Source organism: Opisthocomus hoazin, chromosome 7 (genome assembly GCF_030867145.1).
Source record: "Opisthocomus hoazin isolate bOpiHoa1 chromosome 7, bOpiHoa1.hap1, whole genome shotgun sequence".
NCBI classification, from domain to species: domain Eukaryota; kingdom Metazoa; phylum Chordata; class Aves; order Opisthocomiformes; family Opisthocomidae; genus Opisthocomus; species Opisthocomus hoazin.
In genome coordinates this window covers 66,247,912-66,536,269 of record NC_134420.1, presented here as the reverse complement: position 1 = coordinate 66,536,269, position 288,358 = coordinate 66,247,912, and the positions used below count along the sequence as shown (strand labels likewise).

The 288,358-nt window shown below is 45.0% G+C and overlaps 3 protein-coding genes and 2 long non-coding RNA genes across 14 annotated transcripts; 1 reads left to right on the top strand and 4 right to left on the bottom strand.

Annotated features, from left to right (window-relative positions):
• Positions 1-57,963: 57,963 nt before the first annotated feature.
• LOC142362080 (uncharacterized) lies at positions 57,964-70,486 on the bottom strand. The gene is made up of 4 exons (XR_012764634.1): positions 70,258-70,486; positions 68,889-69,011; positions 63,166-63,282; positions 57,964-63,075 (listed from the first exon to the last, which is right to left on the bottom strand). It is a non-coding gene; the product is annotated as an uncharacterized LOC142362080 (long non-coding RNA).
• A 6,518-nt stretch (positions 70,487-77,004) lies between these two features.
• SYT16 (synaptotagmin 16) lies at positions 77,005-196,109 on the bottom strand. Of its 6 annotated transcripts, none has more exons than XM_075426817.1 (8): positions 137,160-137,244; positions 126,120-126,162; positions 125,248-125,874; positions 111,967-112,179; positions 104,145-104,401; positions 99,769-100,212; positions 98,503-98,692; positions 77,005-85,993 (listed from the first exon to the last, which is right to left on the bottom strand). In XM_075426817.1, the coding sequence occupies exons 3-8, from the start codon at positions 125,801-125,803 to the stop codon at positions 85,680-85,682; spliced, it is 1,974 nt and encodes a 657-aa protein (XP_075282932.1). In that variant the 5' UTR covers positions 125,804-125,874; positions 126,120-126,162; positions 137,160-137,244; the 3' UTR covers positions 77,005-85,679. The 6 variants fall into 6 exon arrangements, with proteins under 6 accessions (XP_075282932.1, XP_075282935.1, XP_075282933.1 ...); XM_075426820.1 differs by having other exon boundaries at positions 125,338-125,874; XM_075426818.1 differs by lacking the exon at positions 137,160-137,244 and adding an exon at positions 128,069-128,108.
• Positions 196,110-200,897: 4,788 nt separating this feature from the next.
• On the bottom strand, positions 200,898-212,149 carry SNAPC1 (small nuclear RNA activating complex polypeptide 1). 2 transcript variants are annotated; one of them, XM_075426825.1, is made up of 10 exons: positions 211,988-212,149; positions 211,175-211,334; positions 209,683-209,823; positions 209,154-209,258; positions 207,988-208,146; positions 207,451-207,525; positions 206,724-206,786; positions 205,617-205,758; positions 203,173-203,256; positions 200,898-201,398 (listed from the first exon to the last, which is right to left on the bottom strand). In XM_075426825.1, exons 1-10 carry the CDS (start codon positions 212,113-212,115, stop codon positions 201,367-201,369), a joined length of 1,089 nt encoding a protein of 362 aa, XP_075282940.1. In that variant the 5' UTR covers positions 212,116-212,149; the 3' UTR covers positions 200,898-201,366. The 2 variants fall into 2 exon arrangements, with proteins under 2 accessions (XP_075282940.1, XP_075282939.1); XM_075426824.1 differs by having other exon boundaries at positions 200,899-201,401.
• Positions 212,150-215,424: 3,275 nt separating this feature from the next.
• HIF1A (hypoxia inducible factor 1 subunit alpha) lies at positions 215,425-250,466 on the bottom strand. 4 transcript variants are annotated; one of them, XM_075426813.1, is made up of 15 exons: positions 250,239-250,466; positions 234,698-234,888; positions 233,600-233,745; positions 233,413-233,497; positions 230,496-230,608; positions 229,178-229,380; positions 227,624-227,730; positions 227,293-227,440; positions 226,179-226,399; positions 225,717-225,997; positions 225,062-225,184; positions 224,435-224,829; positions 223,479-223,587; positions 220,508-220,634; positions 215,425-220,345 (listed from the first exon to the last, which is right to left on the bottom strand). In XM_075426813.1, the coding sequence occupies exons 1-15, from the start codon at positions 250,271-250,273 to the stop codon at positions 220,194-220,196; spliced, it is 2,436 nt and encodes an 811-aa protein (XP_075282928.1). In that variant the 5' UTR covers positions 250,274-250,466; the 3' UTR covers positions 215,425-220,193. The 4 variants fall into 4 exon arrangements, 3 of the variants coding, with proteins under 3 accessions (XP_075282928.1, XP_075282930.1, XP_075282929.1); XM_075426815.1 differs by lacking the exon at positions 250,239-250,466 and adding an exon at positions 244,910-245,025; XM_075426814.1 differs by lacking the exon at positions 250,239-250,466 and adding an exon at positions 235,694-235,732.
• Positions 237,070-272,885, top strand: LOC142362005 (uncharacterized). The gene is made up of 3 exons (XR_012764585.1): positions 237,070-237,170; positions 243,805-243,854; positions 270,854-272,885. It is a non-coding gene; the product is annotated as an uncharacterized LOC142362005 (long non-coding RNA).
• The last annotated feature ends 15,473 nt before the right edge of the window (positions 272,886-288,358 follow it).

Here is a 288,358-nt window from a genome sequence, read left to right as displayed (position 1 = left end):
AAAGGGCAAGAAGGAGGACCCAGGGAACTACAGGCCGGTCAGCCTCACCTCCATCCCGGGAAAGGTGATGGAGCACCTTATCCTGGAGGCCATCATGAAGCAAGTGGAAGAAAAGAAGGTTATCAGGAGTAGTCAGCATGGATTCACCAAGGGGAAATCATGCCTGACCAATCTGATAGCTTTCTACGATGACATGACTGGCTGGGTAGACGAAGGGAGAGCTGTGGATGTTATCTACCTTGACTTCAGCAAGGCTTTCGACACAGTCTCCCATGATATCCTCCTGGGGAAGCTCAGGAAGTGTGGGCTGGATGAGTGGTCAGTGAAGTGGATAGAGAACTGGCTGAATGGCAGAACTCAGAGGGTTGTCATCAGCGGCGCTGAGTCTAGTTGGAGGCTGGTGACAAGTGGTGTCCCTCAGGGGTCAGTACTGGGCCCAGTCTTGTTTAACTTCTTCATCAACGACCTGGATGAAGAGTTAGAATGTACCCTCAGCAAGTTTGCTGACGACACCAAACTGGGAGGTGTGGTAGATACACCAGAAGGCTGTGCTGCCATTCAGCGTGACCTGGATAGGCTGGAGAGCTGGGCAGAGAGGAACCTGATGAGGTTCAACAAGGGCAAGTGCAGGGTCCTGCACCTGGGGAGGAACAACCTCATGCACCAGTACAGGCTTGGGGTGGACCTGCTGGAGAGCAGCTCTGCGGAGAGGGACCTGGGTGTCCTGGTGGATGACAGGTTAACTATGAGCCAGCAGTGTGCCCTGGCTGCCAAGAAGGCCAATGGGATCCTGGGGTGCATCAAGAAGAGTGTGGCCAGCAGGACAAGGGAGGTTCTCCTTCCCCTCTACACTGCCCTGGTGAGGCCTCATCTGGAGTACTGTGTCCAGTTCTGGGCTCCCCAGTTCAAGAAGGATGAAGAGCTACTGGAGAGAGTCCAGCGGAGGGCTACAAGGATGGTGAGGGGACTGGAGCATCTCCCCTACGAGGAGAGGTTGAGGGAACTGGGCTTGTTCAGCCTGAAGAAGAGAAGGCTGCGAGGGGACCTTATAAATGCCTACAAATATCTGAAGGGTGGGTGTCAGGAGGATGGGGCCAAGCTCTTTTCAGTGGTGCCCAGTGACAGGACAAGGGGCAATGGGCACAAACTGAGGCACAGGAAGTTCCGTCTGAACATGAGGAGGAACTTCTTCCCTCTGAGGGTGACGGAGCACTGGAACAGGCTGCCCAGGGAGGTTGTGGAGTCTCCTTCTCTGGAGATATTCAAGACCCGCCTGGACAAGGTCCTGTGCAGCCTGCTGTAGGTGACCCTGCTTCGGCGGGGGGGTTGGACTAGATGACCCACAGAGGTCCCTTCCAACCCCTACTATTCTGTGATTCTGTGATTCAGTTACTTTCTTCTGGCTCCAGGTTCAGAATTACTGACACCACTTTCCATGCTTGATGCATTACAGATGTAGGCACAAAGGGCGGTGTCATTGGGTTAGAGAGAAAGAAAGACGATTTGGTCTGTTTAATGTCAAGGTATCTTCCTTCAACTGGAAACCTAATTTCAAAATTCCCGATGGGAATCAGACAAGGAAAGTTCGGAATCCTTCCCCATTCCTAAATCACTGTGTCCCTTAAGCAAGGTATGTGAAGTCTTGCCCTTCCCATCCATCTGGTATGCAAAGCTGCATTATACCATCACAGCTACCACTTCCCCAGAGCCTTGCTACCAACTGTATCCTACAAACCAGTGTAAATTTTGTTGCAGTTCTGGTCCCAGCACAGTACAGACTGGGGCTTGAGGCAGGAGGGAAGGTCTGACGAGTTCTCTTTTTCCCATGGTCATCCATTTTTGTCTGTAGTTCTCATGACAGCAAGAATGGTATCAAGAACTTTAATCACTACATCTCAAAACACACAAGTTAGTACTGTTCTGTGCTTCCACACAGTAGATTAGTGCAGCCTGGCTGCCAAACATGATTAATAACTCTGCAAGGGCCTTTGTACTGTATGCGCTATTTGCCAAAAATGGCAGAAATCAGAAGAGAGGAAGGTGCACTGCAATGACAGTTATTTCAGAGCCAGATGACTGGTTTTGTGTGATTAAAGAACAAACCCAATTGCATGAAGAAAACTCAGTGACATAAGCTCTCCTCTAGTTCCCTCCTCCCCAGACCCCATCACCCCTCCTTATTTAAAGTGTTGCTTGGCATTCCTGAGATTAATTTCAGGGCTCTAAAATAAACACTTCCAAAAATAGTAAAAGGAAATGATAATCTTGCAAAGTGGAGTTTGTTAGCTTATTTTCCAGAAACCAGAAGCCCTGTCTGCTTGAAACCCTTATTGCTCTGCACAGCAAGTCAGAAGAAGATAAATTACTTTCTGTATCAGCAAAGACCAAACATGCTGCTGTTCTGGTGCAGCGGCTCAGGCTCCAAGTATAAGTGAAAAGCAAGAGAGCAACACAGGGCTGGGGGGGATGCGCAAACCCCAACACAGAAGACAATCTCTGGCCAATGAAACCCCAGTTCTACTTGATGAACAGGTTGGCTGTTGCAAGCCTAATCTGCTCCTCAGAGCCATAGATGGTGTTGGAGCCATAGACATTCCTATCAGCAGCAGCACCAACTTCACTAGAAACGTCTCCAAGAAGCCTTTTACTTTAGCCTGCAAACACCAGTTATGCAGGTAAATACCCTCCATAGTCACATGCACATCCTCATTCCCTGCCACTTTTGACCATTTAAACTCTGCCCCTCCCTGTAATCACGATCCTACCATTGCCTGTCACTCCCAACGTGCATTCATTCTGTCTATTGTGGGAACAGGACTTAGTCTGTGATGCCAGTCACTCCATTCTCCAGGATATGCAGCAACAAAGCAGTAATCACTGCAACAAACGTGAAGGGTAGCATTGAAAAACGTCTAATGCAGCTTCCTGACTCCTCTAGCCAGCTGCAGCAGCCACTATCCACCACAAAATTACTTCAATCAGAATAATGGAAGTCAAAAAAAAAAAAAAAAAAAGGCAAGGGTTCCTCCAGGCTATAAATTCTAAATTGTCATGTTTCTGCCTCAAAGTACACACACAGCAGAGCTCAGCCGAGCTGGGATGATACTTCATAAGCATCAGAGCCTTTGGGATGGGGGCGTACATTTTTGTCTGAAGTCTAAATAACTGTACAATTAATTCTTCTTCACATTTTGAGGCAGTGGAGAGGATCTGTTCTGCCAATGGAGCATCCCCATCTACTGTTGGAGACCGGAAAGGGAACATCACATCCCCTACAAGGAAGCAAGCCGCAGAAGAGGAATCTGCCACTCAGGAGGATTCCCAGGAGCCTGTGTCAAAATGGTGGAGGAGCAAGTGTGACTTACAGAGAAATTTTGCTTCCCAGCTCTGCTGTGGCCCTCACCAGAGCTCTATTCCAATATCTATTACGAAAATGTTTCTAGATGCCATCATTTAAAAAAGCAAAATTTTAGAGAACAAACTGGCACGTAAGCCAAGAAAAAGCATTGCTTTCCTAATCTTGCAAACAGCCTCAAATAATTACCTAAGGAAATTCAAAGTCTCTAAGGGGGATAGCTGATGGTGACAGTTTAGATGCTAAAACACATTTAAATCTTTCAGTGCTGCTGCTGACATGAAACCTGAAATAGACAATAAATTTTAGCTACATTTTTTACAATACTCCCCAAGTTTCAGACATTTTTAAAATTGGAAAAAACCACCAAAATCTCCTATTACTTGAATTCCAAAGGGATTCCAAAACCTATCTAAATAGAGGTAAAGGATTTTAACCTTTTCAGGGTTCTGAATTTTACAGAATTCACACTCTTATCTTTGGTCATCTCCTAACTGACAAGGAGAATGCTGCAGAAGTTAAGCACCCACGTTAAACAGCATTCAAAGAAGAAACAGAATTACTTACACGCTTGGAAAAACTTGCTGAGTTCAAGGTTTTAATGCTGAGGGATGGCTGAAAGCATCCCCAGAAGATGCCACATTTTCATGGTTGATTTAATTGAGAAAAGAATATTTTCATCTTTAAAGTGAACAACTATGATACTGAGGTTGCAATAGCTGTGCCTGTGTACACAGCCACAGCTTGCTAAGGAATGAGAAGTAGAAATCCAAACACTATTTTTCCTGTATAGACAGCTCTTAACTTCTTCCAAATACACGTCTGGAGATCTGTGTTTGGAAAGCAAGAGTATTTTCCTTCTCCTCTGCCTAATCATAATAAATAAATAAATAAATAAATAAATAAATAAATAAATAAATAAATAAATAAATGCATAAATAAATAAATAAATAAATAAATAAATAAATGAAAAAGCAGACCTATATATAGTTATCCCAAGGCCAGGTGATGACAAAGACACATGGGCCAGATTCTTCACTCATTTCTCCTGTCTTCAAGGATAGAGGGTTTAACTAACTCCTTCCAAGAGATCAAGAAATGTGGTTGTCACTCCTACGGTAAACCACAAAGCAAATGGGATCTCCTTCCATGAGTAAAATAGGGAAATAATTACCTTTCATCTCTCTCAAACAAGAGCATTGCATCACAGTTTGTCTTTGGGCTAAAATAAACAGGGGCCATCTGTCCAGAGCCTGCTCTGGTCTCTCCTCTTGAATTCAGGGTTTCAGTGGAGGGAGATGAATCCCGGTGCATGCTCCGTGGGTCATCCTATACCAGGATTCAGGTCCAGGTTTTATAAACCCTTCCTCATGACAGCCCCTTCACCTCTCCAAGTTCATCCTTTGCAACTGGTACCTCTGTATCTTATGAATCCTTCTTGCTGCAAGATGCTCGTCTAGGTCCAGACAGAGATTCCTAGCCTCACTCATACATGGTTTCTTCCGCTCCAGGACGACTTCACCTCCTCCAGGTTCAAATTCCTATCTTCATGCCAAGGATGAACCTGATGCTCCCTCAGAAAATGGGAATGCCTCTGTTTCACACCACGCCTGTCAAGTTTAACAGGCTGCCCAGGGAAGTGGTGGAGTCACCATCCCTGGAGGTGTTAAAAAAAGGTGTAGATGTGGCACTTCAGGGCATGGTTTAGTACACATGGTGGTGTTGGGCTGATGGTTGGACTTGACGATCTTAGAGGTCTTTTCCAGCCTACGATTCTGTGGTTCTATAAGTGTCATGCACTGAGCAGGAGCTTCCCACAGCACACTCCTCACGCATTCCTCCTACTCTTGTAATTTATTGATCGGTAACTCTGGACCACACAAGCACGACATGAAGCCCCATGTTTCTAGGTGGTCACCTGGAGACCCAACAGGCCCACCTCTGCTCCTCAGGGAACACAACGCAGAGTCTCTTCAGATGTCTTTCCTGTAGCACACTTTAAACAAGGTCTCTCCTTAACGACATGACTAGATCACCTCTTAGTAGAAAGGATTTGCATGAAAGGAGTGACACAGCATCAGAAAGATGGTTAAGGGTTTGATTCCTCAAAAGCTTACGCAGGGATAGTCCTAGTGAAATTAATTTGTAAAATTGAACACATGCATAAATGCTTGCAGAATTCAGGCCGAAGAGACAGCAAGTGCTCACGTAGCCTGGGAGAAGCATATCCAGCAAAGGATATCCTACTTTTGAGTCAAAATAGGTTTCAATAAACTTACCAACTCCACATAAACATTCTTACAAGACCATATCCATTTACTGCTGAAAAGATACAAAAGGAACAAAATAGAATTGAAAATTATTATTATATCCTTATGCCTTAGAAATGATTGTTAAAGGCTTCCAAGAAGTACAGAAAATATTATGTTGTTTGTTTTATTAAACCCTGAGGGAAAGTCAGGAGACCAGAAAAGTCCAGAACAACTGCACAGGGGCAATGACAAATTCCTAGAAATACAGGGGCTGGAAATCCAAATGAGTGAGTGTTGGGCTAAAATAATATAATAATCTCTCTCCATTGGCAAATAACAAGGGGCAGGGGGAGAATTTCCAGGGTTTCCTGAAAATGGAAACCTTTTTCTCATTTTGGAAAAAAGAAAATGGATAAGCTGTTTTGCTAGATGGGGAAAATGGGACTTTGCTACAGAAATGGAAAACCTCCAGTAGTGGCAAACTAAGAAAACAAACATAGGTGGTGAAACACCAGAAACATTTCACTCAAATAAAGAAAGAAAAGAGAAGAGACCCTGAACCCATAGTGGGCAAAAATCACAAAGTGATGAACGCCTAAGCTCCTGCAAGGGGACTTCAAACCACAGAGCCTATCTCAGCACGCTTAGGCCAATGCAGCTTTGACAGCCAGACACCACCCACCACCACTTCAGCGAGAGATAGGCCATAGTGAAAGTGGGCACCGGACAGAAGCGCCCTAGGCATCAGGATGCAGACAGGGGCGTTACGAAGAACATCATTAAAACCAGACAACAGATGCTTCTAGCACCATGGGAGGTGCCTTACACAGCATAAAAGTCTCAGCAAGGAGGGGCTGCCTTGCTCGCTTACGAACTCCACACAAAGTCCTGAGCTCTGAAATATTACCCAATATCAGATACATTTGCTTTGTGAGAGCACATGACTGGTAAGGCAGACAGGAGACTTTGTTCTTTGAAGAAAACTAACTTAGAGAACATTTAAAAAGTAAGATATCAGCAAAGAACTCCAAGCAGCTGGGATGCAATTACCTCTAGATAACTGCAGAAAACTGCACACAGACAGGTGACGATCTCCTGACTGCAGCAGTTTAGCAGATTTCTTAACCGAGAGTGCTATTTCAGTAACTTTGCACATTAATCCAAACCACAAACACTTTCCAAATCTAAGCAGTTTTACTAATGAATAATTAATTAATTTTCATCTCATTCTTAATATTCTTAGGGAGATTCTTAATGAAGCTGTAATTTATAAGACACATGCTGCATTTCTTGATGAGGAACTCGGTCTTTCAAGGAAAAAATGATGGTCTTACTGTTCTTTAAGCCTCATTTGGATCAGGAACCACCCTCACCCATGCTGACTCTCATCCCAGCTAATTCACATGTGGATCATAGTCTGGGGCACAGGTAACAGAATTTGTTTCATTACAGCAGCAGTCGTATTTGGTAAAATCTACCGCTTTGATGAAAGCAATTTCCTCATGGATGGGGATACTTTACTATGTTACATTCTCTTCCTCTATGTCCTAAAAGGTAGAGAAGGAGAGTCAGAGAAATCAGAAGTATGGAGAGGTCAGCATGAATTGAGTCGCTGTCAGTAACACTCCTCATGTTTGTCTTCTTACACATTTTCTTGTAACTTGAAGTGTGATTCTCCCCGAAAGAATGGAGCTACTGCTACAGAAGTTTCACATATGAAAATAATGGCCAAAATGGAGCACATTTTTATTTCTGAGTAGAGAGTGCTTTTAGGAATGAGAGAAAATTGGATCAAAACTAGAGGATTATTTTTTCCAGCATCCTGTCACTACAAACAGCAGGTACCAGCTGGTTCAACAGATGATACAACCATGCTAAAGTTATAGAAAAACGTACCTACAGCAAAAAAAAAAAATACTGTTTGATATCTGAACAAGTTCTATTCTATATTATTATATTTTTGCCCTGTCCACTGTAATTCTGGTGCTGTCTAACAATGATGTAGCTGTCCAGCACGACTCAAAAAGATTAAGAAATTATCTTGTCTGCATCCAGGGATGTGTGGAGCTTGATATATTAGGTGCACTGTGTAATATAACAAGTGTTCTCAATAACTACAGTATTGTGTCAAACATGATTTCTCTGTAGGTAATGAAAGCCTTGAAAACCAACAGCTACAGCAGCAGAGCAAGATTGTTTTTCTAAATTACCAGAAAGAAAAGGCTTTAGATTGTTATGGATTCTGCAGAGTAATTCACCTTTAGGGAGCTCTGCTGGGCACGTTAAAATTCACAAACCACACAACCTGTGGCATCACAAACATTAATATTTATTGCTGCAAGAGCAGTAGCAATGCTCATATTTAACACAGTGATAGTGACTACTGTGAGCTCTACCAATTTCCACTGACGATAATGGAGCTGGGGTTTTTCTTCCCCACATAGAGTTAGGACCAACACAGATCTTCCCATTATTTTCTGGGTGAAAGACTTTTACCAGTTATGCTGTCAGTGATGGGTAGTGGAAGTTAGAGCAAGATCTAAACAGGACCCTACTCACGTTGGCATTAAGTATTCGAATGTGAATCTCTTAAAACTGAACTTTGAAAGAGAGGCAGATAATAGCTTAAGCTGCGTAGCCATGCGAGGCAGCAGGGGATAGAAATTGCTCTTCCCTTTCAATATGGAATAACTTTGCTAGCAAGCTGGCAAGGAGAGCTGGGGGAGCCGGGCAGGCTTTGTGAACCTTTCCCATCCCCACCAAGGTGGGCATTGGCAGAAACTGGCTGGGGATGTGGCGTTTAAACCACAATGATAATTTGCAAGCCAAAGCAACACTTGCTTCTTCCTTCTCCACCCAGCCCTTCACACATGCCACCACAGCGTTCATGGTAGGGATACCAGTTCTGGTGTAACCTAATGGATGAAGTCATCCAGAAAGGAACATGGGCTGCTGTCAACCTCATTACTGCTTGATTTCAGGTGGCATTCAGCAGCCTTTAGGAGAGTGAGTTTACAATGCTCAGCAGCACAGGTTCAGAATATGTTTTATTTAGTGTGTTTTCACTGATGCATCAAAACACAGGCACACCAACAACATCTATTCACCCCAGCTGATTAATGTTTTTTTCTCTTGCCTGATGAGATAATCTTCCTTTTTTAAAGATTATTGCTCCTCAGCAGTGAAAGAACCACTCCAGCAATCTTTTTTTCATCCCTTCTATATATATATATATATATATATATGTATGTGTGTGTATCTATTTTTCTTTTCCAGGACTGTAAATCATCTCCAGTAAGATTTTTAGGAGCCTGTAGGTATGCTTTAACAAAACTATGATCTGTCCAAGATTTGTCCACCTTCCAGAGAAAATTCACCCAAAGAAAAAAGAAACCCTGCAGTCGAAGACACAGAACATCAACCCAAGGTATAGCAAACGTTCCTTAAATTGATCATGGATGATGTCACTTAATATCAGCTGAGGAACTGACTCACTTCACCTGCAAACCAGACCTCAAAACCAAACTATTTTTTCATTTCTTTCATTCAGGAATCTTAATGCATACATTAACTCCCAGTTCACCCCACTGTCCATGGCCATACCACAGCTCAGATGTGCACCTGAACCTCCACTTTCAACCACTAGTGTGTACCAGCAGCCTGTTAGGGGCTGCTGTTCAGATCAACTGATATTTCACAGCAGGGTCCCCTGGACAAACCACATCCCTCCAAATCCATCTCTACAGTATGCATATCCTTGATGACACGTCACTGTATAGCACTACATTACAGTACATTGTAGTATCTAAATAGAAGACTCATATTTTCCTCAACTATCAGCTTCCTGGGTTCAGTTTCTCATCACTGGATAAACTCATTTCTGCAAGGGACCTGAGAGCATCTCACCGCTGGGAGACTGGCCACCATGCCAAGCCCCAGTGTCCCTTCCCTAGCTGCAGTCAGCCCTAGCAGTCTCCACCCCTGAGCTGGTGCAGGGGTGATATGTTCATCTTCACGAACGTGTGTTGTTATTATGGCAGATTCTTAAGGCACATAATTATATCTGCAGATAACACTGAGATTTCATTAGTATTTCCATACACTGAGGAGATGGAATTGCTTCTAGTGCTCTCCTCCCCCATTTCCTCTCTAGATTCTGCTTAGTATTTTGAGATTTCCACTCACTAATTAAAATGTCTTGCAAAGTAGAAACACTCCACAGCTGGTTTTCGTTAGCTCTGTTTCACAGGTTTATTATCCTCTACCAACAAATACAACTGACCGTGCACTGTATTAATACTCCTATGCAGGAACAACCTCTGCAGAGATTTTTCCCTAGCGCTCAGCAATAAGTACATGTGAATTGTGGGTAAATTTGAAAAACCTTTTTGTGAAGTTTCGTGTCTGACCAACAGCAGTATTTTCCTTGTATGTGCTCCTCTGGATGATTTTTTTTTTCCTGAGGAAGTTTCAGATTCTACTTTAGAACAAATGTCACTTTCTGACAATTTCTTACAGCAAGAAATTCTAAATTTTAGGTTTCAGGATTTATGTATTTTAACTGTACATTCTGTGGCACCCACAGATATTTCAGGACCTGGTGTTTTACCTCCTGGCTTCAGAGTTTTTTGTTCCAAAGAACCAGCTTCACTTAAAATTTCAAAATCTGTTGCAGATAGATTCATATCAGAAAGAGATGACATTTTTGAATCAGATTCTGGAATGCCCATTTGATATTTAGTAAGAGTTGTATCCTCTTTTGGTCATACAGAATGGTGTTCAATTTTAGAAGAACCAATATCAACTTTGGACAAACCCAAACCAGAAATTCTAAATATGGTATATGTAGGGGCTCTATCTGCCTTGCAGACAGAAAGAATTTTACATTCAACACTCCTTGAAAGAGTAGCAGGAGTTTCCTCTGGTTTTTTCTTAAGAAAGATATTCTGACTGGAAAACTTCAGTTCCCAACCTACACATAGCTGTCTTGGAAGGAGATTTGAAATGATGTTTGGGGAACCTAAAACATCCAGTATTTTCAGCTTTCTTAGCAGAACCACCACGTGATATGCAAACAAGCTTCATATCTTGTGGAACTTCCCCTAAAGATGCCTTCCTACATTTTCATGGTTCAGCAGACTTCGACCCTCCCCACCTCGAATATTCCGGATTTTGTTTTACGAATTATTAGCATGTGTGTGTTATCTGCTGCTTCTTGTTTCCAGTATTTCAGGTGTGGTGCATAATTCTTTAACAGTACCTTTTTCCAGACATTTTACCTGTATGGATCCTTGTGCTGTGTGACACATTACCTCCACGTGATTTTCACCTTCTGCTTCGCTTTTGTCTGTTGTTCATTTCTGTTTCTTTTTTTGGGGTTGATGAGGTCTGTGGTGTTTGTTTAGCTGGGCTCTCTTTCAGATCAGGTGTTTCTAAACTGGGCTTTGATATCTGTGTTGTTAGAGTTGGCACTTCTGGTGCAGTAAACTTTGATGTTCATTCATTCCTCATCTTTGATTTTTAATGTGTATTTCAGCTTCAGGGTGATTTTTTTTGCATGGGTTGGAAAGCCATTTTTCATTTCTTTCAAATCTTTTGTGAGAGTTTCAGAACACTGCTTTGATTGCTAAAACATTTACTTTTCAGTGCAGTACTTCAAGGATAATTACAGCACTGATCTCTCTTGGCTAGCACTGATTTTGCAACTGGAAAAGAAAAAGTGAAGAATTAGCTAGGAGGATTCTTGAGTTGGTTCACTGCTGTTTCTCTTGTTTTAGTCTGGTGTAACTTCACTGACATTGTAGTTGTCTAGAACCAGAGCAATGCAAGTATGGGACTTGAATGGTCCTGTTTAGTTTGAGGTTGATTCACCTGGTGAGGTGAATCAAGTGGGGCATGTCCTTTGAGTCTAGAATACTGCAGCTATCCTACATGTTGTAAGAGAGGTAAAACTTTTTAAACCAGGTGCTTTAAACAAAGGATGGTTAGAACAACTCAGTGACCAACAGCTTTGAAACGTTCCTGCCAGTAAGAGTGGGCAACTTAAAAAAACCAAACGAATTAGGCACTCCATCACTTCACAGAGTGAGACCTGAATACTTCTTTCCCATTAGTATGACCTTTTAAAACATCAAACGAGACTGCCAAGTCTTCTTCAGCATGGATGTGCAAAGGTAGACCTGGGGCTGATGATGTCTTATCTGGGCTTGAGTCAGGGAGAGAAGTTTCTAGCTTTCCACCAGCCATTGATCAAGCGAAGCACTGGTGTAAGAGGCACAAGGGTGGCTTCAGATGCTTGGCTAAGAGCTGTCAGGCAATTGCTCTCCTTGGGCTTGTTAGAGGGGCTCTGGGTCAAGGTTTGCCAAGATGTCGCCAGAAATATCCTGTGCCATTGAGAGACAGATCTGTCAGTGTAAAAGGCCTCTTCCACCCACCTCACGATGGGTAGGAAGGGAAAGAGTCTCCCTGTGAAAGCCAGTAGGACTCTTTCCTACAAAACGGAGCAAGAGACTTCTGTCTCCAGGATTAATGCAGATACAGTTGAGATTACATGGAAAGATTTGCACTGAGGCCCTTTCATCCATCCTGATTTCCTCAAACTCTGTCTACATGTATATTAATTATCGCCTCTACAGTAGTTAACCTCATGTCATAAAAGACTTCTTGTGTCCCTTGATTCCCATTATTACCTAGGCTTAAGATTTGCTTCAGGTTTTGTTCCAGTTCAAATTACATTAAAACAAATCAGTGAGAAAGAGGAAACACACTATGTTGATTAATTCCGTTTTCAGCAAAGTCTTCTTGCACTGTATGAAACACTGCCCCAGTAAACTATGATTTATATGTATATCATTGTCATGCTCCAAATAGTACTGATGCCAATATTTTACAGGTTTTTGTGTTTTGTTTTTTTTTTTTATAAACAGCAGGCAATCAATGCTTTGTTCAAAACATTTTCATGAACAAGATGGAGTTTGTGTCGGTGACCATTTCTAATAGCCACTGGGCTGACTTTAAAGCAGAGGAATTTTGTTTTTTAAATGGGCAGTAGAAATTCTTCAGGATGGAGCACTTCCATATCATATGACTGAAGACAGTATTTGCTTCTCGAAGTGCAATTGTTTTCATTGTTTTATCTTCATTCTAGCAACACAACTATTTTGTTTTTGATACAACTGCAAAAACGTAAAACCAGGTAATTGCTCTAGCATTCACATTCAGTGGGTAACAGTCTTCAAAAACATATTTGAGACATCATACATCAATTTAAAGTATGACAACGACACCTAATTCAAGTCACTTTTGCTTTAATGCATCATATAATCTGAATAGAAACGTAGCTTTAACTGAGAAATTGCAATACAATTTTACCTTAGTCTGTATGGTTAAAAATCAAATTGAGAAGAAAACAGCACATGAGTATACAGTAGATGTTAAAAAAAGGGACAGTTTTGTTATTAGTCCTGTCTCCCTCACTTGCAAATTATGTTTTTTTCTCTGCATTCGTTATATTTGGGCTTTTTGCCTTTTAGGATTCAATACTATAGATGCATATGAAGGTAGGGAATTGAAGTAGTCTGCTCTTGTTTCTAAGCATATAGCTTCTCTTTTCATAAACTTCTTAAACATTATCTTTCCTGCCAAAAAGTGGCTTTGTTTTGTTTTATTTTATTTCATTTTTGTGGGACAGAACTAAAATGTGGCTCTTGTCTTGTTTTCTCCAGGATTTTGATGTAGATCAGTTCAAATTGACAAGAGCAGCAACGTTTACACTGCACTGTGTAAAATTGACAAAGATGCAGGTTAAACATAGATCATTCTCAGGCAGAGCGAACCTCTCTGCACCAGAAGAGGTTTTCTCTTGCCATGTGCTGACTGGCATGAATTATCTAACTTTACTTCAGCAACTGGTTTCTCTTAACAAATAGAAATTTGAACTGTGACAAACACACATGTTCAGGTGAAATCTTTTGTGCTTTGCTCACTCATCTATCATGTTTGTTAATAATATGAAAAATTTGCCTTTGCTTTACTCAGCTTTTGGTGTTTGCTACTTACCATTTCCTAGCTATGATAAGAAACAAGGAGTCCTGTTTCTCCAGTATTGGTCTGGCCTTGCAGAAATTAAGAGCTTTGGGCCCATAGCCAGCTTGAGGACTTGTGCCTAGACACGTGGGCAAGGCTGTGACATCTCTAGATCAGGTCTTCTCTGACACTGCAAAGTGGGCTCCTAACCCAGAATCATAGAAGGGTTTAGTTGGAAAGGACCTTTAAAGCTCATCTAGTCCAACCTCCCTGCAGTGAGCAGGGACATCTTCAACTAGACCAGCTTGCTCAGAGCCCCGTCCAACCTGGCCTTGAATGTTTCCAGGGATGGGACAATTATTAACGAGGAAGAAGAGTGAGTAATTGTAAGACAAACAAAAACAAGAATACTTTGATATCAATGGCATTGCTGGCACTGTGTTTGACATGGCAAACAATTGCTGTGTGTAGGCCAGCAGTTTTCACAGGCCTCTCTCACATGCTTAGTATTATGCATGTCTTATCTCAAATAAGATACACATCACTGCCATAACAAAGAGCTTCAGCCGACTTGGTGAAGCTGTGGCATGGATGGGAAAAGGGTGAAGACAGCCCTCATGTAGCCCGGAGTGAGCGCTGCCTCTGGAGCTGCTAACTGAAAAGTCCTTTGACAATTCTACACCAGCTAAATCTGCTGTGCAAAGTGGATAAACACGTCAAAGTATACAGCTTCATCAGAAGGTCTGCCCTGCATAAGGAAGTAGAGATACGCAGGGGAGAAAATAATGTGGGTCAAGTTTAGTAAGAGATTATTTCATACAATAGTGAACCATTAAGAACAGAGTATGACAACTCCGAGTGCACAGCCTGTGACAAGTGCTGTAGGAATTTCACAGTCCGTGTGCTCAGAATGATGCGGTGACAGCTAATGCTCTAGTATATAAAATTATCATTCATTAAAAAAAGAAACTGCTGGGAGGAATTAATTCCATGCACTGTTTGTTGAACAGAACTCTAGGAATGGAAGTGAGAAAACAAAAGTCTCAGTTGCTGCTTGGTTCCTGACAGTCACCGTGGCATTTATTTTTCACTCTCGCGTTATGATCCCTCAGAAAAGGGAACGTGAAAGGGGTCTGCCATTTCAGTCAGCTTATCCCCAAGCTACGCAAACGAGCAAACAGCCCCACCTTCCAGCCAGCTGAGAACGTGCAGTATCCATGGACTGGAAGAGAATTTGTTTCTCATAGAATTGCCTTTTGAAGACAGGTATGCAGATAACCTGTTTTCATGCTTAAGCAACTTCTTAAGCACAGCCAATTTTTCTGGCTAAGGCAAGCAGCAGGAGAAAAGCTAAATGCTAAAATGAGTATTTTTTTCATGATGTCTGATGTTCTGAAGGGTGGTGGCTTTGGAGAGAGCCCCAGACAATTCTCAGGTTTGACCAGGAAAGCTGGTTAAAAGCAAACGTTGCAAGCTTGACTAGGAACAACTCCCACGGATTTGTTTGCCAAGGATCTGGTTTCTCCTCTTATTTTCATTTAACAAGTTCTGCTCTGAAACTCATTTGCTGTTATTCCTTCGCTTCTGACGGCACACGATCTGCTTGAGACTTTTTTTACTGGTGGCATGCTGTGCCACAGAGGATTAAGCACATTAAGGATTTCTCTTTCTTTTTCTGAATGCAGAAACCCATACCAAACACAGGTTTTTACCCTTCTTAATATTCAAACCCTGCACTCCATTGCCTTATTTACAAGGAGCAAATTTATGAGTCTTTGCCACAGGCTCTAAGGATTCAGACTTTTACGAAAGTTCAGGGTTGCAGTTAATAGTGATGTGCCAAAACTTGGGGTCTGAACTTAAGAAACAAGTGACCTGATTTTTGCTCTGCCATTGGCCCTAAGGAGGTGTGCAGTTGGACGGCAAATCCGCAAAGCCAGGCAATGTGTACTAAGCAAGTGTGAAGATCGAACAGCGCACTGGAAAATGAATGTGTTTTAATTAGCTACTTTGCCATTGCAAGGGAATTCCAATTGGTCAGAAGATTATTGCATTTATATATCTGGTGTGGGACTAATTATCAAACAGAATTCAACCAACCTGCAAAAAAGGCAACTGCCTATCTAGGAATAATTAAAAAAACTTTTTGAGCAAGACTGGACCCCCAAATATTCCCTAAATCTGGAAGATGAGCGTGGAGAGAAAGACTAGCTGTAGAGACAGACTCCGAAGTGAATTGAAATATACATTTAAAATAAAAATAACAGTATATTTGAAACTTGATCCCTGTGCAAAACAATGGAAGATACAATCAGAGCTTAATACATTAGAAAAGCAGAGCTCCAGTCCCAGTATGGTCATGCCATGTCTGTGCCTGACCGTGGCCCCACTGACCCTGCACCCACATTCGCTCACGGGCTGATGTCCTGTCCTTGGCCCAACATTCCCACCCCCACTGAGGTGCCCAGCACCCAGGCTGGGGCTGCCCCACTCCTCGCCTGGACCGGTGGCCACGATGCCTTGTCCTGTCATCCTGGGGAGCCCCTAGCCCTCGCTGTGCCCTGATAATTGCAACACCGAGCTGCAAGTCAGTTTAAACAACCTGACGTTTTTTGGTCAAGGTCAAATCTAAGCTGAAGCCAAGCATTTTTCTCATATTCCCCACCAATGAAATCAGAAATAATCATGTAGCCTTATAGGCACCTTTCTGCTGTTTGATGGCAACTTAGTTTTCCTTTGAAGGAAAAAAAGCTCAGAGAAAATCTTCTGACCAACTTTCATATAATCCAGCTGAGTTCACATAAATGAGAGCTAAAGTAAAAGTTTCCACATAATATTTTACACTGGTTTGGTTTTTTTTTCAAAGTCCTCGTTTACAAGAGTAACTGTATACAGACCTGCCCCAAGCTCTCTCTGCCCCATCAAGAAATTGGAATGATTTGTTAATTACTAAAGCTCTGTGATCTACAATTACGTTCTCTTCAGGCCTTCTTTACTTTGACAACAAACATAAAGTGAAGTTTGAGAAGCTGTGAATTTGCCCCACCATATCTTGTACCTTTACGCCACATTTTCTACAGAAATCTGTTACAGAGGAGCCGTCCTACAATCTCCCAGGTTTTGTTTCTGAAAAAGTCAGCAGAAAAAATTATAACAAAAAAATTGGCAACTCTTTCATTTATAAATTGCATCTTTGCCAAATGCTTCCCTGCTGCATAAAGCAGATTGTCGCTTCTCGCTTGAGTTCCTTGTGCTTTGTCCCACAGCTTGATCAGCATTTTGCAAGTGTTACAAGATGGGATTTTATCCCTTAAGACAGACAGACACCTCTTTCACATGCAGAGCAGGAGGTGAAATGGAGAACTCTCCACAGAGGGGACTGTCAGATCAAAAACAGATGCTGAGTGAAATCTGGGGTTTCAGATACCACAAGAAACCACCAGTGCTCTTAGACCCTTGCTCAGTACACAAAAACAGGGATCAGAGGGAGAAGACACAGAGTTATCCAACCTCATGTTTCTTTCTGCTGCCGCTACTACGGCATCCAAAAGTTTTCCATGTACTAAGAACCGCTGTACGATTTGTATGGGTCCCTTGTCTCTTTTTCCTTTATCCCTGGCAAAACTTTCAGTGCCTAAAGAGGGTGCTGGATAGCAGTACCATTCAAGCAGAACAGCTTTAAATCAAAGGTTTTACAACATCTCTCATGGTTATTACATCACTGCCTCAGCTTCTCTCTTCTTGAAGCTGGTTCCACAGGTAAATCCAGGAGTGCTTCAGTCCCTCACTCTTCTGCTCCTCTTTGAATCCTGTCTCAGAGAGCATCTTTGCCTCAGCACAGTCCCACTGAAATAGGATCATTCCCCAAAGAGGTCCCACCTGGAAAACGCCTGCCGTCCATGCACAATCTCACTTCTCTGTTATTGTCAGTGCCAGGGTGTTTTTTTTTTTCCCTGCAGCGGGAAAGTTTTCTTTGTAGTTTTCTGCTTTAAACAGGTAAAGATAGAAGTGCTGCCTTCTAAAGTGCCCAGAGAAAAGTCCTGGGATTTCCTTGGTGATGGGGAAGAGATTGGAACAAAGGAGTCACGAGGTTTCAAATTCTGAAAGGAAATAATTGTTCACAAGCTTATAGAACTGTTATAGGAATTAATGAATTTACACAACAACAGGCCAACTAAGAACAGAAATACTTCAGCACAGGTTTGGAGGGGCTCAGCCCATCCTGCTTTTTACATTCTCCCCATCTCAGCTTCGTCATTGCTCAAGATTCAGCGGCAGGGAAAAAAGATGCTAACGTCATGCACAGACTGACACTACAAAGCCAGGATCGGACCAACACTTCTCCAGGCTAAAAAGCTGTTCCCATTGCCACTTTCCAAGATTCAGAGCATTTTGAATCAAGGCTAATGAGTGTGCATTTTAAAAGGCACCTTCTACTTCAGTATCTGAAAGCCCTGGCACAGTGTGTCCCTGGGACGGTTTTTGGTACTTTGCTAAAAAAAAAAACCAAACAATCAATTCATAGAGCTTCCAGTCCCTAACAAAGGAATCTACTGTCTATCAGGTGGAAAGGAAGGGAATGCCAGAAATTCAAGTGCAGTCCAGCAGTTCACTAGTAAAAATCACCATAAGCATCTTCAACACAGATTAGCAAGATCAACTGTGTTGGCCGATGTAAAAACTACAACAAGTAACAGCTCTGTAGCTCCAGCCCAAGATTCAGCTGCCTGCCTGTGCTCATTTACAGCTGTGCAAAATTGGCTGTTCTTTCCTGGAAAACTGCTGGTGAGCTGCAATAGTCGGTATGCTGATACCATGCAAGGAAAGAAGAGGAGGGGGACATGCAAGTCAAGTTGCTGAGATGATGACACTAACTCAAGCACACAAAAAAATACCAACATAAGAAGGTATAAAGCCTTAAGGACCGCACCAGAAGATGGAAACTGAGCAACATCAGGGATCTGCCATTCCAAAAAGCAGTACATCCCCACCTGACTCTCAGACTACCTGGCCAGCAGAGACTCATTGGGTGCCTGCACGTCTCTCTAGCATGCTGTGGGTATCCTGCCTGTGGAGTGAACAGTGCCATTGCACACCACAGACACGAACAATGACATTCCTGGAGTGCCCAGGAGCAATGCTGATGATGAGACACAGTCAGGAGGGGCTACAGGATCCTGATATGTAGATTGAAACAGTTTCTCAAGGAAAGAGAAGCCAGAATTTTAGGACAGCAAAGAAGAGAAAGATTATCTCATTTTGCAAGTGTCAAGAACTACTTTCTGCCCTGCAACAACCCCAAGCTTTATAAAGCCTCTCTTTTGCAGACGTGCAGACCTGCTACAGCGCAAACCTCCCTGCAGTGGTGTCATGTCCCATTCAGGGTACACTGTTTCCCAAAGTGAAGCCACACAGCTGCTTCAAAACCACTGCGCTGCAAGTCCAGCAGGCTGTACAGGACAGTACCGAAATGCCTGACAAGGTCTCACCAGCAAACACTTGGCTTGGAGACCCAAAGCCTTGGGCTCACTTGAGCGTGTCCATCTGCACTAGCTCCAGAGCAAACTCACTTCTCTCTTTTTCTGAACTCTTTAAACACATCATTACTGGATTTCATCTAGGAAGTGTTGTCTGGGAGCTTTTTTGTATTTGTGTAACATCGGTGATCCCAGATTTTGAGAAAGGAAGATTACTGCCTATTGCAGCCACACGAAGTTTTCAGGTGTGACTGTGTCTCCACATATCAGGGGCGGTAGAGAGAAAAAATAGTCCTTGCCATTAAGAAAGTACAATCACACAGGCTCCCTTCTGCCCTTTTCTCTGAAGGATAAAAATTACTGTCCTCACCTGGATGTACTAATGCTTATTAGCAAGTTACCCAAGGTAACACAGGAAGAAAGTAGCAGAATCAAGAACAAAATTAAAGTGTCCATTCAAGGTAGGGCAATTTTCTTCCACTGCTAATAAGGAAAGGTTGCCAAAAACTAAAGGAAAACTGCCAAACCTAAAGTTTCATCCTAAATAAATAAACCGTTTTCTCCATTGAAGGCTGTCATTTCAGAGCATGACCCCACATAAACAGAGAAGTACAAGGTAGCAAAGCTGAATCCCACTCCTAAAAAGGAAAGGAAAAACAGATATAAATACCTTGTTGCTCCCCTAGAAGCCCTCAGCGAAAAATAAGGTCAGGGAAAGAAAATAAAAACCTAATTCTGCCTGAGCCATCCTTGACTGATCCTTGTTTGAAGAATTTAAAGACAGGTTGAATAACAGAGGCTCCACCTCCTATTCCAGTTTTTTGCTATTCTTAGAGCCAAAACTCTTATGCTAATTTAAACCTCCCTTGTTTTACTTTAAATTCATTATTACTGATTCTACCCACCATGTACTTGAACAGATTATTCCCCCGCTCTTTGAAGCCACTTACACACTTAACACAATTGAGGACTGTTTTCCTTCTTCGGTTTTCCCCGTTTTCAGGAGACCTCATTCTTTTCATCTTCCTGTGTAAAAAGTCCACTTTCTAGGTCCTTCATCAGCACCACACTTTGTATCTAGACTGTGTCTCACCGATTACACCCCTCTTGAATTGCAGTGCCCCCTGGGTTTGTGGGGTTTCCCTGCTTCCTACCTACTTTCCCTCCCTTGCATTCCTGTAGCTGAAGGGTCCTGATCTGAGCCTTGAAGTCAGAGCCTGCCCTTCCTACTGTACCTGCTCTGCTGATGTACCCTACTGGGCATCGGCACTGTTTCCCACTACACCAACACACCTCACTAGTCCCGACAGATCTGTTGTGTTCTTTAATGACCCACACCCGTGCTGCTGTGACTCCTTTACACGTTAATGGAGAGAGTGACAAGTGAAGTTACACGACCCCTTCAGTCCCTGTGCCAGCTGGGACAGGTGACATCCCCCCAGGGAAGGAGACATGAATGTTTCAGACTCTGGATTGCTGCTTTAGGTAAAACTGGTTTTAATTTCAGAATGTTGGCTCACTTGGGGGATGGTGCTAACGCTCTCCAACTGTCAGCACTTTGGCAGGGGCATCGCTTGGCTTTCGGTGCCAATCTGTCTTTAGACATCACAGCCTGTAAACCTGCAGATGGAGTTTTCCACAAGCAGAAGCTGACATGTCAGAAGCTTGGCTGTGGGATCCACTGGCCATGATCCAGCAGCGCAGTCTCTCCCTCCCTATGCCTGTCGGATGAGGGTTGAGCGAACAGGGAGCTAAAGTTACCTCCTTTCAGGGTTCTGGCACACCACAGCAATACCTTGTTCCCTCTTCTCCAAGAGAGGAAACTTAACAGGCTCTTTGCAGGAAAGCTAAGAGCACAGGGGTGTTCAATGGCATGCATTTCTTGGTACCACAGTCAAGCAGCTACCAAGATTACACTCTAGTCTCAGGCCTCTTTCCAGGCTGTTGCTTCTCGACATCAGCTAATAAAACCAAGTTCAATGAGTTTCTGTTTATTTTGGTGGGGGATTTTTAATTAAATTTATACAAGTTTGGTCTTAATGCCTTCTATATCAACTTCACTCTGTTCAGATCAGGAGCAACCACATCAGCAGCTGCGCACAGCTCGTGCTTTGCTGGGGACAGTAAGATAATGGTGTGAGGGTCTCTTCAGCGCTAAAACCATGAATGCACAAAACCAATATGTGTGAAATACAGAGTCTGCTCCACAACCCTTGGCTAGGCATTAAACCTGATCTAGAAAAGAAGTACGTACAGGAGTCTGGAATAAAGGCAATCTAGAAAAGCCAAGACGTTGAGACCTATCCTGAAAACTGGTAGCAGGACAGTGATGGAGCAGCACATTTACCTCTTCTCTCCCATCATGCCTAGTAATGAAGCTAAGCTTAGTACAGACCAAGCTGTAAAAGGGATGGCTGAGGGTTATATAAATGTTTTTCCAGAAAATTAGAATATATTTACAAGTATTCCTTTGAAAGAGTCTTATCCATTTGACTTTTGAAAATAATTCAGATAATTTTAAATTACTACAATACAGTCAACAAAAACCCCCACCTAACAAGTATCACTACAAGAACATTTTGGAATATTCATATATATCTCTTCTTTCTAGTTATCAAATATACACTCATGTCTAAATATTCAGCAGATAATTTGATGTTTCTGGATGTGACATTATGAACAATATTCCTCTCAAAGTAGTGGGAATACATTATGACTCACACATGACACTGCCTTAAGCCTAAGGAATAATTTAAACTGGAGTATTTTATCAGGGTTTTATTAATTTTGGAACCTAAATTAATGAGCGTTAACCTGAGTGAATATCTAGAAAATATTACAAATGGGTGGGAGGGGAGAAAACCTACTTGATGACTCAGAACAAAGTTTAAAATATCATTTAAGGGGGTATAATGAGTACAGTAGTAAAAAAATATAAAGAAGCTGTTAATGAAAAATTGAGTCAGATTATGCTTGAGGTAGAAGTCTACTAAGGGTAACAGCAGTGCCCTCCATGACTGCAACAGGCCTACCAAATCGCCACACCAAGGAACAAAACCACTTCTTTGCCATCACCCCGAGTTTGTTATGATCTGAATGGGAGATTGCTACAATGCAAAAAATTTTAAGGACACATAAGCACCGAGTTTGAGAGCTTGAGTCAATAAAAATGAATTCTTGGGCTAGAAGACTTCATTTCCAACTGTAAAAGGAATTTGGCTCAGTTGTGTCTCACTGCAGCAAACACTATACTGGGATGCACAAATAGGAGCTCTGCCTATAGGATGCAAAATATTTCTTCCACTCCATTCACCAGTGATGATGCCAAACTGGGATTTTCCCATGCGCAGCACTACAATAGAGTCAGGATGTCAGCTACCTGAAGAGAGGATGGAGAAGACCTCAAGATGCAGATATCTAGAAAATGTGATATCTAAAGAAATATGGAGAAAGTTCAGACTAGAAAAGAGAAACCTAAGAGGACACAGAGTCATAATCACACATAAAACAGCAGCTAAAAAGACAGTGGAAATAAACTCTTTCTTCACATCGAGGGTGGGGAGGTCAAGGGCAAGTTCAAGTTGTAATGGATGAAAAGTCAGGCTGGCATATCTTCACATTTCTAACACTCAGCAAAGCAGCAGATGGGATGGGGAGGAGGTACTGAGGACCCCTTGAAGAAGGTATTTAAGCATGGTGTGAAGCAATTGGTGTGTCAGCAATGGCAAAAGTAGAAATGATTATATCTTGGGGGAGAAGGATGCCCTAGATAGCTATTTCCTAATCATGGGAGACAAGGACTTTGAGCAGCCATATCCCATGATTAGCAAAGAGGCAGAATTCAGTTCCTACTCATCCCAAAGCTATTCCATATGACAGCAAGAAGGGACCTTAAAGAGGACCTGAGATTAAAATCAAACATGCAGCTTGGGAGGTGGTAATAGGCAGTGAGCATTTCCCACAGTCTCTAGAGAATTTATGAAGTACACTGTCAGAGGGTGATTGTCTCTCTCACAGACAGGAATATGTCTAATTAGAAATGTTTAACTTTTCCATCTTACAGTAGGAATAGCCCACCCAGGGCTCAGAGCATAGGTACTATCTGACAAGCTTTTAATGGGAACTCAGCAAGCCCTTGGTTGCTTGGAAGCATGATTACTAAACTGAATTTCCAAACTATATTTCTTGTCCTTTATGAAAAAATAATGAAGTTTTTCTCTGTATTTATAGTACTTCATGAATTTGGGATGAGTACCAGCAAATAGTTTAAGAGTCAGTGAAACAACAGTAAATAAATGCATAAAGACTTGGACTTAAACTTTTGATGCAATTGATTCTCCTCCCTTGACTGTAATTAGCAAGGGGCAACTCACATGCTAGGCTTTGAAATGTGTGGTCTTATACGTGACGCAACACAGAGGAGGTGGTTACTAGTGCTTACAGACCATGAGAGCCCTAAGCAAGGAGTTGAACCCCAGGGATTTCGAGTTTGTTCAGCCAAGCAAGAAGTGTGGTGGCGGCATGTGTGAAACCAGTTCACAGTTCTTGGGCTCACATTTAAAACAACCCAAACTTCATCAACAACCTGCACACAAACCCACAACATCAATAAAAAAACATAAAAAAAAAAAAAAAGAGACAAATTCCATGGAAGGATGACAAGGCCAGTCAGAGGAATGGGCGATTAAATAAACTAGGTGATTTAAGCCTGGAAGAGAGACAAGTGGAGAAGAAGCAAATTTTGTATTTTATCTACAGAAAATTCAGGACTACATCCTCTGTGCCAAGAAGTGAACAATTATTTCCCATCTTTTCTAACATGGTAGCAGGTACCAAACAAAAAATTTCTGTGCAGCCATTTACACAAATTCATGGATGGAAAGTTCAGTCTCTTGGAGCCCCTAGTGGAAAGCTGTTTTGCAGTGCATGTGTAGGGTGCAGGTTGCATTGTCTGTCTGTCTGGGATGGAAGGAAGGTACCACTCTGTGCAGTATTTATCAGGAACCACCAAATGCAGTCATACAGAAAGCAAAATCATCTCAGGTCTCTGGCAAAAAAAATCTTTTTTTAATTCCTCCAGCACTTAAACACTTCACCCCTGTCAGAAAGGTACAGGGAAGATGCATCTTCACCTGACACAAACGCACTAATCTTAATTTCTTGCTTTGTGCAATCCAAGTCATGCCTTTGGCCCAAATAATCAAGAAGGGAAAGTATATTTCTATATACTTCCTGGAGCTTTCTTTGGGAACAGAGAACGAAGAAAGCAAAATGTTTGCTTTGATTCCTGCATTCCTCCTCCCGTACTTCACCTGGGAAGAAAAATGGCTGTGTATTGTGCAGAAACCGAATGGCTGGAGAGGATAAAGCCTCAGCAGAGCTTGCTCTCATTCTTCTGCTGCAGTAAACCAGTGCAAGCCCATAAGGGACATATTTTGTGCTCACTAGTGCTCCAGTATCACCACCCTGGAGCATAGTTCAGCACAAGCCAGCCAGAAAGAAAACCCTGGCAGGCAGAAGGGAGAGTCCTTGCAATTTTCTCTCATACAGAGTTGCAGTGACAGGGAGATGCACTGAGGGATGAGAGCTCACCCTTGTCTGGTCCTTCATCGGTAGCATCGTCTTGAATCCCTCTATGGAAGGAGGATAGCAGCCTTGAAATAAATAGCATATGAGCCTCATCTGAACAACCTTAGTCCAAACACTGTTCAGGTCTCCACAGTATGAAGAACATCACCGGCAAGACACCTCTGTATAAACACTTTGAGGAAAGAAATTCAGAGCTCCAGCCACAGTGTACAAGACACTGTTTTAGACTCCAAAATAGCCCATCTCGGGTAGGAGCAGGCACAGGTGGTGTTTGCCGTACACTCTCCTCCTCAGTGCCTCCTTTCTTGGCACAGAAATATATACAGGTTATTTGATTATTATAAACAAGATTTGTTTGCAATATCAATGGTGGTGCCAAGCTTCCACACAGCCTTGTTTCATTCAATAAAAAATATTGTTTTGATTTGGTTTTATGAATTTTTTCCCTATGAGTCATGTATTTGGGTCTCTACATGTACAGAGCATGAGCAACAGCAAAGCTTTCTTAAAGTGGGAAGAGGAGAGCAACTGTAACACGAATCTGTGGACTGGGGACTATTTTGATACGAAGCTTTGTTGAACACAATTATGAAACATTATCTTTTTTTTATTTTTTAAGAAAACTAGGCCTAAGGAAATGTATTTTTAAATAATAATACCCCAGCACTTTCATGACAGAAGCACTTCCGTGACAGAAACAATAAGTGCACAAAGATAAAACATGCACAAACTTCTCTCTCATGCACTCGCGAATATGTCAGAGCTCCTGGGGGGAAACTGTTACTGATCCAGTGACCTTCCTCCAAAAACACCTGAAGTTATTTGCATTATGACAGTGTGATGATTGAAACCGAGATGAGGGCAGGCTCCTCCACCTGCTATGAAAGCCTAAACACTCAAACCTAATTTTGTAGATAAGCTAGCATAGCTGGAGGGAGGAGGAACAAACTTCTGAGCCCTGAGCCTGTCTCCAGAACAAGTAGGCGGAAGCACGGCCTACATGACTGGGACATCACTGTTTGCCCATATTCACTGAACAGTAAAACCCAAGATGGAGAATTTTCCCTGGTAGCATAGCACAAAGTAACTTTCGCCAGGTTAAGTGGCAAACAAGTTTGGGCAAGAAGCATTTTGCATTCAGCACTGTGTTCACTGGAAGAGAGACAGTTAGTGTCCCAAAGGAGAACAACACAAGTCTGTTCTACGACTAGAAGAGATTAGTAATATCCACAAGATAAACTAACAAATACTGCTGGTATTTTGCCAGCCTTACTGCCTCCTCTCCAACCAGTGGGCATGTTAACAGCTGCTCTCTAATTTCAAAGTGCTGGTGCTTGCAGGAACGACAACTGGCAGAGCTTTTCCTTGGTGAGAAAGGTTGGATGTCAGTAAAGCTCTAACTCTCCTCTTTGCATAGCCATGGTTGGATGCTTTTATTGAGAATTTTCAACCACTGATTAATATTTTATCTAAAAGCTGTACAGCAACCTTTTCTTAGTACGCAAGCAGGCATTTGGCAGCTTGCAAAATAGCAGGTGAGTGTGCAAGCAGGACTGAGCACCAAGCATTGCAGCGAGCTGGTTGACAATGCTTTACTTCCCTGGCAAGCACAAGAAGCCGGAGCAACCTCAGGAGACTGTGGAAACCCTATGGCCAGCTGAAATGCATTTTCATGGCGTACAGATATAAGAAAACTCTATGTAGATCTGAGAGCAATGTGTAATTGGTAGGGCATGAATTTGGGGGACCTAATATACGGTTTCAGGTCCCAAGTCTCGACAGAAAACACATGAAATCTTGACACAACAACTGCAATTTGGGCTCAATATGCAATATAAGCATACACACCCTCACTAGCTTGTTCAGTCCTGACTAATCCTTGAAAACTGAGGAGTTTAGATAGTGGGGAAAAAAGAAGATATTGTCATAGAAGAAATTTTCCTCAAACACTAATTGCCACCAAGCTGATGCTTCGGCCACAGCCAAGTCCTGTTACTGTAAAGGAACAGTCCAGGCAAAACAAGACAAGCAAAGCCAAGCTAAGCAAAGCAAATGGACCTGGCAGCACTGCTGACAGAGGCAGGTGAATACTGTGCTGCAGTCTTTGCTTCAAAAGCAAGTGCAAAGGCTGCATTTATTTTTACATTCCTTGTTTTAATTTCTCTGTCCTCCCCTGGCATGATTTAAGTAGCGTCCTGCTCAGAAGGAAGGGGAATTAATGAGGTTTTAGCTTCTCAGGATTCTTTTTTTGACACAGTGTAAATTGCAAAGCTCAGCCGACCCCCTCCATCCTACAGACCTCTTCCCTTGCTCAGCTGATCCAGCTTAAGAAAGCAGAGATGCAGCCATTATGCTGTTAAAAGCCTGGCACTAACACTATAAATATCCAGTATTCAAACACTATCATTGAGCTCCCAGAGAATAAACTACCTTGATTGAAGAATGGGCTCGTTAAGGTAACAAAGTGACAGCTCTGAGCAAGCTCCCTTTGCAGTTTCTAAATGCATCTGCTCTGAAGGGATTAAAGATGCATTCCTGACTAGGAGGAAAGAATGGCCTTAATGTCAGATCTGCCTCTGGCTACATCATTAAGCAATAAGACATGACAGGCAGTACACTTCCAGGGGAGTTTTTGCATATTTAGGTATGCAGTGAGGTATAACGGTCAGAGCAAAGCAATCTTAGTCCCCAAGAGCTGTGCTCATTGCACTGGTACGTATTGCACACCACTCTCAGCCAGCCAAACCGTAAGTATATCCAATGCAATAACACTAGGAACCAATCAGAGAGCACCATTTTTTGCATCCCAAACCATTGTGGATGAAATTCATCCCTGCTGCCTAACACCCAAGTAATCAGGCTTTAGATTAAACACACACAAGTCTCTGTGTCTATTAAAAAGGATTTGTGAGAAATCATGGGTTTTAAACTGCGAAAAATGGCCCAGATCCTGGAGAATTCCTTGAGTGCCAAAATATTCACAGACACAGAGAGCCAGCACTGATCCCACAGGTTTGTGGCATGTCATTGAGTGCAACTGCAGCAAACCAAGCTGTATGCCCGTGTGCATGACTCTTTAAAATGCCTGGAACAGTGGTATATACATTTACAGGTGATTCTACATCATCTACTGCCAACTTGACGTAGTTTTGCTCTCAGCTAACACCTCTTCTGTGTTAGAGTCCCGCCTGTCATCACTGAAGCAAATAAAAGGGTATGAGAGCTCTATACCTTCTACTACTGGGTACACAGGGCAAAAACATTATTTTTCACCATGCAGAAGGTACAAGCGCCCTGCCTAGTGACTCCTGAGGATAGCAAGCAACCCCTACAACCAGGGAGGACCTACATCTGACACAGCCATGATTGCCCGGTAGAGTAAGAGAAATCCTGATGGCTGACTTAAGGGTGATAAACCCATCTTGAAAAGAGTAGGGTGATCTTGCACACTTCAGATCCCAAATGATGGTGGAGGAATTAATGTAGCAGGGTTCACCTTTCACTGCTTCTGGTGTGTCAGTCCTTCTCCGTACACTGGGTCTTGGAGCTCTCCTTGCCTCTGGCCTCAGAATTGCTGAAGTCACTACTGACTGCAGTTGCCTGAATTTACGTATATCCTGTTGCTTACTCAAATAAATTTTTCAGAGCAGAAATGCTTTAAAAAGCTCTCAAGCCAGACACCTAAAAATGAAGATGCTGGAAATACCTTCAGGATGCTTTCCAAAGGTATACACTCTTTCTTTCAGATTGCTATGAATGCAAAGTACAGGCTACATACTTCATACATTCACAAACTAAAAAGTAAGTCTGCTCTATATGCTGTTTAGATGTGTAATTTGTACACGCTATGCAAGCAATTTAGGAAAGAAAAACTACACAAAAAGACAGTCAATGTGGAAATTTTTGCTTGGCTCACAAAAGGCTAATGATGTGATCGAACACCATACACTGAAAGAGCCACTGCTAACATAATCTGACCACAGCAAATGTTTTGCATCAAGAAAACATCCTTACTTAAAATTGTAAGGGTTTATACAATCCCAGCAAAGCTATGAACTATGTAGATATTCTCTTGCAAGTCAAGGAATTTGTCTAAGTTGCTTAAATGAATGAATCCGAGTGGGCTTAGGGCTGGCCAGCCGAGCACAACCAGCAATTGGCAGCTTTAGACTGATTTAACACAGCAAGAGGCCACCTGCATTATCTGGGGGCTTAGGACTCCATTCCTGAGAGGGGCTTAGCCAGAACAAACAAAGGCTATTCCTCTGATTTGTAACCCAAGTGTTTCCTATCAATATCACATAAAAGGTAAAAGGAAAACAAATTACCTATTAGTCCTTTTTTTTGGATGGAGCTAGAAGAGGAGCTCAGACCGTTAGCAGCATTTCTCACTGCTTTGCTCAAAAAGGAAAAATTTCACTCCCGTGTTTTTGTCAAGAGGGTTCTGTTTTCTACCTTCTTACCTGGAAAAGACATTTCCAGCCATGCAGCTGATGAACTCAAATTACACCCTACGAAGCCACCTCCCCAAGCCCTGCTGTATATTTTTATCAATTACCAAAGTTGGTGTTCAAGCTCCCAGCCTAATCCTCCCCTGCAGTGCAGCCACAGCCTCACATTAAAGCATGAAAATTTAAACGCATCATGTTTTGCAATATTTACAAATCAATGAAAGTAATGCAACCAAATGGCGGTTGTCTAGGGGAGAAAAGCTGCTGAGCTGGGATGCTTTCCACCAGTAAATCTGTTCCCATCTTTTATTTACAGGAATTTCAGAGAATTCATTAGTCATAGAACAAAGCATATTTTAAGACAGTCCAACTTTTTCAAGGCTACGCTATACTGGATTATCTTGCAGCTTTAACCTGAGGTGGATTTTTAAAAAGCTGTTTAAACTTTGTGCCACACAAACCCTTTTAACACATTTGCTGCAGTGTTCCTAGAAACACAAAGGCCACATTGCAAGAATATTCTAATTTTTTCTGTTGCAGGTAGCTGTGTGTTACAGGTTCTTTTGGCAAGAAATACCACTAATAGGCTGGGATAGATTCTCTACCACCAAATGGAAAGGGGATTTCCTTGGTAGCCATCACAACCCATCACACCATCCTCCTTTCTATAAACATGTACCTTTTAGGAACCAGTCAACGGAGAGAACCTGATTCATCTCATGGGAAAACTACCTTCCTGCAAATTGCCTTACTTCTCTGGATGTCAGTTTGCTGCTAGATAGGATGAAGCACTCTTTGGGAAGAGGATGCTGATGTAGAGCACTACTTCAGAAGCTAGAAGTGTGTATTTATCAATAGTATTTTAAGATAAGAATCCTCTTCTTCAAGGATCTTCAGCACTATGAAGCTAGAAACATTCAAAGCTTTCCAATTACAGAAAACAATGGGATTCATGCCATTCAAAATGGATCATTTTCAACAAGAGCATTTGTAAACGCAGAATATATAGACAAGGCAGACGATGGGAACTCAGGAAACCCCCATAACTAACTTTAGATTTATTTCTAGAGTTACCAAGTTTACTATTTTTCCTCCTTGTCTCCTACATCCTGTCTTCCCCTGTCTCACGTCATTCCCCTCACCCCGTGTCTCCCTCCCAGAGGGCTCTTCAGAACCATCTCAAGAACCAAACATGTCTATCCAGCACATGGCAGTGAGTCCTGTTCTTGATTCACCCACAGATGTTACTGGAAGGAAACAAAATATAGCATCCTTGTTAGGATATGAGTTATTCCTGGAAGGCTCAAAGATTTTCCCATCAAGTTGGGATTGTTGCATTTTTAAAGGCTTCAGAAGTGTTATTCTGCCAGCTATTCCCCAGCCCAGTCATAACTTATGAAATGAGACCGCAAATTTACTTTAATCACTGTTCCTTCCTCTCATCTCCTCCTCCTTATGGGCTTTCAGAAGAAACATAAATTTGCTTTATTCCTGCCTAAAGACTTAAAGCTATTCTCTCATGACATTGGAAATCCAGGTAAGGAAAGTTGGCCTCCTTGAAACCGTCCGAGATGGACACAACCCTCTTGAGTCATTGTGAGTCTGTAGAGAACAGTGCAGACACACTGCCTGCATAGAAAATAGTCTTGGTGTACAGGTTACGTGTCCTTGGCATGTTAACTTGAACAGATGCCAAGTACTGTGCTCTGGCTACAGCTTTATAAAAATATTACCTATCTTATCAAGGGGATGTCTTGAAGGTCCTGTGATATGCAACATAGCTTGCTGAAACCTCCCCCTCTCCTCAAATAAAAATCAATCCTGCAACATGGTGTACGCAGGCCATAGGTCTGTACAGAGTCCTGTAATAGGACCAGGAAACCAATATCTTCCAGGACGAAATATTTGACTTTGAGAATATCTGGCAGTTGTGAATAAGGCAGCAGTTCTGAAAGTCTGGTGAAGTGTTGTCATCGTTGCCTATGTCAGCGTTCCTAAAGACTTTCTGCCAAAATGCAGTCTAGTTGTTGCATTTGATGTGAGTGGACATCCAAGCACACAGCTGCTTGTGGCTGTCACTACCATTACATCAGGGAGGCATCAGGCTCCAAATCAGGCTGGAAATTTCAGAAAATGGGACAATTTTGAGACTTGCAATGTGTCTGGACTGTGCTAGAAGACAGCCTTCTCCCTTCAGTCTTGTGTGCGCTGGGGGACTTCCATGTGAAGGTGTCATTCCAACTTTGGATTTCCTGTGCTCAGGAGCATTCAGACTTTCTGCACCTGGAGCTGAGCTGGAACTCAGCTGGCCCCAGCCAAGCCTGGTAGTCAAAAACCGCATAAAGAAGAGCTTTGGCCAGTGCCACCGTGCTTGGAATCACACACACACAGAGCCAAATTCTGGCACTCATATGAGTTTTTCAAAGTAAAAGACTGGCAAATCTGGACTTCAAAATTCTCATGGTTAGTTAAACATAGAAACATACTCCTGAGCCAAATACTGAGGTGGGGACACATTTCTGTTGGGTGTCATCCCTTCCTCCATCCAAAATTTTTCCATAGTATTGGTTGTGAAAGAAAAAAAAAATCATCCCTTTTCTCTCAGTTTACAATTAATTCTTCAATTTTTTTACAAAGCAGCAAGAGAATGACTCTTTCTATGAGGAGTTAAAATGCTTGAAGATCACTGCAAGCTCAAAGGATGCATCATGTAAATAGATTGGGGAGAATTACTATTTCTCATCAGTGGGATAATAGCAGGCAATCCACCTGAAGGTTAGAACACAATATTTGGAAGAAGTTATTGCTTTTCCATTTCTTTATAGTCTGACATGAAATATCGGAAAATTCTCCCGCATGTGACTCAAATATGAATAAAGCTCATAACAAAACATAATAGAAGAAAATGAAAAATTCCTGGCTGATATTGAGGCACCTGCATTGTGACTAAATTATATTTTGGTTTTCAGCTCATTTGTTCATTCCTCCAGACAGCTACTGACCGTGTTCTAGAGGATATTAACTTTGTTGAAGACCCCTTGACTTTGCTGACTTTTAATCATGCAACAAGGAGACTTTAAATAAATCAAGCAGTGCTATTGGCTAATAATGAAAAAATAGAAGATACAAGCAACACCTACAAATTGCTGAGGATAAATACAGAGAGCTATATTCCCTATCCACCATACAGGTAATTCTGCAGAGCTATGAGCTTTGACTGCTTAAACCAAGTTTGCCAAAACTCTTACAACTTTGTATGGGAGTTCTTATGGCAAATGAACCAGCAGTAACATAAGCAGACAGTTGTTTAGCCAAACTAATCATAACAGAGGACAATAATCTGAATCTACCTGGGAAGAAGAGTAAGAAAGTAGTTCCTTCTCATGTCAAGACCTCACACCTTATAATGCATGTCTAAAAGTCCCTAATCACACATACATTTGCTAGAATCCATTAAAAACAATTCTGACACACATGTGAGCTTTGCATGCTTCCCACTTCAAGTACGTACAAGAGGCCTCTTCCTCTTAAAGACCAGAGAGGTCTCTTTGCTCAGACGCAGTTTCCAAGTACAGAACTCCTCTTGGACTTCAGTGTGCCTAGAATTCCAAATGCCAGGTAATAGAGAAGGGTCTACAAGAGCAGTATTTCACTGCCTGATGTCATACGAAAGCTGGAGTGGAAAAGGCCAGACAATCATCTCAGAGATGCTGACCAGGAATCCAGAGACCTCAAGAAACCTGTGTCCAACAGAACTGTATTGGAATAGGCTTAAGCAATCTGACATGCTCCCCAATCTTTACTCTTCAGCATGTATTACTTGTAATTGGTACAGATTCCTCCCTTCAGCAATTTCTAAATCAGGCAATGCAACTAAAGATACCAACTCCCACCATGTTATGGGAGCACAGCACAGCATGGGGCACTAAAGGCTTCCCAAGAACATCCCCCAGCAAATGGCGTAAACTTAGTGAACCATGGATGGGAAAGGGAATCCCCAAGAGATGCAGTGACAGCAGAGTAACTGCAAAGCAGATATTATTTCCGTGTACTCTCACAATCCATTTCCATGCAGCTCTAGACTTTTCTCCCCAGAGTATTCAAGACTTGAGCCTCTTTAATGAATGACACTTCTCTGAGACACAGATGAGGAAGGAAGGAATAAACAGGACTTCCTAATTTTGCAGAGATCACTGAGACACCAAAGGCCTATCCCTAACATGTGGGATGTGAGATGAACAGAGCTGGCTCCAGATCAGTATTTAGATGCACCAGCATGATTATACTAGCAGCATCAAATAAATGCCCTAGCACATTTTTATTGCCTCCAGGCCTCAGCTGTTTCCTTGTCCATCTCTGAGCTCTGCAACACAGATGTACCAGCTGCCTCTGAATTCCCCTGGGCTCTGCACACTGTGTGGCACCAAGGGCTGAGACACCTCATGTAACGGTCATAAAGTACATCTCCAGTATGAGATCATAAAGCAAGATCACAACCATGGAAGAAAATTTTTTCTGGGCCCGGGGAAGAACCAGTGGACTACATCAAACAACGTGGCCACATTTAATACACATTTGCTGCCCCTTTTCTCAAAGCTATCTTCTCATACCTCCATGCACACAGGCACAAAAAGCCCCAGTACATGAGATATGAAAGTCACCTGCTGGACAGCAGAGTTGGACTGGCTCCGGTGTCTTCAAGCTGCCCATCTTCGCAACTGGTACAGCACAAACACACATCAGGTCATAGCATAACATGTCTAGCCAGCTGTGACAAAGCAGGAGACAATCTAATAGAAAACAATACAACTCTCAAGATCAAGAGAAGGAGTCCTTTCTCATGTTAGAAATGCCTGTGGTTTCATTACCAGACCAGTTCAGCGAGTCATGCCTTTAAGGAGGCTTTCACTGTAACCAAATTCTTAAGCGTCCCACAGCATCAATAACCCCATCCAAAGCGAGACCTGGATAAATAAGCAAAAAAGTGCTGACATTATAAATGATACACTGAAGTGAGTCACTCAATTAGCAACCTTTGTGCAAAGTTTAATAGACAGAGAAGGGCTGTCCTATTCGGTAAGTCACTCACAACATGAAAGAACACAATACAGTAGCGATCAATCACAAAGGTGAATAAGCAGGAGCAGTTTTGTCCAGCGGCTCACGTACGCCGCTACACAACAATATGATCCATGCTCCCGCTTCTTTCCACTTAGTTAAATGAGCACTACTAAGCCTAAGCCGGTTGTATCATGCAGTGTCTTATCTAAAGTGTGGAGATCAAAGAGCATCAGAGGGAGAGGTTTTCAGACACTCCACATAGCTGTACTATTGCCAAACCTCTATTGTAACAGTTGTGAGACTCCAGACAACTCTTCAGAAGATCATAGGAAAGCAATTGTACAAATTCTACCTGAACAGAGACTTGGATATACTTCCACTTTTAATCCAAGGTAGTAGTTTCTACCATCTTTTCTAGAGATAAAGCCTATCCTTTCTCTTACCCCTCCATGCTCAACCCTACCCTGAAGTCTATCATTCCCTCAGTTGTGTTGAAATGTCCAACGTGCAGAGACTTTTTCAGTTCATTCATCCAGTTAGAGCTCATCTTCCTTCCCTCCCCATCCCAGCTGTGCTAGCAGGGTAACTGTGTGACCAACAGCAGGGCCAAGCTGATTTTGCCACCATAGAAAATTAATGTACTCTGCTGGGAAAGAACTCTGCTTTCACCTGTTTCAAATTGGAAGGGAAAGAGACAGTCAAAATTGAAACTACAATAAATCATATCTAGTGATTGTAGCCATTAGCAAGCACAGTAGCTGAAGCATAGTCAAGAAGTCAACACTGATGGACACCCTGCAAAAGAATCCATTCTTTGGATCTCCACAAGCCATGCTCCTGGCTGCCCTGGTACCTGCTCTGCAAACAGCCTCCCACCAGCCCTCCCAGTCCCCATGGACAAGTAGCAGCAGGCAGAGGCAGGCACAAGAGCAGGAGGTTTGTTTCATCATCAGTCTCCTGTTCCCCTCCCATGCACATGTCCTTCAGGAACCAGTCTGCTCTCCCACAGCACCCAGCCAACCTCCCAGAGACAAGCCTTGAAGATGGCAGAAACTTATTTCACATAAAGAGCAAGCCCTGCAATTTTTAGCAGTAAAGTTGGTTCTAACATGCAATAGCCTGATCAGCTCGCCCTGCAGTAGTGCAAGGGGCATGCATGGACACAAGTCAGCCTGTCTCCTGATACCTCCTCACAGAGTCTAAGAGAGGGTTGAGGGCCTTTGCCTTGCTTTCACTGCAAGTTGCAGACAACAGATTTGCACACAGGGCAAAAAAAACATGTTCCTTGGAGCCAGCATTGGGGGATTGTGGGACAGGAAATCTACTGAGAGGGCAAACAGGGGTGAAATAGGCTGGCTAAACGTTACAGGGAGGATATCAAAAGGAGACAAGCTTACAGGGGATGCACAGGAAGGCTTGGGGCTTCTTCTTCCTCCACCTGGAGCACAGCCTTGAGTCCCCCTGGCTCTCCCGTCCACATTAGAATGTACGAGGGGACAGCTGAGAAGGTATGGCTTGTCTCCCTCCAGCCTTTGCCCACAGTGAGTGACAACCTGCCCCTGCTACCACCTAGTGTAACTCAAGAGCTGAGCAGCAACATGAACTTCCGAACAGAATAATCAGGGTAAGCAGCGATGGTAGTAGAGATTTCTCACTGAAAAAGAGAAAGCAGTCACACACCCTCCCCTACTGCAGTTTTCTCAGTGGTCCCGAAAGCTGAGGATAGTTGGTGGCTACTTGGGAAGAGCTGGGCTTGCACAGCACTAGATAGGAATTCACCAGGAATATGGGAAGTCTATGCCACCAAGGCACCCTCCAGCTGTGTTAAGCCATTCAATCATGCTCTTTATCTCTTTGTGAAGAGCAAAAAGACTTTAAGGAACACACAGCATAAATGGAAAGGACAGAGGTGTCTGTGCTGATGGGCACTGCCTTAAGTATATACCACAAGTGTTTGATGGCTCCATGCAACATAGGAACACTCATCCACAAAAGAGGTGTAAAGAAGGTGTAACATTACGCAACCTCTTTGCTCTCTACTTAAAGGAAAACTCAACATTTCATACCACAGGCAAGGAACAGCCAAACAAAAAAAAAAGAAACACAGAACCCACAGCCAAATTCTTTAGCACTGAAAGTTTGACTTTACAACCTTAGTAGCTTTTCCTCCTCCTTTTAAGACATGCAAATACAGACAAAAATACTCATGATGCTTATAAAACCTTCACAATGTTGCATCTGGGGTGATCACATTATTCATAGGTTAGCAAGCTTTACATGAATAGCGCGGCTCATTCAGTTGATTTCTAATTCAACTTTTATACAGCAGTACATAATGGCACAGCATGTCATAAACCCTCTATTTTAACATGTTCCCCAAATATTTCTAACTTAGCATTACAACAGTTGCTTACAATTCCAGAGCCAAATTCTTTGGAATACATGAGCACAAATGGGCAGAACTCAGAAACAACCTCAGGATAACCTAAGAAGCAAGAAGAAGCCTTTTTCACACCTGAAGGCTTTTTATTCACTCAGAATTTCAATGGATAGTGATATTTGTTTCCCCTTCAATGGAACACAATGGCCAAATCCATAAGCAGAGACTGTATAAACCAAAATGGTTGAAGTTGCAGTGGGGTGTTCAGAGGGAGACACCTCAAGGTCTGTTTTCCACTGCCTTCTCCTCATCCTGTAAATCCTTTTTGATGTGAAGATGCAAGATAAGGGCTTATTAAGCTTTTTTACCAACACTAGAGGCAAGAGAGAGTCTGTAAATCCATTAATTTTATTATTAATGCAGAAGTATTTTCACATAAAGCAGTATATTAGCTTGGAAGTTAGACCAAGCTCTACCATTCCACATCAGTGCCTTCAATCTGTTTGTTAGGCAGGAAAACCCCTAACTACTCTCCTTTATCCAGAAAAGCTCTTACTTTGATAGATTCCTGAGCTAACTTTAAAGAATTACACAAAAGACAGTTCCAAGTGAGGCTTGCTATCTGTCTCAAGAGCCATCCCCAGTAAGTGCTCCAGACAACATCTCAGACAAAGATGTGGGCAAAAGGCTGAATTCCAAAAGAGCTGCCAAGACCCAGTTTTACTTCAGCCTTCAAGAAACCCTAGCATGTGCATGATCTCTATGTTTTTACTTTATTTGGAGAAATCCAACACTTCCGTTCCAACTCCAGCTTAGAGGCTGGGGAATTTTTGGGTTACACCCTCACCATAGAGGGTATTATGATATAATCTCCCTATCAAGTGATAAGCTGAGTTCAAAAGACATTGGCTTTAGGGCAGTGTTTCCTTTGGCTGAGTGTGGAAGGAACCACATCTATTAACTCTCCTGGGCCTGTTCTGCTCAAACCCAGGTTACATTCAGCCTTTCGAAAACTCAAGTTACCTTCTGACTTCTCTCAGTGTAATGGAATCAAGCCCCAGGTATTTTCAGCAGACCATGCCTGAAGAACACCTGTGTCAGATCAGGATCTCCAGAGCTAAACTATTCAAATCATGTTTTATCAGTTCTTACGTAGTACCAGCATGTCAGCTCCTCTCCATCACAAAACACAAGAGCACAATTTATTCAATTATTTCAGGATACTATAGCAGGTTAACAGAAAGTATATGTAAGCAGATCATCCTCAGACAGACACAGTTGCACTATACTAATTTTTTGTTGGCAAGAGCAACACTCTGTAGGGTTACGAAGCACCCACTTCCAATGCTTTCAACTAGAAATGAGATCATTTGAGTGCTGTGTGCCATTAGTCTGAGTAGCAACAATCCCAAAAGAAGTGAAAGGGAGTATAATACTTGTGAAACAAAAGTCAGACCCAGGGCAGACCAGCTACTCATTCAACATGAGACTGAAGTATTTGGGTCTTTAATGCTTTGGTTATGTTAATCCTGTCTTCAAAAGATCATTAAGCTACAAAGAAGAACACAGGATACTCAGGCGAAATGTTGTAGCTGGAAACTTTTCATTTCTTACTTTACACAGGAAACATAATCACCAAAATGCAGTGCCATGTCAAAAAAAAACAACAAAAAAACCCAACAATAAACCCCAAGAGTTTAGAGAAAAAAATTTCTAGAAACTGTTAGTGACCTCAGCAAAAACGTATATAATTTATAGGAAAATCTTTGATTAAAGAATTTTTTGCTTAGCCAGTCCCAAAAGGTCCCAAGTTTACATCCACATCCGCCACCACCTAAACAACAACTTAGGCCCTTATACCTCAGATCTAACAATAAATTCTCATAATTGCTTTTCTTTTTTTAAAGAATCAAATAGAGAAAATAAGCACCAGGGTCTGAAGACTGGTCTGGATTTATTTTAGCAGTTCAGCACACATAAAGGAGGATCAATTACAGAGAGGCCCGAGTGTTTGTGCATCTCAAAAATAACCTGCCCATTCACAAGCCATGATTACCTTCGCCACCAACTTCAGAGGGACTTTTGGGGTTTCCACCGTACTTTGAATTGTTGCTTTGCCCATGTTCATCAGTTAGGATGAGATCTCTGAGTCAGCTAAGAAAGGAAGAAAATGTGAGTTTCAGCTCTCTGCAAATCTGACTGTTGAACATTTTCAGCTGATTGCATTACCCCCTGGCCTAAGCCAGCTAATTTCTTTGACTCATTTGAACAGTAATGGGATTGTTCCCTATAGCTGTGGATCAATGCCACAGCACTGTGTTATTGATAATACAGTAAAAGCCTATTAAATCCATGGCCTTATTGTGGAGAACAGTACCTTTAAAACAGATATTTGCTTCTGTTATGAATATTAATGCTAGTTTTCTTCTTACTGAAATCATTGTAAGGGCATTAAAAATGCCTTTAGCAACCTGCAGCAGAGTGAAAGAACAGAAACTGGGCAATGGTTTCCTTCCAGGGAACAATTTTAGAAGACATTTTTTCTAAAGTTTATCTACTGAGAAGTTTCAAAGATACATTTTAGATCCTTTTCTTGGAAAACTTCTATTTACAGAATTGCATCACAAATTTTTTCCAGTTTCTTAAGACAATAGTCAAAATTACAGAAGACAGAACACATCTCCAACACTCTCTCTTTGTTGTTTACCAAGACAACAGATGCTTCGCCAGGTGCTCTGCAGCATGCAGCCACATCTAGAGGCTAAACTATATTCTAGGTGAACATTGCTATTGGAGAGTTTTCTATAATGAAGGAGGAGAAACAGATTTTCTCAGAAGACATTAACTGTTGGCCGGCAGTTGTAGAGCTCAGTTGTGTTGCTGAGCATTGTCCTCATCAGGGTGGGATGAGCAGTGTTGCTGTCTGCTCACATGGGTAAGGGAGGAGCACCTATTGAGAAGATGAACTGGAGCTCCAGTCAAAGAGTCACAACTCTCGGTGACACTTCACAGCCTGCATTCAGCAGACAACCAAGAAAAGAAACCATGACCTTACCACCCTTAACCCTCAGGCCGCTTCTCCTTAGCAAGATGCAAAGCTGCTCAAAAATGGGGCTGAAACACATGTTCAGCTCACAGCTGTACTTGGTCCTGAGAAGGCAACATTAATGCTTGCAAAAGAGTTCTCAAATACAGATAATTTGAATCAGAAAGAGTTATAGAAACCTGTAAGACCACAGGTGGCCTGCCGTAGCCTTTGTCCTACAGTTTTGTATAAGTTAACCTAGAAAGAGTCTCTGATGTTTTATCATTTTCGAGAATCATCTCAAGACAAACATATCTGGGTTCATTTCATGGTTGAGAAGAGTTTGCTTCTGTAACAAATGAGAACTTCAAACCATCCTGCACCACCTGAGATGAAAACCACGTCCCCCCTGAACTTCTCTTGACTCCTGGTATCTTGCTGCAGCAGCATTGTGCACAGACAATCGGAAACCAGGATTCCCCCAGGTAACGCCACCCTCTCTGACCAAGTTAGCAACACAAAGCATGGGGAAAACGCTTTGCTCCTGGGTCATGGTGATCGGTTTTGCATTTCCCAGTACCAGTAAGACAAGGTCTGAGCAGACACATCAGGAGCTGGCAGTGAACTACATAATGAAACTTTGGCATAGCCTATTTAAACCTTACACCTGTTCCAAGAGCAGGGACTGAAGGTCTCTAAAACCCCCTCCTGAGGTGATTAATTAGATGATTATTCACACACAGAGCTTAATCCCAAACCCACGGAGACCTGTGGGAGTTGCTGACTAACGACCTGCAAGATGCTACCCAGAGACTCCCCAAAGATTAATTATGTGCCAGACCTGCTCAGATTATAGGCCTGATTTACAACACTCTTTGGTGTTAAGCTTGCCCAACTCTATTATTCAGTTTAACATGAAGTGTTTGTGCTGAAGTGTTCATATAGCTCTTTCCGGGAGCATTTTTGTAGAGCATTTAAAGCCAAACAGGTTAGTGGCTTCCAAGGAAGAAAAAGAAGAAAATAACAGGAAGATATTGTTTTGGCCCTTTGTGTGAGATCTGGGAGAGAGGAAGGGATTTTTAAGATTTTATTTGAAAACCTCTAGCATACCAATGCTGTGGAATATCAGCAAGTAGAAATGGGTTAGCATTCACCAACAGAGTGTTCTTTCCTTCACTACATGAAGATTTTTTCACTACATTTGTGAATTTGGCATTTCGACATCTAAAATACCCAAGGATCCTGTTCTCAGCTCCTATAGAAGATAGGACTTTCCCTGCCATTTCAACTGGACATCGCTGTGATCAGTTCCAGGTCTGGATGGGAGTGATGGGCCTCTCGTTGGTAGTGCATGTCATACTGGGCCTGGGCGTGCTGGAGGAAGGAGAAACACCTCGTCCTCTTTTCAAATACAGAAGTGGCAAGAGGTGGGTGGGAAAAAAAATGAGAGACTAGCGTGCAAAAGGACAAGTTACGCACAAGGATATAAACTGGTTTGGAAATAGGCAGAGTGAAACCAGGAGGCAGAGAAGGTGAGGAATGAACTGGAAAGAGAGGCGAGAGATCATGTGAGAGTATGAGGGAACTCATACTTGACATCTTTAACGCAAGAATCCAAAAATACAAATACCTCCCACCATTTTGTTATGCAAAAGAGTTATGTTCAATATTTGCCTTGTTGTCCCTTCTTCAAATCTCTCTATTCAGAATAAGTCTTATTTTCTCAGCTACTGTCTTCTTACACTTGCAGAAGAGTGAGGATCTGCAACAAAAGACAGACAAGCAGATGTTTCATGGTTCATATGGCTCTGGTACACAGGCACCACAGCGGAACACATGATGAGTTGGAGATTCACTCCAAAAAAGTTAAAACATGAGACAAAGAGGCAAGGACAGTACTCGTGTATCCATGACCTGCATGAGTACTGTCCTTTTGCCTGTGTGTAAAGGAGGCAAAGTTGCCTATGAAGGCCAAGGTAACCCATCAAGTCAATGCCATCTGGTGTCACAGAGATGTGGAAGAAACTAATGTAGGGAGATAATCTGGAGCAGTGAGCCTCCTCTACACAAGTTAGCCTCTGGGTGCACAAACCCCTGCAACAGCCTTCATTAGATATTCTTTGTGGGAGTTGAACTTCCTGACCAGCCTTAATTGGGTCAGTCCAGCAGGAGCAAGATCAAGGCATTTCCTGGTTTGTTACAGATATTCAGGCATGGCTGAATGGGTCTGTGGCCCAGTGGTGTCTGTTTCACGCTGTGCTTGGCTTAGGTCCACAAGCTGATGCACAAAATACTTGCACAGAGAGACAACAGTCCAAGCTGTTACAGTGATCTGTTAGGCTGAAACTTGTAAGCAAGTGTTGCCATGAGACAATTTGTAAAGGTGAGATAGCATCCCCAGAACAGAGCCGGTTTCACTGATGATGTGGATTACAGACTGTGTTGCAGTCATCTTTCAGTTAGAAGTTATGAGTCTGCAGTAGGGAGCAGTCTGAAAAGCCAGACATATACGTCAGGGATTTCCCCAATAATAGGGTTACTCATCAAAACAGCACAAAGGAACGGAGCTGAATATCTTCTGCCAGGCAGGAAAAAAGAAAAAGTGACAAAGAGGTAGTGAGCATGCTTAGGTGCTAAACTGTGGCTTAATCAAAGCTGTGCTTTCCAGTTTCTAGGGGATCTGGATTTCATCAGATCTGCTTGCACTCCTTAACCACCACTTCCACCTATCAAGAGCTAAGGGAGGTGGGGGGAGGACATCCAGGAAACAGACCAGTGTCCTATGCCCAAACAAGCCATCAACCATCTACAGTGCAAGGCAGAGATAAAGGTCTTGCTATAGAAGGCCATGTATTCTGTGAACAGGGTTTCTTCAGCTGTATGGGATGATTGTATTGAGTCACTCTCCTGCCACCAGCCCCAAAAGGACTGTTTTCCAGGAACATGCTGCAGCATTGGTCACTGAAGTGTTTTACATTTTCTGATGTGGATTTTTGACCTCTGTCAAGCGCGGGTCATAGGACTGGTCACAGTCTCCTTCTCATCCAGCAACAGGATCCTGCACAGGCATTGAGTCAGCAAGTTAGAAACTGGATTGTGGAAAAACTGGCTCTACTGGATTGTCTTGCTGATAATCTCCCTGACTTCAAAGCTCACATCTGTCTCGTGAGGTGGGGGACTGGTTCTAACTTTAGTTGACCCAAATTACTTGCAGCCTTCCTCTGCAGCACACAGCGACACTGAATCTTTGTGTCGCGCCTTTGATCACTGCATCTCTGAAATAAACTGGCCTGCGTCTGTCTGCAGAGAAAGCTTTACAGGCAAAGGAATTTAGATGAAGCGCATTGGTGGTTCAGCTGTCCTTAATGCTATTATTCTCTGATCTGGAGCAGCAGCATGGGAGGACCCAAGCCCAAAATTGTCTCTGGCTGCAAGGTGCTGAGTTTTTGTGCACTCCTATCACACCCAAGAGCAGTTCCTCACCTAAGGGGAAGAGTCATATTCTGGTTTTCCATGAGGTGGTCCTGTAGGTAGCAGAAACAAGCTTTCCTTAAGTCTTAGTGAAGAAAAGAATGATGCAAGCACCTACGGCCTGCCTCAGCCCCTGACTAACCTTTAACTTCATCAGGGATGGGACACTGGGCCATTCTTCCTCTGTACCCTAAGACCTTTCCCATCCCTCCTTTTCTCTTACCCCCTCAACAAACATACACATGCTGTAAATGCCAAATTAACATAAAGTTACATATGAAAAAGGTGCTTAGAATTAGAGAATTTATGTTGTGAGTCAGGATTTTAATAGCTTACATTTTTCTCTCAGATTAATTTCTAGTGTATACTGCGGTCGTATTCTGGCTGGGCAGGGTGAATGTAGTTCTCGTCCTTCAGTACTGGGATGATTTTTGTTCATCATGTGTAGTTACAACTCCATTCTCATAGCTGCAATGGTAGGAAAATAACTGTAAAACTCTCAGGGAGATTTGGGACTTTCACTTCTGTTATTTCAAAGAAAAGTGAAAGTCCAGCAAAAAAATACAGCATCTCAGAAAAGGGTAAGGCCATTTTTAAACACCACCAATTAGCAGAATACAGCAAAACTCAGGCTTTTGCCTATTCATAGATGTGACCCTTCTAAAAAGTGAGAAAAGGGAGAAGTGATTTTTTGTTTAAAAAAATTAAAACCCCTTAAACAGCAGTATATTATGTACCTGCTATTAAACTCCATCTGGCACTAACCCTGCAGGCAAGTAACAAGTCAAGACAACTTTTTTTGGGGGGGGGTAGGAGGAAGACTGATTTTAGCAGAAGCTGTAGAAGCAAACTTTGTTTGAACTGTTTCTGCATATCTTTTCGTCATGCACTTGCAATTTTTAAAACTATTTTAAAACAGGGCGGTAAATGTGTTAAATAGGTCACTCTCTGTGTCCAGCACAGAGATAAGAGGCTGTTTATAACTTCAACTGCAGAACTTTGGCTCTTAAGCTCAACTGGTAACTGCTTACACGGCAGGTCCCCAGTGCTTGCCCAGAAGGCAAATGTTACAGTCAGAAAAAATAAATAAATCTGACTGCTCTCATGTTTAGCCTTGCTCCAGCGCACCAGTACTTCTATATATGGCAGCCCTGGAGCTCTGGTACACAGGCACCACAGCGGAACACATGATGAGTTGGAGAGTCAGTCCAAAACAGTTAAAACATGAGACAAGGAGGCAAACTGGATGGTTTTGCAAGATTAAGCTGGGAGAAAGTACGTGACATTTCTGACAAAGACGACTTGGGTCCTGCAGCTGCTTGCAGAAGTGACACACAGTGACACTGTTTGTTTGACTCAAAAAGGAGAAGCTGCACGAGGGGTCTGCAAGAGAGAGACACCCAAGAGACACATGAAGCAGTGTCAGCATTGATCCAGCACTGCCTAGCCAGGGCAAAACTGAAGATCAAAGCTGTGTAACACGTAGCATGGGTGCATACCGCGAAACCAAGGAAAATATTCTGGCCTATGCACACGATGGAGGAACTGACAGAGTGTGAGCAAACACCACCTGAGCCTGCCTCCCCTTTTTCTTGTGGAGAGGGACCTCCACGGCTGGTATCACAGCCTGGGTTGTGGTATGGTGCAGACTTCAGATGTCCCAAGGTTCCAGGTTTTTTTGTTTTCTTTATGGTTTGATAACTTCGTGGGAAAAAGATGAATCGAAATGCGTTCTGGCCCTTTTTTGCAGGGCAGCTGCAGTGTGACTCCTTGGGGAACCACGGGAGCTCATGATGGGAGCTGCAGGGAGAAAGCTCAAGGAGTTGGGTCTCTATGTGTAGGTGACAAGGGACTGCTCCAGGGTGGATCAACCTCTACAGATGTCTGAGAGCCAGAAGGTGAAACACTGGCCCCTGGACAAGAGGGCAATGTTCCCAGTCTAATCTGTGCAGGCACCTGTATGCCTCTGCCAGTGTCCCTACAAGTGGCAGTGCCACCAAAGCAGAGATGGCTGGAGATTTTTCACCCTGTCAAGATGCCAAAAAGTAGTGCTGGAGCTTCTCCAGTGTAAGCGGTAATTCAATCCAATTAAAAGTAGGTAAATGCCAGTTAGCGTGCATTTTCCCCGGAGCCAAGGCTCTGCATGAGCCAGAGAGAGCAAAGGACGCCTTTCCAAGAGCCGCAGCCAGCCTGCTGAGAAACAGATTTTTACAGCTGCAGCTTCTGCAGTCTAGAGAGGATAAGAAGAGATGGGGAGGGAAGAGGCTGCCAACATGTAAAAGATAATATGCAAATAAAGGTTGTAAAACTCTTCTGTCTACTGGGGATGGACCATTAGGCTTAAAATGCAGTAAGGTCTAATTCAGATCTCCCTTAGGGGCAACTTTCAAGTGCTATGTAGAATGAAACACTGGAATACAGCACCTGGAGAAGGCAGTGGAACCTCCATCTTCTGCAGAACAGCATAAGCAAGAAGTCAAATAGTGTCAGACGCAAGACAAGGGGTTAAATTAGATATGTAGAGTCCCATTCAGCCCTTCCAAGAGCCGTATTTCACAACATCCCAGAGCAACATTTCACCAGTGCCTACTATCCTGCGTAAGTGCTTTTACACCCGATTGGGGCTGCTCCTATCTTTGAGTTGTACTGAAGCCTTAAGAAGACTCTGACAAAAGCCTGTAAAGAGAGGATTATAAAACAAGGTTTCTGCTTTCTCTTCCCTTCTGTCTCCCAGAGGCACTATCTAAAACCAGAACTCTAAGTCCAGGTCTGGCCATGAAGAATCCATGACTTCCAAGGCTTTGCAAACTTCTAAGGCTTGGAGAGTTTGTTCCACTTTATAGCAGACAAGTAGGGCACCAGCCTATCTGTGGACTACACTGCACCTTGTTTGCCATTCAAGAAGTGTATTGCAGGAGAGGTTTAAACACCTCTTCAGTTGCACAGGAATTAGCTAAACTTCTGCCTACCTCCTTTGTGGGCCATTTGTACTCACAGGAAGGAAGGAGTGCAGGAAGCTGCATTGCACCAAGGCTCTGAAAGCAACGCGGTGTCTGGTCCAGAAATATCTCTTTTTGTGGATAAATGCTGTTAGACATGTGGGAGTTATCAGGGAGCATGGGCAGAAATACTTCAGACACAGAAACTTAAAAGTTCCAGTGGGTGGCTGAAATGAGCTTGTGAGACATGTTTTGGAGAAGCAAGAGACCAAATGATACAGTGACCAAGTAGGAACAAGGAATTAGATCGATAAACCCACTCATCACATGCAGCCCTGGCTGGCATAAAAATGTTACCAAAAAGACAAAAGTAAGCCCTGTGGGTGGTGAATGCTGTTCTTGGTCTTCACATTTCCACTGTTGCTCTGCCCTTTTGTTCCTGCTTTTGGGCACAGCAAGAGAAGTGTGGAAACAAATCAAGAATCAGTCGTACGCAGGAGGAGGAAAATCTCAGACAACAGCTAACTGGAAGCAGAACATATGTTTACTGTCATCTTCCTCCCCACATTTGAAAAGTCACCTTACTTCCAAGGGGGAGAAAAATCATTTTGCAAGTCTCTTGGAATAGTGGAAGGCACCTCATCAGCTGGGTGCTGCCTCAGCTCTCAGCGGTGGTTCATTTTCCTTCATCGCCCTCCCCAGTGCACTGATGAAGCCTGTGATTAATTCAGCTCTTTACTCCATTTAATGCTGTTCCACAGTCATTCTGTGGAAGTCGTTTCTCTCCTGTGGCAGAAAGCATCACATTTTGCACGCACGTCTGTGTGTTGCCATTACAGATTGATGCCTCATACCGCTGCCGCTCGCAGGATTGTCCCTTCCACCATCCACACCCTGCCACCGGGCAAGGGTCGGGTCAGTCCCCGTTGTACAGAAGGGCCAAGAGTCTGTCGGAGGGACAGGACTGACCCAGGCTGGTGCGGGGATGCGGGGCACCACAGTGCCCTGAACCCAGACCACGTGAACCAGACCATGGCTTGAAAATACAAACCAACCTGCACGTTGCTGCCTGGGGAGAGAGAGGGCAGTGAAAGGAGCGCTAAAGAGGAGAAGTAGCAAATTTTGATTCTGACAACCTCATTTAAGCACATAGATACATAATCTCCTTATAGCACAATCAAATCTTATCAATAACTTTCAGTTTAGCCCACAGGGGTGATTTCTCCTACACAAATGGAGTTTGTGCATCTAGTTCGTTTGCAAAACCAGCTTACTGGGAGACAGTAGGGTTGTTGGTATCTGGAACTGGACCCAGCTGGAATTCATGACAGGCTGCAGGACAGGGAGGATTAAAACTGGACTTTGAACAAACTATAAGCCAATGACAAATTGCAGTTCTAGGGCTCCTGTGTCTAACAAGCAATAGACACACATCCCAAAGCAAGGAGCACTTTTATGCGCTTAATTCCTTCACCAAAAATACAGTAAACAGACTCTGTAGGTTTCTACCACCTAATTCTCTGCTTTGTTTCATTTTTTCCCAAAAAGTTCACTTGGCTCCAAGTCAAAGTTATCTGTGGAATTTATTACCACAGTAGTTCCTCAGGTCTGACGGCAACACTGAGAAACAGAAGTGTAGAACCATAAAGTGCTTCAAAAACAAGCAAGTATTAAATCAATTTTAAAAAGAATCAAACTTGTAATATTGCATATGAAGACGACGGTCACCTCGTTCACTGTCACACACCACTCACCTTAGAGAAGAACTAACGCCCGTGAATGACACAAGCCAATCTTTCCCAAATGAAGTCCATCTCTGTTTTCTCCCGCCTTCTCCAAAGAGGATGAAGGTTTCACTTTTCAGATGAGGATTTTTCACTTTGTGTCCTGGGTACTGTTGACTCCTGAACTGTCCCCCTTAGCAGCTCCACAGCACTGGCACTGCCACAGTCTTGTCTGTGTGAGATCAGAGCAGAAAGTGCCAGGAGCATCATCAGGATAAAACAAACTTTCACACCTGGAAATTTACCTCCAGTGGTGATTTCACCTGGGATACGAACAACCAGGTCATCCTTCTGCTGTTGCAGGAAGATCTCATGGCACAACTTTCTGACAATTTTTCTTTTTGTTATTTTTACAGGTCAAGATTGGACAGGTAGTTAAGAGATTCTCAGAGACAGCAAGAATATAGAATTAGATGAAAAAAAAGGCTTGAGCTGGCAAATTAATGAGAATGTATGAGACAGAAAGAAAAAAAAATAATGAGTTGTTAGGGGACATTTTATTTTGCAAAACATTCATGGCCACATGCTAACCATGACATGACAGCCAACACATTTGCTTGTTATCAGTGTTTGACTGGAGTTGCTCACCAGGAAGATGCAAGGTACTCTTATTAGAAGGGCTGTCACTGGGAAATCAAAGATTGCTAATTAATATAATTCATCAAAACAGAGGATAAGTTAGTTGTGCACAGTGGTATTTATACATTTATTTCTGAAGTGCCCTCTTTCATCTCATAATTTGTATTATTTTTTATGGTCTCCAAAAGAAAGCTGTCTATTTTATTGATTGTTTCAGAGAGGTGAAGTTTGCTTGACTTCCTGCTACCAGATCTGCAACCATACACGCTTTGTTTCCCCTCAGAAAAGCAATCACAGTGGCCAGACCCACAGCTCTACCCTTGGCTTCATTTGTAGTCTTCATATTTCTGGTTCTTCTTATTCAGTCCTTGACCTCTCCTTAATTTGGATCTTGAAAAAGAAGTTGGCAGCCAGATTGTTTGAAGGTTTTTATGTCCCACACAAGGAAAGCATGAAAGTTTATATTCTTTTTTCAGTGGAAGGCAGAATTGCTAGTAGGAAAAAAGAGGTTTTGCCTGTTACGTTCTTGATACAGTTATTAAAAATCTTGGAGCTTTAGTCTTACTGTGCTTGATAAATGATAAACAGGAAGATAAACCAGTAACTAACTGGGATGAAAAAGAAACTACTGGTAATAAGAGGGTAGGCGATATGCTTCCTTGCACTCTTAGATACTGTCAAGAGGACAACTGGACACACACCTTATGTGTATGTATGTTATGTACCACCATAATTCTTTCTGCACAGGGCAATATTTCAGTTTTACTTCCTCCCTGCAGTTCTCCTTCATCCCCAGGAAGGAGTCAGCCAGTAGCAAAGCCGTCTGCACAAACTCACCTGCGGGACAAGTCACCATTAAACCGGTTTCTGGTCTTCACTTTCTCCTGCATTCCCCACCGCCAGTTCCAATCCCCACCTCACCACACACACTTTCAGTCTGCACTGCATCAGTGGAAGTTTGCTTGTAACAAAGGAGCCAACATGCCTCAATGGCCGCTTGAACTCATCTGAGTTTTACACACTGGAGGTTTTCAGTGTGGGGATTTTCTAATAAGGGCATGTTCTGGACAGCATTGCTGTAACACAGGGCATTGGAAGGCCAGCAGATCCAGCTTCTGCAAATGGGATAAGGATAGATTTTAAGGACCAGTGTGAAGGCAGATTGTCTCCTCATCAATCACAACACTCTAAATATTAATTTAATGTTGATTTAACAGTTCTTTCTCCTATTCTTGCTTTGCAGCAGCAGCTTCCAACACTGACAACAGAAACACTCAGAGTTTCTGAAGTTCATGTTACAGGGACAGGGTAAGATTTTCCAGGCTTGGGATTTCCTGATTAGCACTGACCCCTAAAACCTCTGCTGTCTCGGACACCGCAGTGCTGGCTGCGAGAACTAAGACATTCAGGACTCGCGTGAGCCACTGAGCTCCGGCGCTCTCAGGACGCAGGGGGGTGGATTGCAGACAACAGCTTGAGCAACACTAAAGGGGACAACGTGGGGTATTTCTCCTGCCTGTTTTCTTTCCTGGGTTCTCCACATTTTTTTCTTTTTCTTCCTGTTTCTTTTAATATGCAGTATTTTTTTATACCATTGGGGTTGGGGAAAAAAACAGATATCTTACCTGTGGAAAATTTCATGTCAGAGTTGAAGATACTATTTTCCTGGCACTGGCAAGGCAATGAGAAACTGTTACTATCCCCAATCGGGTACCAATATAACCTTCTGTCCGATTCCTTCTGCCCTATAGCTATTACACTGGCACTAGCAGCAGACAGACTGAGCATTAGGCTTTCCTGAGTTCAAAGCTGAACTCTCAGTCTCTCTGGCCCCTGCCAGCAGGCATGTCTGTCTTCATCGTCCTTCTCCGCTGTGACCTGAAATTAATGACAACGGTTAATACTCTGGTCCTGACAAAGGGATCTGCACCCCCAGCCAACACACCTGTCTCCTGGCATTGTAGGGTGATATAACCAGAATCAATTTTGCATCTTAGTGTCCAAACCACTGAAACAAACATAAAAAGACAAGAGTCAAGGAACAGGATAAAAAAGACTTCACTGTATTGGCCAAGAAATCCTTAATGCTTCATGTCATGCTTTAGAAAATCACTTTAGCCTAAGACTCACTTAGTGATTACAGTCCCATTTTAGCCCCAGATACCCAAGTGAAGCTCTGATGGAAGGTTTAGAAAAGGCCTTTTAGCCACAGACAGGGAGATCAATCTGTTTAGTCTCAAAAGGGAGAGAGTGGGAGGCAATTTGATTACACTGTCTTCACATGGGGAAGATAACGGGCACTTAAAAGGGATTCTTAATCTAGGAGACAAGCTTAACAAAATGCTCGTGGCTAGAAGCAGAGTCCAGACCAGCTCCAATTGGAATCAAGACACTTGAAAAAAGGAATTTGAAGAAAAAGCCACCTATTTATGTGGCTGTGACCACTGGGACAGTTTACTTGGAAAGGATAGAGTCTCCACACCAAGACTGTATGCTTTCTGGGAGGTGTCCTGAAGTCACCCCTTATGGTGCTCAAGACGGAAACCCAGCTGGAATTTACCAAGATCTCACCCACCAGCTTCATCTGAGCTTAGTGAAGTCCCCAAAATAGTTCTGTTAAAAAGATGAACTATCCCTTCCTAGCAATGACGGTGCAGTGCTATTTTGGTCCAAATCTACAGAGTTTGTACCTTGAACCACCCTATCAAAACTATCCTTGACATGAAGTGACCATCCAAAACAGCCAGTCCAATTTTTGTTTCACCGTATTACCTTATATATACCTTACCCCAGCTGGGTCTTGTCTGCTGTCACCCTTTCACATGTATGTTTGAACTTGAACAGAAGCTGCCTTGCGTAGGAAAGCAACGTGTTTACATACATCTATAGTACAGCCTTCCATAACACTCTCCCGCACCCACCATCCCACAGGCAGGAAAAGCAAAAGTGAGTTAACTGGAAGCACGCATAATGGACTGATCTATATTTCACTCCTTTTATGCACATTCATTCCCACTGTGTTAGATAGCGATCACTATTAGTCTTCCCCATACCAGCGTTTGCCATGACTCAGTACATAAGAAGATGCTACCACCAGTTACAGGGCTGTTAAAGCTTGAAGTGATCCAGATGTGGTTCAACAGGAACTGACAGGGCTGCATGGCTGTTTCTTCTCACACATTTGTACCCTGCTTCTGCATACCAAAAAGAAAATAATACCATGTGTTCCCAGAAAAAAAGAAATACCTCCCCGCAAAAATATACATGCCGTGAGGACACAAGATACAGAATACGACTGGTTCCCTCTCTCAAGGGTTTCAAAGGACACGGTTTGCTCACTGACCAGCATCAGATCCCATTAGTGATTCTGAAGTACAATGCTGTTTGATCTATTTATCAAAGTTGATATTTTCAAAGGAGTTTAAAGGAAACATGGTCATTTGGAAGGGGAGGGAGGCAGAGAGGCACAGCATGAAAAGCTCTCATCTAGAATGGCCTTTTCCAAAAGTTGAAGTTCCATGGAAGATTTCTTTAAGTAGTCCCCAAAAGGTTTTATTGAAACAGTTACACACTCCCCCACCCAGCAGCACCAAACACACAGGTGCAGTGGGGACTGTATGCACATACAGAGGACTTCATCTGCGGAGCACTTGCCTGTGGTTTTAACCTGGCAGCCCTTCCTTGCTTGCTCCTCTGCCTTTTCGGGAGGGAACACATACATACGTGGGGAAAAAAAATACTTTAGATATCACACCGTAGCCTGGAAAAGACCAAGAAAAATTTTTTATTCCAGGTACTTTGTAACTGACAGATGAGCTGGCAAATACATTTCTGCAGGAGTTCGTGGAGAGGAGCAACGTGCTTCGCCAGCCACCAGCAGCGAGCAGGGCGGTCCTGCTGCTCTGCCCACAGTAGCTGGCGCTTGGTCCTTGCACTGGAGCCCCATTCCTCTTCTCAGCTGCAGTGAACTTCTCCACCATAGCTGCAGCTGCTAAAATTATCATTGGATAAAATTTACTGTATTCTGAACAATTTGCTGCCCTCTGTAGCCCAAGCAGAGCTTTATTCAATCCATGGCCAGAACATGACTGCTTTTGACGGAATCTCTCCACGGACGCTTACGAGTGTGGGCCCAAGATGGCATGAGAAAAAGGCGGTGACGACAGGTCCTACTGGTCAAGCAACAAAGCCACCCTGCCAAGCGTGTGTCATCACTGGGGAGTCATCCCAAGGGTTTCCCATTGCCAAGGAAGCACTCGCTGAGAGTCAGTTGTAAAACTTCACAGGAACCACCCTGCAGTTAAAGAGGGGACAAACATGGCTTGGGGCAATACCTGGCTTGCTGCTCATATTTCTAGCGGCTGTGGTGTTTCTGTAAGCTATAGGAATTCTAAGCTGGAACAGAAATCTGCCAAGTCAGTGTGAAGCTGAAAAAAACCCACAACAGCCTGAGCAGAGACCCCCGGAGATGCACAACTCTTTAGCATACTTTAACACATCTGCAGATATGACTTTTCCTTTGTCAAGCTCTAGCTGCTCACCTGCTGCTTTTCTCTCTGGTGAGTTAACCAGAAAAAGGCAGCTCAGCCCTGCGGCCGCTCTCAGTGGAAAACTGCCGAGCTCACGGGAGCCAAGGAGGGCCGAGGTTTGGAGACAAGAGGGGCCGAGCCACAGGTCCCACCAGCCAGCACAGGCACGACACATAAATAAACAGCTGGCAGTATGCTCAGGAGGTCAGGGACCTCCTTGCCTCCGATGCCACATGGCCCCAGTACTTAGATTATTCATGAAAGAGGGAACACAGCTCAAAACCAGCTGAAGCTCCTATTTTCACAGCCCCACTATCCTGTAGCAATTTTCCCCCTTCCCTCCCAACCCACTACCTTTATTATAACTAACCACAAAGCTTCCAACAGGGAAAAAAAAAAGCTCTTTCACTGCAAACCAATGAAGTTTACAGCCAGGTTTTTCCCGAAAGAAAAGAGTTTCTGTTTTTTAGCCTTTCCCAGTTGCGTTGGTACAACACATTTCTCAAGGGGCAGGTGCTCTGGGCTTAATGTAACCTAAATAAAGTCTGCAGGTAGATGTAGCCCTCCAGTGGCGAAAACAAAGATACACAGTTATGCTTTTTTTCTGTGTGTTCCTACGAGACGGAATTATCGTAACAGGCAACAATTGCTTCTTCTCCTCTCTTTCGATGGTATTTGGGGGTGCCAACGCGCAGAAGAGATTAAATCGAGCCCTGGCTCCGAGTGGGCACACGGGCTCCATCCCATGAGGACCACGGCTCAGAGGCTGAGGACAGATGGAAGCAAGCACAAAGCTGAGCCACACGATGCTTTCAGAGAGGCAAGGTTTCTCTGTTTGCAGCCACGTCTGACCTGACACAGTGACCTTCTGCCAAGGAGCCCTTCAAATCAGATGCGGGGTGCGCCATACCCTGGCAACCAGGGCACCCTCCCATCCTGACTCAGGCCCAGTCCTGCCTTCTCAGACTCTTGGCATCCAGGTAATGCCCAAACCATCAAGCTCAGGCTGGACACTGCCTTTGGGCTACTTCATGTTCTGTCCCAATGCTCAGAAGACATCCTTGACATGTCACCATAGATGCAGTCTGTCTCCCACCACTTTCGCATTGAAACAGAGCCAATATTGATGCTCAGACAACAGACCGAGGAGATCTTGGTCATCCAGGGCATTTCCCCCACTGTATGGACTAACTCCTACCTGCATAGCATAGGGATTATTTGCTGCTACTTCAGGTCCTTCAAGAAGTGAAAGGTGAGGGAGGGGCAGGACAGGAGCCTGGGAAAACAACTTCATTCACAGCTTGGGGCTCTGGCCACTACTATTTTACTTGATGTGGGCACCTGGGCAGAGCCTGGGTGACACTCCCACCCACCCTCTTGCCCCTAGGACAAAAAAAAAGGGGGGGGGGCGTCTCTTGCGAATAAGTCAGAGCAGCTCTTTGCATTTTGCTCCGCTCATGTCAGACTTCTGCAGACCTCAGCAATGAGCACACACTGTACTGCTTCTTAAGAGAGCAAAGGAGAGTTTACACCAAGCTAGCAAGATTTGGACACTGTCTAGGTCCGAATGCTAAGGAAAAACTCAAAACAATGTTGCAAAACAGCTCTAGAGCAAGTCTTGGTTTGGAACTGCCTGTCCTTGGGAAACGGAATTCTTCAAGCCCTGACCCAGCCAGCACCCATCACTGCACCCATCCCCGAGCTCAGGCCAACAGCTCTCCCGATCGGGTTTTACACGCAGTTCTAATACAGCATTTCTCCAGCACTCCTGCAATATAGCAGTGCCATCTTCAGGCAGAGAGCCTGCCCTGCACCCCTCTGCTGGGGGTAAGGACCTGCCAGGTAGCAAGGACAAGGCGTGCTGCAGGGCAGACTCGAGTCCCCAGAGGTATCAGCGTTTAACTCGTTATTTACCCGTGTTAGCTGCAGCTTGCCGTCACTTTCCAGCCGATCTCCAGCCTTGAGAACTGCAAACACCAGATCCATGTGAGCTTTCTTAGCCTTGTGACGAGTCTTCCTCCCAACGCTCACAGCGCTGATTTCTTTTTTATCTGAAGTAGAACTGGTTGAGACACCACCAAACTGGTCTGTCAGCCCCTGGTCACAACTTCTAGTCAGACCCATGTCCCAAGACACAAATTACCAGGTAAAACAATCACATGTGAAGAGTAACTAACTTCATAGCAAGTGCAAGGCTGCTGCAAGCTGACACCTTCCACCTCTTCCAGCCAGATTTTTGTCCTAACTCAGGTACTACCACAAAAGCCTTTCCATTCTGCACATGTCTGAGCAGCAACCAGAGACGGGCCCTGGCTCTCCTCTACACCGGAGGTGTCTTCACCTCAGCTATCTACATGCACACCTGTGCCCCCAAAGGATACCGAGGTGCCCTAGACACCAAGTTTTGCCGAATAATAGCGATTTACATGAACCCTGGAAGCAAAGGGCCCATCTCACTGGTGTCACGAGTAACGGCACTCTTGATTCCATGATATAAAGGCTGCAGATGGCGGGGGCGGATATCACCCTCTAGACCTGGCCATGCAGGACTTGGATTTTAATATGTGCTACCGCAGTGCGGGATGTCCAGGTCCTTACAGCACGGTCACAGCAGGCACGCTCGCACAGTGGCTCTGTGCACCCTCCAAATCCTGAGGTTTTCCTGGATGGTCCCACCTTGAACTGCAAACCCTGCCTGCACTGCAGAGATGTGGGAAAGACCCTGTCTGTCTGGGGCATGGTGCAACCAGCCTCTGGGAATGCTCTCTAGGAGTGGGACCAACGATCCCAGCTGTGTATGGGGTCGTGCTGCAAAGTTACTGTAGCCGCCCCCCCCCCCCCAGCAAGGGCCTGGGGCTCAACAGATGCCCGCACTGTGCTGCAAGCGCTGGGCGTTCACATTGGAGGGCACAATAAGGGATGGTGTAGTGGGATGGTCTCAGCACAGCTGAGGTGTCTGCATGGTCCTGAGCCTCAAAGGATAACATGGGAGAGCAACATCAGGTCCCCACAATGACCAGGAGATTCTGGCATCTTACAGGGAGAAAGACCCTTACCTTCCCAGCCATCCTCCCTCTTCTCTGACAGCAGATGGTACACATAACCCTCCTTGCTGCAAATTGACAACTTCCATTAAGCAGTTTGTTTCAGGAAAAGCTGCCTTCCACCAGTAAGAGCTACGATCTGGCACCATTCAGCCCAGCTTGGGATAACTTACCATCAGTGGCACATCAACCTGTGGGCAGCAAGGCAGTGTAGGCTGTCCTGCTGTGCTAGAAAAGCCAGGAGGTGGTGATGTTCTGCAGCACACTTCAGCCAGAGGCTCAAAGCATCGCCTAGCTCGGTGAACAGCACTGCTTATCTTAGGGCCTGAATTAATTAAGCCCTGAAATGCACAGAGTGTGGGATGTAATGGTGATTTACAGCTTTCAGCTGGATTCCCTGAGTCCTGCACCAGCTCCTCCACGAGTCTGGGCTGGCAATGCTGAGGTAGGGCAGCCCAGCAGCTGCTTTGATTCAAACTGGCTGCTAATGGCCATAAAGAGCAAAAAAGAAAATACAGCAAAGCAAGCCCATGGTGATCTGGCCACGATGCTTTCACCACCCCCTTTAGCAGCAGAGGAACTGGCATAGAGGACCCCACCTTCAGTCTACAGCAGAATTTTCCTTGTGGCAGGGTGGTTCCCACGACTTTGAAAATATCCGTGGTGGGATAGTATTTGCCTGCTTTGGACAACATAGTGCGTCTGCTTTGGAAGGCGAGAAGCTGCTATACTGCCTTCTAGTTCCACACTAAAGCAGTTTTCTCCAAGACTGGATCAAACCCAAGGCTCAGCATCTCCTGCCAGTGTGGTGTATCCTCAGAGGTAGCAACTCCCATGCAGGATCTACGAGGAATTCTGGCCATCTCAATATATCTCTTTGTGCCAGGAATATGCCACCCCAGAGGCCCTTGGCTGCTCACACGTGATATGGGGAGCAAACAGGACAAACTGGTACACATGCAGCCTACTTCTTTTAAGTATCCCATTCCTGCAAGTCATGCATGTGCCCATCGCAAGGTCTAGGAATTGCTTTTTGGTTAAAAAGAGGAGAGGTTCAGAGATGAGTAAAGGGCTGCGTCTAATAAAGAACGTCTCTGGATTTGGGTGGCTGCTGCTTAATCCTGGTAACATTATATTCAAACCAGGTATGTAGGGGACTCAGAATCGGTGGTTTCAGAGCTGTCCTCAGGTTGACAACCTGCAGCTGCTTTCTCCTAATGCAACACCGTCAGAAGAGGTGACTGATTTACTGCTGTGCCTACAGCAGCTGGTTGAGATTCTCAGGTCCTTCAAAAAGCTGGGCCTGCAACCCCCACATTGTACCCAGGCCCTGGCTGGAGGTGGGCACTGAAGTACTCGTTCCTGGAAGATGTTTCCCTGGGGCTGCTTCAAGAGGCTCCAGTGCAGTAGAGAAAGTTCATTCTATTGTAGGTAGCTCTCCTTTTCAACATTCCTAAAATGTTTTCAGGGTTTTGTTTCAGTTTCTTCAGGAAAAAGAATCCCAAAGTAAAGCCCTGAGGATGAGGGAGTTATTTCCTCTATAACCAGTATTTTTGGTAAAAATTCCCATTTTCCTGAACCGCTCCATCCTATTTTATCGTTCACCCTCCTACAGCATCTGGAAGGTACCTTGCAGAACATCATTAGGAAGATGGTTCCTTGCACATTTTTAAATAAAGTCAATAAACAAACAAAAGGAGGAGAGTTTTGCAAGCTCATAGGCAAGTTGGGATGCAAATAATGGGATCCAGACAGGATAAGTGAATGCCAGAGTTTGCATGGCGTGCAGAGGAGTTGCCCCAGCTCTGCACATCAGACGTGCCAGATGAGTCCAGGTTCATCCCAGAGATCCAGGTCCCTCAAATAATCTGTGGGTTTCAAATTTTTCAGGGGATTGATGGTGTTAGAAACCTCTCTTTAGCAACTTTACTTGTGAGCTTGTTAATGAAACGGCATATATTCAATGAGAGTCCATCTGGTTCAATAGAAATAGATCTTTATTAATAACATGCACATCATATGTATATTTAAAATACATATACATTTTTCTACTATTCACTTTAGAAAACAATTTCATAAAAACCTTTAATCAGGTCCCAAGTAATTTTAAACATTAAAAAGCCATTTTTTTGTTACCGAACCAGTAGGTATTATTCCAATTAAGTGGTGTATAATCACCATGTATTTCACATAATGCAGGCTCATGCATTTCAATAGAAGTAGGTGTTCCTTTTTCTGCTTTGTTAATCATGTCAAATATACGATGATATACTTGACAACACCTGCCACAGTTATTATATGCAGTTGTGATTCCCTGCTGAGAGCGCACTGTACAGATGGCATTTAAAAGCTGGAGAAAACTTTTTTACAACTTTCTGAGTTCCCGTGAGGGGCATCTGGCTTTGTAGATAACCCAGAACCCAGTTACAAGAGAAACCAGAAAAAGAGAATTTCATGAATGGTGAAGAGGAAAGCAATCTAAAAAAGAAGAGAAGAGTGCATTGCCACATCCCCTCTGCTGTCGTTGCAAATTGAGGTCAGGGTCATGTTTCCCAAGGCCCTGCTGATGAACTGGATCTAGATAGAGTGCACAGAGTTATCAACTATACACGGTTTGTGGATTTACAGAACATGTACAAAGGCTCATATGAAGATGGGACTTTAAGGCACGATAGTCCATATACTCAACACATTCATTGAAAACAAAAGTTCAATTTACAGTGCAATATAAACATATTCAAGAACTCAAGCGGCAGCTCGATAATCACTTTCACCGATAATTAGGCAACTGAGGAGCAGTTCTGCGGCGCACAGCAGCCCCAGCCTTGCACACACTCATACACGTGCTGAGCATCAAGCACACAAGGAGCCTCTCTGGCTTCGGCGAGAGGATCTGTGCAAAGAAACTTAGATGATAACCAAAGCGTTTTCAGGATCAGGGCCCTAATATTTTGAGGTGTCTGGACCGGGTCATACGGGCAGAGATGCTGAGCCAGGCTGCTCCCCGGCATCTGTACCCCCCTGGCCTACGGCCACAGCTCCTGCAGCTCCAGGAGAAGACCCCAGGCCCATGCACCGTGCCTCTCATGGAGCCACTACCGCCCCTTCACCACCCAGGAGCCGGCCCCGCATGGACAGCCAGTTAGGGAAAAGCGGCACAAAGGAAACTTCACTCATTTAAATACTAATTACAGCCAAGTGTGCTGCTGTTCCAAGACAAAAATGAATTGTCCTAAGCCAGTTATTTTCATAATCATTACCAAGTCTGTCCTTGTCACCCAGCTCATCTACATTCTCTCAGATGAATATACTATCTCCAAGGCAACTGAGTGAAAGGGAAGGAAGGACTTTCTTTACATCCAGTGCAAACATAGCCCTTATGTGGGAGTTCCTACTGCAGTCATAATAGAGCGTGTGTGTATATATATCTATCTATCTATCTATATATATATATCACTGAAGGTTGACCACCTACAGACAGATTCACACATCAGAAGCCAGAAGAGCTGAATTGTAGCTACAAACCCAAAAAAGAAAAATCACTGTATGTAGCTGTATTAAAACGCTGGTACCCAGTAACTTGGTAACGAAATGTTAAAATCGGTATATAATTCAAAAAGTGTCAAATTAAATATTTCTGGAATAACTTGCAATGCTATTGCACCTTTGTACTGATTTATCACCCCGTAAACTACAGGTTTTAAGCACTAAAGCAGAATGTTTCAGACCCACTCTTCAACAGCACAAATCACTGTGCAAAGTGGAAGGCAGTAAAAACTGGAGCAGACATAAAATATTTAGAACTGTGGCCCTTTGATTCAATTTCATATCAAAAAAGTCAACCATAAAAAAACGATTTGCTTTCTAGAAAGAAATAGTCAATTTTAACAGTTCCTAGAGCAAGTAGACATTAAAAAAAATCAGGCAATTTTTTTTGTTCAAGAAAACAACATGAGAAAAACATCAGTAAAATATCGTCCTCTTTCACAGGTAGCCCAAGGAGTTCTGACACCTGATCCAGATTTTTGACTGTTACATCTGTTTGGTTATCGTAACACCTCATCAGAGAAGCTTTCAGTGGGCAAGAAGTATCTGCCCCTTCCAGCAGGCAAGGAAGTCACTCTTCAAAGATGAATCTGACATGGGCAATGGTTTCTTTCAGGTGAGGTTAAAGGCTTTAATCCTCCTGAGCTTTTTCATTCCACTGAAACACTACTAATTTTACTTTAAAAGTTTTGTTTTTTCAGGCCAGAACCATCCTCTGAATAAAAGAAAGCAGGTCAGTGAGAGAAAAAAAGCATTCGAGCATTTCATGTAACTGCTAGATCATTATGAATTCAGGCAAAAATGGACATAAAGAAAAAAATATGCATAAAACAAATCACTTCAGAGGAGAAAATTACATGGTTGGAAAAATCAGAAGACAGAAGTAATTTTCCTCTTCCACCTAGCAGTCTCCTAACGTCCCCACCCCAGCCCCTAAGCCCGCATGAGGCAGAGCCCAGAGAGCTGGCAGGCGGATGATGGCCCCTCTCACGACAGCCCTCCTGCCATCAGCCCTCATCCCACGCAGCACACGGGTTTCGCTGGCGGCATTAGGGCTGTTCCCTGCTCCTGACCACGAGCCTGGCCTTTCTCCGCCGGCCCCTGTCGAGATGGGCCGCTTTCAGCTGGAGGCTTCTCCAACGATGCCAAATGCGAGCGCAATCATTCACATGGTTTTGGGCTGGTGCAAGCCCAGGGGCTTCAGGGATATAGCCACACACGGCCAAGCAGCTCTGACAAGAAATCACGCTGACCGAGGTTTTAAAGACACCCTTTTGTAAGAAACAAGTAAATAGACCTTGTCTCAAAATAAAAACAAAAAACTGAACATTCATCATGACTAACAGCACCTCCCAAACAGCACTGCCCTGTTTTTCCAGCCTTCCCAGAATATCTGTGCTGTTTGTGTTCTCCAGTTTGCAGAGTTTGCAGGTTATCCTTGTTTTGAATTACACTGTTGCCTTTTTTTTTCTTTTATACATTTAAAAAAATATCTGGATTTCACTGTTCCCTTCTGTCTCCTAAAGCTGTACTGGCTTCTAACTAGTGATATCAGAGTAAACGGTGCTCTTCTCACCTCCTGCCCTTGCCTTGCTGTCTTTTCTCCTGCACTAATGACACGTGCCTGGGAGCTGTGATGATATGTGCAACACACATGACTAGGATGCTCTAAGCAGGGTTACAGAAGGAATCCTACACGAAGAACAGCCCTGGCAAGCAACGATATTTGTTCATACTGTACAATGCTTCAGAAATAGCATCAGCCACGTCTGCATGAGCAAAGCCTTTTAAAACAAAAAATTAGGTTCTTAGATACATATCTGCCTCCAGCTGAGTGTGCGCTATTATTTACTTTGCTTTAAAGCTTTGAAGTGGTGATAGCCAGCAAGACAAAGCCGGTTTCTTCGCTGTAAGCCAACAGACCTGTAGGGCTTTGACAGGCTTTGGATCATCTCATATATTTGTTCAGCAACTCTGGGATGCGAGTCACCTGCGGGTGAACTGCAGGTGTATCGGTAACGGCTAGTTTACAGACTCGTTAATCACATTTCCCCAGGTTATAGTGCAATCTTTGCTTTTGACCCCATTGCTGGAGCATCATCTTTTCCCTTATTCTACTCTTTGGTATTTTGATGACATAGCTTTGGCAGCTATAAAACTTTCCACTTGTAGCCACCAATTTGCTGAACATCTCTTATGTCATAGCTTGTGAAATATATATTTACATATTCTAAAGTTAATTCCCAGATTGAAATTAGACATTCCACTTAACCTGAAACACTATTACTAACGCTGAGCAGTTTCATCAGGAGAACCTCTGAGGTTTTACTAGCATCTGTCAGATACATTCATTCTCTATCTATGAGAGTTATCATTGTTTTTCTGCCTTTTATATTCCACATAAAAAGCAATTACTGTCTATTCCCTAGCACCAACATGAACCTCTGGCCAAACAGCAAATTAGCATGCAAAGAAGTATCAGGGAAACAGCTAGGGAAAGAATCAAATGAAGTTAAGGAAACACTGATGATGGGCTGAAGAAACAATCTTTCCTGTGAGTCATTCTGGTTTGTATCAAAACAGCAAAGTAGATACCAGCTAAGAGATAAGTAAAAGGAGGATGCAATTATTTAAAAAAAAAACCCAAACCCTTGCAAATCTCAGTACAGAGTGTCTTCTAAGTAGGAAGTGAGTTAAGTCTCTGAAAATCCTAAGCAAAAGGCTGTTTCCTTTGGCACTGACTCCTTCATGGTCAAAGCATTTCTGAAATAAACTTTCTACCTATACCTTTCCAGTAAATAACTTGCATTTTACTCCTCACTGTTAGACTACTCCACTGCTTTGGGGGCTTCCCTTCCACCAGGGACAGCATGATTTAACCGCAAGGTGATTTTGAATGTCTGTATCTACACACAGGTAACTTAAATGCAGCTTTGTTTCTAGAAAACACATTGCACGCAGTCTCTGCGGATAAGGACCTCCGTATTGCACCAGCTCTGTGTGTATGTCAAGGTACTTCATAACCGGGGCATTAACAGCAGGGGCTGCAGAGCATTATTCAAAGTACCTTCCACTCAGCTCTGAACGCATCCGCCTTTGATCCCAAGTATATCTGCAATTAGTGCCTCATCTCAACATTTCAATAAGCAGTTCAAGCATTCAGAAACAAACATCAGTGGGTCTAACAGCTACTTTAATTCATTTTATAAATAAGCAACTGAGAATTTTGCTCCAAGTGGCTGCTCGTGTAGCCCATTCCATAAACGGCGTTCTCTGCAGAGTAAGGCACAATGCGATACGAATGCAGCTCTTCATAATAGAGCGACTGGGAACAGCACTCCTGTACCATAAACTTCAGCCGTTTTCGTGCATCAGAGTAAGCAGTCCTATAACACGGAGCCTCCTTAAAGTATTCATAGCTCTCCCTCTCTGTCTCTAGGTGAATCTTCCTCAACAGATTGTTAATTAATACAGACCTACGGAGATAGGCTTCAGGGTCGTCCAGGAATCGGAGTTTCTGGAGAGAAAGTTTTAGAATACAAGTCCGGTCCTCGGGTAGTATCAGGTGCTGGGGAGTAAAGAGCAAGCAAATTGGTCTTTAGCATCGAGGAATGGAAACCGGAGGGAGGATGGGGTCCAGAATGAGAGCGCTACTCACTTTTGGACAATACTCATGGTAATCTTGATGTAAACGTTCTTCTTCTGCATATTTTCTCTTAAAGTAGGCTACTTTCGACGTCGTTAATGTCTTTGGTAGGCCCCGATCAGATCAGCTCTGCACAAAAGAAGAAGAAAAAGAGGGTCAGTAATGCTTGTTGTAATGTCAGGGTCTGGAGTGTGTAGGGGAAGGAGGGGTCCAGAGGTGGGATGCAGGCAGGATGACTCTCGGCCTTGACCTGCAGCCCTCAACCCACTGGAAAAATAATTGAGGGGCTGGCAAAGGTGAAGGCGTTTCTGAGCCACCACCCTGAGGCTTGCCAGCACAGCAAGCCCTGCTCCAGGGTGAGGACCACAGCACTGGACACACACTGCTACTGCCGGGCAGGGTCTCCAGGTCCTACAGCCGACCAGGGTACCCCTGGCCAGCCACAGCCTCGCAGAGCAGGCGAGAGAGATGCCCAAGCTGGGAAGGTGTCCATGTACTGCAGGAGGGACTGGGGTGGGGCCACCTGTCTGCAGAACAGGGGTCCCTGCACCACGATGGGGTGTCTGTGGGACGAGGGATGGGGTTCCATTTCCACACACCACACACAGTTCTCTGTATACATAATAACCAGTACAGAACATATTCACTAGATGGTAGTGTCGTCCCAGAGAAGCAGGAGAGCCCCAGCTCGGTGGGAGGGTGATGGAGGTGGTTTGGTCTCTGGGTTGCTTCCGTTTTTCAGGGCACACAGGACGGAGGCTCAGGGTCCAGGCTAAGAGAAGGGACTATTGGTCTTTTGTCCTGTGCTGAGAGCCCGGCGGAGGTCTGCTCCCCCAGAGCAGAGCCCTGCGAAGGACCAGGGCACTCTGCACCCCCCCAACCGGGCCCGGCCTGGCTGGCAGCTCTGAGCCCGCTCATCTCTGTGGGAAGGTGGCATGGTGATAATTCATCATCTTCAACAAGATTTCTAACTTCGGTGGTTTTCAGCCTGGTGAACACCGTGTCCCTGTGAGAGCCAAGACTGGGTTTTGCTTTTCTATTCACTGGACAATATGAGGAGGCATGTGCATTTGCAGGTGGCATCATCACCTCCCAAACCCTCTCTTTTATAAGAAATTTCTGTTGTTTGCTTTAAATGCACTATTTTTTTTAAAACTTATTATGCTGACTTTTAAAGGCAGTCCAGGGAAAGAAAGCATCCGGAGCCACTTTTCAGAATAACTCTCAAAGTTAGGTCCTATGGGATATGTTTTCTTCCCAAAATTGAGATCTCCTTATGGGGGCATTTGAAACTTAGATTTTCTAAGGAAATAAAGGACTTAGTTCTGGGCTGCTTCTCTGCCACAGTAGAAAAGCCAAAAGGTATTGCACAGCCAAAACACAGACCTCATGTCACTGGAAGGGTCCTGCCATGGGGCATGGGCTGTCCTTGAGTCTTAGCTGTGGGTGAGAGTGACAAGATATCCACACAACAGTTTCATGGACTGGTGGCATCTCTCTGTTGCTGGCAGGAAGGAGTAATGTGCTCCCCCTTGCTTTCTTTACATCAAAAACCCACAAGAATGGGCTGAAGAAGAAATCCTCTCATACAAGAGTTTTCTTGTGTTTTCTCCCTGAATTTCAAGTCTGTGGGGAAGGAGGTTTCCAATAAAGGATGTTACAAATCTGGGCAGAAAACTCTTGACTGGTGAATTAACACCTCATTTGGAGCCAAGACCCCCCACCCTGCTCTGGGACCCAGCCCGACATGGATTGCACAAAGCAGCAGCATTTCGCCAGGAGCGGGACCGTCATTCTTGCAGTGGGACAACACCACGTTTTAGTCAGCCTGGACCACCACACATAGCAGAGACGCTCCCTGCACTGACCTCAGCTCTCAAGGGCAAGGGTACGGCTGTGGTCTTCACAGCTCCGTTAGCACGGAGTAGCTGCAAACACTGGTTTAAATTCATATGCAGCAACCTTCACTGCTCGCAGGTTTTATTCTAGTATTTGAATTACACCAGTGCCTGGACATCCTGGACATTTAATTGCTCTGATATTAGATTGACCTAGGTGAAAACCCCATGGCTGTGTTATCTGAGGGCAGTCACAAATGCATGTATTCTCCCAGCATTGTGAGATGGCAGAATGTTACAGCTTTCGTCACTCTACTCTGAGGAAGACAAAGGTACAGGAAGGTGATATTCCTGTGGCCACCCAGACTGTCAGAGCTGGGAAAGGAGCCAAACCCAGCGTACAGGTTGATGAGCCAACCACGGGCCCAAACTTCCGCTTCAGACCAAGCCTCCAAATGCTAAAACTTGCTCCCTAGTGCTTTTCAGTGAAAAGGCTGGAAGCACAGACCTAGCACTGCCTGTGCGCAGTGCGAGCAGAAAACCAGCCCGAGTGCAGGGGCAAGGCAGAGAACCACAGCGTGCAGAGCATCACAGCTCAGCCCTTCAGCTCCACCGGCTCGGAGCAAACCTCTCCTTTGCTGCTCCCAGCCGCAGGAATCCCTCTCCCTGCCCCAGAGAGGGAGGGTGACAGTGGGACGTTCAGCGTGCCCTGAGCATGGGTGGCCCTGGAGGTGCCAGAAAATGGCACGGAGCCAGCACAAGGCAGGGAGCTGCTGGAGTGCTGGAGCGCTGGCACCCTGGCCTTGGGAAGGAGGGAGGCAGGGAGGGATGGCTGTCTTTTAGCACCTGCTGCAGGCTAGGGGCTGATGCTAGTGGGAAGAAGCAGACAGAAGGAATCATATTTTGCAGAGGGACACACACGGCAGTGGGTTCATTGAGGATTCAGCTGGCACCCCCTTTCTGGGGCTACTTTCAGCACCAGCCTGGGACATACCACTTGTGTGCAAGGTGGTCGGCTGTATTTAAGTTGCCAAAGACCTCACAACATCAGATAAAGTGGCAGAGTTATAACAACCCCCCCGTAGCTTGGTTTAGCAGCAAGGAAGGGAAACGACCAGCAAACGAACACCAAGAGCACTTCTGGGTGGTAAGGTTGGTTTTAAATATGTTCCCATTTGTAAGTGGAAGGCTACTGTCTAAGAATGAAGTAGCCACAAGCTGCTCGACACCACGCTAGCTGTTAGCAAATTCTGACAATTCCAACTTTGCAGGGCTTGGGGCAACCACTCCCCCAGCCCAGCAGCTCCCACGGGTTGTCACGGGTGGCTCAATTTCCACCTCCTTGCTCGAGGGGGGGGGGGGTGGGGGGGTGCTGCCTGCACGCCAGCAGCGACAGGATGAGAAAGTGAACAGAAGGCAAGTGAGTCCCACTGCAGGGCTGCTCCAATGAAGTTCAAGGTCTGCTTGTGTGCTCAGTATAGCTGCCACCCCACCACCACCCGTCTCGTTGCCAACGCCATCTTTTGTGGCTGTTGGTGATGTCCACACATCTGTCTGCAGGTGCAGGGGAGGGAGAGCATGAACTGCACCCTCGCACCGTGCCCTTAATGCCAGCACCGATGTCAAAGCATACAAGAGGCACCTCTCCCTGCGGAAGGCTTGCGAGGACCAAGCCCTTCTCTAATACTTCACTTCAAAGTCAGAGCGGACTGGCTCTGCGCACGCCTAAGGGCCGCTTGGCTGGGGTTACAGGCACACCAGGCTGTAGTAATGCCGCAGTGAATCAGACCCTTACTGTTTTGTTTAAATATAAACATATTGAATCAGTGCTTTTTGTGTAGAAGGCTATTCTCGCGAGCCAAGTGTTTTGACAGTTACAGCAAGGTGGTATGAGTCACTGCCTCTGCCTCGCTCAGTCTCCGAGACAGATACGTCTTAATCACATTACATTTTCTCAGCGCTACACCACAAGTCTAGGCACGGGGCCAAATTTCCCCACGGGGACTAACCAGCGTAGCGCTGAGTCCCGAGCGCGAGGTTTGTCCTTCCAGCCTGGATGAACCTTGGAAAAGCGCATTCAGCATCCCGCCAGCATTCAGCTGCAAGCCCTCTGCCAGGCACCAAGGACTCGGTAAAATCTGCAACAGCGGGCAGTGCTGCCAGGGCTCGGCAGCCACAGGACAGGGGCTGTCTGCTCACGCTGGCCAGTGTTTACACCCCGCTGGTGTGAGCCTGCTCTGAATGCACGGCACATCGGAGCACGGCGGCTGTAGCTGCCATTAACGCTAATGGAAGTTTGAAATATAAATCCCACACGCGGCAGCGAGGGAATAGATACTTCTGTCTCAAGCCTGGGTCTCTCAAACGCAGCTTCGTGAGGGCTTTAATTGTACTTTCAAAAGAGCAAAATGTGCCTGTTCCTATTTATTTCTCCAGGAATAATTACAGCACTCTACAGTGTGGTACCCACAAACTTATTAGGCATGTTTGGACAGAGGGTTATCTTATCTAAATTGGATTGGAAATAGATTTATAACATGGCAACTTCACAGTTGAACTGCAAATTGCAAGAAATTCTCTTCATCCGGCCCCTGCTCTCCTGCATCACCCCAGCGACGGGAGCCCATGTTCGGCACAAATTAATGCCGGGAGATTTCCATAAGGCTGCAAGCTAGCCCAGACAGCAGCCAAGACAGAGTTTAAGAAATGATTGAACAGCCAGGAAAAAAAACACAAAGCTTGTGCTTTTTCCATCTCAGGCAACGGAGAGGGATCCGCAAGCCCTGGGTCTGCACAGCAGCTCTGCCCCAGAGCTCGTACGCGAGACCTTGGGAGCATTCCCACACCTGCCCGTGCCTCCGCCTCTCCTACCTTCCCCCGGGAAGAAAATTCCCCCCTACCTGGTCGGTGCTGCAGTGAAAGGGGTCGTGCAAGCTGGGACTGTTGGCTTGTTGATGCAGAGATCTGCAGGGGGCAAGCACAGAGGCTCGCTGGGCAAGCGAATGTGCCGGTGCCCTGCAGGGTTTCCTCTCGCCGTGTAAGGGAGGATAATCAATACGCAAGCTAAAGCCGGCTGAGACGGAAACCATATCTGAGCATCTCTTGCATGCACAAATCGAAAACCTGAGGCTTCTGAGCACACAGAAATTGGCATTTATTACCAGCAGGAGACGCGACTTTGATACGGCGGGAAATCTCATCACGTCCTTGCGACTGCTGTCAAACTGCAGTGATAAATTCCCCGTCGCTAACCTTAGCAGCACTCGCAATTAGGGAGTGCTCAGCTGAAACCCTCCTCGGATTTCACATGCTACGCTGCTGCGTTTCCCCTCTTTCAGGGGCAGGAAAAGCAGCTGGTCCCACTGTGGGATTCCCAGTTAATAGCAGAAAGCTATCAGACCACAGGCAGATGAACATGTGGATCGAAAACACATGCCAGCCTCAGGATTTCACACAGACTGCCGATCGATTGCAGCCCTGTCAGAGTATCGGGTCTTATTCCTCGCTCAAGCAGAGAGAGCTCCCTTGAACTGACCCACATAAAGGTGGGGACCTACAGCCATGCTGTTGTCTGCTGGCTGGAGCTGCTGGCTTTGCACTTTAAAACCACCTTTCCTTTAGTTTGTTAATTGCTTTGCAGATTTCCCTAATTGCAGATTCTCTCTGGGCACACCTGTGTGCAAGGCACAAGCTTCTGAAGAGCTCTCATGGGTGCATAAAGACACGAGACTTAATGACTGAGTGACTATTCCTGTCTCCCTCCTTGTAGTCCTGCTGCTTTTATCAATAGAATAAAATCATACTTCCAGCTTCCCCCCCTTTCAGCACTAACCCAGGTAATTTCCCTCGCTCTGAAGGCAAGCCCAACCAGCTGAAATCTGCAAACTTGTTGGTTACCTGAGGATGCGGAGTCAATCTGCAAAGGGTCCTTCTGGGATAATCTCAGCTGTTCTGGTAAGATTTCCTCCTCGCACGGGCTCAGCAAGCATTTCTGGCAGCAGAGCACTGCTGAACGGTTACCTGCCGTGGCAGATCAAGGAGAAACACACATGGTTCAGGTGGCAAAGTCAGGACACAGGGCAAGTAGCTGGACGGTAAGAGAGGGGAGTGCTGTTTCAGCAGCCCCAGGGGGCTTAATAAAAGGAAAAATAAGAGTTGTGATGTCACAGCCAATTCTCTAACTTTGACCTTGCTTCCTGGACTCCCTTTCAAACATCAGGAAAGTGAAATAAAACACTAAGAAAAGTCATTTCAGTCTCTCAGTGGTATAGCTGTAATCCTCTCAGAGCAAATGCTGCAAAAATACAGCCTGCTCCTCTAAATATCCGGACGTTTCCTGAGCTAGAAGATGATTACTGCCCTGAACATCACCTCTTAAAATGGCACATTATTTTCTCCATTATTTCTTGTCAGCCTCAGAGGAAAGCTAAAGGGGTACTATTAAAACCACACCATTATTTTGAGCACTAGCATTAATTTCCTATCTCCCACACACACCCCCACACTGCCTGCAGAGTAATAGAGGTCTGGGGAAAGGCAGATTACCGTTTTCATTTAACAGAATTATTGCAGCGTGCATGTTTCAGTGTTTGCCTTACACATTGTACAGTTACTAGGCTGCGAGTAGATGCAGCCGTATCCAGCTGATGCCTTGACTTCTGGGGGGAGTATTTAGCACGCTGTAGTAAGAATATTTCCCGCTCCAGGGGAAAAACGGTCACAAATATGCATGTGCACACCCAAACTCTGCAGTTTCACATGTTTGCAGAAAGACTCACACTCTGTACGTACATGAATGAAAATAAACAGGTCTAAAACCCGCAAGAGAGAAAGAAACAGAGTGTGTATGTGTGCGTATTCATGTCTCGCAGCTATAAGACATCTATATTTAGACAGTTGCCTCATCCCAGAGGATGATACTTCGCTGACAGGCAATGAAAGAGTAGCTGGGGTTACTTTCCAGAGTCCAGCTTTGACCGTAAAAAGATGACTCTGATTAAAATGCCCTTTCACAGAGTGTGCTAGCATCCACCCGAGCAGCAGGCACCTCTGCCCGCAGTGCTGCGGGACGCGTGGCGAGCCCCCCTCTCAGCTCTCTGCCCTCTGCCAAGACGCAGACAAACCCAAAACTTCCTTCACGCCAACAACCACCCCTCTGAAGCCATTTGGGTCAGACCCCACCAGCAAAGCCCCACTCCAGCTCGCTGAAGGGGACAAACAGCCCCCCTCCAAGCCCACCGGCCACCGCCAGCCCCGCGGCACTCACCCGGCGAGCCCCGGCTGCTCCCGGTCCTTCCCCCGCTGCCAAGAGGAGGTGGTGGGGTGGAGGTGGTGGCGGAGGTGGTGGCAGCTCCTGCGGGTCCCTGCAGCCACTGCGGAGCGCATCACCTCCCGGCCGCAGCCCGCCGAGGTGGGTGCCCAGATGTTCCCGCCGCGGATTGGTCCAGCGGGACCAGATGTTGCCCGGTTGCTAGGAGCGTTTCTGGGAGCGTTGCTGGGAGACGGTGACGCTCTCCCCATCACTGGCGCGGAGGGAAGAACAGAGGGAGGGAGGGGAGGGAGCGAGGGGAGGTCCCGCCACCGGGATGCTCTGCGGCGGGCGGGCGGGGAGCCGGGGACGGAGCAGAGGCCGGGGCTCCCACCTGGAACGGCGGTGAGGAGCTGCCTTGGGGCGTCGGGGCAGGGGATGGGGGTGTGAAACGGCAGCCCTGCTGCCAGCCGCGGGGCTGAGGGGGCATAAAACCTCCCGTCAGGACAGGCTGAAGGGTGGATGGAGAGGATGGGCGTAAAACCTCCCGTCAGGGCAGGGGGAGGGGGGCCGGAGCGGAGCGGCAGCCGCAAGGGTGCCCGGTGCCCCCCGCAGCACGGGGAGAGGGCGAGAGCTCTGCTCGCTCCAGGGCCAGGTTGGGAGATACATAAACCGGTGCCTGGGAAGGCTGGAGGGAGCAGTGAGTGCAATCTGGGACCGCGGGCAGTAAGTGCTGAGAGCCTGCTGCCTCTCCGGGTCACGCTCCTCTTCCCTCCGGACTTACATTGCTCCCTCCTTCCTCCGTGCTCACCACCAGATCTTGGCACGCTGTTGTTTCCCTGAGTCTTTGGGATGCTCCACCATGGTGCCCTGGGCCTCGCCCAAAGAGGCACCACAGCCCTCCGAAATCCCATGGGTGGAAACTGGGATCGCTGCAGGAACAGAAGCCACACAGCAAAACAAACCCAAACCTCCTCTTCTCCCAAACAAAACAGCAGGTCGCTGTGGCGTGGGGTAACTCCTGCATCTCAGCCAGACGGGGATTTTACTCCTGAGCACCCTCCCGATGGCAATAGGTGAGACGTCAGAGTCAGCCCACCCTCATAACCAAGGGTCCTGCCAGCAAGGCTCAGCAGAAGTTTAAAATCAGCAAGTAAAATCTTACCTGTGTAAGGCAGTGTGCAGGAACAGGCAAAATCCCTTTCTCAAAGATCCTAACTCTATGGGTAGATACTGGCAGATAGGAGAGGATTAAAAAAGCAAAGGGGAAATAACATTTTATTTAAAAAAACAATTTCTGCAGGCAGCTGTGCGTAGGGCTCTTCCCTGGAAAAAGTGTGCCCTCTCAGACTTGGGGAAAGGCGTTTTACAACATGAGCTGTCCTGGATAGTCAGATTGGTGCCAATGGCTACACTGAAGTTACCAGCACAACAGCGGCTTGGATCAGCCCCAGCACCTAGCCTGGGCTTTTCTCAGCACCTTCCTCCAAGAGAAAACCTCCTTAGGCAATAAGTTTTCTTCTGTGTCTCCCAGCTGTGTCTAAGTCCACACAACTACCACGGACGACACAGCTGCTCCCAAGAGCCCCATGCTCATGCCATAGCCACTCCTGTCTGAGCGGTTGTTCACGCCAGCCCATGCCCCATCCTACTACTGAAGGTGACTCAAAGGCTCAGCCAGTGCCAAAAACAAGGCAAGGTGCTATGCAACACGTTAATTTTGGCAGCATCTGAAGCTCATGGGCAATCCTCGGTTCTCTAGTGATCTGGAAGATGGGTGCCCCACACACGTCATGTCTGGGCATGTCACTGCTGGTAGGAGACACACAGCTCTGGTTGCTCCCGGGTCTCCGTGAAGGTCCTGCAGAACAGCAAGCATGAGGCTTAGTCCTCCTCCCTCTGTCAGGGTGGGAAATGGAGGCACACTTCATTCGGCATTCATCTGATCAATACCTCATCCAAATTTTAACAAATGGAGTCCTGGCAGGCCCGAGTCCCAGCTAACCTATGTCAACACAGCAGCCTCAAACCAGTCACTCCATTGACTTTGAGCACCTGGTTGTGCTTGGAACTCGGCACGCGCTGACGTGCACGTGCACGCACACAACTCCTCCGGTCTTGGCAGTTTAGAAAAGATCAGTCATGGCCATATACTGACTTCAAATTATCTCTGAAGCTCTGCTTCTTTCATTGAGAAGTCAAATGAACTCCAACTAATTTCAAATTTGAATTTTCTAGGACAATAGGAAGGCACTGGAATTTAATTGATTTTGATTACCTGCCTTATTATTATGCTGCCAGTAGCGATAGTTCAGGTTGGTGTAATTTCAGATTTACTGTGAGATGAATCTGACATTTCTCTGCTGCTGAATAGAGGACTTGAGCAATTCTTCAGCTCTTCACAAAGATGTCATAATTAATTCAGTAAGATCACTCCTGTAAGCGGAGATCGAAAAGGAAGACACAGAAGCACCTACTCTGCGTCTAAGAGCTGAATGAACGACAGGCTTAGTTACTCCAGTCTTCCTGAAATTGATTGCATTTTTTTTTAACATTCAACACAATTTCTGCTGCAAAGACACATCTTCCCCTCTCCTGTCAGCACACCAGCAGGACTTATTAGCTGGCAAAGAATTACAGCCAAAAGGTCAGCTAATCTTCCCCCAGCTGGCTCCAAGAAGCATTTCCACCCCCTGATCAGCCTGGAGCGAATTCTTCTGCAATTCAAGTCTAGCTGCTTTTCTCTGTCCCCTTTCTGAGGGGGCAGATACCACAGGGGAAGGGATCCTCTGCCAGCATAAACCAGCATTGCTCTGTTGGCTGAAAGGGACCCCCACCCAGATGAACTGTGATGCCTCAACGCATCCCACCCCATCCCACCGCCTTCCTCTTGCCATGGGAGCACAAGAGATCTCCTGCCCTCCTCGTCTGACGAGGAGCTTTTCCCACTGCCAGGGATGCCCGGTTGGGAATTGCTGCCCAGCTGAAGCACCGAACTTTTAATGCAATGGAAATAAACAGAATTGTGAACTGGGACCAAAGTCTCTGTTGACAGTGATATTATTTGAAAAGATAAGACTTTAAATGTGTACCGCACAAGATAAAATCTGGACAGGCAGACAATAGAAGAGCAGCTTTTTTTCCTTTATTTTTTAGTCTTTTGAAAGCAAGATTGCCTAGCATAGTCAGTGCTATGATAAATATATGTTTTTAAATGGTTTAGAGCAATTGGGAATATAAAAAGCCAGAACATTAGCATTTACTTTACTTTAACTGCCTCACTGAATTAGAAATAGATCAGTTCCTTCATTTCAAAGCAGTTACATCTCCTCAAGCCAACTGTTAAAGAAAAATGAAATAAATTAGTGTGCCCTTTTGAATTTAAGCACCAAACATTCAAAAGATGTGTGTATAAAAGCACCAGCCCTCCCAGGCAGCATATACCTACACACGTGCTGTATCTCTAAACACAGCATGCAGAAGGTATTTTCAGAAGATGAAATGTACCTGAACATTCAGCATTTGTACCTGAAACATGAGCAGTTTCAGATGCGCGGTGTTACATCCTGGACCAATTTTCATCCCTGGCCTGGCCCACTCAGCTGCCTCCGACAAAGACCCCCAAAGGCTCTCCCAGCCGTTGGCTTGTCACAGCAAATGGAGACAAGTAGCTTCAGCTTCTGGACCCTGTTCCTGCCTCCCAATGGTTGGCCAGCCTCGGGGGGACCGGGTGACTTGGGAGGCTAATCCTGCCTGTGCTTAAAATGCAGCCTTGGCATTTCATCCTAAAAGTCCAGTTCTTTCTCCTCCAGAGTACTATAACTCTGTTCTTCTGCTCTATCTTCCAATTCACTGAACAAGAAAATTTGTCAGTATTTTAATTTTTTTTTCCTTTTTATGTTTTTACATTTGAAATACCTTCATAAAACTTCAGAAACAAGCTGGGGAAGTGCAGAACTAATGAAGCCCATTTTCCTACACATTTGTGCTCTTTATCCCCTACATCCTCACCACCACCACCAACCAAATTCCACCATGTCCTCTTGGACACCTCCAGCTCACCCAGAGGCAGCACACACTGCAGCTGGCCAGGAGCTGCAGGCCATTGGGACGGACCACCTGACTGATCCTTGGCCATCAAACCCACCTCTTTTTGCTTCTCTGTAAATGATCCTCTGCCAGGTGACAAAATTTGTAGAAGCACAATTGTCTTTGAGACAGTCACCCTTCTTTCAAATGTGATTGAAATTGGCCGACCTGTTCAAAAATGATGATGGTGGGAGAGAGACTGGCAAGGAGACAGATGGCAGACAGCTCAGCTTCTTTAGCCTCAACTGAGCTGATTGAGAAGTGGGAATGCTTTCACCCTCTCATGAAAAATGATATCACTCTTTCGTTGAAATTCAAAACTTAGTTTCCCAACATTAAAAATGTGACTTTTCCAACTGGTCAAAATTAGGATGACATCAGGGATGTCTTGGCAAAATAATATTTGGTGCTTCGCCAAGGAATGAAGCTGCTCTGAGCAAGGAATTAAAATGCAGCTAGAGGAAGAACAGGATAATTAGAACAATAAAACAAAGCACAGCCAAGAGCCCCTGGGGAGCCCGGCAAGACCCACACATGCTCATGCTGAACAGCAGGTGTCCCAGCAAGAGCAGCAACAGGGGGATTGCTAAGCCCACCATCGTATCTGCATGGCGGCATTGTACACCAAGCACATAGAAAGCCCAAGTATTTGATCACTGATTTTATGGGCGGCCTCAGACCAGTCATTTAAGCTGTCCAAATCTTGGCACCAAGGTACATGGCCCATCTGCTGAGTCCAGCCTCAGCAGCTTCACCTTAGCGTGTGCCGAGCTTGCACCGGGACACAGGTACGTCTGCCTGTAAAGGAATAAACCAGACCCCACTTCGGTTTGCCCTGTACTGGCGATCAGCCTGAGTAGAGCCTGAGTAGAGCCTGAGTAGCCTTTTAAGTAGAGACAGCAGTGACAGGACGAGGGGTAATGGTTTTAAACTTAAACAGGGTAGGTTTAGGCTAGATATAAGGAAGAAATTCTTTACAATGAGGGTGGTGAAACACTGGAACGGGTTGCCCAGAGAGGTAGTGGAGGCCCCATCCCTGGAAATATTCAAGACCAGGTTGGACAGGGCTCTGAGCAACCTGATCTAGTTAGCGGTGTCCCTGCTTGCTGCGGGGGGGGGTTGGACTAGATGACCTCTAGGGGTCCCTTCCAACCCAAAACTTTCTATGATTCTATGATTCTATGGTTCTAAAACCCACCCAAACTGTGACAATACCACCAGCTCCTCTGTCACCAGGCGGTGGCTGAGGACATCCTCGCCAGGACATCATGAGGCTGCAGGAGCAGCGAAGAAATTGTCCCCAGCAGTGCCCAAGTCTTTCAGAGTAATTGCCGGTACCCCTCGGCATTGGGATTACACAGGAGAAACAGGGTGGAGTTCATGGGGGAATTGAGGCCTGGAGACAGGCAGGGAGAATTATAAGTGGTTTTCAGAAAAATGCATGGGGTGAAAAGGTGTTATGAATAATCAGGCCAGGAAAGTGCTGCCCTGGTACCAACTCAGGCCCTGCCACCACCTCAGCAGCAGCCCCTGCCCGAGCTTCCAAGCCCCAGAGCAACTTGCAGACGGCACCTGGTCCCCCAGAGGAGCTGCCAGGGGAGCCGATGGCAGCCCAGAGCACCCCTAGCCTCGCCTCTGCAGCCAGACCTGCTGCTGAGGTCCCCAAAAATGTACAACTCCACCAGCACTTTCCCACCGCCTCCCCTCTCAGCTGAGCCTGATCATCCCACCACCGTTAGTCCTTAGCAAACCACATATTTCATCACCAGTTTGTACCAAGTAGGGTGAGTTTTTCCAAACTCCCTTGTGCCTGTCTGAGCCTCCCAGTGTACCCCACCTCCCTGCCGTCCTTCAGATGAGAAGCTCTGGACTGGGTTTTCCATGTTCCCAGATGCGGCTCATACTGGTCGCCGTTGCTCAGGCTTCCAGGGACTGAAGCTACCAACTGTCACCAGAAAAAGAAACTCTATTTCTGGGCTGGTCCTGGAAAGCCAGCCCTGCGGATGCCAGCAGGGATTCAGGAATCGTGGTTTCTCACGTCTCCCTCAAAGACAGCACTGCTATTCTGAGAGGAACAAACTACGCCCAGTTCAAAATCACCAGTCTGGAAATTTGTTTGGCTTCTGTCTTTCTCTGTCTAAATGTAGGCATGGATTATGGTGACCTAGCAGAAGTGTAACACACACACACAAACACATCACAACCAAAGCTATGTGCGAGTGCAAGTGGCCACCAGATAAAGACCTACCTCTCACTGCTGCGGTGCCTTGCCTGGCCTCCGATCGGCCCAGTTTCAACTCTTACCTCTGTTTCCAAAGCAAGATATGTCCGCCCCGTGGGCACCCTAACCGCTATGGGGGCATCCCTCAGTGCCCCATACACATGGCCAGGATGTCAGCAAAGCTGGTGCCTACACACAGGAGCGACATTGGTGACACGGACCCCCACGTGCCCTGGTGCAGGGACCAATACAACCATGGGCATATAGGAGAAACGATGGCTGGGGGACCACCACAGAGCTGGGTGCGAGGGGCCGCCACACCAACTCCTGCCTGGGGCTGGATGAGAGATGGGGGAACACCAGACATCAAATGCACAGCCAGCTCTTTTCCGTCCCCACGGAGAGCTGGCGGAAAGGCGGTATACTGCAGGAGGAAGCAGAGACACGGCGGGACACAGGAACCCCTTCAGCTCCCCAAAGACTCCAGCAGCCTCTGCCTGCTGCCGCAGGGACCCTCTGTCTGTGTCAACGGACAGGTGGGGACCAAGGAGGGGGATATTTCCCATTCCTCCCTGTTACGCATTATGCACCAGACACCTGCATCTTTGTTCTGAACAAAACACGTCCACCTCTCCCAGATGCATATTCACTCGGTTCTGCCACAACACGAACAAAAAGGAAGACACGCCAGTTTTGCATGTCTACATGAGCCATCTGCTTCTATTTTATTGACAAAAACCTGTAACAGCAGCATTCACCATAACAAAATATGACTGTTTCTAAGGTGTGGATGGTTGTATGTGTGCGTGGATAATTTCAGCCCAGAATTCTGCAGAAGCTAGGTTTAATGCTTTTTTTTTTCCAGTCAGATATCATCTAGACATTAGTATTCCTAACGCAGCATATAATTAGCGAGAGGCAATATATTGTATGATCATGCACGTTAGCACTTAAGTAGAATAAAAATGTTTCATTGTCAAGTACATGAAAAGCTAAGAATAAACCCGCACCACTCTTCCTGTTGAATATCCAAACATCTTTTCATCGTATTTTTCATCTTTTTTATCACAGTTTTGCACTTCAGATATCTCTTTCCATCACACACACAGCAAGTGAAATGATGCTCGTACCATTCCGGTGGTCTCACCAGTCAATACCACCCCCACTTACTAAGTAGACTGAAGGTAAAATTTTCAGTGCAAATCTTTGAACTTCACCAAAGTGAAAAGGGTATATGAATTTGTTTCTTACAACCTTCACAGTATGAACAATTCTCCTTTTATAAATCTATTTATCATAAAAATAATTCAGCAATAAATTCAAGCTCTAGAAGACTTGCTTTTGCACTGACAGAAGTTAGGGACCTGGCATTTTTATTAATTTGTCTGCATTGTTATGATTGAAAGTGATTGATTCATAGATAGGTTTTGTGCTTGTACATCTCAGGCTGGGAAAGGAGAGCTCAGATCTCTACCACTCTTGATGCAACCCCAGCCACTGGGCTGAATTATTCAGAATCCCAATTGGCTCGCTGCCTGCCCGTGGTCTATGCTGAGGATACGACAGCAACGAAAGCAAAAACCTCAAAGGCAGATTATTCTCCTGAACGCCAGGAGGGAGACGCAGTGAGCGGGCTGACGACGCTGTCCCGCAGCAACGCGCCCTGGCAGCGATGGATGCCCACCTGCAAAGCTGGCGGAGGGGACAGGCGACAACGCCATGGGCCCGTGGAGGGAAGAGGAGACGCAGGCACAGCTCTTGGCCACTGCACCACCAGCGCCCAGCTGCGAGTGCCACGGGGAGACAACAAAAACCTGTGCCTGCCAGAAACGGTGTATCGCTCCAGTAGAGAAAGAAGAAAATACACACTAAACCCAACTTATTTTATACAGTATATTGAAATCAACAGTCAAATATACATGGAGATGTGCTTCATGCAAATTTCTGGGGGTACTCTATCACAAAAAACATTTGTGTATACATATATATACACATATAAATGCCACATAGTATTTAAACACGAAGTCTACCAAATGATTACTTCATTTACTCTTCTTGACAAACAAAACCCTCTGCTGGGAAAAAGTGAATGAAGTTACAGCTGAGAATACAGCCCAGCAAGACAAAAATCACAGCGGTGCCAGCAGAGGACTACGGGAGAGATGTCGTACTGGTTTAACTGGAAAACTTGTGCTTGAGGTGCCACATAGTGACAGCAAGGGATTGGAGGACAGATTTCATCCTGAGCACCATGAACATAAAATATTGCTACCAAGCATGGACCTGACTTGGAGCAGATCTCTACAGATATTAGAGAGGATGGGAAGTGCCATGATGGAGACAGCGTGAATGAAAAGCACCTGGAAAGTATTAAAGAAGACACAACAGGGATAAGGAAAGCTGGAAAAACTATATGATTTTTCCCAGCTGCTAATGAGGAGAGAAATTTGCAGTGTTCTCCTAAATCTAAGAAATTAAGGGAGCGGGAAGTATTCGGCACAATAAAATGCCTTCCCTGGAGGTCAAGGCTAATTAATGGTCGTGGGACTCAGGAAAGAAATCAGCTTTTGTCTGAATGATGAATTCTTCTCTTTCTTTGCTCATGGCCAAGATCGTCTCTTGTTACTCATTGAGATCAGCCCGTGCTGGGAACGATGTTCCAGGGGATAGATAACTCTGGAGTATTTGGCATCTATTTGAGGGTCACCCGTTACAGCCAGCAGGAAACCTACAAGCCAGGAGGTGATGTCCTCACCTCCTCGTACCTGCAGCTGCCCCGGGAGCTGCAACTTCTGTTAAAACACTTTTGTCACATAAAACTCCACAACCTGCTTTCCAATTTTCTAAAGAGTTGAGCAGCTAACAGGTCTGAATGGAGCTTCCTAGCTGCCATCTGGCTTTTGGGTTCCTTCTCCAACTTCTTCCAGCCTCAGCTGCCTCATGCTCACTGGATGCAATGTGGTGCCTGTACAGTTTTTTGTTGTGCAAGATCATACGGACTACCACAGCCCACCTGCATCACTGGCAAGCGGCACAGACTTCGTTCACCCATGGCACCTCGTAGGATTCAGGTTCTACTGTGACACAGGACACATTGTCCCTGCGACAATAAGGCAATACCCAAATCCCATGCAGGTTCCCAACTTAGGATCGACAATGTCTCAACACTGGACTTACATCTGCCTTATACAAGCACTGGGTTTTCCCTGCTCTGTGTATAAAGACCCGTCTAGCGGCAGAGCTTTGCTCAGGCTGTTCAGCTCTGCAGCGAGACCTCAGAATTTATCCTCCCATGAGACACTCAGGAGCAGAGGCGGGGATAAATCTCACCTTCAGTCTCCTGTTTTGGGGGAGCAGCATGGGGAGAGCCCAGCCCACGGCTCTCCTCACACACCCTCATTTGTACAGATGGCTTGTGTGGAGAAGAGAGGGATTGTAATGCTGGAACAGATGAATGGTATCGACCAAGTTCTTTATCCAGGCTACAGAACTGACCTATATCTGCTTCATAAAGGTGAAAAAACATGGATAGCTGTGTGGGTTGAGCTGGAACATCTTCCTGCTGCCAGCTGGCAAACAGCTTGGGGATTACAGCATGAGGATTAATAGCCTTTGTCATTTGTAAGTGCAGATGCTAACCTTACTCACATGACAGACTGATCTTCTCTGGATTCTGTGCCTATTTGCTGTTCCAGAAAGATGACCTTGGGCTGCGAGAGACAAAATATTTACACATTCATTTCTTAAGGCCTATAGCGTAGGCTGCAGGAAGACACGAGCTCACTCTGCACTGGAAAAAAAAAAAAAAAAAAATAGAAAAAAAGCTGCAGGCCTTCAGCAGATCTGGAGCTAAGGAATCGTGCTGAGAAACTGGGTTTCAGCTCAGGCTTGATGCCACTGTAGCCCAGCTGTGCTGCTTTCTGGAGTAGAGACTGAGCAAACTCTCAGCTCTACAGCAGCACAAGCCCACCGAGAGCCTTCTCTCCCACCGCCTTCCTGGCCACGGCTTGGGGTTTTCATTTCTTGCATGACAGCTTATTGAATCTGCACCAGATTCCAAATAAACACCCAAACCAGCTATGCTGAATTATCCTGTATGTCTTCCCAAGCTTCAGGATCTGTCAGCTTCTGGCTGCTTTTATCACGGAAGCAGATCAGCTGGGAGCCAGCATCGCTGCCTGGGCTATGAGAACGTGTCTGCTGGGGTAGCGCACGCTGAAGGGAAAAACCTCCCTCATTCAAAGTGTGAGCTCTTCTACAAACCCTGGCTGCTTTTTTTTTTTCTGCTCAAACCATAGTTACAAACATCACACTTAGTACATTTTAAATGGAAAGCGGATGCTCCTGCATACTAATTCCTTCAGACTCTGTTGTCCCTTTACAGAACACGATGCTTACGCAAAAAAAGAAGAAAGCAAATACAGAACAGGTTGTTTCCTCTGTCATTAACTTAGTCCACACTGAGGTGAATGGTGTTGCTACTTTGCAATTATTAAAGTATCACAGCCCAACCAACAAGCTTCAAACTTCACCAGCAGACTAGAGATCAGGGAGGCAAAGTCTTGATTACGAGCACCATAACTTTAAGATGACCCCTCCAGGGGTCAGCTCCCCTTGAGCCCAGGGACAATGCGCTAGGGAAGGCCACATTCTTTGCTCAGCCTTTCTAGCCACCTTTTGTGCTGAAGGGCAGAAGGCAGCTGAGAGGCAGAGAGATGAAATGCAGTGATCATACAGATTAAAGATGATGATAAATATGGGAGTGGAAAGAAAGCTCCGCAGGCACGCTAGCTCCAAGGTCATTACCAGCTTCAGCTGAAGGAGAAAATGAACTGCCACCAGAGGAAACGCCTGCTCCTCTGCCAAAGCTGCCACCTCCAGCTTTACGCTGGACAAATGATCAATAGCAGCTGGCAGCCTTTGGTTCTGCATGTCCAAGAACATCTGAAGACATTCATGACTGAAGATCAGTCGACTTTGTAAAGCACCAAATAACTTCTCAGGTTCTGCAGCCGCTAAAAATATATCCAGGTATTGTCCGTGTGCCCTGGGAGCTACATGCCCCACATTACCCTGCAACGGAAACGCAGACAAGCCAGAGCGACAGGCGCAAGCAGGCCACAGCAGGGTCCAGGTAATTAACAACACCACTGGTAAAAAGGAAACCCAAACAAATCAAATGAAGTAGCAGAGCATCCGGATAAAGCCTTTACAAATGGGGACTTCAGTAAGCCATAGCTGCAGCTCAGAGGGCTAAGAGAGGTACTCATTTCTGTGGGCATCAGTTGAAAGTCAGCATTATTACAGGGAATATAAACGTGGTGAGATCATTCTGTTCTGTTGTCGACACACATTAAAAACAAAAAACAAAATAACAGCACAGAGCCTAGCAGGACACAGGCGTGCTGGCTGGAGAGAGGAAGGAACAGACTGCAACTAGCTGAACCACGCTGTCGGAGATACAGAGCTGTATCCAGAGCGTTTGCCCACAACATTGTGGGCTTATGCCAGTGCAGTTAGTTCCTTCCCACCCAATGGTTTTGTGGGTTTTCAAGCTTTTTCCCCCCAAGAGAAGAAAATTCAAATAAGCTATAAGGGGATTCCAAATAGTGGTGTCAAAAGGGGATGAATTACCTTAGCAAACATGAGTACATTCTGAAACCTCCAAGCATTAGCACCTGCAAGCGCCCAAGCATTCCCAGACCCAGGTCAGCCGTGGCTTTCCCGCTTGCTGCACTCCTCATGGCCCTCCCGCCACTCTCCTCCCCTCCTGGAGCCCCACAGAAGCAGAGATCGGTCATCAGCATCCATGTGGATGGAGACTGGCAGAGCACAGGGCCCCAAGGCTACCAACCACTGCCAAGTGCAAGACAAGATTCCCAAGGAACGGAAATCTTTCCGGAAATCTAGACTTGTCAGCCACTTCCAAAGGAAACAAGGGGCTAAAGCAGTGACTGAAAGGGCAGTGGTATTTGCTTGGGAAAGCCCATGACCACAGCCCAGCCTGTACCGATATGAGCAATGACTAATTCAATCTGCCAGTGGGAAGAATTATGGGAGCTCTGGAATATAGGGGAGCTGCTGCAAAGCCTTCACTTCACAGACAGTTGATACTGAAAAGAAGAACAAACCACAAAAGCAACAAAAATCCCAAAGTACGGCTAGCAAGCATCAGCACGCCCAGCACTGTGTTCATCCCAACTTTCCTAAATTCCTCCATTGCTTCAGCAGGGACTTAATGAACTCCACAAATGCACTGCTCAAGGCACGGATGTGCCAACAGGTTTAGCAGCAGCTCCAAAAACCCAGTGCTCCTCTTGCCTCATCCCTTTTCCCTCCAAATTTTTCTGGTAAAACATCCAGCCAAAATGTTGTTGCGAGGATGCAGCAACCTGCTTCCAACTGAGAGCAAAGTTTTAACGTGTGCTCAGATATTAACTTACTAAGTAAGCTATTTTCACTTGCTTTCCTCTGACTCCCAATACTCTACGCTGAAATTATATATTAAAATTCAGCTCCCTTAATGCCCTATCTTCAGAAAAGATCTTGATGTGAAAACAGCATGGAAGTCCAAACCCAGTATACTTCTTTGCTTTTTAAAATTATATTTTCCAAGAATTTTTTTAAACCACACTATTATATACTCTGGGTTATCTCCAGTTCACTGCTGAAACATATTATCAACTTCCATTTTTCGCTTAGTTAATCACTAAGCATAAGCAACATTTTGCAGGTTCAAGCAGTTATGAAGACAGTCTCAAGAAGTTTATTATACATACACATCCCAGATACTAAAATGACTTATAAACATTTCTATATACATTTTACGCAGTTCAAGAAAAAAGATGCAGATTGGAAAACAACTGAAATCAGCAAATGCACCTTTCGAATTGGGCTGTTTCCTCTACTTTTTTTCCAGAGGAAAAGTGTGTGGTAAAAAAACATTTCTATTCTGCTGATTACCACTCAAACGCTCATTTTCTCTCGCATTGGTAATACAGCAGCATTAACAGTGCAGTCAAATATGTAAATTGTTTGCTGAGCTGTATTTGGGTTAGATCCTGCTTTGTGATACAAAGCCCCAGTAATGCAAAGCAGATATCACGCCAGCTTATCTAGGCAGTGGAGGACAACCCTCCTGCATAGGATACCCACCAGTCTCACAGGAAAAATGATGCTCAGACAGTTAAGTGATAAGAATACACAAAACCACAGCCTGTAAGATAATTTGTCTCACCTATGCCAGCAGTCCTTCTACACGCAGATTATTCTGCCTGTCTCCTGAGGACAGACAAAGCCTGTGTGTACCACACCAAGTGATAACGCACGTGCACCACACCACTGCCCCGCAGGGTCCGGCTAGCCTGGAGGAGAGGCAAACCAGCACCGAGGCTCGATTTTGGGCAAACAGCCAGTGCCAAAATTTGCACTAGTTAGATTTGCACAGCACCGTTGAAGGGAAGGAGATGGTCTTGGTGCAGCAGGAGGGAGAATTTGGTGCCAGGTCTCAGTAAATGACAAAAACAAAACACAAAGTGATTTGGCACAGACAAACCTTTTCAGCAAAATATTTCCCATGTCTTGCTACCATCAGCAAGAACAGGGGAATGCCAGTCCTCTCCTAGAGAGCGCAGAGAGCAGGAGACTGGGCAGCTGACAGCATCTGAAGACCTCAGCACCCTGCTGCCTACATGCCATCACTAGACAATTCACATCCTCTGCTGTGTCACATACAGCATCGCAACAGCTCACAACCGCTGAGCTCTCAACAGTCAGGTGGCAAAGACACGTCCCCTTATCCACCGTCCCCACAACTTCAACTCGCAGAGACAGGAAAAAAGATTAAAATGGAAAATGACAGAATAGTCTGGAAACTAACTACATAAAAGTGTCACCACCTCATCCAGCAAGCCTGCTTCTGGCATTGTTTTCAGTTAGAGGCAAGAAGCGAAACACTTCTCCCGTGTTAGCTCAGCAGAGCCAGCAGCCCCTCTAGGGTGGTACCCCAGATCCTATTCCTGGCCTGCAAGGGAGCTCACCCCGAAGATGATGTGACACCGTCTGGCATCCTCTGCTGCTCAGTGTGCCAACAGCAGTCCCCTTTCAGATCCCGAGAAGATATTACAGCATGGCACAATTGAAGAAGAGCCCTCAGCAAACTGAGCCGTGCTTAACTGAATTGCAGAGAAACCATGGATCTAAGGCCTCCCTGTGTAATGCTCACAGAAACGCTTCTCTCAACGAACCTCACTTTTAAAAAAAAAAGTAACTCATGGGCAAAACAATGACGCAGAAAAGAGTGATTCAGGCACAAAGGTGGATGTGCAGCTTGTTCTGGTCTTTTTTGGTATTCGTGATGACAGAAGCCTGAACTTCCAGTAAGCATCTAAACATGCATTGTATAATTGCAATATAAAACTGATGGTAGTTCTCTCTTGTGCAAACCTAGGGCAATGCAGGCTAACAGGTGCACAGGATGCCTAATTAAAAATACTGGTAGTATTTAGTCCTAACATCAACTATTAGTACAGGAAAACAGTAGTAATGTCTAGGCACTTTAAAGCTGACAAAGAATTCAAGAGTGCTTTCCCATGCTGCCTGAAAAATATATCATCCAGTCTACAGTGGTATCAAATGCTCATTTCTCAGACTTTGAAACATGATAATAAAAGGGAGAGAATGTGATCTGCATGCAGGTTAGCCTTCCTGTGAGCTATCTGCCTGTCGAGAATATTTGCAAACTTCATTAGTATAAATAAAGGGAGGGAGGGAAGAGACAGTTAGCCCCAGAAGAAAACAGCATCAAAGTCAGTCTGTGATGATTAAGGCTATGACAAAATGAGCGACACAATGACCAAGGAAAGGATTTTGTAGGTATTCCCATTGCTTCTCCCTAGGGTTAATTATTTTGATGTAGAAAATGCAGGACAAACAGGAAAGACAAGAACTGAACTTGCTTCCCAGGCCTTGCCACCTTTATTACCCATGACTGCCGACACTGAAAAGTCAGATTGAAGTGTGTGTGACCTGTCAGAGCACAGCGCTTGCCATGGGATAGCTGTTTTCTGCTGACTGAGAACAAGGGAAGACAGCTCGTAGTCCTAGGACCCACAGGCTGCCCCGGTAAGCACTAGGACTCCAGCAGTGTGTGCCACCTGCAGACCTGTGTCCCCTTTGACTCCTTCATCTCCTGCCAATGACTTTGCTCTTCCTCTCCGCTGCTGTTCTGACCCATGGAAACCCAGCCGATCATCTCTTTGCGTTTCATGCTGCGTCTGTTGTATATGGAGATCATAAGCGTGACATCAGAGAGCTGGAAGAGGGCAACCTGGAAGATGAAAGTTTCCTTGTAGACGGGGTTGGGCTGTCCTCGACGGATTGAGGTCTTGCAGCGAGACATCTCCTGGCCCATAGAGTTGAGCAGGCAGAGCTTTCCGTAGGTGTCTAGGACAAAAAAGAGGAAATAATGTTTGGTACAGGCGACAGACTAAATGAAAGCCCCAGGCGATCAAAAGACACCCAAGAAACCTCCAATTAGACCAGCTTTCTCTGCAGTGAGTAACAGATGAGGGCTGGGCTGCGCTCCTTAGTAAAATCCATGGGATGAGAAGCAGCATGTGAAAGCACCACTGGGATTTCCTCACATTCATGTGCGGAGAAGGAAGGAAACAAACTGATGCGTGTTTCAGCCCTGTTTTTCCCCTTGGAACGAGCAGGAAATCCGGTTCTCAAGCTTAGCAAGCCTGTCTAAGTAACAGAAACCATGAGCATCTCTATGGATTCTCCATGTCAAATGGTGTGTCTGCACCTTCCCTTCCTCTCCCTCACAACCAGACTCCATTGGAGCTGTCTTATCAGGGCTTCCCTGGGCTGCACTTGCCTCCCCACCACTTTCCTTTGGAAGAATGCCTCTGTGACCTATTATCTGAGATACCAAACAAAAAAGGTCCTGAAAAAGAGGGAAAGGAAACCTGCATACACTGTGAAATGATTTGATCTCGTGTGATAGTTTCAAGCCTTTCTCCAAATTCTCGCCTTACATTTTTGGTGGACTCAAGGTCAATTTTATTCACTATTTAAGCCAATACAAGGAGTAAAAATGCCTAGTAGATATAAAGAAGGGACGGTGCAAGTCAGCTTTCCTGTAAACCCATCCTTGAAACTCTCGCTGCCCCCTGTATTAATCAGTTCACCTCAGTTATGTGGTTGCTAATACTGTGGTCTCAGGCAGAGCTCTGTGGTCCCAGTGCTCCACAGATCCTGCTCAGTGTAAGTTTTCACCTCGCTCTGCACATGACGGTAACAGATCACTTGGCTAGAAAAGCCCCTTCCTGAATCCCTTCATAATCTGTGCCTGGGTTTCTGCAAGCGAGTATTATTTCAGAGTGTGCTGAAGATAGGAAATAAATAACAAGCCTCCATCTCTTGTCTACAGCATGTCTGTCCTCTTCTGTTCCCATTTGATGTGCTATTTTACGCACTTATCTACTGAGCAACACAAGGTGTGAAATTACACTTCAGGTGTGAAAACACTTCTGTGTCTCCAAAGCAAGGCTCTCCACTCCTCTCAAACTGTTCCACTGAAAAAGCTGTCAGGAGACTGACAATTGAGGAGCAAATTGTGAGCCTGCACAGCTGTACAGCTATCGAGTTACTGCGGGGAAAGTTCAGTCCAATCATTAGCTGGGGGTGCCAGCCTGGCTCCCAGCGTAACGCTGGAGATAGAGTAGATCTTGTCAACAAAGACCTACTCGTTAGACAGAAAAGCAGAGCTCTGACATGAAATAGTTTCCTGATCGTATCTGGGAAGGAAAGAACTGCTTTATCAAGAGGTGGACTAATTCCCGCAGTAATATTCAATGTTAGTGGTGCGGAGAGACTGAATTCTGTAACGACTTCAGACCCGTCAGAAACACAAAGCCCAAGAGAGGACTCTCTCTTCCAGCTTGACTTGATGTGAAACCATGCAAGGTAACTACCAGACACAATCTCTTGCAGTGCTCGCAGAGATGTCACTTTGCTTTGCACTGACAAATCGTAACATGCACTGAAGCATTCCTCATGTGGAAGTCCTGGTTGGTGGTCTCAGGCTGCAGGGAACTCCGTGAAAATAAAAATAAGTGGGGAGTAGGGATTTTATGGATTTTCTTTTAATGCATTCACCGTTTTTTCGGGAGGAGCGGATTTCAAAATAGTGAAAAATCTCCACCAGGATGAGTTTTAAATACAAATACGCAGCTAATTTGTACAATTCCTTGTTTGAATTTTAAAATTTTTCTTTCTTTCAGACTGAAAGCTTAGATTTTCTACATAATTTCAGTGCATTTTCCAAACCAATCCCATTTACAGGCAGAAAGGTGAAGGGGCTCATTTCTGATTACATGCAAGAGAGGCGAGTGCTGAGACCCAGGAATTCATGGAGATGAGACCCTCTCTATTTGCTCCTTGCCCAACACCTCCATTTTTCTCTAGATACATCCCTGGTGTCATATCACTTTCCCCACTACCCTCTGAGAACTGCTTTGCTGAGGGTGAGGGCATTTGACTGGGATCACAGTAGGGCCTGCGAATGGTCAGCAAGGGCAGAGCTGTGGCATGGAGCAGCACTGGAAAGGTCCTGCCCCTGGACCCCCTGGCAGCTCCTGGGAGGGCTTCCCCAGCTGTGCTGGGACAGGGGATGGGCTGAGCGGAGAAGCAGTATACAGCCAAGGACTGCTACAAACACCCTCACTGCTATCCCACCTGAGCACGGCAATGTGCAACATAGAATCATCACAGAATGGTTTGGGTTGGAAGGGACCTTATAGACCATCTAGTTCCAGCCCCCCTGCCATGGGCAGGGACACCTTCCACCAGAGCAGGTTGCTCATAAGCCCCGTCCAGCCTGGCTTTGAACATACCAAGGGAGGGGGCAGCCACAGCTTCTCTGGGCAGCCTGGGCCAGGGCCTTCACCACCCTCAGAGTGAAGAATTTCTTTCTTAGATCTAATCTAAATCTACTCTCTTTTAGTTTAAAGCCATTACCCTTTGTCCTATCAAGGAGAAAACCACGGCTGCCCCATGTGAGGAAATACAACTAAGAGCAAACAAAGTACTTTTTTAGCTTATCTTCCCGTGCTGCTTTAGGTCACCCACACATGCCCATACCTGGTTGTCTGAAAAGATGGGGACTGAGGTCTAGATTTCCCTCTCAATGCTACCATTACAGATGACTTAGATTTTAAGGCTAAAGCACGTGCCACAGCTAAAACACCTCACAGGATGCTGTTTCAGGATGTCCCAGATAATTTTCCAGGCAATGAATGGGTGAGTTTCTTGCAGTCATCAACTCTAGGACATCACATCCCTGACTGATGCCTCAACTTTTTCAAGTAAGAATATAGATGGCTTTAAAGAAAACTGAGCATTGTATGACCAATTACTTAAATCCAACAGAGATCAACATCAGAAAATTAGGCTTTTTCTTTAATACACATCCGATTTGCTACATAATTCTGCACCAAGGCCCTCTCTATACAGTACCAAGGCTGGTGGGGATTCTGCAGGTATTATTTGGATCAAGCAAGAACGTGCAGGCTGGAAGGAGAGCACACTCAGGGCACAGCTAATACCAGGAGCCCTATTCATCCCCACGTAAACACAAGCACAAAACCAGTGCAAGTGACAACTAAATCAGGCTGCTACTTCTTCTCAAATTTATTCCACTGAGTGTATTTTACCAGCCAAAAGAATTAAGCTTGCCTGAACAGAAATAAAAGAGTAGGTGTGGATAATATATTTAGCATCTGAAATTTGCTTTGCAGAGCTGGTACGTATGAGGCTGAGCTGTTATTCTGCTTCACTAACTACATTTTAAGATTGTGGTTTGCCCTTAGAGCATTGTGCTCCTTGCACCATCTTTTTAGGTGTCTCATCTTCCTGGTTCTCCTTATGGTCCAGTCTGGTTCTCTGAGACTGAAAGCTCTCCCCTTCGGTTGGCTTTGCCAAAGCAAATCCATCCCCAGATACACAGTGAAATTAGTGGAACTACAGCAAGGATGAACTTGAAAATTTACTGAGGAATGTATGTGTGAGAGCATCTATTCATTATGAAGGCAAACATTTTCCATCTAATTACATGCTCACATTCAGTAATGGCCTCATTACTGTGGTATCTCAGCACTTTACGCTTTTCAATGTATTTACTTTCATGCCACCTCTGTCAAGCACAAAAGGAGAAGAGAGATTAAGGCTTACATTCTCTAAAATACCTAAGTGCTCACCTTCTATTTAGGCACCTATCTCAATGACATGAAGAAGAGCGAGACCTGTTAATATCTGGGAGTGTCTGAGACTGCAGCTTGCCCACGGTTACACAGAAGTCTGTGAAGAAGCAGGAACATAACCTAATTTTGCCGAGGCCAATTTTAGCACCCCATCCACCAGGCTCTCCTTTCCATACAGGCTTTGGAACAGAAGTTCTTGCTACAGATCATTTTTATTCTAAACTCATCTTTCGTCTCTGGTATGAGTGGATTGAACCATGTTCACTTATACATAAAATATCAACACCTCTGCATTTAATACCAGAGTGAAAAGCATTAAATCAAGGAATGCTGCAAGAAGCCAGACACATTTTGGGCTGGCGCTGCATAATCTCACTCCAGAGGTTTGGCCAAGCCTCTCCTCATGCAGACTGCTCCGTTTCCATCAACACTGCCCCAACCATAAAACACCCCTTGAGAGCTCATCTGCAAGGGCAATCAGTTTATCCGCGATTCTTCTAATGACCCATTTCTGTCATCATCCTTCTAGGAGAACTAACCGATAATGACAACTCAGGGGAATAATCAACCGTAATTTATACGTTCCCGTTTCTGTAGCGGGGACCACAGCGTGCACTCTGCTTTCATTTACCCTAAGCTCCACCATTATCAATAAAGCTGACCCGTGAACACAAACACTGCAATACGAAAGCGTCCAACCCCCCACTTGAATTTATATTTAGAAAGGAAATAAACAACCAAAGACTCCCAACTCATTGGGTCTGTGGACTGCAGGGTACACCACAGTGCTGTATGGACTTTCCCACCCACGCTCCAGGCAAGCTAGCTCATTTCCAAAAGCAGTATAACCATGTCAGCATGCTGCAATCCAGAGTAATAACACCCGCAGCAAAATTAAGCCTTGGGCCTAGAGCTTCATTTCACCCAGCTGGCATGCCCACACTCCTAGCCTACATAATATATGGCAGCGTTGCACGGCAAGGCAGCCCCAGAGCTCAACTCTGTGCTACAGCGCACAGCTCAACGCAAGGTCTCCATTTGAGACCCAGAAAACTGCTGCTCCATGGCCTCAAGTTGTGTCAGGGGAAGTTTAGATTGGAGATTGGAAAAAATTTCTTTCCTGAAAGAGTGGTCAGGCATTGGAACAGGCTGCCCAGGGAAGTGGTGGAGTCACCATCCCTGAAGGTGTTCAAAAAACATGTAGACATGGCACTTCAGGACATGGTTTAGTAGGCATGGTGGTGTTGGGTTGACAGCTGGACTTGATGATCTTAGAGGTCTTTTCCAACCTTAATGATTCTATGATTCTGTGATTAGTCATGGCTTTAGCTCCCCATTAAACTGGCAGTCGGGCAGGAATGCTCTGAACCTGGCTCATCACAGCTGGATTGGAAAAGCAAGGAGGGGAATTAGACACAAGCTTTTGTTCCCAAACCCACACAGTGAAAGTCTGGATTATGCCAGAGGCAGCTCATGGCCTACTCTATAAGTCACACAAGAGCTGAGAGCTGCCTACTATGTTGCTGAGGAGTCAGATTTCCTTCCCTTATTCCACCGAGCCTCTGTTGCTCCAGTCCCCTCTCCCGCGGCTGGCAGCAATCACACCAGGGAGAGGCTGGGATCTGTCATCCTTCATGACATGCGAGTCATCTGAGAACTTACCAGCAGCACCTTTAATTTAAGATGCCAGCATCAGTGCCTTGTTTTCTGCAAGGGGACGGGCTGCAGAGGGGCAGGAAGACCAGGGCTCCCTAGAAGAAATGCCCCGGTCTCTCCGGAAGGAAGACTGCTTCTAGAAAGCCTCCGAGCTCAGTTCCTTGGTGATCCTCCTCCACTGCCACAACACCCCATGTCCACTCCATTTTACAGTGCCAGCCCTCACCTGGAACATGAATCGGGCTGCGGAGCCAGCTCACCACCTCCCTGCTCTCTCCAGCCCTGAGGAGGTGCAGCTTTAGTCCAGGCTTACACAGCTAAAGCGTAACAGACAACTCTCCAGACGCACAAGGTGACTGTACTCTAATACGGGCATTTCAACACTACCCACAACATACATTGGGCTTTATGCATTGCTGCTGCCTCAGAGAGGGGGTAGGAACTCGAACTGAGAGCGTACCAGTAAGCATGAACGCCCACCACCTCAGCAACGGCAACGTTAGCAGCATGATGTAAGGATGCTTAAGCCTGGCTTTGCTCACCTCCAGCAGTGGTGCCCACAGGTATGGCTTTATTATACAGGCTGCTATCAGATCTCCTGAAAACACTGCTCTGTAGAGTTACCGCAGATTTGCACTAAACATTCAGCTCCATCTGTAATTTGGAATTAGAAGAGTTCTACCCTGGAAGCAATGGCTTTGTCTTCTGCTTCTTTTGGGAGAGGAAAAGAAAGAAACAATTTTTTTTTCTTGTTTACCACTATGGGAGTGGAAGAGGCATCACCATACATTCCACTTCAAATGTACTCCTTTGATTCAGAAGTATCTTAATTTTTATACCCAGTGTAACATGGATTATACTTTTCATAGACCTTTTAGAAATACAAAACTCTTGAAAACATTACCGGATAACTGCACGCTATCACTGTATGCCTAATTATCATGGAACATCCCTCAGAAAAATCTCACAATCCCTCCTTGAAAGTCCATTATTCTGTGACTCATTTTTCTGAGCCTAATCACTCCCAGGTCTCACACGTGGTGGGAAGAGCTGCACCAAGCCAGTCCATCCACCCAACAGCACCCAATGCTACATGCCTCAGTAAGTCTATAAAAATATGGCAAATACAACATATGATAATTCTCTCCCAAATACTCTCCCAGTCTCCAGTGATTTGTGACTCAAGAACTTCTTCAGTCAGAGGCATTGTCTTTGTGTTTAATGGTCCTCAGTGGATCTTTCTTCATGAACCTGTCCTGTGCTGTACCAAACTCAAGTAGACTTCTAGCAACCTTCAGACATTATTACTTATTTTAGCTGGTTTTCCATTTTAGGTAACTACCGTGACATTCTGTAGTGAGGAACCTGACAGTGTAAGTGAAGCGCTGTCTCCTCTTCAGGACCCACTATCTCCTCGCTTCATTTTACGATCCTTTGGTTTTCTATCAGGAGAGACAATGAATAACTGTTGCCAATTCACTTTCTCAATGACACCTAGGATTTCACAGACCTCCGTGAAACCTTACCCCGTCTACCTTTGTCATAGCATCACAGGAGGCGCAGTCTATTCATCTGCAGCTCACTGGAACCTGTTTCCATACCCCTGATTATCTCCAGCGCTCCTCACCAGATCTTTCCAGTTTCACCATATTCTGTTTGAATGGAGGGAGCCAGAACTGTACATGGTATTCATTACACCGGTGACTGTATATTGATTTATATCAATTTTTCATTTTGTCCTCTGTGTATTTCTTACCTTTGTTTTTTTACCACTGCAGCTGATCCTTGAGTGTACATTTTCCTGGAGCTATTTACTATAAGCCTAATATTTCACTCCCAAGTGGCTCCGAGTCCATCCATATTAAGTTTGAATTCCACCCCTGCCCCCATGCAATACTTCACATTCATCCACACTTCATCTTCCACCTCACTGCCCAGCTACTCATTGCTCAGATATCCTTCTGGGGCTCCTTGCAGCTGGCCTCATCTTTACTACGAAAAAAAAATCACTTTTCTCAGCTGATCTTACTGTAAGTTTATTCAAGCTAGATTCAAGGATGGGCGACGAAAAGATGCAGCAGGGAAGGTGATCTTGTACAAGCTTCTTGTGACCGACTGGCAAGTACTCGGCAGCAAGTAACTGCCCAGCACCTAAACCACTCTGTTCATCAAGCTCTCTGGAGGACTGAGGCCGCCCCAGCTCACCCCAGTACAGATCCCTCTCCTGTTACTGATGAGATGGGAGCATGAATTACAGAGCTTCGGGAGCTCAAGCAAGTTCCCTGTTCATGGCAAGATATGCAGGTTAAAAGTTAATTTTTTTTATTTAGCTTCCTGGTCTGATTGGGAGCAATTAAATAAATTAACCTGTGCCTTTGTTGTCCAGGAGTGAAACAGGGATAACAACTTCCCTTCCCTCACAAACAAGTTGATAAAACAAAATCCACTAATGGCTTTCAAGCACTCTGATGCAAGAGCAACAAATACCATGTAAGGATCCTAATTTTGCTATGGGAGCATCTTCTGTACTTCTTGGCGTTGTTATCTCCGGCTCAGGTAGCTGTTTGTTTTCAGACAAATCTTTACTCCAAGAATTTCTCCTGTTCCCAGCAGAAATCCTGATAGCTTGGTCTCTGCCTCCTGTCTTTTCCAGCGTTAATGCTATTGTATTTGTTTAATGGGGTTAATATGCTGCTGGTATAATGATCACGTACGGATGTAATTATTATGTGTGATTAATTCCGCAGCTGCTGAAAAGCTTGGAGGACTTCTCTTAGGGGAGGGAATATCTTTACAACAGTCCTTCTCAAATTGCATTACACACAGACACAAACCCCAAAAGAAATGCAATAGGGGAAAGAATGAAGGCATAATTAGAGGAGACAGAGCTGCACCCAGCAGAGCAGCTGATGAAGGTTAAGCATGATGTGGTCAGAGACCATACTTCTGTTGTGTGTTTAGACACTAGCACAAAGGATTCCTGGTCCATCACTACAGTCCCAAGGTACTACTACCTTGCGTATAGTATGCAACTGGTTATAAATTTTTAAAGATATGTCTGCCAGTGGTGTAGGCTTCTCTTGCTACTTTTTTTTTTATAGTAAACATCCTTGAAACGAACACAGTGGGTTTTGTTCTAAGAAGATACAATACCACAGACCAAAATATGAACTCCTACAAAATGCTAGCACAGGTTAATGATTTTTACAAGAACCAAAGAGAACAAAGTGCACAGCACACAAACCATTAGCCCTAAAATACCTAGGGTGACCACATCTGAGAAAATGCTAGATATTTTTCTGCATGAGGCTTTCTGGCACACACTGATAATTTACAGCCATACGCTTGAGTGCTCTTAAGTGCTTTGAGTGATAATGGATCTATTTGCGTGATCAGGGATTGTAGACACAGGCCTATAACTCAGCATGTTCCCCAGAACAATACCCAGACACTTATCCTTGACCAAACTATCCTTAAATCCCACACATGTGACCTGAACAGAAAACTCTGCCTGCAAGATTTAAGTCTCTGTTAGCTGTCCAGCTGTTTCCTAACCCAGTTATTACCCATGAAAGCACCCATGACTTTGATATTTACCTGACTCAGTTTAACTCTTTGAATCCCATTTAAAGGTTTAAGTGAAGGACAAGTGTTCAGGAAAAAATGAGACGTGCACAATCCTCCTTTCATTCTCCAGAAAACCATCTGTTTTGGCCTCTGCAGTCTTTAACACCTAAGATCACCAATGTCCTAGTCCAGTTCCTTCTTCTGCACACAGTGACATCTCTGAGCAAGGACGCCAAGGAGGAGGCACAGACACTGCAGGTGATGCTGAGTTGGACCCCAGGTGGCAGAGAAGAGGGTCAAGGTGGGCAAAAAGCACAGCTGGCGAATTTGCTGTCGTGCAAGACTCTCCTATCATTCCCCATACCTGCAGCTATCAGCAGCAGGCAATACTAAAGCCACTGGACTGCAACAGGACCGCGTATGGGTACTGTATAGGCTCTATGCATGCAGGGCTGGGAATGGAGATGGACTCTGCCCATTGACTTCTCTCAGCTGCCCTGAAGAGCAGTTTGGGCTTGGTATTTACGTGGCCCGAAGCGCTATTATGTCTGAAATCCCCATGATACTTTAAAGCAATAAATCATTCCCTCTGAGCCTCAAAGAACAGAACTGCAGATAGGACGTATTTGAGAAAACACAAGGGCTATTTGCTCACCCTCTAGAAAGGGAGACAGCAGTTTTAGTTTTCACCTAGTGAAGGATTTATTGAGCATCTCATTCAGCCACCAGCATGTTTCAGACCATAACGATCGGACCTCACAGCACTCCTCTGCATTGCCTGCAGGAGTTATCAGCTACCCCAGCATCTGAGACAAGTGCCGGTTTTCTTCCTTCTTTTTCAGTTCTTTCAATTTCTGCTTCACTGGGTTTTCCCTTTCTCACCACACTACTGGGAACTTAATAGGTGCAGAATAATGCAGAATGCAGAAGAAAAATCGTGATTTGGAATAAAAGAAGCAGATTGTGATAGGTTCGGAATTAGCCTGTAATCATTTATGAATTTCCATGTTTCACCTAATAACTGATCTAAAACTGAGAGATACCAGTCTGACAATGCTAAAGTTGATCTGGATACAGAAAGGATGAAAAAGAAACAACTCATGATAGCCTTAACAGCAAAGATGGAAGAACCGTTAGGAAACAATGTCAGGACTATTAGTTTGGGTGGCTGAGAGCAGACGTTGGCTAGCTTATCAAACTGATTTAACTAGGTTTATCTGAAGCCCTACAGACACAGAAATGGAAAATTCAAGCAGAATTCAAAATGAAAGCTCCCTCAAGGAATGCCTTTTTTTTTCTTCTCATATCCTGTTTTTGTTCTCATCAACAAACACAAAATGCTTCTCAGGTTTAAAGACATCGCCAACCAAGCTACTGCACTCCTGTGCAGCCCCCAGGTAAAAAGATGAATGGGACGTCTAATCAAGCAGCTAAACTTTCCCATGCTGAAAGCTAACCTGTGCACACACGGCTGATCTCCTAAACCCCATCCCACCAGAGGCCCAGGACAGACACAACTCCCCAGCACTCACAGACAATGAGCTGTAGGGTTGCTCAGCTTACTGCAGCACACAGCGCTATACAACATGCATCCAGCAAGACATTTGTCAGAAGAATACCACAAAATGTCCGTAATTTGTTCATGATATTGCAAGCAGTAAGCTGGAAGGCAATTATTTGAGTTCTATGCATTGAAGAGATTTCATTTACAGGAAAAGAGTGGGCATTACAGATGCCTGACCCAGCCAGATACAAGACACCTTGTGCAGGGCCTGATTTAAGAACAGAAGTGCTGCATAAGACCAGGTTGGACAGGGCTCTTCAAGACCAGGTTGGACAGGGCTCTGAGCAACCTGATCTAGTTAGCGGTGTCCCTGCTCGCTGCGGGGGGGTTGGACTAGATGACCTCTAGGGGTCCCTTCCGACCCAAAACTTTCTATGATTCTATGATTCTATAATCCTCATCTTCAGACAAGCTAAGAGACAAAACTGCAATATCACAGGTAGATACACAAAAACATGCCGGAAAAAAACTGCAGCAAATTAAATTGGACCTATACTGGGACTACTTTAATTTCATTTCTGAGAATAAGATTTTAGGATGTATCTACACTGCAGCATACACAAACACAGGCAAGCTTGCTTGCTAGAGCATGTGGTAAGACTTGTCTTAGTCTATCTTTGCTTTAAATTACTAAAAAGGTCCCAACGTTCAACCTTTTAATAAAACACGTACATGCCAACAACAACATGCCTTCAAGTAACCCACATGGAGATCTGCGTTGCCACAGCTAAAACAAGACTAGCTATGGCTACACAGACTGGGGTCACGTGTTTTACTGTTACATAGACTTGCCCTCAATTCTCGAGGGACTGACTGGTGACTCCAATTATTTCTGTAATACACTGAAGTATAGTTTAGCGGAAACTGAAGTTTTCACATCCATATACTGAAATACTACATAATAATTTTGCTAGCTCTGGGCCAAAGAGCACAGCATCTTGCAAAAGCAATCTCAGCATTTTGCAAGCTGGAGATACTATGTCAAATCCAGTGAATGCAAGGAGTTGTTGAAGGTTATTACCTTTGACAGGCAGGCAACCACATCACAAAAAGCAAACATGTCAACAAACAAAATAAATGTTATTTCACACTGCCTTCAGTTGGACAGGAGGCAAAAGGACAATAGAAGATGAATACAGCATTGCCATTCAACCCCTGAAGAAGGCACCCCAGCAGCAGGGCAGATAACACCATGCACTATGGCTGCATGACCCCATCTATATCATGGACGTTAGCACCATCCATCCACTATCCTTCTCAAGCACTAACTAAAGCTCAAGCATTATTAAACCTACTGTAAGCCAATTTCCATTTTTTCCTTTAGTTACTGGAGGAAGAGAACTTAACTGTTGGGACCCAAAAGAACAACTTTCAAATCTTCTTACTGCAGAAGATTTTCTTGTGCGGCAGAGGAGAATACACAGCAGCAGGAACTCCAAAGGGCCCAAAGCACCAGGGCACCTAGCACTTACCAGCACAGCAAGGGGCCTAAACAAAGTATAGCCCGGGAAATGCTTACTGGCACTAGGCTGGGCCTCTGCAGGTCACATGGTAACACATAATCACTTCAAAAGCACTTCTTTCTTTTCATGGATCTGCAGAGAATTACTCTGTGCTTTGGGTATCATAGCACTTTTGCCATAATCAGATGTTGTAAACGTATATGAAATAGAAGAGACATTCATGTGTTACTGTCCCGTCAGCTGTGTCTTCATATGATCACCTCCAATTACACTGTAAAATTTAGCAGCACACGTATTTGAAATAATGCTTTTAATTTTCAATCAGGTACTCTGCAAGGAAACCCAGCTCAGAAATTACATAATTGAATATCTTGAGGAAGACAATAAAAAGCAAATTTTGACTCAACGGTGTTATTTAATAGCAGTGAAAGTACTTACCAGGTGGCCTGTTAATTGCGAGGTTTCGGAAATGACTGCCTTTGATCATCTCCACTGACAGCCGCCCTGTAGTGGCATTGTACGACAAGCCCACGAGCAGCTCTGGCACCCCTCCATGCGACAGGGACTGTGTTGATGAAGCGCTATCACTGTGAGAGATTGCTGACAGACTAAGCTGAGAGTCTGCACTCTGCAGGGAAAGAGCACTGAAAGTCTCATCAGGACGTTCACCACCACCCTCCCTTAATTTATATCTTGTAGCCCTGTTTAGTGAGATCTCTTAAGAAATGACAATGACTAAGAATGAATTATTACAGGGCACCAGAAGAGTCAGAGCATCACTTTTACAAAAACACGTCTCTGAACTTTCTCTTTAAAGATGAGGAATTCTGCATAATGTGTTACCACTAGTGTAAATCAAAGCCTCTGAGATAAGCATACAGCCTAGTACATCAAACGCACAGTAAATCTCCTTGACAATGACTTTTGGATGGAACGCATTTTGCAGTTTGGGTTTTTTTGGTCAGGTACTGTGCATTTTCCTACTTTCTTTCTGTGTTACCATGATGCTCTCTCTACCCACTCTTCACCTGGAGTATGATGTTTTATTCATTTTGTGTGCACAACTTCTCACTGAGCTTTTTGTAGAGAATGAATCATGACAGAGCTCATCTACACAAATTGATCGGCATAGCCAGAGCTGGATACAACTGTGATGTGCATGCAAGACTATGAAGCAGCACAGCCAGTTCTTCCTCACATGACCCACCTCTCCACTTCCATCTGTCATGAAAAGGAACATTACTAAGCATTTCTGGTAACATGGAAACTGCACAATGCAGAGATCCACAATGGAGTAGCTAGTGCCAAATGAGGTAGCTCTTGCACTGGCAGTAGTACAAGTCCACCAACATAACAGTGCACAAGAACTACTGTCCTTGTTGAAATTAAGATATAATTAGCCTTGGTGGTTCTGGGATTAACCTACTACTTCTGCCTGGCACAGCATTTGATGACTTGTGCAGATACACTATATCTACATGCTTTCGTGTAAGCCTGCTAGCTGAGCCATTGTTAATAAGGCACAGCTTTGTGTAGGGAAGACATGTCCTGTGCTTCCCCTTACTGATAACTTTTTAGGTGACAGTAGGAAAGATCCACTAGTTGCATCCTAACAGCCCTAAATGAAAGACATCAGGTATGGCTGGTCCCCATTCACCAGATGAATAATTTTACAGACTCCATTATTTCTTTCACCAAACTTACGCTCAAATTACTCCTTGGCTCCAAGACCAATGTCACCTTTGCTTCCCCTTCCTGCCTGATGTTGCTCAGGTAGAACAACTGCTCTCCCATCATCTTCTCTCCAATCATCTTGTGCACTGCATAGAGGCGGAATCGAACGGCGTGGCTGCTTAACTCCCCTGGCTCCAGCTTATTGAAGGTAATTTTATCGTTGAACACAGGGATGGGTCCTCTCTGAACGCATGTCTTACCCCTCTGTTTCTTGCTAGGCATCAGGACTGTGTGCACTTGCCAGGTGTTCACACCACTGCGGTCTTTGTCTGGGATATCCCTGGCCTCCAAGATAGTAACTACTAGCTTTTGACTTGAGGCTTTGTAGTTGAAGATGACATCTAGGTCACCACATTTACAGATGGGGTCATGAGCACCACAATGACCTGGTACGCTGTTCATTTCACCATGTTCCTGCAAACAGAAGGAAGAAATAAAACCTCCATTGGATTTCAAGTGTCTCTGTGATCCCAACTCTATTTAAAAAATATTGTTCTCCTCACTTGTGCTTGCAAATGCAGGCAGTTGTTCTGCAAAATCAGGATCCCACGGTTTCTTGAAAAAACAGTGCTAGTTAATTGCCTGATTTTGTGTAATATTCTCCATACAATGTAGTAAGCAACAGCACTTGTTGAAACCTTTCCAAAAAAAAAGCTTCATCAATATTTAAATGTGTTGCAGGAGACTGTTAATTTGGCAAAAATTCTACACAGGGAAAAACTAAACAAAAGGGTTTCTTAAATTTCATTCATGTCATTTTTGAGGCATTAATAAACCCTTCTGGTTTCATTTCGTTAAAAAACCCAACTTACCTATTACTTTGAACATGCACTGGGATTTTTTCAAAATGGATTTTTTCTACGTGACCGAAATCAAACACTTCAGTCAAGCCTGCTAACTTTTTTGATATTTTGTTCTGTTGGAAACTAAAAAAATTAAGCACTGTTCTCAACTTGATAGGAGGGCAGATCACCATGTCAGAATTTCTTGAAGAATAGAAATTCCATTTCTAGATGCTACCTATAATTCAATAATTTTCCTACAGCTAAAGCAATGATGATTGAGAAAAACACTCTGATTAAATACATATTGATTCTTTATTCCCTTTTCAAATCTCCCAAGAGAAGCATCTGTTCCTTCTGTTTAGTTTGGATACTAATATATGCAGAATAAAAATTCAAAATAAACAAACAAAACTTGCACAGACCTATTCACACACAATCTTTTACTTACTTTTAAAACAAAAAGTCATCTTGATAAAACAAGATAAAAAACATGGTTGTTCATCTTACCTTTTGATGAGTGGGCGTGTGCATTTCTGTTCAAAAGTGCTTTTTTATCTTAGAGCTAGAATGTGCTTCATGTGATAGAGAGGTTGCTATAGTGATCAATGATTTGTATTTAAACATGAGTATACACTGTACTAGGGAAAGATTTTCAGTTAATAGCCAGAAGGTGAATTAAGGCCTGTCACTAGCAGTCTGAGTCACCCTCCTCCTCAAACATTTATCTTCTTTTGCATTTCAAGTAACACTGCTTTTCAACATAGAAATCTTATTTTTTAGAGTACAGGTGACAGGCCATAGGACTTCTGATGTAATTCCCTTCAGAAGTGTCTAGGGTGGCATATGTCTCAAACAAGACCTCGGACAAACTTCAAAATTTCTATCTACTTCCCGTCGATCTACTTTTCAAGTGCTCAGATTCATCTGGCATAAAGCACAAAGCTCCAGCTTTTCATATTTTCATAGGCGTTTAAAGGATTCGTGCACGTGAATACAGAAGTCCACGTGTGCACATGGAGACCTGCTGTCCTATGTCTTGCAGAAGTAATGTCAAAGAGAGAAAAATCGCTCCTTGGACAGCACATGAAATGACTTGGTTGCCCACAAAAATGCCTTTCTGTATGAACAGCAGGCTGCAAAGACAAAAACACAAGGCAGGCCAGGTTGCCTGGAGAGAACGTGATGTTATGCAAATCTAAGTGCTGCTGAGTAGCTGTCAAGTTCTTTCTCTCTGGCTGATGAAATAATATTTAAGAAGGAAATGTAATGGGATTGCACTTAATTCATGTTTCCCTCCACATGTTCATTCCTCCCCATTTTCATCTGTGCATTTGCTATTGAGGAGATGGAATCAATGCACGTTTGAGAACTGCTGCTAAAGTGTGGAGACAACTGTGCTTGCGGCATAACTTTACTTTCATCTACCTGTCTGAGCTGGAGAATGTGAACTCCCGTGCGTCATCATAAATCCACAGGTACGAAGATCCAAGAGGCACTTTCCTGCCCCAGCGGGGCTGAGTATCTCATCTTCTGGCAGCGTGTAGGGCAGACTGAAGGTCAGCTATCTTGCCTTTGACAGAACAGCTAGAAAGTATTTAAATCTCAGGAAATCTCAAATCATGCTACTATAGCTGTGCCACATCCACTGTAGAGAAAACTGCATAAACTGGAGGCAGAGTGGGAAAGAGAAATGCCAAACTCTGTGGCAGCAACCTTTCTGTGGGCAGCCAAGCTTTAGAGACATCACGGGATGGCCCTTTCAGAGAGCACTGAGCTATCTGGGACTCACCCCTGTGCAGGTTTTAGGGCATGAAGCTCACGGACAGTCTTCTTTCTGTGGAAGTCATTGACAGAATTCCCCTTGGGTTTCAGAGCTCAGGTGGCGCTCTGAGCACTTTGTGAACGTATCGGTTATACAGACACTTCAATCGGAATCCAAGGAGAGTGTGGGCTTTAGATACCTCATCTGAATTTCTTTCTTTTCCTCTTCCTAGCGCAGTTATTGAGATGTCAAGCCAAGTATACTGATTGATACTGTATGTCTAACCCGGTCATTCAGGACAGCCAATATCCACTTCACTAGGTAAAATAAGTCCATTTCTGCCAGAGAAACCTGAGAGAGCAGCTAATTATGGACAAGGCTTGAAATGGTACTTGTGGTTCCACTGCAGGGGCATAAAACTATCATTTTTGTCTCTAAAGTGAGGTCCTCCGAGTGGAGCATAATAGCACTTGGACATTTCTGGCATGTCAGAACATTTAGTTCCTGCAATAAAAAGTCTTTCATTAGCTCACACAATACCTTTGGATGAGAAGCTGCCTGTAGTAGATAAACTGGGACTTGGGCATATCTGCCCCCTGATGCTAGAACCGTTCCTTGCATTTTTAAAATGTAGATACCAGGAGCAAAATGAGAGATGTATTCCAAAGAAATACTACAGGACACCGGAGACACTGCGGCACACATGAACCGTGGCAATGCACAACAAATGCAGAAACGGAGAAGTGAGCCTCAGGTGGGCAGACAAACAGCGTGTGTCACAGGCACACAGCAAGGAGAGGGCAGGGCTGAGGCCACATGGAGTTCCCATGTGTAGTACTTCGTGGGACTGCTTTGTGCAGCAAACCAAAATGCTGTTCAAAATGCCCCTTAGGGCTGGAGCACGTGCACCGTGGAGCTGCTTTCCATCTCTTCAAGTGGCTGCAGGCAGCATGCTCTGAGGAAAGGAGCCTTCCCTCAAAGCCTTGCTTCTCAGAGTGTGATGGAGGTATTCATTTCCACAGCTGAAGAACAGACTCCTTTAACTCAGGCAGAAGGTGTGACCTTTGTGCAGTTATTCTAACACGTCTGATGCAGGCTGTTGTTTTTTCAGAAATGTAATCTTGTGGTAAAATAACGACGTAAACCAACACATCATGCAGAAAGATTAGAAGAGAAAAGGGGGATGCTAAGTCATCAGGTGATTACAATTCCTTAAAATCCATAATGTTTTCTTGAGGCTTCAAAATAAAGGTACAGAACTAAGGGAAAGCAGAGGAGCTCTCAGGCTCTCCCCTTCCCTGGAAGGGTGCCTGGTATCACTGGGGACCAGAGTGATGGTCACTTGGCCAAGTCACGGGCCACCCCCACCAGTTGCCTAAAGCTTTCCAGATGCTTCCCATTGTCTAAGCCATAGAAACCACCTGGAAATAGAGGCACAGATCTGACCCAGTGACCGCACACCATGTCCTTAGACACACACCCCGCACATACAGCCAGTACCAAAGCCCTGGGCCATTGCTAAATGACAGTAAATGCTGTCAGGAAGCTAATGGCTCCAATTTCATTTCAAAGATTGCAGTCAGAAATCAAGCAATAAAACAGCGTCTCTGAATGAGTGTTAGTAGCAAGAGGTAAAATGCAAGAAAAAAGGGAAATGTACAGAGAAGGGTATACGTTCATGCACACATGAGTACTATTATCTTGTGGTGTTTTTCACTTCATTTCTCTTCTAACATTTTTTGGACCCCATTGTCCTTCAAAAGCTTACATCGTGTGTAACAAATGACAGTTCACCATACCTCAGGGCTCCAAGCCGTTGAGCTGTCAGTAGCATCATTTACTTCAAATCCACGGTTGCTAAATGCTCTCTCTGCTTCCAAATGTCCTTCCGTGGCTTGCCGGCTAACACCATCGGCAATGCTGGGCTCCATCCTAGGCCCTTTACGCTGCCCAGTGCCCCTGATCTCAGTCGTTCTTCTTGAATCAACAGACACAAGGTCATCTTCACGATAAGACAGGTTGTCTTGGTAACTCAGCTGGCTTAGTCCATCCAGATCTAACAATTTTCAGCAAGAAAATAATTTCAGAGGGACTAGAATAAATTCCTCCCCCTCTCCCTCCCAAAATGTGCCTTTCTCTGCTTTCTTTTCTTTGTTCTTTTGCCCTCATCTCCAGTGTATGCAAGAGACAGCTTCTACTTCGGAGTACTGCACACTGAACTTCAAAAATAACAAATCCTGTATAAGTCAGCATTTGATGGAGTGGACATAGCTGTTTCTCACCCCACCCTGAACTGAGGATCTAGTTGCCTTTACTTCAAGAAGATAATCACCAAATGCAATTATCAATGGAGTGTTTGGGATACTCAAGTGCCTCAGGGCTGCTTTGTGGCCCCAAAGCAATCGCTTCCATGAAAATACAGGTCAGACAAATCACAGAAAAGCACAGCATAGGCCTGATGAGCAGGTATCAGTAATTTCCTTCTACGCAGGAGGAGAAGGAGGAGGAAAGGACAGGAGCTAGCATTGCCCTCAGGGGGATGGTGCTGGTGAGGAATGGAGCTTCATGGAGATAACAGAGTGCCACCACAACCCTATCACCCATCCCTGAGAGCTTGGGTGCATGTGACCAGCCCCACAAGCTGACTAGGAATCTCCAAATCCCAAGTTCGGGCTAAATTGTCCCAAGGGCAACTGAGAGGAGATGTGTTTCCTAATTTCCTGCCTGCTTTTATTAGTTTTAATTAATCTGCTCCTACACACTTACTCCATGGGCTAAAAAGAGGTTCATTAATGAGAATAAAATAATCTTCCCTGGTTCAGGCCACAGATTCCTTCTCTGCACCACTGAAGTCTCTATTTTGTACCCAGGGCACTTTTCTCTACTTGAAGGCATCAGTGAGAGCTCTCTGGGTAGAGCAACACAAATAATTACATGTGCATGGACACAGATGTAAATAACATCATGATTTGGCCTTGAATGTGTTCTGCACACACTTTCAGAAGAAAACCAGGGACTTTCCTCCTCCTAATGCATCTGATGCCAGGCCTTGCTTTAGGAACATAAAGAGCTAGATTCTGCCTCCATGTCTTTCAAATAAGCAAGGAGCAGTTAGAGTGAAAGAAAACAAGCTGTGCTTCCAAATAGCTGATGACAGTAATGAAAACAGAATGACTTCCTTTGCAAACACAGCTATTTGGGGTTTAAGGGTTTCACAGAATAGCTGAGATTGGAAGGGACCTCTGGAGGTCAACTTGTCCAGCCCCCCCTACCAACGCAGGGCCACCTGCTTGTTTGTTCTCAGACCTGCAAGTTTGTTCTCAAAAAGGTCATTACTATAGAACAATCATTTTTTATTTTTCAGTTTTGGTCTCCAACTCAGATCTTTAAAAAATAGTATTAACTACTCTGTTTAATAGAAAACCATTAGTTTGCTTTGGTTTACATGAATCCATGTTTTCATTCCCCACCTGATAAATGAGACAGAGAACCTGGTGACAACTGATAAGGATAAGGCTGAGGTAACCAAAAACTTTTTGACCTCAGTTTTCACTGGCAATTACTCATCCCATATCTCTCGGGTCCCTGAATCTCAGGCTGCAACTGCAGGAATGAAGTCCCTCCCATCATAGGAGAAGGTCAGGTGTAAGACCCTCTAAGGGACCTGAACATACACAAGTCCATGCAACCTGATGAGATGCATACCAGGGTCCTGAGGGATCACGCAGTTGCTAAGCCACTCTACATCACACTTGAAAAGTTATGGCAGTCAGGCGAAGCCCCAGTGACCGGAAAAAGGGGAACTTCACACCCATTCTTTAAAAGTATAAATAGGAGGACTCTGGGAACTACCAGCCAGTCAGCCTCACCTCTGAGCCCAGTAAGATCATGGAGCACATCTTCCTGGAAGACATGTCAAAGCATATGGATGACAGGATGGTGATTAGACACAGTCAATATGGCTTCACAAAGGGCAAGCCCTGCCTGACTAGTCTGGTGGCAGCCTAGGATGGAGTGACTGCATTGGTGGATAAGGGTAGAGCAACAGATGTCACCTAACTTGACTTCTGTAAGGCCTTTGACACGGTGCCACACAACATCCTTGTCTCTAATTTAGAGAGATATGAATTTGATGGATGGACTATGTGATGTATAAGGAGTTGGCTGCACAGTCTCATATAAAGAGTTGCAGTCATTGGCTCAACGTCCAAATGGAGATCAGCAACAAGTGGTGTCCCTCAGGGGTCTGTATTGGGACTCATACGGTTCGTTATCTTTATTAATGACATAGACAGTGGGATAGAGTGCACCCTCAGCAAGTTTGCAGATGACACCAAGCTGAGTGCAAGGTCCTGCACCTGGGTCATGGCAATTCCCAATATCAATACAGACTGGGGAATTAATTGATTGAGAGCAGCCCTGCACAGAAGGACTTGGGGATACTGGTGGATGAAAAATTGGATATGACCCAGCAATGTGCACTCGCAGCCCAGAAGGCCAACCATACCCCAGGCTGCATCCCCGGCAGCAGGGTGAGGGAGAGGATTCTGCCCCTCTACTCCACTCTGGTGAGACCCCATCGGGAGTCCTGTGTCCAGCTCTGGAGCCCTCAGAACAGGACAGACCTGGACCTGTTGGAGCGGGGCCAGAGGAGGCCACAAAAATAGTCAGCAAGCTGGAGCACCTCTCCTACGAGGACAGGCTGAGAGAGTTGGGGCTGTTCAGCCTGGAGAAGAGAAAGCTGCAGGGAGACCTTTCAGTACTTAAAGTGGTCTTATAAGCAAGCCGGAGAGAGACTTTTTACCAGGGCCTGTAGTGATAGGACAAGGGGTAATGGCTTCAAGTTGAAAGAAGGCAGATTTAGACTGGATATAAGGAAGAAATTCTCTACTACAAGGTGGTGAGACACTGGAACAGATTGACCAGAGAAGTCGTGGATGCCCCATTACTGGAAGTGTTCAAAGTCAAGTCGGGTGGGGCTTTCAGCAACATGATCATGGCATCATGGCAGGTGGGTTGGACTAGATGATCTTTAAAGGTCCTTTCCAATACAAGCCATTCTTTGATGCTCTACACATCCCTCTGTCTAGAGCAAAAAAACCCAAATCTTTCTGAGTAGAAGAAATTCTGTGTTTGGCCTTAGCAGCAAATATGCTGTTTCTGATTCATACCTGCTTCACAACAACCATCAAAAAAAAAAAAAAAATCCAACATGGAGAACAGGGATTATACTCCAGAAACATTTCCTGGAGGTGTGCAGAAGTCACTGCCCCTCTCCTTGGGTGCTCTTTCAATTTAACAGCTCAGAGATTAGGAGAATAACTTTATCCCCTTTCTTTAACTACAAATGGTCTCACAGTCTCCATCCCAGCAAAACGCTTTTAGCACAGGCACTTCAAGAGACAAATCTGAGAGCATCTCACAGCTTTGTAATTATGGTCCTCTTCCAAGACATAGGAGATCGTCCTTCAGGAGGAAAGAGGGATCCAAATTCAGATCTCTCAAATTCCAGGTGAGTGTTCTTCTCACTCCCTTCTGAAATGTAAAACCCACCTCTTCTCCTCCTCATCCTCCCATCTGGCAGACTTAGTCCTGAAACTGAGAGCCCTCATTGTCTCGCCTCTGCCCTGAGCTGAAACTCTTGAGTGAGGGTAGGAAGTAATTTGATTTTTTGCCATTACTCCCATTCTTCTCTACAAGTCAGAAAATAAAAAGAAGTAAATATAAGAACGTAAGCAAGGAATAAAATAACAGAAATTCCACAAATTTACTGAGATTGAACAGGTACAGGCGCTCCTTAAGGCATTTAATTAGCAAGCCAATGTCTAATACACATTTTAAACAGTGGGTCATCCATCAAAGCACACACCACACAGCAGGCTTTCAGAATAAAATGCCACTGTAGTAAGAAATTATCCTCACACAATTGTCTTGTGGTTTTGACTCCTGCTGGGATAATATCTAGATCAATAATAGAGGAATTTTCAAAAACTGCATTAAAACCATAAAAGGCTATTCATAACAGGAGAACTCCAGAAATATATTAATAGAACAAGCCATCTCTCTAGGACTCAGGCACAAAATGAATGTGTTAGGAAAGCAAACGTAGTATTCACGGAAAGGAAGGGAAAAGGTGATTCACCAAAACCATTTAGTGAAACAGTTTGGCTTTTTCTTTAAATTTAAAGTAATTTGGTAAGAGATAATCACTTATAAATACCAGTATTAGAGGATCATTACAGGTAATAGCCCAGCTATACAGACTAGAACAACTATATCTCTCCAGCTACATCCGTTCTAACATTCTATTCACAAAAAAATGGTCAAAACAGAAGTTCTTCATGTAAAGGAAAAGGTCAGAGCAGTAAAATGCCTGTAATTTACCTGAGAGATCTTTAAGGAATAAAATGTCAACTGTCTTATGAATACCTGACATGAATAAACAGCACAGCATCAGGGATATATGTTGAGATTGCATTATCTAACTATTTTAACTTTAATTAGCCAAGAGTCCCTGCAGAGCAATAGCAGCCAATTCTAAAATTAAGGACTGATAGCACTGTATACTAAAAAGAGTGCTGTGTTTTTTTTTCAGTCCTGTCCCCAACCTTTCCCTGTTGTGTCATGTGTGCCCACAGGCCAAGAAGCAGCCAAGGGGAATACTGGGGAACAGAAATCACCAACAAATCAGGGAAGTCTGTATTCAAGGTTGGAGAACTGGCTATAAAGACACTGTGACTTTTGTCAGATGAAAGGATGAGAATCACCTCCAAATAGAACTCTAACAGGTACTGGGATCTGGAAGCATCTCTCCAAAGATACAGAGCAAGCTCAGCATATCAAACACTGAAAATCAGACTGGAAAGTACTGTGAAGTCCCCCCTCACACTGGCAGGTAAACAGCCTGGTTAACCTACGGTATATTTCTTCTTTTTCAATGATACAAAATCTCTCAGCTCTATGAAGCATTACAGTGTGTTAAAGATATGTCTTGAGAGGCCTCATCACTTCCTAAAACACAGTGCCAGAGTTAAAAGATGGAGCCTAGTAGATCTTGCTATATAAACAGCACAAAGTTCACTGACCAGGAAGAAAAACTGAGATGAAGAGTATAATGCGTGCCTACTACCCACGCTGATCGAGGCAATGTTTGGTCTGCGGACTGCAGTGAATCACTGTTCTTTTACAAGAAAAAGTATGTCTTTTCTTTGTGATTTTCCAAAAAGAAATAAATTTGATCCCTTCTTCTAGATGGTGTATAAACACATGCTGAAAGTTAAGAACCTGTTTAAATATGGTCCAGACAAGGAAAGCATTTCAGTACGGATTTAGGTACTTCTGGACTTGAAATCCTCCTAGCTACTAGGAGTGATTTTCAAATCCCTCTTCCTGAAAGACAGAAACAGCAGCAGAGATGCGCCTCAGTGGGACTGACGCATATTTGTCCTCACACAGCAGTAATCCACCTGCCTGGCCCCTGGTGCAGACCGAGTCCCAAATCACTCTGCAGTACCCCGGCACTGCGTGCTCCCTCACATTGAGCAAAACCAGATGCAGGGAGACCAAGCAGTGCTTCTGCCCCTGGTTATTTTGAGCTCAGCCATCAAAAAGTGCTAAAAAACTTCCCAGAAGAACCTCAAAAGAGCAGAATCATTATCTAATTACAATAAATCTAAACAAAAATGGCTTGTAAATTTTAGGGGTTAAAGAGAAAAAGGATCTTAAATTTCAAGTGACATTATGCAATCAGGCCAAGATTGTTTAATTTACCACATGCTGGGTAATAGCCTGAGAAGACTCCACGTTTCCAGAACTAAAATAGGCTCTTTATTAACTGGGTGATTTGCAGAGAGGCTGTGGGCAGACTTGGCGTTCAAGCCATTCGGCTCCCCAGAGCATCCTCCAAACACTTCCTTCCCGCAGCATGCTCTCCTCTTTCAAAGTTCTATTCAGGTTACTACAAAGATTTTTAACAGGTGAAAAGTCAAAGCTAGACGAGTCCAAAGTGCAGACTGTCATGACACTGACAACAGAAAGAGAGGGTCAAGGAAAATCTCATGTAAGAACATGATGCGAGAAGACTTTGCCATATGTCAAGGCTGAGTGGGAGAGAAGCCACTCAGGGCTCTCCGAGATGCTCAACTTCACTGTATGCCTAAATTTGTTACAGATTGCTGATGCTCTAAGAAAAGAAAACTACCAGCTATATGAGTAAAAGCTCTGTTCAGAGAACACAAGAAGAGAAGTCTTGGTCATAGTCTAAAGAAGATCTGGGAAGTGCCATGATCCCAGTCTAGACTCAGTATTTTCAAAAGATCCTTCGTCCCTCCCACCCAGCAAGGTCCACAGGATCCTCTCAGCTGAAACAGTGTTTGATACACCATCAGGGCACAATGATGGCTTTACACACACAAACCTTTCTGCATTTTGTGATTGTGGCACCAGCTAGGGGCCAAAATAAACTCTCACACTCATGGAGCTCTAGGACCAGCAACCAGGGGGTAGCAGGGTGAGGGGTTATCTAGGATTGATCCCACCCACTCAGCTTTTCTCCCAAATAAACGTCTCACACTGGGAGCCATGGGTGTGTGTAACTACTGCTGTACACTCAGTAACACCAGATCTACATGCCCCAGAAACCTCTCTGGGTTTGAAGACCTGACACAGGATTAGTTTATCGGCATTTGTTTGTAACGAAGGGTCTAATCTCGAGCTTAGTGAGGAATGGGAAAAAGAACCGAAAGTCTTAGTGAAAGCAGGCTTCAACACCTGGTTTCATCTAGTTTCTGGACAGCTATATAAACAATATTAATATTACCTCTGAAAAGAAAAGTACGCGCAACTCCGCACTATGTTGTGCCAGAAGAAGAGTTTGATGGGGAGCCGTATTTTGAAATGATTGCTCTAATCACAGGGTGCATCAAAATCAAGCAATTGCATTTCAAAATTAAAAAATTCTATGGAACGAAAAACAAAGGGCACTTTCACAGATCTTCTGTCTACTGAACTTCTCCAGATCTTAGAATGTGTTCAGGCCAATTTTCTAAGTAGCTACGTTTTAAAATGCATTTCATCTCCATTTGTATAAAAGAGTCATTACATTAGTCCGTAGAACATCATAAAATTCCTCCCTTCTGTGCCATAAATTTTAGTTTCTGTCATTGCTTGACATTTGGCGCATGCGCTGGCAAATCATACAGCATAATTCATTCACTGTTCACCTTGTTTTTGCAAAGTTGTTACAAAAGGAGACATTCAACTTCTGCTGAAAGGCTTGCTAAAGAAATGACTTAAGTGGCACAGACCAAAAATAATTAGAACGAAGTCCTGCAGTCTTTACTCTAGCAAAACTGGCAATAAAATCCATGAAAATCCCTGTGGATTAGGAGCCAGAATTCAAAAGCCATGTACAGTTAATGGAAAGATCTTCATGGACTTCAGCAGGGCTTGTAGCCAGACTCTTCCCTCTAAGTATTTTAGAAATGAGCTGCAGGTAAACCAATAAGCAAGAGAGAAAGCAAGATTCAGGACTTGTTCCCCACAACAACAGAACATCTCCATGTTGAGGCTACAGATCTTGAAGACTCCAACTTCTTTAATCTTATTTCATGCAAACAGTACCTTTGCATTCAGATACCTCTGCACTGTACTCCTCATGGCTGGAGGGCAAACGGCTGAACTTGGGTCTACGCTCCACGCCTGCTGGTGTTGCTCTTTCAGGTACTTCTGATTGAAAACTTTGTGAGCATGACACAGAGATCTCAAACTGGTTAATCACCTCATGATCGCTGCCTGGAGATGCTGTCTGTTCTTCATCCTCCCCGTAACTGTTTACTGGGACAAAAAAACAACTCGGGTTTTAGACAGTCTGCTGCCCTTGGCCAAGAAGCCAGATGACACGGCACATTTCTAGCTCTCAGATGGACCTTCTGAGGGGAAAAAGGGATCCAAGGGTTCAGGGAGGATTGGGGAATGAATTTGAGAATCCCTGCTTCTTCAGCCTCTGGAAAGCCTGTGAATATCATATTTTATCAGCAACATTTACATATTATTAGACTTTGCCCAACTCCACACATTACCTGATTTTTTTTTTTTTAAATGAAGATATTTGACAGAGCAGAACACAAACTAAGACACAAACACACATAGAGAACCACTCGTAAAATCATTAGCATGTGCAAAGACAAAATAGTAAGCAAAGGACTTGAAAACCTGGTCATGGTTCCATTCCCATTCAGCTCCCACTAAGGTGGAGAGGGGGCTTCTTTCGTGTAGAAAAAGCAACTTGGACACAACCTGCTCTGGGTAATAGAATGAACACAAAAATATGGCACATGGCTAACAGGCACCGCTGACTCCATCTGCCAGCAGCAGAGGAACTCGGGAGACCAATGTAAATTGTAACCTTTAAAAGCGAAGATACGCGTTTGAGCACGTCCCCGTGAGTGCCCTTCCCCTCCTGCTACCAGCACATGCTTTGAATAGGAGATGACTGCACCCTCATTAGTGCGTGAATATCTGCCAGATGGGGGAAGGAGGGTTCAATACATACTATATATACTCGGCCTTGCTTTGTCAGGGTGAAAACGTAGCGGCATTTTGCTGATCTCCCTGCCATCAGCATCGAGGAAGCACAACAGCGGGACGCTCTGACCCACTGACGTGCCCAGGAAGGGAGCAGCGGGAACGACAGGCAGTCGGTGTGTACGTGCGTGTTTGCGCACACGTGTGTGAACAAGCCAGCTGTCAAGTGTGGTTGGTCTGCTGCTTGCTCTCGAGCATGAAGGATCCGATACGGTTGCCAAGAGTCGCTTTGATAGTCGCCATGGCAAACCCGAGCAGATGAACAAATGGGCACTGCAGACAAACGGGTGGAGGGCAGCTTTCTCAGTGACACTGCCTGGTCTGGGGGCGGAGGGCACCTTTTTTCACCTCAAATCTCACTTACAGTAATCACACAGCTACAGGGGAGGTGGGGAAACCGGATCCCGCTTTTACACACTGTGTTAGGTCTATTAAAAATCTGAAGTATAAACTTAATGACAGCTGCTGTCACTGCTCCATAAATTCACATGCTGCTGCACACAGGACGGTGGCCATCGACTCCTCGGGCAGAGAGGACAGAGCACGGAAGCCGGCAGGAGCGCGGCAAACTGCTCCCACCACCGGCCCAGCAGAACTGGCTCCTTCCATGCCACCACGCTGGCAGATTCGACCCTCTGCTATGATTTGCCACAGCTTGACAATAAGCCTGCTGTTCCTTCCAGAAAATTACTCTCAATTGGAGGAAAAAGCCAAGTATTCCTTGAAAAAAGTTGCAGATGTTTGTAAATGATCAGTGACCAACTATCATCAAAATCGATTATTTTCATGTAAGCTGTTAAAAACACATTTCTTTGAAATTTTTTCAAATAAAAATTATTTCAAGCTGTAACAACCCTACGGCCTAAATGTGCTACGATCTATTCAAACAATCGAAACACATAAAACTAAAGACTCCTTTTCAGCCAACTGTGTTGTCAATTCACTACCCATGCAAGCTCTACAAAATTAATTTAAATGCTTGGCAAATGCTGGTAAGTTCTATTTATATGTGTCTATCTTTTGGGTATTTAAGATAAAAAATAAAAATTATTCCAGTATAAATGAAAGTTCAGTTTTCACTCAAATAGCTTTCCAAAAATCCTGAGTAAAATATCATCGTCAGTATTTAAGCCACATCTTTCACCATCTTCTAAAACAACTGTAAAATTAAAATCTGGGTCTACGGGCACAAGGCTCTGTACTTAAACAAATGCACATTAACGTGGCGTTCACTTCTGGTTATTACAAGACATTTCACACTGGCCACTTGGATGCAGCACTGCCGTAAGGGCACTCCCCGGGTGACCTGCATGCAACTCCCTGCAAAACTGAGCAGAGCCCTTTTTCTAGGACAGAAGGGGAAAGGTGAAGGGATGGAGGGGAGCAGTTTGGCCCGCTTTGATATATTATTGGCCGCTTGACTTTGACCTTACAAATCCCCAAAGCACGACTGCATCACTCGTTACGACACTGGATGCTATTTCTCACTATCATTTGGAAGCATACAGGCTAATTAAACCATGGCACTGGGGAATCTGTAGCAAATGCTTGATACGTCTGCTGCTGAATCTCTGCCTGAGCAGCAGACAGCTCCGTGTCAGCTTAGTATCTCTGTATTAATAAAACTAACTTTACCCAGGGGAGAGAAAAATGTTTGCCATTCAAATATACAAGTGTCCTGATTAGGAAAGGACAAGGGGGAAACGTTTTCTATATCACCATGGAAACTTAAATAAAGGACCCATAATTACAATCTAAATTCTGGAAAGATAATGAATACATCTTGAGATCTGCAGATGTTGTGTAGCATATACATATTTCTAGCAACTTCAACTCAATTACTTCTATGCAGCATCTGTTTTACAAATCAGCTTCCCGCCACTCATAAGGAGGCATGTGGGATTTACTTTTTTTCCCCCAGAGAAGACAGTGGGGGAGGAAGGGAGGGTGACCTCTTTTTCTGCCAAGGTATTTCAAACTACCACTACTTATTCAGAAATTTCAAACACCCAATCAGTTACAAAGTTAGCTTACAGGCATCCAAATACACTAAACTAAAATGCATGAAATAAATAATTCAAGAATTCTCTGCAGTGTTACCAAGTATAAAGAATAACTTATCATTTGCTCAAAGTTTACCCAAGGAAAAAAAATTACCAAACAAAATACATAGTGTAGGTGTAAAATATAGATGTACTGCATGCATCCTGTCTGCATGCATGTTAAGAAAAACCAAACCAAAACAACAATCATTTTGGCTGAACAATGAAAAGTTCCCAAATGCCAAACTTCTGTTTTCCTATACATTTAATGCTGTCCTTGCGTGTCCACTATCTTCTTCAAGATTTTGATTCTGCTTTACAGAAGTCAGTGAGAGTTTCAGTGGGAGCACCACCAAGCCCTGAAGGACGCAGAAGTGCTATACAAAAAAAATGTATTTGATCATAGAACCAAAGACAGTCTCAGTACGTCCATGCATAATGCATACACTTGGAGGATCCCAGGAGCGCTCTGTGCTGGGTTCTTTGCTATTACAGCAGCAGTCACATAGGCCTGGCCTTAAAATTTTCATGATCAGGATGACATAGAGAAACAGTGATCTGCAGCGACTCCTAACTCGGCGAAACCCAGAACTGCACCTGGAACAAACAGAAGGGCTTTTGTCTTGGGTAACTGGAAAGGCCTGCTGCAAACTACGGATTTGTTAAAGCTTTTCAGAAAAAAAGGAGGAGCATTTTGTAAAGGGACCACGCAGCAACACATGTGGAGTTGCTACTACTAATTCCTATGCAACTACAGCTCTTATCTGCACCTTCAGTCTAGAGTCATCTTCTTGCTCTTGCTGTCAACCTTTTGAACTGGGAGTTCAAACAAAAGTACAAAGCAACTACCTGATTCTGGGTTTGACTAGGCAGGAGAGCACTCCATAACTTTATTTACACTCAAAACTATTTGGAGGTACAATCTGATCACCAAAAAATCCTTCCTTTTATAAAACAGAAAAAAAAAAAATCCAGAACACCAACCTAGACCTCAAATGTATCTAAAATGAATGGAGAATGCACTATGATACTGTAACCCATGTTTCTACTTATGCCTTTACAGACAAAGAGACCGTGCACAGTGACTCTGTGCCATTGACTAACATTGACTGGATGTTTACTAACGAACAGAAGGAAGCCTTCACCTGAGCTTTCTCCTTGCACCCAGGCCCATGTGATTTTGTCCCTTTCTGGTAGGTACACCAGCTAGGGAGCCACTTGGTGCCCATTGGCACACATAAGGTCACCCCTCTTTGCTGAGTGACAAGCAATGGCATCCTGCATTTGCAACACGTCAATCTCAACCTCTTCATCCATCCTCACCCCACGACCAAACCAAGTGGGAAACTCTCGGAGGCAAACCTATTTGGGTGTTTGCATGCGATGTAGGCAGAGAGAATCACAACTTGGCAGCTTTCATACCAGAGGACATTTCCAACAAAAAGAAAAAAAAGCAAACAAAAAAGTCAGAGAGTAATCGGAAAGAAGTCATTATTTGGCTCTGACTATCAAGCACCTCCACAGCTGAACAATACAGCAGTCAGAGCAATAAACTCCAATTCTGGACACTGCTGTGCAAAGAAATAGAGAATTGCCCACAGCAAACAGCATGAAAATCAACATCTTTTCCTCTTGCTTTTTTTCTTACTCTCAGATTTGGATTTTAAAAATAGGAACATGGGATTCAGCTTCAAACTGACTCTCACTTCGCTGCCTAAGGTTCTTCCACAACTAAAGCAAATGGCAGCCAAAAAGCAGAAGCACAATCATCCCTGATTTTCCCAGTCACCTACTTTACATTTCACATGTGGAGTAAGCATGAGTCAGGCTTCATTTATGCTACTCAATTTTATTAGCACAGGCCCAGGATTTGTGGAGAAGTGGAAGAAAAAAAAAAAAGAGATTACACACTGTAGGAGACACTGCTAAGCCAGGAAAACCCCTGGTGTGGATGCAGTTAAATCCATGAGTCAGCCTACACCCCTTTGCCAGGCCAGATTAGGCTGCTGGAAAGGCAGAAAAGCACGTTTTGTCAGCAGGTGCTGTGGTTATGCTGGGGACGCCGCAGGGCACAGGTGCAGCTCTGTATGCTCTGGGGTGTGGGGCCATAAATGCTCACGGACTCAGAAATTAAACAAACTGCTGGATGCCCATGGCCAGCAAGTTAGAAAACACTGTCCTTTCCTTCCAAAAATAATAACTTCCATTTTATAAGTGTTACTTTTATGACAGTTTTCCTGGTAGCTTTCACACCACAATGGGTTGAATTCCTTCTGGTTCCCCACCAATCACCTCTTCTACTTGCTTGCTTGGCTTGGGTACTCACTTCTCCTAATGCAAAGGAGTCACTTTGTAAGCTCTCTCCATGACTGTTAATGAAGTTTCTCTGAATTGGCACCAGCTTCTTCCAGAAAATGGCCTTCAAGCCAGCAGAAATCAAGCTGGCCAAGCAAATGCCCAGGAAACGCAGAGCGTTGACTCTTGCCCTCTTTAAAGCACAGTTTTGCTGGCCACGCTCGCAACCTGCTAGACTCCGCGTGTGCACGCCAATTACACACCACTCATAGCACCCAGTGCTGTAACCATTAGCTTCACACCCACAGGTCTTTGTTTGCTTATTAACAGGGTGGGAATCAACTCCCTCGCAAAGATGCTTGTTTGGTGTTGCTACGGATAACAACTGCATTGCAACAAGGCAGATATTTATTTTCTCACTGATTTTTCTAATTGAAACTTTCTGTTTGCTACCAGAGGGCTGACTCACCACAGCCCCCTTTAACCACCACTGTAACACCACCGTTTCCATGACACTCCTGGGAAAATCACAGACTTTTGATCACAAAATCACAGCAGCAGCAGTGGTGAGGATGTGGTGCAACAAGACTCACATGCATTCAGGACCAAAGCTGTCACCCAAAAAGCATAATCCTGTCCTCCTTCCCTTCCCCTCGTTTCAGTCTTAGCAATCATGTGGCCAACTCACCTGATTCAAAAGTAACAGGGAAGGGGCTGGTAACCTCAGCTGAAGCAACGAGCTGGTCCGTGTCACCACACAGTGGCATGCTCGTGAGGCCAGGCATGGGAAGCGGCACAACTGTGCGTTCGGGGAAGGACAACATATCTCAGCTGCGATTCTACACCAGCTACTGACAATTGCAAAACTGCACCCTCAGGCCCAATGGTTTTATAGCTACCTTATTTATGGCAACGAGTCTAGACCCCAAAATTGACCCTGCGACCCAGAGCTTCAGCAAACCTCAGGGCTCTCGTTAATCCAAATTCAGGGCTTTCTTTTCGGCACCACCATTCTGCTACTATTTGCTGGAAAATACTCCCACACAGATTATGCTGCTGCGTATAGACCGTATGGGCTGAGGAGAGAAATGTCTCCAAGCGCCCAGCTTGCATGGGCAAGCACTCATGCCCAGTGCAATGAGTCCCACCAGGAATGCTTCATCTCACACGGACACTGAACTCTCTAGACAGGCGACCACCTGCCTGAATATTGGGGAACTTTTAGGTAGGGTGATGAAGCCATGAAAGCATCAGATATTCTCATGGTCATTATAAGGGATTTTCTACAGATTTTGCTATGGATTGGTTTAAGATTCAGCCTAAGTCATTCGTGTTGTTCTACAAATAGGTACTGATGAAGCCTTCCTCCAGGAGGAGACTGCATGAGAATCAAGCAAACAGCATCTGCAGAGGTACAGCCCAACCACACCTTCCTCCTTAACTGGAAGACCACACAGCCCAACAACGCAATTCATTCTCCATAAAACTGCACATTTTTAGCTCCATGGCTGTAATCTCCCTCTTTTCTTTCATTGCAGTCTTTCCCTGTGTTTACTAAAACTGTTTCAGGCGTCTACAAGGCCACTCAAAATGATGGCTGCTGCCAACAAGTCATTACAACAGCCAACAATGAACCGGGCACAAGGAAGTCATATCCACAACTCTGTCTGGCAAGCGGTGAGAACCAACACCAGCTCACCTTTTGGCACAGTAATCCCATCTCATATAAGCTTACACTAGTGGTTTTTGCCCTTTGAAGAAATGCAAAGAGGCTAGGAGGAAACAGAGATGGATTATCCATGCTTCCAAAAGTCCTATTCCCTTCTGCAAGCATTTGCCTGCCATCATGGGTTTGCGTAAGTGGCCTTCTCCAAAGCAGACCAAGCTAGTAGAAACTGAAAAAAAAAGGACAAAAAGTACTACTGTTTGTAGCAGCACACACAAATACTACGTTCCAGCTCTGCAGAGTGCTGCTAGTATGCCTGCACGTAACCTCCACCACAACACAATGAGATCATTCGCACCTGCCTCGCCTGTAGTAGGAGATGGAAGGTGAGGAGGCAGGGTTCTGAGGAGAGAGGCAGCACTTCCCAGATGCTGCCAAGATGCTGTTTATTGGTAAATGAAGCCTCTTGAGTCCTAAACAACCTTCCTAGAGGAAGAGAGTCGCAACTGCCATATGGGGAGTGGGAAGAGGATGCCACTTAGCAAAAGTGGATCAGAAAATACATGCACACACACACTCACACACACAATTTGTTCTGTAACTTCACTGAATGGCAAAACCCATTTCTTCCTCTTAAATACATCCTTCTCCTTACAGCTTATGCAACCTTCTAGATAGCAAAAGCAGATGACAAGTGCTCCTGCACAAAGCACCCTTCCTCATGCCCCCTGTGGAGCTAGGCTCAAGGAAGCTCTGCCCACCAGACAAGGTACTTGGTGAAAACCCAAACTACTGATCTGCTGTGGGCTTACAAAGAGACTGCGCCTAAAATCACTGACTGAGGGTGAACAGCAATGCTGAAAGGCCCAAAACAGAGCCCACAATGGTAGCACCTTTGAAAATTTGTGTTTTGGACCACTCTCTGGCTTCACTCCCCCAGCTGTAAAGCTGATGTACTGCAATCCACCCTCCTTTCAGGGCTATTGTGTACTCTCATCACCACTTACTTTTAGCATCATGGATGAAGATCCCTTATAACTTGAAACTTTGAAAAGACAGGACTGCAAAGGAGTACTTTAAATACAGAAAGGAACATGGTGCCACCATCACAAGGACGAAAGACTGTGTACAAACACTTTGAGTGGTTCTGAATTTCCCAGAGAGAAAGCCTGCAATGCAAGCTCACATCTGCACTTCATTTCAGCAAGCTGCGGACTCTTACCACATTCTTCAGAGACCAGAGGCATATCCCTAGTCACATTAGCGCTTTCTCCCACTCCAGCAGCCAGCAGTACATTTCTGTGAAGTGCTTTTGTCCACTGCCTCTCTTTGCTTTCCTTCACTCAGGTCAGTGGTGCTGTTGATTCAGTGCAGCCTTTTTAAATGTCCTGCTTTGAATACAGGCACTGATTTTTATAGGGCTACATCCTAGCTACAGCACTGGCTGGCTCCTTAGCCAGACAGGTGATAAAAATCTTCAACACTCAGGATTTTACACGGAAACTGGCCATCTATCTATTATAGTGTCAGGTTCAAGCAGAATTTTTATTTATCAGACCAGCAACATCTTTTTGTTACGGGTGTATTTTACTATGTGGGTTTACAGGACCTAATGAAAACTCACTTCTTGCCTTGGAATTCCTGGCTGTACGAAGGGTCATTTACTGCGGTCAGGAGTGCTCATATACAGCAGAAAGAATAATTTCCTCTACTACAGCAATTACTGGCAAAAATCAATGACCCCTGTCAAGCTGGAGGCCAAGATAAGTAAACGCAATAGTGCTTTCTAGTTTTAAAAACTCCCAGAGCCTCAGAGGCATGCCTCCCCTTACACATGTATTGAGGATAACTACCTAGCCATCTAGACAAGATTCCTATTAGGACCTTGAACCTCCTAGCACTCCAAGGTCAAAAAATTTATTTTAGTGCAACCAAAATGCAATCTTTAGCTAGCATTGAGATTGTCTAATTGATGAAAAAATATCTCCAAGGACTTCATGCAGTTTAAGTGTAGTGCTCACCTGTATATTACACTACCGTTCCGAACACAGTGTCAGACAGCTCGGGAGACTCTTCAATCACAGAACTCGTGGTGCAAAAATAGTTCAGCTCTGATTCAGAAGACTCAGCTTTGCTGCTGTGTCTGTCCCCAGGCCTCTTCAGAGCAGTGTCTGCAGAAACTGCTAACTTCATGGTCACTTTGACTTTTTGTTTACAAAGGACATGAGCCCTGATGAAGAAGTGGGCTAAAGCCATCGCATTCATGGTACAACTATCACTGCTCTTCACCTTTTTCATTACTACTTTTTTCCTCTCTCTCTATAGATTCAGGCTGGGAAGCAGACTGGCCAGCGCTACCCCTCTGCTTTCAGTGCACTACTTTTAGAAGTATCTGACTGCCCTACTGCTTTTTTCCAACTCTTAAGCCAAATGTGCAATGATGGATTTGGCAGCCACACTCTCGCCAGCCACCCCCAGTCAGCTGAGCAGCAGTATCTTCTCCGCGGGGGGATGCAAAGGCTGCTCCCTCCCCGCTCTGCAACGGAAGACAGTTTCTCTCTCAGACTTACTGAGGTCAGATGATGCAGGAGGGTCTCGAGGAAGCTGCAAGAGCAAGTTCATCTGTATTTGCAAAATTTAGAACTCCACGATGTGCAAATGGTGGCAGCGATTTGCACGCCTGGAAGGGTCTGCCTTCCCACCCCTACCCTCCTCAGCCAAACTCCTGGCGTTGCAATATTTCCTGCTGAACAATCTCCTCATTTTCAAAATGTGGATCCAAAGCATCCAAAGTGAAGAACTTTTTCCTGCATTTGTTTGAAACCTTGGCACATTACTAGCGTCATTTAAGTATAGACCAGGACTCAGCAGCAGCCAAACCTGCACCCTGCTGATTAGCATGCCTCACAGCATCTAACAGACATTTGACTCAAGAACCCAAGAATTTCATTGCTCAAACACTTTATTAGATCCCTAAGCCTAAAAATGGTTTTCAGTTATACGTGTGCTGCTTTGGGGCCTCAGAAAAGCTACTCTGGGAGCTAGGAAACATTTCCTAGGAGGCGAAAATGTGATGAAACACATATTTGATAAAAAGGAGAAGGGGTAATAACGGTTTTTAAACTGTAGTTTTATTTTATTTCATCTCAGAAGCGTGCTCTAAGTTTAAGAGAGGGGAACAACTATTGGATTTTACTTTGCATCTTTTTTAAAACAAAATAATTCTCATCTACCATTGCTAGGTTTTTTTTTCCCCCCTAAACCCAATAAACTATATATTGGAATGACCTTGTAACAGGTTTCTGTGGCTCTTTAATCACCAGTGGCTGCTAAATGAAGCATATCTATTTTCTCTGTTACATTACTATTGGCAACCAGGTCTTCAGTAAGTGCCCAGAAATATTTCCATGGCAACAAAAAGCATTCAGCATTGCTACTGTTTTGTGCCAATTTAGCTTTAAAATATTCTATTGTGGAGAGAAATATGGTACATTAAGTGAAATAAAGTCAAGATGCAGTGTTCTGAAAAGACTATAAGGATAAACAGGAAACGTATTTTGCAGAAATGGGGAAAAAATGCCAAATGGAAGGAAAAATGTTCAAAGCTAATACTGATGCTACTGAATGCCTTTGCTGAATGTCAGCAAGTCCATATGCTCGCTTACATTGTCACTTAGGGTTAGGTAACAAAGCTAACAGAAATAAGGATACCTCAAACATCTTCTTTTGATCATTTTAATCCAGGACTGAAATTTTAAGTTGCCAGGGTATTACAGCCTCTCTGCATGTCTGGGTTACCATCACAAGAGTTCATACTCTTGATGTTAGAGAATGAATCTAAAGGAAAAAGAGGAAATAAAGAGTTGAAAAATGAAATACAAAGAGCATGTGTGTGTTCTGGAAGTGAAGGGTCACTTACAGGATCAAAACAAGTTCTTCCACATCAAAGATCTTGTGGAAGACATTTTCAAATCACAGTTCAGCACTTTCTCCCCTATTTTATAACTTAATTCTGAGAAAAAAGACATCCACTCCCAGCCCTCCAACTCTCAAACAAGCAACTTCAGTCCCCAAGTCCTGAGACCATTGGATGGCCCTCTGTGCAGTGCATTGCAGAGATAAAAAGATAAAAGACTATTTTAGAGCACTTCAAGTGACATTCCCTCTGGTGTAAAAAGCTATACAATGCCCTCTACAGTGCTTCGAGCTCTAGGCAGCAGCTATGTAGGTGCTGAGGAGCTCTGTAAGACCAGCCTTCCAGTCCACAATGGCTCTAGACAGCTTACTGAGAAGGAAAGCCAAAAAATACGGAGAAAGTCCAACAGCAACTTGATCAGTACCTGCTCCCAGCTGGGACAGAGGGTCAGAGTGACCCTCTCCTTTAGCTGCAGCAACGGGTAACACTGGTATGTGATTGTCATTCTATGTGTCTCTCCAGGAGAATTCATCTGGTCCATCACACTCTCCTAAGGACCCTCTTTCTCAGATGTCTCTACAGACAAACTGCAGGTGAGAAACTGCTCTGACAGTGACAGCAGCCCATTCCTGGCTCCCACTGTCCTGAGAGCTCACAACCTTTTCTCCTATTCATTGTGATCTGGAGGCCACCATGGGAATAATGTGTTCGGCACGTGCCTGCTCCCCAGCCTACTCTGAGGAGCCTCAGGATTTGCTTCGAATCACTCTAACAGCCCTTCTGGGGGTACAGGGTCTCCAGGAGACAAGGCTGCGCCCTGGACAGCACTTGTCCAGGAGAATCCATGGCCCCAGTACTCCTTGGAAGGAAACTACATGCCCTGCTCCATGGTGTCTGTGCACATGCTGGACACATAATCCAAGCACACACAGTAAATCCAGCTCTGCAGCATTGACTTGGTGCCTACGAACAAACCCTGTGAGCAGGGTATCACACAGACAGTGTATAGTGGCACCAGAAGGTCAGGGATCAGAGGCTGGGCTCCAAGAGATACAACTCTGGGGTGTTCAGCCTGAGAACTGGCAACCATTCATCTGGAATATGAAACAGGCAGTCCCAGTTTTGGAGACAGAACAGCTAGATGTAAGCTCTTTTTAATTATTTACTTCCTGGCCATAACAGTGTGAGGAATAGGAATAAAGAAAGAGCTAATTTTAACATTCATTAAAGAACACCATCAAGGTTTATACCCTCCCAGTCTGATATTCCTATTAAACACGAAAACAAATAGGCTGATCTTCCGCAGTCTGCATGGAAAAGGCTAAATATGTAAGACTTCCCTAGAAGCCACGAGAGATGAAAAGCTCTTGGTCATTATAAAACAAACATTTTCAAGAGCATCTACTGCCTGCTTCAAAAAAATGAATTTAGATACTTGAAGCCAAATTCTGAAGGCATTCAGTGAGTCTCTTCATCAGCTCCATATTGCAGACCCACTCCATCCCACCCTTCCTCCTTTATCCCCCTTCCTAGCACGTTCGTAAAGAGGGGCTTTAATCCAGCAAGACCCAAGGACGGTGTCAGCAGGACTGTAGCTTTCCCAGTGTGGTTGGGACATACTTCTCCATCAGCCCTCTGTGACCCAAGGAACTTCTAGCCACATTGACGGTGATATTTAGTGAGTACAAGTCACATGGCTGAAATTCGGTCCTGAACACAATGGTCTGAAAAGCTGTTCATGTCACTTAATGATCAGAAGTCACAGTTAGGCATATTTAAAACTCAAAATATCAAATTCAGTTCTCCTTCTCATAATCTCCTGCCTGCTGTCCTCTTCAGTGTTATTTGAAAAGCCTGTGGGGGTGGTGGGAGGGGAGGAAAGCGATTTGGGAGCCTTTCATCCATAAAATCATGAGATATGGCTGGCTTTTTAGTACAGCATTTCACAGCACATGGCACAGTAACATCTTGAGATTCCTGGCACAAAGAAACAAGGTTTGAGATTATATATATCTTTAATAGCAATGACGCAAAGGCAGATGGTTCTCAAAGCAAAGGCTTAAGGCTAAACACTCCCTTTGAAGGGTCCTGCTATCAGAAACAAAACACGGGGGGAGCAAAATACTCCTTGCTACAGCAACTGGGCCAACTGCCTTTTAACATATCGCATTTAACCCTGGAGATTTCCACTTCTTTCAATGAGATTAGTCTCACGAATGAGAGAAGAATTGGAAACAGAAGAGGAAAGGTTAGATTTTTCTTTGGGATTTGGGGAGTTTTATTTTAGCTGTGGGAAACAAAGACAACACAACATAGCAAGCAGATTGGCAACTAAATCAAACAACTACCAGAAAAGAGAGGTCTGAATAACACTGTCAGGGTGCGTGCTAGCTGCTTACCTGCAAAACTTGCCTTGCCATTATTACTTTTTAAGGAGCTACCCAAGCTGAGGTTGTGCTCATGACCTCTCATCCTCACAGAGGGCTCACCTTCTTCCTCAGCGATGGGAGGAAGCCGATCAAGTGGCTGGAAATCTTCATTCATCCAGTAGGATCCATTGCCTGTAAAAGACCTGGTGCCTTCAACACACTGCTCTGGTAAGATGCTGGTATTTTTAACGTGTTTTTGCCTCTGCAGATCCATGTCAGAGCCATGAGAGAGGTCTCGTGAAGAAAGATCAGGACCCCCGACGTGACCATCTTCTCTAATATACAAGTATTCCTCATCCCAGAGGTCCAGGTGTCGTTCATCATCTGATTCCTCAGAATAACTCTCATAAACTCCTCCATTATTCTCCAAGTCCCGGTTCCTCTCTTCTTCTGGCTTACGACCCACTCCACTGAAATTCAGCAGTGAAGAAGATATAGAGTCTCCTGCTTGTTGGATAGCTTCATATATCTGAGACATCCAAGAAGACAGTGGCTGAAGGAAATTCTGAGCAGCCTCAGAAGCCATGTTTAACACTATGCCAGTATCTGGTGATCAGTTGTTCAGCTTTGCCAGCATGTCACTTGTAATTCAGGGAGCTACAGAACAAGCACCATAAGAGATTACTGTAAATTGCTTGTCCATCAACACCTGTCGACACACTATCTACATAAAAGGTCTAGAACTGAGAGGAGAAACGGAAAAAACACTTCTACCCATTGAGAATACCACTAGAAATCCAGAAATGATGGACAAATTGCACATACTCCTGCAGAGATCTGGAAAGCTTTCATTCAACTGCTAAACACTATATAAATATAAAAACATAGAACATCAGAAGTACCTTTTCTGAAGCGCACACATTCTGGTTACAGCTGTCAACAAACCTGGCAAAAAAAAAAAAAAGTACAAAACAAGCTGCAGTCAAAAATCTCAAAAAATCTCCTGGCCCTGACTTCCACCACATCCTTAGCATTAGCATGTCCAGGTGGGAAAACTGAAGGATGGAGAATTTGGGGACAATTATGTTTTGATTGATTAAAGTGACAGGCCCAAAGCGTGCAGAACCAGCCCATGACAGACATCTCAAATGCTTTGCTCCAGAAAGGTTCTGAAGAAGCCCTCTCTGCCCACAGAGTAGCACAACCCAGAGTTGCTTTGCCCTTCACAAAAGTGAAAAAGAAACCAAAACACAGGAAGTGGAATAACATAGATATGAAATTACTGGGAACAGAAGCAAGTTAACAAAAGCACTGGTATCATGTCGATATGATATGTTTTCTCAAAACTCATCTAAAACCTAAATAAAAATGTAACTTGCAGAAAGTTTAAGGTGTCTTTTTGCCTGATATACATCTTCCCACATCATCACAAGACAGATATTCTTTCGGAACTCTGAGAAGGCGAAACCTACAAATAGGATGATGGGTTTAGAAAAAAGTAATTAAATACTTGCAAATCTTCAGCTAAAAGAAAACTAAAGAGAAGCAAAAAGAAACTTAAAAAATTAATACCAGAGTCTTGTCAAATTTAGAGGTCTAGGAGCAATCAAAATACATAAGGGTAAATACAATATAAGCAGCAAGAAAATAAGCTCAACAGCAATGTGTATTACCCTGTGGAATGGTCTGCAGAGAAACGTAGTGGGAATCCCAGTGTTTCTGATTTTTACTTGGAGCATGGACTAAGGAGATCCCACCTTGCCTGGTGAGCAGCTTGTTTAGAGGTGAGATCCGTGACTTAAGAGGTCTTCACCTTTTGAAACACCTGTGCCAAATAATTTTGTTCAGTGATGCTGACTTACACTGCAGACACTTCCAACAAGTCTATCATCAGCTTCAGTCTGTACTAAGAATTACCGTCCTAACAAGGGCAGTAAACGAATGTAGGTTACTAACGCCACTTTAAAAGCTGACGGCTGCTGCAGACTCTTTGGACTGGAGGCACACACTACTGCAGTACCCACCTGCCAGCCACTGGGGGCCAGGTAACTCTCCCTGCCACGCATCAAATTCTTGGCAAAGAACAGACAATGTCATGGCGTAACCTCCCAGGTGAGCTGCTCCCTTCATCTTCTCTCCTCTTTCCAATGCTGCCCTTGGCGAAGCCTCTCTGCTTTGTGCAACTTATTTTCTCATAGTCCTAAACTGATTACACACTCCAAACGACACGTTTTCAGCATAATGCAGATTTGCTACTGGTAAGTCACAGCACCAGATAAGTCACTGGGAGGAGATGGTACTTTGAAACAGTGAGACACTCCCAGGCACGGAAGGAGATAAATTTGGGTGGGTAAGTACTGGATACTGGGGCATTTTTACCTGTCATTTATTTACAGGCAACAGCAAATGAATCTCTGATTTCTGATGAATGGAGAACTTCGTCATTCTCTGCCTCTATATCATGCAGCAAGATATATGACAGCAGCAGCCCTTGGAGGGATGCAGGCATCCAGGGGTGATAGCTAACCAATGCAGATAAAACATATGGGTGCTAAAATGAAGTGCTGATACGTTCTAAAAATCAACCGAACACAGACTTGTGACATTTGCATAGGGAATAATTAGCTCCTCTTGCTATTAGATTTCAGAGCTAACACCCAACTGGCCCAACAGAGCCATCCCACTTCTCCCAGAGGCTGCAGCCGACTGCACCACGGCTCAGGCAACACTGCAGTCCTGCACAAGAGACTCCACATTAGGGAGGTTGGCATCACAGCCATAAAGATGGAGGGATTTTTTCAAGGCGAGATTTTACTTTATTCACGGAATTAAAGCAGCGATTTACCATTACCTGCGGGGCTTGGATGTGGTCACCCAGTCACCCAGAGAGGCAGATAAGACTTGAACATGCCTCTTTCATACAGCAAGCAGTTGCCCCAGTCATTTTTCTGTAAGTAGGCTGGCGGGAAACATGATGCATACACACAAATAAATATACACACATCCACAGTTCTACCCAAGACCTGGAAATTCATCTGGATTAAAGTTGGAGAACCTCAACAAATCGTTTGATTTCATTTTATAGACAATGGATAGACACTGAAGTGTATTTCACCCCAAAATCTGAACCTCTCTGCAGTAACACCTGCAACACACCTGCGCAACTCACAATCCAGTGCCTACATAATCCCCACAGGCAAAAGCAACGCAGTTCCCAGGGTATGCAACTCTGCTTAGCCTTTGCTTGGCTTTTCCTCCCATCCCCTCCCTCTCAGCAAAGACTCCACAGTCAGTGATATGCCGAACAACTGGAGTTCAGCTGAATTATAAATCGCCTATTTTTGTTCTTGCAGCAGATGGATAAAATGTGTAACAAGCTGCAGACAAGTTTAGGCGGGCAACGTTTTTACAAACTCAACAGAGGATCAAAGAGGGCTGAGCCCTGTTATAGGCTTGCTGTTTCCCAGGAGCTCTCTCCCTTAATTAGCAGGCACTGCTCTAACTGGGTGTTTATGATCTATTTCACAACATGGCCTTTTCAACATAACAGATTTTTACTTCTGAATTCTCTAAAAATTTTGGCTTGCATTGGAAAAAAAAAATAAAAGAACTGAGAAGAGCATTTAAAATGTGTGGGAAAGAAAAATCCATATCTTTTAAAAAGCATTCATCAAAAAAAGAAAGAGAAAAAAAGAACAGTTTAGCAAATCCACTGCAAGTTCCATCTTCTAAAACTAACCACAAGAATTTTCATGCTGAATCGCCTGCTTAACTTGAAGTTCGGTATCTTTTTTTCCTCTTGGAAAATCAGATAGCTAGAAGGATCAATGTTAAGCCTCTCACAGAAACCATCTTAACCTTTACTACAATCTATATTCCCTTGTCTTGATAGGATCATTATTCCTGAGTAGCATTCCCATTGAGAGGTGCAATTACTGTATGGCTAAAAAAAGGCGACTATTAGCAGAATTTCAAACACTACCACAATGCAGAGGTTTGTAATATTAGCAAAGTGCCTTTCAATCTTCTTGATATGCAGGCTCCTAAAAAATTGCCATCAGATGTGCATTTCTTACAGCAATTTCCCTTCTTCAAACTATTGTAGAGCGCAGGCACAAACTTCCCCTTCTTCAGTCACTTTTTACGTGGCCCTTGCAAAAGTTTCCTACCAAACTCCTCCCTTGTAGGGAGACTTGTAGACCTCAGGTTAAAAACAGTGTCTCAGCATATAAGTGAACAATTTTGACGTGAGTGTTTATTTCTAAAACACCAGAGGAGGCAGAAATCCACAGCCTCACCTCTTTGCCTGGGATGTACTGTCCTGGGTAGAGACACAAGAAGAGGAAATCAGCTCCCAGATTCCAAAGGTCAGAATACATCTTTGTCTTATCACCGTCTCAGAAAGATGCGCTTCTTTTGCCACTGCCAAGTAAATTGTACCAAAAAGCTTTTTTAGCAGTTTGGGCAAATTGCCGAATCCATCTGTGCACAATTGAAACTCCGAGCTCTGTGCTGGGTCACTGGTTTAGACGGCCACACTACACGTACCCAGAGGAACAATTCCTGCCTTCGCCACTTCTCAGAAATTTTAATTAAGCCACTGATAATGATTTACCTTATTTCCTGACCTCATACAGAGTGTGCATCAGTCCCTCCTGCCCACCTGGCATGCCATGGATCATATCCACAGACAGGAGCTTTATTTCTGTGGATAGCCAGGAAAAGCAGCGTTACGGACCCACCACAAAGCCCTGCTCCAAGCTTAGGAAGAAAGACCTAAAGCAAGGTGTGAATCTAAGCTGATGCCCAGAACATTCAGGGTCTGTTGCAAAAGGAAAGACCATTTTGCTGTTCATGAAAGAAGGAAGTAAGGAAGTCCTGAAGGGGTAAGATGATTTAATAACTCTTTTTAAGCTATTGAAAACTCTAATGAGCCTGATCCTCCTTTTGGACTGGAGCCCAATTAGCATACATGTAAAATAGCAGAGGAGAGATTAGAAATGTACTCTGCTGAAAGCAGGCAGCAGCAGCACTGGGCCAAGAAATCCTCTGTCCTAGTTCCTTGCTCTGGGAACAATCTGGACTCTTTGCTGCTCCTGCAACTGCCAGATTCATGTTCAATAAGGTGCCAGCAAAACCCTTCCATCCTCACAGTGAAGGATAACCAAACATTGCTACGATGAAACTGTATTTTCAGTTAAAATTGTCACATTGCCAAAAGCAGCCCGAGTACTTGAGACTGTTCAGTTGATTTGAGCCTCTTGCGGAAGCGTTCTGAGGGAAGTTCACAGGCAGTGCCCGAGGTTCACATGGCAAGTATGAGCGTCACTGCTGACCAAGTTTCCCTAAGGTAAAACAAAACAGAAATACAGAACATCTCGGTACCTTTTTGGCCTACATGCTATAAAAATGCTATTTATGTAGCTGAATTTAACACACAAAAAAAAGAGAAGACAGAGGCACTTTCCAAGCAATTATGTGCTCTGTAATAATAGTTTTCAGCTGGTGATTCAGAAACTCCAGGGCATTCAAGGAAGATCTAATGGTTTATGCCAATAAATTACACACATCTCATTGGAAATGTTCATGGGTTGCAAATCAACAAGGCAATAAACCCACGGCTGCAACGCACTGGCCCTGTAAGCCCCAAAAGGATGAAGTGAAAACAAAGATGAGATCAGACAGACAGCAATGCATCCTGCTGCACGGGGTTTAGCCTACGCAGAGGAAGCCTACAGTCATCTTCTTCACTTCATCATCTCCTGTCTTCGCAGGCAGCTCGCTACTAGTGATGCTGTGCCAAATTAGTTGTAAAAATTGATACCCAAATGACAGAAGTGATTTTGATCAGAATATTTAGCCCCATGGTGTCTCCTCCTTTCTTCCCATTCCTTTGTTCCATGCTCTCTTTTTGTCAAAAACAATGGCAACAATTACTGATCCTCACAGTTTCAGTGGGATGGGGAGAAGAGGAAAGGGATAGAAGAAAAAAGGAATTATGCAAATGTGACATTAATCGTTCAAAACTGTGGAGCCTTTTCCATAAAAAACAGGTCTCTCCACCACATAGAGTATATGGTAACAAATTCAGGCAATAAAACGCTACAGGAAGACCAGCATCCAAATATTCTGCTCAGAAGCTCTACCAGCAATGGGGCTGAGGAGCTGATGGTGATTTCCTATGCTGACCACTTCACACCTTTGTTTTTGCTTAGACTGTAACACCTCCGGAACTCAGAAGTGTGCTCATTTCATGTAAGCCCGGTGCGTGCACAAAACAGGGAGTCTGACTGCACACACAGATACTATTGCCACCAAAATATTAATACAAAACTTGAGAGAATTTTCAGGAGGGAGAAAATGGAAACGCCTTCCTTGACTGTGATATTTGGGCTGGATACACCAGAGTGCCAGATTCTGCCTCGGCACTGCTGTTAAGTCCAGAGTCACTCCACTGAAACCAGTCCCATCGTCCAAATCCAAATAAGGTCCTTTGTGGGTAAAGAGCCACTTGCCACCATAGGCACAAAAAACTAACAGTTCTGTGCCAAGTGGTACTACAAAAAGCAACAATGAATAACTTTAATTATTTATACTTCTCAAACCGAGGGTTACAAAAAGGGCATAAAGAAAGTCACAGATCATTGGAGTATCAGAAAAGTGGTGTTAGTAGTGGCAACTGTGCTCTTTCAAGGTAAAGGAGTGAGAAACATCTGTAATTACTGGATTAGGGGAAAGAAAGAAGAAACCTGCAGTCAGAAATTACAGCACATTCTGTAATTGAGCTGCTGTCGTTCGTTGGCTTGTGTGAAGACAGAAGAGTCAACAGGAAATCACGAGTTCAAAAGGCTGGAGAAACACCAATCTACACCACCACTCGAACCCACCCACCGGTGCTGTCAAGCTGTTGGGTAGAGCAGACCCAATAGACTGCGTCTCCACCCCGCCTGCAATCATGCTACCCAGCCTGCAGGAACTGAACAAGCCAGGGTCAATCAGAGCAATTACTTGCGTGGAAATTAGCAGTGGGAGAGCAAGTCTAGCTGTTTAACACAATAAAGATATTTTAGAAACATTCTGAGGAGTCACCCAGTTACTGTTACTCCTTCTTCCCGCGCAGACACTCCATCGTTACAGAGCCTAGGAGATTGCTCTGTACAGACCGCCACCGAGCAGTGCAGACAGTGCTGTCTGGGGACCACAGCCCCAAGTGGCAAATGCAGAGGATGATTATCCATTCCCAGCTATCCATCTTCATGTGTGCGCATGGCTAAGTCTGTAGTTCCCATCTCCTTTCACTCTGCTAAGTCAACCATCAGTCTAGCCGGACATGCTGGGAGGCTGAGGGGTCACTAGGAAAACCAGATCTAGCTTCAAATGAATTAAAATAATTCAGAGCCATAAATCTGAGCAGACAATTATCCCTACCAACTTAGGAACAGCTCCCTCAGCTACTCTTATCCTTCATTTAATTCAGCCTTGTTACAAACCAGGCTCTCTGATGTCTAGGGCAGGCATCAGTGGCAACAGTCCCGCTGTCCCATGTCCAGACACTCTTCTGATGAGCCTCTATAGAAGCAATTGATAGAAAAAGCAATTTAGAAGAGTGTGTTCATCTGGGCATGGAGAAACTTCCCTTTCAAGAGCTCCTCTCCCTCCTGCCACTGGCTGGTCAAGGAACCTAATGCCCTGGCTGAGCTACGTACCTGAACTAGGTGACATGAACAACCCCCGACTCATTTTCAGTCTGCACCTTGCCAAGGAGCTACGGGGTACTCAGTGTCAGGGTTACAAACACCAACCACAACTGTATTTCTTTGGAGAAGGGCATTCCTGGGCTTTCCACGACTTACCGCCCTGTCAGAGGAAGCCAGCCTATTGCGCACGCCAGACTGGTACTGTCACGCTCACCCCGACAACTTGTTTCTTAACACGAAGCTAAGCCTCTGCTAGCACATGACGGTCCCACACGCTGCACGTGACGGGGCCCCAGCGTCGGGATGGGCCCAGGGCTGCACTAACAAAGCAAGGCCGACATCCAGCCAGCGCTGCCAACATTCCTGCCTTTGTCGAGTGTTATAGGTGTTGATGCTTTCCTTAAAGCCTCAGCTACCAGAGATGAGTGGTTTACAAAAGAACTGCATCTCCATTTATCTGTGTTGCTAGCCCCAGAGGCTAGAGCAGTGGCTGTGCAGAACAGCTTGAGAACATGAACTGAAAGCACTCTCGAGGCTGGTAAGACAGAAAGAAAAAATGGGAAAAAGTGTTTCTTCAAACCTCATGATGCTTAAGCTGATTTCACATATCAGGAGTACATGCTTAGCGTCGTGGTAAGTGTTCAAGGCAAGGCACAACTGCAATATTTTTGTATAAAGCACAGTCAGGAAACTACAATTTCTTTCCCCGTCTCAGGTCACATCATTGTAAAAAGATTATGGTATAGAACAAAGAGAGACCTTTTCTTTTTCACTTCACAGCACTGAAGCATATGGTTAGATCCAGCTCTTTACACAAGGGTTTGCCCAGCACTGTCACATGTTTCTGTGAAGCTCATTTGACCCATGAACCTTCGAAGCTCAGGGCTCAGCAATGCTATAAACACCATACGTAAGAACGCCATCACCACCTCTTGGTCCCAAAATTCACACTACAGGGACACAGAACCACTGCAGCATCAAAAGGTCTCATGCGAGACCCCGCTTACATCTGCCAGGTCTGCATTCAAGGGAAGGTCCTCCTTCCTTGCATGGGGCGATGCTCCAAGGGGAGATTTCACCCACACACACTCCCCCAACCACCTGAAAGACCACCAGTGCTGTGAGGAACCACTCTACCTGACCCCATCAAGGCCAAAGGTGTGGTCTTTAGTCTTTCCCTCGCTAAGGAATTCTGCACGACCTACATCAAGGCTTTACATCGCTCCAGTCAGCTCAGGGCTGCTTCATGCCGCCACTGCTTCATTCTGCACATGCTTGGGCACAGCCAAGCAAGCTTGATACGTGTGAAGTTACCTCTGTGCTACCCTCCTCGTGGTTACATGTTTACCAGCTTCTCTTTCAAGATTTGCAGCCTGCTCGGAGCTCTCTGTTGCAGTGCCAAGTCCATCCCAAATACAGGCTGGCTGTGTCCAGATGAGCTCCAGCCCCCGCAGTGAATGGGCTCCTGCAGCTGAGTGAGAGGCAATCAGGGCACCACATCCTTGCTCAAGAGATGGTCTCATCACTAAGGTCAATGAAGCAGTCAAGAATAGGATCCACAAAAGCTTCAAGTATCAAAAACATTATCCATTGTGTCCCAGTAATTAAGAGGCTTTCTCCTGGAGTCTCCTGAAAGGTTTTCAATTAATTCTTCATTTTCACAAAGATCTTTCTCTTATCTTGTTCCTTTCATAATGACACACACTCTGCAATTAAAATTAAATTAGGAACAAACCAGCCAGATGTATCCTAGAGACATGATGATGGAAACACCTATCTCATTCTGTCACTTGCCTCACTCTGAGGTCAGGCTCTGCACGGAAAAGCAAAAACAACAAAGACGACTGTGACACTTTACAGTACATTTTCTGAATGTCAGGCTGTGCACTTGCAAAGTGCAAAGTAGACAGACTTGCTTGTGTTTCCATACCAACTCTCTTTTTTTTTTTTTGGTAGGTAACTCAAAGCTCAGCTAGATCCAAGGACAAGAGAAACACCTCATGCACTGAACCCGTACACACCTTCTCAGGCTACAGCCTTCAGTCACCTATGCTGTTACAATTTGGGTTTATCCGATTGCAGCTGCTATAGTCATGGCAGAGAGGTCAAAATGCAAAATGCCTTCTCTTCTATTTAGACAGTTACAAAGCTGATAGTCACAGCAGACAGATATGTTCTAACCACTCATAATTCCAGATGTGGAGAAGCAAAGATTTCCCCGACCTAAGAGCTTAGAACTGGGAAGAACAACCATGAGCGGGTTACACGTCAAAGAACAGCAGAGTCCTTAGGATCAGGATTTCCTTGTAACAAACACAGCCCACCAGAAGAAGCTGAGAAGAGGAAAAGTGAATGCTAATCAATAAGTTACCTGTTACAAACACTCCCATCCTGCTCCTCTCTACCCAGACAGCCAGACTCCGAATTTGAAACAAACTCTTGCTTGTCTACACCACTCTTGGGAGAGCTCCCTCACCAGGCAACTGCCATGCTAGAAACAGCTTTTCCTGGCTTCCCAGCCCAAGCTCAGGCTCCATTTTCTACATTCACCATATGACACACTACGTTAGCCCGGGGTTTAATCCAGTCTCTCATGCTGCTGTCCTTTACAAGCATTAGCATTTCCTACACACATATTCCATATTGGCCTTACAAGTATCAAAATGCTATGGTGAAATTTAAACTAAATATAGAGAAGATATTTTTAAATAGCTCTTAGCTCCAACTTGCCAAGCTGATTTTGTTTGAACAGAAAAAGCAGGCTCCAACTTTAAGCCTCCATTGTAATTAATGATTACAACACATTCCTCTGCCGTATCAGATTTAGCACCTCATTAATGTGTGTGGTATTTTGCTTGTATGGCACAGCTGTAGTTAAGGTTGAATTAGTGTTTCCATTATAAACCCATGTTTTCAAAGGTTTATTACTCAGACACATAAGATTTAGTCTGAAATGAAAATTTTCATCGAGTGTGTCAGCTGGGAAGCAATTTTTTGTCCTTCAAAATCTGGAAGGAACAAAACACAAAAAAGCAAGCCACCCTGTTTATTAATAATTCACATTTTAAAAAGCATTGCAAATACGTGTTTACATGATAGCCTGTGACAGCTCCATAGAATGTCAACACCCACACACTCCTGGGAGATGTGTCATCTTACAAACCGAAATAAAAGCCACATTTTTACACCACTTGATGGGAGGCGAAGAGAAGAGAAGAAAGACTTAAAAATAATATCGATGAAGGAAACTTCTTTAAAAACCCCATAGTCTTTGTTTAGAAACATTAAAGTTAGGTCTTTGGGGAGGGGGGGGGGCAGGGCAGGATGGGAATAATTTGTACTTTTAACTTTTTGGTGCCTGTCCCATGCTCACCAATGCATTTAGCGAGAAGCAGTCAATCCCACTGATTTCCTACCACATGTGGCATCCAAGCCTTCAACTGTTCATAAACCCTGCACTCTTAAGCTATGACCAGATCACGCTCTTCGCAACAGCCGTGCTGAACTCCGTGTACAAGGCAAAATGTACAACAAAAAAGCCTCCAGGGGCTCATCGCTTTGCAGCTGGTTCTGCAGTTAGCTTTAAGACTGAATCACTGAGAAGCAGGGCCTTTAACTGGGAGGCTTCTGAGGCCTCTTCTTGGCTGATTGTTTCAATGATTATACACTTACGACACTCAAATTTACAAACAAATGTATGATGAAATTACCAAATTCTCAGTTACCGCCATTACCAGAATGGATGCATTTCTGATGGCTGAGAAACATTAAAATGTAAAATTCCCAGCTATTTCGACTCCAGGACTCCTGGGTTTACCCAAAACTTAATGTTTCCAGACAAGAACAAACACGTGAAAGAGCGTGTAATAGCAACTACAAGAAAACCAGAACAGGCATCTCCTTCATGAGCAGAAAGGCAGCGTCGTTACTCGGAGCTGCTGACATTTTGCTCTTCGCTGGATTAACAAATCACTCCCACAACAGGCAGAGAGTGGGGAGTGTGCTTTCTCCCCAGGGCTGCCCTCCCTTCTCCAAGAGGTTGCTCCAGACAACAAAGATGAGCATGGTAGCAATTGCATACCCATTTGATCAAGTTTTGGAGGTTACTACAGCGTATCCCAAACCCTGCTGTTTTCCACACAAATAACCTGAGACACAGCAGATGAGTCTATCTCTGTCCTCCCTGCAATCAAAGCCTCAAGAAGATTCTGTGCATCAAAGGCAGTACAATGCTGTGATACTTACCACGGCCCTGGCGAACTCTGGACTTTCCTTTGTCGTGTTTTCTTCTCCCTTGTTGTTCCAGGCATGGGAGCACACCTCTCTCTTCAAAGCAGAGCTTCTTGCTGACAAAGTGCAAGAGGACTGCAGGGAGGATAATGAAGATTCCAAGTGCAGACAAAAACCTATCAGCCTCGGGAGTAACTGGGAACAGAAAGTCAGAAAGAACACATCAGAGCAAGCGAGAAAAACTGCTGAGAGAAAGATGGGGTTTAACCACAGCTGAATCCTCTCCCCAGAAGAAATAGCAATGAAATTCAGCAGAATTTGGATGTGCATTAAATGGATACAACATCTGCATTGGGTCAGTCTACTGAGGACATCGACACCCGGGCACAGGACACACCAAGCTTAGTTCCGATTAAGGTCTTCATTTCTGTCACATGATGAACTCCAACACAGGAAAGACTCTTAACTGATTTTAATAAACTTTAATATCAATGCAGAATTCCACCAGCTTCAAGAGAGACATTCTCAATAGATACTGCAACAACGATCCAGCCAAGAAAGGGCAGTTGGTCACGATCCATTTCTGCACAGCTTACAGTGAATTCTCAGAGGAGGCTGTAGGCAGGCTTAGCTCATGGGGGCGAAAGGACCCAACACCTCCTTTGTAATGTGTGTATTTTCTCTAAAACCATCAGATTACACCATAATGGTACTCACTAACTACATTACATTTACTAACAAGCAGGTTAATGTATACTCTATGATCCTCGTTCAAGTGTTACTTTACCCTTAAGTAAAAAGTATATTACTGCAGTACATAATTACCATTCTTTGCTGCAGAAGACCAGCCTCCAGCTCAGGTAATTCAGTTTAGCTCCCTTGGTGTCAGGTTTGGCCATATGTACTAAGCACAGTGGTTTTGCACCAGCTGATGACCTAGTCCTATACGTCAACATCCCTATGTCAAACTGTGGAGAAAGAGTCTTATTTCAATTTATCATGTTCTGCCTGTACCATTGTGTCTGCAACAAACCACAGGCGCCAGCAAAAAGCTTTTAAAGCTATTTCACCTCTCTCACACATATCAAAATGCCAAAACAAGGGACAAACAGTACATACATCATCCAATGCGGATGGCAAGGGCATATGTCAAAAACTAAGTGCTATCTGAAGAAAAAAAAAAAGGCATTCAAGTCAAAGACCCCACAAAAATGAAACACCAGCAGCGTCAGTGGCACACCAGGGATGCCTGTGATTGCAAAGCTGCAGCTCACAGATGAGATGAGGAGGAGGAAAGGATGTAAACAGAGCCAGCTCTGCCTGTGAAACATCCCAATGGGAGTTTACAAGACTTGACTCAGCAAAAGACTTAGGCTAGAAGAGTTGCACTGTCTCCAGTTACAGCCTTGATAGTGCACAGTAGGACTGTGATCTGGGGAACTAAAAAAACCCTAAATTAATACAAGCCAATGTGCCTTAACTGGAACCAAAAATCACCAATGCTTAGCAGCAGCCCACACGCAAAACAGACGAGTGTTTGGGACTGAAACCAGAGAAATATGGGTTACACAAGCTCCATAGGTGGCTCTGACCTTGCTCACTCCAGCCTAAGGAAGGAACAGAAATATGCACTGAATTATGGCAGCTTAAGTGACAACAAGATCAAGTCTACATTTCCATTGCTCTCTTCTGTGTGAGCACAGCCACTCCTCTGGTGATTACTTCTGTGTCCCCCTTGTGCCACACCAGCACTAAGCAGGGTCCATGAAGACAGTGGGTCTTCCTGCCAGCACTGAAATGTGGTGCCACAGCTTCCCTGGATAATTTGGCAGGCACCTACTAGCCCTATCTTCCCTCACACCTCAACCCAGGGAGCATGGCTGGGGACATAAAAGTGGCTGAGTGATACATCTACTTGGGCTATTTTCAGCTGCTGAAGTCACCATTAAGTGCCTGCTGGAGCCAAGTATAAATCAAAGGAGCTGAGTATAAATCAAAGTAGCCATAACCCCAGTATACACATGTCAGCCTGGCTGGGTCCCGTCACCAACCCCTCCTCTTCTTGAGCACAGCATAGGCAGGAAGAAGGATTATGCTCTATCTTACATATAAAACACTTGGGATCACCACATCTCAGTACATAAGTGTGTGTGTGTGCACCTGCATGTGTGTGCACAAGCTCACATGCATGCATACGTGAAGTTGGAGCAAGTACGTAGCAAACTGACAATCACATTTTGAAGGCTCTATGCGAGTGATTTCACTGCAGAGGGTGTGATGCAGAGGGGTGGAAGGACACCACGATTACTATTTATTAAGCCCTTTTATAAAATCTCTGCTCTGAGCTCAAAGAGATGCCAGGGTTTCTCCTTCTCAGACAAGGCACAAGCAAGCCACCAATATTTTTAAACACAAATTGTCCAACACATAGTCTGATATGCTACATGAACCCCAGCCACAGAAACCCTCGAAGCACCCCTTTTTCCAACAGACCTGCACGCTACCTTGCAAAATCCCAGACAAAAAAGGAAACCCCTGACTAGACAGGCATCCTAAAAGAAAGTTTGGAGACAACTTATCAGCTGCTATCCACTTGCTCTAAAGGATCTCAGACTGACACAACAGCATTATTGCCCATCTATTCTTGTTTCCTGGTCAGCTACAGAGAAACAAGAAAGTAGTAGCGCAGTGGAGTAAGACTTGGGACAACCCTTCAGGCTTCCCCTACTCCTTGGGGCAGAGATGTAATAGGCACCTCCTGCCAGAGCTCACAAAAGGTCCAGCAGCAACTTTTAGCAGGAAGCTTTCACAGCTGAACACTAACAACTCTGTCTTCACAGGGGCAGAGGTTTCGGGAGCACAGACCCCTCCCCATACCTCCCGAACAGCAAAGACTGTCAGCCAGCTACCAACAAGGGCTGACATCCCTGCACCACCCCTCCCTTCACTGCAGGCACCAAGCAAAGAGGCAAGGTGCCCTAGAAGGCCCACCATAGCTCTGGCAGGAGCTGACACCTCCTGGACAGATTGCTCCCGCAGCAGAGTCCCTCTCCTAAAGAGGGTCTGCCCAGCTGCGAGGAGGTGGCTGCAAGTTCTGCAGCACAAGGCGAAGGAGCTCGTGCATCCTGTCCCACGGCTTTCAGCAGAAATTTCCTCTTCTCTCCCCCACATTATTCGTGCCAGATACTAGAGGTTTGTGCCACAGCGTCTCTGAGAGAAGGCTGTGATTTTGCACCTGAGCACTGTCTCACATACCTGGGTAGAAACGTTACAGTCTGTGCACCTGGCTCCTGCTGGAAGCTCATATCCCTCTGCTATGGGAGGCATGCTGGCTCTCTGCTCCTCCATCATCAAGAGGAAAGCATGCTGCACCTGCATACGGTCCTGAACACGTGGCCCAGCTCTTCTCTTAACCCGCAGCTGAAGGGCTTTCTCTGCTGACTTGAAAATCTAGCCTAAGACTACACCTGGGAAATTATTGTTAACACTGATCTGGAGTGGAGCTCTGTTCTGGCTCGTGGTGGGATGTCTGGGGCTGGGAGCGTGTTGCGGAGCAAGACCAGCAGAAATGCACACGCATCACTTGTGTTGCTGCACTGGTGGAGTATGTCAGAGTTTCTCACACAAGTGAAATGTCCAGCCTTACAGCAACAGATGATGGACTGTACTCAAGGGCAAGAAGAAGAAATGTAGTGAAGCATTCTACTGTTGGTTCAAATGCTGGTCATGCATGTCCAGGGAAGGAGTTGGCCACCACATGCCCTGGGACATGAATAGTCCATTCAGCCAGGACTCGCTCCCACTCCCCCGTTTTTAAGCTAAGAAATTAATGCCATAGATGCCTTAATGCAATGCCACCGTGGGTCCACACATTCTGCCGCCCCAGGTGAGAGCACAAGCCAAGAAATGGTGTTTGCGCTCCTGGCAAGCTAAGGGCATGCACAACCGCACACACTCCTTCACGTACACTGCTTAAGAACAAACGAGGTACAGTGTGAAGGGCCCCAAGCTTGGGAAGAGGAGATTAGAGATGGGAACAAGATCAACAGAAGACATCTGACAAGAGGACACAGGAAGCACGAGACATTACAATGCTGTTCCTGCTCCGACCTCTCCTTTGAAGCTACCTCCACACTACAAGATGACTTCAGGGGAGAGTCTGGAAGAGCAGGAGGCAAGTAGCGGCCACACTGTCACATGCCTTGAATCTGGTTGGGCATTTGGCTTGTAGCAGGTTTCACTGCAAGTCTGCTAGCAGACGTGGCCCCTCCAGAAAGACGAAGATCAGGAGAATGAATGGAAGAAGAGCCACAACAGATTCACTTGGATAGTGTGCAATTAACAAAACCTTAATCCATTCAGCTTTGCAACGGTTAAATTTTGCATAAAATCCTATTCCAGACAATAGCTCTTTAATTCCATTTGATACCAAGCTTCCTGCAAAAGGAATGTTTACTGGTACTTTTTAATTACAAAAAAACCCATAAATTGTCTGTTTTACTGTCTGTGCTAATTACATTTCATTATATATTTTGAGTAAGCTATGATTTTCCTGCTGGTTCCCATGACATTTTTCATTATCAACCACTAATTGTCTAGCATGCACACTGCATTGTGAACCAAGTAGGCTGATGCGTGGGCAGAAGTTCTAGCGAAAGCTGCAAGGCAGTAGAAGTGCACGTTATTATTATTACTATTATGATGTATTAGAAAGTTTCCACCTACTTGCATACCTACCCATCCTCATCCCTATCAGCAGGGTCACAGCGCAGCAAAGCACAGGAGCCCGTCTGTAGCAAGCCTTGCGCTTAGCGATGATCAGCAGCTACCGAAGGGAAGTTATGTGGGGTGAAACGATGACAGCAGCCCCACCGCAAGGATAAGTTCCCTGCCGGGTGCAACGGGAACACCAAGAAGGTTTCTCAGTCGCTTCCTCTACCAGGTGCCCAAAGCACATGAGCGTCAGGATCTTGTCACTTTGCCCACTCACAAGCTGAGGCCAAGGTTATAAAGGAAAATAGTGCCATATGTGGATTCCGAAAGGAACAGGATAACTAATGGGATCTTTCTGAGAGAGCAAGACAGAAAAAAGGTAGAGTTTTCATGAGCCACAGCTAACACTGTGTCCTTTACAGCAAAACCTCTAACAAATCCATATCTATGCAAGCTCAGAAAGTGCCACAAAGGGTAAAGCAACTCATTGCATGTGGCATTTCATAAATTCAGACCAAGGGAGAGCTGTAGGCACCGATTCTTCCTGCAGCAAACTGCTAGAACAAGGAGCACATGACCACTGCTCCCCAGATCATCGTTATCAGCCTCGGACAGGTGGCAATTCTATTCATGCGCACCACACACACAATACACAAACACTTCAGAAATAAATGCGTGTTTTCACAGGATTGCAGCTCTCCCTTGATATCTGTTTCAAAGGAGACAAAGCCCGACCCTTCCTAACAGCACTGTGAGGGAACAGTTGTATAACTCCTCCTCTTCTCCTCAAGGTGATCCACAAATACATTATCAGAAATGCAACCAGACCACATTCAGTGCTGTAGCAGAAGGGTGAAATTCCCACTCAAGGCAGGAGGACTCGCCCTGCATCAAGGCTCAGTTTCACACACTTTATTTTTATGCGCAGATTTACAGATAGCAAGAATGAGGAAGTTCTCCAGTCCTTTTATATAAGGAATATGGACTGAAAGGCACTTTTGACCTGACTATACTTCTATTAACATTGACTGCAAAATTTGAATGATCAAAGGGTGGAAGAATGGGCCCTTTTGTAGCTGCTGATGATGTATTTGCAGGTCACCTTTAAAAATTTAAGCTCCCCTATGGCCTATGGCATAGGCATACAATTTCAAAGGTTTCAGAGACAGTACAGTAACTTCATCTCCCTTTCTTTTATGACCCACATAACCACAGTATCCAAACACCTTGCAGGTTTCAATGCCTTTATCCGCCCAGCAACCCTGTGAAGCAGGGAAACACTAACACAACTGCTCCGCTGAAGGGGAGCCATGGCACAGACACAACCCAAAACGGTGGAAGTTAAACCCACAAAAACAATCAAAAAAGTCTCATCCATCTACACAGGCACTTCAGTGTCTGGAAATACCTTACTTTTCACCCCAAGGCTGAGACTCCCAAATAGAACATCTACAGCACCTTCCTAGAGATGACACACAAGCTGACTAGCATTTTTTCCCCCAAAGCCTGATTCTTCTTCAAGACGCAATCAAGTGGAGGTGCCCGACACCTCCTGGCAACACTGAGTTCAAGGGAAGGCACATCAGGCACAACAGGGGACATGGAGGCGGTGGCATTAAGCAAGGACACTCACTTAAGAAATGGAAGGCTTGAGATATCTTCTCCCTTAAACCCACATTTGCCTTTTCCTGGTACCACGTCCCAGGTGCACGACTAGAGGAGGGCATCCTCTACCCTTTAGGCTGAGCTTGGCTCGCCATGCAGCCCGTTTTGGGGCCAGCAGTAGGGGCAGCACTGGTACACCTGGTATTTTCAACCTGCTCATTGAGGTTCACAAAGGGCAGACCCAGACTTGACTTCTCAGGACGCACTTCACCGAGAACCTGCAACAGATAAATGACCAAAACATAAACACTGGGAGGGTAAACCTCAGAGTGTCCAGCAGCTCACCTGTGAGAGCTATAAGCCAGCAACAAGGAGGCCCAAGTTCAAGGCGGCTTTCTCCGGGGCCAGATTTTCCACCTTACAAAGGCTGCCATATATCTTGCTATACACAACCCTGTGGCAGCACTGTTTCCCCAGCAGCAGAAATCCCACCCTGGCCCTGAGCAATGCTCCTGACGACGTTTGCAACCTAGCAGATACGGTTCTGTGAAATATTCTGCCTTCCACAAAAGGCATTTTCCAGTTAGAAAAGATGAAGTATTAGTTTTGCTGGACGCATTTCAGACGACTGCAGAGCACTAGTTCAAGTCAACAGTAAGTACACGGTGTTTGCAAACAGTGATGCCTGATGTTCTGCATCCAGAAGAGTCCTGGCTCTCACCCCATTCCTCCGTATGCAAGCACACACACCACAAATACGGATGAAAGGATGAAACGAGGGAACAGAACTGTCTCCTAATGGACAGGGGAGCATTCACGCTGTCTAATGAAGGTGACTCAAGTAACAACCTAGGGCTCCAAAGGGTGATTCAGAGACTAATTGTCAATCTTATTAATAATCTTAAAAAAGGCTCCAATTCAGCACGGTATTTAAAATTAATTGACATTAACAGAGCCAGGGAGACTGAGAATTTGAGCAGCACAGCATTTGAATTGCCATTCACTAACTGAAAGCTGGTCACCTCCGTGTCAGGGCTGAAGAGGTTTAACAGGGACAGCACGAGGAACCTTGTGGTACCCATCCAGGCCTTGGCCCTCTGGTACCACCACCGGTCCCTGCTGGGATTTTTCTGAGTTGGGCCAACAGCTGAGATAACGTGAAACTGCAGCCTTCACAACAGTTTGAATCATTCCTTCTCCAGACCAGTGAAGAAATGCTAGAACTGGGTCAGAAAATTACTTTCTTAGTTCACAGTCTATGAGAAACCTTTACACTCAAAGTCTTTGCTCTGTCATTTCTTCTCCATCACAGTATTCACCCTAATTTACGAGCTATGCTCATATTCTCGGTTTTGCATGTTGGAACTATCTTCCATTGTGAAAACAGCCATCACACAAAGCAGTGAGCGGGCTAACTTGGTGGTCACAGCTTCCACCCAAGACGCAGGAAAGCAACAAAAAGGCTGTAGTGATAACTATCTGTACAATCTGCATTAGATCAAGTGAGAGAAAGAAACTAGTCCCTAAAATCCAATCTCCTGTTGCTTACGGCTCTTGTGTTAGAGATGAGACCGGTCCTCAAATGCAAGTATGAATCAAGCAGGACAGAGACTTGAGCTTGGCCCTTCCACATGTCCTTTGAGCGTCCAACCTCCAGAAAACCTACCGCAGTGACAAAGGACAGCTGGTTTCTCTCAAAACCACCACGCTCTGCTCAGAGCGGAATTCCATCCTGAATAAGGACACAACTCGGGTCTAGGAAAGTTTTTTAAAGATGATGTATTTCTTAGAAAAAGTTATAATTTAAACAGAATTTAACTGTCTGACAAGAGCACGTTTTCTCAGAAGATTCTCAGCCTGCGCTTACTGTAGTAGGTCTGTCTTTGATCATGTCCCAGGCTTGTTTTCAGTCACAGTACAACAGAGTTCACAATCAGATACATTTTGTCATAGCTGACACCACCACTGCCTTACTGGTGGAAAGGGAAGACGAGGGCTGTCAGTCTGCCACCTCTCTTGAACGCTGAAGTCACGCTTTTTGGTTTTTTTCCCTTTTCCTTAAAGACAATTTCTTTGTTGCCATGGTATCACTAATGCAGTATTTTGAGACAGGGAAAGAAGATAACCGTGCATCATCACAGTGACACATCTATCAACTGCCATCCTCTCCAAAAGGGTAAATAAGTAAGGATGCCAATGTAGACTTTTAAAGGCTCCTCCACCCTTTTTAATGTCTCCCTTTCACATATAAATTGCTGTCTACAAAGGCCATGCCTTGGTTTTATGACAGAGGAGATCAGAATTTGTCTCTCAGCAAGCAGTTTATGTTTTAATTGTTTCTCTTCTCCCCATGCTACCTGACACCACACTTACAAGAGAATCAGAGCACCTGCATGTTCGGAAAATGCCAGCCTGGCTCCCCGTGTTAAACCATGGGGTCACTGCTTTGTAATTCTTGCTTATGCAATGATTTCTTCCTGAGCTAACAAGTTATCTAACTCCTGAGCACAACCCATATTTATCTCAACAGTAAGAGAAACGAAAAAAGGTGCTCTGATGGTGTCTCCCATATAACACCTTCAACTAACCAGATGTGGTCTTATTAGCCTTGTGGCATGTCTTTCCCATCACCACTAGAATTACTTTAAAGAGATCTTCACTGAAAAAAAAATAGTGGGAAATCAGAGGGAAATTTTCCCTCCAGAAATGCCATTGTACTGAGTGCAAGGCCTTGATTTGCTAAGTTAGTGAAGATCTCTTTACACATCTCAATCATTCTCTCGCATGAGAACACTGAATCAGGTCCCTTCCAAAATTTCAGAGGAAGCTCTGCACACTGCTGAGGCAACCCTCTTATCTCAGTAAAACCAGGGAACAGTCACAGTGAGAGATGCCCACATCCCAGCACACTCCCCGACTTTGAGTCCAGATCAACGAACAGGCAATGACAGACACAATGACTTTCAGCACACCACCACTGCCCTAGTGGCGTTCAGTGGTGACACGATCTGTCTTTTCCTCTCCCAGGTGGTGCAAAAGGAAGAAAAAAGTAATGAAATTAAAACTTACATAGGCAGAAATTATCAAGGCTTCTGCAACAGAGGAGGGAGCAGAGAGCAACAAGAAAAGCAGTGACAGAAGGTCAAATGGGAAGGATCCCTGGTACGGGTCAAGAATTCAACAGTGAGCACAGAGTGCTCTACCAAACAAAATCAAGTATTATAGATGTGGGACAGAAAGGGGAGGAGAGGGAGGAGAAAGGAGGATCTCAATTGCTGCTTCTCTCTTGTTTGGGGGGATAACAAAGAGTAAGTTGTCTCCACTCCGAACTGAAGTGCTCTTACCTCTTCGAAGAGGAATCTAATTGGGATCTTTATGCTGTCCTGTACTTATTTTTCTCATCCACAAAACCTTGTTCCTCGTTCCACCAATTTGACCCAAGGCTGAATGACTCACCACAGCAAAAGGCTGGACAGCAGCTTTTTTTTTTTTCAAAGATCTAAATAAACCCTACTCCACCAATTGACCAAGGACGATGCAGCAGTAAACCTTTTGCTGAAGGCTGTGTGTTGCCTTGGCAACCTGTCTGATCTCCATTGCTCCAGGGACTGAAAATGTGCTGCCAACAGAAGATTTCAGCTAATCAAACCAAATCTCTTAATACTTATACGATTTCCCATCTGCGAAGGGCAGGCCATGTGCCCGCGGAAAGCAGGGCCCCCTCTGAACCCTGGCTCCTCTCTGACCCATTATTTGTTGGCATCTTGTAGGCCACGAACATCTCCTGACAGCTACCAAAGGAGATGAGGAGGCGGCAAGAGGCCACAACGTGCTTATTATCCGCACGGCAGCTCCACGCCAGCACCCAGCACATGTCTGGCAGGCTGCAGAGAGGATGGGCAGCAAGGAGACCGGCTGCCCGCTGAAAGCTGCCTTGTGAGCAGCAGGACCCCCACAGGGTCCATGGCTCAACCCCCAACCTTTGAAAGAAAAATATATTTTCCAATATTGGTAGCATACGCTCCCTGTAGGCCTGGTGCTACATGTTTTGAGCTTTCTCAATCCACTCTGTCCCTTTTTCAGCTCCCATTAAACACATCCAGGTAAGAGCAGTGGCAAACTGCCTACCAAAAATTGGGACGACCATGTATCTTTTGCCCTTCCTAGATTAGGGACTGCTGTCAAACTGCAGTGCACAACACACACTTTATTCTAAAACATCTATTTGGCAACACTAAAAGGGCAGCTTTGGTGGCTAATTTTGCCTTGAAAGCATAACCAGTAATTGATTTTTTTTTTTTTAAGTGGAAAGAAGACCAAGCTTTCTACAGCTCCACTAAAGGTTTCCGGCCCCTGCGTTTAAGCCCAGTCACAAAGAGAGACGATCAGTCTGGCATTTAGCACAACCAAGGGGCCACAAAAAGAGGCATGAACAGCAGGTGGGAGAGGAATCTCCTGCTGTCGTACTGCTGCCGAGACAAGAAATTCTGTTTGGTGGTGACGAGATTCATGTCTGTGAAAAGCCACCAATTACCATCTAACAACCCTCAGCACTACATCACCTAAAATGGCCCTCACTATGACCCTTCCACACAATTGCCAAAGTGAATTGGGGCGTTCGAACAGCAGACTCAATCCTGGCATTCAGGCTCCCCTTCCCCTCATGGGTCATTCTTCATTGCATCTCAGAGGACATCAGCCCTCTCTGAACCCAAAAGCCACAGGCCCTACACTGAGTTTCATTCCACACCCGCTGTTTGCTGCCAGCTTAGCTCACGGTATGCCACAACTGGTACAGGGGACCCTTAGATTGTTTTTGTCCTGGTATGAAGGACGTCTGCACAGGAGATGCTGCCTCACCATGCAGCACCCTGGGACCTGGGCTAGCTACCAAGCTCAGGCTCCAGCTCTTGAGGAACTGGATGGATGAATTGTTGGTATTTAAAAGGAAGCCTGAAGCGGAAGAAGGCTGCTCATAAAGCAGGGTGTGGTTTCAAAGAAAGCATATTGTGGAAGGTTTCTAGGCTTCTGGTATCGACCAAGTGACCTACGCCCTGGGAAAATATGTTCTAACAATAACATAAGCCATTAGAACAAATGCTTGGGAGAAAAAATGTCAGTGGTTTCTAGAGTCATGTATTTAACAGCGTGAAGAGCTTAGCAAGTACTGCCACCTTCTACCACGTCGTGGTGAACGTTTCCCTGTCCACACTAGTATAACAAACCAGTTAACTTGTTACTAGGGCTGCACGGAGAAGAGTGTGAACTGAAGTCATTGCTCAGCTACCCAAGGGCTCTGTGATAAGGGAAGGCAATGAAGTCCCACAGGCATAAGGAAGAGGGAACCAGGGCTGGTTTTAATGGCCAGGAGAACAGCTAGCTCCCTCTATGTACTTTTTATTCTTTCCTATATCACGCCTTCTTTCTATTCCAGGCACTCCTCAGCCTTGCTTAATCTCAGTTCAGCCAAACTGAATCAAAGACGGACCCTGGGACTTATGCCCAAAATATCCATCTCTACAGGGCAGGGAAAATCAAAAGCATGGAAATCAAAAGCAGAGTTGTCACCGAGCTAATGGGAGCAGGAATGATCTCAGAGAAAGCAAACGTCGGTGATGCAAGGCACCCTCCATAATTCCTTTGAAAAAGCAATGTGCAGGGCAGGATCCCAGCACTACAAAACCTGTGAGAAGGGCCCCCTCCAGATGAAAGCGACCTCAACGCTGCCTCAGAGGATTCATTTGCGTTGGTAAGTTCCAAAGCACCCACCTGGAGTTTCTTTCAAGCAAAAGCTGTTGACGTCAGACCGTTCTGAGGGATAAATGGGGAGCCATGCCACTTCAGAGCCAGAAGAAGTGAGAGAAGGGGGAAGGCAGACAGAGGCAACTGTTAGCCAAAACAGATGCAAAGGAGACAGACTAAAATAGATTCCGCGTATTTCAAAGGTTTCTGCAGTCCTGATGCTCCAGTCCAGCCCATGTGAGCAAACATCTACACACACATTCTGCAAAACACTTGACATAAAAGACCACAAGAACAAAGTGCAGCACGTTCCTTGGACATTTTCAGACACACTGAGCCAAGCTACGGAGTCTACTTACTACTTGATTTGGATCTCTTCAGCTATTTTCTCCCACAGCCATCATGCTATGTTTAGGTGCACTTTTTTAACCTATCTCAGTCACAAATACCCTCAAGAATCCATAGCTTCCCTTGCACAGTGATCAGATGCACCCTCTGCTTAACGGGAATGCAAATACTCTGCACTTGTGTTACTCATTATGGATCTATAATTACGGTCTTACTACTGCTTTACAATAAAATCTGAAATGACAGCAGGAGACAGCACAATGTCAAAGCAGGAAACAGAAGAAAAAAGAAGAAAAGGCTAGCTCCTATTTAATTACTTGCAATTTCCAAGACCTCTGTATTTCAAGAACACCCAAGAAGCACACAAATCCAAAGTAACAAGTGTTTGTAATACCAGATTTGCTCTTCAAATTGTAATTGTCACCAAAGTAACAAAATAGGAAAAGCTATCTTCTCACCAACAAATAGCCACAAATCATTCAAAACATCAGACTTACCTAACCGCACTTACATAAAGCAGCAAAACAAGTCAAACCAGCCATGAAATTTCCCAGGAACCCTTTTCTCACAAGGAACACATTTCAAAGCTTTCTTCCTGGGACAGGCTGCGAAGTCCTTGGGACCTGCGGTGTTCACGCAAGCTGGGCAAAGCTGAAGAGAAGCACAGTTCTGAGTTTCAAAAACAGGAGCGGTGCTCGTGCTCTTGCTCTTTTCTCTGCATGTGCTTGTTGATTTAATGTCCCAAGGAAGAAGGAAGGCTGCTGGTTGGTAAACATGTGACAGCCACCAAAGGAATGCTTGCCAGACAAACAACAGATAAAGCAGCCTATGCCACTTCCAACTGAGTCTGTTTAGAAACTACTGCCTCACCTGTAGCTTTCCTACTGCTCTCACCTTGTGAGTGCTAGGTCTTTACTCAGACAGTTACCTCGTTGACAAATCTGCCATTCATTTACCATAAAATTGTAAGTGCATTTTCTCTCCTGTACAGGGATGTAATTTACTACTTGGCTTAAATTCACACTCTGGTCGTAAATATTTTGGATCCACTTTAGAAATGTACCCTTTCCCATCCTGGATTCCCACAGATTTGCAGTGGAAAAAAGGAAAGTAGGGATCAGAGCGGGCATTCAGGCTAAACCCAAGTGTTTCCTCTCCAGGGAGCAGCCTACCCCTTGCCAGACCTCGGCCAGCCATCACCTCCCCACAGGGCTCTGCCCACCCTCCGGCTGGGCCCTGCTCCATCGCTGGCAGCTCCCAGGCTGGAAGAGCAAAGCTGCACCAGCTGCTTGCTGGTGGGGTTTGCACATACAGAGGTAAAAACTGTTCTTAAAGCAAAAGGTGTAAGCACAGCACCTGTCCTACTGCATACCAGGTCATTTACCTACTGGACACCCATGAATAGTTGGACATTTCATCCTGGAGACTGCCTCTTATAAAGTCACATTTGACTGAAAAAAAAAAAACCCAAACAAAAAAGGTACAGAATAGACTTCAACTCCTGTTTTTTTCCTTTTTTTTTTTTAACCTTGACGTATATTTTAAGGAAGGCTCTGCAATACCTACTGTGAGATCACAACCTGTTTTCTCTATCCACACGACTGCTGCCTTGAATGTGCGTTTTGGATGCAGATTTGATTCCCCATGGAAGCGGAGTTATTTTTCCCCAGTGTTCAGGGCAAATCCATCCCCACTGTCTCTGCCTGCAAAAGGTCTCTCTGCAGCGAAACTGGAGCTCTTCCCAGCAACTTATTAATTAGTGCAAAATTTTGTTTCCGGCTTCTAGAAGATCTGGTGCTCCTCAAAAACAGCATGGAATGGCTGTAAAATAAAATCCCACATCTGAACCCGGCTACTCATAATGCTCAAAAGATGAGAGAGCATGGGAAAAGTGGACAGAAAATGGGGGGAAGGCGGGGAGTACACTCCCCGCTCAGCAGAGGCTTGCAAACCTGGCTGCTCGCAACCAAAAGGGCTTCTGGCCCCACTGCCTGCAGCAATTTGTAAGCTGGCTCTAATCAGCTATCAGCAGTATCTTGCCTCTCTAAGGTAAACTGCTCCCTGAGGCAATTTTCTGCAGGTGTTCCTAATGCAACTCTTTTTTCCCCCAAAAAAGGCATTCTGATGATCTTGTTTATAAAAGCTGCTGCCTGGCAGATCCCTGAAGGGTAGTCCAGACTGGCATCTTCAAAATAAAAGCTACTTAGAAAGAGATGAAGAGGGGGGAAAAAAAGTCCTTATTGAGCAGATATCAAGCCCCTCGACTTCCACAAGTCTTGCCAGACGAGATTCCCCATGGATCGGGCAACTGAAGAAGGTGTCTGGTTCCCTGGGCTGTGCGGTGGCCGCAGGCAAAAGGCGCGGGATGAGCAGATCCCTGGTGCAAGGCCGCAGTTGGGGACCCTGTGCCTTTCAGCAGGGCTCTTTGCAGACACACAGCCTCTCCCCTGTCTCTGCGATGCCAGTATCAGGCACGGCTAAGTGATCACGCTATCAGCCCTACGAGGTCCCAGAGCAGGAGGCGGCGGCCGTGGCGCAGTGCTAAAAATACGCGAGGGCGCAGCAGAGCAACAAGGGAAACACAAAGCCTTGTTATGTCAGACTCATCACTGAAGCCAAGCAATCAAGCAAGTTTCATCCATTGCCCCGGAGACTTGCCTTGTCTGCTAAGCCAGTGGGAAACTTCCCTGCTAATTCAGAAGCAAGCGCCCATCCCTCGGAGATTTGCAGAGACAGGTTACGAGGAAGGGGCTGGGGCAGCTCAGCACGTAGGTCTGTGGGTGCCTCATTCCCTGTATGAACACTTAGTGCCACTGCTGCAGGACTGAAAATAAATGTCCGAGTAGCAGGCTCAGAAGGGACGCAGCAAAATGAGTTGCTAAAGAGAGAGGAAGGTCTCAAGTTCAACACAGCTTACCCAGCACCCAGGAAAACCATCCTCTGTCCATGCCACTGAGTTAGCACTGCACCAGAGCAGTCGCTTACTCCAAACTTCTTCCCATCGATTGCTCTGCTGTGCCCTTACTTTTGAACTCTTCCCTTCGTAACTGTCACTGTAGCCCCTAACACCTTTTCTGTGGTAATATGATGTTTATCCACTTTTATTCAAATTTCTCCAGAATTCATCAGGACTGCCATGTTTATGAAGGAAAATGGGAGACCATTTAAGTCTGCCACTCTGACTCCCATGCTCTCGGCTGCTGTCCTTGCTCTCCCACATTAAGTTCTCACTCTAAACTTCATTCTTGAATCCATCATTTGTAAAGTTGCAACGGAAAAAGTAATCCAGAAATAATGCCACAATAACGCTGGGAGAATAAAGTCTCGTCCTTGTCAACTCAACACTGCCCTTTTTCCGTTTGGTGTTTTGGGTTTTTTTTTCAGAACCGTTGTGCTAAAAGAGCTAGAGCACAATTGGCAGAAATTCAAACACATTTTCAGATGTAGCCAGTTTTTATTATTATTTGTCAACCACCAGCTAAACTGTAGAAATATTCCCTTTATGTCCCGCTAAATGTCAAGCCGGTATTTTTAAAACCCAGACAATGTATTTCACATAAACCTTTACATCATTATTCTAAAGATCAAACCTCCTTTCACCTGGGAGCCACGGCGCGGCCGGTTCCCCCAGCAACGCGACGTGCTTCCAGCTCGGCTGAGCAGCGAGATCCCTTTCAGGCGTCTGCTGCCGCACCGGCGCCCGGCTGGCCACACTCTCCTTCAAAGCTCCACCAAAAGCCCTTTGCCAAGGCACCGCTGAGAGAACCCTCATAAACTGGTTCCTAATCCTTCTTTTCCGAGGTGCACCAGGCTTACATCTCTCAGAGAGGGGGGGAGGGGGTATTTCAGCCGGGCTTTTTCATTGATCTGAGTCTGCCTTTTTAATTTAAAGCCAGAGCAACAGCCAAGGGACACCTGCCACGACATTCCACCAGAGCTTAATGTGCACCGCTGTCATTTTAGCTCCTTTGCAAAACAATTATCACTGCACACAGCATCTGCTAGAGCTAAACTTGGCTGAACAATGCCATTAACGTGCAGGAAAAGCAGGATAGCTGCACACAAGCAGCAACGACTCACTCTTTCACGTTGTTCACCCCATTAAGCCTTCCTCAACACTCTCTAGACCTGCAAAACCAAAAACATGTCCCACTGCTTGGGGTCCAAGCAAAATTGCTCTTTCCCCTCTGCCCCAAGATTTATTCAAAAGAAACATAAGAGAAAAGAAAGAATCGCGTACAACGGAGTCAGGCCTCTGAGTCAACAGCCCCAAAACTGGAAAACCTTATGAAACAGACTTCAGGTCAGTGCACTTCTCACCCCTCTTACCAAGGTATGAATATACGAGTGAAACATCTCCGGCACGCCTTGCTGAACTCAGCCAGTGCCTGCCCGGTACACCGCTCCTCTGGGCTAACAGGGTACAGACTATACGGGAAGGAAGATGCCTCTGCTCGATAAGTGTGAAGTCAGAAATATTTACACAACACATATCTGCCTAAGCCTTATTCACCTGCTGTTTGCTAACAGGTATAGAAGACAAGGTCCCGAACTCAAGAGGAGGAAACTGTCTTAGCAGAAGCACTGTTTCAGTTAAGCACGTGTCTGGACTCCACAGCATTTCCTCATAAAAATGTCTATGAAGTGGCACAGACCAAACACACGGCCTTGCTCACCTGCAACCACACTTGAAAACTAACTACAGTGAGACTGTAAGCCATTACCCACAAACTAAACGTTAGCTTCACCTATAGTCCAAAACATCAACAGCATGCCCACTAAGCCTGTAGTAGAGAAATCTGACCTGGCTTGCCGAAGTATGCAAAGAGAGAAATTGTGTCGATTTAGATTATTAAGCCAGCAGTAATTCAATCAAACACTTTCCCTGAGTCTATTCCAGCATGTGCTTCTTGATTGCCGGGCTCAGGACAATCTGGTGCACCTGCACACTTCACAGATGGGGTTTCAGATCCAATCCTGACTTCTACCCCAAGCTCGAACGCCGGGGCTCACTTATTCCAGTGAAAAAGTTTCCCACTAATTTAATAGTATCTGAAGTGGATCTGAGTTGTCCAGTTCACAGAAATTTGCCAAAGTTTTAGGGGAGCTCCAGGGTCTCTGGTGTCTGCAACCCACATTTCTTCTGCTGTGACAGTGAAGGTGGGAGGAAGGAAAGCATGGAGCAGCATAGCGGGATGCCCAGCAAAGGCCAGCTGGCAGGCAAATCAGCCCCTGGAAACAAAGCAATCAGCCAGGCCCACTCAAACTCCACGAAAGGTGGATTTCCATGGAAAAAGTCTATGTACAAAAGGGAGGTTCAAGTCTAAAAAAAAAATCAAATCAAAAAATCAAAATCAATGGCAAGGATTTTCTTTTTCTAATTAAAGGTGGCTGGCTTTTTCTAAAAAATAACATTCCTGCATTGATAAAGAGTGTTGCCATAAATAAAACCAAAACCATTACAATTGCAGATGAGATGAAGGGAGGTTGGAATTCCCCGGAAAAAATGGCAGGTTTTGATCAGAACCCAGAAACAGATGATCAGTGTTCTTAACCTTGCAACTGAGTCCACTTACTACTTTAGAAACACCAAACTACGTAGAGAGTTTGTGGGTTACATGAGTTCAGCTTGCGAGCAAGAGTGTGGAGAAGAGCAGATCTAAATTTTCAAAAATGCAAGCAGAGAGCTGCAGGCAATTGCTCTGTCCAGGGAAGGAACCAAAACAAGAATGCAAATACTAAGTCAGCACGTAAGCTAAAGCAATGTAGCCAGAAAGATGAGACAGACAGACCTGAAATAAGAGTCTCCTCTCCAGGGAGACCTTAGAGCAGCCTTCCAGTACCTGAAGGGGCCTATAAGAAAGCTGGAGAGGGACTTTTGACAAGGGCATGGAGTGATAGGACAAGGGGTAATAGCTTCAGACTGAAAGAGGGTAGAACTGTGATTAGATCTAAAGAAGGAATTCCTCACTCTGAGGGTGGTGAGGCCCTGGCACAGGTTGCCCAGAGAAGCTGTGGCTGCCCCCTCCCTGGCAGTGCTCAAGGCCAGGCTGGACGGGGCTTGGAGCACCCTGCTCTGGTGGAAGAGGTCCCTGCCCATGGCAGGGGGGTTGGGACTGGGTGATCTGTAAGGTCCCTCCCAACCCAAACCGTTCTGTGATCCTGTGAAATACAGGCAATAGCAAGCACTCTAACATGGAAAGTGATATGAGAGGCAGAGAGGAAAATACCCACCCTAACAACTATCTTGACAGAGATGAGGGAGACAGAACCAAATAGCCCAGGAACAACACACACACACACAAAAAAAACACAACAAAAAAAACCAAACAGCACCACATGCACTGATTGAGAACACTGCCAAATAAGAGGAAGATGCCTCCAGAACAGCTTTAGCTAATTCAAGCACTTGCCATGTACAAACACTACAATCTAATCCCGGCGACACAGATAAGCAGCAGCATCAGACTGAAGGAAAGGGACCAGCTGCTCGTGATACACAGTAAAACCATTTGGAGATGCATGGGCAAATCAGGTGGCCAATAAGGAGCCCAAAACACCAGGAATGTTATCAAAAAACATTCACGGTACTTGACACGCACAAGCACTGTCATCTGTCTGTGATGGCAGGTGAATGACAGCCAGGGATCTGCCTGGAGAACACCACCACAAACAGGGGAAAGGCAGGCACCAGGGCCAGGCTGCCAACCCAGCCCAGCTCCAGCCGTGCTCTGAAACAAAGATTTGGCTGAATCTTCGTAAGAAGGGGGAAAAAAATGAATACTTATCAATAGATATCAAAACAATGGTCCTCAAAAACTTTCAGTAACTCTGAAGAGAAACTCAAATGCATTGGGGAATGCCCATGCCCCAGAACCCACAGGGAATTCACACTTTAAACAGATCATCTACGCTTCCAGAGCCTGTGCAAATCCACTTGAATGCAACATAGCTATCTACCAGCAACAAAAAGAAAATCAAAGAGTGGAAAGACAGCCATGAGACTAACAGTGCAGGCAAAACATACAGGGGCGATTCACCATCAGTAAAGACACGGTTGCAAGGGTAGTCCAGCCCAGGATTTGACTGGAGGTTCACAAAAGACTGTGCTTTAGGAGCACGCTTTAGGTCACAGAAATGACGAAAAGGACACAAAAGTCATTAAGAGAAAGCCAAGCGAAGCAGGCACCTTCTGTAACACAGGCACCACGGACCATAAACCACATAGCAGAGATGAGTATGTCTGGATTCCAGTTGTCCATCAGTCATGGGAAGAAATGGAAAAAGTCAGTGGAGGACCTCCAGGGCTCAGGGTAGTGAGAAGACGAATCGAAAGTAAGTTGTGGTACATTAAGAGACAGCCTAGATAATTGTGCAAGGCAATTTGGTTTATTTAATTAAGTGTATTAATGCTGGTAAATCAGAGGTTTGAACATTTTTTACCAGAAAGGGAACAGACGTGATTTTCTGGAGCATCTTAGCAAAACTCAGCATCAACAAAACAAGCAAAGTACAGTCCGCTTATCCCCTTCCTGCAGAAGAATGAAGTTAGAAGGGGGCTCAGAGGACCATCCGGGAGCTTGGACATAGGCCTGGCTGTGGGGGAGGAGTATCACCCCTCATGTCATGCTTGACGAGGCTGTCAGCAGTGACTTGCTCCCCTCGGGACAGTGCCACAGGCTCCAGCCACATCCCTTTGCTCCCCTTTGCTTCAGCCCCGGCACAGACCACACCAACATAAATGAGTTTGGCTGTGGAGGGAAGACTAAGTGTTTGCTTTTATTCTGCTTTGTTTAATTTTATCGTATTTCACAGCGCAAATTTAATTTAAAGCTCCTAATAGATTGCAGTTAACATCACTGAGGGATTATTAACTACTACAGCTTGGTAAATGAGACCCTTAGCTTGAAAGTCAAGCTCTAAATTTCAGCAGTCGAACCTTTACTTAGAAAGTTATCTACATGAAAATTAAGACCTTTGAATAAAACTACTTTTAAACCCTAAAGAATAGTTTAGTTTCTATTGCTCAGCCAGCCAGTTTTCAAGGTAGTTAATTTCAGCAAGAGATGACAGATTTCAGCTAAATTTTAATAGTGTGGTAAAGCTACTGAGTGTAATTAGTTAAAGCATCTACAGAACTTCGTTTTTAAACTCCCTCTTAAGGTAGCTAAGTAAAGTAACTTTTATTACGTTTCAGAGCTTATAATAATTAAAGTTTACAGTAAATCCACAGAATTCAATAGAACTAACTGGCTATAAATCTCAGAGCATAAAACTGGTCTGCAGAGGCAGCACGTAAGTGATCCCCAGTCTTTCTGCAAGGTGCCAGCCACTGAGAGAGCTGATTAGTCAGTCTTTGATTAATGGCCTGCTGTGTAAGAGCCAGGGTCAATCTACTCAATTAGGTGAAGGTCTGGTGGAGATCAGAGATGTAAATCAAAACCTACAGCAAAAACCTCAGCACTAGATGAGAACGTACCAGCAGCCTTTCTTCCCTGCAAGGACCCCTCTGCCCAGGGCAGCCTGCTCTCCAAATACAGCTTTAAGTGGATGCCAAGAGAAGAGCAAGAGCGGGACACTCACACGTGCCTTCTCCTGAGTAGCCTTCCTGCCTCCAACCATGTTGATTTCTAAGGATTTTTTGAGCCTCACAAGGCTGATACCTAACCAACATTGCACTGAACCCAGGTAAACTTTTTGCACCCAACACACCCTTCAGAAGAGATCTCTGCAGACCTACCACCCACTGCGTGAAGGTCCAGCTCCTTCTGTGGCTCTTGAAGCCAGCTCCCTTTGATACCCCTCAGGCCTCGTGAGGCAGTGAACAAGTACTCCCTGCCTCCCTCTCCATTACTGCTCACCTACGTCTGTATATCTGATGATCCCCAAAAGTTCATCTCTTCTCTCAGTTTATGAGTCTTTGTCAATCAGTCATGCCCAGTACCAGTAATGTCCACACTGTTGACCTAGCTGCCTGTGCGGGACCTCTTGAGTTCTGCTGTATCCTTTTGGAAATGAGGGGGCCAAAACTGCACACTGCACTCAAGGTAAACTCTAGATTTACACAACAGCGCAGTGACATTTCCTACCATAAACGACAGCTTGCTCACAAGATCAGGCAACCCTCCATCTTCAGAGCCAAAAAGCATTGTGCCAAGGAGTGCACAGACATGAGCTGCATTCCCCCCGGTCCCACCACCCAAGGGGCAAGCCCTGTGCTGCTGCAGGAGAGGAGGGACACAGCACAGCAAGGCTGCAGGGAAGACAAAACCCAGTGGGAAGCTGTATCTCCCCAGACAGGAGCAGCAGGAGAACATCACCACAAGTAAGGCCAGTGGGGAAATGGTACGACGTGTTAAAAAGCACAGATTAAGATTAGTTTAAAGCCAACCAGATTGCGACAATGTCCATAGGGCTACAGGAGACGGAGTATGTAGACAGAAAACAGGAATGATTTGAAACTACAGTTACCCCACACAGACTGGGAAACTATCTTGACAGGGTGATGAAAACACTGTATTTTTAGAATTATAAATAACTAGTTAAAAACTTGTAGTAGAAAAGCAGCTAGTCCCCTGTGACATGCAAGAACGGCTATTCTTCAACACCCTAGAAAAAAAGCCCACAGAAATCTAAACAATATACTTGGATTTGAAAAAGGAGAACTACATAAAAATCCGTGTAGCAGTAAAAAGAAATAGCCAGAAAGGTGCAAATACTTCCAGAAGATCTTGCACAGGTACTATAGGAAAGCATCAGGATACTTAGCTCATCAAGTTAAAATACTTTAAAAGGACCAAAAAAATCAATTTGTTGTTTGGGGTTGAACAGCATATTAAGGCAATTACTGTCAGTAAAGACAAGAAGGAGAAAGAATATCCTTCAGAATGTGAATATCAAGTTCAGAAGAGGAAAAGAAAAAAAGATCGTAAACTTCTGGCAAGCTAAATACGGAATCATAGGAGAGCAGACTGAAAAACAACTGTGGTAAGCAACTTCCCAACAGCATAAAAATTTCATTACAACTCTTTTTCAAGGGCTGCAGAAATAGGACGCTTTCCTGAGAGCTAGTGGGGTCAGAGACGATGAAGGTGTACAAAGAATACTCATGATGAGAGGCCTAGCGTAGGAAAGCCAAAGTTTGCACCCATGTTACCTGCAGAGCAGCTGAAGGACGTAATTCAGCTATTTTCACTCAGAAAAGAGATCTTGGTGACTGTCCAAATAGTTCTTTGAAAATAGCCCAGTGTTCAGCAACAAGGCAAATAAAGAAATATTACAAAAATTAGTGAATAAGACCACAAAAACAGTACTGCCACTACAAATCCATACTGCATCCCCTTTCTTCACTACATTGTAGAAGTCTTGTAAAGGTTACAACAGAAACACACCGAAACAGGCAACTTGGACAATGAGGCGTCTGAGATAGCTTCTACTCAAGTAAAAAGCTGGACTTTTTCACATAGAGGAAGAGGTAATTATGGGATCAGGGCAGGGACGGAGGGGTAACAGAATGGTAGGTGGTATGGAGGTGGTGAATAAGGAATGAATTGTAACTGCTCCTTTCTAGAAAACAACTAGAGGGCACACAACAAAATGAGTAGGTACAAAACACAATGTACAGAAATACTGTTTAATGCAACACAAGACCATGGAACTCACTGCTGCAGGATGTTGCAGGGGCTGGAAGTGCAAACAGGTTGAAAAAGTAGACAGATACATGGAGTATGGGTTCATCAAGGGCTATCAAACACAAAAGCCATGCTGAAACCTCAAGGTTAGAAAGTCCCCAAACTGCTGATTATCCAGAAGCTGGGAACACATAGCCAAACTCTGCTCTTAAACATTCTCCCCAGGCGCTTGCTACCAGCCAGCATCAGGGATCTTTGCTTTGACACAGCACAACCATTCTTCTGGTACTGCACAACAGATTGCTTTTTTTGTTTAACTCTTTTAATTATTTTTAAGTTTTAAAATAATCTGAACCCATAAGATCGCAAGCTGTTGACAAAAGATGAAAAAATAACTGCCTGGTTTGCAGCTTTCACTCAGTAGATCAAACAAATAACCTGCTCCAGTAGCTTTACCTGTCAAATAACGCTTTCTGATGACTTGCTTTAAGCTCAGGGTAAATCCCAGAAGAAAAGGAATCTGAAAGCTATTTCACACTGCTAATCACCCAGCAACTAACCGTGCACCGTGCACGCCCAACTGGTGTGCTGTGTACACACCAGTCAATACCACTTCCCTGGTCCTGCAACTCAGCCGTACAAAAGTATATTGCATAATCCAAGCTCTCCCCTAAACTAGGGCGAGGCATTAATCTGGAGCCTTATCTTTATTTGTGTTCATTTTACTAAGGTGCTCTCAATTTATGCCAAGCAGCACAGGAAAAGGTCACCACTCTGGTAATGAATCCTCTACCAAGCCATGACCTCCTCCAGCCTGGAGCCTTCTCTGCCACAAGGACAAACACAAGTAGTAGCTCCTTGGCCAGGTCATCCCAGCAATGGCCAAACCGCCTCCTTCTCAAGAGGCATGGATAGTTGCACGGAGGGCTTCGCTGCCTGATGAAGAGGTCTGGGAACCATTGCACAGAGCACCAACCCAGCTCTGTCCCAATGGGCAAGGAAACCACAGCAGCCTTAGCCCATCTGAGGCAGAAACCAGTCCAAGAATAACCACTACTTTTGGGGGGAAGGGAGAATGAACAACATCCAATTATTTTTTGAATGAAAAACACTCAACTTCGAGAGGAAATCTTCACATCAGCTTAGAGTCCCTTGACTTTCCTGGCAGTTTTTACACAGCCAAGTAGGAAAAAAAGAGATGGGGAGGAGGAACAGAGATGGAAGGAAGAAGGAAGAGAAGCTAAAACAGAAAACGAAAAAGCAATAGCAAAGCTCCCCCCAACTGGGTGAAAACAGTTCAGCTTCCAACTCTGAAAATGAGAATTTCTCCCAGAAAAATGACAGTATCTTTTTATTTACCTTCTTCTTTGATGCTGCCAAGCTTAGCTGCCAGGAAAATAAATTTTGAATAACAATATTTTGACCATCTTTGCCTGAAACACTCAATTACCAATGAAGGGCAGAGGAGGAATGAGAGAAAAAAAAGAAAAGAGGCCAGTAGCTGGGCAGCAGACAAAGCCAGCCCGACGGAGAGAAGCTGGCAGCACCCAGGCCGCCAAGCACCTGATGAATCTATGTTCAAGCTAACACATACAGCCCTTTATCTTCACCAAGGCTCATCCTTTGCAGGATGCCCTGTACCATCTTCTCAAGTGAAGCCCACCACGCTGCCTAGGTCCCTCGGACCCTGCCAGCTCCCCCAACAAGGTCTGCAGGACCTCTCAGGTGCCTGGATCTAGCAAAGGGAACGGCTGGCACTGAAAATAAATAAGGAGGCTCGTTAGGGACTGATTACTACAATGACAGCCACCAAGCTGGGTTAATATGACTCCAGCCACGCTTCATGCACTCAAGTAACTGCTCAGATGCAGCTGGTAAGCCAGCCTCCTTTCAGTGCTCGGATTCACGCTCTTCCTTTCCTTTCCTCCTCTTTCTTTTATTAATGCAGTACATCTCTCTGGCGTCTCTTAACGCTCCACTTGTTGGCTGGCTGACAGGTCTCAAAAAAGCACATCTTTCCACTGCCAGCGCAATTCTGCTTAATCTTGTAGGGAGAAGGTGTATCACTTAAGTAACTTTTTCTCCCCCTCCTCTTCTGCAGGAAAAAAGGAAAGAAGTTTGCAAAAAGAATGACAGCAATGTTTTAACCTAAACAGGAGCAATTTGCATGGAAATCAGAGTTTTCAGGTGCCATAGAAGATGTGGGGGCCCTGCCAGTCTGGAGAGAAGAAACAAAAAGAAGGGTGAATTTGACACAAACACTGTCAAGTGATGAACCCACAACTTTTACTTCGTCCCCTAGGGCAAAGTGTCCTGGAGAGAGAGTCTCTTCCGTATTACCTGCACATTTATTTTCATTCTCATGGACACTACCGTTGTAAGACAAAGAACCTGTTTCTTCTTTTATTTATATGTCCTCTCAAAGCCCCCTGCATGCAAGTCCTACAAATGTAGTCAACACGTGAGTAGGTGCAGCTGGATGTAAATCCAAGTGGGAAGTGGTTTCCGTACTGCACTTGATGAGAAAATGAGTTATACAATCAATAAAAGTAGCACCAGACTGTAGAGCAAGAGAGAAACATATGATGTACTAAACAGCACCCAGACATTATCACCCATAAATCATGGTACTATGGGAGTCAGCAGAGGCACAACAGGGGTGCTAAAGCTGCTGTGAACAGCGGAGCTGTGGGGAAGGCAGCAGTCTGCCACCAGTGCTTCAGACCAACCTGTTCCTCCCAGTAGTATCTCTCCCATCAGTTAGCTGTTGCTACACACAGGAAAAAATCTTTATGCTCCAGAGCTGGCACTCCTTGTCGTAAGTAGGGTTATTTGCACCTCTCAGAGAAAAAACTTCCAGTCAATGATTGCCATAGAATCATAGAATGCACTGGGTTGGAAGGGACCTTTAGAGGTCATCTAGCCCAATCCCCCTGCAGTGAGCAGGGACATCTTCATCTAGACCAGGTTGCTCGGAGCCCCATCCGACCTGACCTTGAATGTTTCCAGGGATGGGGCCTCCACTACCTCTCTGGGCAACCTGTGACAGTGTGTCACCACCCTTATAAAAAATTTCTCCCTTATATCCAGTCTAAATCTACCCTCCCTTAGTTTTAAGCCATTACTCCTTGTCCTATCGCAACAAGACCTGCTGAAAATATTTTCCCCATCTTTCTTGCAGGCCCCCTTCATGTACTGGCAGGCTGCTCTAAGGTCTCCCCGCAGCCTTCTCCAGGCTGAACAAGCCCAACTCTCTCAGCCTTTCCTCATAGGAGAGGTGCTCCAGCCCTTGGATCATCTTTGTGGCCTCCTCTGGACCCGTTCCAGCAGCTCCATGTCTTTCTTGAGCTGGGGGCTCCAGAGCTGGACGCAGGACTCCAGGTGGGGTCTCACCAGAGTGGAGCAGAGGCGCAGACATGGATATTTCTGTTCTTCCGGCAGCACAGAAGTAATCTTTTTGGGAAACTGAAGGCACCGAGCCCTGTGGCAGAGGATGCCACATCACTCCACGCTAGGACGCCTGCACCGCACTGCAAAGCAGCAATGTGGCCATTCAAACCTGACCCATAGCACTGCCACACACAGGCAGACAACATTTTGATAAGAGCCTCAGCATCAAATTGACCAGTTTTATCTCACACTTGAAAATGCAGAGAGAGCAACCAGAGGAAAACACCCGGCCTTTGCCTTCCCGCGGATCCTGCACAGCAGACCTGCCGTACCAGAAGACACCCTCCAGCAACCAGGTCAGCAAACCGGCTACAGCTGCCGTTTACTAACACAAACACACTCTCGGTCTTGGAAAACCTGTACTGAGCACAAGTTTTGCAAGTACTGGCTTTTCCACTTTCTACTTTGATGTTCCCAGTATGCTAGTATAATTTACCACCACTGTTCTTACAAAAGTGTTACAATCCTTCTCAAATAAAACAGGGCTATGCGACAGAACTAAAACAGCAAAATGCATCAGAGCAATTAGTGGTTCTGCTGCTTTTATAGCTCTGATTGGAATTCTGATCTCAAGCGAAAAGCCAGTTCATGTTCACCAGCGAGGAAACACGGTGGCCCTGCATACGGGCTCCATCTGCCGACACACCGCTCTCCCGGCACTGCTCAGTATATAGTAAACTGAACCAAAACCTACACAGCCATCAATTACATTTTTCTTCTCTCAGCCTATGAATTTCAATAAATACGCCATCTGTTCATCTTCTGTGTGGGAGTTCAGTCATCTTCTTGGCAGCAATATTATTCTAGAGCAATTACCTGTGTCTTTATCACCTATCATTGTGCTTCATCATCTTTTCATCATGTGTAAAAACCAACCACTTTATTACTACAATTTCTGTAGGCAGCCCGGTCCTGTTAGTTACCATGGAGATGATCTGTCAAAAGAAGACTACATTTAAAGAAGTAAAAGCTGAGAAAAGGAGGAGGAGAGAAACACAAAGAGCCTGAAATGAACTTGTTTCTCCAAGTCAGAGTTTAAACACAAAAGGCACACCTCGGGCAGCAACACTAAGATGCCACTAACAACCCAGTTAGGAATCCATCAACCTGCCAATACAGAGGATGAGTCAATGACTCACGAGCATTACAATACGCTCAGAGGTCAGAGACTCGGCTTTAATCCCCCAGCCGAGTCCCATGATCTGCTCATAGAAAGGCCAATTTCTTATTACTATAAATCAAAATATAAAATAGGGGGAGGGAGGCCAGGCTGGAATGGCAGGCAGGCGGCAACAGCAATTTTCCCCTCCCTGGCGGTCACTAGCAAGGCAGAGAATTTTATATCAGCCGCACTATAGTTTATACCCATGCCTGAAAATCTCTTTGAATTAATCTCTTTCTTCCCCAACTTCACTCTGCCTGTGCTCCACTTTCTCTCACCCCTTCCATGGCTGCCTGCCTAGCTCTGCTCTTTTGCTCCTTCCCTCACATGCATATTGCTCTCCTCCTTTTTCCATAAAACCTACACACAAGTGCAGCTGTTCTTCCTCTCTTTCCAAATTCCTATATATTTCAAAAGCAGTTGTCAGTGCCAACTATTTACAGATGCTTGCTCCCTCACACCCCTCCCCCCATCTCCTCCAGTCTTCCAGCTCCCATCCTTCCACGCTGTAATTGCTCTCATGTTACTGCAGGGAAAATATTAGCAAAGTACAAAGGACTTGCTGATGCTGTGTGTTTCCAGGATGCGTCATTAGCAGCCTTGAGCTGAAACACGCTGGGCTGCAAACTGCCTTGGTTCAATTCATCCTCGCATCTCTGGAAGAAATCAGCAATCTCAGAGCTATCCAATTTGTTTACTATCAAGTACACACACACTGAGTTTTAATGATGTGGATTGTCATTCTGAATTGCAAGAGTACAAAAAATGAACACCTAAGGACAGGAAAACTAATTCACTATGCTCACAGCCACCTTCCATAGCAGAATTACCCCAATCTTGCAAATCATAAGAAGATAGTTAGTGAGGGAGAAAACATTTACCAAAAGATCTCCAGACTTACAAGTACTTTAAATTCTGTCTGTCCATCTTGAGACACAAGGTACTCAATTTTTCTAAGTGTAAAGCGCCCAGACTTTCCATGGGTTTCTGCCTGCAGAGCACCTGAGTCTAAAAAGCATCAAAATCAGGCACTGCAAATGAGACAGAAGTCTAGAAATCTGGGACTAAGCAACTACCAGGGTATTGCAAAAAGGCACTGTAGCAGAAATAATGCTTGGGTTCAACAGTGAAAAATTCCAATGCTTAACTTCTGAGAAAATAAGGAGAGCACATAAAATAAGAGGGGGGATTATGAAAAAACAATAGGCAGGAAAGAAGAATGAGGGATGAAAATTAAAAAATAAAAAACCCAAGGATATATCAGGAATACACTGTCATCAGAGTTTGAAGTAGAAAACTCATGGACATTAACAAAAGTATCAAACCTGAAAACTTCAGAATTTACTAAGAGAATATGAACTAAACAAGTCTGATCTCAAATCTGATCTCCTGTGGAAGTTTATTACGGAGCAAAAGTTCTTCCCAACTGTCCCCTTAGCAGAAGTGCTATTGAAGAGAGACTTAAACCACAGATAGATGAGAGACTGCAACCTCTTCAGTGGCTGAGGAAATGGCACCCACATGCCCTCCTTTACCTTTGAAGCTGTGGGCCCTGTTTTTCCTCTCTCTCTTTAGATACCTTACACAGCCAGGTCGAGCCATCAGCTTCCATATGGTGCTTCACCTCCTACAAGACAGGCCCAGGAAGAGTCACATCCCTGCTCTTTAGCATGGGTGGTTGCTGCACAGATTGAATGTAGATGGAGACATGCCCAGGCTAAAAAGTGGTTTCCAGCATCCTGGGCCAACCTGAGCCGCCACTTGGTAGGCGTGCTGTAGAAACCTCTGCTTCTGCTAACCTCCTTTCCTCCAGCCAAGCCTTCCAGACAGTCTCAGTGGATGCTGACTCCCTGCGCAGGATCTCTGTGCCCTTCCAAGGCAGATGCCCTCGACCAGCAGCATGTGCGCTGCCTCTGCCCTTGGCAGGCACTGGCAGGCAGCCAGGGCGGACGCCGGTTCTGCTCACCTCCTCCATTCCCCACCGAGGGGTCTGCAGAGACAGCCAGGACAGCTGCCCAACAGGGAATGCTGCCTGCCCTGCCCGCTGCTGCCGGGGCTGCTCTGCCCGGGGCAGCAACACCCAGCAGCAGGACACCCCAACGCATGCCACCACACACAGCCCACCACGAGAACTGGGACAGCAAGGTCCTCATCTAGCACTCCCACTCTTCCAAACATTCAGCAGCTTTGCAAAAATTACGACTTACGCTTATTCTCTGGCTTGAACAGATGTTCCCAGTGACTGCTGTGTGCTTGCATAGCGATCCGCCCTCTCTAGGGCTCTTACAAGGGCACGCAGGAGAGGGAGAAGGGAAAGCACTACAGGGCTTGTGGTTTGTCCCAGCCTGGCCACCCACAGCCTGTAAAAGACGGAAGGAGTGAGCAGCAGGTGGTGATGGCCAGGCAAGAATAAAGACGGAGTACAGGATAAAGAAGGATTTCTTCTTCTCTTCAGAGGAAATCAAACACACACAAGCCAAGCCAATGCACACACTGCATCACTCCATTTGGCCATTAGGCCAAAGCATCCACCAGTACTGGGCCTTCCAGCTCCTTCGAGGGGCAGAGGAGGGGGAACCACTATGTCCCCTCTCGCTCCCCTCCAGAAAGCCAAAAGCACATTTGCCCACTGGCAGCCAGTAGCTGCTGCAGCAGCAACACCCCGGATTACTGGTCAGACCAGGCATGGATTGCTCCCCGGGCCAGGGCAGCACAACACGGGCAGGCTTGCTGAAAGAGTGGCACACACAGCAATCCCACCAACGCCAGCAGGTCCCTCACAAGGGTCAGCAGGCTTGCACCTTCGCAGAGCAGCCTGCCACAGCCCGGAGCACTGCAGAGCCCACACCACTCCTCCTGCTGAAGATCCATGCCTGGGCAGTAGGCAGGTCTGCTCATCCCTCGGCACACGTCTACAACTCTCCTAACAGTCAATAAGACCTTCCAGCTGTGTGTACAGACATCACCTTCCCAGTCTTGAACTGGCTGGGATGGGATTAGAGAGAACGTGGGGTTTGGCTGCTTTCAGATATTACCTGCAACCCTATCTCCTCCATGGCCTTGTAGGCTCACCTCTTGGCATGATAATTAACACGTGGAGTCAGCACAGATATTCATGAGCTAGGCTGGCATTTGGCAATCCAAGCGGAAAACAAGCAATGGCTAGACAGAACAGGCTGGGGTAAGACGTGGCATGCCAGATGCTCATCCAGCACAAGGTCATTGTTGCCTGATTTTACTTCATCAGTGGCAACCACTTGGTCAGACCACTTAAATTGTGCTTTGAACGGTCATAAATTTATTCCACCCAGTGATCCAGCACCAGTTCTCATCAAGCCACAAGCTAGGGAGAGCAATTGGAAAGGCACGGGAAGAGGAGCAGCACTAAGGAGGGAGAAAAATAGATTTAATCACTCAACAAAAGGCATCATCAACTCTTTGCTCAGAATTGCTTTTTGCTAAAGAACCAAATGGAGGGAAACCTTGCATCTTCCATAGTTTTGCAGGTATAAACAAGTCAACACAGCTAATCCAGTCATCCTGTCTGCAGGAGTAATCCAGAAACCAGAGCTCCCACAACAGCACAGGCAGCCCCCAGTAAGAAACACGCAGCCAAAAAGCCAGGGTCCCTTGCAGGCACAGAGCAGGCAGCCTGCCTTCTCACGGACAGACTTGCTTCATTTATCTGGAGTTCTGTGGCAAATGAACGTGGATACCTTAATAAACCCAATTTTGACAAAATGGTAACTTGGATTGCATCGGCACTTTCAAGACGTTAACCAAGACGGGGACACTGCAACTCAAGGTGCTACACGGAGCGCCCGTACAGCACCTTCCTCTGCCTGTGCCCTTGCAGGCCCAACAGGGAAGGAGTAGAACACAGCCACACATCAACATGGGCGGCAGGAGGAGAAACCAGGACCTAATACCCAAAATTCCAGTTGGGAGGATTAGGTTAATAAAGAGGCATCATTAACACCTTTCACTCCTTCCTGTAAACTCTGTAATACTTACATAGCCAGACACAAAGCAATCCATATTTCTGTGATCAAAACAGTGTTAATTATTTCAGCTCACGGCATATTTCTGTCCTCAGTTCAGCAGTAGCCTTGACCTGTTCCTTAAAAACTTCACAATAAAAGTATTCCTGGCCTCACCCTAGGGCAGCAGTTTACTGGCAGTGCTAGATAAAGTGTGCAGTCAGCACCACCCACACCAGTCTGCCTGGCAGAGGAGCTCGGCTGGACTGGATTCAAAGGCAGCACACGGCTGGGGAGACAGTGAGACACAAATCATCAATTCTGACAACAGTGAGGTGGAAAAACGGGAGCTCCCTCAGAGTTTTTTTGGGGAAAAAAGGTCAGAAGATCACAGATCACATCCCCTTGTTGTTCTCAAGTCACTTTGAGAATGCACATGCTTTTTTATTTTTGTGTATATACTATTGATTTATTAGTTGTTCCACAGGCTTTTTATGGCTTTTTCATTAAACAGCAATTAAAGCAGGCAGCCAAAGTCAAACTAGACCTGTGCGGCGAAGAGGCAAAAAGTCCTGAGCAAACAGTTTTCCTTCCCCAATGTAGGTGGTCTGAGGAAGACAGAAAGAGACACTACACCTATCTAGGTGATGTTTTACCTTGTGTCTGCAGGTAGCTGCATGCAATCATAGTGCAAATTCTTGAAAATATCATTGACAATTCCTTCAGATGACTTCCTGCCCTGTTATTTACAGATATTTCAAGAACAGAGTAAAGTCTTATCATAGAATCACAGAATAGTTTGGGTTGGAAGGGACCTTTAAAGGCCATCTAGTCCAACTCCCCTGCAGTGAGCACGGGCATCTTCAACTAGATGAGGTTGCTCAGAGCCCCATCCAGCCTGACCTGGAATGTTTCCCAGGATGGGGCATTGACCACCTCTCTGGACAATCTGTGCCAGTGTTTCACCACCCTCATTGCAAAAAATTCTTCCTTATATCTCATCTGAATCTACCTTCTTGTCCGGTCACCCCATGCCCTTGTAAAAAGTCCCTCTCCAGCTTTCTTGCAGGCCCCTTCAGGTACTGGCAGGCTGCTCTAAGGTCTCCCCACAGCCTCCTCTTCTCCAGGCTAAACAGCCCCAACTCTCTCAGCCTTTCCTCACAGCAGAGGGGTTCCAGCCCTCGGATCATTTTTATGGTTGCCTCTGCCCCGTTCCAACAGGTCCATGTCTGTCCTGTGCTGAGCTGTTTTTCACTGATATTGATGCACAATGCCAGCAGAATACTTTAGGGACCTCCTGCTTTGTAGCCCTCACATAAATGCAAGAACATCACATCTGACTTTCAGCTAAACAGACCAGCAATCCACTTGCATACTTTATCACATGGCCTCCCGCACCAGTCAAATCTGGGATCCTTCATCCCTCTGTTGTCATTTTGTCTTCTACTTTAATAACCAAACTCAAGTTGAGGTTCTCAGACAAAGGGCTGCAAGTCCTCAGGAAGCTCAGAGCATTTATCCTCTCCAGGGAACAGTTAATCACACAAGTTGCTGCCAGCAATGAAAGGCAGTAAGAATTTTGCTAATGAACATAAAAATAGTATACAAATACTTGCAGCAAAACCCACTACAACTGTGTCTCATTCTCCAGCCCAAGAGGAATCAAACTCTCTGATACAAAAAGAAGGTAGAAGTGAAAGGATCATCAAAAAAATCCAGATGAGTCCAAAGACGATCATACTTGCAAAAAGGTTGTGAAACTTGTGCAAAGTGAACACATTAGTCTTGGGGCAGTACTGGGAATCAAACGTTCTCCTCAGCAAAAGCCTTCAGCTGCAGCAGAGCTCTAGCAAGGCACCTCTGGCCTGACCTGGAGCGATCTCTGCAAGAGAGGATGAAGAGATTGGCTTGCTGTCTGTCTGCTTCGTACATGGCACTGCATCAGATGATGCAGCAGAGATTTCAGCTGACTTCAAGCTAGTTTGCACAAGTAGCAGAGACAGTCTAGCCACGGCAGAAACACACAGCTGATTAATCTTGCCAAGGACTAGTTTGCAGGATAGACACAGAAAAGCCTGTAAGGTTCTCTGGGATCTCGCTGTTTCATTCGCAAAGAGTCCCCTAAAACTTTGGTGCACTTACAGCCAGGAGACACTAGTGCCATGTCCAGCTGACACCACTGGGCTGCACATTCTTGCTCTTCCACCGAGGTGAAATTTTACATGAGGGTATCCTATATGGTCCATTGCCTTTGGCAGTATGGAGCCGTGACCATCCCTGCACGAGCAGCAGTTCCTTCCTCTTTTCTCAGTACTGCTGTCGTGTACTGCATCCAGTGTCTGGTAGCATACTGGGCACAAAGAATGGGACAATTTAAATGCTCATTTAAAAAAAAAAAAAAAAAGGTTTTGGGGAAACTTGACACAAGGATATACAAAGAAAGGGGGACCATTTAAGCTGAAAAAAGAAAGATTAGAGGAGGGGAGAAACAAAAAATCACTATGGATAGAAGCAGGATTATCTGATCTCTGTATCTAATAGATAAAATGCTTAAATGGCAGCAAGAAAACTTGTCAGGGGTGAGTTAGATACAGTTCATGTGGTCATGGGGTAAGGGAATGGACCTGTGGTCCTTTCCACCTCTATCGTCTATGATTATCTGTGCTCCTCAGAACTCATTGGTCAAGACACCCCTCTGCTGATCAGTGTACAAAGCCAGCCAAAACAGGATTTGGTTCCCATTTTGTTCAAGCTAGAGAATTTCCTCACAGAACAGTAACATCTCCATTTAGCCTCGGCTCCTAAACATCCAAACAAAAAAGAGTAAAAAATAACCACAACTAAACAATGAAAAAGAGAGTAATTCCACAAAAGGAAAATCAGCGTTAAAATCCATTAGGCAGAGAAACACAGACTCTATTAAATTTATTGCTTGGTTTCAGGACTTGGGAAGAGCCTCTTCATTTCCTGTACCTCTTCAGTATTTACTATGTCTCCTATGAGCTAAGTCTTTCAGAGTCATTTTAATGTCATGTGCTAAGCACTTCGGCTTTGTAAATCATCGGTTTTTATCTCCTTCTCCCAATCAATGCAAAGATATTTATGCTGAACACATAAAAGCTCTTGACACTATAGAAAAACCAATTACACCCTGCAAGACGTTTGCTTTAGGTCGTTGACATCATGGAATTATCCATTACACTTTGCACATGCCTGCCATTTACAGGAAAGCAGCGTGACCTTGCCTGCCCGAAGTTTGCATCTCTGCAACCTGGCGAAGCAGCGCGGCGGGAGCTTGCAGCAGAGATAGCCATCTGCAAATTATGAAAGCTGGGAGAGATCATGAAAGCAGAAACAGCTTTCATGCCAGTCCCACTCCTGCGCTCCAAACAGACATGGCTTGCTGTCAGAGACAGGATGCTGGCTAGACACATCTTTCTTCCAACCGCTGCAGTCGAGCTGCCCTCCGCAGCCCCAGGGGCAGACTGGAAAACTTCATTATGTCTCCGTGTTTGCCAGTGCTTCAAGGATGGGCCCTGCATCCACCCTCTGCCAGTGTGTCAGATCGGTCCTTCTGTCTCTTCCCACTCCTATGCACTGGGCTAGCAATGACTATATTTAAACTCCAGGGCAGACACACACCGAAGCACCTGCAAGCTCCTATTATAGTAATTGTCCAGAGCACACCACGATCCTTTTTCGCTTGGCCACCCTAGTTTCCTTTTCGTGAATAATACTGCATCCTTCCTGGATGCAGTCAGGACACTGGGCACAAAAATACAGTGCATGCTTGGATGGCTTCCCCACCCCATGCTACTGGCAAGGCAGGTTCACGGAATGAGCCAGGAAGCAGCCCTTTTATCCTGGCAAAACTGCAACAGACTTGTCACATCTCCAAGTTGTTTATCTTCATGACTCGCCCACCAGCCCCTGTCTTGCACTTTCTTCTTCCAGCAGCAGAAATTCACACCTTCTTAGCAAAGCACCGATCAGTCTCTGCTCCCTGGAAAGGACCCACCCATCAAAGGACCCCTGCGGAGACGCAGTATCCCCAACCTCAGCATCACACTCTCCCTCTCCTATGTCACCAGCTCAGCAATGAAAAGGAGGTTTCCTGCCACGCTGCGACTGACACATGGACATGCCCTGCCATCACACCACTTGATGTTTGCTTTCTCACTTACTAGACAGGAAAGCGTTTCACCCCGCACTAAAACAGTCAGCAGTATTTGAGGAACACATGTATTGAACAAGAACACACAGGACAGTGCTGCACCTTCCCGAGCACTGCTGTCCATTCAGTCTTTCCATTTCAGGTGATTGTCCAGATTTTACCTGAAGCTCACACATGCCCGTGGCCCCAGCAGGTGAGGAACAGCCTTCATGACTAGCTCAAGAGAACGGCATTTCATTTTAAAACCTTGGTAAGATCTTCCAGTGTAGAAGGCTAATTCCAGCGAAGTCAGGGAGCTGTGATGATTACATCAGATCCAGCCCGTAAGCCAAGAGCACACTTTTAATACGAGTATATAAAGAGAGAGAATACTAAACACCCAATGGTCATCATTCTCTTTGTTGGTTGCCAGAGCAAGAATTACAAAAGCCGTGACACCAGCAGAAGCTTTAAGGCCCAGAGTCATCATGCTTAATTCTCTAAGATCCCGACTGACCCAGCTGAGTGAGGCAGAAGTATCACTCATTAGTAGAACAATTAACTTTTTGTGTGTCCACTAGATACAAGTTCCAGGTGCTGCATGGGAGATTCAGTCATTCACAGCCAAACTACTTATACTGAATCTATTCAAGATTTTGAACTTTTCCTTAGAGGGCATTGGGGTTTTTAGCTCTTGGTTTTACCTCAAAACAGGCAGAACTCGCCAAGTTCACTGCAGATTGCCCCCATTAACAGGAGACCAAATCACTCAGGGGAAAAAGGGCAATACAAAGACCCCCTGTGTTCAAAAACTGACAACCACACTTTGACTCTCAAATTTTCGAGTATTTCTCCCAGCCCTGTCATTCATCCACTTCTGAACACATGGAGCATCAGGCAGTCAAAGGGACGGTGTGAGAATGCCAGGCAGATACCGAGGGAAGAAGCAGGAGTAGAAAACAGGTCCCTTATTTTAAAGGGGCTGACAGAGACGTGTGCACAAAAGAAATGCTAAAGACAAGAACTTGCAGCATATCAATTCAATGGCATTAAGCCCTTTGGCTATCTCTCTTCTTCAAAAATCAAAGCAGTCTTACATAATAATAGTATAAAATTAAGCTGATTTCATATTCTTTAATCTAAATCAAGTAAGACAATATGCATGCCTCAGTTTTAAACCACAGAGGAAAAAAAAACCTTCATTCATAAGGACAGTATGCACACAGGGATTCGGCATCATTCTGTTAATCCACTTTACAGTCACACCTTAGTTAATTTGAAAACACGTAGGGAAATTCATTGGTACAAACACAGTATTACAGCGAACTCTGTAATACCTATGCAACATTCATCATGCAGTCGTCAGTAAGATTCAAAAAGACTCTTACCTGTAGGTCTCCTGCTTGGGATCGCTACATTTCAATGTCTGAAAAACAGGGTGGTCCAGCAGACGGTTTGTTCAGTTCACCTGGCCAGCTGGACAAACCAGCCCCACCACCAGCCCTGAAAAACTCTCTGCACTTCCTAGGGGGGGAATCAATCACTCTGATGCATACCTGCGCTGTTGCAAAACCTGCCCCTGACTTCAGGCTCCAGCAGACCTGGAATTTGAAGGAAAGAAACCTAATGGGGAAAGTTCGATGGGCTCAGAGAAGGCCAGGGAGAACATCCGAGGGGAAGAAAATGAAAGATGGCAGTGCGTTTGCAGGGGTCTTGAAGAGATCATATCAAACAAAAATGCAGCCATGTTGCAGGCACACTGTCAAAGCCCTGGTACCTTCATCGTGCTCTCTGTAGCACAGCACATCCTTGGTATCGCTGTGCTGTTCAATCATCAGTCTGCAGTCATCCTTCCTAACTACTGCACCTTCCCTACAAGGGGTAGGACAGGACACTCCTGCACTTCACAGCCGGGAGCTGAGGGACTGAGCCACATCATGCAGTGGATGGAGATGTGTCTTCTGCTCTGGCCGCTCACTGTTGACACTGCATGGCCCTCTGGAGGGCAGAGGAGCAGGAGACTCCCCTTAAATAGTCTGCAATCCCTCCAGTGTAACAGCCCTCTTTTGCAACAAGATGCTGTCTCCAGCCTTAGGCCACTAGTAGCTTCCAACGACTGGTGAGAAGGCAGACAGGTATTGCTGCAACAAGAGAAATAAGACATGGCAGAAGCATGGCATTTATAGGTCTCATATACCTTTTCTTTAAAGGCAGAAAAGAAGAAAATAAAGAAAGCAGATAGAAGTGAGAAAAAAAACACGTTTTTTTAAATTATGATTCTGGAAGTATGTATAAGCAATTTTCCTTTGCTCGGGTTGAAATGAGAGAATGTTGCATCTTATTTTTCAGCTCAGCATGTAAAGTCTTGCCTCTGTTATCCCCAGCTCTCCTTTTCCTATCATTATCTCTAATTTGCACAGATGAGCAAGGTGCACTCGAGTTAGAAAACAAACAAATACTTATTTCAAAGCTACCACAGAGAGTTAAAAACACTTTGCACAGGGAAGTGCACTATGTCATTTCCACAATGTATGTAAGGTAGCAGCTCTATTTCATTACATTATTGGAAGAGAGTCCCTAAACAGAAACAACGTATGGCAAAGGAGAGTCGGTTGTCTAACGCTGAGTCCACACGCAGGTTTCTGCATGCACCCAGAGCAACTATTTGGGATAATCTGCTCTTTCCTGCTGTGAAAAGCAGTCAATTTTAATTCAGAAGAAGCATTGCTACTGTGAAAGTTAATAGAAATCCGTCGTCCACTGACTTGCAGAGGAATGTTGGTAGCACGATCCTGGCTCAAGCACCCGTCTGCTGGATTTCGGCACTGACTCCTCAATGCTCATCCCCAAAGGTACCCACGAGGTGAACGATGCCCTGACTCCACGCACATCCCCAGGGCCTGTGTGAGCAGTGGGCAGGTGCTGCACGCGCCTGCGGTGAGAGGCAGCCTCCGGCGCCTCCGGAAGGACCGTGAAGACAAAGCAACGACCCTTGCTGATGGCTATAAAAGTGCCGATATTACTGTATGAGCCTCCTATGTGCTTCAGAGCTATCAGGGGAAGAGGGTCATGTCAGCCAAGCACGCCCTCCAAAACATCCTTCGAGATAAGTGTGTGCAGATGTGTGCACACGCACGTGCACCTTTCCAAAGAGCAGCGGGGGCATCCGAGTGCGATCCCTCAATTTAACTAGCAGCGAGCAAGTGCTGAGAGGCGACAGGCTCTGCAGGTCTCGTGTGCTGCACGATCTGGATTTCAGTTCACTTTGCAGAGACATATAAGGTCACAGGCTGGAGATGCGAACTCTCTCATAAAGCAAATCTCCACGCCAAATGCTCATTAGATAATCAGCCAGCTGCACACAAACTGTTTATTAGGTAGCAAGGAGCTACTGACTCCTTCTGACAGCATAAGCAGCCTCTAGGTTGTGGCTCAACATCCTTAAGAGCAGCATGACATATCGAATCAACACCCTGTCATTCTGAATGCAGCTTTGTAATATTATCTGTAGTCATGTGTGTATGGCACATCTGAGCTCCCACCTAAAATTAATTCGAAACCTTCCAGCACAAGGAAATTTCGCTTCAAGCTATGCTCTGCTGACATGATGATTTATTGATTTATTTCTCTACAAGGATAACAGAGAGCATCTCCAGTCAAAGGATATGTTACATTACGAGATTGTCCTGGAGGAGGGGGAAAGCAATGTGAAAACAAATAGTTCTTTTGTGGACTCTGCTAGGTGTACAGGAAGGATGAGTTTTGGTTTGTTTGTTTCCTTAAATCATACACAAATACCCCACAAGTTGTTTCAAGAGATTAAAACCTTTTCCACATGAGTACAGCCAGCCTAGTGTTCAAGGTTCCTTTAAAACAGGGTCAAGCCTTTGCACAAAAATTCTGATTAATCAAAGCTTTCTGTGAAATAATAACAACAAAGGCTTTCACGTAATTCTATATTATTTTTAACTATTTTAAGCAATCATCCTGCAGAGTAACGTTGTTACGAAAGAATAAAACACGGAGGTATTCGCATCACCGGGATGCTGCACTGCCCTCTAGAGTCCCCATCACCTTCTCATCCTAGCATCTAGACACAGATTCTTACAAAATTGGCTCTAAAGACATCCCAGAGGGGAGTGCTGTCTACCAGCTATGAAGCACGGCCAACAATGAAGACAAGAGCTCAGATTCAGACTCTTCAAGTGTTTCTCAGTGTTATTTCGGACAACATCTCCCTCTCCTCCCTGCCTCTGTTTAGAAAGGCATACTATAAAATAAGGCAGAGCATTTTAGGAAGGACTTTCAGTATCAGTGTCTGTACATGCTACAGAAATGAAGATGCTAAACAAAGGTAAAAACAAATATTGTGCTTTTTCTTACTTGCTTCCTTCCCCAAAGCCACAACTATTCCTGTAACTCAGATCACAGGACAAAGAATCTACCTGGCTCCTTCCAAGACAGAAAATTCCTGCACTCAGATCTGCTGCATTCAAACTCTGTGCAGTGCTACAGAAAGATGGATATTGCTCCTATTAGTGCTTTGTTTTGATTGTAAATTAGTTTCAGTTCCTTTCTCTCAAAGTCATAACGAAAGATTCCCCAACACAGCTCACTACTATACATATCCATTTGCATGCAGCTATCCACTATCAGTTTTTTCTATTCATAAGCTGGCAAGGAGAGGACAAAACATATCTCAACCCTAGCATATCAAAACCACATCAAGTATCTTCCACTGATACCTCATCCTAACAACCACGTGCACAGATCTCCATTGCCCTTGTAGCAGGAGGTGGTATGGATACATTTCATCCTTCTGCACTGGGATCGGCAGAGCATCTTCTACACATCATTCCAGACCTCTCACTTCACCCCTACCAGTTATGCACCTGCGCAGCCCATAGACTGTCCCAGCAGGTGACATCTGCCTTTCTGCTTCGAAATGCACAAATATATTCTTCATACTTGAACAGTGCTCAAAGGCTGTCGTTGATTTCAGGATTCCCTGATAAGCTCCCGGTAAGAGATGGCTTACACCCTAAAAATCACTTGGAGCCTAATGAAGGAACAAAAACGGGATGAAATAAGGACAGAGCCCATTTTGTTTGTTTTGTCACTGTCCATATCAAATTGCACAGATGCAGTGGGAGGTAATTAATTTCAAGTATGTAACAGATACATGTCTGAAGGTACACACACACAAAACACCCTTGAATGAACACAGCGACATGGCTGAGCCAGCCTCCTGCTGCCTGTTATCAGCTGACCTGCTGGCCTTCTCAGCATCACAGCGGTAATAGTGAGTTCAGCTCTGGAGAACGTCTCAGTCTCCTGAACCACATGGGAGAAAGGGAGCAGGAGTAAGGAGCTCTGGGGAAAAAGAAAATAAAAGAAAGACTGCCCAATTGCTAACAGACATGCTGCGAATTACAAAACCAGGACTGTCAGGACCCCTTTTAAAGAGCTTGGATTTTATATCAAGTCTTATGCAGCCATGGGAAATCAAGCATTGCTAGAAGATAGTCCTGGACGCTGCCCAGATCAACTGCCAGATGGCAGTGGGAACATCAAGGACTGCATTTTGTGCATGCCATTTCTAGGCACAGAGGACAGGGGAACAGAACACAGCTCTTATAATGAGCTTCTCTGGCTATATGCCAGAGTCTGGAAGAGGACTGAGGTCTCCAGGAGACATTATGATCCCTTAGTCTCCAGCAAACATCACAAAAGAGTCAAGAGGTTGGGGTTTTAGGGTTATTCCCTGAAGTCTGCCTGTTTTCCCAAGCTCCACATCATCTCTGCTGTACCCTGTCCCATGAGGCTTGAGCTTGCACGGAAATTACAGCACGTTAAACTCACTCCATGGCCTAACTACAGCCCCTTGCGTGACAGCTGGGGCTGCCCAGGGGATCTTCAGACTTCACTAGAAAAGGTGACAGAAAAGATGGTTTGTCTGCTACGACGCACACTATGCTGGATATCCCAAACACAACTTTGAAGTCTTTACCTTAGCAAGGCTCAGTGTAACCAAATTCCTGTTCCACCTCATGGCACAGGGACTTTCCAAAGGCAAACTTACTCACCCTGCCTCTCTCCTGCAGACTGCATCCCCATGACTGCCTTTAGTTCTCTCTCGGTTTGCATTTGAGCTCAGCTCGTTCTTCTGAAGCCTCTCAGATGGAAACAGGAAAGGGTTTGTGGTTTAGGAATGATGGCAGAGACCTCACTGTCAGGAACAAGATGGGAATGGACAAACATGTCCTGGTGTTTTAAATGCTTCCCAATCCTTTCAAAAAGTGTTACATTCTTTTGGCTTATCCATCTTCACATGCACCTTCTTTCTCACCGCTCTGTCCTCAGGGATATCTGGATATGCTGAATTTTGTCTTTCCAGCAGCAGCTCCTTGAAGCTACAGGCACGTAGCTGCCACGTGGATGTGACAGCAAGACTGAGCTTCAGTTCAAAACGAAGACACCAAAGCGCAGTCTCCTGCAGGCAGGTGTGCACTGGGCATCCCAGTTCCCATCACAGCCAGTGGGTCGCCGCTCTGCTCAGCCTGAGGAGCTCAGAGAGCCGCTCAGCTGAGCACTCGCTGTGGGTCTGCTTCAAAGTGAGCTGCATCACTCTCCAGCTTCATGCACTGTCCCGACCAGATCTCCATTAACTGTAATGGGGGGTCAGATGCCTACCACACACCTTCATGTTGCTCTAGTCTCACGCTGAATCTCACCTCTCTTCTCAGGCTCATCACAACGACATACGGGTGTGTGCTCTTTGGGAAGCCACACACCTTGCATAACACGTTGTGTAGGAAACATTAGCATAATTAAGCCAGTGCAAGTTTTATATCTGGACACAACTTAAGTATACATTCCCTGTTTGCATTGTTCTAAAAAAACTGGAGGGTTTTTTTGTGTTTTTTGTTTGTTTCTTCTTTTCACAAAAGGTTATATTCCATCCGCTAATTCAATAGTGTCCCCTCAATGTTTTGTTACTCCTTAAGCAATGTTTTTGGGAACTGCTGAGCAAACTGCAGACACTGAGATACTGTTATCTCCACCCAAGACGAAGTTGGAAAGCTTTTAAGTTGGCCAAATGTACATCACATTGAATCACACTCAATTAACCTAATCAAGTATTTCACTAATGAAAACATACGTTTCTGGGATGGCAGTTTCTGACTCAACCACAATTCATTCAATATTAAGGGAAAAACATTAGAAAAACCATCTGTTCTCTTCAAATAGAGAAGCTATTTTTACCTTCACGATGAGCCCAAGTAATTATAAAACAAGTGGAGTGGGTTTCAAAAAGAAAAAATAAAAAGAGAGGGCAAGACAGCTGCTACCTTGTGATTAGCACAGTACAAACATGTTGCTAGCCATGTGAGGTTTAGGCCTGACGCTCCTCACTCCTCACCCTGCTACGCACCATGTAGCCTATTGTCATCCCATTAGCTGAAGCTACACAGTCTATGCCCCAGGGAGGCACAGGGGTTAGAGCGCAAAAGAGTGAGACTTGGTGAATGAATATTTACATACTAGAATTGAATGCCAACAGAATCCCAAAGTTAAAGTTCTCAGAAAAGGGTTGATTCTCAAAAGAAATCAGTGACAAAGAAGTCCCACGCAATTGCTATTTTTAGGTACCAAATTCAAAACTGCAGTCCTCAAAACCATCAGTTAGTTGACACCTAATCCTAGGGGATCTGACATTTTTTGCATTAAAATTCCCCGCGCACCCACCTGCTCACAGAAACCGTGACAGCATTAACCAAATCAGCAGAACTCCCTCTTACCTAATCCTTCCCATAAACCGCAACACAGAAACTTCTGCCTGCGTTTCCTGATGAGCTTATCTGTTACCAAAGAGATGAAGCACTGTGTAAGACAAAGGGGGCAGCACCTTTCCTCCAGCAGTTGCATTGCTACAAGACAGGACAGCCCTGAGTGGAAGTTCTGGGTTCTCCTAGCAAGATCTGAACCCCAGCACCCACACTGCCCTAGCCTGTAGAATCCTCCTGAAGCACAGTAACTCTCGGTATACCCTGCTGAAGCTCCTCCATTTCATTGCTCAACGGACCAAAGAGAAGCACCAACAGAGCACAGGTCCATCACGCACTAGCAAGAGTTACCTGACACAAGGCAATCCTGACCGCTGACTCGTGCTCCAGTGGCTGCTGATGCTAACTGCTGAGAACATGGGCAACAGTTCAGGAGCCCGAAGGCTCCTCTTTCCAGTCTCAGAAAGGTGCACATCTCCACACTACTACACTGCTCCACGTTTCATATTCACTGACCTAAAGCGATTCACACTCAGGCTGCTGGTTGTAGGGTCTACCCTGGAGACATGTGGCTGACCACCAGGTCCATGTGACTATTCTGTTCACAGTCTGACAAGAGCTCATCACGCATCTTGCTGCAGCGTCTAGGAAGGAAACACTTCTCCAGTGTCTCCAACTCGTGAGTGAGCACGTCAAGCACAACTCCTAATTTTCCACTGCCCCAACTCTGGAACCATCTAGTCATGGATCTAATGCTGCAAATGAACTTGTGAAGTCCCAGACTGCTGTGACTCATCTACTGGTTTCAAGCAAGGGACATTCACGAGTGGTGCTCAGTGACTCCCGGCAGGCAAGCGCTGCTGAGCAACACCTTATGAGCAACTGCTCTTTCTCCTTCCCAAGGGGCCAGCTCTACACGGCTCTCCTTCCCCTGGTCTCAAGGGAGAACAAAGCACAAACTAAGGCAACAGAATAAGCTCTGACAGCATCCCTCTGCCAGGCAGGAGACAGGGAAAGTTCGGAGGAGAGTGAAGAACTGAACCAGGAAGAGGCAAGCAAGCAATGGGAAGGCAAAAAGGGAGAAAAGCTCTGGAGGTCTGTCCTTGTGCCTTCAGCATGGCAAACACGTGACTACGTGTCCTGCACAGTTCTTGCTGAGGAAGCACCAAAACCAAATGTGATCACAAGAATCACTCCTCCCCGTGCCGAGATTGCCTACTGGGAAACCTTTAATCCACTCCTTTTCCCCTAAAATGGAGACCTGCAGCTTTGTTGCCAGAATTGCTACCAGATATAAGGTATTTGGTGTTTTTCTTAACTCCATAACACTTGAAACCAGGTCATCACAAAAGAGAAACTCAGCTTGGTTTTATATTTTTGTTTCTAGCTCACATGTCTGCAGGAGAAATATCTGAAAACCAGAGGTAGGCAGACTAAACGTCAAAGAGTCAGTCAGGACGTTTGCTCTTTTTGAGACTTGAAACTACTGATTTTTCAACATCAGCTTACAGGCTTGGGAGGCCTGGGTCATGGTTTTGGAGCACGTGGCAACACTGTCGCCTTGATCTCCTTGCAGGGCCTGATGGATATCATTCACCTACACCAGTTTTCAGCGTGGCAAGGAACAGCGCATCCCCTGCCTCCTCTGCCCCTCCCGACCTTTGCAGCACACACTACAGCATGCCCCAGTGACAAAGAGGAAATCTATGAGCAGCACCAAACTGGGACACGTTGAGCTGTATCAGTGTCACCAGTACAGGCATCAGCCTGAGGACTCCTCCTTCGGGGTAGCACTTTCTGTTTATCTTTACTAAGTTACAACTCTTTGGTCATTTCGGGCAGACCAGATCACGCGGCCAGCCACAGGGTACCCTGGAAATCAAAAAGGTGGGACGTTGCCAGTATTTGGGCTAAAATGAGAGGATCATCAGATACAGTCAAGACTCTGTAACTGAGCAGTGGGATCACTGTATTTTCCCACCCATGAAGTGTCCCTTACTATGGCTCTCCATGACATTAGTGCACATCATATGGTTCTCAGTTGCATGAAAACATTGGCGTGTGACTCTCTGAGCCAGGCAGGTTGACGGCCCTTGATACACAGCATCATGAATGGCACAGGCAGAAAAGCCTGCAGGCTGTCAGATCCCTCATCATGGGCTGCCTTAAAAAACATGGCAGAACTTCCCCACATACTTTACACCAACAGGAATACACCTTAATTTGTTTACAGGCTGTCTTCTGACCTCAGCATCATGAAATGCACTTTGCTTCCATTGAAAAGCCTATGATACACCATGTGCAACTCCGTAAAAGCCAAGTTAAGGGAGAGAACATTTATTAATTTTATACTGAAATACAGGTAACAGATCCAGTAATTCAAACTGCAGAACAAAACCCAAAGCACTGCTGCAAAGCGCTGTGAGCATTTGTACATCTCACCTATTACAGCTTCACTGAAACCTTAACAAGGATTTACTCCGGAGTACAGCGACAGAACCGCCTGGACTCACTTCTCAGCAGGGCTCCCCACACAGGCGTATCACCCACATGAGGAGCAATGAATATAACTGCAGGGTTAAAGGTACAGAACTTCTCAAGTCATTTTCGTAACTGGAAAATAAAGTAACTTGTAACTATACCCATGCTTCACGGAGCACACACGTTTTTTTAAAGGACTGTTTAAACGCAGCTATCACAATTTCACCAACAAAATCTAAGCCCTCATCAAACAATAAAAGGTATTTTACCTAAATGTGTGGATCCTGAAGTAAATGATGAGGCGAGACTCTCAATTGCTATAACAAGTAAGTTTCTAGTCCTTGTGGCAATGAAAAATATGCCTTCTTTCCTTTCACCTGCTCCTCTGGAAAGAAACTCTGAGGATCTCAAGTGCTGCAAAACAAGAAAGACGACAAAAAACCTCCCACACATTAAACACCTTGTGCATGCTTTTTATGGTGATTTAGTTGTTCTTCAGGTTTGATTCAGAGTTTTCAAGCACAAAGCGTAACCATAGCATGTTATGCAAAACAGGCTTCAAACAGCAAAGCTTCTTCAGTATTTTCAACAAAAGTTATTGACAGAAAATGTTGGTTCCAAAGAGTCACTAGGAAACAAGAGAGAAGAAATACCCGCTCTAGAACAGACAGTGTTTCACCCCCTCTGCCACTGTCTGATAAAAAGTTTTAGGCTCATTTTGTCCAGTACAAAAGAGTACCAAAAAAATCCTCCACTAAAAACAAACAAAAAAAAACCCCCAGCCTCAATGTAGGAAAACAACTACATCTCAGAAATTCACTGGAAACTCCTGAGTTCCAGATACTCTAACCCACAGCTCTGATACCTGCCAAAAATACTCCAACTAGCACTTGTCATAGAAAGACAAGCCTCCTTCAACCAGAAGACCTGCACTACCATCTCCCAAATTGACTCCAGCAGGGGCTTTGCTACTGTGTGGGTATTTCTGAACTTTCCTGGGATGTTTTGTGTCCCCCGTTTTAAGGCTTAGCTTGTCCTTGGGGATGGAAAGTCTGATGACTGCGAGTCCTCTGAAATAAATCTCAGAAACTGGGCCAAGTGATGTTTTCATTTATTTACTACAACTCAAACATTAAACAACACAGTTAACTTGGTCTGGAGATGCATGGAAAGATATAAAGAAAAACCACATTTCTAACACACACATCTTACTCCAGCCTACCCGCAGGACCCTCACTCTAATTTCATCGAAGGAGATCGGTGCTGGAAGAAGCGAGTATCTGTTTTCTCCAAAGGCCTCTATTCAGCTCAGCGTCTGTCCTCTGCCCCCACACCTTCCCATGCTTTTCTCCAATTCATAACCTCAGAACTTCTGTGATTCTGTGAAACTTGAGAAACCACGTTATACTTTCCCAGAGGGGAACTCTCTACCTGCACTTGGTCTTAGTAAAATCTATGTTTCTTGGGCATGATTAGCCAGACTCTTCTACCAGAGACTGTCCCGTAAGTAGTTACCGACAGTTTGTTAACCAACAGTGAAAAAACCTTTTCCCTTCCACCCATCAGGCCAGCAACATCAGTGCCTAACCTTCTGCACTGCAAAGTCTAAACACGCCATGCACAAGCAGCAATTTATACCGGCGGCTAAGAGAGGCTGCGTGTAGTTCACTGTTAGCTCTCAAGAGAGGGTGAACACAACACTGACCAAGTAACTTCAGCGACAGCTCACTGCAAAACCACTACAGCACCTGGTCTAAAACTGCTAAAGCACCACTAAAGTCTTTGAGACACAGGCTTTAGGAAGCAGGTATATCGTATCCGCAGCCAGAACGCAGGCAGCGCAGACAATGAGGTATCTCAGTCAGGCTTTTGATTCTTAAATAGTCCATTAAAAAGGAAGGGTTACCCTGTCTTAGCAAAACACAGACACTGCAAAGCTCCAGAGATCTTTGCATCACGAACTGCAATCCCACCTGAAATCACAGAACACAGAAGTGAAGAACAAACCCTGCAAAACCCCTTTGGATGCTGCCACCTCTTCCAGCCAGCCGTGGGACGGTGCCGAGCACGACAGGAGACACTTGCCCCCTCTCTGCTTCCCAGGCGAGCCATGCATATCTCGCACACGCACATGCGTCTGTCCATGGACCAGGGCTGTGCATTAACTGGTTAATTAATAATTCACTTTAGCAGTTTAAACAGCACAAACTATTGGAAAAGCCTGCAACGAGCAAACTACGCAAGCGCTGCAGAAAGGGAGTGCCCGGGGGGCAGCCACAGAGCTCTGAGCACCTGGCCAAGGACCTGCCACCTCCTCCAGGTCTGCGTTTGTCAGCAGGGCTTGTGGCCTCGGCCAGCCGCTCCCGAGATTTACTCTCCCCTTGTCTGAGAAAGAGAAAAAACTGTCACAAATCGTTTGCTGCAGAGGACAACTGCAAGATCCCAATGATTACCTTCGAACAGTGTCTCAAACGTTTATCTTCTGACCAAGCCCACAACACCAGCAGGATGCAGCAGCGTGCAGATGCCCTCTATCTGCAGAATCCCCCCCCCCCCCCCCTTGAAGAACTAATGCTTAGGAAAAGTGAATGTACCACACCAAAGAGCAGTAAGTTCTTTTAGAAAGCTCTTTGCTTTCAGTGACAGTGAGATACTACGAAGGGCTGAGCAGATCTGTTCAGAAATTACTGAGTTTTGGTTCAGTCACCAAACATTTTTGTTTCAACTGCACAAGCACTTGGTTCTCAGGAAGATGTGACAGGAGACGTTTGGTTGTGGTTAGTTGTTTTTTTTTTTTAATTTATATACATTACCTGAATATGCTCTCTAGACACTTCTGAGATGTAAACCACGTTCTGATTCCTCTTTTTTGTAAGAAGTGTTGAAGTGTTTCAAAACTCTTTTTTTGACCAAAATGCATAGTTTTCATACCTGCAAAACTGTATTTTAAAAAATAACAGCCACCTGAAAACATATTTGACAGCTGTAGGAATAAGAACTATCTGCAAGTTCCCAGACACTTTCAAACCCTATCAAAGCCAAAGAAGGCTAATTAAGGCTGACCTCCCACCCCCTGGAGGCACCCAGTATCTTGCACCTTCGAGTCACCAAAGCTCCATAATGATAGCAATATAGGTAACAACAATACCTGGCTTATGTATAACACATTTCATTACAGAGCACCACAGAAACAGCAAAGGGAAACAGATGCAGGGAGGGGCAGCAAAATGCTGCAGCCTCTGAAGAAGCCAGCAGTAGAGCAAGGACAGATGCCCAAGACCAGTCCCAGTCATGCCTCCTGCGTAGGGCCAAGAGAGATATGAAAGGTACTTGCGAAACAGAGTGTTCAGAATAGCGAGAGGTACCCTAAGAAAGAAAATAAACTATCCCCGTTCCATCCTCACCCTTTCCCAGTGCCGCTTGAACCCTTTGCACTCCTGTCACTAAGAGCTTTCACCTAGGAACACTGTACAATTTATTCCAGAAATCAGGACTATGTTAATGAAAAGATGTCATCCAGTTGTTCCACACATGCATGCAATGCAGCTGTGATCCCACAAGCAGAGGAAGGAATAAGTGTAATTTTGTGTCTGTATATGGACAGTGGGCTCCATGATACCCTTCCAATACCCTTTATTCGGCCAACACACTGTTTACGTCGTCCTCAACCTGTCAGTTGCTTCAGATGCAATCATACACTTTGTTCTTGAAATCATATTTTCTCTTGGCTTACACAACCCTCCTTTCATACCTCCAATTGTTCCTTTGCGTGATCTTCCCATCCTCCATGATGTCCTCCCCACCTCCCTCAGCTTCCCAGGAGACCTATTCTTTCTTTTTCTCACTTCCATCCTACTTCCAGTCTCAGCCTCTATTTTTCATTCAGGACCCACAGCTCTGCCTCCACTCCAGGCTTATCTTTCCATCCACACTAGATCTTGGCATGCCTTTCCAGTGCTTTTGCTGTACACCTTATGAATCAGCTGAAACTTCAACAAGGCTAAAAGCACAGCTCCTCATTCTGTTTGTCCCAAAATCAGGACTATCTTCCTTTCTCAGAACTTGCTCTGGGGTTTCACACAGAGGAAGCATCCTACTTTCTGTACAGTGTCTGCATGGTTATGCACTTTGCAATCTACCCATACTCTTTCAACTAGTCTTTTCCACTGTGGTTCATATAAGCTGCTCTTCTCGGCACTTCACAGATGGCATCTTGTCCTCCTGATACCCACTAAGCAGGCTGCCACAAATGTCCCTTTTCATTGTTTTAACCAAGTCCTGCAGCTGGTCACACTGCTGATGGATAACATGGCTGTTGGCAATTTTAACTGACTGCTTAACCACTCAACCCTTCAACACAAAACCAGTCTATCTTGCACATAAAAAAGGAAGATATCCAAGAAGTCCATTCCGGATAGCACAACTAACATAGTATCCATGACTGATCAAAATACATCTCACTGGATTTGTTTACAGCCACTGTAACAGGTTGAGTCCATACGTATCAGATAAACCATTGATAACCATATTCCCCTCTGATTGGGAATTCATCTCCCAAAACTACATGCAGAACAGTCAGTGCAAAGTCTGAGTGCCTAAATAGCAACCAACCGCACCAGTCTGCAGAGTTAGTGTCTTCCCAGCCCCAAGGCAGATTAAACTCCAGCCCTTGCTGAATAATTGATCAGACCTTCTCAGTGCACAATCAAAGCAATCAGCAACAGATCATACAAATGGAAAGTCAACACAAGGTCTCCTTAATGACTACTTAACCCCACCGATCATGACGTCAACCTATCTAAGGCACCCAAGAGGCTGCTTTTCAAAACAAAGCTGCCTGATGTTTTTAGATAACCTCCCCTGCTAATTATGACTACTCCTATTTACATAAGAGCTGTCTCTACAGCTGAGCAGCACCATGGAAGGACTTAACCAGGCCAGATGGCACACACTTGTTTCCCACGTGCATGGGAACCAAAAGAACACTTCAAGAAAGTTACAGGCAATAAACGTTACAGACTACCGCGGATGGGTCCCTTGGGAAGCGCTGGCACCATTACGTGGAGCAAAGGCAAGCCACAGCACTTCATTTTACAAACCCCGGCACAGCTCACAGAGTTCTCGCTGCTGCAGTGCTTCTAGCACGGGGCCTCAGCGCATCCAGAGACCCACCACCATGCTCACAAGACCTCCTCCTTAATTTCCCATCTGCACTGAACGGAACTCATTTCACGGTGACCTAAGCATACTAATTTAGTGCTACAGCCATTACCAGCAAGGCTCCAGGGCCAGATTTGATTTAAGGTGTCCTACATGCTCGAAAATGTTTGGTTTGGTACCTCACTTGCATCTTCAAACCTCTAAAAATATTTTTAAAAAGCCTGTCTCTAGGGTCCACGAGCCCAGTGGCCCTTTAGCTTTTATTTTGGCAAAGAAGGAACACTGCCTACACCCCTGCAATTGCATCCCAGTTCTTCAGCTGAAGCACTCCCCATCCTCCCCTCCTAGGCATATAAAGTTGCCGATCTTTGCAAATAATCATGCCCAAAACTAGCTCCCCTCACAGGCAGCATCCCTGGAGAACGCTCCCCACTCAAAACAGGATGGAAGCATATTTAAAATGCTCTCCAATTTATTTTGCAAGCTCTTTTGAAGTCTGACTACGTGATTGAATGTTTTCTCACGGGGACAGCTGCATAAGCACAAATACACGCTCTTTATAAAAGTAACTGTTTCATGTATTTAGAAAAGAACGCACAATTGCAATCAATATTTTCCACAAAGCAGGCATTTTTCAAGATTTGCTTTCAATACAGCCAGGCACAATGCAGCTCTATTATTAGTAAGAATTTAAGCAACACTGCGTCAAAATGAAACGAGAAGCAACACACACAAAAAAATTAAAACAAAGAATCTAACAGCTCTGATTATTTTCCAATAGCAGGTTTTTAATACGCACCAGCATGGCAGTACTCAAGAAATCCTTCCAGAGTCACATGCAATTTTACAGTTAGGTGTCAAGCATACAGGTGCAGGACGTAATTTCCTAGGGCAACCGGCTCACACGGGCAGCTGAGTCACGGCCTGGGGCGAGGGACCCCCATCACCATGGATTATTGTCAGAACAACTCCTCCAGGCTCCTTTCTCCCTGAGCAACTCAGGACCACACGCTACAGGAGGCAGAGCTCACTCTGCTACGATGCCCTGAGAAAACACAGTACTGAGGGATCATCCTTGCTGCAAAACAGCGTTTCAACTGAGCAGCAACAGGTACGTATCTTCTCAGACTGCGCATCAGGCGTGCCAACTCCTAACACCACCACAAAAATTCAAGACCCGCATCTTCATGCCATCCAGAAAGGCATGGGAAGCTCATCAACAAGGCTCTGGGTTGCTGTTGGCAGCTGATTCACTTTTTTATTTGAAGAAGCATCTACCGTTCTTGCCTGTATTTTCATAATAGCAAGGATCTTACAAGCCAAGCAAACAAATTATCCTCCTCTGGATTGCTACACATCGTCTTCCTTGCATCTTCTGTTAGGGGAATAATTCACACAGGATTCAGTTACTGTGCCTGGGATCTTATTACCGCACTCACAAGTATTAGTGCCACATTCTGTCACCATGATACCCACACACACGAAGCGATACAAATGCACAGGTATAGGCTGTTTAATGAAGAGCTTGTTCAAACATCCAACAGACCTTTAGCAGAGTGAAGTTGCCTTTGAGTGCAACGCAGCCAGCAAACTCATCCACGCAAGGAACAGGGTTGCTGATGGAAAACGTGGTTAAGTCCCGATGCCACAGACCTGTGGCAGAGAACCTGGGCATCCCCATAACACTGCCCATTTCTTTACACATCCTAACCCAGGAAAAACAAAACCCAGATACAATGACATGAACTTTTAAATGAAAGCAAATATACTTCCAGTATTTAAAAACTACTCTGAACAGTCACACGTATATCCCCTCTTTTACATCATAGAATCATAGAATCATATATCCTCTTGGGAGGTTCTTAATTTAAAAATGTACAGAATGTACTTAATACCATGATGATACCATAGAATCATTTAGGTTGGAAAAGACCCTTAAAATCACTGAGTCCAACCAAAAACCCAACACTGCCAGCTCCACCACTAAACCAGGTCCCTAAGCGCCATGTCTACATACCTCCAGGGATGGTGACTCAACCACTTCCCTGAGCAGCCTGTTCCAATGCTTGACAATCTTTTCAATGAAAAAATTTTTCCTAATATCCAATCTAAACCTCCCCTGGTGCAAGTTGAGGCCATTTCCTCTCTTCCCATCACTTGCTACCAGGCAAAAGAGACCAACACCCACCTTGCTACAACCTCCTCTAGGTAACTCTATAGAGCAATAAGGTTTCCCCTCAGCCTCCTTTTCTCCAGACCAAACAATACCAGCTCCCTCAGCCACTCCTCATAAGACTTGTTCTCTAGACCCTTCACCAGCTTTGCTGCTCTTCTTTGGATGCAGTGTCATTCTTGTAGTGAGGGGCCCGAAACTGAACACAGTACTTGAGGTGTGGCCCCACCAGTGCCAAGCACAGGGGGACGATCACTGCCCTAGTCCTGCTGGCCACACTATTCCTCATACAAACCGGGGTGCTACTGGCCTGCTTGACCACCTGGGCACACTGCCAGATGTCGACCAACAGCCCCAGGTCCTTTTCCGCCAGGCAGCTTTCCAGACACGCTTCCCCAAGCCTCCAGCATTGCATGGGGTTGTTGTGACCCAAGTGCAGGGCCCTGCACTTAGTCTTCTTGAATCTCATACAGTTGGCCTCAGCCCAGCAATCCAGCCTGTCCAGATCGCTCTGCAGAGCCTTGCTACTCTCAAGCAGATCAACACTGCTGCCCAACTTGGCGTCGTCTGCAAACCTACTAAGCGTGCACTCGGTCCCCGATCCAGATCATTGATAAAGTTATTAAAGAGAATCGACCCAAATACTGAGCCCTGAGGAGCACCACTTGTGACCAGCTGCCAGCTAGATTGAACTCCATTCACCACCACTCTGTGGGCCCGGCCATCCAGCCAGTTTTTCATCCAGCGAAGAGTGCACCCATCCAAGCCTTGAGCAGCCAGTTTCCCCAGGAGAATGCTGTGGGAAACGAACGTGATCCACTCCAGCACCTTCTCCGGCACCAAGGTCAGGCTGACTAGCCTGTACTTCCCCTGATCCTCCTCCTGGTCGTTCTTGCAGATGGGCGTCATGTTTGGTAACCTCCAGTCAACTGGAACCTCCCCGGTTAGCCAGGACTGCTGATCAGTGCTTGAACGTGGCTCAGTGAGCACTGCCGCCAGCTCCCTCAGTACCCTTGGGTGAACCCCATCTGGCCCCGTAGACTTGCATGTGCCCAAGGGGTGTAGCAGGTCACTGACCATTTCCCCTGGGATTACTGGGGCTTTGTTCTGCTCCCCATCCCTGCTTTCCAGCTCGAGGGGCTGGGTACCCCAAGAACAACCAGTCTTACTATTAAACGCTGAGGCAAATAAGGTGTTAAGTACTCAGCCTTTTCCTCATCCTTTGTGACTATGTTTCCCCCCACATCCAATAAAGGATGGAGATTGTCCTTTGCCCTCCTTTTATTGTTAATGTGTTTATAGAAACATTTTTTATTGTCTTTTATAGTAGTAGCCAGATTAATTTCTAGGTAGGCTTTGGCCCTTCTAATTTTCTCCCTGCATAACCTCACAATATCCTAGTAGTCCTCCCGAGTTGCCTGCCCCTTCTTCTAAAGGTCATAAACTCTCCTTTATTTCCTGAGTTCCAGGCAAAGCTCTCTGTTCAGCCAAGCCAGTCATCTTCCCCACCAGCCCATCTTTTGGCACATGGGGCCGGCCTGCTCCCGTTCCTTTAGTACCATCAGAAGTGTATTCAAATGCTCCACAGTTCTCTTAGCACTGACCTGAACTATGGCCAAGCTGTACTCATTTCAAATTGGGTTGAAGCCAAAGTTACTGGAGACCAAACTTCCCTCGCTTCTGATTCTTCAGCCAGCAGGAACAATGAATTATTCAACAATAAAAATCAGAGCAGACTGCTGTAACATATATCTCTGATCACCTCAAGCCATCACCACCACCACCTCTGCTGACAGCCCAGAACCACAGAGAAAAAGAGACCCTCTGGCTATTATTCCCTTCTCTGAGGAACAGCTCTGATACAAGGACACAAGTCAACAGTACATGAGCTATCAGGATGCCCCTGCTCCTCCCAAAGCTCCCTGATCTATAAGAATCCCCAGTTCTGCCAGTGGTGCCACTGCTCCATGCAAGTACGGGCAGGGTTGGCATCTGCTGAGGCGTCTGGAAGATGTAAAGCTAAACAGAACAATCTAGATTTGCCCACTTGTTATAGGTTTCGTGGCAAGCTTTTGGTAGCAGGGGGGCTATAGGGGCGGCTTCTGTGAGAAGCTGCGAGAAGCTTCCCACTTGTCTGATAAAGCCAGTGCCAGCCAGCTCCAAGACGGACCTGCCGCTGGCCAAGGCCAAGCCAATCAGCGACAGTGGTAGCGCCTCCGGGATAATGTATTTAAGAAAGGGAAAAAAAAAAAAACCTGCAGGGAAACAGCAGTGGGAAGAGAGGAGTGAGACTATGTGAGAGAAACAACTCTGCAGACACCAAGGTCAGTGCAGAAGGAGGGGGGAGGAGGTGCTCAAGACGCTGGAGCAGAGAGTTTTCCCCTGCAGCCCGTGATGAAAACCATGGTGAGGCAGGCTGTACCCCTGCAGCCCATGAAGGTCCACAGTGGAGCAGATATCCACCTGTAGCCCGTGGAAGGGACCCCACGCCGGAGCAGGTGGATGCCTGAAGGAAGCTGTGACCCCGTGGGGAGCCCATGCTGGAGCAGGTTTGCTGGCAGGGCTTGTGACCCCATGGGGAACCCACACGAGAGCAGCCTGTTCCTGCAGGACAGCACCCCGTGGAAGGGAACCACGCTGGGGCAGTTGTGAAAAGCTGCAGCCCGTGGGACTCAGTTGGGGAAGTTTGTGGAGAACTGTCTCCCATGAGAGGGACCTCACGCTGGAGCAGGGGCAGAGTGTGAGGAGTCCTCCCCCTGAGGAGGAAGGAGCGGCAGAGACAAGGTGTGATGAACTGACCGTAACCCCCATTCCCTGTCCCCCTGTTCCACTCGGGAGGAGGAGGTAGAGAAACGGGAGTGAAGCTGAGCCCAGGAAGAAGGGAGGGGTGGGGGGAAGGTGTTTTAAGATCTGGTTTTATTTCTTATTATCTTACTCTGATTTGGTTGGTGATAAATTAAACTCCCTTTTTTCCCCAAGTTCAGTCTGTTTTGTCCGTGACGGTAATCAGTAAGTGATCTCTCCCTGTCCTTATCTCGACCCACGAGCCTTTCACCATACTTCCTCTCCCCTGTCCAGTCGAGGAGGGGAAGAGAGAGAGCAGTTTTGGTGGGTACCTGGCATTTATCCAGGCCAAACAAAAACACCACTTCAGTAAAAATCAGTTTATATCTGAGTGGAATTTAATCAAGTCCAAGGAATGCCAGCTTATTCATTTTAATATTCAGCTTCTCTCTGGTCTGTTTTACTTCATGTTTCTATTTCTCCATCAAAACATTTAGTAATTTTCAAACAGATGAGGAATTAACTGTTAGATGGGCTTACCAAGATCAGATATTCCAGGCTACCAAGTAGCTAAGGAACGCAAAGCACATGGGTAGTCTTGAAAGCAGGACACCCCAGATCACGTATCTCAGCTCTACAAGATGGCTACGGCTGAGACACAGAGCGAGGTGAAAAAAAAAGACGTTTGCCAGATCTGGACTGGCACACAAAACAACGGGCAGTGCAAGATACTCCAATGGCTCTGGGCCGAGTCAGATGAGTTTAGCAGGGTCTATCAGCTTGGATCTCACTGCGGCACCAGTGAGAGCGGTGGCAGCCCCAAGACAGCAACACATGGAAGGAACCACAAGGAACAGCAACCAACTAAGCACAACCATTTTCAACCTCCTCAAGCAAAGCTCAGCTAAAAGCAGGTTAGGAAATGACGATCCACACCAAAGCTTCAGGAGCTGAACCGTCAGACAATGCATATGTCTCCAGATTGCCTTCTTGCACTTAAAATCAACTGTATCCACACTTCACCATTGCAGCGATCAACGCACTGATCGTACTTCACGGTGAATCCCATCCCTCGTGTCTGTAAAGCTTATGAGGAGTTAACTTACAGCATCGTAAGTAACGGCTTAATGTTGTGTTTGCTGCTCTCTTAGTTCAATATCCTCACACTTATAGTAAGAGAAGAAAGAGCATAACATCTCTAAATTAAAACTCTAGGAAAAAATTCCTCAAATTCCCCTTCCCTAGAAAGAACACCGACATTCTGGGTGCCCAGGTCCGATCTCAGAGCTACAACCTACAGGCTGGAGGAGCCTGTCCACATGGCTGATCCAAGCACCTGCCGGCACACCTGGAGCCGTCAGCATGGGGTCGGGGTGGCAGGAGCTCCGCTGTCCCCACGCCTTAACCAGTCGCCCACCTACTACCTCCGCCCAAACACTGAGCCCACTACCAGAAGAGGCACATTAAACAAACGATGCCACTGGTAAATATTTGGAGGAGACCGAGTTCTTGTTCAAGGAACAAAGCAGCAGCTCTGCTGACTTTTGGGTCAGAAGGACATCTAACTAATTAAATTAGTAGAACTATCCATTTAAAATATATATATATATATCCATTTCATATAGTAGAATTCTCCATTTCATATTTGTGCAGCAGGAAGAGAGGTGAGAAGCCAACGCACAATATTTTTATGAATTTGTAAAATGCTATAAAATATAAACTAATGATAATTCAAATATGTAGAGAGCTCTCGGTGCCTTCGGATATCTGCTCTGCGGATCTAACTAACGAAAGGGCAGGTTCAGCTAGGCAAAGGCGCACCATTGCTCTGCACAAACCAGGTGAGTCCTTAGTTCTCCTCAGGCCACGTCAAAGCCCTGAACGACTCCACGTCACAGCAGCTCGGGCCTTGCCTGAGACGACCCTTCCTTAGCGACGCAGCCTCGAAAGAGAACGAGGAACAGCAAACACAAGTGCACGTCACCAAACGACAAAAGGAAGGGAGAAATTAGACCCCCCCCCATGAAGTCCAACCTTTCTGAAAAGCTCAAGCCTAGGATTTTGTTCCCAAGAGCTTATAAACCACTCTGTGCCATCCTGACATCTCTTGAAGGCTGACGTGATTATTTTCCCCCAGCACAGCACAAGATACAGCAAAACCAACCCAGCAGCTCTCAGTAAGCGCTGATGTTGGTTCAGTAAATCCGGAGGAGACTGCCGGGACCGCGGCTCACAGTCGCAATTCAGGTTTTAATTCCAGCGCTGAGACCTGAAATCCCGGCAGAAACACCCGCCCTGCGTGCCGAGACCCCAGCCAGAGCCCATCAACCAAACAACGGCGGGCGACCATCCCCGACATCGCTCGTGTCACAGCGTGCCCGAACACCCAGCATCTCCCAGCCTCTCGGACACAGCCGAGTCTCCCGTAATTGCACGGACGCCTCTGCTTCATTCGTGCCTCCGCAGAAGGCTTTCCGAGCAGCTTTTCCTTTATCCTCCCCAAAATTCGTGCCCGCGCGCACCCACCCCTCCCCGCGCGGGGCTCGGGCACCGCACGCCGCCCGCACCCCCTCCTCCCGCCCAGCCGGGCCCCGCCGCTCCCCGGGGCAGGGCCGCCGGAGCGGGGCCCGGTGTCGCCCGGCCGTGCCCGTCCCCGGCGGCTCCCCCTCGGCCCCCTGCCCCGCGGAGGCCGCCCCCCGCCCGCACTCACCCGCCGTCGCCATGGCCGCGGCGGCGGCCCGGCCTCCGCGCTCGCTGCCCGATGGCGGCGGAGCCCCGCGGCGAGGCGGGGAGGGGGCGCGCTGACCCGCACGGCGCCTGCCCGGCTGCGGGCGGGGTGCGGGGGGGGGTCCCCCGGGGCTGCGGGAGGGAGCGGCGCGGCCTTCGCCCCCGCCGCGGGGCCGGCCCGGGGAGCGGGGGAAGCGCGGGAGGCGGCATCGGGCGGGACTGGGGGATGTCACAGGAAAACCCAGCCTGGGGGGGGCCGGCAGCTTCACCCCCGCCTGCCGAAACTGGGGTGCCGTCCCGTCTGAGGAGCCCTCAGGGGACAGCCAGCCGCACCCTCCCGCGGACGGGCTTGGGCAACACGCAGCCCCGGGTCAGAACCTAACCCGGGCCCGCAGCCGGTCTGCCCCCGGGGTTCGTGCGCTGCCCCGCTCTTCACCGCGCACACAAATCCCTCTTCCAAAGACGCCAGGTACTCCCCATCCCTGACAACCTGCAGCAGCGGAGGGCTGGTCCTTGTCATGGAATCACAGAATGGTTTGGGTTGGAAAGGACCTTAAAGACCATCTGGTTCCAACCCCCCTGCCATGGGCAGGGACCCCTTCCACCAGAGCAGGTTGCTCAGAGCTCCATCCAACCTGGCCTTGAACCCTGCCAGGGAGGGGGCAGCCACAGCTTCTCTGGGCAACCTGGACCAGGGCCTCACCACCCTCATGGTGTCGCCATCTCTGCTTCCCACATCCAGGTTTACATTTCTGTGACTGAAGGGGAAGCGGTCTGGTGTCGGTTACAGAAAGATCAAGCTCTTGAAACCTAATTTTGCTTTGCGTATGTTTCTCTTGCAGTGAAACTGCAGCATAGCATCGAGAGACTGACCCAAGCCCTGAAGTGCCGAGAGAAAGGCAGAGCTGTAGCACATTTCTCAACCCCTCGTAGCTCATGAAGTTCTCGCAGTCCCATTTCCAGGTGTGGGGCTGCCTACAGCTGGAGGAGGGAAGTGCTCAGTTACCAGGCTCAATCTGGTGCCCAGAGCTGAGGACAAAGATGAAAATGGGGCGAGGAAGCCAGGCCCATGAGCCAACCTTTGTAAAATGTGAATGGGCAACTCCACAAGTAGAATGAACTTCATAATGAAACATTCCAGAAAAGAAGGGATAAAAGACCTGTGTCAGTTGGAAGAACTTGCTCTGCCTGTGTGATGAGAGAATATAAACTCTCTGCATAGCTTCCTGCTATCTAAAACATGTCAGTATAATACTGTAACAAACCTCAAGGTATCCTCCAGCCCATCTCCTGTCTCCCAACGAGGATCGGGTCTACCTCAGACAACCACGACTGATGTTTTTCCAACAGTTTGGAACTCCTACAGCAAAAGCGAGACTGATGTTTGTATAAGGCCAAACTCTTAACTGCAAAAATCTCTTATTAAGTAAATTCATGTTGCTGTAAATTGTATAGCTCTACCTCAGTGAACATGGAGAACAATTAATCACAATTTGCATAAACACACATTACAAAGCCATAAAGACCATTACTGGAAGACTGTTTGGCTCATTCTCAAACCCTCTTTTCCAGTCTAAACTCTCCTGCAGTCCGTCTTCTTTTTGTTGCCCTTTATTCTAGAGGTGATGTCTACATCCCCCCCAAACTGTATGCAACACAGATCACCATGGCATTTGGAATTTTTCACATCAGCCCCATATTGCTGATGCACCTTTCGTCTGAGGGCTGCAAAAACCTCCAGGTTGAGAACAGCTGCTCGCACAAGCACTCCCGAGCAGGTATTTGCATTTAATCTCTCCTTCCAAGTGCAGCCTTTTGCACTTCATTAGATCTTGTTGATTTCTCTCATTATAAATTATATTGGAAAATGTCTTCCACTTCAACAGTTTCTAAACTGATGTCACCTATAAGCGTTTTAAGTGTATTCTGCTTTTCATCACCCACTTGTAAACACTGCACAGCACTAGTTGAAACCTCCACTTAGAGGATCCTTTAGCTTTGCCAAAGAAATGGTGATTACTATTGTATGAACGTAGTTCTTCAGTCGTATAGCCATCTTAGCGAAGTTTGAGCCAAACCACATTTCTCTCATTTATTTACAAAAACTGTAACAACATCCAGATACGTACTGTCATGTTGCCTCACTCCTATCCACCAGGCCAGCTGGAGGTTAGACTTCTTACAGAGGTGAGGCTCCCCTGCAGCCTTTAACTACTCTATGAGCTGAGGCTATAACCAGGGGAGAAGTTAGATACCAGAAAACAATATTCTTGGAAGTCTAGATTTACTGTTGCTGGCGAAGGGGGGTAGGTTGTTTTTGTTTGGTTTTTTTGTTTGTTTGTTTTTAATGACAGCTGCTCACTTCAATGAAGCATTTTAGGAAGTCCCTCTCCTGTTTTTAAAAGCCTGTAATTGCCCACCAGACTGCAGCAATGGATTTTTATTTTTTTAAAATAAAGATTACACCAGCATTATGAAACTTTGCTTACAGGTGCCTCTAAATTCTCAGAATTACTGTTTTGAATTATTACCGCTGCATACAGTCAGCAGTTCTAAGTCTGTCCTTAAGCATAACTTCCATTTGACATCTGTGTAATTTTACAAACAAATTAAAGAACACTTGTTTTCATAATTATAATATTAAAATAACTGCTAGGTGAATGCAGTCATCTTCCTGCCTAGCCAAGCCTTTGCATGCTTCCAATGTTGATTTGCAAATTGTTTTCAGAAGTGCGTGCAGGGAATACTTACGTCACTAAATATCAAAAATTCTAAAAAATTCTCCTACTCAGCTCTTGGGATGGTTCAAAGATACAAGGAGAGGCAAACAAGATGGTCACGTTATGAAAAAGTGCCACTGTAGGGAACAGTATTAAACATATTCCTTAAATATGTTAAAATAAACTTACACCATATATATGAAATAATAATAATGTAGCTGAAAATAGCCTCTCAAGAAAATGGAAAAAAAAAAAAAAAAAAGCTTTTGTAGTTGTGTTTAATCTTTAGCTTCCTTGAGAAAGATACCTGCAGCTTGGAGGGAAACAAAAAAACAGGTCACTTTCAAGTTTCCCTTCAAGGGAAGAACCCAATACCAGGTAGCTGGAAGACCCAGTTTAACCCTGGTGCCTAGAAACAGCAGAATAGGGTCAGTGCTGTAAAGGTCAGTCTTAAGCAACTTCCCAAATGAAGAAACTTGTAAAAAATTATTAATTTGAAGCTGTATTCCCAATATCTGCCAGAAAGGACTCTCCCTCTTCATCTATGTCTTTCTTAGCCATCCACGGGTTTCCCAAGAAGAGATTCAAGTACCCCCTGCACCTCACCTCCAAATTGCTCCCCTATGACCCCCATACTGCCATCCATGCCCTGCCACGTGAGGGTACCAGGAAGCTCCTCCATCAGCTTGCAGACCCACACCCACAGCAGCAGCTGGAATTGACAGAACTGACAAATGCAGTATCACCAACAGGATCCTAGCTGCATTAAGATGAAAAGAACATAATGACCAAAAAAGTCAGGTTAGGTTTCCTTTAAGAGGTCTCTTCATGTCTCTTGCATCTGCTCACCAAAAATTAGGGGCAGAAATGCAGAGGCAGAATGAGTTTGTGCTGGTAACAGAAAAGCGCAAGCACAGTTAGTCAGAAAACCCAATTAAAACCAAATTGTTCAACATTTACAGAAGTGATACCTCCAAAACCTTTATAACTACAGATGGGTCTTTTTAAAAAGACCGCACCCCTGACACCTTCTGTCCACGGACTAAGCCCAACAACCTTAGCACCAGATGCGCAGTGGAAGAGTGAATGTTAAGCCAGGAAAAAGTGATAGAAACCAAGTACATGTATGATAAATTTAACTGTATTATTAGCACTATAGAGATTTTTTTTCCTGTTAGAGTTCTTCTTTTTCTGTAATAATTAGATCTGGACTAATAATGACTTTTGGATTAGACTGTAAAGGTTTTGGTTATTCAACCAAATATTCAATTGTTCAGTTTACTATACAATGGTAAGGTTTTGGCTTTATAATAAAGTGTTTCCTCTTTTCCCATTAACAAGGTTGAGTGCAATACTGGTGCTTAATTATTAGTTTTTCCAGTGTCCAGCCTGTTTGTCATTTAGGCCCATTCCTCCTTAACAGCCAATGCATTTAATACAGGCCCCCTTTTATAGTCACATCATTTATATTTCCACTTCGTGTTTTTTCTTCTAGGTAAGGGCACTTCAATTTCTTTGGCCTTTAAGAGTCACACTACCAAACTAATTCATTCAGTTTAGGTCCCTTCTATATTAAAAATCTTTCAAATTTCTGGTTTATATTTCTTCTTGTAGGAAAGGACACCTCAACCCCTTTAGCCTTTTTTGATACTATGGCTATGATCAACTGGAGAAAATACCAAGGAGAGTAACTATCCAAATTCTTCTTGAATTGTGGTCAGAGAGGGGTATTTAAGGCTGTAGCCTTTCAGGGCTGAATAACACAAACTCTAGTGCTTGTTACTGTTTACAGAAAATACTCCCACTTAGGATTCTCAGTCCGTTTGCTTTTTCTGCAGTACTGTTGCCTAGCAATTTTTTCCCCATCCCCTACCTGTTCTCAGTACTGAGCTTCATGTTTATTTCCACACACACTTCTTGCACTCCCCTCCAATTTATAAAGAACATTTTGAATTCCAGTCCTTCCCTTGTACATCTTAGGGTCATCTGCAGAATTAATAAACACACTTCACATTTCTTCATTCGAATATACAATGATTCCAGATCTGCTGGAGACAGAGTACAATAGAAAGCTTATCACCAAGTTAATTTCCCACACCTGTGGGATCAAAGCACAATAAACACTGCTGAAGTTACACACTATAAAATGAAGCAAATCAACTGTGAAAAATAATTTATTGTACTAATTTTCAACAGTCAGTAACCTTAATTTTATGTTCAGAGATAAAAGTTTACAAACGTGTCTCTGTTCTTTTAACAGTCTCAGCTAAAGCCGTCTTTGCAGATCAACGTGAGTTCCAAGTGATAACTCACATTGTACAAGCTCAATACAACAAGAAACCATCTCCTCTTTCCATCTCAAACAGAGCACAGCAACTTTGTCTCCCACAAGAAGCATTCACCAAGTGAACAAAGGCACCAGGTGCTGTACTATGAGACAGCTAAGGTATACCAATCACTACCAGTATTCCAGTGTCACCTGCAGTTCTGGTCCCAGACACTTCTTGTTGTGCATTCAGAGACATCCAAAACAAGCACTTTGTGTTACCTCTGACATTTACATTTTGTCATTAAAATTCACATTAGTGCTTCTCCAACTGGATCCTCTAACACCTTCTTTTCCTCTTGGGGAGAGATACTTCTGAAAGGAAATAAAGAGATTTTTCTGACAATCTTTTCAATCTATCTTCTCTCATGGGAATGACTAAAATAGAATTAATTCTGCCCAGAAAAGCAAATGAATTAGATGAGCTCCCAATCCCTCTCCCCATGGTTTTAAACATGAAAAAATTCTTTCTAGATTCTACAGCACACCATCATTCAAAACATCAATTAAAATTCAATTGATGAACAAAATACTGTACTTCAAAACTTAATCAATCTCAAGAGCTTTCTGCTCCTCACGAACACCTTTAAGATCTCATTGTGAATTTGACAAATGGAATACTCGCCAAATCAAGCACAAAACACCCAAAGAGATTGCTTATGGGTATTTTTAATGAGAAATGGAGAATGTTCCCGATTTAAAAAGAAACTTTTTGTCCACAACAAATTGAAGGAAAAGTAAGCAAATAAAGTACAATACTAAATGCACCATTGTGCCTTCAGTCTGACCATTTAAAATTGAATGAATTCACATTGCCTACAACTAAGGTGATCAGAGAATGTAATCTCATTTCAGTTGTACAAGATGCTCTTTTGCTTTTAAAAAGAGCAAATGTAAACGTGCTACCTCACTGCAAATGTATTTTAATAGTTATTATGCTCCCTTGTATGAAATGTCCTTCCATTACATATAATTTTGGATAGCAAATTAACTCCAAAAGATATACTCCTCACACTCCTCCATGTCATTATAGCTTTCCAGAAGTTGTACTTAACCCTTTTCTCCCCCTTTACATAACTTAAATCCTACTCTCTCAGGTTAAGAACCAGTACCTCTGGTCTACCAAGTCTGCCTTCGAATCCACCAGTCTTAGACCAGCTAGAGCTGCCAGTGGAAATCACACCTTTAGCTGGCCGGCTCCCCTCCCAGGAACGCTACCCGTGTTTGAGACATGGCAGCAAAGCAGTACCTCAAGATAAAGAGGATGGGATTTTCTTTGTACAGTGTCTGTTCAGTAGTGCTTGGATTCTCAAGCAATACTGAGAACAGACCCTGAAGCTTCTGAATTGCAGACGAGTTCATGACCATCCAACACCTCAGTTTGGACTATATGCTTTTGATGCTTCTGTAGAGCAGCTCCACCACCAGCTTTAAACCTGCTTTACCATTGCTTCCAAATAAAAATTACATTATTTCCAGTAACATGAGTGATAGCAAAGCCATCCACTCTTCTGTTGCGGTTCCCAGAATCCTACTCCAACTATATCAGACAACTTCTAGTATAGCAGAGGATGCTATTACTGTACATACATACTGGAACTTAATCCCTGAAGCACTGCCCAGCTGAAACTAAGGCTGGAGGGGAAACTTCTATGTCCCTTCAATTCCATAAAGGTGAAAGGCAGCACAGGGCTATTCTCACTTCAAGCGCAGAGCTGCTAGAACAGGTATCTTCTGTAACTGGGGAATGACCTAAAAATCACTTTTCCCTACACATCAGAGCTCTTCAAGCCAGATTTGTATTATAGAAGAGTAAGTCTCCTTTAAACTCGACCAATTTTAACTCTGAACACACTGTAACAAGATCTATGTAGAAAAAGCATGACTCGCAGGATTGTGCCACCATGTGTGTGCCTATAAAGTCTCAGAGCAAAGCTTCAATTTTCATGCAACCATTTACAGGCTAAAACCTAACCTAGCTTTTGCAAGGCAGCAACGCATAGTCCAAAATGTCAGCTTTAGTTTCAGAAAAATACAGCTAGCAGAAAAACAAGTCACCAGTTTGTTAGAATTTCAATCATTGTACCTTCTTCATCTGAGTTATCGTCTTCTGTGATTATAGGCATCCCACTATGCCGAGTAACAGTTTCCTTTGCCACTTGCGTTTCACCTGCAGATAGATTTTTTAGGAAAACCAGTCAACTTCTTTTGCTTCTCCATTTCAGGTCCAACAGTTAACTTGCTGGTCTCTTGACTTTCTAGTCAAAGGCTGTGGAAAACACCTACGATTCACAGTAACTTCATACGGCTCGATAAAAAAACCTCCAATAACAAGTAATTAACACTACAACTTTACAGCATACTAATCATCAACTCATCCAGAGATAATTAAAAATGCCCTTTTTCCTCTCCCACACTTCATCTACTGTTTTAAAGTGAAGCAAAGGCAATACTGCCTAATGCTCACCTCTGAAGAGGGTTGAATTTTCTCAGTAACCTTTTTTCTAGCAGAAACTAAGTAAGTCAGAAGACAGAGTATGGAACTTGGAAATGAAATCTGTGTCTTCAAAATAAAGTTCATTAAGAATTATTTTGCTGTTCAATTTCATTTAATCTTTAATAAATAATAAGTAAATGAAAAATATAAGATTGTAGAGCAACTTCCATCAGTTTAAAAGCTGGATATCAGAAAGACGATTTCCTTCAGAAAAATAATTTCCCATGTTTTCAGAACTGGGAGACAATGAGGTCTAAAGAAAGTCTTGGAAGGAAAAGAAAAAAAAAAAAGAAAGATGCATAGCAGGGATGTCCAAATACCTAGAAAGTAAAACTGCACCAACACAGATGACATAAATGCTATGAGAGTAAAATAACTAAATCAATCACTGGTCAGTTCAGATACGATGAAGATCAGCAACACTAGATAGGATCTCTCCAATGGAGACCTGAAATAGATAGCTGATCTCCCTCTCCTTCCTCACCTCCTCTTTCAATCTAGCAAAGTACCCTCACACCAGGTCTGATACTTAATCTCATGTCGGAACGAGTCATTCCTCAAGTTCTGAGACTTGATCTCTTTCAGAATATACTAACATAAATGATGACACCATAGAACAAGAATACATATAAATGGCTAATCCTTTAAGTTCTTGGTCTCAGCATCCTATTTGCAAACTTCACAAATAAAAGAAATGAAAAAGATATTAACCTAGCAGCTTTGGATCAGGTATGCCAGTTTTTTTGAAGAAACTCCTGGTCTGTAGCAGAAAGGAGATCCCAGTCCAATTTTCTTACTTCTAAAAACATTCACCATATCCTCGCTCACTCCGTCACATTCTGTTTGCACTTATTCTCTCTATAGGCATTCTTGCTCTGTAGGCAGCCATACTTGTCATCCACAAAATTCTATCCTCTCCACAGCATTCAAGGGGAGATTAAAGGCATTTGCAGTTAATATTCCATAATATTTCTTGCTAAAATTTGAAGTCTTTTTCTGAATACACTAAGCAAGTGCCTTCACCGAGCACATACAGAGACATACCAATGCTGCTTATATCAATACAGATAAACCAGAACAATATCATATACAAGCAATTAGAAGTATTTCCTTCCAGCATGCATTTCAAATCAAGGAAAAAAGGTCTGGACATTAAATACTCTGTACCTGTTCTAAAAAAGCTTACTCCTTAAAGTAGTTTTTATTCCTAGCTAAATAATAATGCTTAGGAGAAATAAAATACAATTACAGAACAGAACTACAAAACCCAAGTCACAGGTGTATAAAAAACATGCCTGTCAAGAGGGGAAAAGTTAAGCCTAGCTATAAACTAAATAAACCTAGAGCTGTTACAATGTTGCAATACCAAGACTGAGGAAACAATTTGAAAAGAGTTTTGAAACTACATCAGTTGTTGACAAAACATTCGTATTCAGATGGAAGAACAAAATAAATAATAAGTATCAGATGGAAGGAGAATGACTGATATGACAGTGCAGGTACTAGCCTTACAAAGCAATCCTTGTCATTTTCTCTTCAGGAATATTAAAGAATAGAACAGAGCAGAAACAGGCAAGGTTTGCTTTGGAGTTCACAAAGACAATACAAACTATCATAATTATCAGACAGGCTGATTTTCATCAAAAAGATATCTCCAAAAGTAGCAGCTATCTGTCAGAAGAAGAAACAATTAGACACTTATCAATCTCCAGGATGTTTGTTGCATGGCAACAGGAAAAATTAAGACACTGCCACACAGGATGTGCTTTTCCAAGGTCATGCCCTTCCAGAGAAAAATTAGGACTATGTTTGAGATTTCAGATTAACAACAAGCTGCATGAACTCAATGTCTTTCTACCTGACTAGACTGTGGAAAACAGGCAAAAAGATTCAGTTATGATACTGGTATCACAAAACATTAATTGTTTTCCTCCATTGATCAACAGTAAAATTTAACCCAGCTGCCTCAGCTAGCAAAGCAATGGATAAACTCTTGCAGTCTCTCCAGGTTCACAAATGCAATGGAGAAATACCTTCGATTTCCAAAGAACCTCTTCTCCTTGCTGGCTGTGGTCTTCTACAGGTTTTCTTACTTTGGCTTGGAGATTTCCCACAATTTGATCCCGATTCAGAAGATTCCAATTTTACTTGACGATGTCTTCTGGATTTGGAAGCCTAGAACCCAAACACACATATGAATGGTACAAAAAAGCTAAATTTCTACAGCCGGATATTACTGCATAACACCCAGTACTTCACAAGTCAGCAAGGACTGAAGCATCAACATCCATGTCAGGGTGGAGAAGGGATGGAAGGGGAGGGAAGGGGGGAGGGAGGATTCCTTCACTAGTTACTGTTCTTCAGTTTTAACAGGGCAACTCCCTTCTATGATTTAATGGGTGTATCACTTAATATTCAGGTAATGAAACATGTATTTATTTTTAAATCATTCTTTGTTGGCATCAAACTACACCACGGTGCACACCGCTGTGTGCAAGCGAAAGAAACACTTCCCAAAACTGCTCCACCATGAAGCCTCCTTCCGGCCATATTTTGCTTAGATGCCTAGAAAACACTATCACTGCATATTCACACCTGGACTGTTAAACATTCCAGAGCTCCGTTTCATTTAATAATGCATTTTTCAATACAAGATTTTAATAAACAAGGAAAGCTGTGATGTTCCTCATAGGCCTGCTATAAATAAAGGTAAATCAACAATATTAAAGAAGCAGTTACTGAAACAATGTTTCCAAGAACTTCTAACAGACTTTAAACCCCCACGTTCCATTTTCACAAGCATCTTCAGAGATTCCAATATGTAGGCTTCAAGGAATTTGACCAATTAAACTCAGAAGTATTTTTATTCCATCTACTTAAATGGAGCATAGACATTAAAAGATACCTTTTAAATTGAAATCCCCCAAGTACAGACGACATCTGCACTATTTCCATAAATCTAACAAGAATAAGAGCTTCACGTTTCCCCAATGGGTCAGAAAACCAGAACATTCAAAGGTTGAATTAGAGTGCAATTTTATTTTAATTCATTCCTTTCTGACCCAGCATTTACATTTAACTCATCCTTAAAACTGTTCTTTAAAAATAAATACATCCCTAACATCAAATTTTGTACCTACCTCAACAACTGCAGAGTAAGACCTGTATTTGATTCTAGCCAATGCATTTGCTCTTTCAGAACCCTGCAAAGAAAGAGACCACTCAGAAAAAGTTTTCATACTCTATTATAGCAGTATTGAAATGAAATATCACATCAGACAATCGCTCGAGCAATATCTCACTACAGCTGTAATTATAGAATTATAGTTAGTTCTATATAATTAGAATACCGCTGAACTGTTACTTAAAGAAAAAAAAAGTTCGAATTTCATTAAAAAGGCAGACCATAATTTTGGTTGTCTTCATTGTTACAAAGCCCAGAAGGAGAAAATCAAATTTGAAACTTCAAATCATACTCAAATTCAACGTTGAAATAAGCAGATAAATACAACATGAGATCATTTTGTAGTATAAAAAAATGAATATTGCATTTAGCTGAAACTTCAGGAAGAACCATAAAGGAGTTTGGCCACGAAAATACAGCTCTTTCCTTAACTGAAAGAGACTTTTTATTATGAGCACCAAATAGCTATCACAGCAGTGAATGCTTGCAGATCAACAGAAAACAATGTAATTTAAAAACAAAAGCAAATAAACAAACAAAAAAAACAGCCAGCCCCACTAGCTATTCCTGGAACTTTGACACTATCAAGCCTTGACATACATTGCTTCTTAGCCTGTGATCTAAAGTCAAGAAACTAATGCATTTGGCCTCTGCAAAGCAGCAGACTAGTTCATTTTTCTTACCTCTGATTCTAGCAAAGTCCTTTCTTCCTTTTTGTTTGATATTTCATCAGTTTCTTTAGCATTTAGGAATAATTTCTGGGAAAAAAAACCACCACAAAACAATTTTTTAAAACCTGTGTCACAGACAAGGGAGCTAAAATCCAAGAATTGTGAAAACCAAAACGAATATTTACATATATGCCCATTTTCTTCATCAGTCTTACCCTATGGCCTTGCCTTGATCCAAGAATCAGGTTTACAGAGGTATTTCACGTGGGCATTCTGACCCTGCCCGTAAGTCACATCTTCCAGGGCCCACCTCTCAGCAATCATTTACGTTATCATAGAGGCAGTACCACATACAAGTCCATGTAATCCTCCCCGTACCATAACTCTGCCTAGGGTTTTACTCACTCTATGTCTTCAGTGTTACAGTTCCTTCTACTTAAGTCTGAGATTTACAAAGTATGCGCAGAGGTGATTAGACCAATACAGTCGGTTCTTAAGTATTCACACAATCTGTTAAGTTCCTGCAGCACAATGGTTTATATTACCTACCATTCTGTTCTGCTGCCACTCCTGATGTTCCAAGGTTATGTCTTTCAGAGTAACTACAAAGTCATCTTTTATCAAGCTCAGGGCCTTGTCTGGCTGGGATTTGTCAGCTGAAATGACACACTTCATTTTCTGATAGTGGTCATGAATATTCATCAGTTCCTACAACAGAAAGAAGATAACTCTCTCAGGAAAAAAATATTCCAGCAGTAAAGCAATATTAGTCCTCAATGAACAAAACCAGGGTTATACAAACCATTCTGAGGAGATCACTGAACTAGCAGGAGTGTTAGAAACAGATTCTGTTTGTATCCGTTCAGTACGGGAGAGTCTAGCAATACTGCTACCTCCCGCTGTCCCATCAGTCTGTCAAATAAGCTAAATAATGAAAGATATTCTTTCTTCTTTTAACTACACTCAGGATCAGTGTCCATAGAGGTTTCATTCTGCTATGAAGGTGTATTTTTGTCTCTTTAGAGGAAGCACTTTAACTCCTCCTTTTGAGGAAGGTCCTCTCACCCTGTCATTTCACAGATTACTGATTTTTGTACCACTAGTCAACCTTACTGATGATCCATATTTCCTAGCAGCAACTGGAAAAACCTGTAAACAAAGATCTACTACTGAGTCATAACAAGCAATATAAGAACGTAAACTTGGCTTGAAATACTCCTTTTTTTATAAAACATATTATATATTAAACAAAATCAAGCTTTAAAAATGAGAAATAAAGGTTAGACTATAAACTTGCAGATGAGTAAATATATATTACTGAAAGTATCAAGCCTCCAGCAGCAACCTGCAGACCTAGCAAAATAAACATGTTTCCTCCCACCTGCCATTTTCCATTTTTCTCTGCTTAAGTGGCAGCTGACTATTTGTACCCTTCCCTTTTTCCATCTTACTGAGGCAAAACCACAAAACATTAAAGCATATTTCAGTACTGAAAAAGGTACCACAAGTCTTTCAAAATAAACATTGTATTTCCAAGCATTCGGTAAAATTGCTGGCACAGACTATTACCCTAGTCTGCGTTCCATAAGAAGACTTACACAGCACAAGACTGTGCTAATTAGAGAAGTTATAGCTCTCGGACAACAGAAGAAGAAATATAAAACAAAACAAAGAAAACTCCCAGTGATTAATCTGTAGTTTAAACATTTCCGTACCTCCAATACATCATTAGTGATGAGGCTGTTTACTCTGTTACTTGGGTCCTTAAATTCCTCTTTAAATTCATTTTCCTGAATCTTCTTCTTAGTTCTGTAGTTTAGCTAAAGCAAGAGACAATGCTTTGTAATTTAAACAGCAAACTTGCTGAAAGGTATAAAACCATCTTAACAACAACAGCATGCAGCTTCACTGTCAAGTGCTCAGACAGCACTTTTCAAAAATTATTCCCTAGTCAAGCATTTAATCCAGCACCCAGACTCAAGAGTTTGACATTTCCACAAATTATAAGCCATCCCTCATCTAATAAGAACATTAGATACCGAAAAAAATATTTTCAGGTGAGAAGCACGCTACATTCAAACATTCTCTAAGCTTTATATCACATACCTTGCTACATAAAGCAAGACATACTACATTTCAAGACAGCATCAAAGCAAAACTAAACACGAGTGCTATTGAACTGTCAGCCACTGAAAGCTGAAGATAGATCATTAAAAATGGTAAGTCCTTAAGGTAATAACTCACTAGCTTTGGCATTGCTGTGAAATGGAACGCTCTGGCAAGCCGCAGTGTCCTAAAGACGTACGCTGCATCATAGTGCTGGGCATCTACCAGTTCCTGTTGAAATCTCTGGATTTCAGGCCAATCCTTGAGTGCGATTCTGATCTGCAACAAAACAGCTGCACACTGTCATATGACCTGCATATTTCAACAAATAAAAATTAATTCAGCTGACTACTGTGATCATGTTATACTATGCACAGTACTGGGATGCCTAGGGTATAAGACGTCACATGATCACAGAACTACAGAAAGAATCCTACTATAACATTTGTTACTACTACCAACATTTTATGCCATTAAACTTGTCATACTGGTGTGTTAAACAGCCTCACTGCAGTTGTTTTCTTTGACAGTGATGAGGAACACAAGCTCTCTTTGACATTTGAAAAAGTTAATTCCTCACGTTCCAAGATGCCTGAAACAATACACACCTAAGGAGACTCTCACTCACTAGATGATTAGGGAATAATACTCGTACCACGATTGCCTACCAGTGAAATGCTCATAAAAGTATCCCTATCTTCTCACTTTCCTTCCTCCTCCATGTACTCTGCCCCCTTCATTTCCTCTCTGCCTACATTAGCTTCTTTGATAATTCCTAGACTCTCGAACAGTTGCTATAGCAGTGGTTTTAGAATTCCCTATATTTACCTAAATAATAGGTATTGACTTCTTTGAAGTTAAGATATGAGATGCAATGGCACCACTGTAGAACACTTAAACTTCAATTGCTCATTTAAAGAATTTGGACTCACTTGTGCACATGCACACAACACACATAAGACAGTTTCCAAGTAAAATACTTCTCCTTGCACTGAGTTTCCAACTCCTTTATAAACTGGTTTCCTGTCCTAGAAGCAGCAAGAAGACACGTCATTCATGCATTCACCCTTTCAACCTATTTACAAATTCCACTTCCGGTTAACAGAAACTGGAACAGGAACTGAAAAAAACACTGGCACACGTCACCCAGAGAGGTGGTCGATGCCCCATCCCTGGAAACATTCAAGGTCAGGCTGGATGGGGCTCTGAGCAACCTCACTGAGTTGAAGATGTCCCTGCTCACTGCAGGGGAGTTGGACTAGATGGCCTTTAAAGGTCCCTTCCAACCCAAAGCATTCTATGATTCTACGAAATAATTCACACAGTCTTCACTCTGCTGAAATTCTAAGGAATAACTGGGGCTGTAATGGAATTCTCCCCACAGCTGATGAGCACATTCTCTGTTCCCATTTAAAGATTTCTGAGACCACAGAAAATATTCTAGTCACCAGCACATAATTTCTCAAAGCCAAAGGTGTTTGAAAGGCCACCGTTCCCAAAAGGACCATCTAGTTCTAAATATTTTTATTTTAAGAAAGTGAGATGAAATTTATGATGACGAAATTAACTGAGGTATACCATTCATCTTATGTCTATTATCTCCTGAGAATAAAACCTCAAGAACGATTACCTTTTGTTTCGGCTGGCAAAGCTGTGTACTATAGAGTCCATACAAAAGGTACAGAGCACCAACTCGGATCTGGAAAGCATACGGGGGCAAGAAGTACTGCTGTGCCAGTTCTAAAGTCTTCTTGGTGAGCTTATTCCTCTCCAAAGCTCTTATTCTGCCACTAAAATTAAAAAAAAACAAAAGGGAAGCACATTACAGCAAGTAAATAGCAAAGCTCAGGCTTTAGAAAACCTGTAATGCAGAAACAAGCGTCAGGCATTTTAGAACACATTACCATAGGGCTCCAGCTCTGGGAAGTCTTCAGACAGCCAGACCCTATGTCCTCACACAGTGCTGCATGTAACTCTTTGTATTAAATTAGGTATAAAGTGAAAAATGCAACACCCTACAAACATATTTTTAATCTCACAAACACTGCATCAAACTCCCTGTCAGTGTTCAAATCACACACATTACTAATACACAAAGTGTTTTTCCGCGCTATGCAGGGACCGATGCTTCACTGTCACTTACCTGCACACCACCTGTCCCAAAACCAATGTCCGAAGGGGAACACGGCTCACCCCACCCCCCCCAGGGCCCCACCAATTTCCCCTCTAGGCCCCCCCGCACCACCACGGGGCAGCCTCAGCAGCGGGGAGCTGCGGGCTTTGGGAGGGCGAAGACAGGCTCCCCGGGGAGGGGGAGACAGGCGGCGGGACGCGAAGGGGCGCCCGGACCCAGCATCTCTCAGGCCGGCGCCGCTGAGGGCGGCTGGCAGCGGGCAGGCCGTCGAGGCGGCGGCCCGGAGGCGGCCGGGGCTTCCTCACTCACTAGAAGACAGTGTGGAAGCGGCGCTCCCGCCACAGCTCGGCGAAGCGCTCGAAGCGGACGGTGTCGGCCTCCTGGAAAGCGCCCAGCAGCTCCTCGCAGTCCGCCTGCAGCCCCGGCACCGTGGTCATCCCGCCGGCGCCGAGCCCGCTCCGCCGGCGCCGAGCCCGCCCCAGCGCGCCTGCGCAGCCGCCTCACGGCACACGCTTCTCCGCGCATGCGCGCTCCCCGCCGCTGGGGGGCGCAGCGTGGACTCCTCTGTCGCGGGCGGGGTCTCGCCCCGTCCCCCCGGCCCCACGCCACGGAGGGCTGCGTCTGGCCCGCGGGCACGGAGGCCGCTTCGCCCGGCCCCGGGACGCAGCCCAAGGGAGCAGGGGGTTTAGCCAGGCAGCCGCCGCCGTGCCGACAGCGCTGGGGATGCCGGGGGGGCTTGGGCGCTCCCCGCCCCCGCAAAGCCCCCCCCGGCGAGCTCGCTGCCCGGCAGGCCCGGGAGCGGCGGGGGCCTCTGAGGGAAGGCGGGGGGAGCTCGGCAGTGCCGTGCGGACGTGCCGCGCCGCCACGCTCCCGGGCAGATCCCCCCGCCGAAGGGCTCCTGCGCGGCCCGCGGCCGGCTCGGCGGGGAGCGGGGCCGGCGGCGGGAGGCCCCGTTTCCGCCTGGCCGCTCCCCGCATGCACGGCCACACGTAGGCGGCCGGGGCGAGCCGGGCGGGCGGGGAGGGGGCCGCGGCTGCCGAGCCGCACGTAGGGTGGGTGGGCGCGGCCGAGCCGGCGCGGAGCGGAGCCGGGGACTCTCCCGCCCGGCGCTCCCCAGCGCACGTCGGGGCGAGCAGCTACTGAGGCGGCTCGGGGAGGGAGAGGAGCGCTGCCGGCTGAGACCCCCCGCGCCCGGAGTGAGTACGGAGCTGCGGGGGGGAGGCGGGCGAGCGGCGGCTCGGGGCGGTCGCGAGGTGTTTCGTGAGGGAGCCGGCGCCGTCTTCCCCGCCGATCCCGAGAAGGCTGAGGGACGGGGCTCTGGTTTCAGGGCGTCGGCCGGAGACGGGCTGCGGTCTGGCGGTGGGCAGCGGGGGCGTCCCCAGGCTCGGCGCAGGGCGCCCGGGAGCTGCCGCCGCGTCCGCGCGGAGGGCTGCGAGCTCGGGCGGGGGGAGATGGTCCCGGCGCCGGGGGACCCGCAGCGGGCGGGTGTGGAGAAGGCAGGGGACACGCTTGCGGCGGTGCGCGGCGTGCGGACCCGCGGGGGTTTCGCGCGGTGACGGGGTTAAAATCCGCATTTCGCTTGCTGGAACCGTCAGGCGCTGCAAAAAAACAGGAATTTTCAGTTCTGCTGGCTCTGGTAGCGCGGTGTTCTGCGGTTCGCTCTTAGCATCGACCAGTTGACCCGAAGGTCGCTCCTCCGAGCTGTCGGCTCCTACAACGGCAGCAGCTTCAGGCACGGAGGCACCTTTGCATACTCGGTGTATTTCCCAAAGGGATGCTGGAATCCAAACTTCAGCAGCCTTTACAGATGAGAAAATGAGGGGCCATCAGCTCAGCAGCTGCTGTTTGTAGGCACCCCTGGTTGCCATTGCCATTGGTTACAGGAGCAGCAGCCTTAGCAGAGCGGTGAGGTATGAACTGGGCGGGTTTTAGCAGCTGCAGGGGCAGAGCTGCACCTGCTGGCTTTTGGTTTGGCTTTTTTTTCTGAAAAGACAAGACATCTGTCGTTTGGATTCACGTTTAGAGGCATAGGGCAGAGACCCCGTTCATCCAATGCGCGCCCCCATCTTCAGGAGATTGTGCGGATTTTGAAACGGAATGCCGGCGCTGTTGGGAAAACGGTTGTAATGTACTCTTCCCAATGCAAGTTAGTAATTGACATATCACGGAGTGAGTTTGTCATTACTTACAGCTCAAGTGAAGCCCTGGGTGCAGGAGTTATCCCTTAATTTGAAAGGAGCGGAGGAGCTTGGCTCTGGAGTGATGCCGAATTTGTGGAGCTTGAGTGTGTTTTCTGATTTTAGTATTTTAAGCATGCGGTGAATGTTGTGATTTCTCAGAGGTGGTGTATCAAGCAACACTAGATGGAATTTTATTTTTTCTAAGGCAGATGGGCTGCATGTCATGATACTTTCATTGTGTAAGATGATGTAAGAGGTAGTGAGGATGCAGCAGTTGTGCCCAACGTGTGCGAAGTCTTTCCTTGCAGAAAGTTTGGCTACAGTGTAAAGAATGAAAATGCAGAGGAATAAAAAAAACCGAAGACGGTTTCTTCGTAGAATTCCCCTTCTGTGATGTACACAATAAAATACAGTGTCAATTTTTAGGCTAATTAATACTCTGCTCTTCTTGATAAATGGTGTGTTTTCATCTAGTGCTCCTTCAGATTTTTCATTAGTACATTTTACTTCTTAATAGACTGCCTTCCAAACTAAAAAACAATCTAAAAAGTTAGATGATGTAAGGAAGAACATGCTGGTTACTGTACGTTGTTCATATTCTTATTTAAGTCCTAAAAGAAGGATGAAGTCCTGTTTGCCCTATTAATTCCTAGCTTGGAAGTTGCAATTTTAAAAAGCCATTTATCCTGCATACATATAAATAACAGGGGGTTCTCCAGCTGCACATGACACAAGACAACTCTTTTTTTTTTTAAATACCTTGTGTGATTGTATTAAAACACATTTTCAAATTGAAAACATGAAAATGTCATGTTTTAATGGCTTTTCACGAAGTCATAGATATATTTTATTAAATAGCGTATTCAAACTTCTGTATGTACAAACCTATCACTAATACCAAGTAAGAGGATTGAACTCTACCGTGACAGCACTTGCACGTGCCTTCTGCTTTCAGACTTCCCAACCAAGCAAAAATGTTGCAAAAGATTTTTAATCTGTCCAATAGGAAGTGGTGTTGATTTAACAAGACAGCAAGAGTCACAAGTTCTTGTGAAGTTATTTGCATGTACTGAGAGCAACTGAAATCACCTGGAGACGTCATCTTGGATTCAAACTAGTTTCTGTTTTATCACTAAGGGCATTCTTGATGTGATTACTCAAAGAGGTTTCGTTCTCTGGCTCTGTTTCTGTTGCTGTCTTCTCTCTTTAGCTTCCCACAGCATCCCTAATGTCCAGCTTCTTAAACTGTGCACTTCATCTCTTTTTTTTCATGCAAAGTTAAGTTGTCTGCTTAATTCAGGTGGGATTACCATTGTGTCTAAGGCAAACAGGATTCAGCGGTAAGGGCAAGACAGAATTTATAAATGCTTTTTGGAAATAGACCACATGTACGCTCAGTGTCAAAGTTTCTGAACTGCAGTAGTAGGTAGGTCAGACCTGAAACATGCAAGGACCTTTAGTTATGCTGCGTAGTAGTTATTTAGTTCATTTTAAAAAGTGTTTTTGCCATCTCCATCTTTTAGAACAGGGATAACGGATGAACAGAAAGATCACAGATGTCACAAATTAGAAACAAACCCTCTCTTTTATTGACTTTTATACTGTTACACAATCAAAAAGAAATACAGTCACAAGTATGTCAAAATGTTTCAAGAGAAATATCAATTTCAATACATTGTACTTGGTTCCAAAAAAGAATTCCATTAAAATATACCACTTCTTCATGAGAGAATACTGCTATTATTCACAAAATCTACCATACTGTATAAATCCAGCAGCAAACTCTTTAACTTTTTGGTAACTCAGCAAGCCTTGCTCAAGGTAAACAGGGAAGCAGAAGGAAAATGACAACTCATTTCTAGAATTTGGATCAAAAATCACAATTCTCCGGAACGGAGCTCTCCAGAGAGTCAAGTGCCCAATTGCTAATGGTATTTTTTAATGAAAGCTGGATACCCAACTCACATGAATTCCTATGAAAATGGTCTTCCTACAGAGTACTCCTGGCCTGTGAAGTGTTTATTTTCACACTGGACACTCACAGTTTAAATAATGTGCGTTAAGTGCGGTCACATTGGAGTGAGGTGTGCGTGCTGTTCAGCGGCTGCTGATCAGCAGGGACGGGAGCAGATGGTGGACCTCGAGCACATCCAACATGGTTAATGGTGGCAGGGTACTTGGCTTCCAGCTTCCACAGCACCGTTTGGTACAGGGAACGGTTTATTCAGCGGTGTAACGGGGGAGGGAAAGCTTGCCAGCAGAGACTGGTGAAACAGCCCACATTTCTGCCTTCAGCTACCATTATTTAGCAGTTTAATTAAATGGCTTTTTAAATAATGAACAATTACTATTATATATGTAGTAGTTTAGCCTGTAATCATCAGACTTTTTTGATCCTACAGCTGTATTTCATTGGAAGTAGAGCTGATCAAGTCATCAGAAATAAGCATTGAAGTCTTTAAATTGCCACCTGTGTTATGTGTAAAGTTTTAATTGTTCTTTCTGGCCTTAATCTGTGATTCTTTATTTCACTAGTTACTTAGAGAAAGTTTAGTGTGTGTACACAGGCACACAGGAAAGGAAACTTAATAGTAAATTGTTTCTGTTTCACCCAAAAGTTTTCAGAGGTCAGTATAGTCCAAGCCTACCTGGGAGAAAGGTATGCTAGAAAGGTGTACTTTGGACTCCAGGCTACCTTAATTTACACAGTAATTACACCTGAGATCAAGTTACTGGACAGCACCCTTAAGTGACTTCTTGGGAGCTACAGCTGTAGTTAATTATAACTTTCAGGTAAAGGAATGAATGATATTATAAATACTAGTTTAAAAATTCCTTTATCTTTTAACAAAACAGTGTTGTTGATAAAGACTTCAGTTAGAATCTGTACGTAAGAATAATAATTGCGCCATGCCATGAAGAAGGCATGGCTGGACTGCTGCTGTAGCCACGATAACCTTCTGGAAGCTACCTTTGTTCTCCTCAGTTTATCATTTCCACAGAATCTAGCATATTTCATATGCAGAAGGAAATGCTGTAACTGTCTACAGCTTCTTTACTGCTGGCAAAGAATAAATGCTCTAAAATGTAGTGACTTAACATTTTTAAAAGGTAGCAAGTCAGCAAAGAAATTATTTTAAATCACTAAGAAAACATTTAGAAAGCGAAGTATTGTAAAAGCTTGTCCTCCAAAGTAGGTTTAGAATCAGGCTGTGTAGTCCTATAGTCTAAGCCAAAACAAACAAACAAAAGAACATAAAAAACAAAACAGCTAAAAGGTGCACATTTAGATTTTGCAAACTCACATCTGCATTTAGCAAAGCTCTTACAAGGTCAGGGCAATTACTGCTGGTTTTCCAGGCTCTCTTCAGTGCCTCTAGGAGGTTTTCTGGGGTTTTTTGATTTTCTTACTAAAGTAAACCAATATGGCTACTCCAGTTCATGCCATTACTTGCTTGTTTCATTCACTTTTACCAGCACAGTAAACAAAATGCAATGCTTTGTTATTATGTATAGTAAGAAATGTGAGAATTGGGAAGATTCTTAGATGAAACATGGCTCATTTAAATCTACAGCTGTGGTCATGAAGACCAGAGATGATCCCAGCGGGCTCATAACCATAAATCACATGAAAAGGAGGTCACTGAAAAGGAGGATGAAGACTTAACATGGATTTTTCTTTACAAAAATTTACTGCCCTCTTAAGTTACACTGAAGAGCAACTGACCCATCCAAACAGGTCAGACTCCTCCAAAGGAGGTCAGCAGGGCAACAGAACATCAAGCAGGATGGTAGGAAGCATCTCTTGGGAGATGAAGAGGGAAAACCCACCAGGCCAGCTCAAAGCTTGCCAGGGCAGGAAGAAAAGCAGAACCCACTAGTACCTTTCACATCTGCAAGACTCCTCACAGCAGCATGACATCAGTCCCTGCAGAGCTAAGCCGAAGGGATGACCCTAACAGCTGGTACTTTACCTAAGCCTTTAGCAGCTCCGCTGTTAAACCTTGTAACTGCTGACAGAGCTGCTACGGGAAGAACGCCACCCAAGAGACTGCACGCAGCAGGTAGGCGGTAGCGCTGCAGAGCTATCCACAGAACGTGGTAAGCTTTGTACACTTAAAGGCTGTGTCAAAAATCTTTACTATTCTGTAGCAGGTGTATATATTAAAAAATGTTCTCTGCGCAAAGCTTCAACTCTAGCTCAGTGCATCTACATGCTTTCTCCTCTCTTTGTGCAACTTCTACTCAAATTTTAAGAACTATGCCTCTGTCTTCTGGTGCCAGTGCTTTTTCTTTTTCCATTGGTAGCTAAGTGTCTCTATTTTGTTTAATACAGTTGTGCCAGTTTGAAAAGTGCTCATTTCCATGAACCAGTAACAGTAATTTTAGAAAACAGGTTAAACTTACATACCATTATATTGGTTTCAAGAGTCCAATGAAACCAAAGTTTCCAAAATAAAACCAAAGTAATTCTTGTGACATTCCATATTTGAGTTCTTACATTAATTTTTTTTTAAAGTAGTTTGAAGAATGCACAGACTATCTTGTCTGTATTTACACATTACAAGGTTGTATCGGTAGCATTGTGGTTTATGACAGCAAAAGGAAAAGTCACCTAGTCAAAGTTACTGAGTCAACAGCACGAGAGTATAGAACAAGCTTTATCATCAAGTACCAGCTTCAGTTTTTGATCATGCAGTTCTGTGATAAAAATCCATCTTTAATTGATCAGCCCTGTGAGTTTTACTTTTTCCTGCTTTCCGGTGTTACCTTGATAAAGCTTCCAGAGACGAGCTTTTAAGCTGTTCATAACAAAGAATCTTTCCACTCTAAAGTAACACAAACACGCTGTCTCCTCACTTTCAAGTTTGCTAACTGGTGTGATAACAGATTTAAAGGTTTAACATCTTTGGCGAGCGGTAGTACAACACTGTTTAGGAGACTTCAGTACTGAATAGGCTCAAATCATTAACGCGGAGATGTTACAATCAAAATAAGGAAGCAGTGATTTCGAATCAACTCTAAATTAAAAAGGGAACACGGATGAACAATAACCACTAACAAAAATATAAATTATCTCATTTCTCTCAGATAACACACTCCCCAAGGGGGCCTGGTCCACATATAGTTTATTGATGTAAGAAAACAATACAGTTAGTGTTAGATCCAACCACAAAGAGCAAAAGAATGAGTGAATGAAGGTTTTGTACAGTACATATAGGAAAATAAGATGTCTGTGACAACTATATATTTCTAAATAAAAAGGCTTCTAAATATATTCAAGTTACTGAAATCTACATGATGTTAATAGCAACAAGGTGCGTAAAACCAAAACATCAAAATATTGAGCAACTCAATGATGTACTAGAGAAAACTTTGCTAACAATGCAAGATGTTTTACAATCTGCTTGAAATATCACCTATACCACACAGGGTAAGCCGAACATTTAGATTTAAGATCATACACAATATTAGCATTAACTTCAACAACTACAGGCAGGGATATTTCTTTTTTTAAGCTGGCAAAGTGACTACTTTAAGAACATCAAACTCTCTCTAAATTGAGAACGTATCCAAATAAGATGCTGCTAGCCCTTTCCAGATAAAGCCTTTCCTTTGACTAACCACACTCATTTAAGTCAAAAGCATAAGACAGCATTTAAGAACAATTTATATTACAACGTGACTAAAATAATGACATAATCCAGGTTTAAACATGATTTCGTAGGCAGACGAAAGAAGATTCTTCTTAAAAACTATTTTTTATAAATGAAGGATATATTGCATGAGGAACTGCTGGTATTTTTTAAGAAAATATATTGTGCGATTGTGGCTACCAATGCACTGCTGCAAAGCATTGTTGTTTCTTATAAAAACTATTAAAATAAAAAAATTATTTGAACATAAAGAGTAAGAGAGCACAAGTCTTCCAACTACCTATGAAGAGCAGGGTGGAAGTATTGCCAGTTTTTCCTGTGTTGACATTTTACGAATGGTAAGGTTTGGTGACTAACTCCCCAGCCAAAAAATAAATATTTTTTTTTTTAAATCAGGTGCATATTTCAAAGCTGCTATTGCAAGGGTGCTTTAAATGTAATGGACATAAAAGTGTATGTACCAAAGAATTATAAAAATGCACTATAGTCTGAGTTATTGTTACATAAAGAACATATTAAAAAGACTGTCAAAATAAGTAGAAAGGGGATCAAAACTGAACTAACTGAATTAGTGCAGTACTGTAGCCAGGCTTCTAAAATCAGATATAGAAAATATAAATAGACTGCTTTAGGTGATGATTCACCAGTGTCCAAAAAAGGAACAAGTATTGTGAAAGCTCAGTTAACTTGATCCAGAGCTCTGAGCAGTTCTTCACCCTGTAGCAGGTTTCTGTTGCCTTGTATGGGAGCATTTACTTCGCAGTCATAACTCGTGAGTTGGGGTAGTCCACTTTCGTCCATCGACTGCCCTAGAAGTTTACTTGCTATGTCTGAGGGAGGGGAAGGAAAAAAAGTGTACTTTATTCACCATGCTTCACCTTTCGTCCAAAATTGCTCATGAAGGAGGTAAGTTTAGATGTTTTTGTCACTCATTTTTATTTCACGCAGCCCCCATCCACAATCCTTCACATATTAAAAAAGCCAGTACTAACCAGTTGATAGTAGAATGATTGTCTTTTGCTCCCCTCCGTTATGACCATTTGTTTTACATCCCCTCACACGTTTCCAGGCAAGTGATGCATTTCCTCCACGGCCACCTGTCTGCTGGAATAGAGACCCCTAGAAAGAAATAAAATAAATCTTCTTTATTGAATACTGTATCTGTCTAAGCCTCCACATCCCTCTTCCAAACTAGCAGTTCCTGTCACTTGTTACTAATGTAGGCATTGTTACAATTTAAAGTGGACTTCATTCAGAACTTGGGGAAAACATATTTCCAAGTGCACTGGCCTTGAAAATTATTTCAAAGAAAATGGAATCAATCAGATTGAGACCTTACTTCCCTTACAGAAAACAATTACTAAATGCTGGTTGTCATCAGTTACCATGCTCAAGATTAGCATGAACGCGTACACGTACACACCCATTTAATTACCACTGCTCTCAAGTGAGTAAGCATCAGGTTTTCACTGAAGTCTCTAATGGCTTTCTGCACTGGAATTAATAGTGTAAACAGGAGATTCAGGAACCTCGGTAGGTGGATTCTATCGAAATTTAAGATGCAAATTCTGCTTGCACTCCAGTTATTGCCACCAAGCCACCTGACCCAAGTCTAGTGTGGAATGCTGTCCCAAGCCATTCTACTGCAGATACGGCTCCTTAGCATATTGTTTTGACAGCAGCATAGAAGATACAGAGATTAGAAAGCTTTGAAGGGCTCCATATAATTAGAATAAGTAAGAAGCTGCCACTGAAACAGATGGGATGGAAGGAAAAAACGCCATCTTAGTGTCAAGTTTGCTAGCAAAAGTAGCTGAATCTGCCAAGTTTTGTCTTGTTAGTAGTACTGACTGCTGCAAAAAGAGGAAAAGGCATTTCAGAAGGCTGCTATTATCCTGAACATTTAAAATAGTAGAGAACATACATTTTCAGGTTATAAAACATCCATGCAAGTCAAAGGGACAGCTGTATAATAGAAGTTATAGTTAAACAACTTGGACGTTGAAGCTGCATTTCATAGTAAGGTCAGTCACCTACATGGTTGCTGTTTTGTTGCTGTGGGTTTTTTTGTTTTGGTTTGGTTTTTTTGTTTTGTTTTGGTTTTTTTAAACCATGAATGAAATACAGCCCTTCATATTACGAAAGATACAGCTCATATCTTTTTCAGTGTAATGATTTGGAATACCATTTCATAATCTTGCTGTAACACATCTTGCCCTTGTCTCATTCTCCCATTTTCTAGAAAACTAAAGTAGTATTGTACTTTTGTCTTCATTTATTTTCATTCTTTGCAAAACAAGTCCCGCTTCCTTGCGGCTAAGAAGTTGTGGCAAGTTTTTGCACAATCCCAGAACACTACGTATTATAAGCCTGGATTTAACATCAGTTTTCTTCTGTGTGTGTGCAAGGCCCAAATCATCCACTCAGAAATCCATTGTGGAGAAAGCAGCCAAACAACAGAAGCACTCGCTTGAAATCATGTCAGTAAGACCCACGTCACTAAGACTACATGGAAAATTCAGCTTCTGACTATGCAGAAACCATCAAAACATCTGTAACACGTTTGTCAGACAGAGAAAAGACAAAGGTTTATCAAAGGATGAAGTTTGAACCCATAAGCATTAAAAAGGCGCTAAGCATAGAAGCCTGAACTCTATTACAGCAGTTAATAGAGGACTGCTTGTGTTCTGTGTATTTAATGACATCCCATGCTATTCTGAGTATTTTCTCAGCAACACTATATGACTGCTTTAGCACCATCGCATGAGAAAGAGTCAACGAGAGACAATAAAATTTCTTGCAGAGCTGTGAATTCTTACAGGGCTACTGGAAGCAACAGAACAACGTGTATGAAAGTGCAAAGCATTTAGCAAATTAAAACAATGGCATCAGAAAGATTTTTTTTTTTTTTTTTTTTAAATAAAACATGCTTCCCTCAGGAAAAAAAATGGACACATAACAACTTTCTCAGCTCTTGTAGGGGAGAGCAATGATAAAGACAGTATACAGCGGTTTGTCTCATGCCCAAACCAGAATGCTAATACAGGAATAATTTATAGTCCAGAAGAAAAATAATCCTGCACTGCAAGGCATGATGGATGACTACACCTAGGAGATGCACCACCAGAGAAACAAAGAATCTTAAAGTCTACACTGCAGTAGAGGAACTAAGAATTAACTGTGCAAAAATTTAAAAGAAGTGGGAATTTGCCATGAAGGCAAGAAGAGAGATAACGGTATGTAATGGCAAAGCTCAAGGTTTCAGGATATTAAGAACTGACAGCAGGAGACAAGATCGTGGAGACAAATTACCCTTCATAAAACAACAAGCTGGACAGCCCCAGTCAAGTGACACAAATCTAAGAATACCTAGAAAGTTTCTTTTGAATAGCTAAGACAGATGATAAGCTACTCGCAATCGCACACACTAGTACTAGAGAGAACGAGCATGAAATGAAATTCAGAAACATTTGCTAGGTTCTATGAATTCTGTTCCCTTATGGTTCAGATGGTCTTGTTATCTGACGAAATAATGGAATCTCAGACTCAATGGAAAAATGACAGCATGGAAAGGAGCATGAGAACACCATCTCTAGTATTGACAAATATGAAAATTGAGTTTAAACTAAAATGTGAAATAAATATGGCAATTATAAATTTAGATGTGATGTCTTACATTTGTGCATATTCTACCGAAGAACATATATGTTCACAAAAGAGCATCTTCTCCCTAATCAAGAAATGTGCTTGGGTATAGAGAGCACTTTTGAAACAGCTGATAGTAAAAGAGAACTAAAATCAGAGTACCTACATATACGTGGGAATTTCACTATAAAACAATTATCTCTGGTCCTAAGATTCTACTGTGTACCAACAGCTAAACTCAGGAGTCTGCACTGATGCCTCATTTCAGAAATTGCAAGGTTAAAAGTGAATATTTTAAAATGGTAAAACAAAACTCACAATTCCAACTGCCTGAAAAAGTGAACCATCATGTTCCATTTTTCGTTTTCTCTGAGCATTATGCAAAGCTAGCATCTTTGGATTTAGTTCTTCATCCATTGCAGTAGATCTAAGAAAAATTGATTCAGGCTGTTAAGACGTTTCTACTACCCTCAAGCCATTCTTCTTTTGTGGACACTTATAGACAATATCATAGAACTGAATTTATGAACTATACTACTTTCATAATTGACTCATTTCAACCATCATTGTCTACGAGCATAGCAAATGTTAGCTTTTAATTTTGCTGTGAAGCTCAGAATGAGTTATAACAAAAATTTTAAAGTCTTTGCAGAAAAAAAACAAAGCATAAAAAGTTCAGCAATTCACTTTTAACAGAAAGAAGGGAGGGAAAGGTGAGAAAAAGTCTATTCTGAATATTTGTATGTACAGATAAAGCTTCTATGTATCAAAGGTCTGACATCTGAATTTGTAGGATTCTTCTATCGTGATAAATATCTGCTACAAATGGCACAGTACATCATTATGAAATATGGCTTGCTTTAAAAGCGATAATGTAGCACACAGACTGCGGTCACCTCTTACCTCATAACGAAGTGGACAAGAAAAGCACCAGAAATATTGTGTGGGTACAACTACTTGTAAATTGCCTGCTGCATTCTTTTAAAAAGGCCACATGTCAGATACAAGAGCAGTACAAAATTATGAACACAGTTTGCATATAGTAGCTGCCTACTACACAAGATGTTTATGTAAAAGGTACCACGAAATTTACTTTGGGGAAGTTTACCATGCAAAAAAACCAAACTTGTCTGAAATGTCCAAATGTAAATCCATCAATTTCTACTTTGAAGTAGAATGGCAAAGACAACATACAACAGTTGTCAGTATTTAAATATGTATTATATCTAATTTCTTGAACAGATACTAGGGCTTAAGCTCCGCTTTTAAAATACCTTTTGTTCAGAGTGACTGTTAGCAAACTGGGCGCTCCTGGAGAAGATTTTTTCGTCTGATCCAATGTTCCTTTTCCTGTTCTGATCGGAGAAGCAGTTCGACTCCTGTTCCCACCATAAGGTGATGCTGGGGCACTACTCGTTTCACTGATTATGTGGACAGGAGATGAAGGAACAATTAGCGTCTTCACATCATCCACGCGTTCTACCACGGGTTTTGTTTCATCAGCAGTACTTGACGGTGTCTGAATCTGCTGAAATATGGTAATGGTAGCTGTATTTTGAGAGCCAGAAGAACTGCTTTCCAGCGGAGATAGCTGATCAAAGGAGCGCAACTGGAAGTCATCATCCATTGGGATGTAAGGAGCCAACATCTCCAAGTCTAAATCAGTTTCCTGGAAAAGACAAGAGGTAAAAATTATACATACTAAGAAAATCTTAGCTATGACTTTGTAGCTTCATTAAGGCTCTTCCTTTTACCAAATCCTCACAATTTTTTTTTCCAACTTATTTTAATAAAAATATTACATAAGAGGAAGGAGGTTCCTGAAGACTTGCTAAGAGAAACAGAAGCACATTGAGAATACATACTAAGATGATACAGAATTTTAAGTTAATGTACATTACCTGAGCAGAGAATGGATTTTTTGCTTCTGTATCTATTGCAAAGAGTTTCTCCACTAATTCCAGTTTGAATTCATTAGCCATATCATTATCCACATCATAGCAGTAGTCGTTGGGACTACTGGGCTGTGAAAACATTTTGAGCGCAGTTTTAAGTTTCTGACATTACATCATTTTCCACTGTATCTACAGATTCTCTAAAAAATGTTCTAATGTAAAAACTAATTCCAAGCTATAGTTGCACAATATTGAAATGGGAAAGGAAAACACTTGCATTTATCAATACACATTCAAATTTACCCCACCTGTGAAGCACATGATTAGCTGGAACTTCCAAGTAGCCTCTATAGTAATTTATTGCAACTAATATGCTGTTTAAGGAAGTTGTCTCTGAACCATTCTTTTACAGAAAGACCAATCCCAAGCTCTTCTTATTTCTATTAGGTGGTATTGCATGCATTTGCAAGACTTTAAGGAAAAGATAATTCTCAGCATGAAAATTTATCTTTTTCCTCAGATCATGGCATGAGCTTAACTAAGTCACAATTTAGAAATAATTTTCAATTCCTGTCTTGGCTGCATCCTTAACCAGATTTGCTGCACGAGCCCCAGTAGGACATACATTTTAATACCAGCATATCCCCATCACGTAACTAACCTCAGGTGAACTTTGGCTGGTACTTGCATCAGAAGGGCTGGTTGGCTGCTCTTGCACCTGAGGCATGGTAAAAGAAAGTTCGAGTGGCTCTGTGTTTGGCTCCAGCTTTGATACAACTTCTCTATTGAGTGCAGGATCAGCATTGCTACGAAGTGGCTTTGTAGTTTCAGAGGCAGGTAGTGGGGACATTGCCATATTTATATTCTGCAATTTCTCACTGGATGAGGGGAGCATTACATCGTTATACAAAGGAACTTCATCACATTGTTGTTCATCAGACTCTAAAAATTAAAAGAAACCATCAACCTAAGTAACAATACCATGTGTGTCTACGGACCTCATTAAATTTAAACAGCGGTTGAAATACCACTAGGCAAGAAACACTGAGGTTATTTTTTGAAATTTACTGTAAAATACTACCTCTACTAATTAGCATGCTTTCCAATGCAAATGCACACCCACCATTACTGCTGAAATCTAGAGAGATAATTGTGTCTCCAGCAGCTGGGGCCAGCACAGTTAAAGCATCTGGTTCCTGTTTAAGTTTTTCAAATAGGCTATTGGTATCATCCAGGTCATCTTTGCTGAATATTTTGGTCATTTTCATATCAGGAGACTCCACTGGTTTCAGCATACACTCAGTTTGTCCAAGGGAAAAAATCAAGTCCTTCTGAACAATTCCACTGTCAGACAGAGAGGAAGATGACTGTCAAAGAACAACTAGAAGGATTTAATTCAGGCTTAACAGTTTTGCAAGGTGAAAAAAACCCAAAACACAAAAAACCAAACCCACAACAAAAAACATCCAAAACACCACACCACAAAATTACCAGGACAGGAGCTTTAAGAATTCTTCTACTCATTCTTTCCTCAAATGTGATAGACAAAGCAAGCACTAATTGTGGTGCCATCAAAAAAGTAACAAAAATAGACATGCTTTTCTAAAAGCATCGAGAAAGTAAGAAAAAAAATTAGATATTTCCTAAAACACTTTTTTCTTTGTTTTAAATGAATGTGCAACACGTTGAAAGATTGATACTGGTACATTCACTAAATTTTTGAAAAACTAATTCAGGACTATTATACTGTTGCAGAAAAACAGTCAAGAAGTCTGCCTTCAGTTGAAGTTTTCAATTAAAACAGGAATTCTAAGGAAAAAGATGATTAATGAGATTAAGACAGACACTATTACTGCTGCTCTGACTCCATGACTAAACGTTATTTGTGAAATTAACTGCTGCATACAAAGATTAGAGAGTTGTCTAGAATGCACACAAATTCTCAAATGCTTCCATTGCAATAGCACAGAAAAGACTGACCCTACACTCATTTGCCTGCAGAGATCTTCCTACTGACATCTCCAGGTCAAAAACGTGTTTTGTTTTCAAATACAATTCCTAATCCTAGGCCTGGCAGTATTCTAAGCAAAATTTCATTGGTAGGAAATAGTAAAATTATAACATAATCAACAGGGGATCACATTCTCATCAAATTGAAAAAAAGATGTAGTGCCATCAGAATCTGACTGTCTTCAATAAAAATTACGACAAAGAATAGCGACGTCCACTCAACTTACCTCAAAACATAGTTTACGCACACTATGCACTGTGGCTGAGAATTCTTAGTGTTGTATATAACAGTTGCTTGAGTTTCAACCCAGACATAGCCACCTTGTTTAGCAAGCATTCTGTACTGTCCTGTTGTCACCTGCCCTTTTGTGAACACTACAAGCAGAAAGGACACCAGCTTTAATTACAGGCAGAAAAAACCAAAACCATTTAAAAGAAATATTCACTGCAGATTCATATCTGCAATTAAAAGAAAGCCTTCATTCTTCCGCTGCTTCACCCCAGTGCTGTATCACATCACTTATAGCTGGAATGTTTTAAATTCATCTTTTCACTTACTGTCGTGGTGTGTTTTGGTCAGATGATCAGAATCCAGGGCATGATAGTACTCATAAATGGAGCGACCCAGGAGTTCCTCTGGCTCATACCCCATCAGCTCTGTAATTCTTTAAAACAAGGGGAAAAAATTGTTAAGGAAAAGCAGACATGGACTAGCACAGACACTAGAGCATGTGGATGCTTGCACATCTAGAAAAATCCAAAGAGTCACTTCCATACACATTAGCAGCAATTTTGGTTTACTGGGAGTTTTAATGTTGAAATAAATTGCTATTTTTTTATGCTTGTTTAAAAGAGAAATTTCAGCAGGCATAGAAGTTTACTTCTCACTGAATATTTATAAATCACGTCCTGTGGTAGAGAGGATTAAGTAAATCCCTGCTTTCTAGACTTTTTTTTTTTGCTTAAAGCTAGACCAGCTACTTATGGACTAGAATATCCAGCTTACACAAATTTGAGAATTTAATAAAACAACAATGGCATGTTTAAACACTTTTCAACCTGCAACTAAGAGAAATTACGAATCAGATTCTTTCTTCCCACTGCCAACCCCAGCCAGCTTTTAAAGAAAACAGGATTTTCTGCAGCCCCCAGAGGGCAGTGCTAACCAGGGGAACGCATTCATCTTGCTCTATTCTACATGCAGAATGTGACCAAATAAGTACCTTTTGTGTGACACCAGCAGTCCTAGAAAGGGAAAGTTACTGCAGAGGACAGAAAATAACCTGCACTAACATCTCTTTGCATCTAACTGCAGCAACTAATTAGAAGTTCATTTTTCTTATTAAGAAAACAAGCAGTAACAAATAATAGTCAATGAAGAACAACACACCCCAACCAACCAAAATTGAAAAAAAAAAAAAAAAAAAAACAAAAAAACCAGAAAACCTCAGGCCAATGATGTCCTTCACTTCTGTTTTTCAAACTTGTCAAGATAAGTTTCCAGAGGATAGTAAGAGCAGTCTTAGGTATCTGACCACATCCATGATTTGTACCAGAACATAAAACCTCATTTTCAACAGCAGATGTATTGTATTAGAAGTACAGCTGAATTTTTAGTGTTTTTTTGGACTAGGGAAAGCAAACACTGATCTCCTGAGGAAGGGAGAGGGGGGAAGTGGTAGCAATAAAATGTGTCTGACAAGTGTCACACACATACTCTTTTCAGTCACCAAAATACACCACTATCTTTGACAAACCTAAAGTCTTTCCTGCTTTTATAGTGTCCAGAAGTATCTTCTCATTTCAATTTAATTGCTGCCACTACACTAAAGACCAGTTTGAACAGGCAGTTAACTGCAGGCAAAGGATTTATTCCAAAGTAATAACCTTACACCCTCTTAGATTTAAAAATTTGTTTTTTAATTACAACATTCTGATCAGTTACTAAAAGCCAAAGCATCCCAGTGACAATTCCACTCTGCAGATCAATCACGTTAATGAGTAAGACTATGGAAATGTATAAGGCCAACACTAACGAACATATACCAAACCTGTAAATCCTTCAAATGAATTTTTTTAAGTACTATATATATATATATATATATATATTACCTTTCATCACAATAGGAAAATTTCATGTCAAGACTGTGACGACTGAGGAACGTTTTACTGTCCAAGGGGACCTCAATGTTTGATGGATGAGGAATAGGTTCACAGATCAACACCAGACACGTCATGGGAGGCTTTTTGTAGCCACAGTGAGTCTGATTACCACATGTGTCGTACACACGAATGTGTCCAGTGCAGTGGAGTACCTACGGGAAAGTGAGGTTTTAAAAAGAGAACAGGTTCTTGCCTGTCAGAAAACACAATCGTATTTCCATTAGCACACCTGGAGCAAAGTCCTTCCCCTCCCCACCCCTCGATGTGATAGCAACAACAGAAAGGCAGCAGTGCTTTCAGACAGATGGCTGAAGGAGCACAGCAGTCATCCTCCTTGCACTATGCAGACTGCAATGAGGACACAGGCTGCCAGCCGTTTCCTCTTGGGCACTGGCTGAAGCAACGCTAGACATTTCTGCTTTCTGTGAACTGTTCCTTGGAACTTACATTAATGACGACACCGATAAGCAATTGCCTCAGCAAAAGGTATCTTACTATTTCAATTTGAAAGTTATGGTAATAGTAGCAACCTCCATTTTAGATCTTCTACAGCAGTGATGTTAGAGATCAAATATGTTCTTCAAAAGACAAGAAGTTTTGCATTTTGTGGTTTGCTGCTTTTTTAACCATTCTGAAGTAGAAATTGTTCACAGACAGCAGCAAAGAAGAAAGGACTTGTTTGATCCAGAAAAACTAAATTTAAGTTACAAAAGAGAACTGGGAGCCATAATACCGCTCAATACAGTAAAAGGTTACTTTTTGTCCGGAGGAGAAAATGCATTCACTGCAGAAAGTTACCAGGCTGGGCTCTTTTTGTTCCAACTGTTACAAAAGGGATAGCCAGCAGCTTCAGAATGAATGGTATTGAAGTCCTTCAGAGAGACCTCAACTGTTACATGTACAGTGTGAAATTAAAAGGAATCAGGTATCAGCATAAGTGGTGTCAAGTATTTTTTTTTTCTCAGAGGAGAAGGCTTTATGCAAACGTATTTAGTAATTATACTTTCTAGTACATAAATGACCTTTAATTTAAAATGGAGAATTCATTAAAATAGTTTTGAAAAACTAATTTTAAAACATTGCTTCAGTTACCTCCACAATGTAGTCAACATTAAAATACAGCATATTGAAGCACAATCATTAAATTAGTTAAGTACTTAGTGAAACTCCAGCTTGTTATATTAAGTAAAAATGTTGAAATACAGCGAGTTATGACATCTGAAGAGGAAGCTGCCAACCAAAGTAAATATTCCTTCGCATTAGTTACCTTCCATGTAGCAGACTTAATATTCACTGTTCTTCCCCTGCTAGTCAGTGTACACTTCATTCTGAGAAAAAAGCTGCGCTCCGTGTTTTGCTCTTTGTCCTTTTTCACAGGACCTAGCAAAAGCAAATAGTAAACCAATTCTTAAGCTCTGGGATCATCTTCCAAAGGCGTAAAAAACCATGTTATAAAACTCTAAGACTAGGGGAAGACCCAAAAAATAAATGAAAAAGATAGATAAACCTAACAGCACTTTCAATAATAACACTTTTCAGAATGAGTTTTACTATGAGGTAGACAAAAAACTGAAGTCTCAATGCTTTAAGATCAGTGTAGTTCTTGTAGCCAACTCCACACTCACAGATTTCAGGAAAAAGGGGTAGGGGGAGAGAGACTGACTGAAAATTTTGTATCTTTTTGAATTGTGACAGGGGACAAGAAAAGCATATGCAGAATGAGAAGCACTGTTGAGTTGGTTTCCATTAAAATGCATCAGTAACTCACCACAGGGAAGTTCAAATCAAATACGTATTGGGCCCGTAGCTCTTCAGGAAAGCAGTTTTTTAAAGTTTTGAAATTCAGAATTAACAACTCTGCTGTTTACATACATCCAAATATTTCTACAGCGATTTATACCCTTAGAGCGAACAGGGACCAAGTTTTTAAACATTAGCACTCCTGGGGGAAAAAAAAGTCAAGAAATCCTAATACAGATTAGCAGCACTAATTTTTTAGCTTTACTTGCTAACAGCAGGCTTTAAGCAAAGTTTTTGCCTTTACAGGGGAGAACCTTTCAGAGCTGATTACTAGCTAGGCTATTCTGGGCAGAGAAAATGCAAACCAATCCTATCGGGAGAGCTGCAAGCAGCTCGCTGTGCATGCAAGAAGGAAATAAAGCATCTAGGATAAGCAGCAGTGGAAGAGCGAGTTTGCCAATGCGTGCTAAGGAGTGAGGACCAAATCATAGCATGGGGAGGAAGTTTAGAAAAGCTCACTTCCAATACAAGTTTATACAATAGCTTGCGCTCATCCTCCAGAGAGAACGGTAGCTATGAAATTCTTCATGGTGGCTTGCACTACAGCTACTAGTTTGACAAAACTCATTAGAAAAACGTTAAAGCCCCTCTGCTACATTGTGTATTGCTTCTAGCAGAGGCAAAGACTAATGGGGCAAACCTACTTTATTCCACATCAAAATAGCCTCAATAAAGGCAGGGGGGCAGAAGCAGAGTTCAGAGAAGCAGCTAAAACTTATTTAATTCAGTATGTTTTTAAAAGAGTTAAACAAATCTAGAAATTCATAGTTGAAGATCACACGTTATTGTTACCAACTCCTGATGCTCCAGGCTCTGCTTTGAAAAGCAACTGTAAAAGATGGAGCAACTTTCTCAAGTCTGACTCAGCCTTGGACATTATTTTTTAAATCGCCAGCTTTGGAAGTTTAAAAAGCAACTTTGTGAAATCAGAATGCAGTTCAGTTTCTGCCAATCACATTTATATTCATTTGCACCTGTACAATCCTGAAGGGGAGTATTTAATACTCTATACAAAACCAAAATAATTCCACTGATGCAAGAGCTGCAGTAGAATGCAACCTGGGAATACTAATAAATATAAAAATGTACTATTATTACAGTACTTTAGACTTTTGTCTGCCAACTTCATTTGCGAAACAGATTTTGTAATAATGCTTTCCAGACATCTTATTCCAGTCTGGTCACTTTAAACAGACTAGAGTTGGTTTGCATGAAACTCAGTAATATGACATTTTTAAGAATAAGCTTTTGCAACAAGACCACTTTTTTTTTTTTTTTTTTTACACTGCTTTAGTGAAGTTGCTGCCCCACGCACCCCCAGATGCATTACTGTATTCCAAAAAGGGAAGTCTAATTTAGCCTTAGAAACATACTTCAATACTAAGGGCAGACAAGTTCAGAAAAGAGTTTACAAAACTGAAGTTGAGGCCCTTAATGCTATGATATCTTATCAGGTCTTTTCCACTGGATTAAATAGAATGACAACATAAAAAGACTTCTGATTTACAGTGCTACACGAAAGCAGAGGTCAGGCTTGGAAATTTATATCTAGACTCAGAGTCCACACAACTCTTGTTTGATGAAACAAGAATTAGAGAGGTCAGATTTTAGACTTCTAACAACTGAGTAAAGCAGATTGTTTGGAGGCCTGCAGGCTGTCAAATCTTTATAGTCATTAACAAACCTTTAGAAGACTTAAAAGCAGTAATTCATGGGCATTTGTTAAATTCAGAAGTGCACAGAATATGTGAACATGGTGTTCTACTCCCTCGGACGGAGAAAAGAAGAGTCAGAAATCTGTGAAAAGATACCAATTTCATGCACCAATTAAAAGGTGCGGAGAAGCATCAATCTCAAAGCCCTTTTTGGGGCTGTCCAAGTATTCCCCAATTAAGTTTTTCAGAGCCCTAATTATAGTATCTTTTTTGTGTCTTAAGTATACCACCACATATTTCTGGAAGAAACCATTTGCTTGTACGTTGTCCTGTAACAGCAAGCCCAGACCAAGACGAATGCACCAATTTTAACTTCTCCATATCCTTCTATAGCAATTGCTTAAGATCATTCTCATTCAACCGACCTTTAGTTTTATTCATGTAGGCACACTAATTCTTTCAACCCTCAATAACTCTATTTTAGCCATCAATTTTGTTCTAGATTAAAGAGTACTAATGAAGTCTCATCTCTCCTACAATTAGGATATTGCCAAAACATGCTGATTATTTCTGTTGTCAGCATCCCTGGAACAAGGTTTATTTTGAGATCTACACAGCAAAACATACAGTTTGTTCTCTCAACTCCTTTTTCTGGCAGATATCCAACTACACTAATGCCAGCAGGAACTATCCATAAGTAAATTAAATAGATCTTTTCTTTCTTCTCACCATTTCTGTGTGTAAGCATTTCTCTCAGCTCTTCATGGTCACATGGATGAGTGAAATCAAATACACTGTGCCCCGTCAACTCAAACTGCAAAAAAATAAGAGGTATAGAGGTGTCTAACTTGACATAAACAAAAGTGTAACAACTTTCACAGACTTGAAACATTCTTAGGAAACATCAGTATTTCACCTGAGTGAGTCCCATGCACTTGTTCACGTTTTCAGACATGTAAATCATGTCCCCGTCTTCAGACAGAACCATGACAAATCCGTCAAGAGCTTTCAAGTAGAAACAGTTCAGTTCCTTCTCCATTTTGGCTTCTGTCTCCAGCTCACCTGCAAGCAGGCAGACATTTTCATTTAAGTAAACATCAGCCATTCTTCACTTACCATCAGGAATGACTTCTGGCACCAGTCTTCAAGGAGTCAATCTTGCAGGACTGTTCAAAACCAGTATAATTTCACTTAGATAAATAATAAATTGAATTCTTCAAGCTTTAGTAATGGTATCACAAATCACAGAAAATCAGAGTGAGGTTAACCCTCTGTGCTTTTATGCAGAAACCAATAAACTTTCCACCTTAGGGAAAATAGTAATATTTTTGCTGCATACTTTTATCTCAAAAAGGCATTACAAACTTTGCCTCAGTGGCTCCCCAGGAGACATTTCAGAGTACGGCTACCAAAGTTACTCCTCCATACAGTAGGTAGGCATGCATGAGTACAAATAACCAGTACAGCATCTGCAGTATGCCATACAGATACTGGTTCATAAGCTAACTCAGATACTGTCACTGCAGGGGTAGGTGTAACTGCAGAGACTTGACATATCCTCAGCTAACTTCACCTTCAGTGGAGTAAAAATTACAAAAAAATTCCCTGCACTTTACATTAAGGAGAAACACCTACGGTTAGCTACGCCAGCCTTGCACCAACCACCTACGGTTTAGTAAAGCACAGCTGGAACAAACCACTCTAGGGGGAAGAAAGGGTTAAATTAAAGAAATTAACTTTGGGAGAAGGGTCAAATGAGACTGAAAATGGCACTATGGCTGTGATGAGCCAGCTCGGATCATCAGATTAGAAAGGGAAAAACAAAGTCCATTGAACAGTGGCCATATTTTTCCTGTGCCATCACCAATAGCTTATTTCTACTGTAAGGTCTTCCACCTTTCCACAAAAAGGATGCAACTGTTAATGTATCTAGCTGTTGAAGGGTTTTGGAAATAACTTCTTCCTCAATATACCTCTGACCCCTTTCCCAGATTCTGCTACATTATTCACTTACCAGCATCTAGCAGCTTTCTCATGCGCAAGTAGCTGATGGTCAGTCTCATAATGGATGCCTTGTCCAGGTGTGCACTCACGGTGTGGGGCAGGGGCAGCTGATGAGCAAGCTCGTAGAATACTTCAGATTCCTTGCTCCTCCGGCACCGGGCTGCATCTCTTGACTTCTCTTTTCTGCGTTCTGAGCTAATCCTATATCAACAAAGTTTGGTGTTAATACAGGAAACAGTTCCCTGTGCAAGTTAAATTTGAAACTAAGCTGCCCAGCAGCCAATTAACCAGTTAAAGTTGAATAATTTAAAATCTCTTTTAAAAGTGTAAATGTAATTCTGTGTATAGAGTTCTGCCATGGCTGGGTTCTGCCAGAACTAAAATTCAAACCCACAGGGCCTTCCAACAAGCTCAGTTCTTCAAACACACATCTATGTACTCAGAACTGTTCTTGAAATGCTTATCTTATACCTTGACTGCTGACTCTCTAGCCTCCAAATACTGTTTCCTTCCTCTTTCCTAACCCCTTAAATCCATTCAAAATCCTACAGCGCGAGTTATTTCCAGCTCAATGCTTCAGTAGTATCACGTACAGTCTGCAAGTTCTTCCCTTTTTGCCATCCTTACAAAGCCCACTTCACAGGTCACATAAGCAAAGGTATTGATTCAGCATGAGGTGCCTTGTTTTTCAAGTGATCCAGAACGTCCCTTTCCCAGCTCTCTTTCTCCACTATAGCCCCTTCCATAGTCTCCCCTATACTGGAAAACTCCATCTGTAAAGAAGTTGCCTCATTCTCCTTCCACTGCCTCTGTTAGACTCGCCTGCCTCAGGACACATGAAGCTCACAAAGAGCAAGCACCAAAACAACCCAGACTCCCCATCAGTTGGTAACGCAGATCGTTCTCCCTTTGCCCAGGACCCACACTGGTTCACGTTCATCTCGTGCACCTGTCACGCAAGTTTTGAACTAAGCACTTTAAGACAGGAGCTCCAAATTTTTCTTACATTTGAACAAGAACTCAGTGCTGCTGTGGTCCCCGAGGAAATTATGCCACTGCAGTTAAATGTGCTTTTGTTTTTGAACAGATGATACAAAATCATATGTTACTGTTGTCCCTTGTTTTAATACATGTCTGTCTTCTGAAGGCATCCTACCTTCAGTTTGTATACACCTGCAACACATAAGGCATTAATCTGTAGGATCCCATTTTTTCCATTGACTTTCATGAAAGTTGCAAGATAAACATACGCCTATAAACACTGCTTCTGTGATTCAAAGTTGCTTGACTTTTAATGTTACCATAAAGACATTAAGTGTCACTAGCTGAAAAAGACAGAAAATAAACCACTGCATTATTTACTACCAACAGTTCAGGAATTACTTTTTTCAAATTTCACTAGACTTAAGTCATGTACTACCGCTGCCAAATTCACATTGCTAAGTCTGCGGATCTGTGCAAAAGCACTTTTTAATTCGCAAACATCTTGTGAGAGGTACCACAAATGATAGAGGAGAGCGATTCACGAGTTGATAATTGCCTGAGAAGTAACAAACCAGACTAAATGTAAGTAGTCAAATACATATCCCAAAAGAACACATTTTCAGTCCTTTACCTGATGTGCTACCTACCCACAACCACCAAAAACCTGCTTAGTTTGTGTGGAAACATGCAAGCGACAATACTATTAAGACTGACACTGGAAGTGTGAATACCTTGAAACACAAAAGAAGTTTATTTAAGCTTTGATAAAGACAAAGCAAGCCATCAGAATCTATTCTACAATTACCTTCATTTTTTCCAACTTCATAAAACTGCACGGCACCCCCATCCATCCTCGAACCCCACCACCCTCTCCTCCTACCCCCTGCCACTGCCAGGAGAAGGAAGCGCTAGAAACTTGGTTTTCATAATCCTAAGTTTTATAACAACTAAGAGTATGATTATGTTTTCTCCTTCAGTGGCAGAATCAGGCTGCTAGATCACAGAAATACTATTCCTATGTAATAAGAAACATTAATAATTCAACATAATAGTAATGGAGATCTTTGGAAAACTAACTTACGGGTATTACAGTAGTAAGAAATTCCAGACATACAATAATTCTATCAGTTTCTGTGAACATAAGCACAGGTTCCTCAGAAGGGTAGCCTAAAATATCTGATAATATTTCCCATCTTGCAGATTTCTTCGCATTCAATCTCCCTGTGACAACAGATGTTCCTGCTCTAGTCATGGATGTCTTGGCCTGAGAAGCTTGAGGCTCCTGACATACAGGTATGTCCGGAAACAGCCATTACGAGAAGTCTGACCTTCAACAACACTGAAAAAATATTTTAGCTCTACAACCCGATTGATTAAACATTTCTTATGAAGACAGGCCTCAAGTACCTTTTCTCTTGATGGAAAACTAAGAGTGGAGGTGAAAAAGCATCTGGATTCTCTTTGTCCGCTTTCTTGGACCACAGATTTCAGTGACAAAGGTAAAACAAGCAATTATGCTGCCTTAGACAGATTCAGCTTTATACCTCTGATTTTCCTTTGTTAGCTACTCATTCAAGATCCCCTCACCTACAGAAGGTTCCTCCTACAATAGAAACTCAAGGGAGAATTACTAGAAGTAATTGGCTTCCATCTGCCTAGACGCCTGTAGTTTTGTCACGGCTTCCTTTTCAACTGCAGACACTTTTCGGTTAAAAACCCCATGCTTTGGCAATAATGCTGTGCGCTTCACATCTACAGGTTTGTCAGGCTTGTGTGAATCACAGAGTGCATGTAGAGAAGGACGCTACAAGAGAAGGACGCTCACAAGTTCCGATTTCAGCCCTTGTATTTTCTTTCTGAAAGCCCAATGTTCTTGAAAATATTTTGGCTAGTTTCTAGATTTTTGCCCGGTTTTAGCATGCTTAGCAGCAGACTGCAACATAAACAGTCAAAATTTCTCAACCATTGAATTATTAATTACCAGCTGAAACACTGCTCAAATCAAGCTCATAGCACTTACGTTAAAAATTAATCCCAGAGTAAGAGACTCTTGTGCTGCCTGACTTTGTGATGTGCAAAACCCAAGGGAAAGTGCAACGCTGGTACCAATCAGTGCTGTCCAAGCAGCAGAATCTCTTCCCCCTCTGACCAGGTATTTGCTTTCTAAAAAGGCTACTACTATAGATAGATATTTAAACTGTATAGCACAACAGTTTGCTATTTTTAGTTCCTGTTTAAAACTAAGCTGTAACCAATCTGAGTAAAACCCAGCAATTTAAATAGGAAGATTAACTACCAGCTTCAAAGAGCATTTCTTTAATGGATCAAATTAATAGGCAAAAGGTCTTTCATAAATTAGGTTTAATTACCAAGTGAAGTCAGAGTTGACTCAACATTGGATGCCACCAAATAATAAAAAAAGCAAAAAAAGAAATCCTTTACTGTTGCAACTACTCTAAGATTTGTTACTTTGTTGCACAAAGTAAATGAAAAAGCACACAATCACTGTGTGTACCTGCCCACAAATTTCTGTGCAGTCAATTAGAGGGTACTGAATTCCTGTAAAGAAAACACATTTCTGAAGTGAGCTTGGTCTCAACTAGGGAAAAAAAAAAGGGGGGGGGGGGGGGGGAAGGGGGGCTCAAGGCACAGGACTTTAAACATTGAGGTGTGAACTGCCACTAAATCAGCTTAAATAAATTATAAAATGTAAGAGATTTTCAGAAGTGCCCATGCATAAAACTCATGGTCTTCACAACAGAAATACCATTCTGTAGAGGAAACAGGAACCCGAGCTCCATTTAAAATAAACCCCACACTTAAGAGCTGTATTGCAATCTTCTGCTACCAGTCTTGCATGAAAGGAAAAACATGGAAAGATTCATAAGAAAATCTCAGCTGAAGAGTGGACTGTATGTGCAATGAAAATATCAGAAATGCCGGTGCTAGACAGGAAATTGCAAGCATTTTCAGGTATGATGTTTCCTGCACAATTTCAGTGCCAGACATTCATTTCCATTTTGTACTTCTGCCATCAGAATACAGAAGTGGAGCGCAATCCAAAGCAGGCTATGCACCGCAGCTCACAGAAAGCAGTGTTTCACTGACAGTTTTAAACCCAGTACTGGGCACATTTTATATGTGAGAGATGTTCACATGCAATAGCTGAATAAACATCCGAGTTCCAAAAGACAAACGAGTTAGAGACCCAAAGCAAAAAGGTGTCTCACCACCAGGATTCACTGCAGCTAAACGCTGAGCTTGGCTGAAGGATATTACCCAGGCTCCCAATCACTGTCTCAAATCAAAAAGGCTTTAAAATACAGCAAGGTGAATATAAACAAAGTTTGACAGCAGGCTTTCGCAGCAAGAATTGGCCCAGCAGCCTTCAGAACAAAGCACGCCAGCAGCAGTCCCATGTGCCCCAGTTCCAGATGTTAACACGGCCTCTACATTCAAATGCACAATTCCTGTCATACGGACCATTTGGGTCACAGCGTCTCTCTAACGATACACTGTTCCTCATACCACGCCAAAGACCCCTCTGCCCACGACTGCGTATTTCTACAAGTGATTCTTTAATCTTCTAAATACAGCCCACAGTTTTCATCTCCTGAAGTGTAAAACCAATACTGGCCACATTTAAACCTGACTTGTTCCTGGCTTATTCACCACCAGTAACAAAGACCAAAAAGAACCCTAGAAAATGCCATCAGTAACTGATAAATTTCTATTAAAAATTACTACCTAGATTAGAAACGGTCAATGGACAGATCTTAAAATATGTAGCATGTCAACTTTGTCTCCTTCTAGTTTCTGAAATCATCACCCAGTGTCAAGAAAGGTTTTACACTGTGTATACAATGTTACATTAACACAGGTAATAAGGGAGCGGGGTTTTCCTGTATGTTGCTTTACTGCTGCTCTATTTTCTAGCCTTTCTCTCCATCTAACTTACTGTTTCTCTAATTAGGTAGATTTTTCTCTATAGCTGTTTTCAGCTCCCATGTAAAATAGGTATTGTGCATGTAGTAGTTAATCCAGGCTCATCTTTCTTGATCCAGGTTTTGAGCACATTCTAAAAAAAGTTATAAGCATCTTCTGATATTAATTCACATTTTTCTCTTTAGAATCGTTTCCTACAATTGAATGGCTTTCTATTTATCATGGTATCTGTTCTTAAACAGTTTCACAGAAGTACACCACATGGAATCAATATAATCCAAATGAATTATGTGCCTCAAATCCGGTAACATCTCATTACTGAACTTTAAATAGTTTTCAGTTCTGACATTAGTTTCCACTATTTGCCAGTACAAGATTTCATACACAGTACTTCCAAGTTAGATACAACCAAGACTGTAACACTAGCACCAAATACCTGGCTTAGAAACGGAGTGACAAAGACCACACCCACTATAACACAGCTTCAATTTTTCTTTATTACAGAAAAAAAAAAAGGACAAGATGCAGCTATTACAAGAGAATAATACATTAACAGTATGTGTCATCATGGTGGTATTGAAACTTAGGAAGTAGATCTGTAAGTGGCCTCCTGTTTATCTTTTAAGGTTGAATTAATTCCTGCAGTTGGTACAAAACTTGGTCATCTTTTCCTGCCTAGCCTAAAACAGCTGCTTCTGCCAGCACAGCTGCATGGGACAGAGATGCAGTTCCTTCCCCCAGTTTGCAGCCAGAACCCAGCAGATACACTGGTGTGACAATACCTATGTTGGGTAACTGGCTGTTGTTTATGGGGACCACCTGAAGAGCTCAACCGTGGGCACGTCCATGCCGACCACTCTCACCTCTCAACAGAGCTCTACTCTATTGACTGTGCTGAATATGCAGTCATTTGATTTTCTCCGCTGTTTGTTAGATCTTTATTTTATCCAGAGCTGCTAGCCACAATACTCACAATACTTACTAAATTATTCTTCCATGGAAAGAAGACCCAGGCAAACCCAGCGTTTACCAGAGAGAATCCAGAATAGTATACCTCAACTTCCCTAAAGACGACTTCATATGAAAAAATGGGTTTATAATGTAAGAGAACACCACTCAAACCCAGTAATTTAAATGTATGGTGAGTTAATAATGCAAGCATTCTTAAAAAAAAAGCAAAACACACCAACACCACAGTCAAAAAACAAAAGCTTATCTTCCACCTGGCATAGACAGAGAATATGCCAATTAGCCCCCTTATCCCCTTAAAAATCACTTTTTAATGTAAGTTGATCAACTTCAACCAGGGGCGACAGAGCTATAATGTCAACACTATCTAAAGTCCTGAGATGGACCCGCACAAAACATCAAGAAGGACATCGAACTGTTGGAGCGGGTCCACAGGAGGGCTACAAAAATGATGCGAGGGCTGGAGCACCTCTCCTATGAGGACAGGCTGAGAGAGTTGGGCTTGTTCAGCCTGCAGAAGAGAAGGCTGCGGGGAGACCTGATTGCAGCCTTTCAGTACTTAAAGGGGACCTATAGGAAAGATGGGGACAATCTTCTTAGTAGAGACAGCAGTGACAGGACAAGGGGTAATGGTTTTAAACTTAAACAGGGTAGGTTTAGGCTGGATATAAGGAAGAAATTCTTTACAATGAGGGTGGTGAAACACTGGAACGGGTTGCCCAGAGAGGTAGCGGAGGCCCCATCCCTGGAAACATTCAAGACCAGGTTGGACGGGGCTCTGAGCAACCTGATCTAGTTAGCGGTGTCCCTGCTCGCTGCGGGGGGGGTTGGACTAGATGACCTCTAGGGGTCCCTTCCAACCCAAAACTTTCTATGATTCTATCACCCAGAGTCGGAGGCAGCCCCGAAAGCCCCATTCCCTCTCGCCTCCCAGCCCAGCAGTTACGTAGTTGTCTGGCCTGCCCAGCAGCAGAGACACAGCAGCACAGACTGTTCATCAAACGATAAAACAGGTTGTGAGCTAAGGGTAGGGACAACCGGGTCTACTACAGTGGGTCTTGTGAGGGAACCCCGATCTTTGCTGTTTAAACACAAGAAAAGCCAGGCAATGTGGTGGGGCCAGAGGACCCAGCTTCATCTCATGTGCTGCCTCACGAGGCTACTCATTTCTGGTATCCAAACAGCTCTCCCAATGGCGGGGGAAAAGACATTTCAAACTGCGTTCTCAAACTGTTCTTGCAAAGTCTCAATTTTCAGTTCCATAGGCACCTTTCCAGGACCTGCAATATATCTGCAAATTCTCCACAAACTTTACTTTTTCCAAATTGGTTAGGCGGGGTGCGCCTTCCTTCTATAGCTGCGTTACAGAAATACTGCAGCCTCAGCTACCAGTTCACGATGAACTCTGGGTTACAGCTTTGCCTCTTCTTGCTTTGACATGATTTTCTTTTTTAGTATTACTGTTTTTGCCATTATGGTCAATTTTATTGACTAGTTCTCCTCATTTTATAGTCTGTGTAGAGACTTCTTGTGAGGAAAATACTAAACAAAACCCCGCACCTGAATCTCACATGTAATCACAAGCATGTGATTTTCTAGAAGAAAGTCTTGCTCATCATGAATTAATGAACATTACAGCCCAGTAATCCAACTCAGGAAAAGAAATCAGAAATTCCTTACATACAGTAAGAAAGATATAAAAGAGATTTAATTGCAGAAACTAGCATAATATCCAAGCAGAGACAACATCTCTGTATGCAAACTATTAAAATTAATTCCTTCATCTATACCTTCTAACACAACAATTTAAACCCTTTTCTTTATATGAGGGTCATTACAGGCATTTAGCATAACTTTACCACCACCAAAAAAACCCTAACTGAAAACCCCCTAATAAATTAAGAGAGCAAGCAGGCAGTTCAGCCTGAAGTAGCTACAGCAGCACAAACTCAGTGAGCACTGAAACCCATCACAGTTTGCAAAATGGCAGTGGGGAGAAGAGACTCCACTGAGCTACACATTAAGTCAAGTCAAAGTCTTACTATCAAGACCATGAAGTTTACATAAACAGCCATTTTACAGACAGGTAAATTATGGCACGTAAGAGCTGGCAGCAGACCCTGAAAACTCCTGAAGCCAGCCCAGGACCGCACTGCCAAGATCATCTGTCACCTGGATTTGGCCTTGAACTGACCTGAAACTCCAACTACCTCCCCACTTAGAAAGTGTGAGTAAGGTAAAAGCTTCCAAAATTAGTATTTCTAATTCAGATTGTGGTGAAGTGATTCTGCTGTGTCTTACTACACAATGTAATGCACTGATATTTTACCTTTGCATAGTAATTTACTGTTTTAAAATAACCATATGGCATACAGTGGTTGTAAGAAAATTTTTTTTTTTTTTCAACTAGGTTATTTGGCTTTTTCCTAGACTACAGCATTTTTTTTTTCTTTTAATTAGTTGCACTCTGCCCTTTAGGATGAAAGATACATGGTAGTTAAACTGCGTTTATTATTACAGAAAAACCACAGCTATTCAAAAGAGATATCTGGACACGGGCTTGACAGAAGTAGCCTCTAAGTGCTCCCCTCCCTTCAGCTCTCCTGCTTTGGCTTCTACCAGGCCCACAAAAAAGACGCAAAACATATCCCCAAGATATCTGTCAAGCTCCCAGTTAACAATACTTTAGCTGTGAACTACTCTGTCTTCAGATAGATGTAGACTCTTTATAAAGTAACTAACTTTAGTCTAAATCATGGCTTTTATGTCATTGCATTCAGGTTTTCCAGCCTGGAGGCTGGACATTTTCCCCTCACTACTTCCATCCAAGTTCTCATCCCTTCACCTCACATTCCTGAACTCCCTTCAGCTAACAGGGTATTTCGTGATCAAAGGTTTTAAGAACTAAAAATAACAAAAGAGAAGAAAGCAATATAAAATTCTGGTTTTTTCTGTATGAACAAGGAACAAAAAGATCCACTAAGCAGTCAAGAAAAATGCTTACAACAATGGCTAGGACAAAAACCCTGCAGCAATGTCAGCTCAACTTCTAGTAGATTCAATAGGGTGCAAGGAAAAAGTCCTGTCTGAAGGACCGAGCACTGAAGACTCCCGTCACCAGCTAAACCACATAGAGCTTCTCATTTCTTTAGCTTAGCTAGCAGAGGCTGCAGCTTTTATATGTGATATGCATTACATCAAGTCTTCTTTTCCTTGTAGCGTATTCCCATCCTTTCCAATCGGTGTGAGCAGGGAGCAAACATACGGAGGTAAGCCTCTAGTAACTCTTCCTAGCGTAACAGTCCATTTACTATTCTCATTTGCAAACAGCATGAAAATAACGTCACAAAAACAGGAGTCCTGGCCTCAAATTCTTTTGCTTCTCAAAATGCAAGAATTCTCATAAAGTAACACCAATCTGGTTTTGGTTTAGGATTGACAGTGACATGACCCATTCTGGCAAACCAAATGGGTCATCTTTTGCAGGTAACACTTCAAGGATTATTACAAATTGAGTTGAAAAGGTTATTAAATAAAGTTCCTTGGTAAAATCTTCCACTGTTGTAAATATAATAGCACAGTTCAGTGCTGCTGATTCATCTTCCTCAATCCTTCACTTGAATTTCAGGCTCTATTTTAATGTAGCGAGTTACAAGATCTGCTGTAACATTTTTCCTCAAAACGCTTAACAAGCATTCATTCACATCACACCAAATGAACAGAAGCTGCACAGTGTCCCTCCTAACACACACAAAGTTTATTATGTATTGGGTATTTTTAAGGAACTGCTAATGGATCTTCTTGAAGCACCAGTTCTTCAGTGCCAGTAGAGCCATTTCAAACACCTTGGTGCTAAAATATCTCAGCGTTTTAAAAGGCTACTTTTTTTGTACAAGTCCCACTATTATCAGGCTTCAACAGAAAGAAATGACAGATTATGCATACGATGAAACTCCTCTTTATCAACGCATTTACTCCGAGATCTTGGACCAAACCCCCAGGCTGGTACGAACAGGCATAGCTTCAATGAACCTGTGCTAATTTACATCAACTGAGGCTATGGCTCCACATCAAAGAACCCTAAAGCATTCGTCACCTACATAAACTGTATTTAAAAAATTACATATGCTGGCATGTATTCACTTGATTTCATGTTCATGTTTCTAATAATTTCAGAACTGAATTTTCATAGAGACTTTTATTCTAAGCGAAATAGCAGAGATCTCTGTAGAGAAAAGCTTTAACATGCTTCATATCCAATGGTAATTTGGAAACCTGTATCTTCCCTGAATTTTCAATCATTAGTTAAATTAAAAAGGCTCACCTTCTCTCCTGGGCCATTTTTGTAGCTCCCAATGTCATAAAACCCTTAAGTGTCTTCCATTTCTGAGCAGTTCTCAGTGGAAAACTCAGATTCTCCTGCATGCTCTTCTGCCTGTTCTAATACAAAGGAGGTTTCTCAAGAGAGGCTCAAAATGCTCAAACTTTCTCAAACTCAAAAGAGAAAGGGCTGTTATAACATGAAGAGATGATTAAGGTCCAAGTGCTTTCCTTGCATTACCTAGGTGGTTTTTCTGAGGCATGTAAACACCTGCCTATGTAACTGTGTATGTGAAGATAAAAGCAGCATTTGAGCTGGTGACTTGTAATCTGGAACATTCCTTCCTTTTGGACATCAGCTTGCTAGAAACGGGTTACTGCATCTTCTTGCTAAGGTTCTTTAGAGATTTGTTTTTGTTTTGAAGCTGTTTGTTTTTTAAAAGAACACATATTGTAATCAGATTGGTATTTGCATCTCCTTGAAAGAGCAGTATCATCAGGAAAATCTAGATGCTCTCATATACCACCACTGCACTTCCCCCCCAGGTTTACTTAACGACGTATACTCTACAATCATATAAGAATTATTTTGTTGGCATATCGCCAACACCAAGCTCTTCAAGAATAAATTGAGATAATACTGCCACAGTCTCTTCTGCAGTGCAAAAAAAAAAAAAGAATATTCAAAAATTAGTGGCTTCTGTCATTCAATGTCCCTTTCAATACCAAAAATCTCACACAAGCCTACTTGAAATCCAGCGTTCTAACATACATTCATGCAATACTACTACTGAACAACACAAACACACTCAGGATTCCATTGTGTTAAGCAGGCTCGGCAAGAGCCTTCAAGGCTTTCAGATCAGAAGCACACCAAAGTGAACACGCGCACTCTGAAGAACCTCAGAAGGGTTTGGGCTTACACTGCAGCACTGCTGACATTTGCTAGTGTTAATAATATGTTAATAGTATTTATTGGCTTTTTCCCCCCACCACTTCACCATCAGCAATCAGAGTCCTGGCAACAGCCTTATGAACTCCATGCTTTATAGTTCAAGGACAGGGATGCACAAAGATCTGTGGTTGCTTTCACAATATGCAGAGGGGGAAGCAAGGACCTGTGAGTAAAGGCACTGCTGACTGAAGTCCTACACTTGATAGCAGTATGGTCTTCTCTGGCCCCTCTTCTGGTGGCAGCAGAAACACAGCATGCAACTGTGCTTCTCAGCTTCTGGAGGCTTACAAAGGACATATTTTTGGCATGATCTTAGCCTAACCTAAATGAGCCCTTGATGGACATTTCTGAGAAGAGAGAAACCAACCAGAAAACAGGGATGGCGATTAAATGAGGGAATAAGATGGATTATCCACTTACACATCTACCTTTAAACCAATAGTTGACTTAACTGACAGACTTAAGTTGCTGATAACAGTATGCAGCCACATTTGTTCCCCTCCTCCCAAAAATGGTCCAGGACGTGCCTTCAAAGACACCAGATAGGAAAAGTATTTATACAGGAGGCAGAGTTGCTAAAAAAGCTTGAAAGTACTTGAAATAAAAACCTCTTGCCATCCTATCACCCTGTTACAGACCACCAGACAATCTGGACCATCTGATCACATCTACACTACACCTCTCCGCTAAGTGCAGACTGGTTGTTGGTACTTCAGGCATGCCAACCAAGAGACCCTGACTGCAGACACTATGTTTTAAAAAAGGGCAAAGCAAGTCTGACTGTAAACAAAACCTAGAAAACCCTCCTGCTGCTTCCATCAACATACTGCCAAATACTCAGACCTTCACTGATAAAAAGCTGAAGCACCAACAGTGCAAAATTATGGATTTGCCTACCTACAGTAGGCAAATCCTCCACAGCTATTCTTCCCTGATTTCCAGTGCCTCAACAACAAGGAGGAAGGGCAGTAGCACTACACTGTTGCCTTAATCTTCAGTGGGCACTAGGAATTAATCTCTGATCACTTTTACTGAAAGAATTCAAAACTGTTACATGTTTGAGGAAATGGCAAAGAACAGACAACACAGGCACTACCACCAGGTAAGCCCTATGGCAAGGCAAACAATCCAGAAAAACACAGAAATGAGTAAAAACATCATTCTGCAAGCCAGAAAACACTCTGCCCTCCCCATACCCAGGGGGAGACTCTACAGGAGATTCACTGAAAGATTTCTCCTCTTCTTACAACACAGAGAGGTACAGTTAGAGTATATACAAAAGGTTTTTGTATTCACTTTTCAACTCCAGTAACGGTGGCTCAGTTCCACCAGAGTTGAAAGAAACTGACAGACAAAAAGCAATGGCATGTACAATCCTAAAGACCTCACACAGGTTTAAGAAAAACCAGCAGTAGCCACTGCCCCTCAGAGCCAGCGGCACAGAAATCGGCCCTCTCAAACAGATTTTGGAGCTGGACCTCAGTGGCAGAGATCCAGCAGCAAAACCCTGGTCTTTCAAATCATCCACTTCAACATTACATGTTAAGTCTCAAGTCCCATCTCTGAGAAACTGAAAAGCTGAAGTTTTTTCTGCAAGGCACTCAAGTCAGGATGTTAAATTCCAATGGTTTATACCATCTTAAGACTCAGGCTGAGCACTCAAGAAACAACTTTTTCAAATCCTTCCGCTTCTCTTTTTTATTTAGCACCCATAATATTAAAGAAATAGATATTTTATGGTACAAGTATGGACTTAAAACAATCCGAGATTCATTTTTCTAGTGTATCTACCAGCTGCAAGCCACTACTAAAGTAACCAGTAACCCTACATGGCTCATTTACTTAAAATGGTGCAAGAATTACTCTGCTAATAGTGAAGTGTCATGCCACAAACCTGGGGAAAAACTTTTTGTAGTATCAGCCAGCTGTGCACTAGAGTTTATTGAAAGAATATTGAGAAAAACAGGCATACTTTTCAAAAAAAGCCTTAAATCTGAATCAAATCAGAGTCAATTTGCAAGCAAAGCTCCCAACAATGCTGTTTTACCCACTCCATGCACTAAGATAAACTCACTGCTTGTAGCACATGGGGGAAAACCCCAGAAGCACATGAAAATGATGCAACTACTGAAGAACAGTGAAATCCCAAATAACTCAATACCCAATCATGTTGCTAAAACTTGGGTTCTCGTGGAATGTTGACCCCTGTACATATATGAGAAGCATGGGACTACACCAAAGGATGGATTCAACAAGCCAGTAAGTGAATCCACACTTCCAGTTGCTATCATGAGTGAATTTCACTTATGTAAGACTGAGACACACACTTCGTCAAATTCCGTAATTTCTGCAACTCACAGCATGTAATTTAGCCAACAGCGAGCTTCATTTTAACTATCAAGAGCTAAACACTACCCAAATACAAGCACAGGGAGGAACAAGGAATAAAAGGATCTTAACACAAGCCAAAATTGAGGTGCACTATATATAAAATCAGTCAAAGTTTTATCATCGAAGAACAGGACTGGAAGGTCTTCTCACTTAAAGGTATTCTGAACATGACACCATCAAACCCTTCTAAAACAACCCAGGTTCTTGAGAAATGCTTGAGATTTTCACGAAGTTCTCTGGTGAGCTTATATCCTTCCTTTTTTTGCTTAGCAATCTTTGCTCAACTGCACATTCACAGCCCCCAGGATGAATGTACCACAGACACAGCTTGATGTTTTTGATTAAAACGTACCCTACAACAGAATTAATCTGGATATTCCTTACTGTTTTACAAGAAACACTCCCAACTTTGAACTTGGTCTACAGGAAACAGAAAACAGCAAATTCTCTTTCTTAAGCCTGGCCTTTAGGAAGGAAGTATAAGCTTTGCATACTTATTCTTACATTCTGAAGAAAGCAGATTACATCCAGGATAAGGAAATTGCAAAAAAAGTACTCAAGTGGGACAGAATGGTAAGTAAAAAATAACACATGCTCAAGGGCAAAAAAACCAAACCCAAACCACCTAACCAGCAACAGAGAACAACTCAAGTCTCTAAATCCCTTTCTGGACCTGCCACTAAATTAGGACAGCAGAGCAAAGCACAGAATAATCTGTGCTTTCTGCTGCAACATTTTCTCCCAGGCTTCTCAATAGCCATTAGCTTTGAGTAGAAAAAACAAAGGTTACAGAACCAGTGCCATTCCCAGGTGCTCCACTGTAGGGATTTCATTAGATCAAAAGCTGCTTCTCCTCCACTCCCTACCCCCTGCACCGCCGTAACAAGTCCAAATCGCCACCGAGATGATACTGTCCTGGAGGTGAAGCGCTCCCAGCTCGGCACAAAGCTCACCATCCATTTTACAAGCCAGCCACTCTCCAACACAACTTCCACGCTTTAATACTTCCTACATTTAACCCATTCAGATGACCCTTTCATACAAGGGCAGAGAAAACCCATCTTAAAAAAAAAAAACACCAAAGAAAGAGGGTATCGATATCAACGCAAACAAACGGCGTCTTCTGCAGATGGCGATGACGGCAATTAATCCCTCCACAAAGCGCGGAGCACAGATCTGGTCACCCAAATACTCCAACTCCCCAACTTCACCGCCGAACAAAGGCTTTTACGGCTTTTATTTCCCCCTCCTAATTTGAGCCAGCAACCCTCGGTGAATTATTCATACTCCTCAACTCACGTTGTCCAGCCGCCGTCCTCCCCCCCATTAAAAAAAAAAAAAAACAAACAAAAAAACCCCCAAAAATTAACAATAAAAAACCCCACTTTTTTTGTTTTAAGCTCAATATTCCCAGATTCCGAACCGGCCCCTTTCTGCACAAACCCAGCCCACCCCGGGCTCGGCTCGCTTCCCCCCCGCCCGCAGGCGGCCCCCGGGCCGCTCCCCGGCCCCGCTGCGGCTCGGACGGAGCCAGGCGCTGCCCCCCGCTCCCCTCACGGCCCCGCCGCCCGCCCCGGCCGCCTCGCTCGGGACCCGCAGGCCGCCCGGGCGCGACGGCTGCGGGCGCGGGGCCCACGGCCGCCCCGCGGGGAAAACGCGCCAGGCGCTCCCTCCCAGCGCCGCAGCGGGCCCGGCCGGCGGGACAGCTCCCGCCGCGCCACACCGAGCCCCCCCGTCCCCCCCCGGCTGCGGGGCCCCGGCCCGCTCCCCCCGCCGACAAAATGGCGACGTGGACGGCGAGGAGGAGGAGGAGGAGGAATGAAAGAGCGAAGCGCTGCGCGCGCTGGGGGAGCGCGGGGAGGGAACGGAGGACGGGGAGGGGGCCGCGGTAACAAAGCGGGGGGCGGCGGGGTGCCCGGGGACGGCGCCGGCAGCCCGGGGCGGGGGGGGAGAAGCGGCAGCCGGGCCGGGCGGCTGCCGGCGGTACCTCTTCTTGTCGGTGACGCCGCCGGGGCTCTCCATGGCGGCGGGTTGGCTTCTCCTCCGGCCGGCTCCCTGGCTGCGAGGCGGGCGGTTCCAATGGCCGCCGCGGGGGCGCGGGCAGATGGCGGCGCGGCCGGGGAAAGGGGCCGGGTCTGGGGCCGCGCGGGCTCAGAGCATCGGGGCAGGCTGCGGGGAGGTGCGGGCGGCGAAGGGCGCAGCGGCGGCGGTGGGCGGCGCGGGGCTGGGCCGGGCCGGGCTGGGCGCGGAGCAGGAGGAGGAGGCGGGGGCGGCGCGGGCCCCGCGCTGCGCCAGTGAGGAGCGGCGGGGCGGCCCGGCCCCTCGGCCGGCGGGGTCAGCTGAGCTCCCAGCTGGGAGGGGGGGGGGGCCGGCGCCTCACGTGTGGCGCTGGGGGCGGGGCTTCCGCCGCCCCGCCCCGCCGGGACCCGCGGCCGCAGCGGGGGGGATCACGCGGGCCGGGGTACCCCGGCTCGCCCGCCGGCACAGCTGCACGTTTATGGGCGTGTCGCGTGCTTTTATCATTTATACTTTTTTTTTTTGTATTTCATTTTATTATTTTACCCCGCCGGCCGAGCACCGGTTGAGGCTCGCTGAACGCGGGAGGCGCTAGGACCAGCGCGGCCCCGCCTCGGCGTTGCCCCGCGTTGCCCCTTCGCCGCCGCGGCCGCTGGGGGGCGCCCTAGAGCGGTCCCGCTCCCCTCAGGGCGCGGGCGGGGTCGGCGGGGCCGGGCAGGGCCCCACGTCCCCGACCCCACTCGGAGATGGTACCTTTAGCAAAAGCGGCCTCGGCAGCCGTGAGTACCGTCCTGGCGCTGCTGGGTGCGGATGGGATGCTGTGAGGAACACCGGTGGGGCAGAGGGCTGTCCCCTCAGCACTGCGCCTTCCTAACGCCGCCGCGGTGGGCTCCCGACTGCCAGGTGATGAGCAGTCGGTTTTGCATACAGTTGTGGGCTTTTTGTGTGTTTCTGGTGTGGTTTTTTTTAATTTCTTTTGAAGAAAAAGCAGTGACCGTGACATTTAATAGAAATCACAAGGAGTTTCTGTGTGGAATTAATTGCTTCTGCCCACAGCAGTCAGATATGCAGAGGAGGCACAGGTGCTATAGACTCCTTTTATTCCTTTAAGGTCTCTCGTCCAAACGCTGACAAAGCCCAGCTTCACTTGGCTTATGCAGCGTGACAACGCAATAGCCCGTGGCAGTGTGGCGGTGGACTACTGATATTTCTGTTGTTCTGTGCTCACTGGAGCCTCGAGAAGAGAAATAATCAAGGCAAGGCTCAAACTCGAGTCTCTTGCAGAAGTAACACCAAGCCCCACACAAGAGCTCATGGACAGCTTCATAGAATCACAGAAAGTTTTGGGTTGGAAGGGACCCCTAGAGGTCATCTACTCCAACCCCCCCCCAGCGAGCAGGGACACCACTAACTAGATCAGGTTGCTCAGAGCCTGGTTTCCAGGGATGGGGCCTCCACTACCTCTCTGGGCAACCCGTTCCAGTGTTTCACCACCCTCATTGTAAAGAATTTCTTCCTTATATCCGGCCTAAACCTACCCTGTTTTAGTTTAAAACCATTACCCCTCGTCCTGTCACTGCTGTCTCTACTAAGAAGATTGTCCCCATCTTTCCTGTAGGTCCCGTTTAAGTACTGAAAGGCTGCAATCAGGTCTCCCCGCAGCCTTCTCTTCTGCAGGCTGAACAAGCCCAACTCTCTCAGCCTGTCCTCATAGCAGAGGTGCTCCAGCCCTCGGATCATTTTTGTAGCCCTCCTTTGGACCCGCTCCAACAGTTCCACGTCCTTCTTGTGCTGAGGGCTCCAGAGCTGAACGCAGTACTCCAGGTGAGGTCTCACCAGAGCAGAGTAGAGGGGCAGAATCACCTCTCTCGACCTGCTGGCCACGCTTCTCTTGATGCAGCCCAGGACACAGTTGGCCCTCTGTCCTGGGCCAACTTTGTCTTTCAAAATTTAACCACAGGGACAAATTCACTCATGCATGGCAACCGTGCGCTATTTTAACACAGTCACAGAGTCACCACCACAGCCCCTGAGAAATTTCCCTGGTGAAATGGGGGGGATCTCCTGACAGGTGCAAAAATGACATGCCAGGCTCAGTGCCACCTTCCCCATCGGAGACCCTGCCATGAGGAACGCATCTGGGGAGTTGTGGCAGTGGAGTGGTGCTACCAGAAGTACTTCCCACGTCTCAAAGGAGGCTAGTGCAACTCTGAGTCGCCGTTGCAGCTCCTCTAATCTGAGCGTGAGGATGAAGTGGTTCCTGGTGAGCCGGCCACATGCAGAAGTGAAAGCCTCTTTTGCACCTGGACTGCAGTCTTGATGCTCACACTCCCCTCAAAGACCAAGTAGCACTGATGTGGTCCAGATTGGGGACTGCCTAGCTGGAATGCTACAGAACCTGGTTTATCCTACTCAGTAGGTCCTTATTTTCAATCCTACAGCTGTCACTCCTTTGAACGACAATTTTGGTGCTCATAAGCATTGACATCTTAGGATCTACTTGTGCACATTTAATACCATTATCCAAAGTCACATACCATGCAATAAATCAAAACAGTTCCTCATTGAGAGTTCTCTTGCTAGGTTCTGATCATTTTAAACCATTCAGGCACAAAGGCTCGAGATGTGTTAGCAACCCCTCAGTAGAAGACACTGTAGAAAAATCTCAGTATACGAATTACTAACACTGCTCACGTTAATTGTTCAAAGATGTCAGACTTCCCAGCGAGAACTGACTGAGGAGCTGTGAGTAAGTGTTGTGGTCTCCTTACTAGACGCATTTCTCTCATGCCAAACATGCTTACCCTAAGCTCATAATAAAGAATACTGCATCAAAAACCAGCTGCGTTTCAGGAGGATGTTGGTGGAAACTTGTTCTGCAGTTAAACATTTCATACTACAGCGGCTCTAGAGAGATGTTCAGCAAATGCTCTTCCCCCCCACATTCTCCTCCTTATTAAACTTCTGTGTCACTCCACCAGAACTCTGCATATACATTTTCACTTTGCCAGTGGCTGATAACAGAAACTTATTACACTATAAAATGTCTTAGTCACTTTTCTTGACCTTTATTGCTGTGCTAAGTTCATACTCCAACTTACGTTAACAGAACTTCCTGAATAAAAGAATGTTTGTATATGACTAATTAGGGCAAATGCACAAGCTGATGAGTCAGCAAGCAGCCTGCTGAGGACAGTGGCAGGGATTCAGCAGCAGAACAAATCAACATGAAGATGGGAGATATGCTCCTGTCTGTGGCTGCAGATCTGTCTGCCGATGGGTCAGATCTCACTGCGGTGGGGTCTGTACACCTTAACTCTCAGGACCCAAACGCATCCTTTGCAATATTCATTGACAGAACTTCTGCTGACTTCAGTGGGAAGATCAGGGGCTTAATTTTCTCAGACATCTTCCATCTCAAGAACATTTACCATTTCTCAGCATGGACTTACCAGGTGGGGGGTGTTGAAGAGAAGTAAGGACTTCCTCCATTTATCTTGCTTGAGCTGGCAGCTCCCATCACATGGGATGTCACTGTAACACACCCCCCCCCCCCCGGCCCCACAGCACTGCACTGGCTTTCCTGGCCTTTCACTTCGTAGTACAGCCCCTTGCATTTATGGAATTAATATTCATTGATTCAGTAAGTAGGCACATGGTAGTCTATGGATATGGGACTGGAAAACCTCCTTTCCCCACAGCACCCCTCTGCAAGCATTTACTGGAAAGAGAAGTGCAACGAGGTCTCTGAGGCTGTGCAGACCCGTGGCTCTGCTCCACAGGCTGCCGATGAACTAACGCTCGTTACTACAACCTACTGTGCTTAACAGAGCAAGAACCTGAGAGCTCTGGTGGTCAACTCATTTCACAATGGAAGAGTGAATTGAAATTTGAATCAAATTCAAACCAAACCATTGGTAGCGAAAGCCTAATGCTGCTGTTTCTCAAATACGAAGTATTGTCTGAAACAAGAGTACGTGACAGGAGACACAATCTCTCTTTGGCAACTCTTATTTCCACTGGTCTTGTCTAACCTTATTGCTTCTCCTCTCCATCTTGTGCCAGGATCTTATTTATTTTTCTTGTCACATTTGCACAATCCACATTTTTTAAACTGACCACCTCTTACAGCCTGCTTGACTCAGTGCACATTCAGGCATTTGGAAATACTCTCTTGACTATGATTTCTGCACAGAGACGTACACCAATGTGGGTAAGATATTCTGCAGTATAATAAAAGCACTATGTCCAATTCAGTGTAATTAGAGTTGGGGGAAGGATTTTCTACCCACGAAAGGAATTTGCCAGATGAAAGCATAAGGCAAGCAGGCGCTCAGCAGGCTACGCCGTACAGTTTCACCAGTCGGCTGCACTCTGCCAACCCCGGGCCATTCCAGAGCAGATATTGCCAATTGTGCAGTGGTTTTCCTGATGTGGACAAAAAGCAGGATGGAATTTTAAAATTGTCCTTACAGAAAAGATGGGTTTGTGGTCAAAGCCCTGAACGAAGACTCGGGGAGCTGAGGTTCGGTTCCAGACTTCCTGTGGGATATCACACAAATCACTTAGAGGATTTCTGATTTCCGTGCCGCAATCCTTTGCCTCCGTGCCAAGTGGGGGACCTCACTGCATGCCAGGCGTGGAGTCGGTCTCCCCATGCAGCACACCAGGAGACCTGGGACCAGCACAGGAGACGCAGAAAGCAGCTGAGGAGGGAGCAACTGAGGTAACAACAATGGGAACAGTGGAAAAAGGAGTGCTGCTTGGACCCACGACCTTGCCGAGGCCAGGCCCAGGTTTTGGCCTTCAAGACATTTCTCCGTGCTCATGATCCTTGGCTGGTAGCTCTGCCCTGCAGCTAGGCACAGTGATGGGACTTGGAAAGAGCAGCCGAAGCCTGGGGGGGATAAAGCACTCTCTTGGAGGTCAGAGATGCTTGTTCAACCTCTGTCTTGTCCAGCTCAGACTGGGGTTTGGTAAGTATGTGGGCGAATCCTCGCTTCTTCTCTTCTCTGGCACCTGTTTCACTTTAGCCCCGAAACTGCTGTGTACGGAAAGGCGCTGGGGACATGGGGGCCCTGGGTTTAAATCCTTGCTCCAAATCAGGCAAGAGAGAGATTTGGGCACAAATTTGCTCCACTCAGCATTTGGAGGGTGCAGGCGTGCCTAAACAGCGGGTTTGGTGCTCCTCAGCTCGGTCCCAAGTACACTTGAGCATACCTAGCACTGTTTTCATGGCCATCAGTCTGACCGTGTCAGACAGAGGCGCAAACACTTCCTCTTCTGTCCCTTGCCTCTGCTCACACACTCAGAGCACGACATCTCGTGAGGCCTCGGTGACCAGTGCAGCACGGTCTGTCGTCACACTGGTAAGCAGGCCACCGGCGGGTTTTGCTTGTGACCAGCAAAGTGTTCTTAACCTACATCTCCGGAGCCAGCAAGACACTCCCAATATGCCAATCAGCCTGTAACACCTCATACCTACCAGGCTAGTTTTACTTTCTTCTGTGCCCAGCTTCCCTTTTGAAGGTACTATAAACACAAGTGAAATGCTTTGAGGACACGTAAGGGAAACCAGACGAGCAGTCAGCAGATGCGGCGCGAGCTGTGCGACAGCCTTTGCATAAGTTATAACCTAGAGCGGAGGGAAAATCTGTTTCTCAGGAGGAGACGTGGTTTCAATTTCATGCAGATTTCTGACTCCTATAGCTAGTTATGATCTGCAGAAACGTTCTGAAAGAGGTTTCTTTTTCCTTTTTTTTGCTTCTTTTGGCCCCCCCTACCAAGCCCTTTGTTATTTTACAGCCTGGACTGCAAGTTTCTCACACAGAGCAAGAAAGATTCTGAAATAAATAGAAAGATGAAATCAAATGGGCTTCACTTGTAATTAAAATGTAAAGGAGACCAGGCTATTTTACCTGATCCAAGACTGAGAACTGTTCCAAATGCTGGGGTTTTTTCCTGTTTTGACTTTAAAACACCCTTTCTTTCCAATGATACAGTTTCTTAAGTGTTTCTACTTGACATTTCCCCAACTTGGATCTGGCTAAAACACAAAGGGCTTGAGGTTTAATTTGTTTGTTTGTTTGTTTTCCCGCAACACATTAGAAAATGCACTGCAAGCTTTAATGACTATGTCTGTTTTAACATGCCTTTTGGAGGACTGTAGGCATTTATGGGGGAATGAGGTAATTAATATATTACTTAGGCATGCAAAGACAAGTTGGAAGCAGCTGTCTTTCTTCTCTTGATATGGCAACACAATCATTAAAACAATGACTTCTTGTATCTCTTTTTCTCTCTCTGTGTTCACAGACCACTCAAGTTGCTTGTTTAAGTCAAAGCTTTAAGAGCTCACCATATTTTCAGGACCAGTAATTTCTCTCTCAAACACACTGTTCTCTCTTACTTATTTGAACTAGCAAAATGAAAATCAATATCGCAATCACTTTAAGGAAATGTTGGTATTCAAGTAAGCTCAGAAGGTCCCCTGTTCTAATTTCAGCCTCTAAAAAAATGACTTTTATAGTGGATCGATTTCTCTTCCAGACTCATTTTTTCCACCTATTAGTCTAGAACCACGGCCTTCACAGGTGCAGGGAGGAGATGTGACTTCAGCTGATCCATCCAGCTGTGAGAGGTGCCAGGTACCCCAGAGTCCGGAATCCACAAGTGGATGACGGAAGGATCAGGTCACACTGCTTCCTGCCTTGCACAAAGCCAGGTGGGTAGGTGAGGGGGGATGCCTAAACCAGTGTTTCTAAACTGCAAGGTCAAGGAACCGATCATTGCTCTAGGCAGAAACAAGCACTCTGCCAGCTTGATAACAACAGAGCTGAGACACAGATTACAGTTCCTTTAATTTTCTTCCAGTTAATTAAATGATCAATTGCTGTATTGGCTTTCAGCCATGGCAATGCCAGCTGAAATGAGCTCTCCAGTTTATGACAGGCTAATCAATAGGCATAATTTACAGCACTGCTACGGGTTTTTATTTTAAAGTCAAACGTCAAAATGCAGAAGCAAAACACTGCTGTTATTCACAGCAAATTCTCCTGCCCCCAAAAAATCCCAATGAAGTGAAGAATGGCACAAATAGTTACAGCCTTAGCTTGGGTTGTGTTTTCACTTCTCTGCTTACTATAGACTTCCTGCATGACCACAGACTTGGGTCCAGATATGCAAAGATATTCAGGCAACTGAGATAAAAATCAGTTGGACTTAGATACATAAATAGTTTGTGGATCTGGTCCTTTGAAAGGGAGACTGAGTTCTCCACTTACGAATGGAATAACAGGTACTTTCCAGCAGAACTGCAACAACTCCTGTCACGGAAGACAAAGGCCAAGTAAGAGCTGAGGAAAGGCAGTGACTGAACAGTTCCGGGTTGTTTGACCACAAAGCAGCATCCGAGCACTCTGCCCAGTGTCTTCTCCTTAGTACTACCAGCCTCAGTCAGCAGTAACAGAGACTGATGTCCCCTCTGAGCGCTTTCCAGCTGTCTCTTGGTTCAAACTCTTTGTTCCTGAGCACTTTAGCTGGAGACACTGTGGAGTACAGGAATGGTGAAGCATGGGGCAGTGAAACAAAGACCACCAGTGCTGGGCTGTCAGGGCACTTTGGCAGGTGGGAAAATTAGGGAAAGACCACCAGCTGAAGCATAGAATGGGCTGGGGGCATTCCTATATCATTAATAAAGAATTCTGCAGTCCTGGCAGGTTATGGTAAGAGCTAATAAGCACAGCATTTCAGAGACCAGGAAGCCCCAGGTTTCGTATGTCTAAAGATGTCAACACAGGGTGGAAGGAGTTTGCCAAGGAACTGAGTAAGCAAAATTCAGAACCATAATGACAAAGTTGGTGCATCAAACCTCTCTTTGCTATCTAAGATCACATGTTAAGCAATGAAACTGTTTATCAATAAGAGGCAACTCATGAGCGTGGGAAACAAAGATCTTGTGGGATCTGGATCTAGATAAGAATGACCATAGGCCTCACCATTTTCAGAATCAAATGAAAATTTGTTTATGCTGCCAGCTTTTGCTCAGTGCAACTCTTTCATACCTATAGGTACTCATGCACTCAACAGAGAGAGAGAGACACACAAGCTAATGAAGTTTTCTTTTTCCTATTGTCTTGGAAAGGAGAAAAGAAGTGAGTTCATGGATGCAATTTTCAGTTTTAGACAGTTGGGAAGCCCTCAGTTCATCATGAACAAAACATCTCACCAAAGAACTGGACAGCAAGGTCATAGACCAGTTAAAATTCATCACTATTTCATTGCTGCTGCCTTTATTAAAAAAAAAAAAATGCAACAGGAGTATAGCAATAGCATCTCTGCTACTCATTTATATTACTAGAACTGTTACGCAAAACTGAGAGAAGATAGTACTGCCCACAATCTCCCCCAGGTAAAAACAAGCGTAGGCCTGAGTACAGCAGCTCATGGATTATTGATAGGACTAGCAGCTGAACATTAAACCATCTTCTCCCAAAACAGCAACAAAAGAAATCTAATTGATGGAGTAGAGCACGGTTTCTGGTGAAGGAAGAATCCATTCTGGAGTAACAGGAACACTTTTTCAGGGTTGTAAAGTGATGTAAGCTTGAAAACAAACAAACAAAAATCAACTCATTATATACCAAGATCCACAGGAGACATCATCGAGGTGGACTGGGCCAAGGAATTCACAAGCCGTTGAGTCTCAGAAGCTGCCAGAGGCGTATGTATCACCACAACTGGTTTATTGGGCAGGAACGCGCAGTCTGACATGTCCAGAGCACCGCACCCTCGCCCATCTGCCGAGCATCCCTAAGGCTCAGACAGAAAAAAGCCCTGCAAGTGGTAGAGTTAGGGGGAAAGAAACATCTCGGTGACATCACAGGCTCCTGTACAGCCAGCCTCGCTGACGGAGCAATGCCTCTTACGCTGCGTCTCGGCGTGCTCTCGCTTCCTACGCGCAGGGGAGGGAGCAGAGGGGAACCCATGCGAGGTGACCCTGGAGCCGGTGACCCTGGCCGGATGGCTGCGGCAAAGGCAGGGACAGGCAGGCTGCCCCTGCTGTGTGCCTTCACAGTGGAAAACTGGAAACATAGAAACGTAGCCACAGTAATAAAACCCAACAGAGAACACCCCTTCCTCCCTCAAAATGCAGACATGCAGGCTTGGCTCAATCCACAGGTCAGCTCATTGCCAGTCGATTGACTTCTTCAAGATCACGTAGGCAGCCAGTCAGCTACTCAGGGATACATCCCAAGTTTCCAAATTCACAGATCTGCACGGTAATCACTAATCTTCCTGGCAGGGATTTTTTACAGACAAAAAGTCCCTCACATGTTTTCACCCCATCAAGAAAAGACAAGTAGCTTGCATCATACAACTTTTATTATTTTTCCCTGCAAAGCAAACTTGTCTTTAAAATTGGGCTGAAAACAATTTAAATGAGCTGAAAACTACCCAGCAGCAAAGTTTATTTTGCAAAACATAGTTATCTCATGTCCAGGAGCCCTCATTAATTTGAAAAGTTTCCGCATGACCTCAGAGTTTCTGTAGCATGTGTGAGCATCCTGCAGACTCTGCTGCATATGATGGTAAAGAAATTGCTACTGCAGCCCTGTGGAAAGAGTAATAAAGTTCTGTCTATCATGTCTGAGACAGCACAACCAGTTCATTTTTCAAAATAAATTATGAAACTGCACATCTCAGTGCAAGCACTTAATTGGTGCATACGCATGCTCACCTAAAAAGTGCTGCTAAGCAGAGGTAGCTGCTGGTCACAGGGTTACGGCCTGTGTCAGACACGGGCACGCTTCCTGAGATTGGATGTGGCCAGCTTTGAAGTGCTCGGTGTCAGTGAAATCAGGCCAAGTTCTTGCAGGCTCGTAGGAGGGGTATGAGGAAAATATAATTTCCTGGAGTTAGCTGACACATCTGACCAGAGAAAGTCAATCTCATCGATTAGTATCTCTTCTTCTGTTGGCCCTCTCTAATCTCTCCTGCCTGGGTGACTCCTCCCAAGCTCCTCCTTGCTAAATAGCAATTAAAGCGTAGATACATTAGCACCTCGGTATTACAAACTTGCTGGCAAGCCACATGGTGCTGCCAAGCCTGGCCCTGACGGTGGGACTCTGCCTCATCGCTGGCCGCTTTCCTGTGCCAGGAATATCGATCAGTTACTCTGAAACGACGTCAGAGTTCACATCCCGTTATAACACGATTTTGACATTTGACTGCAGCATCTGCGGGGCGTGCGGTGTTAAACGGGGACGGGTTCAGGTCACCATCTCTCTTCCCTGCTCCCAGGCAGCTCCTGCCCCAGCAACTGCTTGTGTCTTGCTTGACCGGGCCAGAAGTTGTCCTTTCTCCTTTCAGATGACGGGAAGCATTCCTAGTCCCTCCCACGTGTGATGGCATATCGCAGCTCTCTGGTGAGCGCTTGCTACTTATCTCTAGGAATATAGGGACCAGCCATGGAAACCTGCGTCTCCATTTACCTCATTGGGTATGAAGCAGTTTGGAGGGGGGTTTTTGTGAAGCTGAGGCAAAGGGGATTTGATGGGGAACCATCATCTGCAGTGCCTGGGGAGGGAACCAGTTGTGATAACCCCCAGGGAGCAGGGACTCTCTTGCTGCTGAGTTGAGGGGAAGCAGGTGGAAGAGGGGAGGATGGGCAGCAAGACAGCACTGACTGCAGTCCCCCCTGTACACACACAATCTCTGCTCTCCCAAGTCACCTCTGCAACGTTTTGCTGTGGCAGGTCATACGCAGCCATTCCCCCGGTGTGGAATGGGATATTTCTCCAAAGCACGCTGAGCTTGACTCCATTTGCCAGCGCCGCTGAGTGCACGACCTTTCAGGGAAGCCGTTGCCCCTTTGCTGTTACGTTTCTTCTGCATGTCAGTGTGGCCAAGTTCATTTCCCCTGTGGTGAAATGAGGAGATAAAGAGTTATTTTAAAGTCCTGGAGACTTGTGTGAGAGCAGGGTGAGGGCCTCCTCACTTGTTTGCACACCATTTTGATGGAAAAACAAAGAGGTGAGCGTGGGAAGAGGGAGGCTTTCCTGAGGCATCTTGCTGAGCTGTCCTTGGAGGTCCCCGAGGTCTTAAACCACACAGGGACCTGGTAAAAGGAAGGAGGTGGCCAGAGAGCAGAAGGATGGTAAACACATGACTCATGGATGAAGTGGTTTTAGCAGAGGGCTAGTAATGCACAAGCAATAAAATGGGAGCTACTAGCACAACCTTTCCTGTTAACCACATACCAGGCTCGCTCGGCTTTCCAAGGAGAAGAGACCAGGGAGGGGAAGGAGGGATCTGCCGAGGAGCCGTGGCAAGGTCCGTACCAAAGTGCTACCCTAGAGGTGAAAGATGAGAAACTCCCTTCATAACCCGGCGGGGTCTGGATGCATATGAGAGCTGCAACGAGCAATACAAAATAAATCGGGGGCAGAGACGGGGGGCAGTGCTGGAGTGAAAAGCCCACAGCCTGGCAAGAGGGCTGGGTAGTGCTGGGGAAGCGCAGCTGCCTGCTCGGCGTCGGTGCAGGACGGGTGGATCAGTTCCCCAGGATGCACAAGATGGGGCTTTCCCAGGTGGGCTTTGCTTGGTTTGCCTCTCCAGAAAAGAAAATTTGTGTCAGGGCAGGTATCCGGATCTGCTCGCTGCGCGCTGCTGTTCTGGAGCAGCGCTGCCGTCTCTGCCATCAGGAAAGCTGATGGTGTGGGTTGCTTTAATAAACGCTTTTGGCAAGCAGCCCCTTAACGGGATCTTTTGCCTCTGGAGGATGTGACGCGTGGTAACAGCCTGTCTGCAGAAACATTTGCCTGTCTGTCTGCAGAAATGGGCCAAACGTGGAGTTTTCTCCTCATTGACACACGAAAGAAATGGTGTGTTTTTAACTAAAAAACTCACTTACTTTCGCAGAGGGCAGACACAGTGCCATCAGCCGCTGGGGAGGAGATTTTCTGCCAGGCTGCCATAGAGTAGCTGCTCTGCCTCTGCTTACACTCGTGGAATATACTTTGTGCGTCCCAATGCATGGATTTACTGAAGTTTGGCACTTATGGAAAGCCACTGGATATTAAAAAAAAAGCACTGGGATTAAAACAGTGAAAATGTACAACATTAATAGCAGCACTGATTTTTAAAAGAGTTAACATATGTAGAAAATATAGCTGACCGCCTTTCATAACTGTTTAAAAGATGAATGGTATTTTGGGGCAAAATACTGCTCTCTGTGACAGGCGGGGAGGGAGCATCTGAGGCAGAGGGACTCAATGACATAAATTTGTCTTCCTGTGTGTTTTGGAACATGATTTATTTGTGTTCATTGAAATGACAGCTTTTCTGGTAATTTCTTCTTTTCCCAGCAAAGAAGCCTTAATCTCCTTACTGGAAATTTTACTATTTATGCAGAAAATCCTGCCTCTGAGATTGCTTGAGATCATGAGTTATGTAACCCAAACAGATGGAGTTGGAAATTCTTTTTTTTTGTATGTCAATTCATATTATAATCCCAACAGCCTGCAATCATTTGTCAGCTCATTTGTAACATAGAAACAATAGACGGAGGATTTTAAATATGCATTTAATATACACTTGCATAAGAACACTTATGACAGCGACAAGACTGTCACTAAATACCAATAATAGTAATAACACTTATTATGGACTTTCCTCATTCTTATGAGCAGAAGGACTCTGTGTGATACACATAATAATATGTACATGATATTATGACCATCACCCTGCAAAGACATGTATGCGGTTGTATTTACACATTGGATAGATGTGGTTATCTGCAGCGCTGGTATGAAGTTAAATCTGAGAGTACCTAGGAGATCAAACTGGTGAATAAGTGGGAAGGAGGAGCTACAGGAGAGCTGGAGAGAAGCAGGCCAGGGCAGGGCAATCAGTGCGAGGAACCTGAGTAATGCTGCCCAGTTCAACTCTTGAGTAATGTGAAGTCTTGTAGTGATGAATCATCCATCCAGCTCCCAGATGATCACGTGCACACATTGTAGAAGCTAATGTGTAATATACAATACCTAGTTTTAAAATTCACATTAGCTTAATAGTCCGTCTGCTAACACAAGCAGGCAGATAAAATCCTAAAAGGCTCAATTACACTTGCAGAGGTTTTATCCTTTTTTGTTACTAATGTGGCAGTTCTTCTTTCATACAAGTTTAAGCTAAGGTGTATCAGAACCACAGGGAAAAGCTGGAAAAAGAGGATGAAAAAGGATGGGAGGGAAAGGTAGCAAGCAAAGGTTATTCCAACATAAAATTAATATAAATGGAGTATCTAGGTGCTCTTAAAACTGGAGGGGGCTTGATCAGATGAATTTGGGACAAAGAAGAGAAACAAAGAATCATCTGAACCCAAATCTAATTTTCTATGTAGCTGAAGTTCAACCAGGGCTAAAAAAAAGCCACCAAGTTTAAATATGGTATTAGTCCAACAACTTTATATACTTTTATTCCATTCTGTGGGAATTCCCCATGTGACACGCTTGCATATTTGGACCCAAAGTGTAATCTAAGGCTCAAACCACAGCAAGGAGCTTTGCTAGAGGAGAACTTTCAAGAAAACCTCAGAAAGCCAAGGCAGAACTCCTGGTATGATGCCATACTTTCTGCAAAAGCAAAACCAAACCAGATGCACGATGTGGCTGCCAAGGCTGGGTTCAGGGGTCTGTGCACGGAGCTTGACCCCCATGGACGTGGCAGTGTGTTGTGTTTAGCTGTTACTGCACAACCACCACTTCATTCCAGCACGCAGCCCTATTACACTGGGGTTTTCCCTCAAGGGGTGTAGGGTGGCTGGATCAGGCTCTGGTCCAGGGAACGTAACGGAGACCTCAAGATCTGCTCTGTCTCCAGCGCCTCTGCTACCCTTCCACACATTCATGGTGGCAGTTTCTTCTCTTTTTTGGGGCCGTTGTGGTGTTTGCCTGCTGGGTTGTGATTCCTGAGGGCATGCCCGAGTGGGATGCTCTCAGTGAGAGCTCACCTCCGTGCCACGACCAGGGATGACAGCAACAGCCCAGGCTCTGTCGCGAGACAAAACCTTACGTCTTAGTCCCATCTTTCATTTTGCTAGAACCTGAACAGTTCCTCTGGCAAATGCTTTCAGGGGACCAACCTAGAAAACTGAACCAGAGAGCTGCTCACAGCCAAGTGCTGCACCATCAGCGCTTGTCAGGTCTCACCACCAACATCAGATCTTCCACTAAGAATATTTCTAGACAGGACAATAAAAACCAAGTCAGCGGGAGTTAAGTATTTGAATCCAGATGTAGTTATGACCTCTAAACTCCCTCACCCCCTCATCCCCTCAAAGTTCAATTTTTTTCCTCTCATATTTAAGACTACAGAGAGAACAAGAGATTTTAATGAAGCATCAAGTGATGGAAGTTGTAACAAAGATGGTCTCGCAGTAGAAGTAATGCAGTCTTTCAAAGACAGCCCGAATTTTAGCCAGGGACTTGCCATTTCTTACATGCAATGCTATGCAACACCTTGACCTCCTTTCTTCTGGATAGGGAGCTTTACCTGCTTGGTACTACTAACATGAGAAGAATTATCAGGGGCTTTTAATTCTTTCTGGATCTTGGCCAGCTATTAATTTAGTCAGATGCTTTTCTACTGGCCAACACTTCAAAGATCCCATTTTTTCTTTCACAAGGAAGGAAATGAGCTTCTGCTCCTGCTTGTAAATATATGTAAATGCTTAACGGAGCAGGATTTTGCTCAGGCTTATAAAGCGTGCTTTCTTTAGAATAGCTTTTCCCTGGATGATGTAATTTACTTGACTGGGTATTTTCTACTCTTGCACAACTGTGTTAGTCGATCTAAGAAGATTAATCTAAGCACCAACCTGGCACTCGCTCTGCCAAACAGTTATTCAGTGCCCTGCAAAAAAGGATTGTTATTTTAGGGAGGCAAAAGGATCACTTCTCTGTGCCCAAGAGGACTTTCAGATGGATATTAGTCTGTTTGTGTGTAAATAGGTCTAAAAGCCCGAAGGACCGACAGGCTGGGTGAGCCGGACACTGTATTAGCAGTTACATAACAGAAACAGCACCAAGAGGAGAAAAAAATGCTGGGTTTTCTGCATTGTTACAAAGGCAGTCCAGAGTCAGATGATCTATAGGGTATAGAGGTGATGTTAAAGGCAGCATCCACAGCACTGGCTATGCTTCAGCCCCTACAGAGCTCTCGATATTGGAGTCTGGGTTTTTGGGGACAGGGGGAAAAAAGAGGGATAGGAGAAATAAGGAGGTTTATTTTTAGTAGAAATTACTCTCAGGCAGCGGAAAGATGATAGACTGATAGCTTTTGGGAAACATTTTGTTTAAACCTAAAGCACAGACTGCAGGAAGCGGATTCAAACCATCTCCGTAATGCACTCCAAAATGCTTCAACATCACTCGGTCAGTCTGCCCTTAAGGGTGAGGTAATTATGGCTGTGCTGTCTGGATGAGGGATTTTTTGGTTCACTGATCAAAAATTTATGTTAATTCAACTTGAAATGAAAATTTCACTCCTCATTTTGTTGGGGTTTTGGGGAAGTCAACATTTTCCCTTTCTTCACTCAAATTTATTAACGCAATTCAGGCAATATTCAAGAAAACACAATTTTTCGTTAGGACTAAGGAGATACTAGGGGAAAAGAATCACCATGAATATTTTTGCCATTGTATTTACTTCCTAAATTCAGCTCAGATACTTGGTCACTCCAAAACAGCAGGCTCCTACGGTGAAATTTCTTCCTGGGCCTCTAGTGCTCTCTAAATTAATATTAAATTCCTCCATATTTCTGCCTATTAAAGATATAGATTTGGTACATCCAATCACATCTCCCTCTTGTGGTTACTTCCCAGGACTAAACCAACCTGCTATTTACTCGGCATTATATGGGATTATATAGGTTGCCTCTTTCGCTAGCCCTTCGTTTCCCAGCCCGAAGCCCTGCTGGTGACAGTACGTGGGTGTTCGAGAGGCTACACCACCATTCCTTGCCTTCTGCTTCCCAACAAGGTGTCACCAACTGCACCTCTGGGCTCAGGGACACCGACAGCAAACCGGAGGGTCCCGCCAGCCCCACGCCAACCAGCTCATCTGTTAGACAAGCCAAGAGAGATGTTAGCGAAGAAAATGCTTCTGTATCTGCAGGATGGGCAGCTGAACTAATCCCCTGACTGGACAATCCTGATGAGACATGGGTTTTATGAGAAGTTTTGCCCTCCAGAGCTCTTGCAGAGATTTCCCCCTAAATAACAGCGTTTTGCTTGTCCCCACTTGGGTTTTACAAATAGCTGCCCTTATAACTATATTTATCCTCCTGCTAACGGTTTCACAGCAAATGATATTTCATTTTGATGAGAGAGCTTTTGAGCAGAAGCCAAATCGCTCCAGGCAAAGCAGATTTTGTTTTCCTACAGTTTAATCAGTAGGAAATTAAGAGGCCACTGTTGTGCCGCCACAGACATGGAGGCGAGCAGCCACCTTTGCTCAGCTGAGTTTTTCCTTTCCCTCACTCCCTAGGACATGATCGGGAGTCAGAAGTCACACTGTCTGACACAAATCCGACAGTCCCAATCCTCAGCCTGTGCAAATCAGCGTCACTCCACCGGGTGAACTGCAGATTTACAGCCTTCATCAGTTGACAGGTACGCAGCATCCACCACAGAACAGTCTCCACGAACTTGTTAAGAAGTCAATTTTACCTTTTAAGAGGAACTCAAGGACATAATTCAAATTCTTGTTCATGCCCTTGCATCAAGAGGAAGGCTCCTAACAGCTTCTGGCAGCTGGTCAGACAGTAAGAAAAACTACTGAATTTTTTTTTTTTGTCATACTGTCTGAAAGGGTCAAGGCTGGCTGCTCCGAGGGAAGGTGTTTCTACGCAAGCGTTCAAGTGACACGCTGTTTGAAGGGGTGACTCAGCCCCTGAAATATGTATCTTCTATCACACATTTCAAACTCTGTAAAAAACAAGTTCAGGGGACTTCAGTCTGCTTATTCCATGGTGGAATTCAGCTCAAATTCTCCATCTAATAGACGTTTACCTTACAGGTTATAGCTGACGTCAAACTGTACAGATTAAATGCTTTCTGAGGGGTATGTGCTTTGTGTAGGAAATAAAATAACTGTGTTGCTTTGAAAGGACCCAGCATCGTTGTCCAGGTGATGGTTTTCCAGCACATGCCTGAATGACGATGAGGGACCTGAAAATCCCTCAAAGATTTGTCCCCATAAAGTCTCACTTTACAGCAAAAGACGACTTATACACCAAGTGCCCTATCCTCGGGAGCGAAAACTCCTCACGGGAACCTCAGGCTCCTTCTGGGGGAGCTTCATGCCCATCAGTATGGAGGAACGCTGCCAGCAGCCACTGAGCCCTGCGGCCAGCAAGGCTTTAGTGCTCGGTCTTTTACATGGGGTCATCTGAGGTGAAGAGCAACGGGGGGGGGCACGTTAGCTCCTTCTGCCTGCTTCTAATCAGCATCAAACCAAAACTCGTTGCAGCTCTGGCCTGCCCCCCCCTACTTAAGCCCTGGGAGAATTTCCCACCTGCTTTGCCGCGTTTTTAAGGGGAGACATCTGCAAACTCCAGCTCTCGCCCTGGCTGTCTTCGAGCCGGCTCAGCTGGCTGCAACCCATCAGGCTGGAGCCAGGAGGGAGGGAGCAGCCCGGAGATGCCCATGCCGGCCGGGCACAGGTCGGATGCAAATAAACCCTGTTGAGATGCAGGGCCCAGTCTGCAGCACTGCGCAAACCCAGCTGACCCCAAACGGGTCAGCCATGTGCTGCCAGCGGTCCCCTCTGCAGCATCCAGAGCCCATGGAGTGCACTTGGTAGGGAAGGAGCATCTTCCGACACTGACTCAACATTCAGTGGCTTTCCCGGGAAGGCAGCCGCCGATAGCTGGTCGTAGGAGAGGAAATGGGAGGGTGGTTCCGTGTGGAAAACCCTGTCACCTTTCTACAGCTTTCCTCATCTCAAGAGTCCGAATTTTATCATATTGCTGGCAGGAACTAGTCAAAGGTTCCTTAATTCGCCTGTGGTCTCAGGCAGTTCCTGCGCTGACTGCTAGATGGGTCTGGGCGATACCACAGGGCTCATTTTGTCAAGCGGAAAAAGTTTTCATGTAAACCACAGCTAAACCGTGTGTTGGCCTGGCTGCCAGGAGGGCTGGGGGGGAGAGGGGAGGTGAGACGGGGCAGGCGTGCCAGACAGGGTTCGTTTGTGCAATGTCCTGACTGGAAGCGACAACCTCTAGATCAGCTGGTTGCAGCAGGTCTCACCTCTGAAGCGCTTCTCTGCTCCTGACTCCTTGTGCTCCCGGCGCCTCGTGCCACAGCTGGTGGCAGGAGGATGGGAACTGCTTCTCGGAGAAAAGCCTCTCAGCATCTGAAAGGACCAGTCTGGGTTTTGCCCACCACATTCTGCCATGCAGCTCTTGGCCAGTGTAGCTGAGGTTTTTCTCTTTTTTCTCAGCCTGAAGTATCACAAAACCCTTTTTTTGTAGCATCCCCCCATCCTCCCGCTTCCATGAGCCGTGCCTCGGGTACCACCACGGCAGCATCTCCACCTCACCCTGCTGCCTGCACCGGCGCTCCCAGCCACGGCCCTGGGGGACCGAGGGTCGGAATAGGACTTTTCATCTGCTTCATACCAATAGCAGAGACTCAGTTAAAGCTTTTAATCACTTGCTAAAATTATTGTTAAATTAGGTAGTTAACTCAGCTGTTTACTCAGCTGAGAAACCTGCTTTTCAGCCTGAACACCTAGCTGCATGCCCTCATGTTTGGGCCAAACCCCAAGGAAAGCCAAGCTACAGTTAGAAGGGGATCCACAATCAGAGGCTTGGGGACTTCTCCTTGCTGCTCCCCTCCTCAGGGCTGTGCCCCCCATCCTTACTCAGTTCCACCCCCCGCCTGCTGCGCATCCCTTCGTAGGGACGGCTCACAGAGGTGGCGGATCCCACCTCCTCCCGCTCCCAGCCCCCAGCACACCGCCCTCCGCCCCCCGCAATCCTCCCGCCGCCATCAATATGTATCACGCAGCTTGGGGCTTTTCCTTATGCACAGGGGTGCCCCTGAATATACATCTGCGTCTGCTGTTGCGCATAAAAAAGCAGTGGTATAGAAGTATGTGCACACATGTGAATATAGTCGTATATTACAGGGAAATGTTTCTCCCACAAGTGTCCAGAAAAGACTGATCGGGGACTGCCTGTTGCTGATTTTTCTCATCTTTACTCCCATACATGCAGCAGAGGCTTTCACAGGCAATAACAACTGGAAATAGATTTCTGAAGAAGTTTTAATTAAGAATATTTTCCTCTGCTTAGGCAGGCATTTGACAGTATAATTCTTAAATACAAGTTATTGCTATTAAATTTAATACCTGTGAAGGATTACATGTCTGCTTCATTGCAAGTCTGGCAGGATTAGGAGAGTAGTGTCTGCTTAGTGTTTTTAGAACATCAAACACTAACAAAGCCCCAAGCAAGAAACCTTTTCTAAGGGCTGCACAATGCCAAGGGTCCGGGGAATTGCATCGTGCCAGGAAAGATGATGGCATGCCCTGTGAGGAGCTCTGCATTTCAGCTGCCGAAGCACAGGGTGACAGAGACGCAGCCGCTGCAGAAATCCCCTCTGCACCCAAATACTCCCAATTCTGCTCCCGGCAGCGCAGAACTGCTGGCTTCAATGCAGGCAGCCGGCCGGGGGAGTGAGAGCTCGCATCCCTCCTCCGTGGGAGGAAGAATTCTATGATTTGGGATTTAAAGAGTATTTGCAATTTTCACATCACAAATACTTGTTTGTGATGATATCCTTCTTTCTCAGATACACATGTGGAATGATAGTTCCCCCAGGCCTGAAACTATGGATTTGTAGCAGGGATGTTAAATCCTCGTTAGAGCAGGAGGTGCAGCCCGGAATAGGATGACCCAGGCTGGCTCGGACCCTCCTGGCATGGCAAGGAGATCGGCACAAAGCCCTTTAAAGGATCTGTCTTTTTAAAATGATCCTCTGTTTCTTAAAAGAGGCTGAAAGTCAATATTGTTTGCTGTAATTAGTGGCTTCTCCAGCTCAGGCACCAGCCTTAGGCAAATCCACCCCAAAAATCCCCTCGAATAACCACCACCACTTTGATGGTAGCGTATGAGGTGACTTGCCTTGCGTTGCAGTAAATTGGCATGTGGGAAGAGCAAACCAGCCTCGCGGCTTCCCCACTCCCTCCAGAAAGCTCCCGGAAAGCTCCCACGCAGGCGTGGGATCCTCTGCCCTCCGTCTTCAAGGAAACTGGGACTGTGCCCTGCAAGTCGGAGCCAGTCATCGCCAGGCTCTGAAGTGCTTGTAAGCACCACTATAGGTGCAACGCAGGGGCAGGGAAGCATATTTTTGATTCAGCTGCTATTAAGGTGACTCTGGCATCCACAGAGATGAATTAGCTCTGGCTATTCCCAGGCTTAAGGGTTTGGCACAAGAATCTGCAGGAAAAAAACACTTGAGCTACAGCAATGGGGTTTTTTAAAATATTATTATTATTGTTGTGTTTTCCTTTTTACAGCTAATGAGTATTTTCCCCCAGGGAAGGGAGCACATGTGGTAGGAAGGCTGCGGGCGCCGGAGGCAGGGCCGATCTGCAAACAGTGAAAGACAGCAAAGCATCGCCTCCCGACAGGACATGGAGAGGGTTCACCCATCTCCAGCAAGATGCGATGGCCAGGAACCCCCAGAAAGCTCATTTTTTTTGCTACAAAGGGGAAAGAAGAGATTAGAAAACAAAAATTACTCTGAAGAGTTGCCTTCAAAACTTCAGCAGCAGATTTAAATGTAATCTTCAATTACTTCTTCACCTCCACAGCTCAGCTCGAATTCCTCATAACTGTTTCCTTCACATCAAAGACACAGAAACTTGAAATAAAAATAATAATCAAAGCAGCAAACAAATCATGAAGGAAAAAGGGCTTCTTAAAGCAGCGAGCGAGCCAGGTGTCTCTTCATTTGCCTAAGGAGAGCCCAAAGACAGAGCCTTGCAGTTGCTTACTAAAAGATGGGGTCACACGGGAAGGCTCTTGGCTAAATCCTCCACCCCAAAAGCCGCAGCTGTGCTCAGGCGAGGGAGTTTCAAAGCCTTGCGTCCAAACCGAGCTACTTGCACTGGAAAAGAGCTGGGGCATGGGAGAGATGCTGGCCAGCCCCGGGGGCAGCGGGGCAGAGCATTTGCCAGGGGCTGGAAAGGGGTCAGAGACCTCACCAGGGGCTCCCAGAGGCCAAAGCTCACCGCGATTACCCAGCCCTAATTAGCCTGATGGGAAACATGACTTTTCATGAACAGAGGCTGGGGTGGAGGAATGTCACCATATCACAGCTTCAGTGATACCGGTTTGAATCATCAGCTCAAAACGAGATAACAGCATTGGCCAAGAATAAATATTTCCATCCTCGGCGCAGGTTTGTCATCATCAGAGCGAGCGCGGGAGGACCCACGGGCATCTCATATGGGGCACAGCAGCTTTTTGCAGATGGCCTGGCAGCCAGTGGACCTCTGAGCTACACTCCGCATTTGTAGGCAATTCATTATCCAGCCCGCAGTAGTAAATGCCGCGCAGCGTATACGCGCCCAACACAAGACTGATTGCTCTGGCAGCGACTGGTGCACTCCTGGGAAGTTTCCTTTGCATTAAGTGCTTTTGACACTAATGTTGGTGCCTAAGCAAACACACCAGGATGACTAAAACACGTGGGCTGTTAGGAATTGCAGAGCACACACACTGGAAATGCAGCAGCAGACCCAGAGCAAGAGAAAAGCAATGTGCCTTTGTCTTAAAGGCCGGCCCTTGGTCTCTCCTGCCTTTGTGTGGCTGTAAGTTGGGTTTGGTAAGGTGCCCACGGGTGAGGCGATCCTTCCTCATGCCACTTCAGTGCTATTTATGAAGCAGACCTCAATATTCTGCATTAAAAAGTCGCATGCTTGGATTATGCTCACGAGAAGAGTAATTGCATTTGACCGTGCTCTTTACAGATATGGGAAGTAAACCCACAGCCTGCACTTGGTAGAGTTACGGCGTTGTAAGGACAGCTGAAATGAGAAGAAATTCAGGTTCATTACCCACAGTACTTGGCGCTGCTGCACAGCACTAAAGGTTTTGTTGCACAGATCTGCAGCCCAGATATTCCCGTTTGGAAGAACCCGAGATTCAGGGGATTATAAAGGATGCGTGGGAGTATTAGGCAGTCCTCCATGCTGAAGATGAAAAAGACTCTCATAGAAATACTTAATGGCCTTTGAAACAAGAATAAAGCACGCGGGATATTTTTAGAAGCCCGCCTGCACTTGCCAACACCTGCATCTGCTGATGGCAGAGGCTCCCAAGTGTCGACACCCGGCACCTCTCATTGCCACACTGCTGGAGGTTTATAGAAGATTATCTATCTGCTACAGCCAGAAGAAAAGGGGGAGCGTGAAACACACGTGCATGGCTGAAGCAGGGAGCGTACCCCAACTAAAGCATCCCTGAAAAATCACCTCTGGAAAACGTCAGAGACCTTGGTTCCCCTTCTGCAAACAAGGACTATGTCTGTGCTCCGAAGATGCCATCCGGGCTCACCGGAGGCTGCATGGTGGGAACATCCCATAGTTCATGAGAAGGACCAAGGTGGGACTTGCTCAGCAAACCTCTGACAGATCCCTCCTTTGCCCACCTCTTCTCTTGGTTAGGGACATGGTATCTCCAACCAGGTCAGCTGTTTTGGACTTCTTTCTGGAAAGCCAAATGGTGGCTGCCGCCCAACGGCACCAGCACTACTCAGTTGTGGAAATGCAGAAGTGATGCGAGTTCAAATTTCTTTGGAACTCACACTTCAAAGCAGCATAAAAATACAGACTGGTTCAGTGTTTTGCATGTTTACCTACCACTCCAAAGAACGATTAGAAGCAGGCTGATAAGTGGGGGTTTGTAATTATCCTGTGTGTTTTTCCTTTCACCCCATTTGCCATTAGTTTCCTTAAAAATAGATACACACACTCTGGAACGAAGCATTTTCCCATGAAAGATTACCAATGCCAGATTGTGTAAGTTCTTAGGAAATTACTTGTTATTACTTCTTTAGGTTTTGATATTAAAAATTTGTAGTGTCTGAATTTTCCAGCAAGAGAAACTTAATCTTATTGTATAAGAATTATCCCAGGCCAGTAATAACATTTCTGAAGGAACCAGTCATGGAAAACATGTTTCTCAGAACTGTTCTCAGGACAACAAATATCCTAGGAAAATCTAAAACTCAAAAAAAAAAAAAAAAAGGAAAACTGAAACCGAGGGGTCAGGATAGGGGGCCAGCTGGAACTGCTGTGCAAGGGTGGTACATGGGAATTCAGCCTCTTGCTGCTGCTAATAAGAGGGTTTTTCTCCTTCACCAGGACAGCTAGCTGTTGGGTTTTAGATTACAAAGGGCCATCTCACGTGGGAAGAACAACAATAAAACTCATTTTATAGTAGACGTGCCACAGAAATCCACACACCCCTATCCATCTCCCCTCGGGCTCAGTGTGGAAGTCCCGGATGGTTTTCTCTGCACGGTTTCCGCTCCAGCCCTGAGCAGGGCTTTGGCGGAGAAGCCACCTCTCCATCCCAGTGCCTCCTGCTCCAGCCAAGTGGGCGAGGTGGTCCTCTGCAATTCCCTCTCTAGAAAGCTAAGGGGACACGTCAGCTTAGCCCTTTGGGGTGCTCTGGTTTTAGGGGTGCAGCCAGGCATGTCCCTCACCTTCCAGCCTCCATTCAGGCTGGCTGCTCCCCGCTGTGGTGGGCAGGAGCCTGGGCTCCTGCCCCCAGGACCTCCCCTTGCTTGCTAAGCACAGCGGCAGGGACAGAGCCATACATGGAAAATATATTTTGCTGACAGCGCCATATCTGTCAATTCTCCTATTAAAAGACGAGACAAGAGTTTTGTCTTTGCTAAGGCTTGTGTGCACAGTAAAAGCCCTTCTATCAACAGGCACCAAGGAAACGAGCTGGCTGGAAACCAGCTAAACTGTACAAGATCCTATCTACCATCTCTCAGCCTGTTGGACTATTGCCCGCTGGCGCTGAGGGCATTCAGCTGGAGCAGGGTCTGGGACTGGGGTAAGGGAAGAAAGGAGCCACACCGCCCTCGAGCCCTCTCCCGCGTCCGCCTTTGCATCTGCCATCCTGCCGCGCTCTGTACTCGCTGGGCTCCCTTCCACGGAGGGAGGGCATCCTGCCTTTCCATTAGGGCACTCTGAAGATCCAGAAAAAGTTCAGAAAAAGGCTGGACAGGGAGAGAAAAAAGAAGGAAAAAAAAAAAAAAAGGGTATTTCAGTCCTACCAAGGACTGTGAAGAGCAGCATCAACTTGATAAACAGTACTCACTAGTAGCAGCAATGATTTGTTGTGGAAACAGATTAATTTGGAGCCAGTCTGACATAGATCTTTATTTTCTTCTGTATTTATTGTCACTGCTCAGAGTCTTTCACTGTGATCTAAGGGCACGTTGCAGAGCTGAGCACTGCAATAAGCATGGTAGTCTTGGATTATTCACTTACTGAGCCAACGGGGAGGATCTTTGTAACAGGAGGCCAAAGGCAATTCCGACCCCATTCTGAAAAGCTGCATTTCATTCAGGCATCCTTTGAGGATCAGAGTTTCTCCATCATCTGAAGCTATTGCCTTAATCTAAATTGTTGGTTCAATTGCTTTCCATGAATTTAGCACTTAAAGGGATTAGGGCAAAAAAGCTCTAATTTTCCTACTGACCTTTTAACATCATCAAATGAAAGTTGGGACACCAGCAAAGGAATTTTAAGTCAATAATTGTTTTGTAGTGACTGTATGTTTGTGAGCCAAAAGCTGCTCCTGCCCTGATCCTTGCTCCCTGTATGGAGCAGAGCCATCTGCCGTAGTCTTCTGGGTTTGGCTTTACATCGGCCTCGCCAGCAGGACAGAACTTGCAAACAAGGCGAGAGAGCAGTGATCCAAATAAAAATCGGAGAGACGAGGCTTGAGCCCCAGCAAGTTCTCTAAATGGGCTGCTGCTGAAATCCTGACCTTGCTTGCTCTTGGGCTGCCTAAGCTGCTGCCTACCCTGTAGCCAAGATTAATTAATTCTCCTACTGCTGTGTCGAGCAACAGCATGAAATCATAAAACAAGCAGAAAGCTGTCGGCATCCTGTAAAATTTGAGGAGGAGACAGGGAACCAACACGCAGGGATTTACAGCGTGGCATACAGAGCTAGCGCAGCTATAATCTCAGGTTGTGTTGCCCAGAGAGGCAGATCAGGTACCTCATTCTTCTCTGTATTACCCTGGGCAGAAGTTAATGGACTTATACGGGCATAAAGCACATGCAAGTGAAGGGAGAGTAACCAAGGAGGCCAAATCCTTACTCCTCTGGCGTTTCACCTCTTACACCAGGTAAGAAGCTGAACTGTGAAGTCTGCTTTTCGCAGACAAGTTTAGTTACAGCCATGAGTTGTAGTTTTAGATTTCCTTTTGGCCCTCAGAGCTCATCTTTGCCTCCTCCCTGGTCCTGTGTTGGCTCCCCTCACTGTCACTTCATACAGTTGCGGCAACATTGATGGAGTTAGAAAAGCTATTTGAGAGTTGTGGTTCCCACTCATGGCGGGGATGGACAGGAGAGCTGAGCAGTTGTGCAAGCTCTTAGTGGTTGTAAGACACAGCGAGGCTGGAAGGCGAGCTGGGAGGAGACAACCTGTGGCAGGAGCCTCTCATCACCATCCCCTCAAAAGAGAAGGTCCACGGGCCACCTGAGCAGCACACGGCAGTACTGGAGCATGTGGGGTTGGGGTAGATGGTTCATGTCACAGTGGGTCTATGGGGCTGGAACAGCGACCTGGCTCCACGCAGCATCGCTTCGCGGCAGGCTGCGCACGAGGCCAACTCCACTTTCCTCTTGCTGCTTTTGCAGGTCTTTTCTCTTGGACGCGGTCTCCTTGGGAGGGAACCATCTCTTGCAACATCTCTTCATTTTCTAGCACAATGAGCCCCCGTCAGGAGCCTTCGCTTACTCCAGTACCAAAGTACAGGGGAACCACAAACAAGAACTGTAGTGTTGCAACACCACTGTGCTATCACAAGCCATCTCAGCTAAAAATAAGCTGCCGGGATACACTGGCAGCCTAAACAAGCGTCAGACTTTCTTTCACCAGATGCCATAAGGAAGACACCCAACAAGAGCACTAAGTCAGACAGGGCACAAACAGCTTCAAATACTGTGAACAGTTTCATTTTTTTTCCTCTCTTCTAAGTGCAAGCCCCCCTGAGACCTCTCCTGCTCCTCTGTCCTGAGCAAGCAGCCTGAAGCCCCTGGGGTTTCTCCAGAAGATCTTCAGTTTGAAGATTTTTTCCCTGCTCTCATCCTTTCAGGGTATTCACGTAGCCCCTGGGAGGGTAAATCCCTGTGTAGGGACAGGAACAACCCTCACCTCTGCTTTAAGCTACATTCCAGTGACCTGTGAGCTCTGGTTCTTAGCTCACCCCTTCACATTTTGCCGCCATACGCAAGTTTTGCACAGCTTTACGGGGAGCGGGGGAACCAGCCTTGCGGAAAACCGCCCGCAGGCAGACAAAGGCTGGCAACAAAGCCCAGCGAGCTGTTTTGTCTGAGCCCCGACTACTCCATCTCCGGCTTTAGCCGGGACTGGCAGCAGTGGAAAGCCAGGCTAGTTTTCTCAGCTGATCTTGCTTTAGTCTTAGCAGGTTATCTGAAGCTCAGATCTTCCCCTCAAGCCCCCGTGTGGGCTGAATGTCGTGCGTTACCTGCCCTGAATCGCAGCCGTGCCAGGCTGCCCACGGCACGCTGTCCTGGTGCTTGCGAAGAGCCATGCTAGGCAGGTTCCCATCAGGTCTTCGCCTTTTAAGATGAGCTGGAGAGAATGAAGATGTCCTGTGACACTCCTGAGGACACTTTTGCAAAGCTGCCTGGTGTGCATCAGACCTGGTCCCTCTGCAGCAGCAGCTTCCCATGGGACCAAGGCAACAGCTCCCACCTTTGGAGGCCACGCCATGTGTCTCACTTCTACAAGATTATCCTTCCCTCTCCCCTACACTTTCTTTTCAGTGTTTTCCAGCTCTATGAGAAAGCCAAAGAGGCTGGAAACAGAAAGGTGGATTTTTTTCCCTCCCTCTCCCCCAAATGCAATGGCGGGTGCAGCCTCATGAGACCCACCAGCTTCTCCCTGAAGCTGCTGTCAGGCTCAGTGGGAAGCCTACGATCCACCTTCGGTACCTTCTCGGTCCTGCCATCCTACAGAGCTGGCCACCAGGATACGGTCCAGAAAGTTTTTGGATTTCACCAATCTAAAAGTGACGAGGGGGGCTGGCACAGCCCCCATGTCTGCCCCAGCTCTAGCACGTCCCCATGAACCCCACTGGTCACAGTGGGGACATCCCCAGTCCCCCTTACTGGGCCCAGGCATATGTGGCCATGTCACCGAAAGAAGCCGTCCCTTTACCGTTCGCTCTGTCTGCTTTGTGTCCAAAATAGCCACACTCCAGTGCTCAAGCCATGGCGTCACTGAGCCATGCCCAGGAGGAAGCCCCCCATCCTTTATCCTCTTGCTTTGCCTTTTGGCATTTTAAAAAGACTTGGACCAAGCAAGGGGACAGGATGCTGACAAGTGGAGATAAGAGCCGGCTGCAGATGGCGAGGGACAATGCTTTATTCTCTAGTGTCAAGCGGGCACGGAGCTGGCGGGGCAGGTCTGGCTGCTTTCCCACACCGCCTGGACACGGGCAGTCCTGCTCCGGGGAGAGCTGGCGTTCAGTCCCCAACCGGACCCTGTGGCAGGAGCTGCGGATGCCTGGTCCTCAAGGCCGGCTGCTAAATCATGGGCTGGCTTGTGCTGATACAGCACACAGGGAGCTGGAAGAGAAAACGCACGCTGGCTCTTCATCTGCCCTTGTGCAGCGTGTCTCCCTTACCAGTACAGAGCACCGATGGGAGACACAGTAGTGGGAGATGCCCATGGTTCAGCACGGGCACCCAGTTGTTAGGAAAATTTAATCATGGAATCATAGAATCATCAAGGTTGGAAAAGACCTCTCAGATCATCAAGTCCAACTGTCAACCCAACACCACCATGCCTGCTAAACCATGTCCCGAAGTGCCACATTTACACATTTTTTGAACCCCTCCAGGGATGGTGACTCCACCACTTCCTTGGGCAGCCTGTTCCAATGCCTGACAACTGTTTCAGTAAAGAATTTTTTCCCAATATCCAATCTAAACCTCCCCCGACGCAATGTGCCCAGTTTCAAGTGGGACCAAGTTCTGGAAAGACTTTGATTTGGAAATTCCAAACCCCTTCCAAGTTAAAGCAACATATCTTTGATCCTCCCTCATTGAAGGGTTAAATTTTTTGTATGGCTCAGCACAGCACTTCATTTGGACACCAATGAGTGAGGACAAAGTGGTTTTAAGTGCACAGACGTCTTTCCTGCAGGGCTTTGGAGCTGCAGGTGGGATCATTTGCAGCTTTGCTGAGCCAGTTCATCACCAAAGTCCCTCTCAGGGCTGCGTGGCAGGAGGCAGTGCTGGGCCGGGGAGTGTGGGCTGCACAGGATGGGGCCAGACCACCTCCAACCACGGCTCCCACCTGAATCACAGTTGGAGCAGGCACAGGCATGAGCTGAGTCAATGTTAACCAAACGAAAAAGAGTTTTGGCTGGGGCCTAGCAAATGGTGAGCGAGAGATGTGCCTGAGCTCCTTGTAACAAACCATTTCAGCTTCAGTCCCACTGAGGGGCTACTCGAGAGAGTCCAGCGGAGGGCTACTAGGATGGTGAGGGGACTGGATCATCTCTCCTGCAAGAAAAGGCTGAGGGAGCTGGGCTTGTTCAGCCTGAAGAAGAGAAGGCTGAGAGCAGACCTAATATATACTTACAAATATCTGAAGGGTGGGTGTCAGGAGGATGGGGCCAGACTCTTTTCAGTGGTGCCCAGCGACAGGACAAGGGGCAATGGGCACAAAATGAAGCACAGGAAGTTCCGTCTGAACGAGCACTGGAACAGGTTGCCAAGGGAGGTTGTGGAGTCTCCTTCTCTGGAGATATTCAAGACCCGCCTGGACACGGTCCTATGCAGCCTGCTGTAGGTGACCCTGCTTCGGCAGGAGGGTTGGACTAGATGACCCAATGAGGTCCCTTCCAACCCCTACCATTCTGTGATTTTGTGATTCTGTGAAAGGTTTGCTCTTGCAGAAACTGCTGAAAAAACCAAGGCCCAGAAACTCACGGGCCGGTCCATCTCCAGTCAGTGTGATCTGAGTCTCATTTCTTCAAGTGATCAGCAGATGGAATGAGAATATTAAAAACACCTCAGCCCTGTGGGGGGATTGGGGAGTGAAACTGTGCTGTGGCTGGCTCAGACCAGGAGAAAGGCAGCGGCGGTGAGAGTGCGGGAGCAGGCTCTCCTCTCCCCGTGACCATGGCTGAGCTGCAGCCAGCCCAAAAGGCAGAGCAGAAGACTACAAAGCCCCACGCAGCTGATGATGCCCTTCACTCACCTCCATTTGTTGATATCAAGTCTGGGAAGCAAGGAGAGAGCAGACAGTACAATTAAACAGCTAAAGGCTGTTGTCAGCGATGCAAAGCAGGTTGCAGCTCCCCAACCTCCCGGCTGGCCTGTTATACCCCGGTCCTCCGAGACCTCTGGGAACAGACTGAAAACCGCAGCCTGACGGTGCTGGGCAGCATCGAGTCCTTGGTCCCTGCGAGATAACAGAGACCGGGACGTGCCCTTTGCAATGATCTCCTGGAAGAAAACAAAGCAGGAGCTGGAGCCGGCGCTGGAGCTGCAGTCCCCTGCCACGGGATGAGTTGCACCTTGCTAGAGAGGGGCCGAGGCTCACGGCGCGTTGATTCACGCTCGCTGCAGGAATCTGGCCCCGCCGTACCGAATCCCTCGCCGTCGGCACCGAGGGTGAAGCAGGGTCCCGACCTGGGGAGAGCGATCGGCTCCGGTGTGAGCAGCGCTCAGCACCTCCCAGACTGCCTACAGAAACACCGCAGCACCGCAAACACTCCTTGGGTTTCACGTTTTGTCAGTCAGCAGACAGCTCAGCCTGACTGTTCCCCTCTTCTGCATAAATACTTTAAATTCTCCTGAAATGGCCTGTGAAAATTTTCTATTTTAAATACAATCTGGAGGGTAAAAGGAAAAAAACAAAAACCAGCTGTGCGTAGCCGAGACAGACCATACTGGCTGGTTATAGGATTTATGCTGCATCATTGTTATATTTGGCTCTTCCTAATGTCAGTAACTATTGCACTTTAAAGGCTGCGTTAAAAAGATAAAAAAAGGAACCAGACAAGGACAGTTCAGGCCAAGCTTTGGTACCGCTGAATTGGTTGGATATACAAAGCAGCCTCTTTAAAGTCCAGAATCAATATTTTCACATCAGAGCACTGCACAAAACACAAACCAGAGAAATTTAGGAGGTTTTGACAGGATTTTCTTTGGAAGGCCCTGGCTGGGCTTGGGCGGCTCTGGAGGCTGGCTGGGCTGGCGAGGAGTCAAGGCTGCAGGAAGCCTTTACAGGAGCTTTGTGCAGGGAAACGTCCAAGTGTTTTACAGCTCTGCAGCTGTATGGGCCAAAGTGAAATCTGCGGGGCTACAACTATTTTCCACTGGATCTACTGGGAGCTGTAGCTGCTGCTCTATGGGATAAATTTGGTCCTGCGATGACCTGAATTTCCTGACATGAAGAAAAACATTTCCCCAGTAGTTTATGCATCCTAAAATACACCCAGAAGAGGAAAGTCATGCCAGACAGTGCAGAGCAGATAGTAACCCATCGCTTGCACCCGACGTTATCCTCCTGGCTGACTGCACTGCTGAATAAATGGTGCTGAGGGGATGATAAATTGTGATGCCGGTGCTTGAAGAGTAAATTACTGCTTTGCGAGCATAAGCAGCAAGGTTAGTTTGTCAGATATAACTTGTTTCTGTTAGGAAGGAAAAGCTTAAGCCAAGGAGCTTCTCTGCACAAAATCAAAATTTGTAAAGTAATTCATGCCAGCAAGTTATTACTTTTCTAATCAAAGTGAGTTTAACGTTAATAGCGAGTCTCTCCATACGTAACTTCTCGACATGTACATGCACATGAATACCTTGTCTCAACTGCTTTCTAGCTCCAGGAGACAGGAAGGTTGGGCAGCAGTAAGAAAAGCTGGATTCAGCCAGATGGAAGCCAGCACGGCACACAGACAGCTGACTTCTGAGGAGAAAAGGGAAAAAAAAACCAAACAAAAGCAGTATCAGAAAGAAAAAAAGCCCTGAGATGTCAGAGGGATGCTCAGTGCCCTGGTGCCGGGCTGGGTTCACCTTTCCTTGTTAAAGATTATCTTTTATTAGTTCACTAGCACAAACTGAGAAAAAGTCCTTGAAAATAAACTTGGAGTGAAATCTTGAACTCTCACAGCAAAAGCCCACTTGGCCACGGTTTTCCAGGGTCTGCTTTTGCCCGGATGCCTACATGAGAAGGGCCAGGCTCTCCAGTGGCTGCAAGCATCCTTGCCAGGGAGGGAAGACCCTGCTAAGTCAGGGACAGAAAAAATCCCTCAAGTCCAGCGCTGACCACCATGAACCACTACGGGAAATCACCATCCCATGAAGGTGACATGGTGGCTCGGGCTGGGTGTGAGGTGATGTGAGAAAGTCAGAAGCCAGCCCCAAATACACCCCCAGGACTCTCCGACAAGGTCGAGCAGCTCTTCTCCCCAGCCTGCGACACCCCAGCACCTCCTATTCATACACTCTACACCCTGTAATTGCCTCGCTCGGAGCTTTAATCAGCTGCAGCATAAACACGCAGGCACAGTAAACTGATGCCAGCCAGCGGGCAGCATCGCCGTACTCAGGCTCCCTGATGGCAGGGGGAAAGGGGGGGAGAAAAACTTGACTCTTGATCTCTCTTGATGTGAAAACTTGAGCCTCTGTGATGCTCTCCCCTCACACCGCAGACACATTTTGCTAGGGGCACCCAGGGTGCTGCGGACAGCAGAGATGTCCCAGGAGAGATTTAACTGGGGAAAACCTGTATATTCTGCAGTCTCCTGCCCGCACCCACCCTTGGCTTCTCGGGCAGCTTGAGCTGCCTGGTTTGCCCTAGCCCTGTCCCAAAACAGCGGGGGGTTGATCTGCCAGTCCAGGCTGGCGGGGGTGTTGAAGATGCCGGGCTGACGTGGTCAGTGCTGAGGTCTGTGACTCACACTGGAGGGTGGATCTGGCCTTCACCCTCACCATCTGCCTGCTGTGATGCCGAAGGCACTGCCTCCCCATCAGCAAGGCGATGCCATCGGGATCAGCAGTGTTCTGCACTATTAACCTGGATCTGCAAAGCAGGGGTGAGAAGGAGCGGAGCACCACGGGAGCAGCAGTGCCAACAGGCAGGGTGGGCATGTGGGAGCCAGAAACACACTGGGTGCTGTGGTTAAACACCCCGGGACGGCGAGGCAGAGCCCGTAGTCAGCTCCGGCACGTGCCCTGGCAAGGTGGTGGGGATGCCCAGCCTGCCCGGCTGAGAGGGCCGGCACGGAAGCCCCGGTGGTTTGCAGAGCTTGGGAACGCCCGTCGGGTCAGGAGATGAGCCGTGGTGTGCCAGGAAGGCGGAAACAGAGGGGCAAAGTAGTAATAAACTCTGATAAGAAGGGCCCTGTTATCAGAACAAATATTGAGTGATTCAAGGAAGGCGTTAAGAACACTTCTCCCAACGTGTGCCTTGCCGGGTGCAACGGCGCAACAGCATTGGATGAAGCGAAGCAGCAAACACCCTGAGCAGACAGCTTCCCCCATCGCCGCAGCACGTGCTCAAGTCCCGCAGCCGGGACCCCAAAAAACCTGGCCTCTGGGTGAGCGCGGGTCTCTGTCCCCTGGTGCTCGGCACCGGCTGCCGGGCAGGGGGCCAGGACAAACAGACGGGTTGTTCGCTGCCTGTCCCGGTAAGACAAACACTGCTGGCAACCCACGTTACGTCAGCGGGGCATGTTGCGGGAAGCGCAGTCCCCTCCTAGCCAAGCCTTGTTACGGCAGCAAACGGCCAAGTGGCAAGGAAACGTCCTGACAGCCTGCGCTATCTGCTCACACGGGGCAGGCCTGCCTTTAGCCCTCGTGTCACAGTGCCGGCACTGTGCAGTCCCCACGATGCTCACACCACCCTGGCTCTGGGTCAGCACCCAGCATGGCTCTTGCCTTTTATTTCCGCCCCAAACCCCCGCAGCAGGTAGTTACGAGAGGCGTCTCTTGCTCTCTTCTCCGGGGAGGCACCAGGACGTGTCACGTAATGCCCTGCACAGGGCTCTGCTGGGCTCAGGGTCTGAAAAGCCAGCAGTGCTTCAGGTCGCTGGTGGGCTTTCCATCGCCGCCGTCAGGAACACAGGCTTGGAGCCCAGGCTAAGCACCACCCCCTACAGAAATTCAGATCTCTTGAATGAGACCTAGAGCTGCAATGGAAGAAAGGAAACAGGAAAAAAACAAAAACCAACCCAACCCCAGCACCTCCCAAAACCATGACCCAAAGTTTACTTCTGAGAATCCGGGCTCTCACCCCACACGCGCTTCCTGCCAGCTCCACCCTCTCGCTCAGGGCACGGCTGTCGTTTCACAATACCCGGCTGGCAGAGAAATCTTCACCCTTCCTTGCAGAGACAGGTGTCAGCTGGGGGTCTCCGATGTGTGGGACCCGCACACCTTCAGCCCCTTCACTCTTGGCTATTGCAGATGAGCCGTGGCTCGGAGTTAGGCTGGTGGGATGCCTCTACAAACCAGCAAAGTTCAGGGGGCAAAAACAGCTAAAATGGCAACCAAAAAATGGTGGAGGATCGTATGGATCTCCACACCGTGACATGATGGAGGTTCCTTGATGGCACAGGTCTTACCCGCTGTGCCAGCTGCTGCGGTGGGGCTGAGAGCGGCTCTGCCGGAGCAGCACGGGGAAGAGCGGGAATAACTCCCTGTGCTGAGAGCCCCTGTCTCCTTTCACGGGAAAAGGGGAGCATCTCTGCTCCCCCTACGGCCATGCCATTACCAAAGCCGGCATTTCAAAACCACAGCAACACTCCGCTCCCACGACGCGGACACATCCCTACCCACATGGGCAGAGCTGGGCTTATTTACACCGGCTTCCAGCGCTGACTGAGCACAGGCCAGCTGGGTAAATGAAGAACAACCACCCCAAAACAAAACACAGGCACAAATAGAGATAAAATCAACTTTTCAGAGATTACATTTATACTTTCGCCTTGGTACAACGCCGCTCCTCCCCAGCCAGGAGCTGAAATGACACCCGCAGATCACAGATGGACGAAAACACAAAGGGAGAGGGAGGAGGATAAACGAGATGATACGAAGATCGTGCAGGTACCGAGCGGGGCATGTCTGCGGGCTGGCATGACTGAACGTGGGCTTGCAAAGACTTGTCCAGCGATTGACCAATCTGCAAGTGCCGAACATGACCTGCTAACCAGACCAGTGAGAGGTGGGAAGTCCCTCCAAGACCTGTGGTCACCGGCTAAGAAGTAGGGAAAAAAATATCAAGTAGAGGGTTCTGCCCCCATGGAGAGCACAGTTCATGGGACAAAAATGCACGGCCCTGCTGTTGTCCGACTGTTCGAGCTTCCCTGTCAGCGTAAGTCAAGTATAACTGGGGTTACGGCAGCCACCACTGACTGCAGTTCCTGCAGCTGGTGATGCACGGTGTGGCTCTGCAGCTGGGGTTCGTCACTGCTGCTCCAGCCCCACGCTTCTCACCCCACCGTACCTCCCCAGCCGCCTTCGGTGGCTTTGCCAGCAAAGAGGGGAGCAGTAAGAGGGACATGGTGGAGTCTGGGAACGTGTTATCAACGCACTGGTCTGTGTGTGGGGAAAACATGAAATGCTTGTCATGGGCTTCTTGTCACGGGCGCTCGCTCTGCATCAAGATTTTGTGCTCCCTTTAGAGAGTCCCTTGCCCATGGGAAAGCAAGTAGAGAAACACTGGGGACCTGCCAGCGTGGCCAATAGCTCTGGTAGCCCCCCAAGATCCCGGCAAAGAGCTGCTGTCATGCCACCCACCGCCCACCACCCCAACACTGCCCAACGCCTGCTCCGGCCACCATGGCCGCTTTCCCAGCCCACGGCCTGGCCCTGGTTGCCCAGGCTCCTCAGCAGTGCAAGAACCGCAGCCCGTTGCATCACCCTCGCTCCACCTCCCCGGGGCAGGTCTCCATCAGCCCCAAACCTGGCAGCCTCCCCGGGGGCTCTTCACCAGCCGGCCCCAGCCAGCCGAGGGGAGCTGGGGCGACGCTTGCCCTGTCTCCCGGAAAACACCCAACGTTTTGTGTTGTTTCCTGGTCCCAGGCCGTGCCGAAGCCGAGCCCTTTCCCAGTTCCTGGTGAGCAGCACCAGTTGCTGGTGTTCTCCTGAGACAGAGAGGGAACACCCTCCTCGGAGACTTCCGTGCCAGCTCCTGCCTGCTTGCAAAGACTTGCTCCAGAGGGATGGGGTTGACGGGTTTTCAAGTGCCTGGAAAGGGCTGTTATGGGCACATATTCAGCTTCACCCATTGCAAGTGAGATGATTTTACTCAGATTCCTGGGAGACCAGAAATGAAAGCAGAAGCGGAGCAATTATTAGTCTCCAAGGAGAGGCTGGAGAGGTGAAGGTTTAAGGGCAGGGCAGTTGTTTTCTCAGCAAAGTGGGGCCCGCACGCTGCCCGGGAATGCCTCGGTAATACTGCGAGAGAGAAGCTGTTCCAAGAAAGTGGCTCCCCTTGGGCTGGAGAGCAGGTAGGGAGGCTGCACCCCTTCTCCACGGCCACCCACTGACTTACTCCAGGGCTGGGAGTCACTGCTCTCTGCTCTCCTGGCCACCTGCCGTGGGGTGGTCTGTGGCTCTGCCATCAGCCTGACACAGCGGAGTCTTAAAAGCAGACACAAACCCCCTGCACACAAAAACAAACTCATAAAGAGCTTTTGGCCTGAGGGAGCCCATGAAGTCTTGTGGTGCACGGGCCGGTACCAGCGCCAGCCGAGGACCTCGGGGCGCCCAGCTACGTCTCACAGGGTGCGGAGGAAGGTAGCGAAGCCACCGCCAGGCATCGCTGCATCGCACCCACAATTTTTTAGGCCTTCCTTTGTGGGCTTTTATATTTCTGACCTTCCGCCCAGTCGCTTAAGCCGCTTTCCAGAGTAACTACAGCATTTGCAGCTTTCATTGACTTCCTCTGAAAAGGAGAGCAAAGATTCCCAGGAGGGAGATGCCAGAGCCACGTTCGCTTTGACGTGGTTGATTCACCTGGATGGTCCAAGGGCTTCAAATAACACCAGGCGGGCAAGCAGGCAGGCAGCCGGGCGAGCGAAGGGCTAGCAGTGCCCCGCTGGCATCTGGCACCGCTTATTTTACTGGCGACTAAGCAGCAAAAAATCTGATAAACAGAGCTGTCTGTTTACAACTCTCTCCACGCAGCAGAGGCTGAAGTAGAAAGCCAAATCACTCTCCACTCCACAACAAACAGTGGGTGTTGGGTTTTAAAGAGCATCTCACCGTGACCTCGATGGCCCATTTTATGTGCAGTGGCATGGAAGGCAGCCCAAAGGTGAAAAGGCTTAATTAGTAATACTTCAAGCTGATTACTACGGCCCATATATAGGGTGACCTGCATCTACTATCACTTAGCATGGTAATGACTAAGTACAGCGTGTGGTTTAAATATCTCCCTAATGCTAAAGCTAAATGCATCTATAGCCCTAACCCTCTAATTGACTGATTCTAAATATGATAGATTAGCTTTCCATCTCATTATACGTATCTAATCAGGGGATGAGGGTGTGTATACCCTTGGACACATGGTTTTTCATTTCTACTGTCCTACAACAGCAATTAAAAGAAAATTACTTGTCTGCTTAGGTTTGTTGCAGGCTTATCTTGTACCCTGTGTCAGAAAGCTGCTGGATTCATGTCACGACAATAAACACAAGCTGCAGAATTCTGCTTCTACGTGAACACCAAGATTTAGAAACGTAGGTGTTGCCTTGTGTGGCCTTTGCCTAATGACCCTGAACCGGCGCGGGGCTCCTGCTGCCTGTGGTCATTGCCCCATAACCAACCAGCTCACGGGCAGCAGTGCCCAGCGGAGAGCCTGGGAGCAAGGAGCAGGGGAGCGTCTTGGCACGGACAACAGCCTAGGCTTCAACTGCCGATTCTCAATGAGGACGCTCATTTAGAGATCGTCTAAAAGAAGTTTCCTGATTCCAGCAACCAGCTGTACAGGGTGCCTTCTCCTGCAGTCACCATGCCCAGCTGCAAGGTCCTGCACATCAGGCAGGCTCCACTCCCCTAGGAGCTGCTTGCCACGGCCCCAGCCTGAGGACATGGGTGGGTGGAGGACTAAGACGAAGTCCCCGAGTGACCTCATGTGCTTCTCCCAGCCCAGATGAGCACTAATAGGCTTTCTGCATTTTGGCTTTCACTCCAGGTCCGGGTAGCTCCAGGCACCTCCTTGCTCATGCCTTGTCTCTGCCTAGGAACTAGTCTCCAAAGCAGGATGCCATAGGCCAGCTGCCCAGTGTCAAACTCCAGTTGTTGCTGGGGGCTTCCTAAGCCATTTCTTGGTGCTTAAGAGTCCCCAGGGTACACTTGTGCTCCACCAAAACCAAGAGACACTTACACAAGGTCACCCTCAAAATTTGGCCACTACCGACAGGCTCCCTGGAGAGCTCACTCTGGCCTAGCAGACATGTCCCTTCCTGGTGGGAGGTGAGAGCATCTGCCCATCCCTCCCTCCCAGACCCTCCTCCTGGGCCTGGTGAAACAGGAGAGAAGAGGTGGTCACTGGCTTTTTGCCCCAGATGCTTGACAGAGGATTACCCAAATTTTACAACCCTCTGTTGTTAGCATGGCCACAGGTGCTTCTCTTCCTCTATGTTGAACCCAACACAGAGGCTATGGAACAAAAACAAAGGCCTCGAGTACCTTTACGACCATGCTGGCTGGTCCAGACCAATGCCAGTAGGTCTCTACGCAGACACAGAGTAATTCACCATGGGGAGATGAGCCA

Bases quoted from the DNA above. Each gene is read 5' to 3' on its own strand.
- SYT16 (XM_075426817.1), bottom strand. From the start codon at position 125,803: ATGGCTTCTGAGGCTGCTCAGAATTTCCTTCAGCCACTGTCTTCTTGG. The intron at 100,213-104,144 runs GTATGGTGAACT...TTCTGTTTGCAG, and splicing joins CAACGGCTTGGAGCCCTGAG to GAACATGGTGAAATGAACAG. The intron at 85,994-98,502 runs GTAAGTACTTTC...TTTTTGTCCTAG, and splicing joins CGCAATTAACAGGCCACCTG to ACACCTACGGAAAGCTCTGC.
- SNAPC1 (XM_075426824.1), bottom strand. From the start codon at position 212,115: ATGACCACGGTGCCGGGGCTGCAGGCGGACTGCGAGGAGCTGCTGGGC. The intron at 207,526-207,987 runs GTAGGTAATATA...TTTTTTTCCCAG, and splicing joins AGTGGCAGCAGAACAGAATG to AAATTATTCCTAAATGCTAA. The intron at 203,257-205,616 runs GTATTTCTCCAT...ATCTATCTGCAG, and splicing joins AGGTTCTTTGGAAATCGAAG to GTGAAACGCAAGTGGCAAAG.
- HIF1A (XM_075426815.1), bottom strand. From the start codon at position 245,010: ATGCAGGAGAATCTGAGTTTTCCACTGAGAACTGCTCAGAAATGGAAG. The intron at 227,441-227,623 runs GTAAGTGAAAAG...TTCTGCTTGTAG, and splicing joins GACCAAAACACACCACGACA to TGTTCACAAAAGGGCAGGTG. The intron at 223,588-224,434 runs GTATTTTAAAAG...AATTTTTCTTAG, and splicing joins ACAGTCACTCTGAACAAAAG to ATCTACTGCAATGGATGAAG.